Genomic DNA, 265362 nt, shown 5'->3' on the forward strand with positions numbered 1-265362 from the left:
ACAAATATGGCTGGTCCCAAATACAATCAAAATTAAATCCATGGTGGGTAGACTTCAGAGGGCTTTCATTTAATCTACAACAAACATGGTAAATGGTAAATGGACTTGAATAGTTATTTTCTAGTCTTCTGACTGCTCGAAGCGCCTTTACACCGCAGGTCACACCTACCCATTCACACACTGATGGCAGAAGTGCTTTTGAAACAGATGAAAAAGAAACTCTGCCCTGGGATGTCGTTTTATTTTAACATGTTAGTGTGCCAACATTTACAAGTGTGAAGCAATATTTTAGCTGCATACTTAAACACTTTTTAGTAACTTTATACAAGTATTTTTTTGGTGCATTAAAAGTTTGTATTGCCACCCAAATATTTGCTAAATGTATCGCTATTGTAGTGCTACAGTAATGATATAACTAATAGCTAGATTGAAGTTGACTATCAGACAAACAGTCAGCACAGACAGATAACCACAAGTATAAAGCCAAATGGGCGAATATCCAAAATGCGAGTTCAGTAAGAGCCAACAACCCTGGCTCTGTAGATCAAATCTTTCGGCCTGTTACTCAGCTAAACAAGAAAACACAGACCGAAATACATGCTGAAAAGACTCCTGCATCTTGTAACTGCACATAATCACCAAACGCATTGATCTGTGTAATAAATCATAAAAAAAATAGCTCTTGTGTCAGCATCAGAACTTTGGATTTAAATGACTGCTTTTACAGATAATGGCTTCTGTTGTCAGTGATGCTCATGTTACCTCCTGACAGGATCAATGTTGTTTCTGACCACAAGGGAGTCTTAATAGCTGCAGGGTGGGGGAAATGAGATGATGGTAATTTAACAATAATTAGTCAAACAATCCTTCAAGTTTTAATTTGGTAAAGATAAGGACTGAAAATTATATCATTATCAACCACACTAAGGGACTCCGGTGAATGGAACATGTTTAGATGATTACTGTCTGTATTTTTATTCCTTTAACAGCGACCTTGCTATGTTGTTTGTTCAACCTTGAAGTTTCTCTTTGAACAATAATTCAACTCATCCCGTTAGCCTGATATATTACCCTGGCACACTACCCTGGCAGCCACCTCAGACAGTGACAGCAATGAAATATATTTAGCTGTAAGGAGAGAGGAACCTGGATGTGGGCTCGTTTTCAAGAGACGTTTGAGGACAGCTGTGAGATGTTGGAGAAAGTCCTGCGAACAAATTGTTTGGTCTTATATTTTACTTTTCCTGAAGTGAGATATGATGTCTGGTGGAGAGGCTGAACAATACTGAGGGATGAGGGTGTGAGCCTTTTCTGCTTTATCATCACACTATGCTTTTTAGTATTTTGAAGCTGTCAACTAACATCTATCCAGATTTAAAAGCAGATAAGTAGTTAATGGTAAATGGACTTGAGCTTGTATAGCTATTTTCTGGTCTTCTGACTACTCAAAGCGTGTTTACACCGCATGTCATACCTACACATATGATTCACGCCCATTCACACACTGATGGCAGAGGCTGCTATGTAAAGTGTTCATCATTATAAACTATTCCTATTCATTCACATTCATACTTCGCCGACGAATCAACTTGGGGTTCAGTGTCTTGCCCAGTGACACATCAGACATGTAGCTGCAGGAGCTGGGGATCAAACCCCTGACCTTCCAGTTGAGAGACGGCCCGACTCCACCACAGAGCCATTAACAACCATCTGATTTAAAAGAGGAAGCACACTGCCCTCTGTTTCTTTCACCTTGCCCATGTGTTGTTTTTTACTTAAAAAAAGGAAAAATGTGTTGAGAACTATCCATATCCATATCTTGTGAGGCTGATTACTACTTGCACTGTATCCTAAATGTCAGGGGCATGTTCTGTTTTATAAATATTTCTGCAGGGCACCCCTGGAAAAAGTACAAAATATAGAGTGTTGCTACTGCTGGTGGTGATTGAAGATTAAACATCTACACAGAGAAACATTTACATGCTACTGAATGTGTAGCCTGTTATCATGCAAAATTAAGGATAAGATAAGATACTAAAATTTATCACTTTCCCTTTTCATCGCACAGCAGTAAACAGGAGAAGTGTTTTGAAGAGCAGACACTGCAGCATCTTTGTATTCTGATATGCCATTAATTTAAGCATGATTCAGTAAGATATAAATGGAATATGTCAATACTTCTTGTGGTTGACACCACAGCCTGGATCTTCAACTACCGCACGGGCAGGCTGCAGTACGTGAGAGTGGACTGCTGTGTCTCTGAGGTGGTGACGGGCAACACTGGAGTACCTCAAGGAACTGTTCTGGAGCCTTTTCTCTTCACTCTCTTCACGTCAGGTTTAACTCTGGTTCCTGCCACCTCCAAAAGTTTTTTCCAACGACTCCTCCATCGTGGGGTACATCACTGATGACGACGAGGAGGAATACACAGGACTGATAGAGAGCTTCATCACATGGTGCAAAAGCAACCACCTAGAATTCAACATCAGCCATACAAAGGAGGTGGTAGTGGTCTATTAGAGGAAGAGGAGGCTCCCTGCCCCAGTCATCATGCAGGGTGAGGAAGTGGAGAGGGTGGACTCATACAAGTACCTTGGGGTCCACATAAACAATGAACTGGACTGGTCTCACAACACTGACGCCCTCTTCAGGAAAGGACAGAGCTGGCTGTTCTTCCTGAGGAGACTCAGATCGTTCAGTGTCTGCAACAGACTCCTGAAGACCTTCTACCAGTCTGTGGTGGCCAGCGCATTCTTTCTTGCTGTGGTGTTCTGGTGGGGTGGCATCAAGACTGATGAAGCAAGTAGGCTAAACAACCTGGTGAAGATTGCTTGCTCTGCATCATTGCCATCTTGGATAACTCCTCTCACCCTCTCCATGACGAGTTGTGGCAGATGGGCAGCTCCTTTGGCTAACGCCTCATCCCCCCCCAGGTGCAAAATTGAGCACTTCAGGCGCTCCTTTGTGCCCACCGCCATCAGACTGTATAACAGCAGTGGGACATACAGTCTGTCTTAACATGAACATCACCCCCGTCATGCCAGACCACTTTATTCATATTAATTACGATTGATATACAGTATATTAAATGATCATATTCTTATATTCTATATATTACACTGTATAACAGAATAGTGTATCGTATTGCATTATATTATATTATACCATGTTAGATTATATAATTTATAACTGCACTGTTATTATTATTATTATACTGTAATATACTGCTCTTAAACTTCTGTTTACATATCTCGAAACTTTAATCACACAAGTCACTTCAAATCATCACTGGTCACAAAACTCATAATTGTCCTGTACAGTTCACCTCATTTATCTTTTCTGTATATACCTCCCATTGCTATTTTGATTTGTATTATCTTACCTATTCTGCAAATTTTGTATTACCTTCTTCTCTGTCTTGCTGCTGCAACGCCCAAATTTCCCCCCTTGGGATCAATAAAGCACTATCCTATCCTATCCTATTTAAAGAGATTCAAATGTTCTGTATGATGCACATTTCTGCACATTGTTAGCATATGCTTTACTTTAGCAGGAGTCCTTAGAGAAGACAATGATGGCCACATATACACCATCACAGTTGGTTTCTCTGTTGAATGCAAAATCTAAAGATGGATCACATCTGATTGGCTGAAATGTCTGACAAGCACCATGAGCACATTTCTTCATCGCAGGATAGGACATTTCATATCAGGTACAACTCCACATTTAAGACCTACTGATAATACCTATTACACAGTTTGCACTTTGCTAACATTATAAATGGGGAGTTTATATTTATATAATGCACGGGGACTTGTGTTTAAAAAGTTGTTCTGCAGTCTATTAACAATACTGAATCTAATGGATTCATCAATCAAATTTGATATTCCTTACTCAATATGTTGTTCAGTTATATGCAGAGGAAAACCTTGAGCAGCAGACCCGGCCATATATTTCAGTATTATAGCAATGCCATAGACAAGCTCTTCATGGTGTAATGTATGAAGCTGCATCTGTAGTGAGGCAGAACTCGAGACATCTTTCCTGCAAATACTTTGCACTTCATCTTTACTTGCTGAGCCGCAGAATTGGATTTATTTCATGCACTCACTGAACAAACTGTTAAATACATTTAGCTCCTTCAATTCAATCTGTGAGAGAGCTGCTGTCTCCTTGTTCTCCTGAAAAACTGAACACAGTCCAACTGCAATGAAACGGAGCTCTCTCTCTCTCTCTCTCTCAGAGCTCCAGCTGCTTAAATCATGGTACAGTGCAGTATGAGGAAGGTTTGTGTAAATGAAGGAATATTTATTCAGAGGATTGAAGCGATCAAAGGTAAGAAAGATGGAAAGCATAAGCAGAGAATACTGCAGAAAAAGCTAAAAACTGTGAAGTTTTTGCAACGTAAGGAAACCTCTTGACTCTTTATGGTTGCTAAATAGTTCATAACACCCAGAAACACATGACCTTAAAGTTTCCACTGAAAGGTATGCTGATTGAAAAATACTTATAATTTGATCTATTGACAACACCCCTGAAAACATTAAAAAGACACATTTGTCTATAATTTCCTTCATAGGAAGCGTTTCTTTTGCTTCAAACCTTGAAATCCATTATCTCTTGGTCACTAACGCAAAGAAATTGAAAGGAATTATAATCCTTACTTGTTATAGGTCGGTCCTTGGCTTCAATTCCAGGTGTCCTTCTAATTTAATGGGTTTAGTTGGCAAACAGTTTGAAGATAAGTTAATTGAAGTCCAGCTAGTAAATAAAGACAAGCGGCAGATAGTGGACAGAGAAGCATGGATAGAAGACTCCAATTGATTGACCTGATGATAAATGTGCTCACAATTACAAGTCAAGGCAGGTGGTAGTAAACAAAAGAGAGGGAGGTAGAAGGGACAAGACAGAAATGTGAAGGGGGGAGGAGGATCACACGGCTATTATGAGCACTTTATTTTCAATTAAGGGCCTCCTACATCTACTTTTTGATGATGCAGGGACTTCTTGGACTGGAAATTGATTGGTTAGCAAACGTCTGCAACTTTGCACCATTTAACGGAAGATGCTCTTTGAACGTGCAGCAAAAAAAATGAAAAATGACATATTTTTATTTGCAGGGAAGGCGCAGAAGAAAGACAAGTTTGGTTTTAAATAAATAAGAGGTGGAAAACATCTAAGTGATGTGCAGGTTCTTATGTTTAAAGATAAGTATGGTATAAAGATTCACGTGTTGAGACGGAGTGGATATTTATGTATATTCTTATCTTCTGTAGTGATTCCTATTTATTCTGTATGTCAGCCTGCATTTTAAAATCCAAATGCACAGACTATCCATCAGTGCCAACATGTTTAACAAGTAGGGAGCTGGCATTATGCAGTAATTATAGAATCAGAGTGCAGTACTTGATAGAAACAATACTGAGACAGCAGACAGATTCAAACATTTTGAGGCTCATGACTAATATGTAGCTACTAAATTACATACATTATTATGACACAACATATTTGACTTCTCTTTTCTTTTTGTTTGTTCATAATTGTTATTGTTCTTAATTGTTATTCTTACCTGGAACGTAAAGTATCACATCCATGATTCACAGCTCTGATAGGTGTGTGTCCAAGTGTTACCAATGTTCTGTAGTTTTTGTTGCCTACAAGCCTTAAAAATGTTTTACTCTTAACTCTGTTAAGGAACTTAAGCAATCATTTCTGTGCCTTCACCTCTGCTGAGTGTCTGTCTTCAAACCTGAATAAATGGAAACCCCCGTGTGGCTGTGCAGGTCATTTTAACACATCATGAAGTCTGGAATATAAGAAGCTCTCCAGTACACTGTTACACCTCTGATCGATCTGCCAAGAAATCCACTTTACACTTTCATCTGATCCGTTCTGATCGTGAAAGGCTTTTAAATCATGAGAGGAAGTCAGCATAACTAAAGAGGGTGTAAAGGAAGACTGAGGGGGAGAAAAAAAATATCACATGCTGATGGACTGAAAGGTGTGTGAAGGTGCTGAGAAAAGGTGTCGATAATAATCCACTATTTTACACAAAATCAACCAGAAATGAGTTCAGAATAATGTCCTATATTTGAGTAGTCGGCACTGAAGCCAGTAAACTTAACTCTTTAAAATGTTTTCATTTTATCAGTTAAACCAACAGGACAAATATATATATATATATATATATTTATATATTGGCTGACCTGAGTTTAAATTACACTGCAACAAGACAACTGTGAAATGTACAGTAACTGGCTGGCAGCAATTAGCAAGTAAGTTGCTGTAGTACACTCTACAGTATGTTTACTGTATATTCAATCACAGTACCTGTAAAATACTGTAATTGTTGTTACAGTAATAATCACAGTACTGTAATTGTTATTACTGTAATATGGTGCTGTATTTTTTATCACAGCAAATAGTAGACAAGCATTACTGCATTCATTTTAATAATGTAAATTAATAACTGTAAAGTAATTACATACTGTCAAATGAAGACACTGTTTTTGTCATAAAACATCTCATTTATTTAAAATTTCAACATTTAAAATTCGAACATACATAGGCCCTAAATATATTTTATTTTGTAAACAACAACACTATAGCTGGGTTTCCATCTAAATGTAGTTCAAATCTGAACCAAATTTAAAGAAATTCAGCAAAAGAAAATGCGAACGAATGCTTGTTCTTGTTTCCATCCACTACCGTTATGCGCTTATTGGGAGTTGGTTCATCGATACAAGCCATTAATATATATAAAACCATTATACTATATTGCAGAAGAAGACTGCGCAACAGGATGACGTTAATTTAAAAGAGCGCCAGTTGAACCTCAAACAGTGAAAAACAATGTAGAAACCGTTGTTTCATGTATTAAAGTGAGGAAATCAGATCTTTGTGGAGTAATGAGGAGGCTGTTACAGCTGCTTACTGCTTCCTGAACTGTATTCTTCATCCAAAACTGTACTCTTGATCCTGAACTGGACACTGGAGTCTTCTTCCCTGCAGGTGAAGGATAAAAAGGAATTAGTTACTGATGTAGAAATTTATCGGCAAGACTGATGGCTCTGAACATTTTTGTTGACCCATTAGAAATACCACAACATGCTTTTGCTGCTTACGACACTTCATAAACACACACACACACACACACACACACACACTCCAATGTTATCCAGTAATGTTACTACTCGGACAAACTGATGACTCTAAATGTCGCCAAAATCAAAATCAAAATTTCATTTGAAAATAGTTTATTTTGGTAATGTTAAATGCACAGTAGCTTACTAACTAAGGGAGGTGTGTCTCTCTAACATTACTTCTCTCCCCCAGTGCACTCTCAAAGTTACACACACCATAACTTTACATGAGGAAACTGTGCTAAACTAAGCTAATGTTAATGACTAAAATAATGACTTTACCTTGCTGATGTCAAAGGCTGAAGAAAGTGTGGAATCTTTGCAGAAACTGTGTGGACACATTCAGGTAGCCATTGTAGAGGATATAAGGATGTTGGGTCCTCCTCTGTCTGAAAAAAAAATCCCGCTCAAAATGACTGTATTGTGATTCGCATTGAAAATATATTTACTGTAGAATTCACCCGCGAATGAATTTTGACCATGATGCTTTGCAGATCTACAGCAACATACTGTATACAGGTTCTACAGTAAGCATTTGGTCATTATACAGTAATAATGAAAACTACAGAAACTTGTTACAGTGTAGATGTATCACTTTGGTGATCTGTGTATCTGCCTGAGTATCATTTAAATGAAGTCTATAAATACAAAGAAAACGGTTACATCATTACTCAAAAAAGCTCATCAGCACATTAAACTACAAAATGTCCTGCCAGGTATTTTATTTTATTCAGATTTTTTCTTTTTTAAAGGAATAGCGACCCTAAAACAAACTATTCATCAGTCAGCTTCTAACCCTGAGCAACAGGGTGCCCACGCATCTGTTACTTTAAGATCCTTTTCACAGAAAGACAGATTTAATGATTGAAGGCAACACTTTTAAGTTATTTTGTTCAAAATCTCATGAGACATTTATGCTCTTTGGCTGCTTAATGCTACAATATGTTCACAAGCTAGTAGCTAACCTCGCCCCTCTAGAGCCTTCGTAAACAGAAGTATCAGTAAAAACAGATCTAAACTTGTTTCTGTTGAGGGTTCATTTGAGCATTCATGATTGATAAGCAGAATGATAAGCTTAGTTTACTTCTGATCTGCCAGGACTGTCAAATATTAATTAAAAAAAGTGAATACAATGTAGCTTAGCATCAAGAGGACCCTAACAACATACAGATGTTTTAACATTAAGTCATATTTGTACCTTTACATTTCCCATAATCACCTGGGAACAATGAGTGTTTTAAAACATTGTCTACACTTAGAAAGGTTAAAGAGCCGAAAGTTAATGTGTAATGAAAAGACTCAACGAAAATCTTAAAGTTACAGTTTCCTTTTATTGGTAACAGCAAGCTTAGTAAGAGACATTTTCACAAGATGAATGAAAATGGGTGTAAGAAAGATGTTGAGGTACTTTGCCCTGTGGCCATTTCTTTACATTTACACAAATCTCCCAAATATCAGACATCTCTTCATGAACAGAATTCATACGCGTCTTCTTTTTTTTTTTTTAGTTATTAAGAAAACATTTCTCCAACTCAGTTTCCCAATGTGTACTTGTCTATCTTGTGGATGATTTTAAAAGCACTATGTTTAGCCCAAAACTCATCATGAAAATACAGTTACACACCTAACTAATGAGATGTTTTTAAAATTGTTCAATAGAAAAGTTCAGAATGATTATATGGTGGCTTCCAACCTTCCCCCCCTCCATCTCTTATTGTAGCCAGAAAATATTTGTTTTCTTTATCGTGACACCCTTTCATATAAAGGCTTCTAAATCTGTTCATCAACGGCTCTTCAAATAAACACACACACAGAAAACACTAAAATAGTGAACAGATATTAATTAAGGTGAATTAGCCTCTAATGCTAAAATAATAAACTGCTTCACTGTGGAATGGAATAAAGAAGGATTGATCATCTGGGTTTTTAAAATTAACATCCTTATAAATATAGAAAACATTATGTGGAATGCATTATTTGAACCCAAGGAGAATTCCTGTAACTGTGGAGCACAAGCAGCAACTCAATGTTTCACAAGTAGCCTTGCTGGTGAAGAATTTCCATCAGGAAATTGCATTTTAAATTCCTCCGGTAACCCTATAAAAACCTGAAATTATATGATGAGCCGTGGTTGAGGATGACAACAGGTCCGTAGCCAGATCAGAACAGTTTGATCATGCTCTCTCTGGACTTGCCGACGCCGACCCACTTCACTGAGATGAGAAAGAAAAAAAAGAAAAAACACAGACAAGAGGTGAGCGACAGGTTTGGCTAAGTGAACAACGGTTTGGCAGCAGTGTCTCTTTGTTAATGTAGAGTGCTTCTTTACAGACCTGGCACCTGCAGGAAGTTCTCAATGAAGCGAATGTAACTCTGTGCCTGTGACGGCAGATCCTCGAAGCTCCGGGCGTCGACTGTGCTGCAGCACCAGCCGGGCAACGTCTCGTATTCCACCGACACCCGCGTCAACACATCCATGTTTGCTACACCAGAGAAACATGAAGAAGGTTGAGTGAGAAATGGCTTTGTTTTGGGGTTAAATTCATTAATTCTACGAGAGGCTGGGGACAAAACAATATGCTGCACAACCTTCTACCCGTTTAGGTCTGTATGCGGAAATCACATTTTTTAAAAACAGGTATTGTTCCATGCGTCTATGCGTGCGACCTAAACGATGAAAGTAACGGGGAAGTCAGTTAACATGCAGGTCGAGTGCAGCTGCTGTGTAATCTGAGGCGGAACTAGAGGGAGAGGCTGTTTTATCATCATCTGCTTCATTAGCTTAACAATTCAATTAGCTTCATTTAGCGATACAAGCATTAAATTACTGAAGACAAATGGACCTTCAGACTGCAGAAAAAAATAGACTATTATAAAACTCAGAGCTGTAGCATTTCCTGCAAGTAAAAGCTGACCTACGTGAAATAAGACCTCGGAGACCATTCAAGGTTTTTTTCATTTTTTCCCGGAACCAAATTTCTAAGTAGCTGCACTGAAGCAAAGATCCTCTCTCCTGTGTTTTCTGTCATTAACATTTCCCACATTAAAAACGTTGTGGAGGAATACATAGCTCTAAAACATCTGTGTTTCTCAGCAAAGATCAGGAAATCAAAGTTAAATGTGAGCTATCGTTAACTTTGGTTGATACGATACGCTTTTAGTACATCTACAAAGTGGCCTCATCCTATTGACCAGTGTGACCAATATACCAGTATAACATGCTGAGACATGCAACGTCATGACCGTCAGTGCAGCTGCCACCATCATACACTCATCAACTTGACACGATTGAAAATTCATCATAACTTCATTGTGTGCTGGAAGCAGCAGCTCCTCTACTCAAAGTTTGCCGGGATACAAAGCGACGCACACAATTATTACGTTATGAATTCAAAGGGCTTGGTATACTTTACTGACTCGAGTCACATGACTTGACTCGAGTCAGACTGAAGTTGCAAATTTGAGGACTTGAGACTTGCTTGACTGACAGTGAGATAAGACTTGACTTAGACTTGAGACAGATGAATTGAGACTTGACATAGATGACTTGAAATTACTTTACTTTTAGGACTTGTTTTTTTAGGACTTATTGCATTTTTCGAGAAGCACGTTTTTTTTTTTGGGGGGGGGGGGGGGGGGGGGGCATGATAAGTGCAATGCGGAGGAGTGCACGCAGCATACCAGCAGCAGAGGCTAGGTCAATGCAACAGGCACTCACTATTAAATAGAATGATTATTGCATTCTATTGGCAATGAAGCTTTAGCATCCGATTTAAAGTCGCTACAAATGTACAAATAAACTAATAAAGGTACAATAGATATTCACATCATAATGAGCAGCCGTTTGTTCACTTTAACCTTTTCTTAACTGCTTTGAATTACTGTTTTACCTCGTCGCACCTCCTGACAACATTAGTTGTAATGACAGGAAAAACGCTGAATAAACTGTTAGTATTATTATAATCTCTGAAATTGTAGTACAAGAAACAGAAGGGTATCAGGTGTACCACATTAGGAAGTTAATATTAATAAAAACAACTTAAAGATGAACGCTGTCTTAACTGACATCATGACTTGACTTGTGACTTGCTTGACCTGAGCAATGACTTGACTTGCTTGATTCTCACCGCAGTGCGTTGCGACTTGCTTGTGACTTGAAGGTTGAGACTTGAGACTTGCTTGTGACATGTACATGTGAGACTTACTCCTGTCTGCTGTTAAGTAAATATACTTTGTTGAGTGCTGGTTTGATTGAACAGATTCCTCAATTAATAGGAAGTGGCCAGAGGGGGGGTAGTGCACCTCTGGGTAAATTGGTTGCAGGCTGTGAGTCTGTACTTCACAAATATTAAGGTAACCCTAGGCTGAGATCTCAACTCCTGTACCGGTGGCTTGCAGGATTGCAAACGCCACCTGGCAACAATAGATGTAGAAAGAGCTACACTACTGCACGTGGACTTCGTTTAACGCAATAGAAATGGTCACTGCCTCTTTGAGTACCTACGCACGGGAAATTTATTTTTCAGCTTTCAGTGATGAAATCAATCACATTAACATTACTAAGTGTTTCTGTAATGTGCAGACATCTTTCCAACATCTCAGTGTAGTAAAACCTACCAGGGAAGCTTGGCAGAGATTTTCCATCAACCTTGTAGGACACGCCCACTTTAATCTCAGGCAGAGTGTCCAAAATGTCCAGCTTCGTCAGGGCGATTCTGTTCAAACAAAAGTCTCTGGTCACTTTTAGAGGTCAAAGTGTTTCTTAAAACAAGATGATGATATTCTGAAATGTGATGGTTCCTTACGCAGAGAAGCCGTTGACCATGTGGGCGTATCTGACCAGAATCAGATCGAGCCAACCACAGCGCCTCCTCCTGCCTGTCGTCACGCCAAACTCTCTCCCCCTGGTCTGTAACAAGTTCCCAGTCTCCTGAAATACGACAAACAAGAACAAGTGCACACTGTCAGCTGGGAAACTGGTATGAACAATATTAGCATTTTAATTAAACCACGCAGATAATTCAACAACTTTCAGATATATTGGTTGTGGTTTGGCCTTCTTTTGATGGCTTTATTTATGATGGGCTAGTGAGCTAAAATAATTTTCTTTTCTAGAATCGTCCTGTGGAAGAAGCTTTCCAGCACAACCAATCCTCTGCTGTCACCACTGAGCAGCTGTGGGTAAACTGTGTTGAAGTGCACAAGCCTGGCACACTTTTTTCCTCAAAAAGATTTCTTCGGCTGTATCGACATTTATGAACGTATGTACACGTGTCCACAACTCGGCCTTTCCGAAACTTCAAGACTGAAGCTCACCAAAACAACACCTCAAAAACTGATGATGTCACAGAGACACGTTGATAGGTGAGACTGGGAAATTCAACTACTCTGCCTTTTTGTTCAATGCAGTCTCATCTACATTGTCTTGATATTGGAAACAGCTGGATACAGACTGAGAACGTTTTAATACTGATGCTAATAAAGCGAGCTAACATTTAAAACTAGAAAGATGATTCACTCAATGTCTCTGCAACACCTCTTACATCCTCAAACACCATACATATTATTCAGAATATATTGTTCAACATTTCAATCAAAAAGAATATTTCTATCATAATGAGTTTAACTTTCAAATTGAGGAGAAACTTGAACGTATAGGCAACCTTTAAACCAGATCACTGATCAAAATCACAAACATTTCTGTCACAAATAACTTCAGTATCTAAAAACAGTCACTTGGTTTGAGCAGCATTTTTTTCCCCTTAAATGTTGGAACAATGACTCAAACATTTCCATGGCTACCATGTTAAACCATCCTGACTGCTGAAAGTGTGTTAGTCTGACAATAACACCTCTCTGCCGACCAGGCGGACTTTGCTGGCTCTAAAACAAAGATCTGCTGCTGAGCACCCGGGAAGTCGATGTGATGAATTGAATTCTTTGATCACAACATTGACCACTTCTCATCTTGATTACAATGATCTGTTATAACACTATCAAATAAAAAGTATTAAAAAAACAATGATCAGTTATAACACTATCAAATAAAAAGTATTAAAAAAAACAATGATCTGTAATTAGCAGCTTCTCCAGCAACACGTTCAAAAGGAAGACTGTATTCATGTTTGTCTTTACTCACGTTGTCCTGCTCTGTTGGGAAAGCACCCACACCCACCCTGGTGGTGTATGCTTTAACGACACCGTATACTCGGCCGACGTGTGATGGAGGCACGCCAAGACCGGTGCACACACCTCCCACGGTGCAGTTAGAGGATGTGACGAAAGGATACGTACCTGGACAGAAAAAAAAAATATCAGTTACTACGATGAAGAAAAACTCACACCCAACTCTGTTTCAATAAAGCCAACAAAGCCTGTGTTGCTCACCAAAGTCAATGTCCAGCAGAGCAGCATTGGCTCCCTCCACCAGGATTTTCTTACTGGGTCCAGTAAGAGCTTTGTGCATGAAGTACACCCCGTCAGTCACCAGAGGACGCATCCTCTCTGCGAAGCCCTGAAAACAGTGACACACAACAAACTGTAAGACAATCTCCAGACGTGCTGTTTGAATCTACAACTTAACGTTTACTAGAATAATGTCAACACTGCAAACTAATCAGTAATAAATATCAGGTACAACTCTTATCACTCTTCTGTTTTTAAATACATGTGAGAACCACTTTAGACCATTATGATGTGCAACTACTGAATAAATCATCTAGATCCGTGGTTCTCAACTGGTCTAGCCTCAGGACCCACCACCAACTCCTTAATGAGAAATCGTGACCCAAATTGCGGATATTTTTAACCAATGAGATGCATTTAAAGAACAATAGTGCAGTTAGGACCTCAAACAGTATCAGAACAAATGTTTGAAAAACACTTCATAGACTTTTGGACACAACTTATTTCTGGGCACACTTTCGCCACCCACTGAAAACGACTTCACGACCCAGTTTTTGGTCCCGACCCACCAGTTGAGAAGCACTGATCTAGATAATATATGTTCCTAAAACACTATGGATGAACCAAAATGTTTATTTGAATAGTAACCTACCTAGAAAATGTAAGAGCCTAATGTGGCAGACTTTGTAAATTGCCATAGAATCAAAGCAAAAACATTGCTTTGATATAAATGATGACTATTCTACTCAGATGAGTTTCCCCTCTGGGAATTCATCAAGTTTTCTAATGGAAAAATTCCTAAAGGTGGTGACAATGAGCCAGCTTGAAGAACACCAAAAAAAACCTTCTGTTACCATCTTTTATATCATTTACACCTGTACATTACTCATGTGTTGTTTGGTCTCTGTTCTGTAAATCAATGCAAAGAAACTGGGTTCATGTGCGTGTGTCACTGTCTCCATGAGAACCGCTTCTCACCTTCAGCTGCTCCAGCTCACTGTCAGTGTCAACATTCAGGTTTGGATACATCGTCAGGAAATGCTCCGCTAACATTCGAAACCTGTGAGGGGAACAGAGTTTGTTCATTTATGTGTGCACAGCTCTGCATGCAAATATCACCGACAGGATTTCACGTTCCAGCGTGATGCAGTACACAGGACAGACGAGCCACTGAAATGTTTCCATGAAAGCAGGACGTCAGCAGTTTCCACATGTTTACCACAGATGTACGTCTCCATCTGGTGGCATGCCAAAATACAGAACCTACAATTATAAAACTAATGCGCATAGACACTGTGGAAAAACTGTGGAAACCCGTGTGGATATAAGTCTTCTATAAAAATGCAATGCTCAGACATTTGTAGGATTAATATTCCTTAAAAAAAAAGGTGTGTTTTCAAATGAACTTGAATCATTTAGAAATAAAAACACGTCCACCCTTTAACAGAGTAAGACATTAAATGTTGCCCGGACTGAAAGATTCACAATCAAAATTATTATTTCATTCAAAAGCTCTTCATAGTTTATAATCTTAAGCTCACTGGTGTTATTAGAAAGTGTGAAGATGGCAAAAAAAGATATGATAAAATAACTCACTTCTCTTCAAACACCTTGAAGTCTGAGACGAGGTCACAGACGCGCAGACCGTTGCGAGCAGCTTTAGAGGAGTAGGCGGGACCGATACCCTTCTTGGTGGTTCCCAAACTGGAGAACAAATTAAATCACAGCATTAATAACCATAAAACAATTAATTTAATGGAAAACGATCACTCCAACTTCAGAAAGTACACATTATGATATCCACCACAGCAGAGTAAAGATTTAAGACAATACTTTAAAAGATTTACTTTTTCCCTTCTTGTTGCTGCCGCTGCTGCTCCTGTATGCCATCGACAGACTGGTGGAAGTTAAACACTAGAGGTAGACAGAGAAGGGAGTCAGTAAGAGAATATTTATTATTCAAAAATGTATGAAGAGAACAGATTAACTCACCAATGTGGGCACGATCAGAAATCTTTAATCTCTCCTCCCATCCTTGTAGTCCTGCACACAGAACAAAACATCACACATTAACATGATGGCTATACAACAAACACATATACTGATTATTTCATCTATTTAGCGGGTTGGAGTCCATTCTGAAGACTTGGTAGTTTTACTGTGTATTGGGGAAACAGCTACAGGTGTGTTAAGTATACTAACACCCACATGTGTTTCCTTATATCACTAAATAATGACCATTTATTAAATTCTCTACCATTGCAAATTAAACACACCTCATATGTTTGACATTCTTTTCTAATCGGAGCATTGTAGTAAGTACAAAAGCAGCCATAACAGTGTGATAGAGAGCAAACATATGTACAATACCAGGAAACTGACATTAAAGCAAAGGCTAAATTGCTACCATTAATCTTATTTTCACAACTGTCTTCAGTGGAAAAAAAAGGCCTATTTAGTGACACTGATTTCTAATTAAGACAAAATGCTGATACCACAGTATCACCCAAATATATCAAACTTTACCTTTGCCTTTCTGCAGGTTCTTCTCAGCCTCCTCAAACAGACCAGGAAGGTGAATCACCACACCATTTCCTGAAATGCAAAACAACACTTTAATAGCCATCGTAAGAAAAAACTTGATGCAATAGACGATTTTTATGAGTAACAGACTGGAAATATTCCCCTTTAGGTTTTATTTAGACCACAGGCTAGCTGTCATGTTCATTTAACAAGAGTCACTGCAATGTTTCCTTGAACCACTTGTCGTGTTTCATAGTACTGAAATAGCTTCTTTAAAAAGAGGAAATGCTTTAATGGGGAAACAATCTGAAACACTGCACAAAGCATCACTGTTATATATGCTTTAACGTGGTATTTTTTTTTTTTGCCTTTGCTTTAGTTAAACCTTTTGTTACCCTTTATGTAAATATTTACAGTCCATGCGAGTATTGAGCCGAGTCCTAATAATGTATTGACACATGCTTCGACCTCGCTCAAACTAATGCAGCTGTTCCATGAAACGTCCCTCTGTGACGGCACTTCTGTTTGAGCTTTGATCAAATATGATTAAGATAGATAATGGTTGACCTTTGCAGCTTGCAGAGGTTTAACATTCGGCATACCTAACTGAGCCAATACGCTACAGGAACCTTGAATTTTTACAAATACAGTTTCAAAAAAGGTGGCATTTAGTTCAGGCCTCGATGAGTTTTAGCAGTGAAGACTAAAAACAAACTGTGTTGGTCAAATTTGAGTACCATACATATCCTTTCCTTACTACCCTGAAACCGATAAGGCCGTCTGCTGTGTCTTTAATGTCGGTCATACTAATAACAACACCAGAAGGATGGATGGGTTAGGTACCAATGAAGGAGACAGCCTTCTTGTTGAGCACTCCGCTGGGCAGCAGGTGGAAATCATACTCCACTGAATCCACAACCACAGTGTGACCTGCGTTGTTTCCTCCCTGCAAACAAACAACAAAACACACACACTGTAGGAAGCAGGCAGGTATATGACGACACAACACTCAGAAACTTATCTACTTCTCTGTCTGTGTTTCAGGGACAAACTGTGAAGCTCCATGTAATAACACTGGGATAATTACATTCCTGATAAATGTCACAGTGTTGACTGCAGAGGCGGAGGAACAGCTGGCTAACAGCGGGCTGTGTGTGTGTGTGTGTGTGTGTGTGTGCCTTACATAACGCTGTTTCAAGTATGTGGAGGTCATGTGGAGGATACAGCGACAACCCTAACCCATAACCCACAACGTGAGAAACAGGTTAGCAATGTTTACTAGCATTAACTTAGCACTTCCACATCCGGGGGGGGGGGGGGGTCAGACAAGGTTGCTGACGTCAGGACCCGGGTCATGAATATCTACTACCGTTAAACGCCTCCAACAACCTGGTGTTATACACTTACCGGGCGTTTTAATAACAACGACACTGTAACTACATGTTAGTCTGGGTGTTAACTGAGAGGTAAAATCGACGGTAGAGAAACGTACCTGACACCTGCATACAATATCCGCATCCATTGCCAGCAAGTCCACAACTTTTCCTTTGCCCTCGTCGCCCCACTGAGCGCCGAGCACGACGGTCACTTTGTTCTGAGGCTCCTTCGGGACCCGGAGGTGAGACACTTGCGAGGCGCTCTCCCGAGGCCGCTTCACGACCGGCTCCCCGTTCAAGGAGACGGTCTCCCGTCCGTTCACGTTAGCCATGATGCTGCCGTCGGATGCCATGCTGCTGCCCTCCTTCTGCAAACCGGAATATCTTTTTACCGCGTTTCTCTGCGTCATAGCGATGTGTGGTTCGTGAACGAGTCGTTCAAAAACGAACGAATCATCTGGGTGAGCGAACTGAACTGAATCACTTACTGAAAAGAGTCGTTCGTTTCTCGACTTCAGTTGGGCTCTCCTCTCTCCCGTCTCTCTCTCTAGACCGTAAGAGTCGCTCAAAGCCATAAAGCCCGCACTCCCTCTCCCTCTCATGTCAGTGATATGTACTGACTGAGCCAACAGGGAAGCTCGCCCCTACTTCTCCCTATCATGTCTCCAAAATTGAGGAAGTAGAAAATATATTATTTAACATTTAGGTGTCATGAAAAATGTTTGTGCTTTTTATAGCTGCTGTCAATTTGCAAACGGCTTTTATATCCAACTCAATTTCACTCAGCTGACTGTTTTAACATCTACTAATGATAGTGTTTCAGTCAGTACAGTGTGTGTGTGTGTGTGTGTGTGTGTGTGTGTGTGTGTGTGTGTGTGTGTGTGTTTGCTCACTGAAGGAACTGAGAGGAAGTCACTCTCTTCCTCTTCTTGTACTGAACGTACTGAACAGAACGGTCGGGGAAAATAAATGTGATTGTTTTAGCAGCTTTCAGTTTGCAAACTGTGGCTTTATCCAACTAAATTCTCAGCTCATTAGTTTATTATTCACCACCGGCTGTTCTCAGTACGATCTCGAGCAGAACTAAATGTTCGGCCGTGTTTCAGCTTATTAAATTCTGATTCACAGACAGAGCTGCAGAGAAGTACTGAACGATTCGGTGAACGAATCTTTTGAACGAATCACTTTACTGAACTGATTCTACTGATTCAGTACACTGAAAAGAACTGCTTTTCACATCACTAATGCAAAACTTCGCCACAAGGTGGAGGTTTGCCTTCTTATGTCTTCATGCTATTCTTCAAAAAAAAGAAGGAATAACTCTAGATTAGGGAGAAATATAAAAGCTTTAATACTGGAGCCAATGTATGGTTGTTTTTAATTTATTAAGTCATCTTAAATTTAACAAATGTGCTCTCAGTAATGTCAGAAAGTTAAGGGTAATTATTAAAATTCAGGAAAATTAACAGGCTAGAAAAACTAGAAAAATATGTCTTAATATATTCTAGTGTATTGAGTACTATTTGTTAATATAATCCCAAATACTTTTAATCACATTAATTATATTAATTATTATTCAAGTTTCACACTTTGTTTTATTATTATTGTACAGCTTCATGGTTGTTTTAGTCCTCCTTTAAAGGCTTTTAAAGACTTACAATCCAATCCTGTGTATAGACAATGGGGATGATTGTAAATAAAATATGAATTAGAATAAGATTGGCTAATGAGTACTCTACATACAATACATTTGATTCTGGTTAATACCTAATATACTGTACATGATGAGCTTTAACATGTCAATTTGCTCCTTCCATAATCAAATCAAATCTATAATCATCAAAACCATATTTTACCTAAACAAATATCACTGTATGTGAAATAGTTAAGTTGTTTTACACTCAGCTCTGACCATTGGGCCCTGATACACTCCACAAACACAGTTGCATAGGTTATATTTGAGGCTGTAAGGTTCCTAGGACTATCATAGGTTTTAATATCCAAATGATTCAGCCAGGCCAATAGTAGGGGTCTAACTGAAACTGTGTTGACATTTAAAATGAACTGGGCCCTATATAAAAGGACATGTCTCAAATATTTCACAAATAACTTCTCACTGACCTCTCAGACCAAATGTAATGTCATTTCTTTTTCCTGCTGTTTAATGATTAATAAGTGTGCTAAAAGTTTAAAGCTTGTAAGCTTCATGTTTCTGTGATCACCACCATGTGACCAGCAGAGGGCGTGCTCCAGTCACGGTTTGTCAATTTTGCTCCGTGCCTTCAGATTTGTGCTGACTGATCAGAAAGCTCAGTGTTCATCTGTTTAAGTCTGTGTAATGCAAAGAGACACACTTGTGAAGAGGTTATTTATTATTTCATCAATATAATTATTTAACTTCCAATCTAATGTTTTTGGCTTTTATCAGTACTTTTTGTCTTGTGGCAGGTGTGTTATAACAATGGCTAAATAATCTCTCATCAATCGTCCCTGTTTGAACGTTATTATCCAAAGAGAAAATAAATTGATCAGATTTTGAACATTTCAAAACAGACTCACGCTGGTGTTGTCGTCACCTTACAGGACTGCTTTCAAATCCACTATGACAAGAGCGATGCTCATGAAGAATGCATTTATTTTATTAACAGCATTTATTTTATACCAGCTTGCTTTATTATAACTACTGTGAATGTAAATGTTTGTATTAAAAATGACGGACTGTGGAAAAGGAGACTAAAAATGTCCTTATCAGCCCTCAATACAAACAGTCTGTACTGTGATGTCTGCGTGGTTTACCAGGTGACAGCAGACTTACTGTAAGGCCTCTGCCATAGGTTTTTTTCTATGGCTGCATGAGCTAATAAAACATTTGCATTTAATCAAAACAAAGCAAGCAAATTGACTCATTGTGTAAATAATAGCCAACTAAAGCTGATTACTAGCTGGTCTCCTCAAACAGGCAGCTCTGTTGGTTAGTATAAGTCATCAAATTCATTTGTAGTTCTTTTTTTTTTTTCCATTTTTGTGCTAATATGTTCACCAAACAATATATGGAACATGAATTGTTTACCTAAACAGGCTTTTCGCCCTGGCTCTGCCTTCTCTTATCTAGTGTGGGTGGGGGAGTAGGTGGGGTGGGGGTGAGCTCTGCCCTGAACTGTCTTCTCGCCCTGGCTCTATTATCCCTGTTCTGTTTCTAACATTATCTCTGCAGACTGTTTTCTCTTTCTATTTTCTCTCTTTTGTATTTGTTTTTACAAATTTTTGATATTTTTTAAATGTAAAGCACTCTGTTTTTTTAGTACTATATAAAGTTATTATTATATACTGCAGGTTTATTTAAAAAAATGACACCATTGTTCAAGTGAGACTAATAGTGAAACACTTTTTTTGGCCTTTTATGGCCAGAAGTCTCTTACCATAATGACTACACTGCTAATCTTTATGGTTATATGGGCTATTTTCAAGTCTTCTTCAATACAGCATGACGTTCCTTTAATAATAGGCTTTATGCGTTAAGGTGTGGCGACTTTATGAGCCATCATTTTGTCCGAATGGTCACTGCTGGCTCATGAAAAAAAAACAAGATGGTTACCTCCACAAACTCAAAGCTTCAAAGTCGAAGCCAATAGAGAATAAACCAAATGACATATTTTTGTAGGCCAACCCTGAAGTATCATCGCCATGGGGTCTATCGAGAATTCGCCTATGGGATTTTTGCATTGGATTTTGGATCATTGCAGAAAATAAGCTCTGTGGCAAACACACATTTCGGATGCGTAGGCGTTTTGTTCAGCAGGATAATCTTCACACCATTTTTATGATGTTTGAAGAGTTAATGCAGCCGACAGAAGTAAAAAGCTAACGTTATGCTTATGCGAACTACACCACGGTCGGATGATTTAGACGCCACTACCGCTACGCTTCAGACGATCTCCGATAAGCTGATCAGCTGTTTTGACAAGCGAGCGAAACCGTAGCTTCATAAATTGTTTATTAACCAAATATTTGCCTTAATTAACTACAATTGGAAAATTCTATATATTGATAAATCTGCAAGAGCACTGAAAAACCCGACTAGAGGCTGTAAGGCGGACTAGTGAGAGAGTTCCCGGTGTTTGTGTGTCAGCCACTTGTTAGTAACCGCCTTTTTAAGGACGCGTAAAAAACTTCAAAATTCACAAGTGGGGGTATAACCTAATGTAGTTTATCTCTAACAAAACGGCAACATCTCTTAAGCTTGTGTTAACCACAGGCCTTATTTCAGTCGTCTAACCCCATGGCGCTCAAATGCTAACTTACGTCTGGGTTTTAGGACTCATTCCTGAGGCGCCCTGTGTATAAAATTATTTCAGTTATGTCCTGACGAAGACTTAGTTTAGTCGAAACACGTCGACACATCTCTGTTAATAAAGGATTTTTATACTGCATCAGAGTGCCTCAGACTGTTTCTGTTTCGACTGCCTTTCCACACAACGAACTTTGTCTGTAACCAGGACAGTCATTTATTTATTTATTACCCACATATATAAAATGTGACCTCTTCTAAAAGACAGTCTGTGGTACAGAATCATAATGTTTGATTCACTCTTTATGATGAGGAACATATAGTGTAAACATTAACCTGTTGAGTCTTGTATTGCATTGATTCAATCAAAGCCTTACATTTTGATGCAATCTAGCAACTAAATGATGCGATTGTTTTTTGTATATTTTTTTTAATCCTCAAACACATTACAAGTTCAATGTGTCGCTTTTGAAAATGTTGTTTTTTATATAATTAAACAAAATAAAAAACATGTTACACAGACAAAAAATGAAAATGTCAATTATCGTAATGTTGAAAGTTGTACTCCCAGTTTGGTTTATAATTTAGATTAGAAAATATAAGTTGTGTCTGTAAATAAACCTAATTATCTACTCAATGTGTGGACTTGTTTCCCTGACGCTGGAGTTGGCTCTTCCTTCTACTCAGTGTCATTCAAATATGCTATTTCAACCATAATCTATTTCTTTAATGACCCTGTTCAAATGAATATATCCATTTTATGTTTGCTTCACACTCAGATTTCTCACTCAAGGTGACAAAATGAAATAACCATCCACTCACAAAGCAACAGTCAGACTTTATTTATTGAAAAATAAATTCTTCAAAACAACTGTGGTTGATGTAAAAGCCTCAAAATCACATAGGCTCTGTTGAAGACAAGTGAAACCAAAAGCTCTTCCTTCTTCTTCTTCTTCTTCTTCTCTGTATCGCTTCATATGTGCACCTGTTCAGAGGGACAAACACAGCAGTGGCCTACAGAACTGACAGGCAGACGCTTCAATCACTGGCTGTCAATTCATAGGTCATCACCTTGTGCCCCAGTGCTCCCCAAATCCTTCCAAATAGCCTACAACTCAGAAATCCTTTTATTCAACAGAGAGCTCCCGGACTTGTCTCAAAATAAAAGAACTCAGAACAAAATATTAAACATATATATTAAACAAGAACAGCTCAGGCTCCTCGCTGTGTTTGGTGTCTCTCTGCAAGTAGCAGCACCTCCACTGGAACAGAAACATTTTCCACATGGAGTTGCTGTTACACGCAGCCAGCACCATACGGCTCAACACTCTCCAGTCATGTTACAGTTGAGCAAACCTTTGACGAGATCACACTTCCAGTTTCTTGTTGTAGATTGCATGCTGCGATGGAAACGCAAGAGGAGAGAAGGAGCGGGAGATAGCACCATGGTCACACTCAGGATATGGACTCTGAGGACAGCTGCTTTAGTACCTGTAGAGTCTCCATTTGCTGGTGACTTTGACCCTTCAGTTTCCTCCTCCCTGTTTTATTGCCTGAAGTAGACGCCATCATTGCTCACACTCTTCCAACAGCCTCGACCAAAGGGCTGAGGCCCGGGTAGATAACACAGATTTTATGGCAGCTGTCAACATGAGGCTGCTTTTCAATGTGTGAATATCAGGGTGTGTCTCACCTCTGTACCTGCAGGCGAAGCATTTCCTGCTTACACAGATCATCATTATAACTCAAAGATTGGCTCATAAAGCGTTTTAATATTCTTTAATATTCTTGAAGTTAGAAGCTAGCTTGAAGTTAGTTTTCTAAATTCTGTGGTACATTTTGTTCTCTTGCTTCCTTCCCTGTTCAGAACCTGCGCTGTAATATTTCTGTAGACTTTGACTGGCAGTAAAACTTAGGAAAAACAGAACAATAAAGTAATTACATGATTATCTGCTCTGTTAGGGCGTCAATGCGTGCACTTGGAAGCTTTTTTTTTTTTAACCCCAATTAAATGCAATCCATCAATTTTTGCTTCCCTAATATCAAATTAAAAAGAATTGATTAGAAGATAATTATAATCAGAATGTTGTCTTCAATACCTGTGATACATGTGACTTCTCTCATGAACATATACATTTTTAAAACATCAGAAAAGAGGAAAAAGATTGTACTTTGTTAATGTTTTCAGAATATTATGGGGAAAACATTTTGTCTTACAATACTCAATGCCATTTTACATGAAGCCCTTTCAGAGTAGTATAACATGGCCCAAATCCTCGGTTGTCTTTTTATATAATATCTCTTTGTAGGTATTCTTTGAAATAGGAACAAGCCTTGTTAGAGTTCATTTCTTTAATCCTGTGAATTACACAAACAGTCTTCAGTTTAAGAGCTCTCACTCACCTCTTGATGCAACAGGGCCCGCTGGCTTTCACAGGACGAGGCCAAAGGTTTGAGCAGCAGCTGAGGAGAAGTCGAGGGCGGGGGGGGGGGGGGGGAGAAGCAGATGGGAAAAACACAGAAAAGTGTTAAATAGAGCAAAGACAGACATAAGAAGACTAAGAGGATGAAAGGTTGCAGTGATCAACAGCTAAAAGAGGAGCCTTTGGATGTAAGTGTCTGCATCAACGCTGGACGAAGCAATGGCAGCGAGACTCGAGCAGCCAGTTTAAGAGATCAGGAGTTGGCGGAAGGTTAATTATTACACTTGCAGTAAATATTTAACAGGCCCGGCGCCCGGCCCCTCAGTCCAACATCCTGATTCCACTGACTGACAGCGAGGGAAGGGCCCGACACACGCACATCTCTTTTGTCCCCTGCGCGAAATATATTGAACACCTCACAGGGGCCTGCAGAAATACTCACAGAAAGACATGTTTTTAAATTTGAAAAAAAAATCTAGAGTTGTGAGATCTTTCATGTTATCATTCATAATACTTTTTGTGATCCATATTGTAAAAGAAGAGTAATAATAGTCATCGCTCCGGGATAGAAGACCAAACAAAAAGAGTGTAAAGAAACCTCCCCCCTTCTCTGCTTTTTACAGTTAACTTGTAAATACAGCATGACAAAAGCTATGACTCAGCACATGAGACCAATATACATTCACCTCTCTCACATACACACACCTATGCACTGTTACCAGCAGATAGGAAGCTCAAGGCTATGAAGCAATATGACAGCAGGAAGCAAAAGACTGTGACCTTAGAGCAAATGACAGTACAATAAACAATTGATTAAATGGTGTGTTTAAGAGGGTGCAGGGCGTTGTTCACTTTGATGCTTGAAAAGTGACAAATAGCAATCAGAGTTAAGCACAAAAAATAATTTTATTATAGAGGTTATTGTGAATGACCCCGATGTAATTCTTTAACTTGAAAGCTGTAAAAAAAAAAAAAAAAAAAAAAAAGACTTGTGACACGTGACACAAAGTGCAGGTCGTAAAAAGAGACATTAACAGTCAGGCTTTTCTCTGTTGCACTGATTCAAAGGAGCTCCTTCGCTGACTCTTACCTTCAGTTTTATATTTCCATGTTATGTACCCTGCAATGAAAAAATAAAACAATCCTGTACGGTATGAAGTTCTTCTTTATTTGTCATAAAAACTCAACTTTTGAATATGAGTTTGTTTGATTTCTGCAACATCTAACTCAAATGATTCAAGGCAGTTTTTGTAACAGTTTATACAGCAGACGGATTCTGTCACTGAAATAAGAAAATATATAAAATCTGATTGGTAGTTTAGATAACCACGCAAAGCAAAGTGGGTTAATGCATGTTAAGGCGCCCAAGTTGTTTTAGTTTTACTGATGAAAGATATGTTTCATTTCATTGTGTTAACTAGGGATAAAAAAAAGGAAAAGGTTATGATTAGGAAAGCTAGTTTAGGTATTAAAACTAAATATGAATACCTATAAAGTCAGAATGAGTCAGATTGGTGGAGTGGACAAATGACAGATGATCATCTCCCAACTGCAGCTACGAACCAAACTGAGTTAATTAGATTTAGCCAAAACGACTTTTTTGCTTCTTAGTTCGCTTCATCTTTAAGAACTTATTTGCGTTGACTTATAACCTCACAGAAGCGTTAAAGCCGACACGCAGTAATCGTTTCATCTACTTCATTTTCCCATGATAAAAAGTCATTTTGGACTTGTTTTTTTCATGAATGAATCTCATTAACTTGAGATTACTAACTTTTCTTAATGTGTTCGACTGGTCACTGTGAAGTGCCAGACCACCACATGCCGTGCTGCCATTGGCCACACTAATGAGGTAAGTTTGTCTGGGGATAGTCTGAGTGAATAAAATGTATGGATGTCCTCTTAGGGCTTCCATAGAAAATACACAGAATACCTTTAACATTTTTTCTATATATTTTTTTCTGTGATCTATTGCTTCACATTTTTTGATGCAAAATCTTCATTTTCCCATTGTGGCTTTCTGGAGCCACTCCTTTCTGCCATGGATTTTATTTAGACACATATGAACTCCATAACCTTTTAAAGGAGGGCCTGGAAAAAGAAAGATATGCTGTCACTTAGCAGCACGTCTTCTTAAGAGATTCAGAATGAAACTGAATGTAACAGGCGAAAGGGTTATCATTCAAATAAATACTTTAACATTGCAACTGCATCACAAACCCCTTCAAATATTTCAACCCCTTTTATGACTTACTAAATACAGATCTGTCTTTTTCATATAAGTAATAGTATTTTTCTTCACATTCTGTCTCCTCTTTTATTCATAAACTTGGACTATCTTATCTCGGAGGTTTAAGGGTTTGGCATACCTGGGTGCAGAGTCCAGCGTCTCTAAGAGAGAGAATAAGTGCAAAACATTAATCTGTCCAACAGATAAAGTGGAGTCTTTGAATTAGAGTTGCTTGAGGTCATAATCATTTCTGCTGCAATTCAGATCTGATAACAACGATCTTTATGCTCAGGGTCACACGCAAACTTCAAATCTTGAAGTATAATATAATTCCAGAAATGACCGACACTAAGGTAGTTGATGTGCTCTAATGTTTTATTAATGCTCAAGTCCATTTTCAATAATTTAGTTTCATTTTCATTAGGGCTGTCAGCATTAACTAGTAAATCGCGATTATTTAAGTTCTGAAATTAAAAAAAAACGGGTATTTTGTCCTTTTAGGCACACCGTAGATAAGCCTCCACACTGTCTCCCTGTAGTCAGTGATGGAAGAGAATGACACTTTAAATGTCACATTTCACTCTCAGACAACTCGGCTGTCGAGTCAAAAGTAATATCCACCTTTTTATATCAAACATTTCCCTTTTTTACATTTCCTTTTCGCTGTTTTTCCTTTAGTTTTTGATTCATAGCAAGTTCCTTTTTCTGTGCTTAAGTGAATGTCATAACCTTCAATCTAAAAGGTCTTTCTAGAGGTCAAAATAAGAGCAGAGTTGAATTCAATCAGCAAGAATAGTACTCTTAGCTAGACAGTATAATAATTCAAAATAAAAGCCTATAGAAATTTTCATTTTTAAATACAAAATAATACAATTTCAAACATGGGTTTGCAAATGTGATTAATCACTTTTTAACAATTACAAATCTTGGGATTAATAACAAGTAATATGTCACGGTCTAGACCTTAGTCTTTGTTGTTATAGATTTGCATGTTCAGACATGTTGCTACCATTATAAATACACTTTAAATAAACACGAGGCTGTCGAATAAGAGGTGTGTGTTGGTCAAAGGACATGAATACAACTTTTCTGAACCAGCATCTTTGACTTATCCTGTATAAAGACGTACGTTCTGCTTACATTTTTGATTGTTTCACAAAATAAAGTCCTGTAAATGTTTTTTTCTGTACTCTCAACATTGGTTCAAAGTAGGCAGCTCACTTTCTGAAGGGTGATGCTATGTGCTGTGGTGGACCAATCAGGATTGAGCAACATGTGAATCAAATCTGATGACTGTTCAGTCTAACCTGCTCAAACCACACCCACAAAGTCATCATGAACTAAGACATGCTATAGTCATAAATAAATAAAAAGATAACACCCTAGGATATGTTGTTGCTTATTTAGTCATTGATATCAAACTGAAGTAAATGAGTTTTCAGTGGCCTGAGTGTGTGGTTTATTAGGGACTTAACAAGGACTTTTATTTATTTCTGTGCTTCAGTGTTCAGTCCAATAATAGGCTACATTACTTTTCATATGGAGCCCCCAAAAAATACTATTTACTTAATATTTCACAACCTTATTTCTTTGACTTACCTTACTCATTATTCCCATAGTCCATGAAGACAAGAGACATGCTCATAAAGATGTTTAGCATATGAATTCCATTATCAACTTATAGAGAGATTTTAAATAAGAGTATTGTGCTGTTTTAGGAAGCGGGCCAAAGAAGATCATTTTTAGTAGGATTAGCCCCCAGTGTTTTAAGCTAACCTAGCTAACAGCCCTTTTCTCTCCACCCAGCACAAAAGTAAATTTATTTTTAGTCTCTATTTGCAATTCTTAACCAACTATAGCCTATAATTTATTAACGTCTTCGGTCGGTTTAGTACAGAAGCGTCCGACCTTGAGAATGACCCGTCGATTTTGTGCCGCCTCTCTGGATATATAAAAATAAAGATGGTATTCCATTATAACGTCATTTGTTTATTTTTACAACAAGATATTATCAAGTTATATAGTATAACGTAATCAGCCGATCCTTTTTTTATATTCCAGAGTGGCAGCAATAGGCCTCCGTAGTTTGAATGTCTGATAAGCTTTTTACTGCCATTTGTTAGTTTTATGGCTCTGCTGTTATGGTGATTACTTTCCAACACAAACTCAAAGAGGCAGAGCGCTAACATTATTTTATGTTGTTTCATTTCATTTACATCACTTATCAACATATTCTTGATTAAACAATACATTTACATTTTGTACACTTTATACTGTTAGAGTTCAGCACACAGCAGCTTCTATGTAGCCTATTCAAACTGGCTAACTCATGATAAGGATTTACATTAGAGGCTAAGTACATAGACTGATAATATTCAGGTCTGTATATTTAACATGTACGTAGTAAAACAGAACCTGCTTATAAATAAGGAAATTCATATTCATGATATTAATTTCCTATTCCAATTTCTAAATACATGTATTTTTCTAATTGGGGTTATCTTGACTTTATTTCTTCTGCCTGCTAAACATGTGAAGCTCTGTCAGCTCTCTCCTTACCTGACGACAGAGTTACTGAGTCTGTCTAAATGTTAGATGAAGCCATACTGTCTGAAACTGGTTCAACAGATGTTATTCTGCGAGCTCACTGAGCAAATTCTCACATGAAAACATTAGGAAAATCAAAGAAGCATTATAAACAGAATCAAAGAGTTTAAATGACGTTTTACATTATGCTGATGATATTGTGTTGTTTGACTAAAATTGAGTGGGTTTACAAAAATATAAGAACACTTTTATGAGAAACGTTGTTGTGTTGTGTTGCTCTTGGGAACGATGCAAAGAAGTTTATTTGAAACATCTTTAACATTTTATGAATTAACAAAGAGCACGGCAAGCTTTACATTCACAATGACATTTTATTTTCAATTCAATTTAATACAAATGAGTAACCTCAGATGCTTTCCCCTGTCCAGGCGTTCAAATGAGAAAAAGTGAGGCTCAAGCTTTTGCTCCACTCCGCTCAGACATCACCTCTGATTCATTCAGCCTACACAAAGAACTATTCTGACCTCTTTTGCCCTCTAGTGGGGAACACAATGCCCTGCAACAACAGCAGCAGACCCCTTGTTTTGCAGTAGTCTTTCTACAGGGACTTTTATTAAAATGGTAAACAAAGCCTTTGTCTGCTCAGCGCTCCTGTTTAAAAAAACAACCTCTCATTTGCCCTTTATCCCCCTGCCAAAGCTCTGATGCCGTTATTTCTTCAATATTTATATCTTCTTTAATCCTGGGGAGCTTTCATAACCAATTTCATTTAGGCCCGATGACATCTTTCCCCTCTTGTACGACATATGCCGGGCTGCTTTCTCATTATGTAGATATAAATGTTTTTTTTTTATATTATTTCCTCATGTATTACTTCACCTTCATATTTTTTGGAGGGGTCAAATATTTCTAATGTTTTTCTTCCAGTCTGGATGTGGCCTACTCTGAATGTGTTCAATCTGAGAAATCTATAAACAAGTTGTTCAGTCAAACAATACCTCTTTGTTCCAGGTTTGGGACGCAGCCATCAGTTCCCAAACGGTTCCATGCCCAGAGCACTGTAATGTGTTCTTAATCAGGTGTGTGTGTTTTTTGGGAAGATCAGGAGAACTGGCAGTGATTTAAAATGCCAGCAGGTCGAGAAATCTATTGTTCCAAAATAAAGTACAGGCTGGGTTACAGAGGGAGCTGGAAGCTAGAAATGCAACATCTAAAGAGATTTTGATTAGTTGGTTCAATAAGATCTCAGGGTGCTATGAGATACAACTGCTAACTAAGGCTGACTCTACCATTGAGCCACAGCCGTCTCTCATTCCAAAGGTTGGGGCTTTGATCCCCAGCTCCTGCAGCTTCATGTCTGACGTGTCCTTGGGAAAGACACTTTATCACTGTGGCATTGTCTGAAAAAACGCTTTGAGTAGTCAGAAGAGTAGAAAAACACTACAAAAGCTCAAGTCCATTTCCCTTCATTGGTTTATATTTCTGTTTTTAACATTTCTAGAAGACATTGGGGATTTCGGATGTTTTAGCTTTATCCTATAATTTACAACCCACAAAAAGTTATAAAAAAAGCAAGTTATAACTGCTCCAGTATGAAGCGCTCATTAGTCTCTATTTGTTTTTCATTTTTAACCAAGGCCATGGGCTCAGACTTATTTCCTGCTGCTTCTTTCACATCCATTACATTTCACAGAATAGGATGAAAACACAAAAATGTAGCAGCAAAAAGTGTTTCAAAACCTGATGAGTTTTGTAAATTGTTGTTTTACTCAGTACTGAGAAATACTGCTCTTATATATACACACACACACACACACACACACACACACAAGGTAAACAGTTTGAAAACTGCTCAGTGCAATTCACGACGGGACAAAAGCAACTCCTACCAAAAGAACAAACTGAAAACAAATTGATGCGATGTTAATGTTTATTTTCAAACTAGCTGTAAAAGAAATAAATCCACTTCAGTGCTAAAATTTAATTAGTCATTAAACTAATGAATCAAATAAATTATTTTTGATCAAGTAACCACACTGGGATTTTTTGTTTGTGCTTTAAAAACCAGATTTGACTGCAAGACTTTATTCAACTCTGACATTAAAAACACATTGAAATACCCAAAGGTTAATCCCCAGGTTACAATGGTGGGTTTAAAAATGGTGATGTTTAATTTCTGCCTGCAGGTGAGAGAAGGATTTATCAGAATCAAAGTAAATTGAGTCTTACTTTATGGGGGGGAAAATCATGAGCTACATTAAACTAAAACACTATGTACAGGCTTCCTGATCATCTCATTGTGACTTCCAGTAAAAAATGTAATACTATTCACAGTCCCTATCTTACCCCTCCCCTGAAAACAAAGCACACAGAATCAACAGTTACTTTCAAGTTACAGTGCACAAACGTTTGATCACGTATAAAAGAGACATGGACAAAACATTCAAGTCTACTCTCAGTCCTGACTAAGACTCCTCTCTGATCGGAGTGCACCCGGAGAAAAAACTGTTCTGAAAACTAGTCAGGATTCTCTTCTTCTTCTTGAGGAAGCTGACTGTCGTCCTGTCCTCATCGTATTCCTCCTCCTCCTCCTCTTCCTCTGTGAAATCGGGCTTCCTGGCCAACTTCAGGTCTGCAGAGGCATGTCCCATGTCTCCAATTTCTTTCAGCACCTACAATAGAGCAACATCGGTACACCAACTTAAAAGGATATTTGCTAACAGTAACACTTTCATTCCTCATACACTTGACACTACGCACTAATGGTGTGAGCGTTTTAGCAACTTAACTAAGGCAAAGGATCCAAAATTAGCATGTAGCATGTTTTAGTAAGTCTTAAGTACAGCATATCTTCAGCATGTCTGCCAGTCATTCTCAAGGTCCCATATGAACATAGATTACTACATCCCTTATTGCTCAGTCTTTAGAGGCAGCTTACCTTTTTGGTGGGTGTACAAGATGGTGGCTTGAAGAAGGTGGCGTTTTCAGGGCTCATGGTTGTAGTGTCCTGAAGAGACACAGACTCTCTGGAAACACTCTCTGCCTGACTTGCGTCCTGAAATGAAGTAAAAGAAATAAATAAAATAAAAAAGAAGTCAAAATTGTTTTTGGTCTGTATTTTGTTTTTGCACAAATAAATATCATCAAACTTATACGACTCTACAGTCAAACATGTCTGAGCTAATTAAGGCCAGATTACAGAATTATCTGCTTGAAGAGTCACTTTACTGTGGTTTACAACACTGACTCTATAAGGAGAAATATTTCAGAGTTCCTATCGTACCAATTTTATAATCAGTGTCAAAATGTAGGTGTTGGAACATTTCATTCTAAATGAAATAACTCTATACTGCACAGTCATTCAACAAAGTCTTCAAAAATCACAAAATAAAAATCTATATATTTATTCATAAAATAAAATGTTATACGTTTCTATCTGTTTAAAGTTTTAAAAACACATCATAGTGAAAAGTGAATAAATGAAAGTGTGTGTTAATAGTTAAATACAGCCCACAGCAGCAAATCATGCCCACATGTACGACGTGTCTGTGTAAGATGGATTCAATATCTTACCCCAGCAGGCACCGAGTTATCCATGTTTCGACATTTATCATGATCACACTGGCAGTTCTCTCCACACGTCATCTTTCCTTTGCGACATCTGCACTGCCTGTTGCTGCAGCGTCCTTTACACGCACACTAAAGAAGAGAAGCGAGGTTTTCAATATGACATGTTTTATCTCACATGTGTGATCAAACTATCCTGAACCTTAAGAAAACATTACCAGCTTGTTCAAGCAGCTTCAGGACTCGGGTAAAAAAAAAGAAAGAAAAAAAAAAAAAGACTATTTTGACTCAGTACGCAGGTTCATTGCCTACCTTCCTTTAGAGACATTTCAAACTTTACTATATAATGATCATGTTTACATCTTGCATGCTAAAGTGAGCAGTCTAAAACTGAATCCAGTCCTTCTCCCACTCTTACCCCTGTCGCTTTAGGTTTCCTCGTAACTCTGCGTCCTTTCTCAGGTTTCTCAGGACGCCACAATTCAGCTTCGTCGTCGTTCTCATCCTCACTGTGAGACATCAGCTCCTCGACGTTGATGGCCTTATTCAGAGGGGCTTTAGCTGTGGTGACTCGCTTCACTTTAGGCTTTCATGGGGGAGGATACAAAGAAACATTTATACGCTTAGACAAGAAAATTGCATCTTAATTGTCATTATTAGGATTAACGCTGTGAGGCCTTGGTAATTAATCAAATCAGAATACTGTTCACAGAGTCTCTATTCTTGGTGCCATGCTGTCCTTCACTTTATGGCCTGAACTACACATCTTTGATTAACAACAGGAGGACTAACCTTTGGAGGAACATAATCAAAAGAGTCATCTTGGATATTTTCATTGACAGTTGGAGGCAAAATGATTTTTTGTCCACTGGCCAGCTGGAGCAATGAGAGTTTCTGTGGAGGAAAGCAAAGCCATGATGGAGTTTATTATGCTGCAGTATGAGCATGGAAATCATCTACAATTCAAAATGTAGAAAAAATAAAAAACTCAATGTATGAGCTTACCTGTCTGTACTGCTCATTCTGCTCCAGCAGTTTTTGATTCTGCTCACTTAATTCCCGCAGCTTTTCAAGCTCCTCTTCCTGAATGATGGTAAAAAAAAAATCACCAAATGGTTAAGTTTGTAACAAGGGAAACATTGGAATCAAATGTTGATCTCTTTTTAGTGAGAAGGGATTGAACCTGAAGTTTGAGGCGCTGCAGCAGCTCCTTCTCTTTAGAACTCTCCTCTTCTTTCTTTGATTCGTGCGACTCTTCACAGATGGGTTTGCTCTGTAGCTGGTTGAGCAGGTAAAGGACCTGTGCAAAGATGAAAATAAATCAGTAAAACCGTTCATTTCATTAAAGGCAGAATATGCAAATTTTTAGATCCAGCAGATGTCGCCCTTGAGCACCAGCATGAAACCAAAATAACTCGCGCTGCATTGTTAAGCCAATGCTATCGATCTTTATTATGCTCGTATCTTCACACTGCATGTAAATTTACCCGAAATGACCGTAATCTAGAATCGCTTATGTGACATTCAATTAAGCAGGGAGTACAGTATGTTATTCTTCTTTTCTCTAGTCCCTCAATTAAACAACTTTTATACACGAGGAGATGAGCCGGCCAGCAGTCCCGGCGATGTAAACCAAATGAAGCGACGGCTAGGAAAGCTCTGAAAGCATCACAGACAGTGGGACTCGGGTGTCACACTCATTGTAGACAGTCATGACTCACAGAGTTATTTGTGTATTTGGGACTTTGCTCACCTTCTCTTGATGCCTCTGCTCCAGCTCCACCAGCTGCTGCTGATGCTCCATGTCCATGGTGGACATCACATTTCTCTCATCAGCCAGCATCTTTCTTAAATCTTGTAAGTTCCCTTTCTCCTGTGTCAACTCGCTCTCCAGCTTTGAGTTGGCTGTTTTGGCAGACACATGCTAGATAGAAACGTGTAAACAGTTCAGCTCTTACATTTCAAACAGTTCACAATAGTAAATATAAACCGACTAATGAGCATTTCTCACCTCAGACATGAGGAGCCTTAAGGCACACTTTGCATCCACTATGCTTGTGATGGCGTCTATACGCTGCTTCAAACGGCCCTCGCCCTCTGCAACAAGAACCTTCTGCTGCAGGTCGGCTATCTGGGCATTCCTGATTAGATCAATCAGAAACTTTAATAATAATATAATATAAATAATTCTGCATTCTTTTATCAGCAGTTTATAACAGTTTGAAAAGTCGCCGCATTTTCACAGCAGTGATCTGATATAAAGTATAACTGTAAAATATGTGTTGTGTTTCTGCTTGTGTCGAGTGTTCTTGACTGATAGGAGAAGCAGAGTGTGATGTGTGCTGGTTGAAAATTAAGATTATATTTCTAGAATATTTAAAGGCAGAGTCAGAGCGGTGTTGTCAGACTCACCTGAGGCTCATCTCTGTCTCCAGGTTCTCCACCTGTTTGGTCAGAGGTGTCTCTAGCGCCCCCTGGCTCTCCAGCTCAGAGATGATCAGTGTCCGGCGCTGCACAGAAGGACGGAAAAAAGAAACAAGGTGAATCTTTGTATCCTTTCCACTTTTGCTGGTACACTGGATGTCCCCTTTGCTGATGATTGTTTGTGTGTATTTTAACATTTGTTCATTGTTTACAACAGAGAATTTCCACCTCACCCTGATTTTGGCAGCAGGTCGCTCTCCTGCCTCCATCTGCTGTTTGAGGTGGTTGATCTCCTGAGCTAAAACCTTTCTGTCGTCCAGCAGATCATTCAGGTGACGCCTGGCCTCCTCTGTGCTGACCAACACCTCCACTTCATTGAGAAGCCACGTCTGATCACAGAAACAGTCACAGAGTCAAGGGAGCAAATCACAGTTGATCAGTGTTTCATCATGATGGCTATATTCTCATTTAAAAACAGTACTTTGATATTTTTAGATCAGGTGTCATATTCCACATATAGACATACAATTAAATCCTAAAACCTTAGAATTATTATAAAATATAATGAGGTGCAATATGCCACATCGGGGCCAAAGACAACACTGTTTTGTTTGTTTTGTACTGATGCCATTTAAGTGTTGTTTATCTTGTGTTTCTTCTCTTAAGCTTAATCATTACAAAGAAATGTTTACTTTTTAAAGATTTATTTCGGGGCTTTTTATGCCTTTATTAGAGAGACAGGACAGTGGACAGTGGAAATCGGGGAGGGAGAGAGAGTGGGGGATGACATGCTGGAGAAAAGCCACAGGTCAGATTTGAACCCGGGTTGCCTGCCTCGTGGACAACAGCCTTTGCACATGGGCCGCGTGAACACAGTGTTTTTCATTCGTTGATTGTTTTTCATATTTTCTCACAGCCAAATGAACTTCCTACCTTAACTCTTGCAGCAGCTCCCTCCATTCCTCTACTGTGGACATCTTTGCGTTTATCTGCTACCTCGCTTCTCTTCTGTAGGGCATCTTTCAGTCGCTTGTTTGCAGCTGCAGCCTGTAAGCGAAAACAATAAAAAAATAAGCTACTTTTCATCATTTCAACAATTAACTTGATCAGTTTGACATTTGAGAAACATGGAGGCGACTCAGGTTTGTGATGTAGTGTCATGTATGCAACGTTTAAAGAATATTTAGTTACAGATAACATAAAAGAAATTGCAAAGCAAGACAAAGAGGCCTCACCTCCTCAGTTTTACGACGCAGAACGTTGGCCTGTTTCTGGAAATCCCTCTCCAGTTTAAGCAGCTCATACTGGCGTTTACGATCCTGTGAAGCAGATCAGAAATAAATTAAGGAGTTCAGGATGCCAAAGAACAGAATATAATACATAAAAAGCTACAATGGATTTAACAGCATGCTTTGATTTAGTGAGCCCTGATGAATAAAGGAAATGTCCTGCAGTACCTTCTCCTTCAGCTGCAGCACCTCCCGGTCCTTCTTGCTCTTCCAGTTTCTGAACTTCTCAGAGTCATCCCTCATCTGCCTCATCAGCTGTGTGCGCTGTGTCTTCATTGCCTGCGAGAACAACAGTGTTACTGTGCACCAATTTAGCATCTGTGGTCAACTCAGTGCACATGATGCCATGTGAAAAAAGAAAATGATTTGATGTTTTGCCTTTTTAAATAAACTTGCATCTTCTGATAAATTCTGGTATTTAAAGCTCAGCAGGGTATTTGCCTTGGAGACCGCCGTTTGACCTAAATGGTGCAGTTTACATTAAAGGAGCGATATGTAACTGACTAACTAACTGTTGGTACTGCAGTCCAAATTCAAAACATTGGAGAGAGCCGTCTCACCCTTTCCCCTCCTCCCGGGAGTCGATGTGCTTCAGTGTAAACCTTTCTCCATTCTAACCTCTCTGCATTTTAAACCACGCTTCTGCTCGGGGAGCTTTTTAAAAAAATGCTGAGGCTTTTTATTTCGGGTAGAATCACCTCTATCTGAAACAGTTCGCTTGCCCTCTTCCATCGCTGCAACACCTGCTGGTTTGTTGTTTGCCTGTTGTTTTGCATCCAAAACTGCTGTGTGGGGGTGCCTTAAAACCACCTACCATATCTGGTCAAAACAAATACAGACCATTTCAGTCTGGAATCGAAACTTAGAAGGAGGACATACTAGCTGCTTCATTGATGTCGGAGAAGCCAGCACTTCACCATAGCATGTTTTCTTAATGTCTGATGATGTAGTAAGGTCATTTCATGATTTAAATCAGTAGCTATCTTACATATTGCTCCTTTACATAAGTGTGCATTTATCAGCTGTGATGTAAACACAGATCGTTTGGAAAGGTGTTATATAATCCCATGATGGGCCAAGGGATGTGTGATAATATCATGAAATTAATTTATATCACATTTATAGACACAAAACTCAAACCTCAATCAAGACAGCCGTATAGATATAGGAAAGTGGATGTCCTTTAGAATAGTAGAAGAGCAAGTTTACATTTAACATGCATGATGAAAGAAAAGTCCTGGTTACCTGGATTTCATGCACCAGCTTGCTAACTTTCTGGACGGAGGACTCTTTGAGTTTCAGCAGTTTGGACTGCTCAAGAAGTTTCTTCTTCATGTCTCCAAGCTGACCCTCCAGCTCCTGCAGCCTCTTCCTGCGCTGCTCACTGAGCCTGAAGAAGAACACCGTGTATATCAGATGTAGAAGAAAGATCGAACGCTCATTAAATTCATAACATTTTCACATTAAAAGTTGGCAAAAAACTACTATAAGCACATCTAGAGCATATCCAAAAAGACAATAGAGCTCATACTTTGCATGGTTGGTGTCTTTTTTTGCTGACTGAAGAGCAAAAACAAGATCTTCTTTCTCCTTCTGCAGCGAATCCACTGCAGACTGTAGACTGTTCACGTTTTTCTGTTGGATAAAATGTCGAAGGACTACATTTAAAAAAAAAAAAAAAAGTATCCAAAAAAAACCCCAAAATGAATAGAATCTTGGGCATAAATATTTACAATTCTCAAACACACTCAACATAAGTCAGTATATTCATGAACACCCCAAACCGGCCAGTTAAGAACAAATACACATCTCCAAACAATTATGACAAAAATTGAAATATGTATCATCTACCTGGTACTTAAATTAATTAAATCTATGTACTTTAAAATTACTGTCAGTCAAAAATGGTTTTATCTCCTTCTTACCTGGTGCTCTGACTGCATGGGCTCCAGCTGGGTGTCATTCTCACACATTTTCCTAACAAAAGCTTCCTTCAGGCTCAGCACTTTGTTCAGCTCAATCAGCTCCTTGGAGAGCTGGGCCTGCCGCAGTGCATGATGGGTCGTGAAGGCCTCTGGGGAGTCCTTATCACCCACGGCTGTGACATCCTGTTACATGTGTTAGAGGTGGGAAACATGCTATTAGAAGGACGGTCTTTGTGCTTTCATCAATTAGTCTGTGCTGGAGAAGAATGACATCACTACAGACAGTTTGATCCAACTGAAAACAATGAATATCATTATTTGATTTAGAAGGGTACAACATTGTATCCATTATCTCATATAAACATTAAGACGGCAAAATTGACAACGTACCGATGGGGACCCATCTTCTGAATTTTTACTGCCATTCCCAGACACATCGGGTGCATCCTCGCCCGCAGCCATAGCATCAATGGAAGCAGCGATTCCTGCACTCTCATTCTGACGGGGGAAAAAGTGAACAAGACATCTAGTAACAGCGCTAGATTCAAATTTGTTCTTCTTTCTACAGTAGTCTTGAACATTTTTGATATTGACTTTTGATGAATAAAAATGTTCAAATAGAGTGTGCACTGCTTTTGAACCTTCTAACACACGGCTGTATTCAACTGGAGTCTGATATGAGCCGACTTGTGTACCTTGAGCTCCAGGATGACATCCTGCAGGCTCCTCATCACCTCAACATTCTCCTTTAACTCCTGGTCTTCCAGTGTCTCCAGCACTTTCTCCAGATCCACTGTACAGCTGTAAAAAGGGTCAAAAGGAGTGATGCTCCATATCATCACAGAGATATGATCACAGTTGTAGAGGTCAACACTGGAAAAACTGAATCAGGAACACAACTCAAGCTTGAAGTGTTATTGTTTGTATTTTTATGGCTCACTGTTCAAACATCCCATAATAGCCGTTTGGTATTTTGAAATTCAAGTGGTCTGAGAGACAAAAATACGGCTTTCTTTTCCTTTCCCACAAACTGCACTCCCGGTCATTAAGCTTTTATTGATAGTTTGTAATGAGCTAAGAATTATTTGTCCCCTTTCTCAGCTTTCTCAGACTCACCCTGAAGCCCCGCTCGCCTCAATCAAGTTGTGTACTTACGCCGCGTGGTGCCGCAGTTGTTCCATTTTGCCCTGTAGTTTCTCATTTGCTTGTTCCGTCTATAAAACAAACCATGTGACATACATTAGAATTGCAAACAGTGAAATGAAGACTTAAAAGAGAAACAAATCTAGACAGGTTTATTAATACATCTTTTTTTTTTCACTTTATATTTTATTTAAATGCCAATTACAATTCTCCGGGCTTTTTTCCTTTCCAATGCTACGAATGAACTCATTACTTAAAGTAACGGTTTTCCCATCAGCTCTAAACAATGACAGTAAAGAAGGATTACTTAATGTTCTCTGGCTCAGGTCTCTCTCACCATAATGATCCTCTCAAACATGAAGGCCGTCTGTCCCGCCGCTTCGCTCAGCTCTCGGCTCAGCTTATTGTTCTCGTCCTGCAGAGCGCGGTTCCTTTCCAACAGCTTAGTCACTTTCTCCGTTGACTCTGGCCTGAAACAAAGGGCCTGAGTAACTGTTAAAGCCTTTTGTTATGGGTTATATTTACCCAGTGGACACTTATCTTATACTCTGTGCAAGTTTTATGCCTTACCCAGAGAGCACCGGAGCGACTCCTCCACGAGCATGAAGCAGCATCACCTGCAGCTCCTGAACCTAAACAAAGTTTATCCACGTAATATTATAGTATACACCAAATTCTACAAATCGCAGAAGTGAGCTTTGCATCAGTAACCACGAGTCGACACAGATTATGATCCAGTTTTTAGGGGGTAACTGAATGGTCAAAGACAGTTAATGATCGGAGTGTGCGATAGACTCAAGTACCTGTTGTTTCAGTCGGTTCATCTCTGCTGCTCTGGGGTCAACATTGACTATTGGTTTGTTTTTAATCTTGCGAGCTCTGTCGGCGTATCGCAGGGTGTTGATGGTCTCCTCCATGTTTGAGTCTGCAGGACTGACGCAGGCAATCATCAGAGTGTGGCTGTTTCCTCCCAAAGAATCTGATGAAACAAACAGAAGAAAACAAGTTCATAACAAGCATTTAGTGAAATTCGTCAACATCTTGTTGCTGCTCTGAACATCTGTCTGTTTGGATCTGCCTTAACCAGTAATGCTGCCAATGTGACAATGAATTAAAGGTTAGCAATAGCTAGAGCCTCCACATCAGCATTAAAGTTTAGTTTGGTGGCAACAGAACAGATGTAAGGAAACAGGATGCCTACTCTGTGCTTTCTACATATTATTGTGCTCATGTTTGAAGGTTTGAATAGTATCTGAAGCAGCCTGCATGACCACAAAGTAACTCTTGAACATCTAAATCAAAGCGTACCTTGTAGCAGGCGGGTGAGCTTGGAGTCTCTGTAGGGAACAAAGGTGTTTTTCTTGCTTTCATCCCCCAAGGCGCTGATCACATTACCCAGACATAAAAGGCCGCGATTGATGCTGATGCCTGAACAGGAAAATGAATATCATCAAAACAGAAATGCTGTTATCAAGCACACCTTTCCATTATAAAACAAACATTCCAGAAATCTTCAACTATGCTATGGAGCACTGAGAGAATCACAAATTCTGTGTTGGCAACTTTATCTAGATACATTTTTTTTTTTACCTTCCTTGAGACGATCTCCCTCCGCTTTGGTTTTCTTCTGCCTTTCTGAGCCAGCCAGATCCACAAGGTGCAATTTTGAAACAATTGAGTCAGCTCTGCAACACAAGATTACAAATATCAAAACCGTGGGAGAAGAGTTTCCAATACGATCTCTGAGCCGTACAATGTGAACCTGCTCATACACACTAAGCGGAGAGTCAATATCTTTATGAAAGCTGAAATATTGAAATACAAGTCAAGCCTCTTTTCAGTAAAAGTTTCTACATCTGATGACAGAATTATGACTCAAGACAAAAAGCAGATTTTACAGAAAGACATTTAAATAAGTATGTATAACAGTAGAGATGCACTGATTGGGTAAATCAGGGCTGATGCCGATGTTTTAAATAACAATTAAGCGGTTTGCCAATGTTTGTTTTGTGACTTCTTTTGACTCCCACAATGCCGACATTTTCAATAACAAAGGAGTTTGTTGAAGAGGTGACTGCTCTGCCCTATAAAAAAAACCCTCCTATTTAAATCAGTAATCAGGTGTACTATGTGCCAGTATTACATTGATTTGGCACAACAAATAAACATTGGCTGATTACATAATGCCACGTTATATGCCGATGTGCCTATGTCTGTCAACTGGCCAAATATCAGCTGATACCGATGAATCAGTGCATCCCTATATAAAAGGTATGTAATAAGTATACAGTGAATAATAACAACGCCAAAACAGAAAAATGTATATACCTTCATAATGTTTAGTATTGACCTTTACTTACAGCAAAGGATGTGTTCCTGAGCAACAGCAACAAGTTTTTTGTTTCATCACTTGGAGGTTTAAAATGCAAACTAATCAAATTCAGTTCATTCTTTTCTGAAGGGTTTTATAGCTTTCATTTTATCAACAGTATACACAATAAAGAGTATCAAAAAATTGTTGACGACGTGTATACTGCATTAAAAATCTGTTACCAGAATCACACACCCCATCTTCAAGATTAACTTGTGAACACACAGGTCATAAAAACAGCCAACAAGGTGAAAGTTTTTTGTTGTTCTTAAGGTTTGTGTAAAGCTTCAGTATGTGTGAAATTGTGTGTTTCATGTTAAGGTCAGAAGGGACCGATGGAAGCCCAAATGATTATGAGAGAAAGGCAAACTGACTTGTCTGTCCCTCTGCGCTGCTCCAGTGTGATGGTGAAGATGGCATGTGAGCGAGAGGAAGCGGCGTTCATCGCAGTGGATCCAACGGTGCGAGCGGAGTTTCCGAGCTCCAGACACCGGACCATCTCTTCGGCGGAGAAAACCTGCCGCTCTGTTAAACCCACAATCTGGAAAACAGGAAATTTCAAATAATAAATAAACTACAAAATAAAGCCGAAAAAAATCTTTATCCTGTCTAACAAAAGCTGATAAAGAAATGCTTACATATGCGAGTTCTTGTTAACATGTTACTCACCTTGATGCCTTCTTTAGGGTCCTCTCTAATGCTGATGGAGGGTTTGTCTTTAGATACACACAGCAGGTCCAATATATCTTCATTATAGATCTACAATAAAAAAGGATAAAGCTTGACTTAATTACTTCTAAGCCTACCCTGCAATGAAATCATTTTTGCTTGATAGAAAGGACTAAATACTTTCTACACAGTGTCAACATGTCCACCTACCTCCAGGTAAGACACTGCCAGGTGGAATTCACAGTTAGACCTCTTGTCCATCTCCTCAAATATCCTTTTGATGACTCTTGGAATTACTCCCACTGAAGGATCATTTTCTTGAGCTGATGTGTACGTTCCTCCCATGGAGAAGGTCTTCCCTGAACCCGTCTGTCCGTATGCAAAAACTGTGGCATGATAGCCTACAGAGTGGACAATGTGATGAAGACACAAGTTGATTCATGAGATAAGATGATAGGAGGAAAAATATTTATGATTGTTTGACATTTTAGTTCAAATTAGCTTGACTGTTTTTCAAATTAACTTTATATGTGATATTATTTGGGAGAGGCCACAAAGACAAGAAAATAGTTCTTATGTTGCAGGACCTTCACTCCCAGAAACACAGAGGGTTCCTCGCTCAATTTAATAAATGATCACGCGAGAAGCAAAAGCTACCTTTGAAAAGACCATTTAATAAGGAGGCCACAGCTGCAGTGAAGACTTCCTCTTGTTCCACAGTAGGATCAAACACATAATCATAGGTGAAAGCTTTTTCTGTGCCAACGATCACCTGAAAACAAAACAAGTTTGACGTTGAAAATCAAACTGTACAGCACATCTGTATAATAGTAAAAATCCACTTGCAAACAATGGTGCAAAGATTAAGATGAAACAGAAATTCTCAGTGTTGTCCCTTTATTGTTGAGATTGAGAACAGACCTGCTGCTCCCCAGGCACAAATGTGAGACAGCCCTGACATCCTTCGTTGATTTCTTTGGGTACCAAGGGGCGACAACGCAAGGCAACCCGCACAGGGATCACCTTATCGTCCACATTTGACATGATGCAAGAATCCAATAAATACCTGGTGACAAAATAAACAAAAGAGATGACTTTATTTCAATGAGGCGAAGCAAAATCAGTTACACATTATAGCATGATAACATACGGTCAGAGTTAGTTTGTGGACCTTTTCACAATTCAAGAATACACAACACTAAAATTAAACAGCGATGACGGTAATAAGAGATGTTCTGATTATTGAAACACTGAAATGAAAGGTTAGTGTTGTTGCAGGTTTGCCACTTCAGAGTGTATTATACGGCACAACATTAATTTATTCAACCATATTCTATACAGTATGCATGTATATAATATGGACATCAACAAATGTAATCATATCTCACACGAGAGAAAATAAAAAAGAGAAATCTATTATATGTGTGTATGTCACTGGTTTGATCCACGTAGATTGACTTTTCACCAGTCAGTAGGATTGAATTGCAAAAATTGAAGGTAAACCAAACCTTTTGCAGAAACTCAAATCTTCAATTTATTTCTTTAAAAGCCGAGAGTCTGTTTACGAAGCAGACAACTTTCTTACAGGCATAACTTCAGTTTTAGACGTGACTGAGCTTGATTTTCATGTCCCCATGTGTCAGTCCAGTCACCATGGATATGTTTCCATGGATATGTTTCCATGGTGATCAACCAGCCCCATTATTCACCCACCCTTTGTCGAGCAGCTCCATGGTGTGTTTGTATTGAGGATGACATCATGACCTACAGTACAATCTCCGTTCAGACAAATCACAACCAAGATGAGAAGTAAGTTTACTTATTGTGGAGTTTCATTTTAGGATGAATTGTCATCTGGGTTTTGGGTTTTGACATAATTCAGCCTCAATCTCTTTCTGTAGGACGACGACATAATTTATTAGAAAGAAGACCCTCTGCTAAACCATTTAAATAATCAACTGTATGGTTAGAGGGCTGTTAAAGTGAACTCCCTCCCCCTGCAAAAACACGCTTTCCAACCCAGCTGTCAGACAGAAACTAAGATTAGCTTGTCGTCAACCAACTAGCTGCGTTAGCAAACCCTTCTCATTACGTACCTTTTCCAAGTTTTCTCTGATGTCAGCGTTGAATATATTCGGATAACTGCATGCAGCGGTTCTGGTTGACAACAAACAGCACGTATTCCAGACACTTCAGATGAACTGTCCACCAGAAAAATGTCACTTTCTGCGATAAACTCGGTTAATTTTTGTCCCAAATTTCCGTGTGCTTAATGTTGATACTGCCCGCCAGTTTCAAACAGCAAGCTCCTCCTCCTACTTCTTCTTCTACGTGTCGATTTATGGTATTGTCAGCACAGCTCGGGAGCGGCATCGACCTCTACAGGACAAAAGAAGAAGCACACTGTACCACACCTCAACATGAGCACATTTCCAGAAATGCAAAACATTATATAATGGACTCAGTGGCAATACTTTTATATCACTGTGAGTGGCTAAATGCCAGTGTTAACTATTTTTTCATTCAATTAAAAACATTACCTCAGATTCAGGCTAGGAGGATTAACCATTTCACAAGATTTATGGCTTGAAACCAAATTAAACTATTATGCAAAGGTGCCTAAATATGGTGCCAGAAGGCAAGCAGAAGGTGAGTCACTGTTATCACTTGAAAGTCTATCTTTGTAGACAATTAGAAAATGTGCATCAATTGCTTGATAACGATTATGACCACAAAATTGTATAAGGCAGAATAAGTGTCAGCAACATAATCATGCTACGTGCAGGCATCCTACTCAGATGCTTAAGCTAAGTAAAGAAATAAAGAGCTCAGCAGAGATTCTTTTTTACATTTCTAGATAAGTGAAAATGTTATACAGAAGGGAGGCTGAGTGGGTGACATGACATCCCTCTTGATGAGATGAGTTTTCAGCCAACAATGGAAAAAACGAGGAGTGACTCTTCTGTTCTGGCTGGAGGAAAAAGGTCATTAGAGAGGCAGTGGGGGAAACAGCTGAGTCCATATATCGTGATGACAAGGTTTCTGCAGGGAAGACAGCGATAGCCTATAAGCAGGAGCAACATATAGTGCTAGCAGAAAGAGCCCAGGCGGTTTCAAACACTGAAAGGTCACCAAAATGGTTGTCCGAAATCCAGATTCTGTCCTACTAATGACATCAGAGCGTTTATAATTTACCTTACATAACAAACACCAACTGAACAGTTGTAACGTGAAAGTCATGGATTTTTATCAACTTTGTGACCACTGGAAACATCAACAACACTGATAAGGTCAGGGACACAGATGTCTGGATCAGCCTCCACCCCTCCTATGACTGATGCTATTGACAATGAAGTCACATTTTTGCAGTATGAATTATGATGTAGTGTGTTTACAGGACACTGGGTCATGTTACAAACAGCTGTGATAAATGTCTTACGCTGCTGTATGGTTGTTCTACAGCCCACAAATACTGACACTACTCATACTTTGTAGTATAGAGCAGATATTTATACATGGCAGGCAGTGAGTGTGTGATGATATGATGATCATTAATATTTTTTGCCAAATCCTCATGTGAAGTGAGTTGCACATTCAATTAAAAGCTTTGACCCAGGGCGTTTAAGAAAAGACAACTAAGTGAATTCTAAAGAAAGATGCTAAAAGCCGCATATAACATCTTCTAAGATTAAAAAGCTGCATTGTTAAAAAATATATATATATATATTTCTTTTTTTTTTTCTTGGCTCAGCCTCTGATGTGAGCTGTTCATTTTTGGCCCCATGGCACTACAATTTCTTTCAGATGTGTCACTTCTAAAAAGTAATGAATATGCCTAATATTGGAAAAGGTAGGGGGATTCAGGGTGCCTTGAGACTCTAATGGGTTGAATGATTTTGTGCCCACAAAAGTATTATTTGCTAAAACTAAGTGATTGCTTTGATCCAGAACACTTGTGAGGAGACTGGAGAAGTCATCATTCGTGATTGATCAAACCCCTGTTGCATAGCCTATATCCATTATATGCCTTTAGGTGGTTTTAGGTGAAATATTTTCAACCAGGGACAATTGGAAACATCAATGAAGATTCTCATCACTTTCAGTAAATTTAAACATGACTTTAGAATGGCTCACTGACTGTCCACATAGTCAGAGAGGCGATGTGAGCCCTCCTGCAGGAAATTCCACCACGAGGCCTAATAACAACATGCCAGATTGTCTCTGCTCCCCAGAATAGATCAGACAGTGAATGAAAGGAACAAACCCCTCTATTATTTCCATAAATATTCACAAATTGATGATTGAGATATTTTTTTTTTTAATAGGGAGATTACAGTGCAAGGCTCAGTTTAGCTTATGGTCTAACTTAAAGCAGTGTTGACCTTGAACAGCTCTCATAATGTAACATGACTTGGGGGAAATTTAGCCTACGTCCCTTTTTCCCGTTGTAATTTTAGAAGATCATCATCATGGGTTGCATCATGTGGTGGATTGCCTTACAATGACATCAGCCATGCCTAAAATCCACTGGTTTCATGAATAGAGTTTTTGATGAGGACACACTCAGCTGCAATAAGCCAGCTTCATGCTCTACTATCCAAAACGTGTTTTAATTGGGTAACCCTTTCATCATGTAAAATGTAATATGTAATATGTGATCAAAAGAACTGCTAGCTAAAACAATACTAAGACTGCTTAGTTAGTGGTGCTTGTATTCCTCCCGCTGAGCTTTATCACTGAAATATCTATGAGATTAACCACCCACTGCTGCTGCAAGAGCTGATTAATCTAACGACATCATCCCTGAAGACGTTATCCACATAAACTACGGCAGAATGAAAGGGAAGCCTATGTTAACCCTCAAACAAATAAATGGGGTATTCTTCAGTCACTATTTTAAGTCCTCACTGTAAAATATTTTCCTTTATACGGGGGGTCGGGGCGGTAGGGGGTTTGAATTATCTTTAAACAACCTGCACAGAGAATGACAACTGTGTAAGTGCTGACCTGGTTGCATAAGCTTTCATATCAATAAAAGTGTCTTTTCGAGGGTTTTGCTGTCATATTGATAAGAAATGCTATAACAAGCGCTTGTCTTTTGCACCCTCAGTCCAGTATCCAGTATGCCCTCATACAGTAATTGTACAGTTTTGGTTATCTAACTTTATGCTTGATTGTGCTTAACATAGACCGGTTGTCTTTAATAGTAGTCCCTTATTTGTGCCCTCGCGCAAAAGCAAAAGCAGTGCCCGTTGTTGAAACAAGATGCCTGCAATTCAGCACCCTTTAACCTTACACCTCGAATTTCTATGCAAATGCCACTGGCCTCTTCTTTACATTTGCATAAAAACTCATCCTCTCGCACCAACTCAGGGGATGTTAGTGATGCTCCAGCAAGCTCTGGTTGGCCCTCACAGTCAGTTGCCATCAGCTCAGGGGCCTCTACTCCCATCATATGCCATTTAACCTGCTCCTACATGTATATGCCCCCACCTCAAGTTTCAGCAACGAGTTCTCATGGCATCCGCTTACCATTCAAGTACTGCAGCTCCATATCAGTTTCAACATTTACCGCAGCAGCCTCACCAAGCTTTTCTTGCCTCTGTCAGACAAGACAACCTACACATCACAGATTGAAGGTCCCTCATTCCCTTATATCAACCATAATGACCCCCATGAGTTTAGAATGTTGAAGATGGCTTTCACAAATCTCCTTCCGTAGAAGGGACCTGAACTGTTCAAGTTTGACATTTTTTTGGATCATTTTTATCTCCTTTATCGTTCGCCATGACCAAGACTTTTACCACAGCAATGGCAGCCCTGGAGTCTATGCTTTCACGTCCAAAAGATTGTTGAGTACACTCCCTGTAGAGCTAGTTTCTAACTTTGCCGAACATTGCTGCTCAGCTGCTCAAACCTCTCACCACAATCTTGGTTCCATCATTCAAACACTTGTTGCGATGGTATTCAACCAACGCTGTGGGCTGTGTTAATCTGATGACATTCTAGAGGAAGTCTGGTCTGATTAAGTGCATCCCACTTTGGGTGGTGCAGTTCATTTATGTAGCATAATAGCTGAGTGTCTTAGTCTCAAACCATGACAGCCTTAGGTTAACACCAGGAGACAGTGTTTTAGTCGTTAATGCGCCTGAGTTTCTTTTAGAGCAGTTTCCCAGCTGTTAAAGAGACTGTCTGTCCCCAGACCTTTTATTTCAAGTAATCCAAATATAAAGAGATATGGTGAAAAAATAAAAACCAAATCTAAACTATTTAAAACAGCTGCAGCTAAATTATAAAAATGAAATGTGTTGAATGAATCCCTCACATCCCTCTAAAGTCCTATTAAAAAATTCTAATATCAGATAAGTATTTTGATTTACTTTGTTCAACTGAAACCTAGCTGTGTCAGGATAAACGTTAGTTCAAATGAATCCAGTCATTTCCATACTCGCATCAGTCAAGACACTGGCTGAGGTGGAGTTGCAGCTATTTTCAGTTCTCTTATCGACCCTAGAGCAAACTGAATTATAACTCTTTTGAAAGTCTTGTTCTAGTTTTTCTCATATGGTTTTGCAAACCTTTCTTTGCCAGGAGTGTTACAGTTTACCACCCTCCAGGCCCGTATACTCTGGATTTAACTGAATTATCAGATTTTAAACCATTTTTAAACCATTTTTAGTCCTTAGAAATGATATTATAGTTAGGTGTTTAAATATTCACATGAACATTACCGGCTTACTTTTTTGAGTGCATGAGAGGGGAGGAAATCAAAACCTTGGATACATTTTAAAATGTGTATTCATTTTCTAAAGATCAAGACCCCCTACATCTATGTAGGCGATATTTCACTGGCAGGAATGCATTTCCACACTGAGCCCAGCATCATGAGTCAGGGCATGGTCATCATCAGCTTTCCTACTGTGTGTGTGTATTATTCACTGACCATGACATTTAATTTAGATCATCACTGCTCACTTTACTCAAACATTTAGTTCTGAATAAAGGAGCAGGGGTTCTGAATAGGGGTGGAGTTTGGAGGATGTTCAAAGGGGTCAGAAGTGGACAGGATGAGAGTATTTATATCTATACTGCTTCAGGGTCCCAGATGAGCAATTGTTACGAGGCCCAGAATTTCAAGCAACGGCCCTGTAGAAGAATAGAGCAACTTTTATAAATAAATCCCCTTTGTTTAATTTTAAGCTTAATCCACATAGATGCTGTCTTGGAGGATAAATATCCAACATAATCAATAAAGAGTAAGTCTTTGCTCTTTATGGCATGTTAAAATTTTAAATAACAGGCCCACACAAACTCTTCCTTTTTGCCTTTTGTAGTGAGGGGATATCGATACTCTTTCATGCACGCATGCACGTCGTGAGCGCGCATGCTTCCACATGCTCCGTAAATTCCTTCTGAATTGCAAATTTGATACCCACTGAATGTACGCAGAAAGTGTAGCAAGTGGGCGCAACAACACTTTCTGAATCCGCTTCCGGAGTGCCGACGACACCGATGCCCACAGACTGATCACAGGGCTTTTACCCGAACAGCACTGAATGGTAGCAGCTGAGAGACGGGTGCGGAGCGAGGCTTTCCAAACCCGCAGGATTTCTCACGGCTCACGGACTGGAATGCGCTTCTATATATATCCCCATATACGGATGACAACCTCCAAACAATCCTACACTGAAAACTTTCGGCTCTACATTTGACGCGGAGCTTTCTTTTAAGATTATATGAGAGCGGGTCCAAGAGCAGACATGATGCAGGTGCAAACTGTGGGCTAACGGTGGTACTGACATGACTTGCTCGGCGCTGACGCGTTTCACTGCCATGCCAACCCTGCACTGTCAGATGCCATTTTATTCTGCGTTATCCCAGCGTCCGGAATTCTAACGAACTGGGCCCTGTTTGTGTGATTAGAAGTTCGTGAGACTGTAGCAAACAAGCTGGTACAATGAGAAGCTACGCTGCCCCAGACATCGTGCGCAATTTGTGCTGAAGCTGTATGGGTCCTGCGTACTCAGGCTCCCGGCGTCCACTTGGAGAGGTGTGCTGCGGGGCTACAGCGCACTGGCTGTCAGCTTCACATCTGGACCGCTTTGGTACTGTCATCTGCGGCCTGTTCGGACTCTGCACTCCCTGAACTTGTGGTTTAAGGGGGAAACTGATTGAGCTCGCCTCGGATGGTGTCGTGTTAGAGGGAAGGGTGATTATTATTTTTTTTGGCCTGGACTTTATCGGTGATCCACTGGAACACCGAGGTCCAAAGCTGGACTGGCTGACTACTCATGGAAAAAGCGCTTGTCCAGCTATGGATTTTGCGTAGCTAAGTCACGCATTTTTAAAGGCAACGCTAGGGTGACATTGCAGTCTTCTCATTGCATCGGTTATTTCGTCGTCCGACAAAAAAACAAAAGAGTGAAAGTGGAGTATTGTCCGTCGTACGTATCAACGCAGTGGGATTTCTACGTCTGGTCGGCGTTCCCCCCCACCCTTCCCGCGGTGACGGTTATGGGTCGGAAGCGGTGTGTCGGTGCAGATTGTTCCAAGATGGCGGCCGGGTGCTGCGGGGTGAAGAAGCAGAAACTGTCGGGATCGCCCGGGTCGGGGGGTCCCGGCGGGGTGGGGGCGGGAAGCGGGGTGGCAGGAACCGGACATTGTGGCTCGGAGTTGGGGATTGGCTCGTCGGCGACCGTTGCAGCAGCGGCGGCGAACGTGAGCAGAGCCAACGGCCTGGGGGGACCCGGGGGTAACGTTAGCGGCGGCGGCGGGAGCAGCGGGAGCGGCGGCACAGCTCTGTCCACAACCCCGGCCGGTTACACTTCATCCGGCCTCTCCCCGAATCTCAGCGCGGGACCTGGCTCGGGAAGTGGAGGCAGAAAAATGGTGGTCTCGGCGGAGATGTGCTGCTTCTGTTTTGACGTGCTTTATTGCCATCTGTACGGATACCAACCTCCGAGAACACCCAGGTTTACAAACGATCCCTAGTGAGTATTTATCTCCCTTTTGTTGTCACAGCTCGTCTCTGTACTCATCCAAAACAAGCCTCTTTCAGCAAGCACACTTTGACGGGGGGTTTTTATTTTGTGTTTTTTTTTGCATGGAGATTCTGCTTCAGGTTTACACGCCACGAACTGTCACATCGAAACATAGTTTTCACTCGTTAAAGAAATCAAAAACGTTAAAAAAGCTCTCGGCTTTAATGTGGTTTGAGTTTCAAAGTGAAAAAAAAAGGGCCTTTTTGTCGAGAGTCCCCGTGCCGGCCTGCAGCAGCACCAACCAAGCAACGATTTACCTTGAATAACGGAAGAATTGTGTTTTTGTGTACGCTGCTGCAGACTCTCTTAGCAGTCTTTAACAGATTCGCTGTAAGAATGCGACGAAAAACACATTTTGTGATGCTGTCTATCCAACTCAAATAACACTGGCTAACGTTAGCTAAGCCTGTTAGCTACTCTTTTTTTTTCTTCTTCTAGCTAGCCGCTAACACTCAAGCTAAGATAAAAAAAAAAACAAGATAGTAAGATAACATCGCTTGTTTTGTTTCTTTTCACCAGTGACAGATTCTGCATGTGATAATATTTTATTTTAACGGCTTAAATACAACACACATTGAATAAAGTCAGCGTTATTAATCTTTTAAGTTGCCCTCGTTGAACTCTGGATTGCCACATAGCAAGCTTAGCTTCGCTAGCGGGTAGCTACATTAGCCTAGCAACGAGGCATCAATGAGCGAAAATGTATTAATACCGCAAGTCTTCTGTGGCATTACGACCATTTAACAGCTCTTTTAACTTGTTAGTTTTACAGCAGGTAGTTGTTACGTAAATGAGTTGTCTATTTTGGTTTATTTAACCGTGACAACCGAATTAGCATTAAACAACAAAGAAAATATGGCTAAGTACTTAGCAGTCATAGTTATTATTTATTGCAACATATATCTTTTTAATTCGTTGGCAGCGCTGAATCATTATTATAAAAAACAGGGGGTTGACACTTGAAGAGGTCACTTGACACGTGTTAATAAAGTTCACTTTTATACTGCTACATTTCTATATTCTGCCCGTCATCCTCTGAAACATGTTGACCCCACCTCATACAGGCGGTGTAATGTGAGAGCCTGTCGTGTGACATACATTACAGGCTGTGGAGGGATTGCTTACACAGCAGTCATATCTGACATCCAGTTTATCGACCTGTTATTGGGGAAGAAACTTTGCGTTGGCCTTTTGATTGGGGCCATGTTTAAATGTGACACATTTGCCACAGTAGGCTACTTGATCTTTTGTTGAAATTCACCTTTTTTTTTGTTTTTTTGTCTGACAAATTGCAAGATGGTCGAGCATTCAGTATTTTAATTTCTCATGCAGACAAAATATTCAGCTTCAATTATTTAAAATGACTACAGTGGGCCATGAGTGGTGTTAATTTAGGTGAATTGTGTTGGAATACTCTCGAGGGGATTCCGGGCGTTCATTTTCCATTAAGGGGAAAAACCTGACATTCACACAATCCTCTGTCTACTCTTGATTCGTATCAACATTTGTCTACAATGGTATGGCTGTATTGAAATATTTCACATGCTAACCTTGACTTTTAACCCACAATGTTCATTCACCATCGCCTTTAATTTAAACAGTTTTCTCAAAATCTATCTGTAACCACTCTATCTAGCGACCATCTCATAATCATCTTCGTAAACTACAGAGGAAAGACAGCACATTCAAATGCATTAACTATTCTAAACTCACAGTGGTTTGGCAAATAATGAACTGACTCATATAACAGAGCTCACCGTCTGGGACATGTCAGCTCACCATACCATACCATGTCTTTGGCTTTACCTAAGCACATCACATGCCTGTGTCAAGCAAATGCAAATTTAACTATTTTGTTTGTTAGTCACCAGATTTTCCAATATGTCAGTTGACTTTGGACAGGCTTACTTTATAAAAGTCCACACTTATGTGAGCCAACACAGTTCATTTTCATTTTCAGTTCAAGTGCTTTCTCAAAGTATTCTCCATGTGTTGCTCTGGTGGGCCAAATTAGTGTTGCCATATCAACTAAAGCTAGTGTCAGTGTCTAAATGTAAAAAAAAAAATCACCAAATAACCTAAATTCTAGTCTTTCCTTATATCCATGCTAAGCATTATGCCTTCATAAAGTTAAAAAATGTTGCAAGTTTAATAAGGATAAGTGCCTCATGGCAAGAGGATGTAGGACTTAGTCAGTCAGGGGTGGGACAGCTTTTTGTTGGGTTTCTGATAAAGTTGGCCAAGTAACTTTAATCGGTAAAATGTGAGGCTCATTTAATATCAAGTTTAAGGTAAATGTGTGTATGCTCGAGATGCAACAATTCTCAATATAATATTGAACTATTCTGTAAGGCACCCAAGGTTAATACACGTTTGTGAATTGCAGTTTTTCTTTTTAGCGCACAAATAGCTTCCATGCATAGTATTCTCTCTGAACCCCCCTCCCCGAGTAAATATCCATCACTATGCCCTAAAGTTGGATGAAGCTTAAACACTGATGTCGGAACACACACATTACTTTTAAATAGAGTGGTGAGTAGAGGCGGCAGTTTGAGGAAGCACCGCCGTCTGTCAAATCAGCGTTCCGGGGACATTCCGGTTTCAGCTCTGAGAATAATGACACGGAAGAGAAAACAGTGAACAAAAAAGGACTGCCTGCAAACATTGTTTTACACATGTCACAGAATCAAATGGAAACACAGAGTTTAGTTATGTTAGCAACCGACTGCAGCAGGCTGTAATGTTACTAACTAGGGATGGCAATTTCAGTCTTCTTTTTTAACCAATAGTTGAAAACCTTAACGATCAATTAATAATTAATGAGCTACAAAATACATGTCTTTTTCTCAATTTACGTTTTATTGAAACCATTATAGCAGCACAGTAGTTACTTGAAACATTAATTCATTAAATACAAACAGTTTGAACTAATAAAACAAAAAAGGCTCTCTCTCTTTTAAATGTATGACTGTCCTTAATTAACAGCACTGCTAATTAAGGCCAATTCCACATGTTGAATCGGCGTCGGTGGTCGTTGAGAGGAATCTCTCAGATTAAGCCGTTCGGAGGTTTCGTTTTTCTCCAGCTCTCTCCTTGAGCCTGCCGCTGTAGTATCCATGCTCTCACTCATCAGTGCAGTTTCTCCTTATTTGTCAGCTCCGCCTCTTCTTTTCTATGGTGACTGACAGCGGTGTGAAAAAGGTTTTCTCGTATCATAACAACGTACTACAGCCGCCTGGAATGGAGAGTTGTTTCCTCTCATGCATGCACAGAATGTATGTGGTGGTTGCCGGTAGGCTGTAGTCTTTGCGGTGCGTTCAAGTGCAACTTTTTGGCCAGGACATGAGGCGACGTGAGGCGCACAGGCAGCTTGGCGGTTAAAACATTTTTAATCAGTTAAATTCTTAATGGTGATTAATCGATTGATGATTTATCATTAACATCCCTATTACTAACATGAAGCTACTGTCTGTTTTTAAACACAGCCACCAGCTGGTAACTGCATGATGCAGAAAGGATTAGAGTGAACAGAGAAAAAAGAAAGCAGCATTTGAAACAAAGTTACCTAATAAAATGTGAAAGAATGTGGGGGGAAAAGTAAGATACTGTCTCCTTTGTACAGTGGGTCTACATTGCTCTACTCAAACGCTCTCTTTTTCACTGAGACTATACACCAGGAATGTATATTAATGGAAATAAGTTGGTTTGCTTGAAGAGAGAGTTTTGGAACAAGAACAAAAAGAAATCAAAAAAAGTCTTAACCCCTGGCTGTTCCTGAAAAAAAATGCCAAAAACAACAAAGAATGAATTGCCAAATAAAAGGCAAAACAGCCTGGGTTGTCTGAAACGAAACTAGAAACCCTGCCCAAAAAACAGGCTGTGTATTGATACAATACGATACACTTTATTGTCCCCTTAGGGAAATTTGTCTTGGACTCAAAGTGCTGCCAAACATTCAGTTGCTTCCACTCGCATCACACTCGGTGTGGAGTTTGGTAAGCCGGTAGCCACCAATATGAAAACTCCCACAGAAAGAGAAACTCCCACTTATGGTCTGTGGCGTCCTCAACTTGTCCTTCTCTTGGGGCCATTGTCAGATTGAATTATTGAAATGCTCAAGACCACTACAACGTTTGACTTGCACACTGCTCTGTGAAGTCTGTAAAGCAATGCAGTGCCTAAGATCAGATATAAAAAAATAAAAAATATAGACAGTGCTACTAAAATTAAGCTAAAGAAACCAGTGCTTCATTTAAATATACCCTTTATTTTTCAAAATCATTGTGGTTTATATATCTGTTTTATTTTAAAAAATGGCTCTGGTGCATCTTGCCTGCTTGTTGCCAGCTCCCATAGACTGAGCAGTACCCTGTTTCAAGCCACAACTTTTCTTTTGATCTTGACCGCTTCTCACCATGTCTCCAATTTTTTTTTTTCAGTTCAATTCTAAAAACTTTATTTGTCCCCGGGGGGCAATTCAAAGGCACACAGAGCAGTAAATTAACAACAGTGCAGGTAGACGAAACATTTTAAAACTAAAATATAAAGTTTCAATTTAAATACAACTTAAAATACAAAATATAAAAAGAGTAGATATAAGTGGACAGTGATCGGACTAACATATGTAAACAGAACTATGTGCAGTAAACGAGAAATAAATATACAGAGCTATGTTCGAGTAGGCAAATACTAAATGATAAGTTATAAGGTGCTTTTAGAGGGAGTCAAAGGACGCCTGAGTCCTCAGCAAAACTGAACAAATGTCCGCAGCAGTAGCCGCTCCAAAAAAATCATACCAAAATGCTCACTTTTTAGTGAAACATTGCTCTACCCTGCGTTTAACCCCCTCTGATTACAGAGCATTATCCTTAGTCGTTTTTACTGAAATTATTCAACATTTTGAGCCAACTACGGACAGTTGAGTGACAACGGTGTCAGTGCCAGCTTAATGTTTTAAGAACCGGACTTTGTTAGCCAGCAGGACTGCAAACAAATCTCTGATACCCGTATTATTGTAACATGAAGACTTTTGGCTGTGAAGGCTGTCTGTCAATCTCACACAATAAAAGAGAGGTTACCAACCTTTCAAGATGTGAACTGAGTAGCTGCAAAGGAAGGACACTATAATTTTCAGCTAAATTGACATGGCAGCGTCACAGTCTAAGGATCCTGGCTATGTACTCTGACATTTCGGAAACCTTGCTGTGGGATCCTGTGTGCCAACCATCCCCCCTGCTCGACCCCCAACTGGGAGTCCTGAACGGAGGTGGTGGTCACTCAGTGGAGGAAAAATCAGCAGTAGACTGTCTGGCTATCCCCTACCACTTCTCCTCAACAATCTCTACACAGCGAAGCAGGACAAGGCCCCGCTTGGTCCCCTGTTAAGGTCCTGTCAGTGCCCCAACCGATTTTGCTTGCTGGTCACCAAAGTCTGCTCAATGTGCCATGGATGCACCTTTTGCTGCTGCGACATCCTTCTCAACAGCTGCTGCTGCCTCCTTTCCACTTGCTGTTGCTGTTCCTGCTCTTGATCCTCTGTGGTCTCCTCTTTGCCTGTTTCTCCTGCTACTGTCCATTCTCCACTTGCTGTTGTTGAACAAGGCAGCCGATCCACCTCATGACAGCAGAGTAAACAACTGAGGCCAGTGGGGAGGCTCTCTTTCTCCCCACAGACTGCTTATTGAGTTTGTTAACGGGTGCTCCGGCAAACACCCTCACCTGCAGCTGTAAAAGGAACGGTCCCCCTTACTAGAACATTCACCTGTCCAGACCTCCACCTTAGCTGTTGAGTCCACTCCGTTCTGACGTCACTGACCACGCACTGTCTTCTCCTCGTCCACTCCCCTCCACCACCATTCTGATCACTGGTGACTCCATAATAAGGAATGTCTGGTTTTGCAATGCCCCCACATTCCCTGGTGCTACTGTCCTGATTATTTTGGAAAAGCTTCGTAACACGCCGCCTTCATTCCCTACCACCATCACTAGCTGTATTTTTCAAGTGTGCATCAACAACATTGTCCACTCCAATCTCTGTTGAGTGACAAAAGCGAGTGTCTCTGCCTTGTAGAGCCCCCTCCTTCCTCATTCCCTGTCGGTTGATGCGAACGACAGAGGAAAATAGAAACTGGGCGTCGGGGTAAAATGGCGCATTGCGCTGTGTCGCTCGTGGGCAGTTAGGACACAATAGAATAAGGCTGATTTTGTTGCTGACGCTCGCAACGCATGCTGTTAGGAGAAACTTTTGGAGTTTTTAAAGCAAACGGGAAAATTCATTTTTATCTCCGGGCCCTGCATGTCATTGTCCAACACTGCTTGATTCAGCAGACCCCTTTACCTCCACTACTGGCTACAGTCCCCCTGCAGAACTCCTTTTCCATAAAGTCAATCTGTTCTGGAATCGGCAGTCTCTTTTCAAGATGGACTGACTTCACCCGAATAAACCTGTTTCTCGGGTATTAAGCACACACATTCAGCGCACAGTGCACTCGATGTGATTATATTTTTACATCTGATGTCATCCACATACCGGCCTCCCCTTCTTCATCTCCCCGTCCTACACCCAGCTCATCCATCATCCCAGTAGCCTCCTCCCACTGGCCTCATTCATCACTCACACCTCAACTGGTTGTGTCTCCAATAGTCACTTTCATTTCAAACTGACATTAAAAAAAAAAAAAAACACACACATTACTTAACTCTGTCAACTTGTCAAATCTGGTAATCATGGTGGTCTTGTCTGAAATCCTTACTCAACATAACTGGTGCCGCCCTCTCCTATAGCTCAGGTCATATCTCTCAAACAGACAACAGCTAACAAATATCAGCAATTGCTCCTCTATCCCAAGGCGTACCCCAAGGTTTGATGCTTGGTCCTTCCTTATTTATTCTCTATACTCTTGGATAAATCGTATACATTTTCACTGTTACGCCTATGACATCCAGGTCATCTTCATCACTAATCAATCACCAAAGCAACCTGCTCTGGTCTGACCCACTGAGTCAAAAAAAAACCTGGATGCAAGCCAACTTCCTTCAACTAAACTGTGACAAATAATAATCATCGGTCCCAAAACCATTGATAATTCCACCCTATTGCCATCACACATTTCAACCTTCAAAACATTTTCAACTTTCGACAGAAACCTCTCATGTCAGTAATATCATCACAACTGCGTTCTTCCGTCTGAAAAACATAGCCTGTCTCCCACATGTGAGACTGTATGGACCTACAACAGTTTAGATCCCTGATTTAAAAAAAAAAAAAAAACACCTTGTTAGAACTGCTAGAATTGCTCATGTTGCTTTTTGTGACATTCATTCAAAGATAATCAAAGGCTTTCTCTACCTCTTTCCAGACTGTTAATACCAGATACTTAAAGAATTTATTTGAGTAATTTGCTTCTTGTTTCCCACGCCCTCTCAAACAACTAGATGCTACTAGGGGGGAATATTTTCTCTATTGGCAAGGTGAAATAAAATGCCTCAAGCTCACATTCCATGCAAACTCCCTCCAGTATTTGTATTGTGTTAGTTTATAAGATTATTATTTAAGCTATTGTTCCAGTCTTGACTTCTAATTCTTTTCCCTATTTTTCTTCTCACTTCTTAACAATAGTTTGCTTCTGCTTTTTTTTTTCATATCTATTTGAAATATATCCTTAAGCTGTATTTTTATTTTGAAAGTGCTTTACAAACTCGTGTTAGTTCATCTTTCTGTACATGTTTTAAAAGATAATTTCTCTCTAAATACTTTAAAAAGTATTTCTGATCCTCCTGTTTTAAAGCTATTGCAACACCAAAGGTAGACGCGTGAATAAGAAAATACATTGTGAAAGTACCATCGTTTTTACCATTAAAGCTCTGCTTACTATCCATCTGATATTGATCACCATCTATACAGATCCTGCCTTACTTTGTTTTCCAAAACACAATAATTGTTTTAAAACATTTCATCAAATCTTTACTAATGTTGACGCCCATATACTTAAATTATATTCTTATTTAGCGTAGCTTACTTGTTTTCCTGCAACTAATGATTCACATTTATTTTTATTTAATTTGTATCCTGAAACTTTGCTATGTTCATCTGGTTTCATTAAGTTATGTACTGATTCTTCTGATGATGCAAGATAAACTATTACATCATCTGCATAACGTGGCAGTTTGTTTGTTTTCCTTCATGTATTCCTTAAAACCTACATTTTGTCTAACTGCTTCTGCTAGTACTTCAATATACAGTAGCTGGTAAATAAAAGAGGGGAAAGGGGAGGTCCCTGTCTGGTTCCTCTTTGTATACCAAATCTTCTTGACACTGTACCTTGTGTTTTTGCTTTAGCGTTTGGACTACTGTAAATTGCTTGAAGCAATGACTTAAATGTCTCTTCTCATCCAAAACTGGAGAATCTCCATGATGGAAGGCCAATGCACTAAATCCAAAGCTTTCTCCGCATCTTGTGTTAATACCCAGAGGGCTTTATCTTTTTTATTAACATGATCAATTCAATTTGTAGTTCGTCTTGTATTGTCTGCCAGAATCCTTCATGGAAGAAAGCCACGCTGACCTGTGTAAATTATATCTGTAATAACGGCTTTTAATCTATTGCCTAATATCACTGACATTATTTTGTAGTGTGTATTGAGAGGTGATATAGGCCTGTATGAGGAACACTGTGCAGCACCCTTTCCCACACTATGATTAAGTGTTATTATTGCTAATTCTGCCCATTTCCTGTGTCTAATGCATACATGTAAGCTTTTAGTACTTGTCCTTTAGATTCTTTTATAAAATTGATTTGTAAATCTGCCTTCTCCTGTTTTCCTGCTTTCACTACCTGTATTTGTTGTTTCCTTTCCTATGCAGTTATTGCTTTTATCCCTTTGGTATTTTTCCCCACTATTACTCGGGGTAGATAAATGTCAAATATGCCTAAATTTGGACGCTATCCATTTTTAATTAATTTCTATACAAAGACTTGGAGTAATTTGCATGATTGAGCTGTCGTTAATTTAGTAATACTCCCCTTTTCTATGAGTTCATAGGCAAGAATCTTAAGGGATTTTGGTCCTCCTTCATAACTTTCCTTTCACATATACCTCAGTAATCTTTCTATCTGTACTGCTGGTGTTCTATCTAATTTGCGACGTTTCTCCTTAAGTTTATTTTCCTCTTCAATACTACCCGTCTCTCTGTGTTTATTCTCCAATAGTTTTATTTCCTCTAATAACTGTATTGGTTTCTTCTGCATTTTTTTTGTGTGCAAATAAGTATATGATTATATGACTCCTCATGACTACTTTGGCTCCTTACCACAATATAGTTAGATGTATTACTGTGTCATTTATTAATACATAGTCAGGTTAACCTCCGTTATTTATACATTCCTTATCCTGTAAGAATGAGTTATTTCATCTCCAGAGAGTTTTTACCATTACTGATTTTGATTGTTATTTTAGGTGAAACCGCAGCTTGATCACACACATTTATTGATTCAATGGTACAATTTTTCCTTATGTGGATAATGGTTTACTCGATGCAATTTAGAAAAGTACCTTGAGACACGGATTTTTCTGCATTCAGGGCTGCATTTAGTAGAAAAGGTACATCTGCTCCTCCAAATGGAGGATCATATGCTGAGAGCTGTGACTCAATATATGTGCAATTACTTCAAGGAGTGCCAACACAGCATACATCTAGTAAATACTTCACTTAATTTTGACTGCAAGAGGACTGACGGCTCGCAGTAGCACTGCTGCAGGTATGGTAGCATAACTCTCCAGCTAATTTAGACTGATAACATTTGGCAACCTTAATGTTTTTTAAAATTAGTCACTTTTGTTGATGTTGGTGTAATACTATCTTGAGTTTTTATAAGCTAACATACAAGTGTTTAAGGCTAGTGTGATTTTGTAGCTAAGTAAACTAAATTAACTTCCAGCTCTCAAACATGTTACATTTGTCATACATTGTGTGTTGTGGTATACTAGAAATTTATGTTTTTTTCCTACACCAGTCTTTGTCCCTGTCAATCCCACCAGAAGAACAAGAAGGAGAACTTTTGAAGGAAAGGTAAAATGAAGCCGCAGGACAGTTGCCATACAAAGGTTTTCTGAGGTCCAGCAGGGTGAACCGTCTCTTAAAAACATCAAAGCCTTGTGACCATGAGACTGCATTGTTTTTGTTTACACTCTTGGCATTTGTCTGCTGTAGATGTAATGTTCCTTTGTACATTTTGAAATGTCTTTGGTATTTACTTAATGAGATCTTTAAAGTCAGTTTTTTTGGTGTAAAACGGATTCATATTTGAAAAAATAAAGTTCAAGATATGATCAAAGAGATGTCTTTTAGTATTTTTCTTTTTTCCTTTTCTCTCTCTCTCTCTCTTTTTTTTTAAACTAACATTTGCTTTTAAAGTCTTTCACACCCAAGAATGTAGTCCTGCAAGCTCAAGACGTGTTCCATATACAAAAACCATGTGCAAGAAAGGCTGTCAAAGTGAAAGGTGTGGGGATGGTTATGGTAATTCACTTTTCTTCACAGGGACACACTCGGATCATTTCAAACTTTTTCCACGTGCTGACCTTTCAAAAAAAGTGCTTCCCTGGGGTCAAGTGTTTTATTCTGAATTTGGTTAAATTGGCATTATGAAAATTTGACGGCTGCTCTTATTGGACGAAGAAACAGTCTGAAGCCCTATAAGCCTCTGTAACTTGGCATGTGAAATCCAAACGCTGGATAACCAAGTAGAGATAAATCCATTCTGTCCGATCAGCTTGTCGGAGTGAAGATTAAAAAGATTTGCCTTACTCAAGGACTAATCAGTCACAGCACTGTCCTGAATTAGAAAGCCAGTTCCACAACGTATGTCATACTGGGTTGTAGTTTGAGGCTTGTCTCAGTTTTGCTGTTAGATCAGTCAATTGCAAGTTAGAAAGTTACCCCCCCCAAATAAGAGACTAGCCTTCTTTAAGCCCTTATATTTAGATGCCTTTGGACCAACTCTGGTGACCTGTTTAACCAAACAAAATAGAAAACATGGCTCATTGCCAGTTAGAACCAATGAAGATCCTAAAGAACCAACATTGTGCTATTTTATATTCAAATCTGAAGTGTCCCTATTTGTAAAATCTAACCCATGGTGAAACTCTTTATTTACTAAACCAGCCTCAGGTGTGTCTAAAAGTGCTTTACAATACAAATATGTGGGTTTGTGGGAGAAAATATAACAATACAATATTTTTGGTTCCAGTAAAACTTGATGAAAGCACAAACAGTTGAAGGCTGTGTATGTGACATGTTTGAATTTAAGTGTATATTCATAATACTGCTTCAACCATCCTGATTTGGACAGTGTAGTTAACATTGACTTCAATGCCTACGTACAAAACCTCAAGCATTAAAATGTTGTCATCACATACTCTGCTGAAGCACTTTAAGGTCCTGTCATCTAATGGTGTAATGTCTTTTAAACATTCTGTTTTTACACATGATCAAGGAGAAATTCTCCCATTTCATTAATTTGACTTTCTCACGACTGTTTATCATGCTACCATCCTATGCCTGATAAAGCAGCTCAACATGAAACAGATGTAAAATAACTTCATAAAGGGTAGAAAGTTATTGTTTCCAAACTGAATAGGATTGGGTGGACAGATGGCTCAATGTTATGAACAAAGGCTTTTACTCCTTGGTGTAAACTGATGATGTAAAAGACAGTCACATGCAAATGCTGCCAAATGTGAATGTCAGCTGTGCATATTTAAGTGATGTGTTCTTTTTAACCAACTTTTATGCATGGCATTAAAAGTACATCTGGTGTGCATGTGACTGTCCACCTTGGAAGTGCAACTGCTTTGACTGAACATGGTCTCTTGTTTGTGTTTTTCAGCCCGCTGTTTGTCACATGGAAAATAGGCAGAGACAAGCGGTTGCGGGGTTGTATAGGTACATTTTCTGCCATGAATCTGCACTCAGGACTCAGGGAGTACACCCTTACCAGGTAAGCATAAAAAAAGTATTTTAATCTTGCTGTATAAGAGATGTATTATATATTAATGACGCTGTGATGCATTAAAATGATCATTGAGGGTATTGAAATGACGACCCCTAACATGCACATGTTTTCTATTACAGTTAATTTACAGATGGTTTGGCTGTGCATGGATGCAAAAAACTGCAGCTTCTGTTTCTTAAAGTACTTACTTCTGTACTCATTCATCTATGTGGCTCACACTGTCACACTCTGTGAACTGCATGTTTCATTGGTCTCAGGTCCCTTGATATAGAGAGTCATAGATGTCATTAAGTCTGTTTTTTTTGTTCCAGGGTATTACTGGTAATTAATAAAAACAAAAAAAAAGACAGCACATTATATATTGTTTGAGTAATATTTTCTTGTCAGACAAACAAGAACCTTGTGTTAGCAACACAAAATGTTAACTTTGAAGAAAGATATTCTGGATTAACTACAATATGCCTTTAATGTATGGACTGTTGTAAAGATGATTTAAGAACGTGAAACTTCGACTGAAGACTCCATGTATAGTTTTATTGGGCAGTCTTCAGTGACACAGGTTATACATTCATTGGTGGTTAATCTAAGGATCAGTGGCTCATCCCACCAGGAAACCAGGCAACTTTCAGTTCAAAGTCAGAGCTCAGTATTTATTGAACTCATGTTCAAATGTCAATAACTATTGAGGTAATTTGTCAACAATGAGATGAGTTAAGAGGCAAGTTTGTGTTTAACATTAAACCAAAATCTTGTTTTGTAACCTGAAAATGACTGCAAGAAGAGAGTAAGTCCTTCAACAGAGACCTCTGTGATCGCCTGAAGTAGAATTACTCAGTAGGCTTTCTTGACCTGACGGCAAACAAAATTAACCTGTCAGATACATGTAAACACTCAGCTTCCTGCTGCTAATGTTTACAGACGCAAACAGTACTGATCTGCTGTGAGGCATGCTGAGACCATGCTGGACTGCTGTATGTCTAAAGGTCATCTACATCACATCAGCAATTATAGGCCTGTATCACATGTTGGAAGCAGAAGTGGGAGTTTATCCTTCAAAAAGAGCAAGTTATAGGAGTGGATTTTATTCCAAATCCTGCACACGGTAATCTTTGCGACTAGGCCTCTTTGAACTCGACCATGTAACCTCTTTTCTGCTCTCATCAGGGAATTTTCTTTGTTCTTTATCTCCACAGTGCCCTTAAAGACAGCCGCTTCCCCCCGATGACAAGGGATGAGCTGCCTCGCCTCTTCTGCTCAGTGTCTCTTCTCACAAACTTTGAGGACGTCGGTGATTACCTAGATTGGGAGGTAAGACGCACGCTTCACAGCTGAAATGCTCAGGCATCATAGATACTTAGGACCTAAGCTAAGAAAATAAATGTACATTATTCTAATTATTCTAAGCCCATATGGGCATCAAGAACAGTTTGAACAGAGCAACCCGTTCTTTTCACAACCTTCACTTTGTTTAATTGAGACATTCATTGGCTCAAAATGACCTCTGTTTCTTGTCTGTGCTGCTCTGTATTCCAGGTGGGTGTTCACGGTATTAGGATAGAGTTTTTCAATGAAAAAGGATCAAAGCGCACCGCCACCTACCTACCAGAGGTTGCAAAGGAGCAAGGTGAGAACTATTAGCGGCCCTAAAATTGGAGCGTCATCTGCTTTTTGTAAAAGCTTTGTACTGTTGTGTAAAGTCATACATGTTTTATTTTATAAGGTTGGGACCACATTCAAACCATAGATTCCTTACTACGAAAGGGAGGCTACAAAGCTCCCATCACAAATGACTTCAGGAAGACCATTAAGTTAACCAGGTAAGATGATATTTAATGTATATGACAGTCTAAAGGTATGCTGATTTATTAAGTTGCCATTAATGTGCTCTTAGTTGTCATACTATTATTTAGATCCATGCTCCCAGACATAAATCAAAATAATAGATTTACCTGGTACTAAAGCCTCGATGAATATTTGTGAGAATACTAGATTGTGGCATTCTTTCAGCCAGTCGAGTTGCTTCAGGGGGAATTTCACCAAATTAACACAACATGTGAAAACCCAGTAATATACAAGTTAATTTAAAACATGTTTACACAATTGTATAAATTTCCTCTAGTGATGTCACTAGAGAAAGCACCCGTTAGGTCTGAAGACTAAAAGCTTGAAAATGAGGAAAAAACAGGTCTGAGAGTTTGGAATGAAAAAGACGTGACCTTGGCAGACCTCTGTAGCCTGCTCCTCAGCTTTAAGGTAGTAGCTGCTGCATCATTGCTTTTCTAGATCTAATCAACACTCCTCTTCTGTTCCCAAGGTACCGTAGCGAGAAGATGACAATGGGTTATGCAGAGTACATTGCCCACCGCCAGCACCATCACTACCAGAATGGCATCGGGCACCCTCTACCACCCTACAACCATTATTCCTGACAGCGAGCCGCATGACCAATCATTGGACCTCTCCGCGGACCTTTTCCCAGGAGAGCCCGCCCCCTCCTGGTCTAGCTATTTCTACTACTGTACCATTTTATGATGATAGTTTCCGTTGCCATGCTGTCCGTCTCCCTGACGTTGACATGGCAACGGGTGGCAACGAAGCATCATTTGATTACGGCAAGAAATCCACTCTTCTTTTTCTTTGCCTGTGGTTAAGTTTTGCAGCATATGTAAGCCTATATCAATAACCCCCTACATTCATATTTTTGAAAAATGAAACAAATGCTAGATTTTATTGATCCTGCGTATTTTCAGCAAAACGAATCAGGTGTTTGATTCTGTGGATGGAAGGAAGTCTCTTATAGGGTGGATTAGTCTCGCGCTTATATTGTTCAGGCTTTGCTTCAAATTAACATGACCTAAAACAAATTCTTATTTCCTCTTTTTCTTTAATTAACTCTCCTGACATGTATACCATGTAGCAAGGCAACTGCAGTTCTCAAAGGCTGTGCCGTCTCTATTCTGGTTCCTCTCAAAAAGAAAAAAAGAGTGACTGTTGAGATAGCCTTGTAAACTCTTGTAGTAATGTAGTTGGGACTATATATAATGGGATCTGTATGCTCCAAAGTATAGTGTGTAGGATTGTGATGCCCTTTGACCGGCTTTTGCTGGTAGTGTTTATTGTTAGAGCTCACAAATGTGTGTATTTCTGTGTGTGGATTTAGGTTTTGGTCTGCCACCAAATTGAAACCAGTAGAATAAATTAGAAATTGGATTTATGCTTAAGGTTCCCTACTGAGAGTTTTTGAGTATTTGAAGTGTTTATGTTTGGACTTGTAGACCTTGAACTGCATATTCTAGCCTAGAGCTTTAGTTTAGATATTTTTTCTTTTTGTTGAGCTTTTCCAAATGTTTATCTTGAGGAAGCCATTTTGTCAGAGGAAAGTCGAGACCACACAGATGATTAGTTGATGTTAAATGGGTCTGACTTCCAAGCAGTGGAAGGAGGGGAGCAGGCATAACTATAGTTCCCAAGAAAAAAAAAACAATGCTTTGATTTAGTGTCTGTTGGTTTGTGAGTTTACTGGCAGGGAGTCACTTGAAAGGGACATGCTTTTAACTACTCAAAGCCATATTCTCTTTGTACTCTACACTGTAAAAGTGGTCTGTTGTTTGGCTTGACGTCTTTGCATTCGGTGCCAGTTGACTGGTAGCCTCTAGTATAATCATTCTTCAACCTCTGAATGCAAACTCTTACAGCAGCCAGCCTCAGACGAGGCCGCACCACTGAATGCTATTCGTCATACCTAGCGGTTTCACTCATTAGTCATACGTCTTGTATATTGCCCGTGTCGTCGTGGAAACATTTTCTTGCCTCTTCAGATCATAGCTAACCATTGTCACTCGTCCACTAAGTATGATGTATAAAAAAAAACCAACCTGTCATTTTGAATGAAGACGCACAATGAAAGTGATCTATTTAAAATGTGTCATTTAGAAGTGCATGTCATTGTGCAGATAGTTGATTTAGTTGTTGAAACCGCACCTAAACCGTTCTCTCCTCTAAACTCTTCGCCGTTCAATGAGATCCCGTCACTCTGTGCGTCCACCACACATGAAGTGTTCTGCTGCTGCGTGCTCTGTTTTGTCAGCTGTTTGGCACTAGGTTAGAGCAAACACAGTGGAGTTAGATCTGAATCCTTGCATGGGGCCGAGCGGCTCGCAGTTGAAGTCTACACATTAAAGCCAGGGCTTTGTAAGGACTTAAGAAGCCATTTCCCACCCAGATATGTCTTGTTGTTGTTGTGAGTCACATCCACACATGCTAGACTAGGTTTCCTTTGTTTGAGGAATTCCAGAATGTTTGAGGATCATGGCGTGTGATCCGCTTGCTTTGGGGTCAGTTTAGTTTTGCTAACTGGACATTTTTTGAGAGGTTCTCGTTACTTGACCAACATCTTTTTTTCGTAACAGCCTTTACTAACTGACAGGTTATTTTTTTCTTTTATGCAAAAATGTCAAGGGCTTTTGGCACTCCATCCACAGTAACCCGAAAATGACCCAGATTTAAGTTGTGTTGCCTTATATGAATGATTTAACAAACGATGGGCCAGTAGATGACGCTCTGAGTGTTCCTCTGTCCCATGGTCTGTTTGTTTGCAGCTCATCTTAACACCACAGTGTAGGAAGGGAACTCACGTGATGTTTTCCTCACTTGAATGCGATGAAACGTTCTTATGGAGGCTCTCCTGTATGATTGCGGTCTCCTGTTTTGACATCTTATCCAACTGCTGGTCCTCAATTCTTTCAACTCTTGAGAGGCCCACATACTCCCATACTCCGTTTAAAAACAGTGTCAGACACTGTGGTGGTGTTATTCTAAATGTTTAAACCATGGGAAGTGATTAACATGTATGCCTCTTAAAATAACTACACTACATAAAGATCCAGAGGAACAGTCAGGCGTTTGTTTCCCGGCCCATTTGATACAGCACAACCTGAATTTTTCTGCTGCAAAACCAAATTGACCATGTTCTTTTACATATATGTCTTTGTATACACATGCAATGTCTTTAGTTGCATGTATGTATGAGTATGAGACCTATGGTTTTATCCATGATATGCTTGATCTATGGCTTAGATGCTCTTATTAACCATTAAGAGATTTAAAAGACAAATATGGTGCTATCGGACCTCATATTGGGGTGGTCACAGCTCGTGACTGGTCATGCGGACTCATTGATCATATCATACTTAAAGATGCTGCATGTAGGATTTTCTCTGTTGTTCATGGCTGTGAAGTGAGTCATGACGACATTTTAACATTGAAGGATGGGTTCATCACCGTTAACAAACAGTAGCCCCTTTCATTCAGTCCATTATGGGTGATTTTGGGATCAATTCCCTATGGGAAAACTGACTGATATCTTTCAAATATAGTGAAGAAGGAGGAGTCCCTGCAGCAAACCCATCATAGGGGCTCTGAATGTACTGTCGGAGGTCATCTTTTTCATTTCAGCAGCAGTATAATAAGAGAAAATCCTACCTGTATTACCTTAACTATCCTTGATATATGCAGATCTGTTCAACAGGTGTTTTTTTTTTTTTCCCCCTACCAGTGCAAGTCAACACCCGTTGCAGGTTTGAAAGGACAAGAAGTCACACGTAGCCTCCCTCCCCCTCGATAACTCCCCCACACTGTGGCCCGTCCTCATGGCCTAGTTTGTGCAGGCGTGACGTGTGTGTCGGTAGAAAGTGGCAGTAGTAGTGCTCGTTGCCTCTCCTGGAAAACTGGAGGCTGCTTCTCCCGAGCACATCCTCCGTTTTTTCCTCAAGCTGCTGAATCGTATGACCTCTTCTGAAAAGGAAAAGTTTGAGAGATGTTGACTTGTGAAGATCTCGTCAAGGCCACCACAGTCGCTCTCAGATGATGTTGAAGGTTAGCATCTCCTTTTACGGGACGCAGTGTTAATGTTTTACGTAGAACACGCAGAAAATAGTCCTGCTTCTGTACTGATTAACTGTTTTAAAAGCATTGATACCTCATGGGACGTTATGGAACGACATTAGGAGTTTGTTGTAGCAGATAGTGTTTTGGTTCCATACCAGGGTTAGAGTTCAGCCTCAGCATTCCCAGCGTGTTCATTCTCATATTTCGAGGAATGCTCAAGCTTGTGTTACCTTCGTATGTTTGACTGAACCAAAGATGCCAGCGGCCATACCCAAATGCTGCTCTTCAGGCCTGGCTTCCTGTCCTTCCAAAAGACACCCCCTGCAATTGACAAAAAAATGTTCTTTGTCTTTTTTTTTTGTGTGTGTGTGTGTGTGTGTGTGCGATTTCTCATCTGTCTTGACTTATTGAGCAACCCCATTTTTCAATGAATTTTCATTGAGTCTATCTCTGACGCCCTTCAAGGCATCAAGGATGGTTAAAAATGGTTGCAAATTGTTGTTACTTGTTTTGTTTATTATTATTATTATTATTATTATTATTAGTAATGCTATAATTTACAAAAATGAAAAAATCCCATGGTGTGCCTCCTAGCTTTATGGGTTTCTAAATGTTTTTTCCCTAAAGACCAGCAGTTATACTTTGTATAAAAGATGGATTTTTCCTTATTTTCTATGCCATTAAAGAAGAAAAAAGCCTGTTTTCTTTACTCTGGACCCAGTAGCTGCACTGGTATACAATCGCACTGATAGATGAATATAAAAAAAAAAAAGAATAAATGAATCAATAATAATAATGATAATGACAAATGAAATAAGAACTACAATAAACTTGTGTTTGAAACTTTTATTAAAAAAAACTTTAAAAAAGAAAATAAAAAAAGAAAATGACTGTTTTTGTACATCAAAAATAAATTCTTTTCAAAATAATATTTTGGATCTAGTTTCAAAATTATTTTAGTGGTTTTCTATGTTCTGAATTTCTGAGACACTGACTTCTAAGACGTGTCACTGTACAAAATGAATTATTTCTGTTGCAGTGGCCTGATGGGCTGGGAGGGTTGCCTGGTGTAACTCCTCATACCAACTTTTATTTCTTTTCTTTTTCAATTTTTTGGAACTTTTTTCTGCTTTATAGTAACTTGAAAAATGTCGATGGAATAGTATGAACTGGGAACTTCAGATCCACCCCCCTGTAGAGCTAGACCCTTCCTCCTTTCCTATTGAATTGCTGTTAGTGTGACGCGACTTGAAATGGGCATTTATTTTGACAGTATGACAAAAGAAGAAAAAAAAACACAAAAATAAACACATGAAAAAAACTAAGAAGAAAAAAAACCTGCAAAAGATAAGTGTGGGGAGGGTTGAAAGAATATATATAGAGGGGGATATCTGAGTATGTAAGCAATGGCTGTGAAGATAATGTAGTTTTAAACATTGTTATTACCTTTTAAAGTCATTTATTCAATAAAAAAAAAATACAAAATCGACTGAAAAGAAAACATGTGTCATGCGATTTTCTTTCTAAACACCCACACATACAGTGTTATTTTGTTTACATTGATGTCTTTGATTTATTTCCACACTTTACACAACAGAGTCAGATCCAGAGGACTCGTACACCAAGTCCACAGGGCTCAACAGTGTGGTTCCAGAAGTAAAAATCCCATTCATTTTCTCCATTAGTGGATTTGATGATTGGCCATAATGTCATAACCAGCCAAGGTAGACTGACCACGACCTACCCGAGTGTAGAACGATGGTATATGCTCCTGCATGAGACACAGTTCGTATAGCAACCTTGTTTTAAGAAAAACATTTATTCACAATATTGGGGCAAAGAACTACACTACCCACGACCATAGAGTATCTCTGATTGATTGAGCTTGATGTTACCATAGCAATGTGTCCCACCCATCGGCGCCTTATGCCAACAGATAAGTTTCGCTAGCAGGAAAGTTAGTTAGCCAACACGAAATGTACTAATAACCTTGTCATGCCGCAGAGAATGTAGTCTATATTTATAAGATAGTAAAACACTTGGATTAACAGTATACACACTAACAACGACAAAATTACTTTTAAGACGAAACGATATAATTCACGATGGATGTGGAATGTGTAGTTCCTTGCCTTGTACTTTTGCCTTTTTTTCCAGTTTTTTAACGCCGTTTTGGTGCCAAATTAAATATAATATAATCACAAGTATTGGGGGTAGCTGTCTGTGTTGGTTCCTTGATAAAAGGATTGTGCGAAAAATCAAGGGAGGATTTGAATGGGGAAATTTACTTCTGGAATCAGAGGCACCGAAAAAGTGGGCGGTCACTGTTGAGCTCTATAGGTGTATTCGGACCAAACAGTTCTGGGGACTTCTTGAAGAGGGATGATCCATTAGGGAGTTTCCTGAGAACTGCACACCATGGGGACTTTTTTCTGTCTGCATTCGCACCACCGTGTTGCTGGGAGAGTACCTACTAAGCAGGACCTAAAAAGGTTCCTCTAATTGAGGTTCTAGGAACTAAAATAGTTCATCGTTCCTGTGGGGCAGAATCAATAAAAAAGGGGGAGGGTTCCAACGTTTCCTAGAAGTATGAAAAAGTTCCTGCAGTCCGAAAACACCTCATATGTTTGATTGATAAATGACATCCACTGCTTGACTTCAGGTCCATGTAGTAGAAAAATGTGCAGTTTGCTCTAGATCATATTCTTAGTAAACATTTTGTAACCTTGTTGGTCTTCACCCCTACAATAAATGTTCTTATTAAGGGCTCAATGGCCAGCTGCATGCTTGACAGACAGTTTCAATTAAACTGGATGTTGTATGACAGAAGTTTGACCCTGTATAATGTTCTCACCAGCTTTTTTTTTATAATGCTAGGAACTATTTAAGCCATTTTCACATATGCGGATAATGTCTAGATATTTACAGGAGGAACACTCCGGAGATTCTCCCGAACTAGCCGTTCACATATGCTCCTCACAGCTGGAGACTTTCCCTGTCAGAGGGGAGGGGCCGCGGTGGATTTCTCAACGTAAAACGTGAGTTAAATAAACAACGCGGAAGTAGCGACCGAAGCAACAGAGTCCGCTACACAACGTTATAATGAGATTATTTGTCTTTATATCAATGCTATGTGTAATCCAATGGAATGACAACACTCACAAAAGAGAGGAGAACAACATACTGACAAACAGAAAACATAATGCAGACGTTTAATTACGGGCATGGAGATCGTAGAGGTCGCGGGCAGACACTTTAGCTGGTCACTGTATATAAACGTCATTCTCTTTCCATTGGCTGAAATCTGAAATGGTTTGTTATTTCTCAAACAACAAACCATCTTTATACCAAGGTAGTTAAATACATTTTATGAACTGGCCCTTTAAAATAAATGACATCACAGTCCTGCTGGCAACATCTGATAGTCTTCATTGATGTTCCAGTACTTTTATAAATATATTAAATAAGGTGAATCTGTCACACACCACTTTTGCTGAGGGCTACATGAGGATTTTTTGGCTCCACTAACTAATAAAGACGGTATTGAACACTCAACCCTAACCCTCCTTTAAAATGTCCTTTTATAAACCTGCGGCATAACCCAAACAAGGGAGCTCTTTGTTCACTGAAAGAGAAATGAGGTTTCCATGTGATGGCAGAGTTATATTATTCCACATTTTCATGACAACTTCCAAACTGGTAAGGACATGTATGTCGGCACAATGTTACTTTGTGCTGCTCAAAGCATTTAAAATGAAAACAGCTGTATGTCCACAGCAAATGCTTAATTTATTAAGCATCTGTGTAAAATAGTACTGCACACTGCAAGTGTTTGTATTCAACTTTTTTGTTTGTGTTTTTGCCAAAAGCAGCTTTCCACATAAGCAGCCAAGAGGCGACATTTTCTTTCACAACCATTTGGTCCAAATAGGTGGATGGGATGGATTTGACTCCCATCCCCAAACTTGTTGTAAAGCACATTTACTTTGTGCTGTGTCCCACTTGGGGGCCAAACCTCCCATTAAACTTTTATTATACATTTTTTTGCTTTTTAAATTTCAAAAATCAGTTTTCAACCAGTGATTTCTGACTTTTTTTCGAGCTGCTCCAATTGCCAAGAGCTGCCTCTGTTATGTGAAGATGGAAGCACAAATGCTTGTCCTGCAGCTCTGCCAGATCCTCCACCAATAAAACATACTAGGAGGAGGAGAAGTCTGGGCAGGTGTATTTGAAAATACTTTTCTTGTTATATGATATCGAGGGCTAAGTGCTAAGAGAGAGCGAGTGTGTGTATGAACTCAGAGCTTGTCTGAGATCAAATCCGAGCAGCACCATCTGTCTGACTGAGACATAATGATGGCTGAACAGACTTAAACTGATGTTTAAGGAGGAGAAACACCCATTCACTTTATTTTCATTCACTTTATTTTATTTAAGCAGGGATTTATGTTGTCTCTTTTGTCAACCGTATCAAATCCATTACTGACTGTTTCTAAACTCTTCATTTCCTCTGGCTGTGATGATTCTGAGTTGCTTTTTTTGCCACTTATAAAGAACCCTTTTTTTTTTTTTTTTTGCTGCAACCACAAGCATTTGAAGAGAAGAGAAGCATATTTCAACATTTGTTTCCTCTTAATTTACAGTCACCTTGAGGCCTCTTTGCAGACGCTGTGGTTGGTTTTTAGATCCTCCTCTCTCGACTGTCCACGGTGATAAAGTGCTGCAGGCCTGCGAAAACTCTCTGCAGCTCTCTTCAGTCGATACGCTGCACTTAAAGCTTTTTACCCTGTCTGGCCTTCCAGAAGGCACTGAACCCAAACACATTGTGCAGAGACCTGAGATTTTATGAGTCAGGAAGCGACTTGGCTTCACTTTAGTGTTAAAGTGTGCTTAAAGGACCTTCAACTCATGGAAAAGTTTGATTTTACATCATATATGTTGATTAGCTTTCTTGTTGGGGGCTAGATTAGAAGATTTATGCCATCCTTGTTTGTTTGAAGCTAAAGTGGAAGAGTACCACCGCTCCCAAAGAAGCAATGATTTCTCCTACATTTAGTATTACATATATAATTAACTGTCAATATGTTGAAAGGACCCTCCAACTTCTTACTGATATAAACTCATTGAAAACTATGCCTTCAAATTTACAGGCAACACTGTTTTTTTTTTATATCGCTACTTTGTTAGAATATATTTCTACACCTAATCTTTATCTGAAACTTCCACATCTCTTTTTATTTCAACTTCCAAGATGGCCCTTACCAATGTCTCACAGTGAAAAGACGAGCCTTGGAGCATGTAGATGACCTCACTTAAGACAGAAGATTATTAGCTTAGTATTTCATGAAGACTGCAGACGGCTAACCAGGCTCTGTCCCAAAGTAAACGATCCACCAAGTAAAACCTCACAAGACTACCTTTCACCATGCTTCATCGTTTATGTTAAACCTGTACCAAAAAAAAATCACTGCACCCATGTTACATATAGTGATACCCATAGCCCCAACAAAACCACATTAAGATAGATTTGATCAATGAAATATTACATGTAGCTTCATGAGTTTGGGAGAGTAGCTGGTAAAGATGTTGTAACCGTCACACAGAGCTTGGCTATCTGTTTTCACCAGCTGTTAGTCAGTTAGCCGACTGTAGCGCTAATCATCTTCCAATCTTACCTGTAAAAAAATGAATTTCACAAAAAAACATTTAATAACTTAATTTTCTGTCTTTTAGTCCTTGTAAGGCCAATAGTCCACTTTCCTTTCTGAAGACTGGGGGTGCATAAATAATACAAGTATTTCAGCTCTTTTCACAACGGCCAAATCCAATATTCATATTTTAGAATATTAATCATTTTAACATTTATTGAATGTGTGGTGAAACTCCCATTGTAGTGCAGAAAAATAAGAATTTGAAGAACTTCATTAAACTGAAATCACTTTTATTGTCAATACAGCACATACACTTGAACCCAGAGAAATACAAAAGTGTGTCTCTTCCCTTCTTAACAGTGACATACAGTATATGCTACATTCACACACACACACACACACACACACACACACACACACACACACACACACACACACACACACACACACACACACACACACACACACACACACACACACACACACACACACACACACACACACACACACACACACACACACACACACACACACACACACACACACACACACACACACACACACACACACACACACACACACACACACACACACACACACACACACACACACACACACACACACACACACACACACACACACACACACGAAATGATATATACCCTGGCTGAAATACAGTATTCTAATTACCAATGCTAGCTAATACTTTCTTTCCATTGGGTAGTCATTAAATGACCAAAAGTGACTTCATGCAGATCATCTGATGCATGTTTTTTTTCTGTTTATTTATTTATTTTTTATACAAAACTGAGACGATGACTGGTCACAGTTGCTGTGGTGGAGTGAATTCAGGATTAATGTGAGGATCAGGGAACTATTTCAAGTTTTGTGATTTCTGTTTTCCAGCTCAGACATTTAATGTTTCATATCGACCATCACATTCATATTGACGGTGCTTACAAGTGTGTACTACGTGATTATGGTCTGATGTCACAATAAAAATAAAAAAAACCCCAACATAAACAGAACCTCATTTTAGAGGTTACAACAACATCCCAGTGTACATCCTTAATCATCTCTTTCAATCTCAGCATGTAAATCATCCTCGTGTCCCCTGATTATCGCACCTGGAATGATCTGAGTGGGCTGGTGACAGAAATGAAAAAAGAGGTAACTGTGCGTAATGTAGCAAAAGCTGGGAACAGAAGGACGCCATAAATAAGTTTCTCTTTTCAGTCAACATTAAGTAGGCAGTCAAACATGTGAAACCAAAACGCTCTCAGCCCACATTCAAGACACACTTGAGACAGAAACTGGCAGCGTTACCCTCTATAACATATGAAGAAGCGTAACACTACCACATAAAGAACTGAAAGTGTAACAACAGCACATCTGTAGCGACATCTGGGTGACTTCCATTTGTCCTTGAATTTTACATTTACAAAAAAGGCATCTTAAGAAATCTCCCCAAATTCACTTACATTTTTCAGGTAATGGTATTTCCAAAATTACAAAAAGAAAAAAATCTTTCCCTCACCATGTTGCTACCGACCAGCCTTCAAATGTCTAATGTGTTTGTGCATGCAAGCCGAAGACAACACGAAAATGACACATCGATTCACTTATCCTGAAATGCTCACTTATTTCAGTTAAAGTGATCTTAAAAAAAGATGCTTTAAAATGGTGATCTAAAAAAAGAAAAGAAAAAGAGAGAGCAGGCATTCAGGATGAAAAGGCGTGGTCTGTCTGTGTGCGTCTTCCAGGATATTCAGTCGACTTTCTTGCTGCGCAACCGGAGCGTGTCCAGCACGGATCTGCAGACGGAGCCCGTGTGCTGTGAGAGGAGTGTGAGGACCTTCCCGTGCATGAGGGTCAGGAGGGTCTGGTGGCCCGCCGCCCACACTCGGTACCACGGACCGTAGAAAGGGTCGGACACGGCCGGACACAACATGTTGTTCAAGTTGACCTCAGTCAGCTAGAGGAGAGACACAGGTTCCGTTAGGCTTTATGTGAAGCTAATAGCAACAGCAATATAATAAGCTTACGCTAAATACACATAATCAGCATCACTTCAATTGACTATTTTTGAACTCTGTCAATCCAATATTTATTAATGAACTAAACTTGATTTTATCACCTATTATTGTAAAGACCTTGGTTTTGAGGGTTTTTAAGATTGTTTAAGATTTGCAGATGCTTTAAAACTAAGCCTACCAACATGATGTAATCCTATGCAGAACGGCTGCAGTAAAGAATGACTCTGTGGAGCTTATAATGTTGATTTTTCATAATCTCTTTCAGATATTTGATCCACTGAGGTTCTTTGGGGCCAGTGATGGCCAAAGTGACCACTGCTGGTAACAGTTTCTTCTCTCTCTCTCTCTCTAACAGTTTACTCATGATAGTTCAGATTTAAAACAGATTGAAATGTATTCTTCCCTCAGCCACTACATCTTCATTTTCCAAGAAACTGTCTTTGAAATTGAAGCTGTTTTCTAACTCTAATTGCTATTCACCTCTGCATGACTCACTCCTGCTGCTGCCTCTGATTTGTATATTTGCACAGTGACTGGACAAAATTATAGCATTTGCACTTACAATTGTAACTTCTTTTTGATTATTTTAACTTTACACAATGTGTATTTCTTTAGTGGATCCATTCCAGACTTAAACTACATCACATTTTATGTAAACAGAAGTATACATCTGTATATCTGCATATATGGGTGTAAATATGTCTGTATGCATGTATCTATGCATTACCAACATGTACTCATTCTCTTGACTAAAGCTTATCTCTTTTTTGTATTGTCAGAAGGGTGTGTAATGAAGTACAGCTTAATCCATGCTAGAATCTGTTTCCATATCCATACAGCTCTCAGATAATGTTTAAAACACATTTTAAAGTATTATCTATTCAATCATCATTGTGCTGACAATGTGTAGTATGTTCTTTGTACAGTGAGATATCTTCAACGCCCAGCAGGGGGCTCTGTCTCACCAGGCCGAGTAGCTGCAAGAAGACAAAGTGGTAGAGGAACAGGATGCCGGTGGAGAGCAGCGCCCACCCCATGTCCCCCAGAGGCTCCGGCTTGTACACACCTGCAGAGAGGAACACTCTTTAATCACCTGAAGCAGTCTGTGGGTTAAAGAGAGACCAGGAACAAAGAATACATCTTCTGTGCCAGCTCACACACCATCCTCCTTCACTTCCCTGTTTGTGTGTTCAATTATCAGAAGACCGCACTCAAACCACAGTAAACCTTTTGAAAGGGTGTGGTGTCAAACTGGCTTTTCCTGTTTTCTCACGGCTGGCATGAGTTACAGTAATACCAGGGGAAAGTATTTAATGAGCAGCCGTTATGCTGGCTCAACAATGAATGTCTTTTTGTGTGGCTGCAGTGTTAAGATGACTTGTGAACAGTGATGCAGGCAGCAGGCAGAGGTTTGACTACTGTGCTACACCCTTAATTTATCTACATATGTGACATTTGCAGAACTTAGAATGAAATATACTTCTTTAAAAAGCTCCAAACCAAATGTAATCAGTTAGTGTATCTTAACTGTGTTTTCACTTTGTCTTGTTTATTCAGGGTATTTCAAACTTTGATTATTTCCTATAATATTTATTTAGACATGTTATTTAATTATTGCCTCAAAAGACAGACCTGTCAAAGAAAACAGCAGCAAAACTGCAAAGTTACAGACAGAACATTCAATGACTGAAATAGTAAATGGACTTAAGCTTGTATAGCGCGTTTCTGGTCTTCTGACTACTCAAAGCGATTTGACAACGCACTTCACACCTACACATTCACACACTGATGGCCGACGAAGCGGCGGCAGAAATTAGGTAGGTTAAGTGTCTTGCCAAAGGACACATTGGACATGTTGCTGCAGGAGCTGGGGATCAAACCCCCAACCTTCCTACCAACTGAGCCACAGCTGCCCCTTTTTAATGAAATAATTCATAAAAACAAGACGCGTAAAGTCAACACTTTTTCCACACATTTACATCTAGAAGCTGCCCGGTTCATTCTTTGCCATCTAGCGTTTGCCCCCAAGTGACTCTAAGAGCATCTCTTAGCTGTAAGGATCTGGTTTATGCAGCTGAACTTTGTTCTTTAAGGGACGTGTTGCACAGTTTGAGGTGCTGTGGGTTACATTTAAAGTTAACTTAAGGAGTCAAACCTTTGCACTGTCTCCTATAGGAGTTATAATCTAGGGAGCGGTGAGATTTTGCACTGATATTCAGAGTTTTCCCTAACTGTTGAAAGACTTACAGGTTTGAGAATCTTTACTTTTCCTCTTCAGTTGTTCATAAATCTTTATAACAGACAGCGAGAAAGAATGCAGGTAGTATTTAACCAGCAGCGACAGGCTATTGTTGAGCACAGACAGATCCTGAGCAGCTGACGTCAGCACAAAGAGCCACCTGATCTGAGCAGACAAAGAAGATACTGCAGCGGCTCAGACGTCACTGACCAAACAGGAGTCCATCCAGCATTACAAACAACCTGACATTCTAAGTCTGTGTGGTTGGCTTGTGACAGGTATTTCACTGTGGGTGTTGATGAGAAAGGAGAGAAGTTTGTAATGACTGAACATCAACACCTACCTCCTTTCCTGAAAAGGTAAAGAGGCACCAGGTACAGCATGGAGTGCTGAATGTAGTAGACCTCCTTCTCGAACGGAAGCTGTGGAGAGAATAAACTGATTCAGCTCTTTATACCACACAGACAGATCCAAACAAAGATTTCATTTGATTAGACCCCCTGGGAGATTATTTAGATGTTTTATTGTTTCTATTATAAGATAGAAACCTGTATGCCTAGGTGTAGTGGGAACCTTCGAGGCACGAGAAGGAGAGGCGGGGCCTAAGAACACCTGGTGCAGGGACCTTGAGTCTGACGGAGCAGACTAACAGAAAACCCCTGCAGTCCTTGGTCAACGGCCTATGCTCCATAAAGGAGCGATAGGAGTCAGCTAGGTGAAGTTACCAGTAATGTTACCAGTATGTAAAATGTGATCCATACCTATCAGGACAGAGATAATGATTCTAAGATTTATGAGATTTTAATAGTATACCCAGGGGATCAATAAAGTATTATCCTATCCTATCCTTCCCATTCACATACTGACAGCAGAGATTGCTAAGTAAAGTGACCATCAGAAGTTACTAATCCCATTCATACGCCGCCGACAAAGCAGCGGGAGCGATTCGGTGTTGAGTGTCTTGCCCAAGGACACATCGGGCAAGTTGCTGCAGGAGCTGGGGATCGAAGTCCAAAACTTCTGGTTGAAAGACAGCCGCCCCCCCCCCCCCTCCCATAACAACTCCATTATGTTTGACTTTGATGCTTAAACCTTAATAGTAGCATTTTTTTTTACACTTTTAACAGCTTGGAGTGAGTCCGATATCAGAAGTAAAAAAAAAAATAAAAAAAATAAAAAAACACCCTTGCCACTAAAAAGAATTAATGTTAGCCTCTTGTTTCAGAATGGTGCTGTTTTCACAGCAGGTGCTCTCTGTTAACCTAGCCACATCCCAATGGTAGCGATTTGTGCTGCAAAAACTGGTGACCCGACGTTCTGCTGCTGAAGCTGGTTTTAAGATCTGGCAAACGGTGGTCTTGCAGGTTCTGAAGGTTCATCTGCAGTGTTTTTATTGTGAACCTGGAGCACAAACTTGATGGTAGAACTGGATTCATATTTAAGATTGTAATTCTTAAAATGTGATGCAATCAGTAATTTCAATGAACTTGTGTAACTTGTTTAATCTGATCCAGCCACTAAGTTTCTAGTGCTGTAAAACCAACAGAACGTCTGTAATAAAGGTGACACTCTGCAGGTACGGCTGTGTTGTTGGCATTACATTTCTTAATTAACAGAATAACATGTTTTTAAAAGCCCAGCCCATCTCGCCCACACCATAAGAACCCTGCTGGTGCCCTGGTTACTTTGACCTTGATTTCAGTTGATTTGACTTAAATTTGAACTTCTCACTGTTCTCAGTATTCACTCTTCACAGTGCTGGTGTTTCTGCTGTGAAAACTATTTCAACAAACTAAAACTATGCTGTGAGACCATACAATACTCTCCTTGTTGGAGAAAACAGGTTCTTTATCTAACAGGGAAGTAGAGTTATGGCAGAAAAACTCTTTCCTCTGGTTAGACTTGTTCAGTTCGAGTTCAAACTGTCACTTTCTTGATGTCATTTAAGCAAATTGAATTTAAAGTAAGTGCATTATCTCCTCTATTTGGTTTCCGTCTGCAGCTGTCAGTGGGAGTCTTTCAAGCAGGCTGAACTGATTTCCTTCACAAAAACAGCAGATTCTCATCATCAGTCAAGCGCAAACTTTCTGCTCCTCGGTCCAACATTTTGTCCTTTACATGGTGGAAGTTATTCTTCAGATTCAGAGTCTAGTAGAAAACTCCTGATCAGCAGATTCATATAAATGTCACAGCTTTACCAAGAGAGAGATTAAATGACAAAAGTAGTCATCCTATACATATCCCAGCTAAGGGAATGCAATGTAATAAATGTACAACAGAAACAGAACAAGAGAGAAGAAGCCTGAGATGAAGGCTTTAACAAAGACTCAACTGCTTGTTACTTACCAGTCTGGTGTTGACTACAGGGAACATTAAAGCCAGTAAAGCTCCGTTTAACATATGAACCTGCAGCCTGCAAACACACAGAGGGAAGAAAACAATATCAGCAAAACAGAAATTACTCCCGTCACATCCGCCAGAGCCTCAGAGGTAAAACGTTTAACAATAATGTCTGAGGAAAGACATGATGTAAAAAGAACAAAGTGGCCGAAACATCAGAGTCCGCCAAAGGACGCTATGATGAGAATAATTGCCTTCATATCTAGAAATAGTCTTTTTGTAAATTGTCTATACAAATACAGATTGATTGACGCTCTTCTAAATGTGCTGCAGACAGTGCTGAGAAATTTGTATTTAAACTATGTTGTGAGTGCACACACTCTGTTGAACAAACTTTCTAAATCAACCATAGTATTTTCTTCTGTTTATCTATCCTGGAATAAAAATATTCAGCACAGATCAAATATACAGACCGATACCATTGCATCTATGATGAGCCCATATCAATAAGACAATACTTATATATAGAATCTCCAGTTCATTATATAATACAGTGTTCAGTCAGTATTTGTTCTTAAGCTGCTTTCATCTGGAGAAACGATTCTTTTTTTTAAACTGCAATTATTCTGGAGAAGAGCCACAGCATAGAGAAGCATAGAGGAGCTCATGTGAAGATCTACATCCATCCCTTTCCACTGTTTGTTTTGTCAAATGGGCCAAAATAACTGTTGTGACAGCCAAGGTCACTGTGAAAAAAGCAGTGCTGTAGGAGTGTCGGTTCAAATGAGCCGGGCTGTCACTCCGAGGGCCTCCGATCCTTTTTGGGACAACTCTGCTTCATGCAAGTTTAATTTAAACACATCTTTTGATCATGAGAAACCACAAATATTCACTCCTTTTCATGTCATGTTTTTGAAAATATTTAAAAATGGAAATTAAAAAAAAAACATTCAGAGTAGAAGTTTCACTCTATTACACTGTCTGTCGGTACTTTTGAATTTCTCTTCATGTCCCCAACATTTACTGTCAGACATATTCATTTATTTTGGAGCGTTATAGTCAGTTGGGCTTTTGCTCTTGATAACATACATCTCCCTTTATTAGTGCATTATTTTGTTCTGCTGTGACAGGAGGACGTTATATGTTTGCTTCTCACAAACTGCTTTGCATGCAGAATTCACAAAAGCAGCTGAAACCTAGACGAGGGACGCTTCTTATGTCTCGGAACAGAAGTGGTTTTCTGCTCTTGAAAAGAGACGCCAGCAGCACCGTGTTTCTTCAACACAGGCTGATGATTTCAGTGATGCACTGAAGATGGAGCTGCATTAATGAGTGAAGGACACACAGTTAGTATAAACGGAGACTACAGTACAGTTTGTTTCATCTTCCTTTAAATATCTACATTCAGTCATGTTTTTAGAAATGATCACGGAGCTTGAGAAAAAAAATCCTGAAAGTCTAGTTCAACCAAACTTAACCTTTAAACAATGAATATTCCATTATTGCTTACATATTGCAAATTTAAGGCCTGATACTGACACCCCTGTTATATTAGGGGCTGAATGGTGACGTGATGTTCCTGCCCCTGATCTGCTCTAGGAGGTAGTAATAAAGGCGTAATGGGGTGTAGACAGCGGCAATTTATAACATCAGAGGCTACAGGAAGGAGGAGTGCTCTGTGTGTGCATGTCTGAGTGTGTGTGTGTATGTAAAGCTCCCACTGTGTGTATACACGCTGTGCCTCTTTTTCTTCTGCAGCACCGTATCACAATGTAAAACGTCATCTTGGGACACCAAAAATACGTTATGCTGATACGAAGTATAAATACAAAAGGTGTGATGAGGGCAGAATTTGGTTACGGCGGAATTTGGTTTACGGTGCTGTTGTGGAACCGTCCAAAACAACATGGTTGTTCATAGGTATGATAGAAAAGGGGATTAAAGATCTTGACTTCCTCATTTAAAACACAGGTAGTATTGTAAACAGTCACTGCAGAGGCTCCTCTGCTGAATTGTTTTGATAAAGCAGCTGTTTAAAGAGGGACTGCATTAAATGACACTGTCTGTCACCATGGTAACCCGTTTGTGTTGCCAATAAACCAGGGCGGAATCTGCAGAATAAGAGGGGAGCGCAGCGCTGTGTGTGCGTGCATGTCTGACTGTGTGTGTGTGTGTGTGTATGTGGAGCTCCCGCTGTGCTGTGCTTTTGTAGCGCAAAAACGGCAATGTAGATTTGGAAGAATATTGTGTTGTTGCAGTATCAACATGAATGTATGAAGTCGTCATAATGGATGCACTTATTTACAGCGCTTTTGGGGCAAATTAAGTCTGAAAAAGGCTTACAAACAGGAAATGCTGTGAACCAGCACAGAAATCAAGAGAATCATTACACATCATACATACATCTGTTACATGTCAGGTAGGTGACAGATTACTGTATAAACTAGTACACACTGTGAGAGAACATCCTGATCTCAAGGCAAATGTTACTTTTCTGAACCTATTCAAAAGTATTTTGGTTTCAAAATATGACAAAGTCACATTAAATCACTTCTTTAAGGTCATTTCAGGTGAGACACAGCTACAGTATCTTGATAAAACTGTCACCACTCAGTGCAGCTGTTCACCGTGACTCCCCTGGGCACCAGAAAGTGACCCTACCCATATTTATTTCTGAGTGAATCTAATGTTCTGTTCCCTCTGGCAAAAACAAGGATATTCTCCTGAATAATTAGCTGTCCAGACCAGAGGACAGAAGACTATAAACCCGACAAAGTCATTACCATAAAAGCAGTGTGGAAACCCAATTACCACTCCAGAAGCCTGCATGTAATAACAACTAAAGTGGTGATTGCTTTTATATGACTATAAAATCAGGGGCTGAATTTGGACCGTCTGCCTAATCATTTTGGGTTGAATTCAAGATTTGCGTTTCTAACAGGTTGGAGGTTTAAATGGAAGACGAGATAAACCATGACATCTATAGTACCAAAATAAATTGTTCAAACAGCAGGGTTAAATCTACTCACCTAAATACAACCATTGCTGTTTTACATGGCGGACAGGCCAGCAGGAAGATCTGTTAAAAGAAAAACACACAGGTTTAAAATCACATTAAACTCACAGTCATTATTATGAAACAGTTTGAATGCTTCAAGTGCTTCAAGCGCTCGGTTGTGTAAGTAAGGAAAATAAAGAGAATTTTATTAAACAATAAGAGCAGGAGGCTGGAACAGAGAGTCCCACAGGTGACTTTAAAGTGCTTCAAATAAGAAAACAAAATGCTGAGTTAAGATGGGACCCATGAGGGTGGTTCAACAATCAGAGGCAGGATTTGAAAGCATGGAAATAGCTGCCACATATTGGAATTTTTGTGTTTTATTGCCTGATTTGTATTCATTCAAACAATCTGAGCAGGATTGCTTATGAAAGAGGGAGAAGGAAAATAATCAATTTTTTGTTAGAGTCTGGCAGGGAGAGGGCCGTGAATAAATCCTGAATGATTCTCATCAGCTAAGTGTTGCCAGTCCTCACATGCTTTATTCAGCCTTTTTGAACATTATGATCAAGACTGGTACAAATGAAAATCTTGGACTTCGGAGTCAAAGTCGCATTTAAAGCAGAATCACAAATGATTCACCAAAAGTCTTCAAACATCAACAGCTTGCTCTTGTTCACAGCTCTGATTTCATTTAACATGAAACGCAAAAATGTAAAGCAAGTTCAAAATGTGTTTTCCTCTGTCAAAAGCTTTTTTTTTTCTTCATAAAAACAGATGCTTTGCAATTAAATGAGAATTCAGGTCACAATGTGTATCCCAGTTATTCATCTCCTCTTTGCTCAGTGACTGTTGAGGCCCGGAGGAAACTGCAAACATGGATTGCTTCAAAACGCCAACTGACACAGGAAAGAAGTTGGTTTGCCTGGAAGGCAGCGGCTGCAGAAAACATAACAAGAAAGCAATTTACTGTGGATCTGTTGTACAACCGCACACTGGCCTGGGGTTATGTCTGAGGGATTGATCTGCTGTGCACCTTTCAGCTCAGATTAACCTGCACTGTGAACAAAAATGAAAGTTTGTTTTCACAGTTTGTTTCACTGTTGCCCTCTGTACCGAACAAATGCTTTAAGCCTAGGACAGGATCAACTGAATATACTGCTGAACTTTAAAATACATGCAGACTTCTTCAAATCCTTTTTTTTAAATCTACTTTGTAAAACAGAGTTTTGATGAGTCTTTAATGTTCATATGAATAGCGCTCAGTAGTGTGGTTCCAAAAGTAAAAATCCAATTCATTTTCTCCATAGCTGATTATTAGCCATAATGTCAAAACTATCCAAGGTAGACTGACCACGAGCTACCTGTTTGTAAACGATGGTTTATGCTCCTGTAGAAGACACAAGTTCATACGATATCAACCTCGTTTGGAGAAAAACATGGTTTATTCATGATATCTGGGAAAAAGAACTACACTACCCACGATCATAGAGTGTCACAGCGACGTCTCTGATTGGAGGAGCTTGCTGTTACCATGGCAATGTTTCTCGCCCCTGGGCACCGAAAGCGAACGGATAGTTAGACTAGCAGGCTACCTGGAAGTTAGCTAACATGAAAAGTATTAATAATCTTTTTATGCAGCAGGGAATGTAGTTTATATATTCAACAACACAAACTACAACATAGTACAAGACGCGTATTAACAGTATGAACACTATCCCAACTATAAAGTTACATTTAAGAAGAAATGGTAACATTCACAAAGGATTATGTGAAAGGTAGTTCCTTGACTCAGGACGAAAATCATGTACCGTCTTGTACCGTCGCCTTTTCGGTGCCAAATGCACTACAGTTACGAGTAATGGGGTCGCTGGTTGTGAAAAAGTTGGCGGTCACTTTTGAGATCTATTCTAGAGAAATAAAAGTCACTGTTGTTAGAAAAGCTGACAGGTGTGCTTCTTACATCTTTACAACTCTTTTCAGAGAATTCTCACGGTCAGACAATCCTTTGTTTTATGTCAGACTTCAAACTAATCATTCATTGATCTCTTTTATTGAGGCCCAAATAGCTCATTATGAGAAGAAGTAAATAGAAAAAAGACATTATGAAATAAAGAACTAACTTCTAGCACAACCATTATTGAAATAATAAAAACTTAATTCATTATAAAGAAAAATCCCCATTCACTCAAAACACTGTTTTTTGAATGCGTTATTCTGGTTTTCAGGCGAGCCTCTTATTTAAGGTCAACTTTATTTTCACTCTGCCACCAGTCATGACAATGTTGTCACCGCCCTCTCACCTTTCAGACCCTCTCATGCCCCCCGTGCCTCAAAGCTAGCACGCTCAACAACTGCACCCAAATGTTGCCTGTTAGCTCCCGTTAACACAATGTCAAAGTTATTCTGAATCATAATAAAACACTGTCTCTGCTCTTTGATGCTGCGTAATGAGCCAAACTCACAACCCTGCTCAGCTCAGTGAGCCAGCTAGGTAGGAATTATATGCAGCCTTGTTAGGCTAAATGATTGAAAGAAACGCAGCTTTCTGTGTTGTTGTGGAGGAGCAGCTTGATAGTTGATTCAGAGTAACTCTGACATTGATGTTTCTCGAGATAACAGCAGATTCACAGGCTATATGTTGCAGCAGATGTTAAGTCTGCTCACTAAAAGGCTGGTTAGGACATGTGATATAAAACAGTGTGAAGAAATAAAGGTGTTGGAAACTGAAAGAAATAAAGACTCTTGACAGAGAAAAAAAGTATATGTAATTTTAAACAAATCCTATAAAACAATGTCAAAAATTCATGTCTAGTGTACATTATTACAATTTATCTAAATGATTTTCCCATCTGTACCTATTTGTTTACTTAACATAAAAGCATGTTAGAGCTCGACTCCTGCGACATGAAAACATCCTAAAAATAAGTTGGTGATATTTTATTGTTGTCGGCATTTTCAGTATTATCGACCCCGATATGCTTTTTGAATGGCATTTAGGCAATATGTAAATCTACTGGCTGATGGAAAGTGTTGCATTTAATCCAACTGATGGAAGTGGGAATATGGCTCCCAGTTTTTACAATAATTAAAGTCTTAGCTGCTAGGGGCGCTGATGGCCTAGCAGCTAGGTCGCTCTCCATGTGCGGAGGCTATAGTCCTCTAAGTGGGGGCCTGGGTTCAGGCCGGACCTGAAGCTCCTTTCCCAGATTTCCTTCTCTATCCACTGTCTTGTAAAAATAAAGGCATGAAAAAAGACACACGCATACAGTCTAAAGTGCAGCAGTGACTTTCTTAATGCATTTTCACTCTCTACACAAAATAGACTCAAAAATGGATTAGTTGTAAATGAGTCCCCATGTTGTTCCTCTCAATAAGGACTGGTGTGACTAGTTGGTGCTTGTTGGCCCACAGTTTAACTAACCAAATCATCCAAATGTCACTGTTGACACATAAACTAAGCCTATTCCATAATATGTCTGAGCTAATCTGATCCAAAAGGCCACTTCAGTCTGGAACCAGGACTAATCCCTGTGTGGGCTGCGGGCCCAGGAGGTCCTGATCTTATTTATACTGTAGGTGAGAAACACTGCTTAAGCATAATCCAGTGCTGCATAGATTAGAATTGGAAATCCTGGGCTTCTTATAGAAACATCACACATGGTAATTTGAACGTCTTTGAATATAAAATATACAGATTTAGATTATAAAAAAGTGTCATCTTAATGGTTTGATCTACTCTTAGAAATGTGGAAAAGCTGATAAAATCCTACAAATAATTGGAAAACTAAATCCAAACACCTTATCAAATAGATACATTTTATGTTTGCATGCTGTTGTTTGACCCGGACTTTCCTGCATTCCTCTCGATGATGTGGATAAAAGAGCAGCCCCTTCCTGCCGTGTGCTTTTACTGTCCTCATTGCCTGTAAAATTGTGTTTAGTCTGCTGCATGTTGAACAGATGTGACTTCCAATAAAATCAACCCACAAAAAAAGGCTTAAAGGAACGGGACACTCAAATGTGTAGCTAAATATCTGCTGGTTGTACTTGTAGTCTTGCCAGCGAAAGTTGATAATGGCTTCAAAGTTGTTTGTTTCTGTTTTTTTTTTTTTAAACAGTTTGTTTAGTGAATTTAAATGCTGATGTGTGTGTTACAGTCATTAAGCTTGTTTGTGCTGACTGCAGGGGACTTCATGACTAAGTATGTAGTGCTGAACAGTAAAGGAAGGTTTCAGATGAAACATGGACATTTGGATGATTTATACCACACACAAGTTTTCTAAATGTCAAAGAAAAATATGATATACTGTATCTTGCATCTGTTGAATATTTCGGTGCAGTGGGGAACTTAAAGGTCAGCAACGCTTGAGTTTAATTATGATGACAGCCTGTTTTGTTTTTCTTGGAGTTTCTGAATCAATTTAATCATTTTAAAGGAAAAAGCCACTTTTACTTTGGCTCTGTTGGGTTGAACTTAAAATATACCCTGTGTGCGGTGTTTGAGGATGAACATGAAACTATTTCAGAAAGTTGTTTCCACTGTCAGGTGAAATGGATTCATACAGCGCAATTCATTCAACAAGAGTGTGCCGTGATGTCCTCATGATTTTGTTTTTATATTCAGGCTGTACTGTGCTTGGCTGCTACAAGCTTCGACTATCAATACTCGCTAGACTGAGAAAAATCTGGTGAAACTCAAGTTTTTTTCTTGCTGTTATTAATGTTTTCTCCAACTTCATATGCCTTGCAGAGGTCATGTTAATTTCAGTAGAGTGAAATAGAAATGCTTCACACACACTCACAAACACATCTCTATCATTTCCCACATCCAGTAAAAAAGGAAACTGTGTGACATCTAATCTAATATTTCTTTATCAGTCTTCTCATTTCAAACTACTTTCTTCTTGTTGTGCTCTTGCTGCATGTTTACATTTAATCACAAACTAACTTGTTCCAAACCTCAACAGAGCTTCAGCAGGTTGCAGTGACAAACCTAAATGATAAAGTCATGTGAAGTCATATTAACACCTTTTAAAGACTCACTTCATCACTGTACAAAAACCTTAAGGCTATGTTAATAGTCCAGCCCTGACAATACACATGCATGTGACAGATCAACAAGACTTGACTTTGTTGTGGCAGTAAAAAGGAACAATACATTTATGTGGCATGTCATCATCTGGCCTGTTTCCTGACGCGGCTGTGCTCACAGGAAGTAGCCTAGATCAGAGCCCTATTTCCTAACCATAGAAAGGATGACAGTTGGTTTCAAAATTAGTCAATAATCTAACTGAAATAACAGATAGTGTGCACAACACAGTCCACACAACAACAAAATACAGGAGCATTATAAGACTGGAAATGAAAACACACAATTCAAGGTTAGATATTAGGGATAGTTTGGGCTGTTTTGTTGAAGATTTAAGGTCCCTAGAAAAGATGTCTTTGTATGTGGCAAACATGCTTTTTATGATCAGGACATTGGACCGTTGAAAAAAGTTATTAAAGAATGGGTACGAGACGGTGCGAGTAAAGCTATATGACTGTTTTTATGATCTTCAAGCACTAGAGGAAAACTACCTCTGCACGGAAAAGATCAATGACCTCTTTATTGTCAGACAACACTCATTGCTGATAAGCCATACTTCCTTTTTTACAAGGGCAGCCATTGAGTAATACAGTAAAGTGTTTTCAGTGTAAACTAAATGACAGAGTCAACAGTCTGTTGAACACGAGTGCCGTGGCTGCAGCAGATAAACGTGGCTATATTTAACAATAATGCTGATACCGTAGTCTGCTGCATTGATAGTGAATGTTTGCTGCACACTTGTTAACAGCATGGCACGTCAATTTATAGCCAAGCACTCAGCCCATGGAGAAAAGACAAAGCACACGGTCTTTATGTTCATTGCCGCAGTGTGCGTCCAGGCAGTATTTTAAAGTCCTGTTAAACCCATTCAAAGCTGCTGCAGAATGCCAGAGGCCTGTTTTTAAGGTGCGATTTATGGCCACCTGAAGCACGTCATGTTTATTATCAGCCTTTATTCTTATCTATAATTAAGGTTTGTTTGGGCAAACCAGACCCTTGAAAACATCTGACAAGAGAAGAAAGTTTACCTGATAAGAGAGTTGTTTGTCTGGCAAGAGCTACCCGTCATCACATGTTAAAAGGACACTCCCAGCTAACCTGAGAATAAAGGATAACCTCTCTTATCATCCATATCCCCAGAGTTCGACTGCATTGTCACAATAATGAAGAACTAAACCTTTCATGACAGCAGAAGGAATTGTAACCAAGGTTTTTATGCTTGCAGTTACTTTCAATAATAATAATAAATAATAAATTCATGGCATCTGAATATTAGGTTTTTGCTTCCTTTTCCGTTTTTTGGAAGCAGCGAATGAGTATCAGAGTCAGCTGCTATGATGACAATTTAAGCCTTTAAATTCCAGTATATCAATGCTACGTGTAGTTTGACATATTCACAGTATCAACAAAAAAGCAGAGAAAAACATATTCAATAGAACTATAATGATTCTTTTCGTGCAGAGACCGGACCGCACGCACACATACAGCCTACAGTCATGCCCTGGTCTCTCAAATTAATTTTCTTGAATATTTCCTGCTGCCTTTTCACATGGGCTCACCCTGACTTCATTCTTTATACATTTGTGTTCACTGTACAGCTCACCCTGAAAATTTCAGGAAGCTCTCAGGAGTTTTGTGCATTTGTGTAGGCACCGTGTTACACTCGAGTCGGGTGTTGACAAATCAGTCGATCGGGGTTGCAATGCCACTCTCTGAAAGTTGTTGAATGGATTACATTTGTTGTAAGTGTTAGCTGCTTTGGTTTGGTGAAAGACTAGATAGGCATGAACTAATTTCAGTCCATTCACCATTTACTTTGCATGTAAAACAGCTTTTGGTTGTATTGTACCATAGAGGATTTTTTTTCTTGACTTTTCATTGTGAAGTAAATGTAATGTGCACAAAGCAATGGCATTATTATTGGATCTCTATAGGCCGTGTTTTAAGTATTTAGTTCTGTCTGCCACTGGGTACCATGAAAATAAATGCTTGTATTAAAAAAACAAAAAGAGGTGCATTAAAGGAATGGTAGACGTTTGAAGAACAGGGGGACACTTCGGAAACACTTCCAGCTAAAAGAAAAGAGAACAGGGGAAAATAAGCGCAAACTTAGAATAGGCATTAATTCAGGGCACTTGCACTTGAGAGGGGACCAAACGGACATTTAGTTGGCTTCTTTCTTCAATCAATCAATAAATTAAACTTTATTTTCTCACAAGTTAATGTAACACAAAGTGCTTCACACAAAAGTGTCCATCATCCATAATTGTATGTCTTCAATGCAGCTAAATGGGCCATCTTTATTTGACCTAAGTCACCTCGGAGACACCCCAACATAGAGCTGTATGTCATCAGCATAACTATGTTAAATGGATTCCATGTCTATTGAGTGGTAGCATGTAAAGGCTAAACAACAACAACATCCATTTTCAAAATTTTAGAGACAAATTCATCTACGCTTAACAAAAATGTTCCATTGGTAAAATAAAAATACCAGAAGGGACAGTCAAACTTTAAAGTCAGCCAAAGAAGATTGAGTGATTTTCTTTATCAAAGGCTGTTCTTAAGGTCAGAATGATCAAAGATACAAACTAGATCGCCATGTAACAAACATGTCCTCTTGTTGATACTACTGGTATTTACTGTCTTTATCCTTGCATTGAGATCAGTGTTTGAGTTAGAAAGAAAGCTGGAAACAAATCCACTATGTCTAGTGTTGTTGTTGGTTATTAGCCTTTGATGAAAACAAAAAATTATCTGGATTTCTTTTCACAAGGGATGATAAACATCATAATAATAATAATAATAAAAAAAGAGAAGTCTTCGCATCCTTTGGTTGAATTTACTAGAAACAATTTGTCCACCCAGGAAATTAAATCTAAATTGCTCCCTTACTAGTCTGCATCAGATAGTTAAGTTGATTTATTTCTTGGTCTTTATCGACAATCAATCCAAGCTTAATAAAGAAAAGTTAAACCCCTGTGGTTTAATTTTGTTATAATTATACCCATAAAGAACAAGGGTAAGCCCATCACATCCTGATTGAATCTGTGAGTTGATTTGTTTGTTTATTGAGCCCCGAACACATCCATTAACTCAAATGAAAATGCTTCCTGAAACTGATCAGTCAGGAATCTGTCAGTGTGTTGGCTTTTGTTCAACATAGAAAAAAAAGTATCAGACATCTGTGTTGTCAGAAGTGGGGCATCCTCTCATCAGTCAGCAGACAGTGAACTTTCACCCTCACAGGGCTCTCATAGCACAGGGTGATGTTTGTTGGCCTGGTGTTTTTGATTCTTAAGTGAAATCTGTAGCTGACTCCATGCATTATTTTGCACCTAAATATATTTTAATTACAACTACTACATCGAAGAGCCATGGCAGCCTAAATGTGTTAAATCTCATACAAAATGTGTATTTTGTTTGTGCAGCAAGGTTTCCTTCATTAATGTGTGTTCAGTCTGTTACGATGATAAGCTATGGAGGAAGCAACCGTATTCAGTGAATTTAATAATAGTATTGGACACTGGTGCATAATTTAGTCAGGTCTAATGAAGAGTTCTAGCAAACAGGCTGCTGTATAATGACACTGCAGAGAGAGCAACAACACAGATTAGTGTTACATTCTTTGTAGCAACACTCAGGTGAAAAGGTTGCCTGTGCTGATTATTAAAGGACTGTGCTAACTTCAACTACAGCAACACTTGTCTTTGCACATTACGAGGCCTCTAAAATATGCTCATAATTCTGAACTTCTCATTTCCAGTTTCACTAATTAAGTGCAGAGACAGGAAATAGATCATTACAGTACTTGTGAGATCTGTGGCCTTTAAGGCATTACAAATTGCACCACACCCCTTTACTGTAAATCCACCAAGTGAGGTCATAGGATGAGTCAATACCATTCCTCTTATACACCCATACAAAGAAAATCTCCACAGCTTAACTATCAAATATTCATTAAATATTTAACCTTATTCTACAGCTCTGCAGTTGTGCCCATCCAGTCCACAAACATTACTTTCACCACACCTATTGTTCCACTTACTTTGTTCTGTTCACATACAGTCAAGCCTCTGGCCCTGTTCTCTGCAACAAATAAACTCCTAGAGCCAATCCCTGCAGAGCTACCCTGTTGGTAGTAAAAACTATTTCCTGTGTCAAAAGTAAAATAGTAATGTTGCAATAAACTGGCACTGTCCACTTCCTCTTCCTTTTTGAAAGCGTACTGTCATTTTCTCAATATCCTCCTCTGATTACACTCGTCTGCAACCGGACATAAAGAACACATGGATTACATTAACATTGCACACGACCACATGTCAAGGACACCCTGGAACTATAAGACACTTCTTCATCACAGTGAGGCATTTATCAACGTCCACTGTCTATCATGTATTCAGAAATAATCAGAATACATAAATAACACATGCTCTCCATATCTCATGTGTATGACAAAACATTATACTGCAGTTGGCAGTGACCCGTTGGCATGAACTGCAGTGTGCAATCATGTCCAGTGAAGGTCAGTCTAGCAGGGGGCGTGAAAAAGAAAACATGCAGGTACAGTATGTACTCATGGCGGCAGAGTGAACAGAGACGGCCTTTGTGTTGTTCTGAACTGTAACCTCTGGATCAAAATGTAAATACAACACTACAACAATGTTGGTTTTATTCTCATGTTATATATCAGTCAGACCCTAAACGTACTGCCTTTGCATACAGACTGAACTTCTCCTCAAAAGATTTAAAGCTGTTCATAATAGTACCTCCTACATGACAACAAACCATATACAGTAGGTTCAAATTAGAAGACTCCCAGTTCCTGTTGCATACCTCCAGGGTTTAATTCACCCCAGCTCTGTTTTAATTTAAAAAACCATTCAATAAAAAGAGAATAAAAAAATAAAAATAAATAAATAAATAAAAATAATAATAATTCACCCCAGTACTTTTTTCTTTTGTCCTGCATCATCAAGACATTTAACAACTACAGTGCCTTACATACTTTTTTAATTGCAAACTAACCATTTCTCACTCAGATGTGATTCTGTCATGTTATAAAGTATGTTCAAAATGATCAAAACATTAAATTAAATGCATCATCTCCTCCCTTCTTCTGTGCAATTATAGTAGAGCTATATCCCCAGGATTTACTTGTATAACTTTGTGTATTCATTGTTCATGTTTTTTTGTGTAAACTAAGGATGTTCACACCTGCCCAAGTTAACAAAAAGAGTGCCAACGTACTTGATCATCACTTCAGAACATAAATTCATTCATAATGCACGACCTATACGTCAAGTTTCATTTTCATACCAACAGTAAAAAAAGTTTAAACCTCAGCGAGTACAAAATTGGAACATCGCCGAGTAACACAGATTTCAGATTTAAAAGTTACTGTTGAAGTTAAAAAATAAAAGTAACTTCACTGATAAAGCTCTGCACACTTGGATGTGTTGGATACAGCATAGTAAAGTTTGAAAACTAGCAGCATACAGGGTATGTACTTAATTGCAATTTGGTCCATCAGTGACTGAAAAGTGTGGCTTTTGCAATTTATGCACATTTTATCACCGTCTATACAGCATTGCAATGCATCAAATAGAAATACAATCCAGACTCGTGTTTTTCCATCTATTTAGTGATAATGTGTAAGGCCATCCTCTCTATAGTTGAAAAAGTGACACCTAATGTGTGTAAACAATGCACACACAGAAGCAGGATGTTTGCTGTAGAGCTCAAATAATGCAATGTGTAACTGTTTCTCAAGGGAAACTAACAACACGCAGGTTTATAGGCTACTCTTGTTTCACCCTGTGAGTGAGGTTGATAAAAGAAAAGTCACCTTTTTGTATTTCAGTACAAAGACTCAACACTCCTTCAGTGTGTGTGTGTGTGGATGAAAAGGAAATTTCACAACTCTTCAAATACAAATTCTGGGTATAGACCCCCTTACCTGGTTATTGAACACAGAGATGTAACCTTAGTAACAGTGTTGCATTCTTACCTGAACCATGGTGATGACATGGCAGGGATTCAGCAGGTATATCACAGTCTTGGTGGCGAACTTGAAGCCAACTTCGACTCCAAAAGTCATGCACAGAGCAACCAGCAACAGGTTTTTGCCCAGACTGTCTTCCTTTGCCCTTGTGCAGTCTTTCCCCACCACTTTGAGGTCTTTAGAAAGGTGTATCTTCTTGAGCGCCACGCCGATCTCCAGCAGGGAGATGAGGACCATGATGAGACTCTCGCCAATGCGCTGCTGGGGCGCGATGAAGGCGGCACACTCCGGGCCCCCGTTACCCTCAAACTTCGGGTCCACCCCGCCGTACACCCAGTCCAACAAGCTGTATATGTTATATCTGGACATATTCCTTTTCTCGTGTTGAAAAAGATACGAACAAGATGGGATTAAAGACGTCACACTGACTTCCTGGCGAAACATGAACTGCAAGATTTCCCTGTCGTAGCTTTTCTCGCGGTTGAGAGGTAGACATGTATCCACCGTCGTGGTGTGTTTGAGCTAGCTGAAGACACAGAAACTACCTCACCCGCAGGCGGAGGAGGAACTTCAGCTAGCAGCAGGAGGCAGAAGTGGTCAGGACTACCAGTGCAAGCTGCTGCATGTAGGGGGGGGAAGTGCCTCCCTCTTAGCTCACGTCCCTTACACAGTTACAAGCTGAGCTAAGCTAACATTTACAGGCGTGAGGCTTCGGCATCATTGGAAACATTGAGCCGTGTTATCTACGTCCGCCTAGTCATTACAAGCTAGCTGTGGAGCGGTTTCCTGGAGGTTGGGTTAGCGTTTGCTTGGCAAATGCACAGGCACAGGGTTAGGTAAGGTTGGCTAGCTATGCTACAAAGCTAAGTGTACCTTGTTGAACTGAAGCGGCAGGAGTTTTTGATACCCCGAGTTTTGGCTGCTAGGATTATGAGAAATAACCACAGCCTGTAGGAAATTACGTGTGACACATACTGCAGCATAGTGCAGTATGTATCACATGTTAAGTAGGATATTAATTCTAAATTTAAAGAAACTCGATAGATAAGTACAAAAAGTTATTAAAGTAGATTATTTTCGCAGCTTGATTATCCGCCTTGTCGATTACTCAGTTAATGCTGAATCACGTGAATCGAGAAACTCGTGTCCAGTGGCAAATAACATAATAAACATTGGTTGATATTCACAAATTATGTTTTTAGAATTATTTTTACTTCAATGTATTCGTGTAACACACATGGCGTGCCCTTCCCGACAGTAAAGTCTGAGGGCATAAATAACCCTGTTACGCCGTCACCGGCACACGTGACGCTTCGGATGGTGCGTTCATGAAGATTAAGGAATCTTCCGGGATTCTTGTTGCTGCATCAAAATGAATTTCAAGTGATAAGACAAAGATAGGTTGATGGCCTGAATTGATTAATCAGCGCAAAACGAATGGGCATAAAATTACATTTTTTTACCACACATAAGAGTGATATCCAAATGTAACTATTTTACTAACATGTTATCTCCTAAACAGGGAGACATTCTGGGGAGATAGCTTTTTAAGCCCATTGTATGCAATATACACTTTTTTTTTAACAGTAGTTGTAATTATCGTGATATGTTAAACAATGTCACCAGCGTCTGTTTTATTGACTTTGACATTATTTTAAATGAAGGACAGGATTGGCATGACATTTTTTTTGCATAGATATCCTCAAATTGTTCTGAAAAACCACCCACAACTATTTACGGCAACCTTCAGGGGGGAAAAATCGACCTATATAACCTGTTAAATGGAAAGTAACAGTGAAATGATGTGTGAAAACTATTGAAGTCAATTGATGTATGATATATTTTAGTTACGCTAATTTAAAGTAAATGATGTCTGCATATCAAGGTGTCACTGCAAAACAATTAGTTTTCTTTTCGTGCAACAGATAATAAATTCACTAACAGCTGTGGGACACATCGATTACTGTGGAAAGAAAGCTGCCATCACAATGGCTATCCATTGGAAGGGTTCTCCATTGTTAAATGCTTTTAAACAGTCTTTTAAAAAGTAGGTTATCAAACCATAACATAAACAATATCAAGGGCCCCAATAGGTAGATCTTAATCATTTTCTTTGAGACATTTCAACAAGTAGCCTATGAGTTAAAGCCTGCAAAGGCTGATTGAAGTGAAACAAATATATACACATGCCAATAACAGAGTCCACAGAGAGATCATTTATAAACTGGTTTCCTTCATGGTAATTTGCGTTCCCATCAGAGGAGGGGGCCGTGGTCTAATTTTTTCTCCAATCTCATTGGTTTTTGGATTCCATTCAATTTTAAAATACTTTTTACAAAAAACACAAGCTGGTGGGGGGATTCAGGGGTATGTGGGGGCTGGGGAAAGAGCAGGAGTGGACAAGTGTTTGGATGCATCTAATGTTCCTCCATCAGCTCCTGCTCTCCTTCACGTTTGGTTTTAGAAATGACACCACACATGATTCCATTAATGTAGGTGGATGTGTGTAGCACTCAGTGTAGCACATGGCCTCCTTTACAGCAGCTCCATGATTCCGGGTGTAAACTCTGCTGAAATAGTGTATCTGTGTATCTAGTGAGTAAAAACAGAGTAGTGCTGATTGATTTCACTGGTGGTATAGTGGAAAAACTGTGCCTTGGTGTGTTTTCAGTTTCTTGTAATGGGAATAAAAATAAGATCAGTTGCCCATCAAAAGATGAATTTTTAATTAAACAATTTACTGATAAGCACAGAGGACTGTGAGGAGGATCCAGTGGGATTCAACACAAACAGTCATGTTCCTGTGAGAAATAGGAAAAGATGCTTTGAGCTTTAGATTCATTACATAAACATGATGTATTTTCAATCCAGTGTTTTCATTGACTAATTGCTGGAATCTTTTCAAGTTTCATGTGACTCAAGTTAGCCTTCACCTCTATTTAATTAATATTTATGTATATACAGTATGTTATAAAACAGCTCTAGGTGCTCAATACAGCTGCTGTGGCTCAGTGGTAGAGTCAGTTGTCTCTCAAAATGCCAGGGGTTCAATCCCCAGCTCCTGCAGCCATATGTCTCGGTGTCCTTGGGCAAGACATTTAACACCAAATTGCTAAGTCAGCAGCGTGTGAATATGAACGAATGGACGAGTAGCCTCTGCCATCAGGGTGTGAATGGGGAGGTGTGACCTGCAGTGGGAGAGCTTAGTCAGAAGACTAGATAAGGGCCATACAAGCTCTAGTCCATATACCAGTTAATTTCATACAGGGCACTATAGTCATTGCCGAATGTGAATATGAAAAAAAACAGAGAAATGCACATAACCCATTGTCAGAACACTTTAATGCTACTTTGACCCCCTGTGGAGAAAGAGGTATGCTGTATCTCTTTGCTCCTGCATGGCATGTACATGTGTAAGTAGTTTTCTTATTGAGGAAACATCTTCCTGCTGTCGTTTAACAGTCAGATATATCACTCACTATGAATCTGTGCTGCATTCTGTTAATCTACTTGTCTGACACCTGCCTGCGGGGCAGCAGGTTAATTAAGAATTAACATTAAGAACATCCTTATAAAAATAGTCAGTCTTGTAAGTGATGGTCTTGTTTGCATAACGTTGGTATTATAGAGGCATCTTTATTAATATGAGTCTGTTTCATAACCAGTTTAATATTCCTCAAGGAGCTGTTAACTAGCTGTCAGAACTGGGATTCATTATGACTAGAAAAATGAATACGGAATTCGGCTATTAGTGAATTGTCCATTTAGGACATGATCATTTGAATAGGGGCTATATTAATGTGTTAACTGGGATGTAATGTAATGTACAAAAAAAATCTTGACATCCAACCAGGACCTGCTGTCAAAGTATTTTTGATGTTTGAACTGAACAAGATATTGAGATTTTTGTGCTCAAAACATCAGACATACCTTTAGTATTAAGGTAGAACTTCTGTTAAAGTGTAAAATGTGGGACCTCAAAGACACAGATGGACAGGTTATCCCCCGATCTGACCTATCAAATGCTTTAAGCCTTTTTTCCCTAGACCAATATTTATGTTGAAGTTACATAAAAGCTGTACCATATCAACATAACGAGCCTATAAGACTTCAAACATGTTGCTGAGGGATTCAGGCCTTCTTCCAGGAGTGGCAGGGCCTGCCGTGGACTCTTTCCCATCACTTGCCGCCCAGGAAAAAAAAGAAAAGAGTTCATTTTCACATTCCTGTGAGGGTAATACAGTATGTTCTCACAGTACCACAAGGGAAAATACTCTGACTCACTTTACAAGCCAGTGTGGGCTATAAAGTCCAGACTTTGCTTCAGGATGTAGAGAGGAGCTGAGCGAAGGCTAAAGATCAACCGGCTTCCCAGCACTTGATCCTGAGGGATGAAGAGCGACTCGCTCTCTTGGCTCAAGATATTCAACTCCTCCAGTATAAAAACTGTCAGAAGTAACTTAGTGAAATCCCGACCCTGCAAGTCGGCTAGAAAAAGACCAATTAGCTGAAGATTGAGACGGACCAACCAGGCAGAAGGGGAAAATAGCAGCAGAACTTCAGTTTTATAGACTCAAAAATGTAGAGTCCAAGCTGCTGTTCTGTGCTGTAGATTTGTTTGTTTTGGTTCAAGGCTGGATTATTTGTCTGGAAACAGAGATAGCAGGAGGTAACTGCCTATGGAGAGATATAAGACTACATATCTGACAGCTCTCCCCACTCATTTTTAACTAAGCCTCATTTTTCAACCACAGATAAATGAATCATTTTGGTTTTATTTCTTGAAAAATAGAAAAACAAATGAACCCATATGTCAGAAACACATGTTGGAATTTAACGAATAGCACAACAGCATGAACATGATAAACTTCTCATAATTTATCAATTCTTGGCTTTGTTTACTTTTTTGTTGTTGCTTGATTTGTTACACAATTTTCATTAAAGGCCATACTGCTGGTTTTTATTTTGTTTTTTAGCATTTTTCTTTTGCATTGTAATTATAGTTTAATTGTGGACACTGGCTGTTCTTTAGGCACATTTAAGCTTGCACAAAAGAGGCACATTTTCTCCATGAACATGTCGGTTTTTGAGCTCATATACACATAGCTGCATGTCAGTTTTAAGCTCTGACTCACTGCAAAAAAAAGAAGAAAAAATTAGGATTCAAAGCTGGTTTGACTCACCAGTTCTCCAAATCACAAAAATCATGAGCCAAGTGTTGTCACAACTGAATGAAGTGCTTGTTCAAATTTAAAATGGATTATGTCTGACACGAACACACCCGAAGCAAGACGCACACAATCCTGTATCACACTTGTCACCGCTGTCTGTGACGTCTGTACTCAGCTGTTCTGCACACTGGGAGCTTAGGAGTGGACTCAGTAGGAAAGTAAACACAAAAATAATCTTTAATGGACGCATTTTCCTTTTTTAATTTGAACCATACAGCAGGAGTGTTTTAACCTCTTTATTAGGAAGAAGAATTTTCTCAGAGCTGTTGGTGTCACCAGGGGGCGATGTTACCATGTAACACCAAGTGGATTTCAGATTCCACTGGAGGCTTAAAAACCTTTTTTAAATACTCTGTTATAACAAACTCTCTATAGCTGCTTAATTTGCTCTAGTATCATGGTATGGAAACAGCATTTTACTGTCATATAGTCTGTGTAATTTTCACATTTTTGAAGATATAAGCCTAATAAAAACTCAAAAATACATTATACATCAATCAGTGCTAGTCGTCCACATACATGTTTGTAATGATAATGTTTGTTTTGATTTTGTTTCATTTCATTTCATCATGCTTCTTCTTTTTGCCATGGTTGCTTTGATTTTATTCCGATAGTTGTGTTTATGAAATATTGATTCAATCATTTTACAGTGTGGACTGCACCAAGATTGGAACTGCAACAGGGGCTTCAGATAAAACATACAGATGGTGAAGCAGCTGAACTAGTTTTTGTGCATATTTTCATTGTTTACACTTTGCATACATTTAAATTTCTAATTAAGAAATGGTACGATTAACAATGGTTACCAGGCAGCAGAACCATTTCCGTCTTATATAAGGGGCGGACAAACAGAGCTATTTTAAAAAGGCAGATGTGGACGACTGGGGCTGAGGAGGAGGCATCTAAATGGACAACAAATAAAGTATTTTACGGGTTTAGGAGCTTTGTGTTTGTCAGGATGGTGTGAAAATCAATGGGCTCCTGAGGGGGCGGCTGAGCTCTGATAGGCCTCCTCCTCTCCTCACTGCAGAGCAGGAATCAGTCAAGGATATTAATCTAAACATCAGTCATGCATGGGGAACACCCCACGAGGAGAATAAGCTTGCTCATCCATGCAGCTCCTGGGGGAGGCAGGGTGGGGGGGCAGGAGGGGGGCTTTGAGGAGGGGAGTAGAATGGGTAAGTATGTCAGGGTATCATCTCTGGAGATGTGATGTGGGCTGACTTTGGGCACACAGACAATAAAACCCAAACTGAAGAGGTTGGCACCATTAAAACTGAGGTTTGTGCTTGGCTCAGTGATGCACGATATAATGTGTGTTACAGCATTGTCACAGAGCTGAGCATGCACAGTGCAAACAGTGACAGGAAAAGAACAATGCATTTCCTCTGTGTGTGGAAAATGGAAGCTATACGTCTGAGTTGTATGTAAATGTAATTCATCTCACTGCAATCTTATCCTCCAGCCGTTCTAACAAGCCACACAAGAGCCTTGAAGTATTAAAATGCGGGCCTAGTCCATTTTCTTATTACCTCCAATAAGCTGTATTTCATTTTCTCTCATCACCTTCATAAAACGTCTTCTCAGCCTCTTTTTCAACAGCTCGTGCAGGGTTATCTTTCCCAAGGACGAGTACAGCTGTCGAGTCGTTTCTCCAAGAGGATACCCCATGCCGACTGCAGGGCATCTGAGCTTTCCACTCCACGGCTAATCTAATGTAGCGAGACTGTCGAGGGTGCTAACAGCTATGGAAACATGCCAACATAGTCAATTTTAACTTGCTAATCGATGGCAGAACCTACACTGGAAATCATGGAGTGAATTTCAAATTAAACTCCCGGAGATACAGTCAGGCAGAGAATAGAAAGATTTTAAAGCAGTTTATTTCAGCTATACAGCTGGGACTGGAGCTGTGGCTTATAACTCAGTGACTCAGTGAAATGTTGAATAATTGCAGAGTTTTCAGTTGAGTAAAGTCACATCTCCAAGTCTTATGGCTGTCTTCTATTTCAGAAATAGTGAACTATTAATGAACCATGCAAGGGTTCATCTCATTCCAGCATTCATTTGTGTATCCACTATCTCTCTGTCCTATACGGGTTCACTTTTCAACATATTAAGTTTTTTTTAAAGAGCATAACATAAGATTTATATATACACACACACACACACACACATCAAACACAACGTCCATCAAACGTTTATAAAAAATAACCAATAAAACACTTGAGAGTGATCAATACTTACACCTTTATTTATTGTATTTATGTATATGTGTGACTGTACCTGTTCTATCTGGGCGACGTATCCTCCAGGATACAAACATTTAATGCCTGATTATCAAAGTTTTGAAAACCTGATTCATCAGTTTTCAACAAGAATTTAAGAAGTTCCTTAAATTATTATTATTTTTAAACCGAATACCACCAAACTCAGATAAACCTGGAAAAATAACAACACTAGGTATACGGTCAGTGTCTTTGTAACACTGCCATTTTGGATTTTGATACAAATGATTTGTGTTTCTATTTGAATGTTGGCATGAAGTCACATGACCTGAGTACTCGACCCAAACCTCCCTTTAGCGTTTCTCATGATATTAAGTGCACTCACTTAGTGCCCCTCCGCCCCACAGGCGGTCAAATGTCTGTATCCCTCAGGTTACACAAAAACAACTCAATAAAAAACTTTAAGGTTACCAAAAGTCAGTTACTGTAAATGACACAGACCTGCAGAAACTGCAGACATCTTATTTTAAAATCAAATATACCATATCGCCCAAACCTTGTTTTGTGTTCAATTACCTAAGGGATCAGATTTGTAACTTTTTCAGATTTTGTACCTAATTAGGAATTATTCACCTCTTCCACTAGAGGGCAAAGCACACGTCTATACTGGTAAAAAGTCATCCTGCAGTGTAAATTCAGCATGATTGAACTTTTCCAGTAAAATCCAAAAATTCTACCTCATCTTGATTTTGTTGAATGAGAGTTATGCAAGTATTATTTTCACTGGTCAAAACAGGCAATACAATTAACAACAAAAACACAATGAACCATTCAGGCTTTCTGCCAGGCTCCAGTACCTGAACTAACTGCTAAAAAGCAGAAAACTCTGGTGTTGAATGGATCTCTTTCTATGATACCTGTCAAAGTGGGCCGAGCTTCAGGAAAGGTGCCATCGTAGTACTCAGGCCCTGGAGGAAAAACATTTTAAAATAAACAAATGCTTAATAGTCAAATTTTATTTACAAAACAGGACTTCCATGGAAAACTACAAGAAATATCAGCCATGTTATAATAACAGCTGACATCCAGAATGTACTGATATGTTGCTACTGGGCTGTAGCATGTTGGTAATTTAAGATGCAAGATCATTTTATATTGTATCTTGGATAGTTTCTGTTACAATGGAGAAACATTATAGTACCAATTATTTTCTCACAATAAGATAGAATAAGTCATTTCAAATGTTTCACACAAAGTGCTCCTTGTTGTACGGTTTTTCTTGTACTGCTCATATCATTTGACAAGCACTACAAAGGACACTGTAACCTGCTGATCCAAACACATTTTCTTCCTGTCTGGATGTATCCTGAAAGGTTATTTCTCAGGTTCACATGACAGGTGGCTGAAAGAAAAAATGTCAAGTTGTGACGAAAATCGTGGTCACAGTGGAAAAACTGACCTAGAAGAGACTAAAAAAAAAAAGTGATCCTATTTGGATTACGATGGAACAACACCTGCTGAATGGTTGAAGCTCAACAGCAGACAAAGGAGCCAGCTTCAGGGAGAAGATAGAGTTCACGTCGAAGAGAAAGTGCTAGAAAAGCCTGAAGATTGCACAGCAGGGCACTTCTTACCGACTATGCTACAATTAAAGATAATAACTCTGCCTCACATTTGGCTGTCAGAGACATCAGTGGCGATAAGGTCAGGCTTTTAGAAGTTGAAAGATGACTGACTCATAAAATGTCAGTCCAGCTGATGTAGTCGTCTGTGCTTTCTTATATTCACATCTCTACATGCTTTTCCAAAGCAACTCAAACTGTGTGATACCTTCACAAATATGTATATATATATGTAAAAATAATTCCCTTTCATGTCACTGACAGATTAGCACTCTCATAAATTAGTCATGTCAAAATAGTTTCCATTTAGAGTATATAGAAGCAGATAAATCTCCATATAGTTACATTTATGGTCAGTGACATTAAGCTGTCATTTTTTTGACATAGTAAGATTATGATGCTTAATAGTTACACCGTGTGGTGGTGAAAGCTATAACCTGAAATACATAACATTTGTAGGTATATTACATTACATGGTTGGAGGACATCCTTAAACCAAAAACTATTTTTTTAAAATAATTTGGTCGGCTAGAAAATTAAAACATGAAGTAGCAAACATCGAAAGAGTCTAGGCCATGGCTTATATAGGCTTCTGGTTATATTTGAGGGTGGCTGGTACAGTGATATGATGTTTATTTAGAGTAAAATGAGCTCCATAAATATTTGAGAGAAATTGTTGAGTTTTTAGACTCTGATGACTTTAATAGTTGTGGTATAGAAGGATTATTCTTTTCAGTCCAAAGAAACACAACCACAAGCCATAAATACTTCCTCAAGTCCTGCACTATTTACTGTACCATAATTGTATTAACAGCTGTTCTGCCAAGATATAGAATAAATTAACACATTTTTTTTTTTAGATAACAAAGGTCATGTACTTGTAAACTCAAGATAAGAGGATTGCTAATTGTAACATTGGCCTCTATACTCTTTCAAGGAAACTCTTACCCTCTGGCATTAAATATAAATAAATATGTAAATAAAAATATTGAGCCCACTGAGCAAATACATCAAAGACAATACTATTAATTTAAAAAAAATGGTAATTCCTAGTTTTTTTTAATGGCTAATATTTTATAACATATTAAACAATATATTGTATGTAGGAATCCCATATAGTTTCAAACTTCTTTTTGGACATATAACATGGCTTATATTATTAGGAATCAGTCATTAATACTATCAGAAACACATATGTAGCAAGTTTATAGTCTATCCTAGGTGAACACCCACGACCTGCTGCACATGACACATTTTTTTGCTGGCAAATAAATCAAACGCACCCTATGAAAAATGACGGTTTATTTAAACTGACCACACACACACCTCTGTAGTAGGCCTACTCCTGCTGCTCTACCTCTACAACACTGCACACTCTGCTAGATCTGCTGGTCGTTAAGTAGCAAGTAGCTCACCTGCGCCGGTCATGTCTTCAGAAGGACTTTGTAGAGGAGTATTGTTTGGCTGCTCTTCATTTAGAGGTTCTTCGTCCTTGTACTGTAGCACAAAGTTGAAGCTGGAGTTGAGTTTACCTGTTCTAGTGCTGTGAAGGCGTTGCTAAGAGACGGAGAGAAGCTGATTCATTCAACAAACTAGGTAATCTAAGTATTTGCTGTCTGTGTCTATGTTTCTGTTTTTGTGGGACTTAAGTGTCTCTTTTAGAAGTTAATCTTTCAGTCCATGTTCTTTTACAGAGTTTATTGACATGAAACCTTGTTGCACTGGCTTCTACAGGTAAATCAGGGCTTTATAGTGTACAGGCTGTCACATTCATTCTTCTTCTAAGAAGTCTATCAGCTCAACATTGGAGAACATTTCAGCTCAAAGTCATAGGTTAATGTCAAGCTTCTTTTACTGCTTTTTATAAATGCATCTAAAGTGCTGGCCTCAGGTCATCTGCATCTCAGCTACACTGCATAACATCATATTATAGAGCAGAATGTCTCCCTTCTTCTTCAGATTCTATGTTTTTTTATATATCAAAGATGACTTTTCCCTGTTGCTGTGTATCAACTTTAAAGTGGAGTTAAGATTTTTCCATCTCACTTCATTGGATTGTTTATTCTCTGCAATGTTTGGAGACACTCTCTTGGATAATGGCCACATGGCAGCTGGCGCCCTCCCTTAGAGGATTCTTCGTAATTGTAGTTGGTCTGTGTTTATTATTGACATTTCTTTTTTTTTCCTGTGGAATGACAGAAAGTGCTGCACTTAAACCGTGCTTGTTTAAAGGAAAAATAACACCGGTGGCTTACATGCTAAAAAATAATTTTCAAAATCATGTTGACAATTGTATATTCTGACTGAATGTAATAATGTAGGGTTTGCATCAGTGTTTTCAGGATTAAAACAAATACACTACAGTTAGTTTAGGGAAGCTAGGCTGGACTCATTGATGTTGTAGATGGAAAACTCACCTGCTTAGGTGATAAATTAATCAAGTTGGGCAAATTATATAATTAACTATAAGAATAACATTCACTGCTCCACCAAGTCAGCAGGTTTTGAGAGTCCAAAACTTTTACATTATAAATTAGATTTTATTCCATGTCATGCAAATGTGCCCAGCACTCACAGGCTTTGAAAATCAGAGGGATCTTATTTAAAAATCTTTTGTAGATCACATATATTTTGATGTATAGTCTGTTTAATTTAATTGAATTTTGAAAATTCAGCATTCAGAGACTCATTCTCAAATCATTTGTTAAACTCTGCAATTACATAATTTTAATTAATGCACAGTGATTTATTTTTAACAACACATTGTGCATAATCATATTTTTAAAATCCCCCTTGAGCTTTTAGGCCCGACTTAATGTAGGGCTGTTTAATGTGGGCCTACACAGCGTAATGATGTGCATTATTCCCTGTGCACAACTGCATATCTGTGAGATTGAAAGACTTACCTAAGAGTTTTTTCTGTAAACCTGCCATTATGGGGAGGCATCAGTTGCAGTATTTCATGTTGAGTATTTAACCAAATATGAGTTACACTGACAGACATGTCAATGCAATTATCTTTATTCACTATTAAGAACACCTAGCCTTGAACAAAAGGTTGCCCACAGTTTTCCAGACGCACTCAAAAAAGTGGCAACTTCAGGTGTTGTAAAATGAAGCCAATGCGGAAATTCAAAATCTTTCAGTTCGCAGAGGGACTGCTTGAGGCAAGCCCCCAACATCACGCACGCATTACATTTAAAAAAAAGTCTGTTTTTACGGCATAAATGAACATGTTTACAGCCTGGTACAAACAACGATATTGGTCTGATTAGTTATTGTCCTAATGGGAAGACACTGCACAGTGTATGTATTTTTTTTTTTTTACAACACATTCGTTTTGATTTTATGAACGATACGAGTTATGCATAGTTTGGCACGTAGCTGGGTGGCGGGTGTAGTTGTTTGTCAAGGGGCTTAAACCCTCCTCATCTCCAGCTCTTATCTTGTCATAGTTTGACAGAACGTTAGGCTGAGACAGGATTTCTAGCAGAGCGACTGCCGTCGATGATCCTTGGGAGCCCCATGTAGTAATAGATGGGTGACGTCACTCAGTCTTTGTACATTAATATATACGGTCAAAACAGAGGTTAGCAACATAGTAGAGCATCTTTTAGTCTGTCAGGATTTCCTTACATTTACCTGATAACTCAGAAATCCAATATATTTCTATTTCATCAATGAGAGCGTCAGATTAAAATGTAATCTATTCTTTGCTGCAGCCTCATGTCCGGCAAATTGGCCGTATCTGCACAGTTTGGCATCTGTAAGCTGACCTACATGACTGAGGCGGTCTGTTAGAAAAATACAAACTAAATAAATAAAAACATTATACTTTGTCGTGATCTACGTGACTATACCCTGGCTTTTTTTCTGGAACGTGAAGCTGTCCTGTGATGATGCTGAATTATTTCTTAGACATATTTAGGTTTATCTTCTTAATCAGGCTGTGTTTTACACTTTAATTAAACAAAACTACCTCTTATTGTTTCTTCCAATGTGAAGCTTACATTCCATTATCTTCCTGTGTTGTGAAGCTGTCTATCATACAGTCATCCTCTGTGATATGTATTGACTGATTGTGTCAGGATTGTCACTGTTCATGCTTGTAACACAAAAAGAGTTATCAACCCTGCAGCAGATGGCCATTACCTTGGCTGTAAATGAACGTGTAGCATTCTGTCCTCTTATTGTGTTCACATAAAACCACAGCAGTGCCGCTCGCAAACACAAAGACCTATATGTTCCTGGTAACAATAGCCAGTAAATGTATAATGGGATTGTTCCATTTATCATAGCAAGCACACACAAGCAAACAACCATATGTCCATGTTGGGGCCTTTTTATAGAGCTCATTTTCCGTGCTGAGCAAAATGAGGTGTTTTAGTTTCCGACATAATAGCGTTCCTGTGCAGTCAAAAGCACCTACAGGGCAGGCAGGACTGGACCGGAGCCAGAGAGCAACAGTAACCTTCAGAGTTTGCAGACAAAAGCACTGCTACGTTTTTAATGAATACAACTCTGTAATAGTCAAACGGAGACCCTTCTGCTTCGTTAAGTGCTCTGTACAGACTTCATTTTTCAAGAATGTTTCAATAAACTGTTTAGATAGCGATATGAACTATGTTATTGATGCAACAAAGACCAAAGCTTGTTGCAGTTTTTCCTCATAGAGACCTGAACAATTGTTTTAGGATATTCAGTGTTTACCAACAGGGCTACCTTCAAAAGTCCAGCAGTGCAGTCTTTAACCATGTTAACATAATAGACTGTCAGACTAACTGCAGTATAGTTCAGCTCTGAAGGCTTTTTTCTACTGGCAGTTTTCAGGGCAATTTCCTTGAATTCTGACCCTTAAAGAAAAGACATTTCAGAATACTTCTCAGTCTAAATAAGCTTGTCAGAAGGTGCACTTTGTAATTTTTTTGTTGTGTATAATGTACAATTGTCCTACAGTGGCAGACAGAGTTATTGGCTCCTCTTAGATATGAATGTTCTCTTCCCTGTAGGATGTCCTCGCAGTGTACTGCTTGTTTTATCCCTAACAAATCGCTGTGTAAATACCACAAACAAAACGTCTGGCATCCACAGAGACAATGAGACAGAAATACTTCTCATGTGAGCCCCTAGGGGAACTTCAGATGAGTCCACCATGTTGAAAATGTGTATCTTTGACCCTTTGGATGCAACAAGAAAAGGCCGTATGACTCCAAGGCAAAATACAACGTCCTTTTTAATCCCCATTTCCATTCGCTACGTCAGACAGTAAGAACATGAACGAGAGAGGGCAACATACAGAGTCCAGTCACTGAGCATACACTGTAGAGAGCCAGTTCCCAACAATAACACAAGAGTCCACTATGTTCCCAGAGCTGTCTTTGTGGAGGAAGTCTCTGATCTCTCAACGCGCGGGGGACATGCAGTGAAATTTCTGGAGAGAGAACACAGCGTGTATGACTCCGCTCGCAGTCATCTGCTAATTCACAGTTAGGTTTGAAAAGTGCACACAAGGTACTGATCTGGTACGTAGCTCAATGAATAATACCTCTACTGTACGTCTGTAAAATACCATAACACTCAGTGTTACAGAGCTCAATGTAAGACAGCGGTACTTATCAGATGTAAAAATAAATGACGTGACATATCAATATTCACAAAAAACTATTGGCATTGAATTCACAATATATACAAATTCACAACTTGGAAACACTATTGTGACTAATTAAAATTGTTGCCATTTAGTTAATAATAATTTCTTCAGTTTGTCTATTTGTCTAAGGCTTTCTACCCATCAAGAGATTTGCATCAATGCTGTAGAGATTATGTCGTATAAAACATATATAATATTTAATGCTGTACGGAATAGCATAAATATATCCATATAGTCATATGCTCTTAATATATTGTATCTTATAGGATGACATGTTTTTGCTGAATTTAACTCTGGCCCTGTGAGGAAAAGATTTACCACACAAATAAAAACACCATAATAACCAAAGCTAAATGGCAACAATACAGTAGAGTCCTGTTTTGTCAAAACCACTCAGGAATAACACCCTGAATTACCACAAACTCTTCACTCAATATGACATTTTTACATGCAAATTCTTTAACAATACTGTTCTAAATATAATTTATTCTTTTACAGCCACTTGTTTTTGCAATCTGGCATGTTTCTCTAGCCGTCAGTCTGAGCAGTTTGGATGACAGAGATTCTACTGTAGTTGAGCTGCAGAGAGGTTGTGGTCGTGTGGCTCTGAAAGTGTTTTTTCTCCCTTTTTTTTTTTTTTTTTTTAATGACTGGCAGACTTTAAATGTATGTGAACAATGAATGCCATCTTGCGAAAAATACATAAATCTAAAAGATTTTCAGGAAATGGATCAGCCAATATTAGCTTATCCAGTGACTATCAGTCTCGGCTATTTTATCGCAGATATTTCAAATTATTATATTATTATTATATTCTCAAATAGCATTTAATTTGAGTTTCACTGAATTACACTAACAATTTTCTGTCACCAGCAGAGGGCGCTATATGGATTACAACCATTGTTTTTTATCACTCTCCAGGATGTCACGAACAGGCACAGTTAATTTCCAGTCGAGTGACCATTTTGTCTTTGTTATATATCTTTTCCACAAGCGTTTGATTCCCATTTGAACAATCAACCAATAAATGTGTATATCTATCTCTACAGATTTCATAGTTTAAAGAAATATATTGGCCGACATATCGGTATCAGGTTTTTTTCCCCTCTCCAATATCGATAACTGGCTCAGCTCATTGAGAGAATCTTAACACTGAAACAAAATGCCATTTGTATCTGTCTAATTATAAAATATGCAAACACTGGTAGTTTTCTAGCTTTAACTGATGTTGCCCTCTCTGCTAGCATAATCGCTGCTGAGTGGGCTTCTGTTTTGAAAAGAAGAAACAAATATTTTTTTTTGGATGGGGGGGGGGCTACATGCTAATACTGAGAGTTAGGCATTATTGGTGTCATTTTTGGCACTGATATTAGAACAACTGAACACACATGAAATTTCCATGAGATACTAGATAAGTGAACCGACTAGAGGCATGTGTGTGTAATGGTGATATTTACGACTGATTGTGTCACTCATGACCTTCAGTTATAACACAAATGTACCTCAACAATATGGCTGCTGCTGCTTCTTCCCGTAACTTTTTACCTACAGAACCTTGATCACATTACTCAAAGGACTCCTGCATAAACATTAGCACTTGCTGTCATCAGATTCTGAATTAGCAGCAGCAAGCAGGCTTTGAACAGCCTCAGCTGATGTGTATCATGACTCAGTTTGTTTAAGACGGAAATATAAAAATCAAGTCTGAAAAAGAGACAGAATGCTTCAAAGTAGGAACCACTTTGCCAGATCATGAAATATATTTTGTTCTAAATGTCATACTGTCAGCTGCTGACGACTGATTAACTTCACATGATATTAAATAAGTAGACACATTTAGTATCAATATTTAACAGGGACATGTTCACCTGGTTTGTAATTATTATTCTGACGTGGGTATGAAACTTAATGAGGTGCTCACAAATCTCATCCAGAGATGATGTTGTCATGATTTATTACGTTTTAGATCGGCCATTGTTTGAGAGTTTACCAGTGGCTATTCATGCTGTTCCTTTAGTAGTTCATATCCCTGGTTAGCAGAAGTCTCTTTGTGGTGTCTTTAGTGTCTATGCTTGATGAAAGATGATTTTAGACATGTTTTGATGATTAAATGGTAAAATGATCTGTCTCTTACAATGTATAATGAACTAACATGTCAAATATAATCGAATCAGTGCAAAAGTGTAGTTAGTGGGACTGATAAACTTTGAATCCTAATAAAACAGATAACAAATAAATATCTTATCATTCTTTTTGATATTGGGTTTTGATTAGTTTCTGAAAAGAAAAATGAAAAAAGACCCTTCATGTTGTTTGCCTCGGCTGAGCTTGCAATTACTAGTTTTGAAAAGTGACCTCCAAGTTAAGAACTAAATCAAGCACATTCATTCTTTTTCTCATTTGTTTTAAAATACTTGTAACTGAAAGGAAAGCAGAGCCAGGGGTGTGAGTGTGTACACTCTGTACTACTAGACGAGGGTAAAAACAGTTTCAGAGCGCCGTGCTAGCCGTAAACTGTTAGCACAACCAACATGTTTACTGTAAATGCGTTTATGCCAACGATGCTGAAGTGACGTGTTAGTCATGAGTACAGAAACATTAATACTAAGCCCTATTTTAGTGCGACAAACACCATTATTGGAGGTTGCAGACATACACGTGTACAGATTGTCATGCATTAACCTATGACTGATACATTGTACATGTTTCGTGTTATTAACACCTTTTTGTGAAGAGGCAACAACACAGTCCACTCATTCTTCTATGCTTACCACTGAAGACACAGTTTGAACAGATCCACTGCATGTTGGCGTCTAAAGTACAGTGTTCATCAAAGAGTCTACGCTCAATATAATGCAAAAGATCCAGAGTGCATCCAGTGAATAAAAGAAACAGACATAATTTTAGAATCATAAAACATCTGTGTTAAAACACGAAACAAAATCCAACACATAACAGAAACACAGATTACATTTAACAAACTGAAAACAAAAGTTGGAGACAGTCACCACAACTGGAGACGTATCGGATTTATGGATAGTTTTTTGGAAAGTGATCATTTTTGTACCATAATTTTGCATTTCATTGGCACTGAATAGATAATTAACTTAATTAGTTTAGTGTTGTAGGGATCAGGCATTCCTCTGTTGTCATTTCCAGATTTGAAAGCAATTTTCAGGGTTCTAATCTCCACTGATGAAAGTATCGCCAAAGTTTGTGAAGACATACTGTATTGGCCTTTTGTTGACTACAGCAAAACACAAGAAAAGTACAGCATATGTAGACAATCAAATCGATACCAATTCACATCACACAAACAAGTAGAAAAAGGCAAAAGTTCAACGTGAAACCAAATCTTGGCAGAAGATAGAAAAAAAAAAATCAAACTAGGGTCAAAAATGGCTACAGTAACAGATGCAGAGAAGCAAAGAAATACAACTCATGTGAAGAAAAGAGTGTGTAGGCTTTAAAGTATTAAACATCTTGTGTTAATTGTATTTCCACAGAAATAAACTCCTATTCAGAATCAAAACTCCTGTTTGAGGTAATGGTGGTAGTTAGTTTTGGACCGCTCTGCTCATGGAGATATCGCACCAGTTAGCCAAAACATAAATGCACATGATAATTGTTCTGGACTACCCTGGAGCCTTTAATCTCTTTGCTTCATCTTTTCACAGGCAGAGGTCTATTAACCTTCCACACTAATGGGCAATTTTACACCGGGTGCCCATGCCCAAGGGCCGAGGAGGGGTCGGTGGAGGAGAGCCACATACTGCGGTGTGCGGAGCCTGTGGACACCAGTTGGTATGTAATATACACAAAGACATTATGTGTATGTGTTAGCGTGTCAGAGCCTTCTCCTTTATCATGTGTGTTTATTCACCAAGGCACATAGCTTCTCTGTCATTGAACATACTCAGCCAGTTAAAACAATAAGGGCCACTGGACTATAAAATGTACAGGCAGCCCCCATTGGGACGCCAAAGCAATCCCTGTGGCACTGCGTCGGGTTTGTTGAGATTTAGGCCAGACACTGACGATTATTAATGATGTTCCTATAGAACCTATACAGGCCGCCCTGGAGCCCAGTGCAGCAACTCAAGGCGTTTTTTTCCAGTGCATCACTGTGTGTGTGTGCGCGCATGCATGTTAACTCGATGGATGTGTCAGAACCTTATCAGCGGTAATGAGCCACAATGAAAACTTCAAAGGCATGCTCGCTCTAACTTATTATAAGCAAGGCGCCAACATGTGAAAACATAGTGAAAACACAGATTGACTACTCTACAATACAGCAAGCAGTCAAGATACAGCAGAGGATCACTTAGGTTAGTCACAACAAGGGGAACAGGGCCAGAGCTAAGTGTGGAGAAAAGAAACGCTAGACAAAAACAGTCTGATGTGACGATGTGCTCCCTCTGAGGTGTGTCTACTGTATGTTAAAATTTGCCTTCCATCTATACAGACGTGCAAAATATCAAACGCTCGAGAAAAAAACAGACACACAAAACATGCGCACACACATTCAGACACACACACACGATAAGATGTTATGGACTGGCCTCCTGCGAACCTGTCTACTCTCCACCACTAACAGATCTAGTCTAGGGTTTGGTCGGACTCAGTTTAGGTTGTTTGCCTTCATGATGGCGGGCTTTCTGTTGACATATGTGGCCCAGTAGCCTAAGTTGAAGATGAAGAACAGAACAGGGAAAATAATGCGTGATATCTTGTCCACTTTGCTGACACGGTTGTAGGACTTCTTGGCCTCCGTGTAGGGGTCATCCATTCTATGCAGATAGTGGTGTTTGGGGGTTGGCGCGGGGGCACTCTTGGAAATGGTGGTTAGACCCTGGTCTTTAGCCACGTTGATGGCGTACGTGGTTCCGACAATGTTGAAGGTGTTGTTTGCCTTTTTGGACAAAGTCGACGATTCTCTCCTCTGAAAAGAGAGAAGGCAGTAAAAGGTAAAGGTCGTCAGGAGCGAAGCACCAGACTCAACAATACTTCCATTTGAACTCATAAAGAGGAAATAGAAGCAACACCACGAGACACGACACACACAAGAACAAAACAAAAGCCTAACCATATCTTTAATCCTGGCCATGTTAGCCTGAAACGGTTCCTGAAAAGAAAAGTAGAAAAGAAAAAAAGTTTACCAATTATATTAAAATTACCCAACTTACATACTCTACTCATCAGTATCTAGCTGGAAAATGGTTTAACATTTTACACTATTAAGAATGTCAATTTAAATCTGCATCAAACAAATCTGGACTGCAGAAAAAAGGCCATGATAAAAATTCATAATGAACTTATTATCTGGCCTGTAAAATGAAGACTGCAGTAATAGCGACATTGTTATATTTTGCATCATTGCAAAACCAGGCTGGGCTGGCGTCTGATACTGCTAACAGTAGCAGTAGCAGCACAGAGCAGGATTAGAAACAAAGCAAAATAAGAGCGCCTGAAAACATGTCTGACAAACTGTATCAATGAGAGCAGCCAGGCCTCTTCAGGCAAACAGCTTGCGATAAAACAAACACGACAAAGGCTGTGTGTGATAAAAGCTGGCTGCAGAAACTGTCGTCTTCCTAGAGAGAACTCTTTGGACTGTCTTTCATCTTGAAGTAGGATGGGGAGACCAGATTTTATTTGCTAAATTGGATAGCTCAGATGGCTAAACTTGCATCAGCAGAGGATGCTGTCAGCTTAAAAGAGTTCAAGAAGTGAAAACCATAAAAGTGAGAAAACAAGTAGGGCACTGAGATTGATCACCGAGCACAGTTTTAGTTTCCTGTGTGGCATGCAGCGTGTAATAGCGTGTACTGGGGCGATTTTCTTTACACCATTCTTCCCCCACTGTGGCCCCTTTACGATCTAAGAGCAAATGAAAGTGTCTGTGTGTGTCATGTAACAAAGTGTTTCATTTTCAGTGCTCCCTGTTTTCACTTTGCTCTGAGCCCAGCTTTAATTTTTGCTCCACTTTTGCAGCTTCATTTAATTTTCCTTCCTTTTCCTTTGACTTCATCTTTTTAATTAGCATAACTAATGTCCCCTCTTCCCCCTCCTCTGAAATGCTTCACGGTGGATCTCTTCCTGCACACGGCTCATCATCAAATTTTTTTGTTTGGGTCTTTTGTTCCCAAAATTCATTTGGAGTCACAAATAAAAGGCAGAAAAACAGCTTTATGTGGGAGAAGACGAGACTTTTTTTTATTTTTATGAATGTTAATTTTCTGAACTACAGCACTTTGTCACTTCTGTGCTCATGGCGAAGGGATGTTCCAGCTATTGAAGATGTCTTGTTTATGGCTTAAAAGTAGGGTGAGGTATAAGTGAGTACATCAGCCACTGCACCCATCTGATACCATTACTGATTAGCCAGATCACGTTGTTTCACTAAAAATGAAAAGGCCTACTTCTTTGTTTCTCCAAAACAGTAGCTCACTTGTGCTCTGCTGCCTCCTCGGATGTTTTAAACTTGGTAAACAGACGCACTCAGTGTATGGTGTACTCTTCTGACCAATCAATAGAGCTACCACCCAGAATTACTGCTTTAGAGCATCAAAGAAATACTGCTATGTGGTAAACACCATGTGAAGATGGCATACAGAGTGAAATATAATATCAGTTGGAGACTAAAACTAGACATGCTGTTTTTGTAAAGTGTAAATTTCTTTTCTCTTTTGTGTACTTTAAAAAAATGGATTGTTTGTTTCTTAGTTGAAGGGGCTCCACTCTGAGCTGTGGCTAATGTTAACTTACTAATATTTGATTTAGATGTTGGGCTTGCTCTTATTCTTAGGTTGAGATTTTCTCGGTCTGCATTGTTTACAGTTGGCAGAAAAAGTTGGCAAAAATGTTCGAATATAACCTGAACCAAACTTTACAAAAATGATAGCAATCACGTTTTTTGTAAGTTTGCAGATACGGTTATTCTAATCATTATTGGAGAAGAAAAACAGTTTTGGATCTTCTCTAACAGGAAGATAACCATTCATATAGTCAAATGTGACTGTAAAATACAATAATACGCAGTGGTTGATAAGCTTCTGTCTTGGTTGATGGAGGCATCAAGACATAGGGAGATAAGCTAACATGAACAGTGTTTCATCCACAAGAGTATCAGAGCTCATCTCTGATACAGAGAGGTTTGTGGAGAGCTCACAAAGCGCTGCAGACAGCTGATTGCATTAAAAGGAGAATGGGTGAGAACCCAATTGGTGAGCTGCTGAAGGCTGTGTGCCTGAGGGGGGGCGGCTCTCTAATGTCTTTTAGTGCAGGGGGAGAAAGAGTCTTACTGCTACCCCCCCGGATAACTAAACTTTCCCCTGATATCGATTCCTCCCCATCTAAAGCCACCAACAGTCTCCTCTATCACAGCAATGGCTTAGATTAGCAGAAAAAGCCAATGACTGCTAAAACATGTCATATGACCTTAATCATAGCCCCCTCAACGCCTCAGTCGATGGCATTAGGGATGTTCTTTGCCCGGAACCCTGACAAACGAGCCACGCAAAGTCATTTTCTGTCACCTTTCAGCCTGACTAGCGTGTGCTGCAATTTCGGTGGTCTACTTGTTTGTGAAACCACATGTGGCATTGGACTGTGTGTGTACGTTTTTTATGAACCTAATGCGGTACAGCACACAACTTGCTTCCAGCCAAAGATTTGTGTGCACTATCCAAAGTCATTTGACAAACTGCAGGAACAGATAGCCGGCCTGAACGAAGTGCATCTATTGACCTTGCTTTTGTTACTTCGGCAAATTGTTGCATCAGAATTTCTTTACAAGCATGATTAGGTACCCTCGGGGTAATTGTGGCGCGCTGTGTCCTGCTGTTCAGAGCTCAGTGTGTGCATGTGAGCGTGTAACTGAACCTTGTGACAGTCTGTCCCCGTCTTGAGACTAGAGATGAGGTGTCTGCATATTTAGTAGCCTCAAGTGTGTGAGCACGTGGGCGAAGAGTGTGCAGGTCTCTCTTTGTGTCACTGGGCATGTTCTTTTAATTGGCACTTGCACTACCAACTTTTTTTTGTCAATTGGTAATTGGCCTGTGCTTGATCTCACAACTGCAGGCTGTGTTACAGGTCACCGAAATGTAGTGTTAAATACTCTCGTTATCCTGAATCAAAGCAAACAGTAACTCCAAAAATGATTATTTCCTTTTATTTTGTCTTGTGTTTATCTTCGTTTTATTTCAGAGGGGTAGTTAAAAATTAAAAGCCTTTATTTCATCAGGGCTTCAGATGCATAAAAACACGCCAACATGTTTCAGCCATACAGACCTTCATCAGGGCAGGTAGAAAATGAACACCAAGCTACTTCCTTTACAGATTTACAACCACGTCACATGATCAGTAGCAGTCACATGATAAAGCAAACTGGCCACACATCCAAACGAAGAAAGCCAAACATCAAAATGTACACAGGATACCAAGGCAGATGAAAACCACAACAAGAATACACATATGCATGTTGGCATGTTTTTATGAGTCTGAATCCCTGATGAATTAAAGGCTTTTTTTTAATTTACTACCCTGATGAGTGCCTCAGAACTCTTCAATAACTTCCAAGATAACATCAGCGCTAGATAGTGTTACATATTTAAATACGAGACTTGTTGGAATGAATACAACTGCTCCAATAATATTAACTAGGAAGGTTGTGAGCCACCCATCCAAAACATGACATTTGAGAAAAATGGCTGCCGTTGAATATGGTGAATCGGCCAAAGGGTTTTGCAAAACTTCCTACAAAAAATTAAAAAAAGCAGCAAACAAGTTCCCTCTGAAAGTTGATGTTTGTTATTTAAAGTTCTCCCCTGTTGTTCAGTTAAGTGATAGTGTCATGCTTATGTGACTGAACGATGATGGCTGGCTGTGTCTCCACTAACAAACCACTGTGATCAAATGTCAGAAGTCATGTAGTCTCTTGTGCTCTAGCTTCTTTCACTGCCTGATGAAAGCAGCACATCAAATCTAACACAGTCGAGTCCAATCACGTGTCATGGAGAGCCTGGAAATAGGGAGGCTTTCATTCAAGCCAAACTCACCACTAGATAATTTCTGCAATAAGCACACCTTCAGCCGGTGAGAGGGGCTCTAATTAGATGGGTCGCTTGTCAAACAGTGTGCTGAGCGACAAAAAGGGAAGAAGATGGCAGAGAAGCTCCATAACCAGCAAGGTAAATTAGTGCACATTGACTCGTCTAGAGCTCTACATTTTAATCCTTAAAAAGAAGCAGCCTGCAGGCAATGAAGTCATCGTTTGAATCCGATAAGAGCGGTTGCTAAAACCCTGCCTCTGATCATGGCTGGGGGACTGTATTTTCAAAAAGGACTTCCTGAACTTCGGCTTCTCTCCTGAAATACATTATTTCCTTAGTGTGCCCTTTTTTTTAATTACATTTCAAATATGTGAAAAAAGAAAAGGGGGGGAAAAAGCATGTGTTGTGTGATCCCTTTGCTTTCCAATAGCTCGTTCTAGCAGGGGAGTGCATTGTCTCCTTCTATGACCCCATTCTTTTTTTATCTATCATGACAACTGCATGCTCAGCACAGCCCCTGAGAACGCAGCCCAGGCTGTTGCCATTAAGAAGAGGCATCAAAAGGAAAAAAGAAAAAGAGGGGAAAAAAACAAAAACCTTTCCACTCCCTCTATGATGCTGCAAATTATCACTGCTGACTGAAAAGTTCTGTGGCAGCAATATGCAATCCTGCCAATCACTCAGAGGCAAAATGTCAAGCTTTAAAAAAAAAATGGAAAGAGTGTACTGATTGTGTCAAACAGCTGGTACATTAGTGACAGAAAATAGATTTGTGGCGCTGTCTGTGGCGGCATAAGAAATCTGTTTCTCTCTGTGTTAGTTGAATATCTGATAGAAGCAACAGAAAAACAGCTTTTACAATAGTTTCATGATGTTTCTATATTACAAAGATGTTTCACCTCTCCTCCGAAAGGCTTTTGCAGTTCTAACTAAACCACCACTACACAATGGCATAGGAGCGCCAGCTTTTCAGGAGAGGATACGGCAGTCCATTTACATCTGAAGGACAGAGGGCACTCCTTTGAGGATGACAAAGTGCATACCCTGGTCAGAGAAGACCGTTGGTTTAAAAGAGGTATTAAAGAAGCCATCTATGTTAAGGTGGAAAAATTATCCCTTAACCGAGGTGGTGGTCTGAGACACCATCTTTCACCAACCTACAATGCTGTTTTGAATTCTCTCCCAAAAACAACGGAAGCCCAAGGCCCCCCGACATGTCACTCCAACGACCCACAGATGACTGAGCGTAGTAACGACTATAGGTTAAACGCCCTGACACACCAAGGAGATCGTCGGCCGTCGGTCGTAGTTGGTTGTTTTTTTTTTTCCTGTGTGAAAAAAGGCAGACAGGAGCCCTAACCCTAACCCTGCTGTCTGCCTTTTTTTCGGTTGACATGGGCAACATGTCGAATCAGCGTTCTTAGGTCGGCTTGATTGGTGAGAGCAAACACTCCGATTGGCTGTTCAGCTAATCGGATTAGTGCACGAGAAGAAAAACAGAAGCGACGAAAGCAAGTAAACGACTTCAACTTCTTCTCTGACGTTATTCCCAAAGAAGTAATTATATAACGAGTGGTGAGCGACAGCAGTGTGAAAATGGTCTTCTGTATTATTAAAAACAGCAAAAAAGGAGCTCAAAAGTAAACAATATTCCAGGTGCATGGCTGAAACAAGACTAAAGGAGAGACTAGAAAGTCAGCAGATCAACAATGGATGCTTTTCAGCAAAAGGCCTTCTTCAGCGTTTGGAGAAGGCCTTGTGCTGAAACGCTTTGAAGGACATTTAGTCTGCTGACTTTTTAACAACGGTTTATGTTTCTGTATTCTTCTCCGTCCTCGTCCTCTTCCGGTTTCCCCTTTTTGGAATGACCGTCGCCTGCTGGCATGGAGAGTTATTTCCTCACACATGGGCAAGAACGCATGTGGTGGTTGGCCGTGACTGTAGTCATTGCGGTGTGTTCAAGTTGCCAAGACAAAAGGCATCGGCCTTCATCACCACTAGTTCTTTGCCGTCTGCTTGTTGTGTCAGGGCCTTAACAACTCAGCTAACGACTCTGATGGGTGTTATCCTTGATAATTAGCATGCTAATGAATGCACAGTGGATTAAATTTCTAGCTCTGTCCATTAGATAGTTTGGAACTTAAGAAGCCTTTCAGTGGAGAGATGACACGTCTTCAAGATCTTCAACCAGTCCCGTTGCCTTTGGAACAAGCTTTTTATTTATCATGACCTGAATGACTGACATCCTACACGTACAACCATAACCAAACCTAGGAGACCACATCTGCTTTTCTAAGTTGTTGTTGTCGACTAAAAAAAAAAAAAAAAAAATCTCAGGAAAAGACCAATCATTCTTAATTAGCTGTACAATTATAGGGCTTTCACACTTGCAGAAAACTCCTGAAAAACTCTTGATATTTCCAGGAGGAGCTGTGTGTTTGAACGCAAACAGCTGAATTTTTTCGCACTGATTTCACACGGAGTTTCTCCTGCCAGACCCCTAGTATTTTTTTACTGCATCAAGTCTGAGGGAGCTGATGTGAGACTGCAGCAGGATATTATCAGGAGAATTCACCTCGAGCCAATGGGAAGTGGGAGTGACGTTTATATACAGTGACTGCTGCACAGCTCATAGTGTATGCACGCGACCGCAAGGTCTCCCTGCATGTAATTGAACAGCTGCATTAAGTTTTTCTGTTCGTCAGTATGTTGTTCTCTGCTCTTTTGTTGATGTGTGTGTGTGTGTGTGTGTGTGTGATTCTGTTGAACTACTACACGTAGCATTGATATAAAGACAAATATTCTCATTATAGCATCATATAGAGGACTCTGTTGCTTCATCTGCTACTTTTCGTGTCGTTTTTTCTATGACACGTCTTACCTCAGGAGACCCCCCGCCCCCCTCCTGTCTGACACGGATAGACTCCCGCTGTGAGGTGCATATGTGGACAGCCAGGTCAGGAGAATATCCGGAGCAGTCCTCATCCTGAAATTATCGAGATATTTTCAGGAGTGCATATGTGAAAACGGCTTTAGTGATTTGCCTCGGCCTTCTTGTGTTCATAGTTTTGACAAACATTTGTTTTAACAGTGGCTTCCTGAGTGTTCCTGGTATCTATGACATCATCCATTGCAAATGTTTGACATTGATCAACCACGAAGCCCTATAACATCCTAACATGATTTTAAAGTCCTCCTTCACACACCCCTGATAATGCCCACTTATTGTTCCTGTTTTTTTCCCCCCAGCTTAGTGCTACACTTCCTTTCAGGCTTCAGCTTTTATCTGATTTATTTCTTAACGCCTTGTATTGTCTTCTGCAATTAATGCATTGAAATTCCATATAATCAGTGAAAATTTGAGTGTGTTCTGCTTGAATTCAGTAATAAATTTTGCAGCGTACCACCAGCAGGTTGTAGCTTTTAGCTAACTGTCCTGGTCTCCATTGGGGCAGAGCTTTGGAAAAGCCAACAGATCAGAATCTGCTCTTTCTGCTTCCACCCTCTATGCCGACCAAATTTCTTGGCTTCTCATGGTTAAGATTTTTGTTTTTGGTTATTGTTAAGACTCTGCTTGACAAATTTACAGCATGTCGCTCCTGCATGTTCTGTGCGTGCAATAAAGCAGCTAGAATAAATAAGCCCCGCCCCCACCTATACATTGCCATAAATCCCCTTCATGTACAGATATCATCACGCAACCCTTAGAGGCCTCTTTCACTGGTTTGTTATTTGAATTTAGTCTACAGCTAAAGACTGAAGAGAGCAAAGTTTTGCTTTTATTTAAGCTGCTGACATCTAAAATGTAAACATATGGTGGTGTTTGCCAGCTCTCTTGCTGCCAGTAATCAGTCTGACTTTGTAAACTCCACATGTGGTTCTGCAAATTGTACACAAAATCAAATCTGATGCTATTCTTTGACACCTTACGACACTATGGTGGAATCTGTGGAGATAATTGAACTCAAAAACCATCTGGGCACACCACTCAATTATTCATGGAATGTAAATCTGTATTTTGACAGTTGGTAAACATATTTTATAGTCTGCTTCTCATCGCTGTCAATCAAACAGCTGGTTATCAACACCTGAAATTGTCAGTCTTATTATCAGTAACTGGAATAAATGAGGCCTCTTTGGAGTAAAGTCAGAATGAATTCAGCTTATTTCATACATTCAGTGATTACATTTTCCTCATTGCTTCTCTATGCCAGCTCTGATACCATATCATGCCTCTAATATGCTTAATTTATTCGGAAAGCTTTAAAACATCATAGAAATCATGATAAATTTAAGTGCCGAGGTTATCATGAGAACCTTATCCGTTATTATTTATGTGACTTCATCAAAACTTTCGAGAAAAGTATCTTCTTAAGCGTCCTCCAAATAAAAGTACAGTTCTTAAAATGACTCGGCCATGAAAAACGACTTTGTTCTTAGATTACTAAAATAGATAAGGACATGAATAAATGTCTTGCATGCTTATAATCACACGCAAATTAAAATGCTTATAAGCATACAAAATTGAAATATGTAAGCTATGATATATTGGATTAAATGCTCAAAATAGGCATTTTGGCGTCAGGTGATTTATTTTAAATAATGCACACTCAGGTTTTAATCAGTGTGTGTATAGCTTGGATGTGGGGACGCCATCTTTTCTGGAGAAAAAGAGCCTACAGTGACTTTAGGGTGAGACTTGAACATATGCTGCCGTCATAAATCAGGGCCAGTGTCTCTGGGAGTTTACCTCAGCTTCTGCTCTCACTGCTCCGCCCCTCTGTCCCTGTTCCATTTGGCTGTTAATGAATAAGTAAAGTCCCTCTTTACAGTCTTTATAGAGTACTCCGGGCTACTTAAAGGAGGGAACTTTCTATCAGTGTTTCCAAAGTGCAGTTTGCCCTCATCGCTACTCTGGTGTAAAGTGAGGACCCACTGAGCAGCGTTTTAACATGGTTATCCAATCAAAAGGAAAAGAAGGATTTATCTGGCACTTAATCAGCAGAAAAGGAGGACAGAAGCTCCTTTCTGTTTTATTAGGATTATTTTTTTTATGGTTGTTAATGTGGTGCAGCACAAAATGCAAGAATCACTCACCCTTATTTCCATGCCCTCTTTTTTGCCGTCCCATGCCCAGCTGCGCTTGGTGAAGTAGTTGACTGTGGCAAACTCAATCAGGGCAGAGAAGACAAAGGCATAGCACACAGCCATGAACCAGTCCATGGCCGTGGCATAGGCCACCTTAGGAAGGGAGTTTCTAGCACTGATGCTCAGGGTGGTCATGGTTAGGACAGTGGTGACCCCTGAGGATGAGAGCAAATGTTAGTACAAAGAGCAATAGTTAAAGGGAAATTCCGTTTTTTACAACATCGGTCAAATAGAGATTTAGGATCCAAGGAATCTGTGTGCAGCCTTGAAAAGTTTAGAAATTTGGCTTGACATATAAAATGAATATAGGAATTATAACAAAGTTGATACTGTTAATAAATGTGAATTACTATTAGAAAACTTGCTCTTTATGCATTTTAGACAATTTCTTACTACTATGGATGCAAGATAGATTATGGTGTCTAACTGGCATCACACACTGCAGTGATGCATATGTGAATAGCGTCTTTGAGTATTTAGAGAAGCGCTATATAAATCAAATATATTATTATTATAAATAGAGGCAAATAGATAGTTTACATTTACAAATAATCTAAATGAGTGACATACATTTTATCCTAAATAACATACTGTAGCTGGTGGATAGTTGAGTTTGTTTCCATGGAATTTAAAACAGCATATATACTCTGGCATTGATATTCAAGCTTTGTCCGATTTAGTTTTCCAATTTAGGGCAATCATCAAAACAAATCAAAATTATTTTTGGTGCTTATTCAGTTCAACTAAAGTTTAAATATATAATTTTAAAAAGAAGATGGTCCACTGTAATGCAGAGCCTGAACTTCATATTCTACTGTTTCAAAACAGAAAGTAGGGATACATAACACTGACAAAGTTCACTGGTGCATAAACTTCTGAAGAACAATAGGTCATGCCTCCAGGTTCAAACATAAGGGAGCTACTTTATTGATGCGATGAACCATTGTTAATAATGTTTTGGGCCTTATTTTGGTTGAAACCATTCTGACACATGGGTTTTATTATGCCAGACTACAGCTCTGCTTTATGGAGTCTCAAGGCCTAGAACTTGTAACTTTATACAATATTAAAAACAACTTCAGTAAGACCCAAGTTGTAAAAAATCAGAATGTCCTTTTTTGCCCCAAACACAAACAGAGACGGACGAGCTGTTGTCTGCGTACATTTAGGCAAAGCCATCTCACTGTGAGATCCCATCCACTAAGATTAATTAATCTGGATATCCCGATCCCTCGGAGTATAAACTTTTGAAACTTTTCACCAATAATTTCACTTCCTCGCCTTCAAATTGAGTGCTGCTGGGAATGAGATGTGGGTCGGACAGTGGTCGCCCATCCAAGCACATAAAAAGCAATCACATCATCTGTTCCAGCCTATCTCCTCTGATGGAAAATAGATACACAGAGGGCTCAGAAAAACGAGTATTGTGTGGCAGAACATAGAGGTCAACTCATTTCAGAATGTCATGGGTGAGAAATTATAGATTGTGACAAAAGATTGATAGGTAACTATTCTATTTCTTTCAGAGACTGATTTGATTTCTTGCGCCGCAGTTTGGAGGACTAGCTAAATTTAACGTGCGCTGTGTTTGATTTAAAAGATTCCACTGAATACTTTCAGGACATAGAAGTGCTTGAAATTTCAATGAGGACTTCATAAAGTAAATAAAGGTATAAATCGGGCATTAAATAAGATATATGATGCTCTTAAACCTCATAACCCCCAAGAAAAGTATTTAATGATGGCTATAAACCCGTCTTAAAAGTCTTGCAGGGAACAGAAAGGATAAATCTATCTAATTTCTGCCAACTGTTACATCATATAAATGCTTGGAACGCGGAAAAGATGCTTATTTGAGCTGATCGATGCGACTGCATGAACAACAAATACGAGATGTGAACACTGCTAGGAGCTGTGTCCTTCACAGTCAGTGTTTCAATCATCACACAGAGAATGACACTGATGACAGCTCCTCTCGTCATGTGAATGACAAAGCTGTCTCAGATTGAATTTATTTTGTGACCAAATGTTTTTTTTTTTTTTTAGATGTTTCTTTTCAAGGAGACTTGCGTTCTGTTATTCAAAGGAATAATCAGGGAAAAGGAAGCTCTCACGGCTCCTCTTCAGCATGAGATCATCGCGCTTGGCATGTTCTTCAGCAGCTATTGTACAACATGTGCTACATTTCATGCAGATCTGTTCACATCAAAATGCAAAATATGCAACACACACACACACAGGTTAAGGAGCGCTTTGATAGCTTATGCAACAACAACAACATTAAGGATGACAGAGGAGGACAAATTAGGTCTTATCTTTGAGTACAGGCTGATCTGAGCAGACACACTGTTCTTGACATGAAGGGTGCTCTGTGGACTAATTGCATCTATTATTAATGGGACATATAAGCAGCTCTCTTGTTTATGAATTAATTTCATTAGCACATTATTTGCACATTTTAATAAATCATACAGAAGCATAAAAAAGGCAAATGAATCAAATCTCTTTTTGGGATAATTTTAGGAAGCTTTGACCCTTTTCCAATCTTCTAACTTACTTGAACATACTTTGTTCCACTTCTGCAGAGTCAATTATAGCTTTCTCTCCCCATGATTTTAAAACCAATGTGTGCTTTTGACTACATTTCTTCGAGCTGAGTGAGTAATGACTTTTCAACTCCGTCTTACTGTGTTTATGTAGTTGACAAAGCAGCTGAACATCGTTTTCAAGAGATGCAACACTCCATCCATCACCTGCCACACATTTTCAATTTCACATTCTCTCTGTGATGAATGGGTGTCTGCAGTTCCAGAGGTGGTGGGAACTATCAATACTGTGATAAAAACTTTGGAAAAATAAACAACACCTCCATGCCTGTGTGCACCTGAATGCACCAAGTGCTATTTGAACATTGTGTTGTTAATTGGAACATTTTTTTTTTTAAGACGTGTTTTTGCAGCATCATTTGATGACTGAAACCAAACACAGATCCAAACATTTCATCTCCTATCTCTTCTGAAGCTCCTCTAAATGATCCAACATGCTCTATTAATCATTGATGGCTTTGTAATGTAAACACAAGATGGCACTCACCAAATACAGTGCGGGCAGGAACAGATTCTCTGTTTAGCCAGAAGGAGACTTGAGACAGAATGACAGTCATGATGCACGGGAGGTAGGTTTGAATCACAAAATAGCCAATTTTCCTTTTCAAATGAAAATATGTTGTCATCACTACATATTCTCCTGAAGCAGAGGAGAGAAACAAAGAAAGAGACGGAGAGAGAGAAACACAGGGTCATAATGAATACAGGTAAGCCCTGTCAGGAGAAACATGAGCTGAAATATTCAGGGTGATATCTAATAAGGTGAGGACATGTACCATCAAAGTGCTTCATAGGATTGTTTTCAGTCCCTTACATGACTCATTAAACCATGTTGTTAAAAGAATCCATGTGCTCTGGAATAATCCACAGAAGATGATGTGCACTTTGTGTAATAAAAAGCAAAAACGTTGGAGCTCCAAAGAGAAGAAATAAAAAATGCACACAACAAGAATTGAGTTGGTCTTTTTTGGCTCTCAGGATACAATCATGCTTTTTTAGGAAGGGAGCTAGTCATCATGTCAAAGTGGCAACCATGCTTTTCTTCAAATGCTAGAAATCAGAGAGCATGTTTGAGAGGAGACCTTGACCTAGGATAAAAATGTTTAGAAGGAACCAGAGGGCTAAAAAAAAGCTTGTAGAAAGTCTCTCCTTTCAAAATATACAAAACAGGATAAACACGATATTATTAAATATTAAAACATGTCCGGACCTTGAGCCTGAACCAGGGTATGCGACTACGTCTTAAAAATGCATTTAACTTTGGGGGGTGGTTTACTTCATGAGCTGGTTACCGTGACACTGCTGCCACTCAGGAAAGTCCATCATACCAAAACATCACCTACAGACATTTTCAAAAACGATTACCAAGTTTCTGGTCTGAATCTGGTCTGACACATGGACTATCAGTGGCAGATTTAGACATGGACATTGTTTCCTAGAAAAAGTGGTTGCATAAGATAAAAAGTGCTGGAAAAAAAGAGATGATTGTCTCATCTGCCATTGTTGTTGACAGAGTAGATACCCTCACTGACCCTTCTCGATTTTGATGGTTCAGTGGTTGGAGAAGTGACACTGACGAGCAGGATTTTGAAACTCGACACGCTGTGAGCGCAGTGTCAGAAATCAGCTAATAGGGCGTTCACATACTCAGGCTGCTGAGACCTGATAATGCTGAACTGCATTAGTTTTGTATAGAAAATAGGCAATGCTACCTTTGTTAGTGGCCATGGGACCTAACGCCTCATCTTTGCACTCTGTATGCAGAATGGTACGTTTGCGGTTGATGCTGATATTTAGTTGAAACGCCTTTAATGTCTGATACAAATAAAATGAATATGTAGTCGTGCATCCCCTCTATTTGTCACGGCTGGAAAACTTTGAAAAGTGTGTAGCCTACAGAGGAGAAGTGAACAACTAATGCCCAGCCGCTGTGTTTACCTTTCAAATTCATTCTTACATTTCCTCAAAGCTCTTTCCTGTAGGTGTAAAGGATATGTACGTGAGCCATGCTAACTTTATACTGTATGTTTCCTTTAGCTCGGATGATGACAGTGATGTCAGCAAATGGACAAACTCTCAGTTCCCCTAAGCACCAGCTCTCATTGCCATGTCTGTAACCTGTGTCGCAAAGATATGAGAAAAACAGCCTCACATTCCCCGAGGTGTTGCATTTTTCTGAGCAGATTCTAAGCAGAGCTGAACTGTCTCAAATCCTCCCGTTCCCTCGACTCACCGTAGTCCATTAAGTTTAAAGTTTAAAGAAATTAGATTTTCTAACATCCTAGAGCCGAAGCAGTTTATGAAAGAATCTCTCTCTGGTTCTTGTAGCCCGACTTAAGTTAGTGTTTCTCCTTCTTAATACTTCTGCAATTCTATCGATTTTTAAAGTTTCACCTCCAAACAAGCACAACAATAAAGATGAGCTCAAGGAAAGTGTCTCTGCAGAGTTACACAAGTGTTCTTATTTCAGCAGCTACCACACTCTCTGCTTCCGAGTAAACATCCCTGGTGTCGTTCAACAAAGCGGTTCAGTCTTCAAACGCACATGAAAATCTGACGGACGTGTGTGACTCTGACTGTGCAGCTCACCCTCAGAGTGCAGCTTCACAACAGAGGCCGGTTCTCTGAAAATTAGAGGCCAGTGTGGCTCAGTTTTTAAGCCAGTCACTCTCAGTAATTACCTACTGCGCCACTGAAGCAACCTTTTATCTATAGCTCTGCACTAATAATAACTTCAGCCTTCTTCAGTTATCTGAAGCTGGAGATTGATGTTGATGATCTTTATCACAATTATACAGCAACTTATAATTTCTTCTACACGATAACAGCCAATAAACATAGTTAAATCACATAATTTGATCGGAGGTGGTTGAACTCTATTATATATTCTCAGATATTTGCTGTGAATTATTCGTTGTTATAGCTTTTAGCTTTATTTTCCAGCCCTTTATGTTAAGGCGCTACCATAGGCTTTACAGGGGGAATAAAGAGCGAGTGATGTGATTGTGTGCGACAGACAAAAGGTTTCTGCAGCAGTTTGAATGAAGAGAGTTTCAGATCAAATAAATACATAATCAACGGCATGAGCTGGCACATTTCCCTTTTAATTTTGTGCTTATTAAAGTCGACTCTAGGCTATAGCCCCAATAAACCCTGAATGGAAAACAAGACTTTCACCTCTGGCACACCTCTCCATATTATCTTTGTAAAATTTGCTGAATGGTTTTCAGAAAAGAGAGAAGTCATCATTTTCTCCTGGGACCCAAATAATGCAAGCTGAATCCAATATGACACAAACTGGAGGAAAGTGCAGACTGTTAGTTTCTAAAAAAAAAAAAAATACACAAATATGCCGGTATTTGTAGACAGAAATACAGGAAATACATTCGATTAAATCCTCATTTTATGCAGATAAACTAATAAGAGTTTATGTTTCACAGGTAGGAGTTTCATACCCTGATAATCCAATTTTTCCGCACTGCTTGCATTATCCTCTATCAAAAATAAAATGTGTCGTGTCCACAAGATCTGTCAAAGAGTAGTGAAGTTTCGCTTAGCTGAGCATCCTCGCACCTCAGGCTTACAAACTTAATGTGCTGTGTTGTTTTGTTTATCTTCCTACAAAAAAAACTAAATCTGCTTGAAAGTATTAGATTTACTGCCTTCAGGCCTTGAGGATAGCATACAAGTTACCTGTGCTGGAACTGATGGTTTCTTTGCCAATTACGTGTCCCAGTAGGTCGTACTGGTTGAGCCTGGAGCCATCCTCTGCCACAGCGACGGACCGCTCGTCTCCCTGAGTCCACAGGTAGATCACCTCGTTGTTTGTGTAAGCATCTTGGATTGTTGAGAGATGGTAGAAGGAAAAAAAAAGTAGAAAATTGATTAGAAATGAACATATGATGCACTAGGGGTTTAACATTTATCACGTCTGTCCCCACTGTTGAAGGAATCTTCTGAAGTAGCAAAAAAAAAAGCTGATGTAAAGTTGAACAACCTTACATACAAGATTTTTCCAATGTGGTTTACAGCAGTGATTCACAATTTCCATCCACTTAATTTAAAAAAAACAACTGATGACAATCTTTTGAGTTAACTTTTATTTTACCAGGGATATTCACACTGGGATACAAAATCTCTTTTACAAGGGAGTCCTGTAAAATTGTAGCAGAGTATAATTATATAATACAGATTATCAGTCTGTAGCAGAGCTAGAAGTGTGGCTTTAAAATGGAAATGACAGTTGTTCTAGTTCTGACTTAAATCTGGACCGACTTCCAACTTCCAAAAAGGGATCACATACGTACCCCTGCACTGGTTTCCAGTTCAGTACAGGATTCCTAACAAAATAATCTTGTTTGTGTTTAAAGCTCTTTATGGCCTCTTATCCTCAAACAGTACAGAGAGGCCCTTCAGCTCATCAGATCAAGGACTTGTAACTATCCCACGATCCCTTCTCTGTACTGCACCAAGACTGTGGAACAACCTGCTGTTACATAAAAGAACCACAGATTCTCTTCACTGTTTTAAGAAATACATGAAGACTCACTTTTATTCCCTTTCCGTCTCGCCCCTTGTGATACTTGATTTGCATCTTACCTTGTTTTATGAAAGCCTTTGAGTGCCTGTAAGTGTGTATGTTTAGTTTTCTGTTGCTGCATGATCTCTGATTGAGTTAGTTGAGGCCTCAAGTCTAAACTGGGGCAGGACAGCAGTCTTCAAATCCCTGTTCTGAATGAAATAACAACCGGTGGTGACTTATGACTCCGTGGTGAGAGCTGTCCATGTTCTCTATTAACAGATACTTCGCTGTTTTGGACAATTCTGCTACGCTTCCCTCGTATATCTTCTCCACCCTCGCAGCTGTTATTAGCCGTGATGGAGGCTTGTCTGGACATACAGCTAACCTTCGTCACTCTGGTATCATCACACATCACTAACAAGGTTGGGAAGTTATGTGAAGTGAGACTGCCTGTTGTCTGTGTCTGCTGGCTTCTTCTTGTGCTTTAAGCTCATGTGGTTGACTTGGTTCAACATGGAACTGGTACTTCTATGATATGCAAGTTTAAGGCCACTTACATTGCATCATACGTTATCATCATCTTTTGAAATGTGCTCTCGTCTCGCCAAAGTTGACTTATAGCCTATGTATAACAACCCATGGGAACTTGTTACCGTTATGCAGCACTCACAACACGATTTCAATCACTAAAAACAACAAAGAACTTCACTTCTGCTGTTTGGATATATTAAGGAGAAAATCCATCCCCTTACACCACAGCCAATGTGAAAGCCTACAAAAATACAGACAGCTTCATGTATTTTTGATGTTGCTGGGTCAATAAGTGAATAGCAAGAAATTCATCATCAAAGCTTAGTTGATTGCTAATTAGCTAAAATTAGCTTATAACATTACCTAACATTAGCATCAGGATCACTATCAGTGTTCGGGGGCAGTAATGTTAGTTAATGGCAGTCATATTAAACTCAAGTTTACACTATATTTGATGGCAGGATTAGGAGGAGTTTGTCTTTTGTTCCCTAGAGGGAAAGTGCAACAAAAACTTTCATTTTCTTTCATTTAAAAAATAACTAAAATAAAACTGGTTAAAACACGTAGGAGGCAAATGAAACCAGCATCTTCTCCAGAGCGTGCAGCTGTAAAAAGCCTTCCTACCTGCCAGGTGGGCGTGCTGTGAGTGTGGAACGTCTGGTTCCACTTTAAACATTATCATATCATTAACATATCAAAAACTGACTGCTGCCAGCTCAAATAAGAATTTACAAATCACGTTCAGATGTTTTACAATAGTACTAATCCTGTTCCACTGCCTGATTACGATTTCAAGGCATGTTCAGAGCATTGCAGCATTTGAGTTTGCTTGGAGTGAACTGTGGAGAAACTCTGCCAACAGACTTTAAGTATGTTCAAGATTACATGATGCTGAACCTCAGTAGCTCATATTTTTATTGCGGACATCGCATGTTAGCCTTTAGCCCAAAGCCTCTCAATATTGAAGTTCAGCCTCTTAGAGCTTCATGGCTGTTTACTCTTAGGATGGGTCAGGGGAACTCTTACTTGAGGCCAGTGGCGAGTATTCTTGTAAGTTACAAAAAGAAACCCTTCTCATGACAGTTATTCAACAGGAACAGATCGATATGTTGAGTGCACTTTTGGTCCTCTGAGGTTTTAGTGTGGAGCACATGAAAGGTGCTCAATACCTGCAAAGAACAGTCATCACTGTGTCTGTGTTTTTGTTGTGAACATCTGGACTGACTTACAACTTCCAAATTTCAAAGGACAGGCGTGTGCATCCATCGGGAAATCCTCCAGGTGCATAGGACACTCGGCATGAATGGTCAACCTGAGGGGGCAGAGAGAGGGAGGCAGGGAAACACTCAACCAGTCACACGACAGGAACATGGCACATGTCGGCAAAAAACAAAACACAGATTGCTTTTTCATGAAACTAATATTCAATGTCAGACATGGCATGAATAGGGAAATGTGAAATGAATTCTGAAATGTTTAGGCTCTCCAGCTAAATCTCTGTACTGCTTTTGCATCGTAACTAATATCAAATAACTCGTTCATAAAGCCACAGTGTGACAGCAACAGTTACTCTTTCACAGCTACCAGTGGTAATCATGAGAGTTCAGTTGATTGACAAAAAATCCCCCAAATCTTTCAGAGAGCTCCAGAGTTTAGTTTATTTGGTCAGATGGTCCAGTTGTAAAATGCACAAATAGAGAACTGGTGCACATTATCCCATTCATACACGTCAAATCATCAATGGGATTACATTACTGAGATCAAACAAAACAGCAACTCACCAAACAATCTTACAGTGGACTGAGTTTCTCAGAAATAAACAACAAACTGGATAGCTCAGTTGCAACATTTATATTCAAAGCATCAAATCAAAACTGAGTTGTTGGTGCCGATCGTGATCAGAACAGATGTCTGAGCGAGTAAATGACATTATAATTGCATTTGTGTCATTCTCATTTATAAAACTATCAGCTACAATGAACATATCTTGATCATTTCAGTGGGAATGTACTGTGTGCCTCGGTAGTTACTGTGTGCCTTGGTAGTTTGTACAGGTACATGCAAAAATTAAGCATGTATGGTGGCATCAAGTACATTGTAGATTTTATTTTATTTTTTTTAATAAGTACATTCAGTTGGTCTCCCCATCGTAAACAGAGTTCCATGTTGCAGAATGCTCCACTTATTTAATACAGCTCTCATAAAAAAAAAACCTACAAACATAACAAACCACTTCCTCAGACAAACTTACTGTATCTCATTAGCTGCTGGTGTTGCACTTGCAACAACCCTGTGATCCTTGTTTTTACACCCCCTTGTCTGCTCTCTGGCGCTGCCTCATTACTGGTAAGTGGCTCAGTAACTACGCAAATTAATGCAATACACCATAAATCAAATGTGAGCAATGCGCCGCTGCATATCATACAGCACTTAAACTGGCTACTAATTGACCAAATTCATCTCGGCGCAAAACTGCTCTGACGTTCTGACATAAACAAAACACAAATTAAATAAAAGATTACAGATAACTTAATTAGAATGACATCAACAACAGAACAAGCTTTCTCAGTGCGAAGAAAAGTCTTCATAAAGATCTAAACAAGAAGGGAGTGTCTGCAGGCGTGCTAGTGGCTTGTGGGCCTCCATCTCCACACATCCGTTCTTCTTTAATCTATAAAGGCAAAGCTTAAATGCTCCGTGACATTGCCAGCATTCTCGTGTTTAGCTGATAAAATGTTTACAATCCCCCTACTTCTAGTTTAGTTAATGTTCATCTATCAGCACTAAACACGATGTACAGCTAAGGCTGAGTTGAGTTTGTGTAGTTAAACAGGTATTAAAATCAAACCAAAGTCAAGGACAAATCAATATGTTGACCTGATGATGATGATGATGCTAAATGAAATGTCACAGGATCTGTATTTTATTACAATCTCACCTGAAGCTTACATAAAGGTCCATTATAATGCATGGCAATTGGTATAAATGTAGTCAAAATGTTGCAGCAAAATGTGATCAAATGATTATTTTTTCAGTGCAAGCTGTAATGTAAGGGTTCACCAAAGTCTGTAAGTTTTGTCCTTTGGTGACCAAAAATAATAGTGTTTATTCTGGAAGACAATATAGTAAGGGCCAAGGCATGATGCTATATTGTGTTAGGTTAGGGACTTATGTTGTATGCTTATTTTCAAGGTCTGTTGTGGGACCCTTCAAATTTACTGTATATGGTTTAATTTTTCAAACGAAAAGTTCAGGCCGCACTACAAAATGACAAACTCACTATGTAGCAGACTGTGAATGGGGTAACAAGTGTTTTTTTTTTTTTTTTTTACAAAACCCTCTAGTCTATCCATCCATCCATCCATCCAGCTATTATCTTTCGCTTATCCAGGGCTGGGTCCCAAATGGCAGCAGGCTATACAATTTGCCCCAGACATCCCTCTTCCCAGCATCGTTTTCCAGCTCCTCCTGGGGGATCCCAAAGCGTCCCCAGGCATGAAGGGATAGATAATCCCTTCAGCGAGCCCTGGGTCTACCCCTGGGTCTCCTCCCAGTTGGACGTGCATGGAAGAACTCCAGAGGGAGGCGGCCAGGAGGCATCCTGATCAGATGTCCTAGCTCCTTGCTTAATCTCTCATCAGCCACCTTCCGGAGGAAACTAATTTCTGTCGCTTATATCCACGATGTCATTCTTTCGGTCACTACCCACAGCTCATGACCATGACTGGAAAATTGATCTATTACGACAGTTCGACACAGCTCCCGCAATACTGCGGACGGCGCACCAATCTGCCTGTCAATCTCGACGTACATTTTACTCCTCACTCATGAACAAGACCTTGAGGTACTTGAACTCCTTCACTTGAGAAAGAGACTCACTCCCCACCCAGAGAGAGCAGTCCACCATTTTCCATCAGAGAACCACTTTGTACTCTGCTGCAAACCGCCCCAATGCCTGCTGGAGATCCCAGCACGAAGAAGCAAACAGAACAACATCATCTGCAAAGAGCAGAGATGAAACCCTGAGGTCCCCAAACTGGAAAGCCTCCTTCCCCCAGTTGCATTTTGAGATTCTGTCCATGAAAATCTGAAACAAAGGACAGCCCTGGCGTAGGCCAACATGCACAGGGAGCGTGTCTGACTTTGTGCTGAGAATGCGGACATAGCTCTCACTTCGGTCATACAGGGACATGATGGCTCGCAGCAACGGCCCCAGGACCCCATACTCCCACAGTACCCCCGCAGTACCCCCGCATGACCCCCCGAGGGACATGATCGTAAGCCATCCCAGGTCTACAAAACACACGCAGTCTAGATTAGCATACTCCCATGCCCCCCCCAAGAAGCCCTGCGTGGGACCTTATAGTGACAACATTATCAAATATGACATATATTCAAAATCCAACAATATTTACGAAGTCTATGTTTTAAGACAGCATTTCACAATGGTCTGCAGTTGCACAACAGTGAGTGTTAAGCTGTTATTTGTCAAGTGGAGCATGCTTTTATTGGACTCCCTTTCATCACTTTGAACTTTATATCCCTGTATAGCTGTTTGTTTTTGTTGCTTCATCAACTCTTAAGTTTAATTTGGGGATTGAGAATAAATCAAACCCCCAATAAAAAGCCCTGCATTTGGAGAGTACATTTTCTTACTTTTCTTAAATTAACTCTCCCTATCGGCGAAACAAAATTGCTTTTGGTAAGCCTAAAGAATTTGAGGTAAATTGAGGTGAACTGAGAGAGAGTGATAAATGCTCTTGCAGGAATACAAGACTGAAGCAGCACCGGCAGACAATACGAGCTGTCTCATTTAAAAAATAATGACGCAATTCTGCAGAGCCAGGCCCTTCACGGCGTCTGTCAGTTCAGATGCTGCAGACGTGCTGATTAAAGGGATTTAAGCATTTGTTTAGTGGTTTTTAAAAATACATTGATTCGTATTCTAAAGCTTAATGCCTTTGAGGTTTTCTCATGCAAAACTTACTTATCAGTATTTGCTTTAGAGCCTTGTCTAGTAGTGAAAAATAATCTTGATCTCTGGATCCCTTCAACTAAATAAGCAGTGTTATATTACGAAGGTAGGTTTGTTTTAATGTAAATATTTTGGCAATACTTGAGAAACATTTTTTTTTAACCTTATGATTTCTTAAAGGACCAATATGTAAGATTATCTACTGAATTAAATCATGAATTGACCTTACTATATCATCGTACATTAAGGAACCATGTTATGTTGAAGGGCTAGCTTCTCTGAAAACAATACAGCAGCCAGTATGTCCTCCACCTCCACAATGCCGTTTTTGTGCGGCCCTTGGTTTTCCAGGCAAATGGCAAGCCAAAAGGTGTTGTAGGGAAGAAAGGGGGCAAGCAAACTGGTTCAAATGAAACTGATTCTACCCGACTTAAAAAGCCTCGACATTTTCTAATAAGCTCCACGACCAAAAATATACTAAAAACTAGGATAAATATTGGAGATGCTTTTTTTTTAAAAAGGAGAGGTTAGAAGGTGGAAAGGTTTCAAGACCGATGCAGAGCTGGTAAATACTGAAGCTTCTGTGTCTGCGACCTGGCAACCTGCGTATGTCTCGACTCTAGGGAGGAGGGTGCGGTGGGAGACGGCTCTCTCCAGCGTTTTTAGTTTGGACTGTAGTAGTGTCAGAATTATTGCTTCTTTAAGCTATATTAAATTACCTCCAGATTAAATAGAATTTGTCACAAAGAATAACTTACAGTTTTGAATTCCATTAATAAAGAACATTTTGATTGGTAGATTGAAAGTGAATAGAAATGTACCTTCAAACTAGAGATGTGATGACTGATAAGGGTGTCAAATAAAGACTATTTGCTTTTTCCGACAGACAAAATGTTTCATGCTTCTAACCAAACATTTACTTCTTTTATAAACACTATGAATACTTCATCAAAATTCAGCCGTCTGTCTTGGCCTTGGGAGAACTCTGTGACTGCATAAAATCTACTCCTGTGAGACTACAAATAAAAATCTCTCATTATTTCATCTTCAGCATTGAAAATCAATACTGACCTCGAGGACGAGCATCATAAATGTTTTTCTCTTCTTGACATAGAAGGCTCTGCTGCAAAGATATGGCTAAGGCTGATTGATTGACAGATTCAGTAATTACTTAGATGGGTTGAAATCAGTGAATTATTTTTGCTCCCGTACTGTAGATAATAGTACTAAGAGACTGTCATGGTGTCTGATGCTTTCTTTTTTTCAGGGTGTATTTTAGGAACGACATGAGCACAATAGAAATCTGTGATCAAGAGAAAATTTGGCAAGCCATCTGTGTGTGATCTGACACTTACACAGATTAAATGATCAGAAATGATGCCGGTTAATTTGCTGAAACTCCTCCAAAAAACAATATTTTTAATCCTGACTATTAATCTATCAACACCATGAGTCTGGCATTTTGATTTTAGGAACATGACTGGCCTTGTGTAGGTCAAACTCCCATTACATATGGTTGCATACATTTGTTTCTCTCTTACTCTCATACTGCGATTGATTTCTGACAAGCCTAATACAAGTCCAAGAGAGAGGTTGAAGTTATGAATTAGTTTGCTGATTCAGCTCCACTTTAAAGAACTACTGATAAAAACTCAATGAAGGTGGTTCACTTTCAAGAGTCTTTGTTTAAGGCTTACATATGCAGTTTGTTTTAGCACATTTCTATGATATATATATATTTTTATGCTGTGAAAGCAATCAATAAATCAAATCTAAGAAAAAAAAAAGAAAATTCTCATATTTGTGGGTGTGGGAAAACTGGTATATAAAACTCTAATCCTTTGATTTGGTCTGAATGAATCCATCAGCCTATATATTTATTTTCCTGCCTTCATGCAGGCACTCCTTCACACGCTAAAGCTTATTAGGTAATGACACTGGAATGGCAGAAAAAGGAACCCTGCTAGTTAAAAGATAAAAATGCTTGTTGATGCTCTTCTCACAACTTGCTCATGGACTCTTTCTGCACCATATATAAGGTGCACATTCATGCATTTCTTGGGACTGGCGTATGCTGACCATATTTTCAAACCTCCAAATTGTGACACTCTTAATTTTACCTGCACTGGTCACACAAGGTGGTAGGTAAAGGTTTAGTCATGAGTAGTCCGTTTCAGTTGGTTTTCTGCAGCGTTTGCCTCACTGAAGTAGATCGTAAGATAGCTACTTCCAGTCTGTTTGCGCTTGTTTTACTATGGCTTCTAATATTGACATTTCCACAGTGGGCGACTGGAAACAGACACTTGGAGTGTGTGCAAAAGGCAACATGTTCTTTGGCTGGTACTTTTCCAAGGAAGCTGTAACTCTCCTGGAGCTCTTTAGAAAACCCTGACTTTCTTTTTCTGCACGACAGCTCGCCCACGACCCTGAGATTGACTGACACATGTACAGACAAATCAGTATTGAACTTTGACTCATGGTACATTGGTGATGTTTTTACTATTGATTTAAACGACAACAGCCTTGGTGAATACATTGATATGTATACTGAATAATCAGTGTTGTAAACTTGGTGGAGTGTTTTGGTTGGTTAAAAACAGGACAGGGACTGTTCAAATCCAGGACATATCAGTGTCTTATAGGTATGGGTTGGGACTCAGGACACAGAGCCTGAATATGGGACCGTCCCGGTAGACTGCCTAGATTGACACCAACATTTGTCCTGCTGGATTCCTTTAAAATGTTGCTTACTCTTTCTATTTTCTTCAAAGATTATGGTCTAGACCTGATCTGTCTGTAAAGGATTTTGAGATAACATTTGTTACGAATTGGTGCTATACAACTAAAGATTGATTGACTGATATTCTTGAATGACTAAGTATGCTAAAACAAGTATTCATCTTAAACCTATTGTATCAAAGTACAGGCTGTGTTGACTGGGGAGTCATTGTAATGCTGTCTCACCTCATTGTGTAAAGCAGCGTGCCGTTGTCCACTAGCCGTAGCAGTTTGTTTGGAGTCGTCATATTGTGGGCCACTGACTTCTTCCCATTGTGGAAAAATGTATCAGGAGTCCAGATTTTACTTGCCAGGAGGTTGTTGAGGGGTAAAACCTGCATAGGCCCGTCAAACTTCAGCCTCTCATCCCTCCAGCTTTGGCGGAAGAAGACATCGATGGTGTATTCCTGAAGGGGAAGAGAGAGCACAAGATTAAAAGTTACAGAGTTGACTTATTGTTTTGTCACATAGATGTACTTCATGTGTTTGTTATATTTAAAGATTTAGATTGTTGGCTCACCAAGACAAGCAAAGGTGTCATTAATAACTCTGATGCATATATTTCATTTAGTTAAGTTGGTTTGTGGCATTGTGCATTCTTGGGCTGTGTAGTATTAGTAGCTGAATAGCATTGATAGTATTAATAGTATGAAAGTATTTGGATATGGCCTTAGTCACTAATTCAAAGGGACACTTAATGGAATGGAGCCATCGTTAACGATATAATGTTACACCTGTGCTCTTTCTGCTTCACCAAGTCAAAATGTCTGCCATGAAAAAGAGGTAATTACTCTGAAAACTGCTTCTTTGGAAGGTTACATGACAGTGAATATGCACCATGTATATTGACGGAATCACATTTTCAAAAGAGGACATGTGTAAACATAAAAAAGGTACAATAAAGAAGCTACCCTTCAAGATGTGAAGGTTAACAAAATCGAAATCTTAAAAGAGAAAAAACCTGTAAAGACGTCTTTTTGAAAAGTAATGCATAAAAAAAAAAATAACACAACAACAACATCAACATCACTTTATTGCAGAAACTGTATTAAACAACAATTGGCTTCAGCAGGAAAATAAAGCTAACAAGCCAGCACATGTATCATCTCTTTAACGATGCATTCACACATATATAATTCACATATGTATGAAAGTCTGTATACAACTTATTTCTTTGATCAGTTATTTATGTATTATATTAGAGTAATGTTTTCTTTCTTAATGTAATTACCACTCTCTCAACATAGTTCTGTTTATCTTTCCAAGAGCTGAACGCTGGACTGAGACACAAATGAGCCTCAGTGAGAAACATTGTAATACATCTGTTTCATGTTTTATTAATAGTCAACAAAGTCTTTCCTTGTTGTCACCAACACATAAAAAGTAAACAAAGTAAAATGAATGCAGGAAGTAGCCGGTCAAAAGAGATTTATTTCTCATTATTCATTCAATAGGACTTGGTGTCCTAGCAACAGACTCCTTCATCAGCTGTGTACAGCTGCTGTGCACACTGACGCAGCCGTCTTACCACAGTGAAATGGAAGTAAGCTTTCTGTATCTCACGCTACAGTACACATTATTGGTGATCAATAACAGCAAGGCGGATGTGTTTCCCTTTAATTCTCTTGTGCCTTTGATGGTTCGGTTAAAGGGCTTGTGTGCCGCTCACCAGTGAACTGTGACTAGCTTAAACTGATCAAGCCATCTCTCTGTGGCTTTAACAACAGGAAGTCATCATTATCAGCTGGAGAGGTGTGCAGCTTCCACTGAACACATCAACAGGGCTCCTTTAAACAGCACAGGATGGACCGCTCTTATTGATGCGATTGACCTCCTGGCGGCTTGCATACCTACAGCGCTATAAAAAACATATAACACTTTGTCTGCCCTCACGACAGAGCTCTTAATAAACCCCGCAGAGATTTGCACAGACAGATATAAGCCGATAGAAGAGTGACAAAAACACATCTTTCTCCACAACGTTGCTATTAAATGAGAGATATAATTCAATAGGCTGGAAAAAAGTCAGCACTTGCACCCCCCCAAAAATTACATATTCCTATCTCGATTTTGCATCACTGCCACTGATAATGAGACACAACCAATTAAGTGCCACATTAACGCATATAATGTATTCAAAACCCATAAATCTGACATCTGTTTGTGGAATTCATGCATTGTTTTGCTGGAACAATTTGGTCACATAATTAAATGACATATTCTTTGCCAGAAAATAAAACGAGGAAGGATGAAGTCAAATGACATCCAAACAGACTTTCAGTCTCAGAGCTTCCAAAAACATGTCTGTGAATTTTCGTGATTAAAAATCCACTCTGATCCTGAATTCTATCATGTCTAAAAACCCCTCTATTTCAGCCCTGCTCAGAAAAGCCTGTTTTGGTTTCTATAGCTTTAAATGTAAATGAGCTATGTAAAACCTCGCCCCACCTGGAAGGGCTTGAGGTTGGCTAAGGCCTGATGGCACCAATGCCCATTTGGTTATAGTGAGAAGGTGTATTAGAACAGCATCTAGCTGTGGGAGTGTCAACATCCTGGGGGAGGGGTTACTGCTCTTTGTGATGTCATGAAGGGAAATAAGAGGATGGTCTTTTCTAATAATTGGGGGGTTTGTAGACAAGAAAATGTGTGGGAGAAGCTTGTTTTTTTTTCTGGTTGATCGTAGTCTACCTGTCTCTTATTTCAAGAAATATAAAAAACAACAATAGTCTAGATCATGTTTTTACCAAGCAAGCAGGTATAGACTCTGAGGCCAAAAGAGCAGACGCTCAAACTGTTAATGTCACTGTATCTATAATTTCTACTTATCTATTTAAAACAGAGTAATCAAGAAACAAATCATCTCTTAAGCAAATATTACCACGTTAAGTTTGGCCATGATAAAGATAACCAGTGCAGAAAGCAAAGGAATCTCCAGGTTACAAGAAAGACTGAAGAACACAGATAGATAAAGAAAGACATACACTAAATGTTTTTATTATTCTGTGTCCTGTGTATCTTTGTCTAAAACATTCTAGCTCACACTATAAGACATATATAACATATATTTTGTTTTTATCCTGGCACAGAAAGACCCAAGACCCTTTAAATATTCTGTACCACATTCACCCTCATGTTAGGCACTTCATTCTACTTGACTTTCCTTTATTAAACCCAAGAAAAATGCCAAGTCTCATCCCCGCCGATGCTAAACATCCAGTGATGAATAAACAGACAAACGTTCTTGGCCCGGCGGGAAAAATTCATCATTTGTTTTTTCTTTTTTGGACAGAAATCTGCTGTAAACAGAGGGTATTAATTTGGAGATTGAAAGACAGAAATGAGGAGAGGCGTAGTCAATCCCCACTCAAGGCCAAATGGTACAATCAGTTCAAATGCCAGCTGGTGTTCCTCCAGGGACGGACTGATTGATTTCTCCTTGACAGAGGAGACAGAGCGAAGCTTCTACACAACACTACTTTTCAAATGTCTTTTTTATAGCAGTGAACACCATGAATAGATTAACTGTAGCAAACAACTGTAATTTAAATGACACTTTAAAACACATTCACGACACCCGGATGACAGTGTTACAAAAAGAGTCATGAATACACAATGACTCTTCTCAAGTGCGGTACACATTCCTTTTTTTTTAATCCTTTTTATACCTGAACACATATTGTTAAAGCACAATAATAACTCTGCATACATGCGGGACCAGAAGAGGGGAATGACTTGCCACAAGGACACCAGACAGATTGAACAGGGCTCAGTGGCCGTAGAGTGGTCGCCACACAACCGGAAGGTCGAGGGATCGATTCCCAGCATGGGCCAATGTGTCCTTGGGCAAGACACTTAACCCGCTGCTTTGGTAGCAGTGTATGAATGGGATTAATTACTTCTGATGGATGATACTACATAAAGACCACTAACATGACAGTGTGTCAATGGGTCCAATCCATTTACCATTTAACAACACCTATTAACACCAAGAAACCTCCAGATCTCCAGATTCTACAACTATAAACATTCACATGTTTTAAAACTCTATAAATCTCATTATATAATCCAAGACATTAAACATTTATATTGCCACAAATAACTGTTGAATGAATTTTGATCACTGCTACTAAATGAGAGCTGAACGTTACATCTAAGAATGACCAGCTTTGCACCTTAAAGCAAACAAGAAGATTTTCCATTGATGTAAAACAGCCAGGATTTATAATTAATTGTTAATCTAAAAGTTTTTGTAGGAGCAGCTTTTAAACACAAACTGTACAGTGAAAGGCATCAATTATTATGATAATCACACAGAGAGATTCACAGGACACTACTGTTATCCTTGATTCTGTTAAGCATTTTAAAGGCCCTGATCTGAGTGTGCTTGACCACAAAGTCTGGTTCATTTGATCAGCGTGAACATAAACGTACCGTTCTCATACTGTACTCGGGTACTATGCTATGAAGGTAGATATGTTGCAAAATGTGAGAGCTTGTAGAATGTGATGTGAGAACTCGTTTTCACTTTGACTCCAAAAGGGTTAAACAAAGAGTTTGATTGGAGGCCGTTTGATTGTGTAGAGAAGCTTCTTCTGCATCACTCTAACCTGGTCCTTATGTGTAAAATAAATATGTGTCAAGTGCCTTTTAGAATGTGTTACTGCTCTGGTGTCGACATTGTTCTCCCAGTTGATGGTTTTATATTCTATCTCTGTGTATGTCTGACTTAGCTGTGGGATTGATGTTTAGCATGCTTGTCTGGACTTGTGAGTGACATATTACTGGGATATTTTTCACTATAAGTTTTATTTATTTATTTATTTTTATTATCACGACTGTCATACGATATGTGCCTTTTATAATATCTATTTCTCCTTGTATTACATGTGACGGTTTCCCCTGATGTTTCAGCTTCAGGTGTTCAAGTAATGCTCCAGGTACTGCAGGTTTTTACCTGCTGGATGTCTGTTTCTTTTTAGTCTACTGTTCAGCTCTATTTTATTGTAATGTTTCTGAGCATATGTCTTTTATTAGATTGCTCTAATAGTTCTATATTTGTGTATTCTTACTATGTATCACAGGACCTGTCAGGTGATCCCCGGGGTTGGTTAAACATATGGAGGTGTGTCTCCTCATGTCTGATGAAGGAGTAGGTTTCGAAACATTTCTTCATTGAATATGATTTGGAGCAGCTTCTGGTGTGTGGGCTCACTCTTCTGTTGGATTTAGCATTCCCATCCAGCACCAAGTACTTAAGGATTAAGTACACAACTAAACTACACATACATATTCCAGTATGACTTAGACTGGATAAATTGAGTTTATGTTGTTTATATCTCTTTGTGATATTCCCAAGTAGATAAGATTAACTTTATTGTCCCAGTGGGAAATGTGCCTTGGACTTCACAATGCTCTGATGCAGTCTCAAAATATCAAAATACATTCATCTGTTAAATCAATAAATTCCATACAAGTAAATTACTAAAACCATAAATACGTATTAATCAAGTAGTTAAAATAAACAAAAATAGTTAACGCTGTTTGAAGAGATTCATTATTTATCCTTTTTTTTGACAGATTAACTGCCAGCTGAAGACATATAACAATAATTGTCCGTAGTAATGGGGCTTACGATACTGTTAGCATGCTGTGAACCAGCCTAGAAACTTGAAGAAAATCACAGTTGTTAGGATTATTTTGATACATAATAGATCGTTTTGTGTTTTTGTCGAACAGTGATTGTGTGAGAGAGAAGTTGCACCAAACAACACAAGACAGCGATTTTGGTTTTAGACAGTTTCTCTTTCTCTCAGCTCTCTCTGCACAAACACATCCAGCATGCCTTCTTATACTGAATGCTTCAACTCACTTCTGCCATGTTCAGCAGCTGCTATGTTGCATATAAACCACATACTGTATGTGAATATCACTTATTCCTGTATAATATGATCCTTACCTGATTCTGACTGCCTCATGCTGCGACGAGGCTTTTACACTGGAATGAACGAGGTAAAACAATCTGTGTTTAATGATGTAGAAATCACTGTCATAGTCCTATATGCTATGACTAAATGGGTGTCTAATGCTTTCAAGTGGAGGTTAATTACAGAACACTTTAAGTGAATGCTGCAGGACTGTCACAGCATGTTTCTCTGACAAATAGTCACACAAACAGATAAAAATAGGGCTTATAAGGCAAGAAAAAGAACAAGCATGTCATGCTTACACATTCACGTCTCCCTCACTCAGCTTCTCGGGGGAGACAAGCTGCAAATTGCAGCACAGAAGGAGAGAAAATAATGAGTGAAAAGGAAATGAGGGAAATGATAGGAGAGGCTTATAAGGTGGCAGTTAAGGTAGGATGTACAGCAGACGGGCTGAATGGGTCCAGACGCTCCAAACGACACAGTGTCTGGCTTTTTAAATATGGCAGGAAGGTTTGGTTTAATATCTGATGGAATATTAATGAAGCCTTTTCAGCTTTAATTAATGAGTTCATTAAATTCTAAACATTTAGCTATTTGATGAGATTTTAATGTGATCACATTTTGAATTTTAATTTGGTTTTGTGTCACAGATCTGGACATGTTAGTCTCATTAAAGGGAACAAGCTCAAGTTGACAGGTATCTCATACAACCCCTCTCCAAAAGACCAATCTCATGGTAGTCTGATGATGACCACCAAATAGAGATGCTGTACTTCTCTTTCGACTCCTCTTACAGAACTGAGCTGGATTTAATGTCATGTATTCACTTTCTATATTCTTCTTGCAGAAACATTTTAAAACACATCATGAAACTTTTTTTGTGAGTCAGTCCACGACTTACATTTGTCTTTTTCAATTCATCCCTAGTCCTAAAAAAAAACGTTTTTAAAATGTCAAGCTGTTTAGACTGAGTACTGACTGTATCATTATGAACACTTACCGCCTGTCTGCCTAAGTGACCGCGCTAATTTATGGCAACAATGACTTTATTGATTGGTTTTATCTATATTATAAATATGTATTCTCCTGTAAAATATGGGCATGCCTGAGCTCTTTTTGGCCATGCCTGAGCTTTTTTTCACAATCCCCTAACATGCTATAAGAAAGTCGTGATTTAAGGATTAAATCTATGAGAGAGACGGGGAGAGAGAGACCCAGAGAGTGCAGTCTGGAGTCTTTTTTCAGACACAATCAATGACTGCTGCTTTATTAACCAGCTCTCTGCATGTTGAACGGGCATTTGGAGATCTGTGGAATATATTTGAACTGTCAAACTAGTTATTGGTAAAGAGTAGGGACTTTTCAATGGTAGCTGGATATCAGAATGGTCATCCCCAATTCTATACCCATGTAGAGAAAAAACAGAGATGACCAGCATGGAAAACGTTTTTCTAAAGCTTCATCATTTTGCTGTTTACGCCTTTATTTGGAGATAGGACAGGGGATAGAGTCAGAAATCCGGTAGAGAGAGAGTGTGGGGGATGACGTGTTAGAAAGGAGCCACAGGTTGGATTGGAACCCGGGCTGCCACCTTAGAGGACAATAGCCTCAGTACATGGGGGGCGCACACTAACCACTAGGTCACCAGCGCCCGTTCAGAAAACTTTTTCACTTCCTTGTCTCCCGCCACTTTTCTTCCCCGTTAATGTTTTTGGCAGAACTTTTTCTGGTATACTGGACTTATTAGGATACAGTGCCGCCACCACTTTGGCGTATTACTGTACTTGCAGTTAGTAATAACACATTCATCAAGTGCTTTGCTTTTAAAACATTCTTCTTCACAAAAACTCCCATCAGACATGGACGGGTTCTGGGTGCGGTATGAAATAAACTGGAGGAATATCTGTGAAGTTTTGTGCATGAAGCACACAATATCAGAGCCGCTCTTATAGTTAAATAGTAAATGGACTTGAGCTTGTACAGCGCTCTAGTCTTCTGACTTCTCAAAGCACTTTTGACGTCATGGTTGGGTTGGTATGTCACACCAGCCCATTTACTGATGGTAGAGTATGCTGGGATGTAAAGTATCCATCAGAAGTAACTAAGTGTCTTGCCCAAGGACACATCTTAAAGGTCCCATATTCTTCTTTTTGTGGTTTTATATGCTCTTTAGTGTGTTTTCCAAGTGTCCTGTGCATGTTTAGGCACATCTATGTGCAAAACTTCAAAGTCCACGGAAACACAGCTTCTCCTACGTCCTCCTGTTAGCTGTAGCATTAGCTGCACGTAACGCTTAGTTCTAGCCCTCCTTCATAAAAATTTGTCAGTGTGACGTCTTGTCAGTGTGAGATCACGGATCTGAGCCCATTGGCTTGTTGTGGTAAGCCCAGCAGCTCATGTTGCACGCCCGTTAACTTCTGTAGCACGCCCACGATATGCCGCAGCCTGCGGTAACACAGTAATGCTAAGGTGCTAATGCTTTTGCTCCTCTCGGACGGAGCCAGTGGCTGCATTCCCAATATGGTAAAAGAGGCGGGACATTTCCGAGAACCGAGAAGCGTGCTGAGCAACTGACCAATAACGACAGAGCGGATCGGCAGACCAATCAGAGCAGACTTGGCCCACGTGGGGCTCTGCAGTGGGGGCTCAGCAGAGCGTAGCTGACGGACTCAGAGCGTAGAGGGAGCAAGGAGGAGCAGTACATGAAAACAGACACTTTTTTAGAACTTTAGCTATTGTGAACGTACAAAAGAAAGGTACATAGATTAAATATATGAACCCCAAAAAGGGCATAATGTGGGCTCTTTAAGGATCGAACCCCTAACCCTGTGGTTGAGAGACGACCGGCTCTACCAGCTGAGCCACAGCTGCCCGTGAACCAGGTTAGTGGTTATAGGAAGTGACAACACATAACATCAACTATGTTTTTTTGGACACAAGTTATTGCATTTCTTACTTTTATGAACCAGAGAATAACTTTTACAGATGATCAGTGCTGACGAGGAATTATATCAGTGTTGCGGAGGAGAGTTGAGGTTTATATTCAGCAGCTAGCCTTCCCTTCCTGAGGCCAGTATCAATCTACAGAACTCGTTGTAATCTATGTGGTGACCAGGACACTTTCTGTTTGAACAGTCAGTAAAAGAACAAAAGCAAGTACCCTCTTTGGAAACCTGAGGGAGTGAAGTTTGACTTCAGTCTTAAAAACATGGAAAGAGCGGTCTGACATTTATAGGTGAAGCAATGAAGCTGTCCCAAAATACAGCAAACACTAACATTGAATTGTTTTTTTTTTTAAATGCAGGACTTTTCTAAGTATGTGCTGGCTTTATAACTGTATATAATAAACACAGTATTTATGAATACCTCCTACAAACCCACTTCAAATAACCTCAACCATCCTCTTAAGAGGTCATTTGATCTGATTTTATAGGTTTTGTTTGTGTGAATATCTGATTTAAAATATATCACATCTGCAAATATAAAAGCTGATTTTCGCTTTCCAAAACATATCAATAAAACATATCTGCGGGCACACTAACACACACCCGACGCTGAGTCATGGAAATTTGAATATCTCTCCCCTCTAACTTATCTTCTAGTGTTCTTATTTTTCTACAAAACAGTGTGTCTCTATTAGCTGACTGCTTTGACAAGTTTGATTTAGTGCCCCTGACAGGATTTGATATTGTGGGACGAAGCTAATTTATTGTGCAGAATAGTTATGTGTGATGTATGCGGTGATGTCTGCTTTTTGACAGTACACAGCAGATCAGAGGTAACTCTTTGATTAACCAGTGAGCTGATGAAACCCACTACTTCCTGAAGCCTGTGTATCCATCTGAACTGGCTGCTCTGAACTTCACACCGTGGGCATTACACTGATTAGCAAAAGATTTGATTAATGTCTTAATTACTAATCCATCCTGCTCTCCAGGTGTCAATTATTCTCTCTGGCGCCGCTTCTTGTGAGCTGCTCACCTTTCCCTGCTGAGAGCCTAACTTGTGTGAGACTCGCAATGAGCTGTGAATCCCACACCAACTCCAATTATCTTCAGATTTAACCAGCTTCCTCTGTAGCTCTGAGGCAAAAAAACAACAACAACAACTTTGAGCACTTCAGTATGCAACACTTCAGATACTCAGATTTTGTTCCACAAATATGATCACACTGGAATCAGAGAGGGGGTAAACAAATGAAGGATATGCAGCGTCGAACATGCCTGTAAAACATGGAGCGTGTGTAAAAGTCCTCATCAAAGATGCTTCACTAAATGATGTTTATTGTGAGCAGCTCTCAGCAACAAAGAGAGGCTGATATTAAAGATGGAAATGAGGAACATAATTCTGTGAAAGTGTAGAAGTGAGTCCTTCAAGTGAAATCTTATCTTCTCCAACATGTGTCTGTAGGCTCATTTTAAACGGGTTTTGTTTAGTGTCCATGAAAATAAATATTGTTGTGTGGGTTATATTTACCAGCAACATGAACAAAATTATACCTGCTTATACCCTGCTGAAATTCTCAGAAGTTAATCCGGATGGATAACAGTGGAACAAAAACTCCAGAATCTCATGCCTGAGGTCAGGATTTGGGTCTTCCACCTTTTTTGGTAACTCTTAACGGTGTGTTTACAACACCTATTTCAGTCAAATTATAACTTCCCTGTTACTTCCTGTTATGTGCTGATTGCTTTCATGTGAAGCAACAAAGCTAGGCTGCAAGGTACACATGCACCATATAATTGGGCAGCTGTGGCTCAGTGGTTGCCTGTGAACCGGAAGGTCCCGGGTTTGATCCCCAGCTCTTGCAGCCAAATGTCCTTGAGCAAGACGCTTAACCCCAAATTGTGCCCGCTGCTTCGTTGTTATACGAACGTGTGTGATAGGGATTAGTTACTTCTGATGGTCACTTTACATAGAGACCTCTACCAGCAGTGTGTGAATGGGTCGGTGTGACCTGCTGTGTATAAGCGCTTTGAGTAGTTGGAGGACTAGACAAGCGCTTTACAAGTTTAAGTCCATTTACCGTTGCTATTAATATTAACCGAGAAAAGTTTGGCCCTGAAGCTGGTCTGACATCAATCTTTAATAAAACTTGTTCTTTGTGTTCACAAACCATAACGTAGCAACATTAACAAGAGCACTCAATCACACAGCTCAGACACACTCTTGACTTAGGTTTTTTGAAAACGGCAGTTGTTTCTTTCAGAAAAGTTTTGAACACAGGTAGGTCAGAAAAGAAGAGGTCAAGGTTACTCAAAATCAGCATGAAGCAAGAACACAAACACTAGAAAGAAAGACACTAAGGTACTAAGACAAACAGTAAAAGAGGAGACACACCCTTACAATAACAGAGAGGGTTTAATGATGAGGGGTAGGTGCAACAATTCTGTGGGGTTTACAACAAACTATGGTGTATCTGATATTGTATCTGATATTGTGTAATGACATAGGTCAAAAACACCAGGTGTTAATGTGCCACGTTTTTACTCCAGCATGCTTTTTTTGTTGCCTATACTGAACCCCAATCCTCTGTGCAGTGTAAAAAAAAATGTGACATCAGTTGTCAAACTTGGCCGATTACATTGTGAACCACTAAGGCAACTTATAATGCAGAGAATGTATATTCAAAAGAGTGGAGGCTAAATATAATACTGGAGCAGTATGTCACCAAGATGTGTACAGCAGAGCAGACACGTTTGAAAAGAACAGCTGCTATTGTTGTGAAAAGAAAACGTGTGATTCAGAATGCAAGTGGAATCACACAGGCAGCAGACGCACAAAAGGAAGGGAGCAAGTAAAGTGTCTTCAACAAGAGCGGCGGAGAGTCACAGAAACTACAGGGAACGATGAATTATGTAACAATGATGAACAACTTCAGGAGCAAGGGGATGTTACGGGGACACGGTGTTAAAAGTCTATTTTAAACTGCAAGTCTGTAAAACCTGAACCTAAGCTTACACCTTCCCAAACAAGTTCCCAGACATAGACCTACAAAATTCTTCTTAATGGAGCTGTCAGTCAACAAAATTGATGTTATATGCAAACAAGACGGCTTCCTCTTGAAAAATGTTGATTAAAGCGAGAAAGGCAATGCTACTTTGAGTGGACAGCGAAAATGAAAGTAAGAAATCTTAAGCTGGTAGATGTGATAAACAGTGAGGTCTCTGCACCTAAGTCTCACACAAACTCAAGCTCCCATCAACACTATTGCTTCCACATAATCCACATAAGTTTTTAAACAAGCTCACTTTAATTAATCCTTTAATTTAAGATCCTTTGACTACAGTCGAGTGGGAAATTGGACCTTGGCACAAAGACAAACATACCACCCGCTGTCTGTGCCTTTAATGAGGTGTCATTAAGCAACTCAAACTGTGTTAAATGACATATATTTGATTTATCTGTGGAATGATTCTTAACAGCCTATCCTAACAGCATGCGAGGACGAGCGAGCATCAGCATGATTCTGTTGCTTCCTCTTGGAGTGTCCTAACTGCCCGCAAGCGACACAGCGCGAAGCTGCTTGACACGGCGCCTATTTTTTTCCCCCCCGACGCCCCGTTTCTATTTCCCTCTCTTTCGCTCGCGTAGACGAAGAACGAGGAACGGATGGCGTTCTACAAGGCACTGACTTTCGCTTTCCTCACTCCACAGAGCTTTTTAGCTTGTTGTACAAAGTGAAGATAGTGGTTCATAAATTATATCCACATCTATGATTGAAATGATGCCCTCGGACTCGTGTCAACAACATTTAATACAACTTATTTTTCAGTTCACCGCAAGTCGTTTATTGACGGCTCCTGAGTTTTGTGATTTCTAAAGCTTCTAAAGCTTCTAAATACAAAAGCGCCACACTTCAGGTTGTCCACCTTCAGTACATGTGCTCTAGAGTTCATTTTGCTTGCAAGGGGAAACTGAAATTCACATTTAACGGATGCAGCGTGGACAGCCAGGGATATACAGTGTAACGCTCAGGTGCTGTGAGGACACGGTGTAAGGAGAAAAGCTGTGTTGTGTTGAAATGTGCGCCTATGCATACTTCCATCCTTTGTCTGCTTTCAACTGCATGAAAAAATGCAAAACAATTTTCATCTTCCTTTAGTGAACTTGGAATAATAATGTACAAAACAAAACAAACAAATCCCTTTCTTCCTTTAAATTCACAAAATAAAGATCATTTTATTTCTTTCAAATCTTATTCAGTTCAGAGGCTGACAACCGTCACTTTTAGCAGACAGTGTTGTCAGGGTTACATAATGCAAGGAGAAATGTTTGCCTACAAACTAACGTAGACTCAGACACTGGAAACATAAACTCATTTGACTGGAGAATGTTGAGGGTCCCACGAGTAAACACTAACGTTGGGAAAACATCCTTTACCTTTTGTGCTGCACATACCTGGAATACATTACAAAACACATTCAAACTCAATACAGTGGTTACCATGGGTCAACTTAAAAAACCTGGTCTCAAATCACTGTGTTCATGAGCATAAATGTTGTTAACTTGTAATTTCCTGCTTTGCCGCTTATTCTTCTTATGATCTATGTAGTGGTCTTTGTTGTTTTTGTCTTTGAATTGTACTCTTTTCATCATTGTAAGTGAGGCCTTGCCCTCAATGACTTCTCAAGAATAAATACAGTTAAAATGAAAATGAAATGAAATTTGTACCGTAGCAACTTGGAAAGGAATCCTGTTAGTATGAAGGCTATCTGAGGAGTATTTCTACGACTGACTAAAAAGAATGGAAACACTGAATACATCAGTAAAAAGAATGCTTCTTGAAGAGACGCCTTGTCTTCAGCGTCACAGTGTAGTGGGTTTATGACTTGAATCAAGTTTAGATCCTTAGTGGATTTTAGCTGATGTTGATGCTGCCAATTAACATCCATAAAGCCTCTGGTGGTTAAACTTTCTGTGGCTTCCTGTGTAGCCAGTAATAGAAGGCTTTGGCTTAGACCTCCATTTTTGTGCATTGCTATTATTAATAGTCCGACTACCTACAGTACTTAAGCACGTCCCGTCATCATTTAAACCTTTGCCCCTTCTGCACACACAGAATAATTTCCTTCTCTATATTAATCTTTGGATACAATTTATTTATTCTCATGCAATGAATGCAGAAGGGTCGTCTTCTAAGAGGTAGTAATTCATGTGTTAAAACTCTGACTCTGCTTTTACAAAAACAAAAACAGATTGCACAAAGTCTGTACCTGCTTTGTTTTCAAGTTGTTCCTGTCCTGCACATCAATCATGTTGAGAGACTAAGGAACAAGATGACCTCTATAGCAAATTGAAAAAAACAATCAAGCCTTCTTTTAAGAGAGGACGGTCGTTTTCAGACAGATATAAAATGATGGTCAACAGGGCTTTAATTGGTCTTGCAAGTTTCTGAACAAGGTCATGATGACTGAAGCAAAATCCTGAAGAACACACACCTATCTGTTCTGTTCAAAAGATGTTGAGCAGCTCAGTAGAGCAGCATTTTTCAACAAACTACTCATACAGCGGTGTGCTTACAATCTCAAGTAGAGAAATATTTTCTCCCACAGATTATGAAACCCCGTTGGGATCAGACTGTCTCTGACATCTTTGTCAAAGCGAGCTCCAGAGCAGTACCTGTGACAGCCTCAATCCCTCCCCAATCCATCATAGCAAATCTGTCAAATCCCACCATGAAACGGGTAAATGTGCCATGACAGTGCATACATGTGAATGAGATGTGTAGACAGAAAAAGGATGAAGGGGAAAGAAAAACAGCACGGAAAAAAAATAAATAAGCGAAGGCTTGAGTCAAAACACACCCACCTACTTATCCGAGATCAGCATCAAGATCATAAACCCACATTCAGGCTCTAGGTGTGACACGCCGCAGAAATCTGCCGAGGGAAGACACAACTCTGAACAGCATGCCTTGTTATTGGCCTAATATCTGAGTTTCTCTCTGGCTGTGCTTTTAAATCCCTCCTGTTGCGATAGTCGGACAGTAAATGCAGATGTGGCGTATCAAGGTCCAAGTAAAGGCTGAATGAGCTGCCCTCAGGGTGAGAGAGAAACAGACATTTCTGGGACACTTGATGTAACAGAGAGGGGCGATTGGACCACTGGATATACAAGACACAAGAGTATGAGATGCCCTAGGTAAAGAGCATGCTCTGTCTAGGAACATCTCGATTAAAATGGTTTCTTCAAGCATTTCTGCTTCACATTTTAAGCCGTGCTTGCGGCATGGCCTCAGGGACGGCAGTGACGGACAGTTAGAGTGAGATATTCCAACAATGGATGGATTCTCATGAAATCCAGAGAATCGCTTTCATGATCCCCTGACTTCCTTTCACAAATCCAGAGAAATATTTGCAAATCAACATGATGGGCTATTACAAATCTTTGCAAACATTCATGTTTGTCAAACAATGTGTCCTCCTGACTATCGTGATCCCCTGACTTTCCTCTGGAGCCGTTAACAGGATCATTTTTGTGGTTCTTACTTAAATACTGCATCTGAATAGCTATTGGTCGGATTGAATTCCTTTTGTGAACACAATTATTCATCATCAGGGGAACAAGTGTATAATTTATAATCAACAGAAGGTAGAATGTGCAATTTTTGATCCAGTAGATGTCGCCCTTGAGCACTCATGCCGTTGCTCAAGGGCGATCTCTGGGGGTTCAATTCAATTCAATTCAAAAAACTTGATTTGTCCCCGGGGGGCAATTCAATAGCAGAGAGAACTCCCATGATTCCCTGCTAGCCTCAACATCATCTTTTGTTATTGTCGTATTGATTGAGAGCCCCCTGGTGGCATATTTTATAAGATTTCGGAACACATAACAATTCAGTTTAAAATTCAAAAAGTTCAAATTATGCATCATGGCAGAACTATTTTGTTAAAAACTGTTAGCTTGCTTAAAGCAGAATTTATTACTGCTCTGCCTGACTATTAAAGAACTGTTATTGAGGCTGGAGACTCTCAGGTTTGTTTGTAACATCAAAAAACATTACAATGTTAAATAAGTACTTCAACAAATAGTCAAACATGTTTAATTCAAGGTGGCCTGCAGGTAATGTGTTGAATGTGAACAAGTAAGAAAACAAAACCTTTTCATAAGAGTCTTTCCAGACTGTGCATTAGAGCTTCCTTACTTTAGTGAAGTGCTCAACACCAGGTTCAATCCGGTGCCATCTCAGTGCTCCCCTTCCACACAGCAATATACTTATCTCCATCCTCTAATCCTTCAATGTCGCTCCATTTAATCCACAACACAAGCCTTAAAAAAAGTCTTCATGTCTTTTTACAACTTCAAACTGACTAATTAATGCTTAAAAAATTCTGTGTAGATAACTGCTTTTGACTTTCATTCCCACATTGGCACAAGAGCTGGTGTGTTCACCAGTTGAGTGTGTTTTAAAATATTCAACTAGAAAAGGTGAATCTGGATTCAATTCCTTGCATTGTATTAACAGCAATGGTAGAATTTATGAAGAGGTGTATTTACTTATTTAGAGAAAGGTTACTTAATTAGGTTGTTGAAGGCATCTAGAGGGAAGTGATCAGCCTGTACTCAACAAGGAAGAAAGGTTTAAGATGCTTTTTATGTCCTTAGCAGACGACATACAAGAGCATTCACTTTTAAGACTAGACAACTTCCCAAAAGAATGTGTCAAACTCTGGTGAATTACCTCCACTACAGAACCTTCCTTTGGTGAACACAGGATATATCTTAAGAAGCCTCATTCCACCTCCAGGATCGGTGCTTTTCCTCTGCTTTAACTTGACCTAGAAAAGTGGTCCGTGCTTTTGTTTCCAAGAGCAGTTAACTGCAGAGCTCAATATTCTGAGACTGCCCTGCTCCACACTCAGTAACCAATCCGACTCATTCTAAACTTTGCAGTGAAACTCATGAACCAGAAAAAGCGATCGCACGACCCTGACCTACTGTAGACAAGCCTTTACTGGGTCAGAGTACCGGAATGTAGTGTCCTCAAAGCCACATGCATCAGTTCTTCTTATTCTCAAAACTCGATGGAAAACAGAGCCATCCAGTGGGTGCGCTCCCTTTATGGAAACAAGCAGATTTCAGTAATTCAGACCGCTCATTTTTAGAGTCCAGGGACAAAGACCTACTTATTTAGTGCAGCCTACTATCCACGTTTTGCTCACTGTACTGTATTATCACCAGCCTTCCCATTATCCCAGAGCTCCCAGTGCTGATCTGTGACCACAAATGTGTTCCTGTGGAGATCATGCAACCACATACAACAGCTGTGCAACAAATTCTACCTTATCCCATTTAGTAAAACTGGTCGGATGAAGTTATTCAACACTATAAATACAAGGAGCACATGCCTATTTGCTTTTTGTACAGTGTGAGGATGAAACAATGAACCAAATAGCACAAAATGTAGGCTTTTCTAAAGAAAAATGAGTATACTGTAAATGCTACTTTTCACATATCCACATCTTATTAAACAATGTTTCAAACCAAAGCTCGCAAAATGATAGCTTGAAATAGAGATATTTCTACAAATTCTTACAAAGACAACATTAGACAACTTCACAGATCACAGACAAGTTTGTAATCTGATTTCATGGAAAATGCACGAATTTAAGGACATTCCAACCAGTTTTAAAAACATGGTAGTGGGTTGTCTGTTCCACAGTGTGATGCATTCTTCCTGAAGCTAAAGCCTGATCACCTCATGGGGCTACACTGTTTGAAATCTTGAAGGAAATGCTAGAAGCTTCGCTGCAGTGCTCATGTGAATACAGAAACCGACAACCCAGTGTTGCCGGAGTCCATAATCATCAGTAATGATAAGTAAAATTCTGACATTATCTAACACTGACTAAGCGATGCAGGGATTAAAAGAAAAGTCCCCATGTTGACACTCTCTTTCCAGAAAAATGTACTCTTCAAACCATGGCAGCTGTTGTACGTTCATGGATAACAAGTTAAGGTGGTAGTGTGTGTGGACAGCAGGTTCTTTGTCTCTGACAGCAGACAGAAAACACCTGCCGTGACCTCACTAACTTTACCTCAGATCAAAACATCGCCACAAGTGGGGTGCTACAGTGCTACACTGCCCTGTGCCATTGATTCATGATGTTGCCAAGTGCAGCTTGTGAAGGGAATAAAAGATTGGGCACAGAATTGAGCCCTGAGAGACCATGAAGGTGATATCTGCTGCACAAGATAAAGCACTGTCTATTGTGATAAAGTAAGGGAGCTAACACTATCTCCTAATGCTGGTTCAACACACTGTGGTCAGCATGGTGTATCTTCAAGAGAGCAAAGATGGTCTTGTAAAAGCAGAGGTGGGTTGAGAAATTCCCTGTATTTGGGCTTTCGAGGCAAGTTGAGTTGCAGTTCACAACCTTGAGTGTTTGCCAAAGAATGACTTGGTCTTTCATGGACAATACATTGATAAATATATGGAAGACCCTGAAATCGAAAACAACAGCACAAGAAGGCTTCATTCCACAGGAGAGTTTACACCACAACCATTAACAGGGGAACTGATTTAAGTCCTTTGGCATCTTTTTTGGGGGTTTCATTTAGCATCTCTTTATAGGCCTTGTTGGTTTTCTGTCTCTAGTAATACAATAATCTATAGATGATACATGAAAGCCAAGTATGTCTTACTGTCAGGCCTGTCAGAGTCAAGGAAAGCCTTGTTTTTTTTTGTCTTGAGTTGTACTTTCAAATGTACTGTTTTAACAACCAAGCAAAGCCAACACTGACAGATACATCCAAGTATCTCTCCATGAAAATTCTTATTTTGGCTGTCCAAACCTAAAAATCCTAAAAACGTCAGAATAAGAATCAGAAATACTTTATTAATCCCAGGGGGAAATTTGTTAAAACATCAACAATTCATGATTAAAAGGAGAAAATAGTCACTTGGTTAAATGATTCATCAAGGTAATGTAGGATTCAATTTAGTGTGTGTATAAGTATATATTGTATTTCAATTTTTTTTTCTTAAATGTACATTTTGTTTTAACTTAATTTGGACACTAGTGATAATCGATAGTGTGGTTTAATTGGTCAGGTGGTATAATCAGGTGTTTATATGTCATGCCGATCAGGAAGTTGGTTAGCGTAGATAGTAGGATGGGACACACCGTTCTAACCGTATAAACATAAACGAACAATTACAGTCTGGGCAACAATCATTCATCATCATATCATCATCACGGTTTGTCTGCGCCATCTTTTACAATAAACAACAACTTAATTTCTTTATTTTTTGGATACACATTAAAGACCATTCCTTACATTCCTTACACCTATGCAGGTGATTTTAAAGGAAGACGTGCACATTGGATAGTCACTACAGGTAATTTTATGCAAACTCTTAACCTCACCATACTATTAGGCTCCTTGTGTTTCTGTATGTATATAACATATAGAATGATGATTTATTATGTCATACACATATACTGTAGTTTCTAGCCTACATGTACTTGTACTAAATCAAAAACACTCTCAGATGAAGGTTAAAACTATTAGTTGTGAACACTGGTTGATTTTGAGCCTGGCAAAGTTGAAACTAAAAACAAACAAAAAAAAAAACCTCAAATCAAATTCCCTCAGACCTCTCTTATCCTACGTCACACAGGCTGTCGAGCCAACTCATTGCTGAGCTGGAGAAACAACCCTGGTGCTCGAGGCGCTCAATTAGAGCTGCATGATCAAATATGTCAAATGGCGCACGAGGTCTCAAGACAAAGCATGAGCCATCTCCAGTATCTTCTGTTTAAAGGAGGTCAGCCAGGGCACGCAATGGAATTCTTTCTACAATAGTACAGTTTCAAAATACTTGGACTGATGACTACTTGTCTGTAAATGTTCTGTAAATCTTATTTTAATAAGATGTCATGATATGCAGTAAGGTCATCATGGCCCTAATGGCTATTACCTTTAAATTAGATTGTTGATTATTTGACATAACATATTTGACTGACATAAGGGGGCGGCAGTAGCTCAGTCTGTAGGGACTTGGGTTGGGAACTGGGTTGGGACTGGTTCAAGTCCTGTTGCTGACGAAATCTGGTAATTGGTCTGGTAGCTGGAGAGGTGCCTGAGCACTGCCGACATGCCCTTGAGCAAGGGACTGAACCCCCTTCCTCCAGCTCAGGAGCACTCGCCTTGGGCAGCACCTTCACTTTGACATCTGTCTGTTAGTGTATGTCCACAGGATCCTGTGTGTGTATTTCAGTTTGAAGCATGTCTCAATACCAGAGTGGAAAATTGAATTTCCCCTTTTAATCTTCTTCTTTAAGTATTGCCTTTCCCTGCGCTAAATGTTTTATCGTCTATTCCAGCTTAACTACAAAAAACCATATAACAATCTATATATGCACATTAAAATAAGACTTCATTGAAGGTGCTGCATGCATGAAGAAAAGTAAAATGTGTCAACAGATAATTGAGTTTCAAGTTTCATGGGCCAACAGTGTGGAAGTCAGCGAAGGAGAAACATCAAGTGGACAGGTAGAAAGCCTCCTGCAGAGAGCAGCTTCCTCCGAGTGAAACAAGAATATTGGTTTCAAAGAGCTGTCGTCTGTCAGACTGTGGCCACAGAGGGGAAAAAAAAAAAAAAAGAACAAGCGTTTTCTTTGGTTTTGGTTTTGTGATTACCACGTTTTCCTACCCCGGCTAAATGAAAGGACTTTGTTTTTAAAATAACTTGTGTAAACACAGAAGCCTGAGGTTTTATAACTCATCGAGAGTTATTAAAACTGAGGAGGAAGAAAAGAAGAAGGAAGACACACTCACCATGTCTGTATCTGACACGGGCCCAAAACTGGTCACGTAGATGTTTGTCCTCACTTCTGTCACGCTCTCTGAGGGAAGAGACGACAAGAAGCAGAAGACATCATGATGCAGTCTGTACACAAGACAGCTTTGCTGCAAGCTTGCTCTTTGTTAAGCTGATTGTTTGTGTACATGACGGTGAAGTCTGCCTGTTGGCATTTAGCTAAGCCTCTTTACAGCAACAATTCAACAGTAATCAAGAGTTCGAGCAACACTTCAAGCTGAGGGGAAAGTGTGGATTTATTCATGCTCACAGGACAATTTGTGCCCTTCTGGACAGCCTAATACCCAGAGATCTGCTGTCTTTATGCATCATTTTGTCAACACCACGTCAGCTTTGGAATGCCACAGATTGCAGGTTTAGAACATAATGCGATAGTGTTTGATATTTGGTAAAAGGGAGACTCGGGCTTTATCAGACAGCATTTATCATAGCTCTCCAAAAAATATTCAGCCAAGAATCTTTTTTTTTTATTTGAACACCTATTTAGGTCTGAAAATGTTGCTGTGTGCAGCTTCACAGATGCTCTTGGAAGTCTTTAGTTCTGTAAAAGTACCATTTGTTTGACTGCAGCTCGTTTTGTCCACAACAGCATAAAATCTGCTTTGGGCCAGACCCAAGTCTGTATCTTTGGAGAGAAGACATCCCTTTTGACCCAAAATAATTTGAGTTAGCCTGCCCCAAAAACATTAACAGCCCCTGAGGGAATACTGGCTCAGGAATAAAATGCAGCAGCTCAGCATTAAGGATGTGTGTTTGTGTGTGTGTGTGTGTGTGTTATCCAAATAATGGGCACACTTTGTCGCTATTACACAATTCTCTGCATGCATTATAATCTCATTAGACAGGATGTAGTCTTTTGTGTTTGTCCAGTGGAGCTTTCTGCTCTGCATATTCCGGGGTCAATTCAGTTCTTTATAAATACTTGATATAATTCCCATATAATAAAAAAAAAAGTATGTATTATTAGCCGTGGACGACATGACTAAAAATGTCATTATTACGATAAAAATCAGACGATATCGATAATTATCACAATAAATGTTCAATCATTATTAATCTCAGGTTTTAAGGGTGATTTTTTACTCCTCACTGGAAGTTGAATAAGCCATCTGGTGAATTGTGGTTTAACCATTCTTTAGTGTCAGAAAACTGACAAACTCTGCTTGAACAGAGGAACATTTCACAACCATTATAAGCACAGTGCACGGTGCTGGAAAACACGGATCTGACAGTTTGCTGTTGGGCAGTAACACCTACTGGCCCGCTGCTTACTGAGGGTCCATTAACTCTTGTTTGTGACGTTTGGTCATTTGTGATCTAATGTGGTGATATTGTTTCAAATGGTGAAAAAAGGTTTGCGGCGTTTCCCGTTTTAGCTGCACTTGTCTTCAGCACAGTTAACAGAGCATGTTACTTAAATGTTTTTTCTGTTTGTTCTTGTCGACGATGTTTTCTCCCCTGCTTTGAGCTGGTAGGCTCAGCATTTTCTTTTGTGTCACTATCACTCATTTCGGCTGTGTTTCCATTCTGCTCCAAACGTCTGTAAGCCCGCCTACCCATATCCCTGCAACATGATTGGCTGTTCGTCGTCTTTTTCTTCTACCCTTTAATGTCGGTTGGCAACCAGCTTCTTCTATCAACTTCTATAATCTATAAAACTTTATGGAACATTTGTTATATTTATTTAGAAAAATTAGATTTTATCACCCATGTATTATTACATGTTATGTTACCATAAAAACACAATTCTTGCTTTAAATCTGATGCAAAGTTTAAGAAATGATGCTATATTTTGTAAAAATGATCAATGGATCATCTTGCTAAGAGGTCATTAGTTTAGTTTAGTTTGTTAGGATGCCCATTAGCTGCAGCTAATCTTTCTGGGTTCCACAACATCCTTTTCAGTGACTATGTCATGAAATCTTATCCTTCAAAATCAACATTACACTCATTAACAGGACAATATAGCAACTTACTGTACATCATAGCACATAACATTAAAACAATAACAGACAAAACATTATCACAGTTACACAATAAGAACAGCTCCTGGCAACAAAGATGATAAGATGTATTCAAAGTGACATCCCCAGTGACAATGAAGATTACTACATTAAATGTATATAATGTAAACTAAGACAAAAATATGAATTGTGAAGATTAATGGACATATAGGAGAAAGCAGGATGTCATACACAGAAAGAATGTGAAATAATGGACAAACCCCACCTATATATCTATATATAGCTATATATATAGATATATACATAAAAAAACAAGTAAAGGAAATGAAAGAAATGAAAGAAAACAAGGAGAAGAACAAGTTGGACCAACAAAAGCGACATCCAGTCAATAGAATCAAATTGACAAATAAAGAACTGGTTAGTCAGAGTTTTTAATTGTGATGTTAATCATGGCCTGTTGAATAATTGGTCCCAATGACTTGAGGATCTGAGTGTAGCTTTAAGACAGGAGCTGAAAGTAAAGACAGATCAAATGTTGCCCTCCTCACTGTGGGCTGAATCAGCTCCTCTGCCCTGAAGGTGTAAGGCAGACTACTGGCCCATCGGTGAGACAAATAGTTGCTCCCAGCGGTGCAACAACCTGAGACTGATGAGGCTTTTCTCCAAAAGTGACTAGACCGTCGGCACTAACTGTGTCCCAGATCTAAGCGACCACCCACAGGTAAAGTTTCCAATCCTTTGGCAAAGGGCCCCCATGAGAGCAGAGATCCACTTCCACATTAATCATTCCTGCGACACAAATAGCTCGCACAAATACGTGATTATCACAACACCCAGTCAGCAGTTTTTCCATGGCAGCCATAGGCGAGGGTGCAGAATGAGTCGCCCTGTTTTTGTTTACAACAATGCACTGGAGCATAGGGCAGAGCTAATAGAGGCTGCTGGAAATGAAAATAAATGTCCTCCAATTTCTCTCCAGTCTGAGACGGTCCCATGTGACGACTTTCTACTGGGACTTTAGGGTGTGACTGGCCAGCTTGTTTATTTACGTGCACAATTAAATACATGCTGTCCTTCAATTCAGTTTAATGTTTGACATATTACAAAAAATGACTAATAAACTGTCATTGTATTAGTCTTACTTGCATTGTATAAAGACAGATTAAGCATTATCTGGTCTCTTGAAAACAAGAAATACTATTTTACTGTGATATAAAGACAATAGAGGACCATTACCTCCACCAAGAAAATTGAATTTTGGTGTCCTTTGTCTGTCTGTTAGCAATATTAAGTTGACAAAAAATTCCCTTATTTTTTTGAAAATTGGTGGACATGTGTTACATGAGCCAAGGAAGGATCAAATTAGTTTTAGAGGAGATCGGCCTATGACAAAGGGAATTTGTGTGGTCCAACTAACATACTAAAAACAAAACATCAGCCACCTCAAACCTCACTGTAGAAATAAATTCACAGCTGAAATGATCATGACCCTTCACCTTGGCACACTGCTAATTTGAATTATTCTTATTTAGGCTTTTGAAATAGATATAGCCATACAGTGAAGTGGTTGTGCAGGTAGATTTTCATTTAATAGGAAACAGATTAATGTCCATGGTGAAGGTCTGCACTCTCTGATCAGCATCGAGCTTTATCATATTTTGAAAAATCAATAATTTAAAATGTGGTCATCCTGCTATTATACAAACAAAAACGTTGAAAATTGACTAAATGAAACCGTTCTAAAAGAAAAGCTTTCATAAAAATTCTAAAAGTCTATCCCAAAGTGCATATAATGGTATAAGTGAAAGTAAACAAGTGCTCTCCCACCCATATTTTAAACTTTAAAATCAGTGTCTTTTCATCCAAATCTAGCTGTATCTGTGCAGTTTCTCTTGTATGTCCATTGGCCTGTCAAGCCATTAAACTCTGTTGAGCCTGTTGGAATAGCCTGCTCTGTTTCACTGCAGCTCACAGGTCTGCACACTCACATACACTGCACTACAAACAGAAGCCATTATGAGTAGTTCAGGTCTCTCCATCTCCTTGCCCTTGGAGAGATGAAGCTCTGCCGCTCACAGGCAGAATCTGACATTAACGTCTTGTGCCTGCTTCGTCTCTCTGGTTGCTGTCTTGGAGTCCTGGTCATGCAGCCTGGTGGGTCTGAGGCCTGGTAGCTTCGCTCATGGCTGCAGCAGTGTTCAGCAGAGCAGAAAGGAGCGTTCCAGCTGGCTGACTGAGGAACGGCAGAGCCTGCTTGAGCATTTGTGCTTGCTGTTGTGCAGTTTGCCGTCCTTGGGGGGGGCAATATTTGGATGAAAAGGCATCAATTAGTGGGCTTTCCACTGACATATGTGCTGATTTGCCATTTGGGCTTGATTGAACAAAGACTTCCACTCAGGGGAAGTCAGATTTTTGCACACAGTGGCCTGACATCAGTGATCCTGGTGTCAGTATGCCCAATATGTGGCTGCTTGTAGCAGTAAAAATGTTTACAGAGAGAGAGTGAGTGACTTTCAATTTATGAGGTCTAGATTTTCCACCAGTCATAAACAGTTCAGCCAAACCACGTGGAGCCTGTTCATTATTACTGTACCTGTCAATCAAAATATAATGATAATACTGTTTTTTATCTACCTGTGTATCTGCTAATAGCAGCTAATGTATGCAGCTAGATTCAAGAAAAACACACGTATAAATGAAAGTTAAAAATAATAATGAAAAGTGATTTTTACAAAATAATTTGCTGCTCGTGTGGATGACACCCCCTGTGGACAAAGCAGTATCTCTTGTGTGTTTGCTGATTGTGTCCTGAGCGTGCCGTGTTTTCTGGAGAAATATGGCCTCCTGCTCTCTGAAACAGTCAAATGTATCACCTCAAGAAAAAAGACTGTTCTGGCAGAGTTTCATTGATCGTATCATCTGACACCTATCCCCTAGCCAGCGCTTTGGACATAGAAAGTATCTATATTTTTTATAAATTCCATAGAGGAAGAGCGCATGAGGTAGACATGCATCATAGGGTCACAGCAGGACTCTAACCTATCGACTCATAGAGGATGATAGCCTGTGTACACGGGGCGCCTGTGCCAAAACAGCTCCCCAACGGTAACAGTGTTGAAGTGTCTGTACCTGTCTGAAGTTTTTCAAAGACAAATGGAAGAGCTACTTACCTCCTAGCCCAGGACGTAGCCTGTTGTCGTATCCATCCAACAGCCTGTCAAGGATTTCGGTGAAAATGGTGATATTGTCTTTAGTATCATCTGGCAACGGCTCTCTGTGCCCAACTACTGCCCTGCAGGAGGAGACAGAAAGAGAGAGAGAGAGAGAGAGAGAGAGAGAGAGAGAGAGAGAGAGAGGGCTCAAAAGATTGAAAACATATACAATGTAAGAAAACCTTGATAAACTTGATAAATTGTTGAACTGAATCACTGAGACTCAGATACATCAGTGGTGTAAAATCCAGCTGTTTGTGACTAAGCCGTATTCTCACAGTGAACATTCAGTACATTTAAACTATTTCCTCAGGTCTAAGGAAACTGGTGATTTATTTACTAAAACATTACACCGGCTTTCAATCCAGCTGAATGATTTAATAATGATTTTTATCTAATGATTTTGAAATATAGTTCCATCAGTGTCGTTGTCCGTGGCCATCCCTCCAGTGATTCTGGTTCTGCTCGAGGTTTCTGCCTGCTAAAAGAAATGTCTTCACTGTTGATAAGTGCTGCTCATAATGGATTCATGTTGGGTTGATGCAACTAATACACCAAAGATTATACTCTAGTCCTCTTTATGTGAAGTGTCACAGCTTCTGTTATGATTTGGCAATATAAAAAATGGTTATTTGATTGAAATGTACTTCTAATTGGAGATAAACACAAAAGACATGTTTGTTTTGGTATGAACTTTGTACAGTTTTAGTTGTGCACGATAAATCAATTTGGCCTTGACCTTGATATTGTGAATAGGTTAAAGAATTAATGCTGTTGAATGCTGAACAATTCTAATTGACTTACTGTATGGACTGTCACTATATAGTGAGGTCACCAGTGAGGTCACCTATGAGGTCCATTCATTTATGTATCTATTTTTTAGATACATTCCTGGCGTTGGATTTATTAATTCTAGATTGATAGCACTGGCTTCTCATTTGGCGACCTGTTCGTCTGTTGAATTGTTGTTACTGACATTTGAATGTAGCTGAATGCTGCTGTGACTGTGTTTGTTTCCTTCATGTTGTCTTTGCGTCTTTCAATGGCTGTGAAACTGAATTGCCATTCTGGGATAAATAAAGTTGTCTGAATCTGAATCTGAAGAGTTATATTATTGGAAAATTGAAAAAGAAAATCCCTAATAATGTATTTAATATAATTCAACACAGTGAGTGTGAAGGTATAAAAGAGGTGCTTTTCTAAAAATATCTTGTATGTCATGTTGTCTTAATGGTTTTACTCCATGAAGGAGCTACTCTGCATAGTGTTACGGCTGTATGTTTCCCTATGCTGTGTGTTCCTTCTCCACTTCCTGTTGTCTCCAGCCCAGGTGAAGCCACTAATTGAATAACGAGGCACACCTGGCCTCAGAGCTTAAAAGGCCAGTGCTGGCTGCAGGAAAAGAGGCATTTTGAGGAGACATTTGGAGTTGGGACTGCTGTACCTCTTAGTCAGGGATTGGCTGTTGTGCTTGTGTTTTGTGGATCTTTGTTATCATGTTGATAATAAATCCCTTTATTTTGACTTGGGTAAGGTGTTATAAGTATTTTAATTCGGTGAATGTAGGGCGGCCTTATGGCGGGGCGTAACAATAGTTTCATGATAGAAGTCATCGTAGCCATCAACAAGCACCTCCTGTCTCCATGCACGATCACACAATTCACAGCATGTTACTGCTGGGTAAGAATGAATCTTTAAGGCTCCAAGATTTTTCCTTCATTTTATTTTAGTCAACCTTTGATTTTTCCAGAAATATAAATAGGGACCCTGATCAAGACAAGAGCATAAAAAAACAGCACAAGCAGAAATCACATCCAAAATTGAATCAGCAGCATTGAACAGGAACATGTGCATTAAGTGGTCAAATAATCATATATCCTGTTTTTGTAACCTTCCATGCTGATAAAACAATCTACTTTAAGACCCTGTAGCTCAGACCAAGATGACAGTACAAAAAAACATTAAAAACACTTTTTGAAAAAAGCAAAGTGAGTTTGAGGAGTTACAGAATGTGTCCATGTGACCAAAGGTTACAGCTTCAGAGAGTTCAAGTTAGAATAAAACAAATAAGAAGGCAGTTGGCCTTTACAACTGTAGGATGGAAGATTCAATACAAATTGTTCTATAAGATACAATCAAGTGTTTGAAAACCAAACCAGAACCAAACTGCAAGACTTCATTGTACCCTAAGTCAAAAATGTCAGTAAAGATGACAATTAGCATCTCATATTGATATAAACATACAACCACAGTTCATTACAGTTACAATACTGCATGAGTATGTTCTATTTCCTCACACTGACAGAAAAACATTTATTTCAAAAGAAGTAACCCTAATCATCCTATTGCATTCAATCAAGTCATTATTTAAAGTCGAACTTAAGCCTGGTACACACTGCAGTATTTTTAAAGTCTTAAACGATTTTGATAACGTGAGAGACCCCACACATGACAACGATCCTGACTGACTAACAGTTCAGATTGCATCGTGTGTGGTGTGCAACGAGACGATCAACTCGGCACACCGATTAATTCGCCGACAACCAGAGTCTCGACTATCTCAAAGTGTCATCTCGCGTCAGACGTGATTTAGGAGTAAACAAACATGACGTGCGAGCTAAATGTGGCTAGCTGTTAGCTGGTAGATCCATTACGGTAAACATTTTGGTCCTTTCCTTGTCAGTTGGATTGTGGTTTGTTTTACAGGACACGTTGTAATATAACTCGTGTTGTTGCCACAAATCAACAAGTTGGTTTTGAATTCATGACATCCATTTAACTTTATGCTTTGCGATTGCTGTTGTTGCCATGGTCATGTGTGTTGTGCTTCCTGCTTCAGTCAGCTTGCTTCCCTATTGGCTATTGTTCTGTTCCAGGTGACAATTCACAGAGTCGGTGCTCGGCCGTCCTTGGTGTTCTCCCCATACCACAGGATTTCTGATCGATTTCTGATCGTCTTCCGGGCAGATCGGGGAGGTTAAAATCACTCTTAACACACCTCACACCAGAGGAGAATCTGGCAAGATAATCTGTGGAACATCAGATAGTCGGGCCTTTGCTGACTTTCGTCGAAAGGGGGGAATCGGGCCCAAAATTGGCCCATTTCATTTTGTTTAGTTGAAATCAACAAGTCTAACGTAGTTTACTAAGATTCCTCTGTACAATATTAAAACAACTCATTGTAGTTAATCACACCCCATGTGGATAAAAAACAAGTATATTTCATGGTATCAACAGCAAAAAACTAACTTTGTGTCAATGAAATCTTTACATTAATCACTGATATAAATTATAGATAAAATAGGACCCAAAACTAACCCTTTTCGAAATATTTTGTATATTCAAAAAGTTTGAACGTAGACTTGGACAAGTTGCCTTAATGTTAGTCAACCTCTGAAAAAAAAAAAACAGAGTGATCATCAGTGTTAAGCTTCTTAAAGGAGAGTCTACTTTAAAAAGAATATCTTCCTTTACTCGTTTAACTTTCTGATAATTAAAGCAACAACATGTAGGAATTTGGTTTGGTGTATTGGCGCCAACTAAAGGTCTCTGAGTGCAACCGCACTGTCTTAAGACAGTGTGGTTAACGCCCACCCCTCTTGGACAAAGTGAATCAGTTGGTCCGAAGCTGGCAACAACATTGAGAGAAGCTAAATAACCATGTCGACTAAGAGGTTACAGTAATATTACCAGATTTTGGACAAATATGAATCTGCAAGTTTTCAGCGTGTTGTTTGCAAACTATTTGGATGTGGAGCATGTGGATGAGTAGTCAACTGTTGCCATGATATCTATGACGTAGTCACTCTCCTTTTCTCTTCTCAGCATCATCCGTAACCTTCCTCTTCCTCTTCTCCTCAGCCATTATATCAAACCGCACACATACAGGCTGACTGGCTCCTTTTTTATAACTGAAGGCTTGTGTGTGAACTAGTGCCGTAAAGCCCTACCTACTAGGCGATCAGTCCACACTGTGGGCATGGAGGAGACGCCATTTTCCAAGTTGAAAGTTATTATGCTATTCAATCGACCTTTGTACCTGCTGCTTAAAGGTGGAAAAGTTGCATTATAGAGAGTATATGAGCTATAACCCCATCCATTAAAACACTAAACAGACAAAGGTCACTACATGCTCACTACTGAGTATTTCTAAATGACATGCCTACCTGCTCTTAACAGTAAAAACAGCTTCATCTTGAGATATTTAGGAAAATGACTTCAGTCGAGCTAAGTGGCTATTACATGGACATGTGTGGGTGATTGATAAATATCAATTATGCATTTCGACTCCTCCGCGTTCCAGCTGTGTACGGTATAATAAACAAGAACATTGAGATTTATGAGGCCAAAAATAAGAAAGGAGAAAAAAAAAGTGTTTTAAGTTGACAACTTCTGCAAGTATTGAATGACTTAGTTTTAAGAATGATCAATATCACTCAGGTATTCTGTCATCTTTCTTCTTGAGTATTGCTGATTTTGTTTTGGCTGTAACTACGCTGTGACCCTGCAGGTGTGTGGAGAATTACTTGAGATGTGAGCAGACTGATGTCAAGTTGCCTGTTGAAATGATTATAGACTGACGGTGTTTGGTTGAACTATAAAAAGGCGCACCAGTAGCTCTTAACCCGAGTCCATTTTTGATGGAGGAGCTTCCAGTGCATGTCAAGTTGAACAGAGCAGATCTACCCGGACAGGACGATAGACCTGGAAACGCATAGAGGGCCCATTCAATTTAAAAATAAAACCCATTACCGTCAACCGTAAGTCAAAACAGGCACTGATTGAGCAGTATGTGGTTCTCTTTGTTCCCAGGTTATCTTCAAATTCTCCTGGGATCTTGTGAACTTGTGAGTTCAGCTCCTCCAATGCTGCGCTTCAGAAACTGATCCAGTAAGGTAGGAGGCGTCTTCAGAGAGACCAAAGCCACATTGCGCATAATGCTGTGGGGTCTCATTGTAACTGGTGAGTTTTTCTTTTGCATCAAACAAAAGAGTTGCAGCGTTTCATATTTCAGGTCATTTGCTTAAGATTGCATATCCTGTGATGTGACTATTGCACATGCACACATCGCAAATGTGTTCGTCAAACGATTTATGGCGCAGCCCTATACATTACTGTGATTGACCAACCAGAGTCAAGGATTCAACACAACCACATGTATCTTCCCTGAGAAGCCCAGCTAATCGCCCCATTCTATTTTAGGAACATTCTTAATATTGTACAACATAGATTGTCACCTTACTGATCTTTATTTCATGTCACTTAGCTTTTTTTGAACCTGTGTACTGAAGTGTCCTTTTTTTTTACTATTAACCATGCTAACTCTGGGAGAAAAAATAAACATTTAAACCCCTTTCAATCGTGCATTGCACTTCTGAAAATTTCCGACGTTGTCTTGTAACATTGTTCATTTCCGAACACAAGAAAAGTCCTTGTACTTGTTGTGATGACACATAAACAGTCGCCATGATGGATGACTAGTCCCAGAGCACACCAGACACTGATTCTCCAGCTGTGCTCCAGGTGCACTTGCACAAGAAGTTTCTAAAAAAAAAAAATAATAATAACAAAAAAGGGCCTTAATGTCCTGAAATCTCCTTGAAAATGTCAGGAGTTCGTGTCTGGGCTTTGGTGGGCTGAGACAGCAGCTGTTAGTTGTGTCAAATCAACAAGAGAGCAGCCTTAAAGATTAAAAAAGTTAAATAACAGCATCAGTGGTACAGTGGAAATACTGACAGCTTCTGGGAACTGAAGATGCTTGGTACTTTTCCTATCTTCAGTTAGACTTGATACTCCAGGAGAATTTGCTGCTCTATAAAGATGCACTGAAATCTCCAGAATAGGCTCCACAGAGTCCTGATTATTAGCCAGGTGATGTCAGATATTTTCTACTCTACACTCCACTGAGACTGAGCTTTTTAACACTAAGCTCACGATTTGCACCTCATTGAGCGGGGCACAGTCTGATATATTCTGCTTGTCAAACGAGTACCTAACTGTATAATTAAGCTCTGCCAAATAATATGGTAAAATATGACAGCGGAACAGTGTACTCATAAGTATTTGGAGAGGAATATACACTTCTGGCTCTTCATTCAAGCACCTTATCAGAAAGTGACAGTCGTACATGTTTGAGGCAACTCAAAAACACCGAATACAAAAAGCTTTTGAAACTGCTTTGTGTTTAACTGCGATAGGTAATATTTCACTTCACATGAAACGTATATCAAACAAAAAAGCCTCGCTGGCCTCTCCCACAGCACCAGTGCAAACTCAAAAATTAATAAGAAACCTTTAGTCCCTGAGAAACGGTCCCCACAATGTCTGCTGCACACGAAAATATCCACTTCACAAAAACAAAGCACTTGTGTGGTGTGTAGCATCTGTGTGCTTTAACTTAAGCCCGCACACACTGACTGACACTCTTACATATATGCCTGCACATACACACGCACACGCACGCAAACACACGTGTTAACATCTTCCTGTATCAGGCAGCTGTTTGAATTCCCTGATGAGGACAAAGAAATGGGCCATTCCGACTGAATTTGACATCTTTTTTTTGTTAAAACACACATTTTATATTCATGCAGACGCTTGCTTGACTTGCTCAGTCCCCTTTCATTATTCACACCGTCTCCACACCCACATATAAATACCAAATAAGAGATAAAAAGGAAGACTGGAACCGTCATTATAAACCTGAACTCTTCACACAGAGAAATAACATTTAAAGGGAACAAACTCTGCGTCAACAATCAACGATTTTGAATGTTTTTTTCGTAATTTAACCTCAGGGGGAATGTTGTGTAATGAGCGGAAAAGGTAACAATCCTGCCACTTTCTAGTATCTGCTGTCATTTCAGTTTTAACACATCCTGCATTTATAAAATATTAATTTTGGTCATGGGTTTAACTTATAAATATCGTACATTTTTAATATCTGCAGTCTTGTTGCATTATTCTCTGTGGGCTCTGTGAAGTTGACGTCTGAGGGTTAAAAGTGAATAGTGAGTATTTGATCATGCTATCAGTCATATTTACCCATGCTGTGTGAGGCTGCAGAACTGTGCAGCTAACGGTCCTTAAAATCGTATTTGTGAGAGTGTGCAGCGTTAAAAAAAAAAAAGGGGGAGTATGGATTCACCACAAAGTCGCACATGCTTGAAAAAAGGTTTAGATGTTGTTTACATTCAAGCAAAGTTTGAGTTATTATAACATTAATAATACAACACATGCAGGGTTCCTGTTGTTGAGCACGCTGCCTCACTGTGAGCGCCTGAATGTGTTCCTGACACACTTACTGTAAATGGAGTGTTAATCAATAATGCTAGTGCTGTTTATTCCCTGCCATTACAAGTCACAATGCCATCTGAAAAAAGGTCTACTGGGGGATGGAGTGTGGCTCCACTTCAACCTGGGCAGAAGTTTAATAAATCAGATTAGGAACACCTGAGTGGTATGCATTGGAATTTTTGCAGTTACTTTAAGGGGACAATTTTAAACATTTAATTGCAATTGTATGATATATATGTGTAGCTGTATGTATGGTTGATTCCCACCCTACACCACGGGAGATGCCGGTCAGCATTGCCCCCCTGCAATGAGAGACATGTTTCAGTGCTAGCATGGAAGCTTTAGGCATGGTCACTTGTATTTCCTGATTTTAGCTACATTTGAACAAACTCCGTCCCAAGCGTCATGGTTGGTGGAAGTATGTGCTACACTAGAAATGTTTCAGTGTATTACTTAGCCACATAATTTTAGCACTTGCTCGCAGACGCACCACAATGTGTTCCTCTACCTACAGCGCATTGACCAGCTGTTTTCGGGTCTGCAGGCTTTAAAAGCGATGACTAATGCAACCAAACTGAAAGGGATCTATTTTTTACAGTGACTTTGGCATGCTGTGCACTGTTGATACAAGAGGATACAACTTTGTGAACTGGAGTAGAAGGAGGAGGATGCAGATGGAGAACCAACAGGTCAGAAAGACGGAGGAGGGAAACTTCTGCAGTAACTGGAGCACAGGAGAGATCCCCAGTTACCAATGTGTTGTAGGTTAGTAAACTGTGAACTCATGACCAAGAACCCAGAGAGCTGCTGAAACAGTACTTTAGGACCTTTATATGGGCGTCTTACATATTACAGCACTCTAGATCACCTCACCCTCGGACAGAGGAACACATACGTGTTGTGTCCACGATGTTCTCAGTCCCAAAGACTAATCTGAAAAAAGTGTGGCTGTTATCAAATTAGTGATCTTCTTAATCAGAACACAAAGTGAACCGATCGCTGCGAATGGTGAGGCTGCGTGTCCGCTGCCTGCAAACTGTAAACCAGCATGCAACGCTGATGACTTCACTGGAAATGTCTGAGTGATGCTTAAGGCAGATGCTCAGTTCCTTGAGGCAGCTTTTGAGTAAGCATATTCCCTGTTATAAGGGGCACGTCCTCCTGCTGCTGGTCAATCTGTGGCTTCATATGTGAGCTGTAAACAGAGCAGACGTGCTCTTGCAGTTCAGTAATAGATGAATTGTAGTAGATGGTGAGCTTCGGTTTCAAAACGTTGCTGTCACAGGGCTGGAAACACCATATACATAGTTAAAAATGGTTGATGCGCCAGTTGTCTTTTGTCCATGCTGCTGTCAGAGTGGCTGAGGGATTTTGTTTTGGATAGGCGATAGACTTCAAGTCAAGATGTAAAAAGTATGATACTTTATTATTGTTTGTATTCCATTAAAACCAGATCACTTAGTTACCAAGCATATTTGCCTGTACTTTTCAAATCTCATTATACTGTACATCACAGAGAGAAAAAATAGTGCAATGTCATTTTTTTTCCAAATGGTGCAGCCCTATTTTTTTCCCTGTATAACTCTACTTTAGTGACTTCTGATTGGCTGTTTGGCTCAGGGTAACAAGTTTATATAGGGAGTAAACAAACTTCAACTGACTTTTCAAACCTGTTTTTCCTTTTCTGGGGTTTTCAGCAAGTACACTCTGTTGCAGCTATCCACTAAAGTCTGACATTTTGCTGTACGAAAAAGAAAACTCGTGGTTCACTATTTGTGATAGAACTTGGCCACAACCAACAACATCTCAGACTTAATGGGACAGTGAACAATGCACAATGTTAACCTGAGGAAGTTTTGAGATTTTTTCAGCTATACATGTCCAAAAATCACAAAGTCTGGAGTGTTATGTCCTCATAAAGCATGCTAACGTGTGCAGCCCGATGTGTGTATTGCCACTTTTATACAATCCTTCATTGCAGTTTGGGTCATGGTGTAATTGGCAATGTGAGGCTGATTTTTAGCTTGGTGGAAACAATCGTGTGTAGACTGAGCAGTCTAAGTTAGTGCAACTGGCATGCACTGAGTGAGTGGATTGGATTTGATCCAAGGTTAGAGCACTGAGCCGGTCTGACAGGTGAAAGATGGCAGACTTGGCGGGGGAAGAGATGTAGTGGTGGTCTCTGAGGGTGCTGTGTGCCTGCTGCCAGCCAGGAGCTTTAGAGAGAGCATAAAGCTGGAGGGGAAGTGAGCTGTAATGAGGACTGTTTGGGCAGCAGTGAGAGATGAAGGTGTCTCATGAGGTGACTGAGGGATGGCAAAAATGTCTTAGTGAAAGGGAGTCATTGTAAAGTTACAGTTCTGCTCCATTCAGTGACTGATTTGACTTGTTTCATGAGGGTCGGTTCTTTTATCAAGCTGCCTCCGGGTGTTGAATATCTGAAGCAGTCTGAAGTAATCTTATTAAAGCCTCTCTGTACAAACAGCAGGGCACACTTTAATTACTAGCCAAAGAGAGCTCAGAGGGGGCACAGACAGAGGCCAGAACAATTCTACCAATTAAGACCTGAGAAAGACTAGTTAAGCTGGCGAATATATATTTACCTGCATTGTGTGGCTTTGTACAGTTTAAATTTCCCATGGAGTTCCTCTTCATTAATATGATTAATTTCCACTTAACACAGGCTGTATGAGCTGCATATGAGACAGTAGAGGATCAATATTAAGTTTGACCATATGGGCTTCGGCATTTTAATTGGTAGTGGCCAAAAATATCCTTCCTTCTGTTGGAAAACTTCATTGGTTTAACTAAATCCAAGTTTTGTTTCGAAAAATCAATTTGAACTGGTTTAAATTTGCTGCATTGCAGAGAACAACAGTATCATCTAAACATACAGCAGAGAGCTGGGATGTTGAGCAGACATTCCTAATATCTTATCTTTAAGATACATAATAGAAATACCTGAGCTTTTCAAATGCTTCATGTCCATATAAATGTGTTTTATCAAATGGTGCTTGATAAATGGACTTGAGCTTTTCTGGCACTTTTGTAGTTTTCTGACTACTCAAAGTGCTTTTACACTGATGGCAGAGGTTGCTATGTCAAGTGACTATCAGAAGTATCAACTCCTGCTGACGATGCAGTTCGGTGTCTTGCCCAAGAACACATCGGACATGTTGCTGCTGGAGCTCGGGATCGAACCCGTAACCTTCCAGATGAGAGACAAATGACTCTACCAACTGAGCCACCGCCGCCCCATAATCACTCAGCATTTGATCAAAAGCAGTTCAGAATGTAAAAATGTGAACTCTCTTAATGGTTGCCCATCTTTATGAGTCGCTCATGTAAGGGTTTTGAAAGCTTCATCTGCAACAGACATAAAGGGTTGAAATGAATCGATCTGTTATCTAATAAGACTATTGCATTAACTGCATTACTTAAAACAATATGCCACATTTTAAAGGCGTGGTTGTTTTTGGTTTGAAGGCGGGCTTATATCTAGAAACTTCAACATGAAATGATTTTGTTCTTGAGTAAAAAACATGGAGACACATTCCGCCGTCTGATGGCAGTCGAGTTACATTTTGGGAAATGTACCTGCCAAATCTGAAGGGAGATTAATATGTGGAATAAAGAAGACATCTCTTGTTCTGCTGCATCAATATTGCTGACTTTTTTGTTTGTTTTTCTCCCGATAAGTCTGTGCATGAAAGTGGGAAAGTGGAGTGTATTTTATATGTAGCTTGGAAAGAAGTTGGAGAGAGGGAAAAAAACAGACTCAGATTTATTCCCATCCAAACAAACATTTGGCTGCTGCTGCTTATGCATCTTGAATTCAAAGTGGGCACCTCAGGAAGTGCCCCGACATCACCCGATCTTCTTGTCTCTCTCTCTGAGTCTGCATGGCTTCCTCTTTAGCGATGTGTGAGCGGCGGATGACTGATAAGAACCCTGATATTCATCCACCACCAAAGTGCCCAGACATCGCACTCACTGAACTGTCTTGCGGCTGAGCTCTGCGGGCGGCTGAAATCGAATGAAGGGGATTAGTGAGGCAGCTGGGAGTTCTGTAAAGAAGATATATTGGAGGCTGATGACTTTTCTTCACTGTGTTTATGGGGGCACTGGTTTACTTATTATACGTGAGGCAAGAAATATTAAATTCCATCTTCCTGTCATCTAAATCCCAGAGGGGTGGGGCATGGTGAGGAGGTGGTGATGTCTAATTAGCACATTATGATTAATAAATAGCAAATTCCAGGCTTGAATTCATGCATAAGTTAACCTTTAAAACATAACTAATCTTTCTCTCCAGATCCTCCCACTCACTTTTCTTCCCAGTCTACCAACAATATATTGATAATGTTATGCAGCTGAGCATTATGCAGCACATTGTCTCTCAGCAATGGATGCCTTGTATCATTCAAAGCCTCCACAATGTGACTGATTTTTCTTTGTAGGCTTCTTTCTTCTGTCTTCCACGTGCCTGTTGTGAGCAGATAATACACACTGGAGAGAAACTGAAAGGGGTTAAGATTGGGATTGGGGGTAGGGGGGTAAGGGGGCTGACTCTGGAGATACTTGTGACATCTTTATTTGTGATGTCGCTTCTTTGATTGACTTCGGTTCAAGTCTTTAAGAGGATCTGTCCAATTAATTTAATTACTGAATTTTAACATGTTATTAAATATGGAAGTGATTTTAATTGTTTCATGTTCAGAAAAACAGAGTGGTTTTAAAAAATCTGAACTCTAGAAACAAACACATAGAGATATCTAAGCAACAATTGGACTGATTTTTACAAACATTACTAATTCCTAGAAGATTCATGTAATTAAATTGGGTTATCCCATCATTTATTAGAGCTTAACAGGTACTGTAAGGGATCTTTGCGACAGATACTCTCACCAATTTTAGATGGGAAAAAATCACAGATTACTTATATACAGACTGGATAGTGAATCTTTTCTGCCATGTGCTCAGCTGTTATCCTTTACTACATGGGCAGCAGACAGTGCTGCAAGTGTTGTCAAGTACTTAGTCACGCTGTGCTCTGCTTGACAAACTAATATTTGACACAATTTCTTGATTATCCCAAGCATGGTTTTATTGCACTATATGGTGTGTGTAAAAACTTTAATATTGTGCATAATAGGAATCATCAACCCAATTTAATTTGACCATATGCTCTAAAATATCTGTCAACCAATGCATCAGTCAGGCTCTATTAGCCAGGCTCTATTTTCAAGACCTGCGCAAGGAATATGTTCTTGCATCTTATGACAAACATTGATGATGCTTCAATATTTATCAGCAAAAACTTATTCCAGATTTGGTATTTAATCATTGGTTGTTTCTACATCCTGGTCAAAGGTTTCAGCCAATAATGTCATCACAATCTTCCTCAGACCTGAGGAAGAGCGTATGTTTACCGATGGTGTGAGTATAATTTGGTTGATTTTAAACTAATGTTCCTTCATTGTACTGAACTGCCTCTCTATACCTGTTACAACTTCAAAATGAGGGTTTTCTCTGGCTCTGATAACTGTTGGAAATATTTGAGGTCACCTAATGTAAGTAATCAAAAAATATACAACATAAGATTAGTCCACCTTTTAATAAATTGAGATATTTTAGTGTAATACTTCAACATATTTCATCTTTAATTATTGTGATTTATGTTGGTATGTATGTTTGAGTGCTTGTCCAGGTGTCCTCAATTTTGAATAATGTGAAGCACTCTGTAACTGTGTTTTAAAAAAAAAGTGCTATTTAAATAATGTTATGTCATTATTATTTCAAATTGTTAATTCTAATTAGGACCATTGTCTGCTAAGCTGTGACGCTCTGCTCTACAGTATGTGCCGCAGAAGGTGTTGAGAGGATTATAATTTGGAGACAGAGTTAGCGTGTAGGAAAAAATACATTGTGTCATTGCACACATTTTTATGCATTATACAGTGAGGTAAAAAATACATACATGTATATAATGATGGTACTCAGAAACAGTATTTAGTTATGCTTGTATATCAGCTATTATCATCAGCAAACCAATATATGGGCCAATGTGGTTATTTATGTGGTCCTGATTTAAATGTATTATTAGCAAGCTAACATGCTAAAGTAAGATGGTAAATATTGTACATATTATACATGCGAAGATTGTTACAGTGTTATTATCAGCATGTCTTCATGTTGAGCTTAAAATGCAAATGTAGCCAAGACAAAAGTACAAACCCATGGAGTTTACATGGCTGTAGACTATTGGCCTTGTTCAACATCACTTTTCAAGGTTTTAACAACAAATCCAATGTTGAACTGTGGCTCTACAAACTCCAATCATCGATCCAGGAGTCCCTGTTTTGTATCGACCCTGGAGCCTTTTCCCATTCGGCTGTGCCTGGCCCACTTCTGAGGCAAAGCTCCTTGGGGACACTTTCTTAACAAACGGCCGAACCACCTCCACTGAACACACTTTGTAAAGTGTAGTTGCAGTTTATGCCAAGTTAGGTTGAGTGTCCGTTGGGAACATTTCCTTTGTGCGTGCTGCCATACTTTTACTCATTGTATTGACTTGAGTGAACAGACTGTTACACACATTTCAGACAGTGTCGAGAGATTTGCATTGGCTTTCTTGCTCCGTGAAAACAGCACTGCTAAAACTATTTCAACCTGGGAAAAGGTTTTCAATAGCTGTTCAGCGATAATGCAGCCATGGCAACAATGTCTCCTCCTCCATCTGTTTAACACTTCCAGTTAAAGCAAGAGGTGAAGGCCAATTCGGGGACTCTTTGGCCCATTGATCACCATTAGAGGCCAGGAGTGGGGGACCGTGTTTAACAGGCACTGTGTGTTTAGCCAGTGGAACCAGAGGAAGGGAATACAATCAATTGGAAAATGTTAATGTCCAGCTGGTACCAGCAACAAACCATCTAACACTGCTGTTCTGGGTCCTGTGCTTGATGGTATCGAGAGCAAAGATGCTATCTTGACTCGATAGTTAGAGTACACTTTGCAGACTCAGCTTTGCACAGAAGTTTGTTGGTCTGTTTGTTTACCGACTACGAGGGAATATATATTGTGAAGTCTTCTATCATGACTCAGATGAATCTAAGTGAAGCCGATTTAAAGCGTACAGTATCATTTGTAGCAGAATCATTCATTCTAACTGGTACTTCCTTTCTTGCACTGCGGTCCTCTATTTATTCCATCCACATTCATGCTCCTCCCACACACGCTGTCTCAATCCCTGTAAAAGCCTCTGCCGTTCTTGATCTTGGATTTTAACAGTTTTCGCCTCTCGTGTTGTCCTTGATCTTTAACTAGCGCTTAATTCACTGCCATGACAACCAAGGTCGGCGAGAGGGCGGGGGAAACGTCTTTCAGCTGTCTGTTCAGGCTGCAAAACGAAGGCAGAGTCGCTCTTTGAAGGCTCAGGACACAGAAACAGTGGGAAAATGTTACTTAAATAGTTCGGTATTCTAATCACAGCAATATGAACTACTATTTCAAACTAATCAAACATGAAAATGCAATTCAGGCTTGACATAGAGGTCCACAGCAAGGTGTCACTGCAAGGATTTCATTTAATATTTCAATTAATGGGACAAATCTTGCAAGATTGAGGACATTTTGCGAGAGGAAATAGAACTTTTATTCGCAGCGCCACGTATGAAATGTTCCGGATAAGACAACAGCCTCCCTACAGCAGCAGGAAATGATCTAACATGAAGATATGATCTGAAATGTGCGATATCAACGTTTGTGACAGCAACCTACTTTCCCAGGGTGTTTTAGAACAAAGCCCGGCCTCTCTGTGTCACAGGCAACAATGATATCTGCAGGGAGAAGAAAGGCATAATCACCCGCACCAGCAATATAATGACGACATCGTTTATTACTTTAAACATGCTGCTTCGCACTGTACAGTATGTTGAGTTAGTGATGTTAAACCTGACTGTTTTAAGAGGATGTGGTTATGTGTGATAATGCAAATCATTTCCTATAAATGCCTAAAGAAATCAAGATTAAAACGAGCTCAAAAGCTGGGGATCTAGATGGAGATATTTCTTCCATTCCAACTCGAAATCTCATAAAAATGCACAGCAATTTTTTTTTTTTTTACAGCAGTAGGAACAGCAAGGAACAGAAACCAATATATATTTAATAGGAGGGTGCCCAGTTTATTGTAACATAAAACCTGGCTAAACCCGCCCTGTTATTACAAACCAGTGATTGTTCTCTCTGTATTGCCTTGATTTAGTGATTCAAAGTCACATGTAAAGGACACATAGAGCATACAGTGCCATGCAGGCACTTTACAGGCAACATATGCATCCCCATCTGTCTGGTCTGCTTATGTCAGAAAATTTGCTCTTCTGTAAAAAAAAAAAAAAAAGAGAAGAAAACAGGGTAAAGATTCTGGAGCCTCTCTCATTACTTGCATCCTTGACAGCAGTGTTATCCTTTCCCTGCTCTTCATCTCAGTAACACATGTTCTCTCTCCTCACCTCATCCCTGATCGCTGTGCTCCTTTCAGCCTGATTTCTCTCTTCTATCCTCTAAAACCAGCAGAAAATGACTATATTACAACCTATCAGGGGATACAAATGTTGATGTTTAAGCTAGTGCATTTTACTCAAAGGTAAGTTCCGGTGTTTAAGGGGTACATCAATGCAAGTGCTTTTCTTAATGTATAAAAAAGGAGTCTAAAAAGATATCCGTCACATAAAAAAATGACTAGTTTTCATTCTTCATTCAAAGTCAGGTGTTACAAGAATAGCCTCTGCAGTAAAAGCGTGTCAGCAGCTACCTGTGTCAGTCACAGCGATCGGTTAAGCATGCCAACCACACTGCGACACCCAGGACATTCAGATGACCTTCCACACACAGACACACAGCTACACAGCTACAGGCAGCACTTACACCAAGTTAGAGAACAGCTTTAACACAATGGAGTCTTGTTTTTTTTTTATATCTATATTAAAACTGTGGAGAGACCTCCTGATGTGCAGGTACTGCATAGACATAAAAAAGACTCCTTTGGTGTAGATTTAACCACTAAAATCTCTTCTCTCTCCACATGGACTGTAGATTTAATGTTTTTTGTACCATTTAAATAATATCCCTGTGTACCATAGCTGTATTCTAACTATACCCTTTGTTACCATAACAGTAACAAGTAATATGCTAAAGATAATAGATACTACGTAGCTACACCATGTTCCTTGTCTGATACCCTTTGTTTCTTAATAGTTGACGGGACACAGTCCTGTAGATCTGTGACTTTAAAACTATGCCTGTCTGAATTCTTGCTTTGAAGAGGGTGATTGGTACAAAGTAGGATCAAAGCGCTAATGATACAATTCTACAATTGATTTAGCTGACGCTTTTATTCAAAGCCACGTCAACAGAGAGTAAGCACAACACAAGCAAAGCTCTAGAAAAGAGAAAACAATGTCAGTAAGTGCAAACAAACAGCTTTAAGTCCGGTCAGACACACAGGTGGACAGCTTTTCTTGAGAGTTCTAATCAGAATCAAAACCATCCTAAAATCGTCATTATCAAACAAAACCATCGTCATCATTATTGTTATCATCATCAATAATATCATTAGTTGCGTAGATGGTCATGAATGTTCCATGAATGTTGAATGTTTTATTTATTTGTAGCACAAGAAAACACCAAATTCAGATATTTACAAGGTGAAAAAACATTATTTCAACGTCAGTTTCCCAGTTTGATGGCTTTGTCAAAATTAACCACTAAGAATCTTTCTCAATCGAAAACGCTATGACAATTTGAAGTACACAGAACATTTTAAAACCGCCATATAGCCAATACAACATCCTCAAACCTAGAGATATTGAAAATACAAAGGAGAAAAAAAAGCACAATATAAATAAGCTTACACAAGAGAATGTTTAAGATGTTCAACAAAAAATGATATAAGTATTAATCAGGCAGTTTTTCCCCTACCATTTATTAGGGGGGCGGGCGGGCCGGCCTCCCCCGCCTCCCCCGCCCCCCTTCAAGGTCAAGTAAAAACATTTTTTTTATTTTATTTTATTTTTTATGTTTTTTATTTATTTTCAATTTTTTTGAGGGGCTTTTTGTGCCTTTATTGTAAAGATATGATAGTGGATAGAGTCGGAAATCAGGGAAAGAAGTCATTTAAGGATACCTTTCCGATAGAACAAGACATCTGTCGTTAAAAGTAACGCATGAACACCCAAGATTCCTTCAAGTGTTTGTGTTGGCGTGCTGTTAAGTCTCTGAATGCATTTGTTGCAGTGCAAATGCCATCAAGTTTTTTGTGCTTTATGCAGCTGCTTGCTGCTGATGTGATTCTGCTCTCTCTTGGCTTTGCTGCGTATTGATAACACAGACTCACCTGTTGTGATATCGGAGATGCAAGTTCAAATGACTCGCACTGATGTGTCTTCCAGTGGTTTAAAAGACAGGGCAGTTAAACCAGCCACAGTTTATTTTGAAAAATGTAACAGTGATACTTTGTTTAAAGGGGCTATATGTAGCTTTTTACATGGAGAAATTGTTTTTTATCGACCATTAAAAAGCAAACGGTTAACTGATGTGAAAAAGTACATGTTCACTGTCTATCTGTGTTTCCTGTATAAAAAGTTTCCCCAAAAGCTCCAAGAAGTGACATTTTATGCACGTTCTCAACGTCCTCCTCACTCCGCTCCGCTTACAGAGATCAACAGCACAAACTCATCACACACTCCTGCTCTCAGCCAGTGCCTGCAGAGACTGTCGTTTGTAGGATGGAGAATGAATACAGACACACAGACTCCTTCACAGACTTTCACTTACCTCCTCTGTAAACATTATGTCAGTAAATATCCAGTGTTACGTGATGATGATGCTCGTTTGTGTACGTACGAGCACGTATGACGAGCACGCGAGGGAGAGCGAGCAACAGGTTACTGGTGCAGTTCGCCTATAACGGCCATGCGGTATCGCTACAAACACAGTATTTTTGAAGGTTACATATAGCCCCTTTAAAGAATATGGTTGAGGATACATAATGATTATTTTAGATTTTAGATTCAATCCTGGGTTAATTGTTCCTGATATCCTTTATGTTCAGTAGAAAATCCAAATGAGGTTAGTGACGTGTTTTGTGAATCAGTTAAACGTCATCACCCTTGCTTGTTGCCACCAGATTTACTAAATGGTTAAACAAATCAGCCAGGGCTGTACCAGATAGCATCTTGTAGGAGCAGTGTGCTTGTGTGTGGTTTGCCAGTTTATTGATGTAGAAAACGGAGATAAAAATGTATGTAGGCTGTGTGGGGTAAAACAGGCTTATAGACCACAGCAATGCCTAACCACATTTAGTACGGGAATGTGGATGTTAAGCTGCAGGGAGGACTTAAGGATGGCCGTGCTAGTGCTGCTAAAGTTAGCCCAGAGCATGGCAACACATATGTTAATCCATTAATTGTTATCTTTTTAGTTAATTTTTTTAATTTGAAAAACTATTATCAAAACCAATTTCCATTACTGTACAAACCAGGCCCTTTTAAATCTGGGGGCTTTTATTTTGAAATGCTACTTGACCAACTTGAAGGTATCTCTGCAGCGTTGATAAAGTGAAGACAGTGGTGATATATTATGGAAGATGATATTAATTGTCAATTTTCAGTACAGACGTGTGTAATTTTGAGTTTTTAAAGACATCATGGCCTCTTAAGTCAAATCTCTTGATGTTGCAAAAAGCTGATGTTTTTGTGACTTTTGGATAATACTGGTTAATGTTAACTTCAGTTCATTATTCATAGCCTAGACTTAACTGTTTAGTCAACCTCTTCGACTACTTAATGTATTACAAATGTACTTTTGCCTCTACTAGTCACTTTACCTTCATTTGTTAACATGTTTCCTCATTTTTCTTTTCAAGTATTGTTAGAACAAATTGAAACAAATTTGTTAGCTGCATTAATACTGTGGATCTGAAGCCCAAAATTACATTTGTCCAACAAAAAAAAATAAAAAAAATAATATTTACAATAAAACAAATCAACAGATTTAACATTATCATTCTTAAAAAGTTTAGAGGTGCCTCTGGCCTTGTGGTGAGTTCGCACACTACGTGTTCAGAGGCTGTAATCCTCAAAGTGGACGGCCCGGGTTCAAATCCAACCTGTGGCTCCTTTCCCACGTCACAACCGTCACAACCCACTCACTCTCTCCCTGATTTTTCATATGTCCACTGTCCTGTTTCTCCAATAAATGGATCAAGGCCCACAAATAAATCCAAAAAAATCACATCATAAGCAGTTTAATATCAATGGTTAAATAAGTTCTTTAGAAGTGAGCTGATCTAAAACTAAAAGCTACTAAACATAACAGTTTAAAGATGAAAGGGTACACTAAACATTTGCAGATAAAATTATAATCTGCTCAACTAGTGGCTTTCCATTTACATGCACATCTATTGTTCTTTTCCCCCCAGTAGTTTGTGATTTGGATCCCAACATGAAACCGTCTATCGCTCTGCCAAACATCTGATATCAAAACCACAGACAGGAGGATAATAACTAACTCCCTATAGGAACTATTAAATATTCTGTTCCCCAAAAAGCTATTTGATAAACTGCCAAAGAAGTCTGCAGCTCTTCTTGAGTTGTTAAAATATGCAGCACAGCTGGTTTGAGTGATATTGAATCCATTACTACTTCACAGCTTCTGTATCTTTACTTTCTCTCTTCTTTTTTTTTTTTTTTTTTTTAACTTTGGCAGCTGTTGGTTGTTAGTAGATGGCAGGAAGAAATCTTGTTGCAAGTTTTGGAAAAAGTCATATCACGTTGTGCAGCAGAAACTATTCTTGCAGTCAGCGTTATAAAAATCTGTGTGACTGTTTGAGTCGATAGGAACGAAGTTGTGCGATGAGGAATTGGTAACGAATTAAAGAAAAAGAAAAAGGAGTGTAAAATCTGTAAAAAGCAACACAGAAGTTTGAAAAGTGTAACTATGAACTAATCTTATTTAAAACCAAAATGACCCAATGAATCATTCAGAAAAGTCAACTCCTGCTTCTGGTTTAATTGTACACCTACACCCTCCATTACAAACCCTTTTTTCACAGCACTTTGAGGAATCAAAGGCAGGGTTAGATTTGAGGATTGTAATCTGTATTGAATGGGTTCGTTATCCATAGTTTTACCTCAGACACAGACTGAACTTCAGAGGGAGTCGGGGGCGGATGCTGCTGTCGTTCAATAATTGTGTTTTACAGAGAACGCTGCATGGAAAGTGAGTCGGAAGCATTGCTTCGAGGGAAAAAACAAACAGAAAATAAACATAAAAAGATACTGCTTGAATTAGAACAACAAGAACACGATTTAATAAAACAATTTGCTCCACTGTTAGTGTCTAGCGGGTCCATTCAGACATTCAGAGCGACCTCAGACACTAGGTCAGCGTTTGCTGGACTAAGCGTTCTGTGTGCCGCTCTGAAAATGGCTTCTGGGAAATCTATTGCAGCCTCACTTTGATTCATGCCTGGTGGGGTTGTCTGCTAATTGGTCACTCTGAAGATCATTGGCCAGATGCTCAGTATTTCAATAGAACATTGACTGAAACTCAAAAGTAATTAGTACTCAGATCAATAAAATTTAGAGAGGATTTGGCATGGTGGAAGGAGAGGGATTTCACATGACACTGATGTTTCTCTGATCATTATGCCTCTGGTTGTGTACAGCCGGTCTGCCAGACTGTTCCCTTCCAAATCAAGCGTTTCTCATTCAGTGACTCGACCTCTCTCTTACTTCATCAGTAGATTATTGACAGCAACTCAAGTTAATTACAAAAAAGGTCAATGAAACTTTAAGAGAATTAACAACACCGGAAAGGGATTTAATGAATCTGGATCTTATATATGCGTTTTCAGGACATTATTCCCAGCGGTTTAGAGAGATGGAGAGGGTTGCAAGGCAATCTACCAGAGCTAACACAACAATAATACAGACGAAATAAATCCACCTTTACTATTTTATTTAAACCACTTCATGTGTAAAAATGAAGGTGAAGGTTGAATAAATTACCATCCATTTGAAGGCTCCATTAGAGGCTGCAGAGCTGGTGTCTCTGACCTGCTGTACATGCACCAATTGTATGTGATACACTCCTTCAACGCTTCTGATGAATAACAGATACTTAACCCAGCGTTCTGCTCGAGACCAGATGATACTCAGTGATACAAAACCTGATGCACCAACTAACGCGATACCATTTTGCTCAAACAAACGAGGATTTTTTTGAATGAGAAACTTTTTTTTTGTCATTGAAGTGAAGCAGGGGGATCACACTCACTATTTAGTCAAGTAAAAGTTGAGATGCCGTCCAGGTCGAAGAACAGCTACTGATTCAACTTCTGAACTGATATGAAGTGGGAAAGCACAGGTTAAGAACTGCACATGTACATTTTTTAGAGAATGTTTCTGTGTAAAGCTAGCTGAACAACATATTATAATATTAAGAAGAACAGTATCCATCCATTCATACCCCTTAGGCAATGCCAGCTGTTATTGGGTGGGAGGCAAGGTACACCCTGGACAAATCGCCAATCACAGGCCTGATAAAGAGACCAACAAACATTCAGCAATGCAGAGCTACCAGTTAACCTAACAAGCACTGTGGGAGGATGCCGGAGTACCCGGAGAAACAGGCCAGAAGATTTAAACCAGGATTCTTCTGGCTTTGAGGTAAAGGCATTAACCGCTGCACCAACTCACAGCCCTATTTAAGGGACTATTCAAACTCAAATCATTCAAATTTAAATCATAATGAGGAAATCTAAAAATGTGAAATTCTACAACATGAAACATGTGAATCTGTATTGTGAGTGTATGGATGTGGGAAATAATGTGTATGCAAGGTGAAAATAAATCCAGTTTAATCACAGTGAAACCAAAATACTTCTGGCTGGGAGAGAGAGAACTGGCAGACTGAGCCCTCTTATGTTGTGTGCAGGAGGCAAAAAATCAGAAGTAATGGATTCAGGTGTTACTCATCCCATGGATACCGCTCTGCCACTCTGACCACCTCCTACACAGGAAGACCACCTCCTACACAGGAAGTGGAAGAACAGGAAAAACACGACTACACAAGGCCACCAGCAGAATTTCAGAGGGATTTTCATCACATACGTTACATTTCTCCTCTGCAGGGTAGAGTTTTCCACATTGACTGTTTTTGTCACTAAGTAATTATAGTCTTTCTTCATTCACTGATTGAGTTGACAAAATCAGTCCATTAAGATGAAATCAGTCTTGAATTAAGGAAGGTGGGGACAATGATTCAAAAATAATAATAATCAATAATTACCCTAACATTGAAGCTTAAGTAAGGTGCCTCTTTTAAAAAATGTAGAAGTAGTAAGAACCAACATTTCCATCAAAGTGTTGTAAGTAAGAAGTTGACAGAGTATAGCTCAACACTTGATTATAGCAATGTTCTCTCCATTGTTTTAATTTGGACTGCAGTACCAATTTTAAACACTACATCGTAGAGTTACATATTGGTCCTTTAATTACAGTTTAAAAAAAAACATTAGAAGTAGTTGAAATTTCTTACCTACTACCTTAACAGAGGCATGTATTCAAATAAAATGTCTAAATTTGAGATGACTCACTCTAAGGGACTCTTGGAGATTCTTTTCTTTTGACATCAAGTTAAACACTATTTTAATGGTCGGTCCATCAGCAAAGTGGCTCATCTGTGAATACATTACCCTTGTCTACACCTGTGACACATTAACCTTGACACTACAGAAACAGAATGTTATCAGGTGACCCGGTCACATCTCAAAGTGATGCCCCTCTCTCTGCCACGCTGTGAATAATTCATGCGAGACGTTGAGGGGAAGCCAGTAAAGGCTGGCCAACTTCAGGGCGGATCCATAGGCAAAGTGTACGTATAGCACTCTCATCCTTATAGCTATCGATTATGTGACACGTTAGCCAGCAGCTTGGCAACCGATTACAAACAAAATAGACAACAAGACAGCCTGAGTGTCCACACTTGTTAGGTGTTGACTAGACGAAGGCAGAAGGGAAAGAGGGCAAATGGAGGCGAAGCAGCTGATAGATTGAGAGACATCCTCTGAATGGAAATAAACCCAGCCTCCTCATTTATATGTAATACATGGATTCCTGGGAATAATAGCTTAATCAGCCTCGTCTTGTACTGTGCGGGAAATGAGGAAATGTGGTGATGTGCAGAATGACAGACCCTTATATGGAGGATTTGTCTGTTACACCTTAATCCATTAGGAAAAGTATTCTGCCTCGACTGTAGTAAAGCCGATTTGGAGCCGGTAGATAGCATCGCTGGGCATCTGGGGGTGGCAGCTCTCAGAGAGAAACCGCTCTGCTGATATGCAGGGATTCAGATGTATTGAGGATTATTTCTAAACCCAGGCAGCTTCAACTTTGATGGACAATTAATGTACACTTTTAGTCTTGGTTGCACAAATATTCACAGTTCAGGTTTGGATTAGCCGAGAGGCAACCTAACGTCTTCCCCTCAAATGAACTGAGGTAAAGCCTCATTTAGTGGTGGTTTAACTGGATAAAAAAAGTGTTTAGTAAAGACTGCTGTGCCAGGGCTCTGCATACATGCACTACATCATGTCTCAAGTAATTGCAGAAAGATGAACATTTGTGAAAATCCTTGTCACGTGTCATTAGGTTCATGCATAATTAATTGCATTGACTGCTTTGGCCCTGCTTCTAAGAGGGAGATGGCAATTTTCCGTCCCTGAATGTGTCAACACTTAATGCTTTTCCATTATAAACCCACTGCTCCCATCACATCTAATGATTTCCCATAGTTTTATCATCATCCTGAATGCTAACGTCAATTAGCCCATCCACTGTTTTCTGGCCTCATGCTGCGTAATCAATAGAAGGTCAGACTTCCTGTACTTTTTCAATTTTATAGCTATGAGTATATTAATAATTTATACATTTATATTGGATGTAGTTACCAAGGTGAGAGTCAAGCTCTGGACAGAGGATGGACACTGGATGAACATAGTTTCTCTCCTGTGGTTTCATGTTAACGGGAGTTTAAGCACCATGTTTGTGGTATTTGCGCGACATTTATCCTTTCAAATCATTCCAAACCTTTTTGTGTTTACATATTGACAATTTATATTGACATTAAAAACAGTATAATCTAGTTTCAAAGTACCGTATTTTCCGCACTATAAGGCGCACCGGATTATAAGGCGCACCTTCAATGAATGGCCTATTTTAGAACTGTTTTCATATATAGGGCGCACCGGATTATAAGGCGCATAGAATAGAACGTGTTTACAACTGAACAAGGCTGGGAGATATTGTGAATATATAAATATAAATATGTATAAAATGTAACGTATAAAACTACAAAAACAAAAGTACATAAGACGATTTCCCCAAATAATAAATTATTTCTTTGACGTTTCTCTTAACTCTCAAAACGTAGTTTTATACGTAGTGCATTCACAATAACTCAACGTTGTTCAAACGTTAATGTGCATATTCACAATATCTCCCAGCCTTGTTCAGTTGTAAACACGTAAAAGAAACACAGTCTGATACCGCTAATTCAAACGTTAGTGCTGCCCAAACAGTCGATCGCGATCGACAGGTAGATCGCTGACTCATTCTCAGTCGATCACGAGATGTTTTGTCAATATAAAATACAATTGTAAAATAGAAAAGTGATTTCAATTTCATCTCAATGCACTGTTTCCCACACACGATACCTGTGTTGGGAGCCCAAGTATACTTCCGACCTGTGTGTTTTTAATTTTTAATTTATTCATGAAATTGCTGCGTGCATGAGAGAGCGAGCGAGAGAGCGAGCGGGGGAGCGAGAGAGAGAGAGAGCGCGCGCAAGAGAGAGTGCAGGCATGCGCAGGACGTGCAGGTAAAACCGGGGGGGGGGGGGTAAATGTTTTACCAAAAAGTCATTTATAGAAACTATGCTACGAGTATTAAGCACATTTGATGAAGCTAATTAAATGCGTTTGTAGGCTGTTGGTAAAGGCTATGGCTCACTATGTGGACTGGTAGATCTCGGCAGACTGGTAACTTTAAAAGTAGATCTTGGTTCAAAAAAGGTTGGGCACCCCTGCGTTAGTGCATAACTCAACATTGTTCAGTTACGTATAACACGTAAAGCTCACTTTTTCAGTTCATTCCCCGTCCACGAATCCCTCGAATTCTTCTTCTTCAGTGTCCGAATTGAACAGTTGGGTGAGTACGGCATCCAACATGCCCGGCTCCCTCTCGTCATTATCCGAGTCAGTGTCGCTGAGCGCCGTGTACAACCAGTATGGATCAACCAATTAACCAATTGATCCATATATAAGGCGCTCTGGATTATAAGGCGCACTGTCGTTTTTTGAGAAAATTAAAGGCTTTTAAGTGCGCCTTATAGTGCGGAAAATACGGTAGTAACTTTTTGAGGTGAACCCACTTGATTGATTTTATGTTTAAGATATACGTTAAGGCTGTAATAGTTCTGAGATCAATTCTGTAGCTATGTGGAACATCTTTTCCCTCTGATTTTTAAGCACATTTAGCGGAGATAATAATATCCTCAGAAAGTGTAAGTCACACTGAACCTAAGAATAAGGATATCATTCCCCGTGTGTTTAGATCTGACTGATTCAGGCTAAGACTCCAACAGGGACGACTAATCTGATGTAAATTGTAGCACGACGTGTCTCTCTCAACGCCCCCCCTCCAGCTCTCCTGCTGGTTTGAAACCTCTGATCTCGATAGATGCTGACACCTGAACATTAAACCTCATTCCAAAACCATGTGCATTAATAAGCTGTCACAACTGTTTCCTCTCCTCTGGGAAGGCTTCCCACAAAATATTGGGACCTGGCTGCAGGGATTTGCTCCCATTTAGCCCCAAGAGCACAAGTGAGGTCAGCTGCTGATAAGACCTGGCTGGCAATCAGAGTTTAAATCCATCCCAGAGGTGTTGGAGGGGAGGCTGAAGTCAGAGGGGTGACTCAAATGTCAGGAGTGCATCAGTCTTTAAGACTTTCGGACTTAGCAGGTGCTTTCCTGGGAGTCTTAAAGCTGAGGGCTTTCCAAACCCATAATGTACTCAGTTCAAAAGGGACCTTAAGCAGACATAAGGTAGATATCAATGGCGACTGCTTACCTTACCAAACCTCAATGATTCAATCACCCTAAATTAGTTGTAATTACAACATTCATTTAGTCATGGAAGCCTAAAGTGATATTAATATGAATCCTTTTCAAGTTACACAAATAACTAGAATTGGCCGAAGAGGTGATGGCGATCCATTGAATTGTTTTGGTCTTCATGGCTGTTACAGTTCAAACAACTAAACTACTGTTGGCTAAAACATTAGTATAGAAGCTATTTGGATTCGGTCAGGTCAACTTTTTGTACTGAAAACTAGAAAAATAATTGCTTTATGGTTTTCTACGTGGTCATTGTCATTGACAGTTAGCAGCTTTCCCCCCAATCAGAGGAGAAGATCCCCCGTTGACTTGCATTTTGTCAGCCAAAAAATCTTAAACACATCGACCAACAGACCCGGTGATTTAAATGATTTAAAACACTAAATAGAGCTCGCTTTCCAATAAATATAATTGAAGTCCTTCATCCGGGCTTACTGATTTATATAAGAACAAGGTGTCATAACTAAAAACTCCAGTGGGTTAATATCCATCTGACAAAGTTGCAATACTCTGATAAATATGTTTTAGATGTAAACCATGAGACTCAAAATTCTGAGTGTGAATGCTAAATGTCTGAAAGCAAATTGAGAGCAAATGAAAGCAGTAGCAATACGTTTTTCCTTCACTGAAACACAGTGGTAACCCCCACTATAAGAATTTCCCCAGAAAAATCTTACACTACAAAAAGACGAGGGTGTGAACCAGCAGGTGTGTCCCCACCATCATCCGACATGTCCTTGAATAGGAGAGGTACAGGGAGGGCCAAAGCACATATTCTTGTGTAAGATCTCTTGCCAGGTTTGGCCAGCAGAGTCTCCTGGCCATACATTTCTATTAAACATATGTAATTACCAGCACTGTGTGCTCGTAATAAGCAAGGAGAGCCAAGTGGCACAATGACAAAGCAAACTGGGCTAATCCCTGTCACACTGTTCTGATTTCTTTTCCCAGCCCGCTTTCTCCCAGGACTGGTGAGCCTCTCCTAGCGTGCAAAATCTTAAAGTGATTTACACTCTGCTGCTTTTCCTGCCATGACATCGTGCCTTATCAACAATGCTAACATGGCAACCTGTGAAATCTCTACATATGAAATTACAAGAGGTGTGATTAGAATGACTCCCAGACATCCTGGAACCTGATTTTTTTTTTTTAATGCTGACTCTTAACACAGAACTTGAAAAATGTGCACAGGATGCAGGAGTGAAAATGCTGTTAGTGGACAATAGTAGCTGTGGTGTGCTGCACAATGCAAATTAATTCAGCAGTCAGTGAAATTCGGACCAGTGCAGAGGAGGGCAGGAGCTGCATGCAAGAATAAGCTCAGTGTACCTTTGCTTTAGTTCAGCCTGATCCAGGATGAAGTAGCATTGGTTCTAGTTTTATATTCTCTTTGGTTTTATTTTAATGCAAGAGAAAGAAAGCAAGGAAATATAGCTTGAAATAGTCAAAGTTGAGTCTCATTATCAACTGCAAACAAATTGAGTGAACACAACTTTTCAACTTATAACATTTTTAGATCTATTTAGATAATTTCTAAAGATGTGGAGACATGTGGAGCAGATTTGTGGTTGACATCTGCCCTGCTTCACACACAACACAGCACATGTGCAAACCCTTACACACAATGTTTGAGTCATCTGAGATAGAAGAGCAAGCAGAAACTCTATCATAAATATTTACATTTCAATCCCTATGGTAATTTTAAACATTCTTTTTCGATCCATGTCATAGTTTGTAGTAAGCGTACACATGTAACATTAAATAAGATGCTACTACTAGTTATTAAAGCAAACAGATGCAGTGCTAACTGAAAGCTCTGTAACGTTAGCCGGTTTTATTACAGGATAAACTTCCCCGGGCAAAAGTAGAAAACCACAGTTGACACTCAACACCAGCTCCTGTCAATACTTGGCCATAGCATGGCACAATTGCTGATTGTATCCTGGAATTCCTGCTTTATGACTCCTTCTTCCTTTTGATAGAATAAACAGTGTTTTTACAAAATAACTGCCAAAGTGTAACCAGGCCATATTCAAACCCCGGAGTTAAGGAAAGTTATTAGAAACTGAAATGACAGTTTTTTGGTATTGGATCCAAACTAACACTGCAGATACGATTATTGTGCGCATTACCTATAAACTAAATATTGAAAAGGCTTTTGTGAAATTGTGCTTCTTGCCTTTAAAGGTTTTTTTTAGGCTGTTCTTCCATTGCTTTCTATATTATTAAGATGTGGTTATTTAATTTGCCAAACTGACAGGCCTTGCTGAGACCATCTCGCTGTGTAATAACAAAAACACCCTCTGCTTTTTCTTTGCTTACAATATAGATGAACTTCTTCTTCTAATAGTGTTGTTTAGATTACAATGTCTCCTGCAGCTGTGATCCTGATTAATACCGGTATTATACCAACCAAAACATAAACAAGAGGGACAGAAGGGAATAAATGTAGAGGGAGAAAACTAATGTAACCAGTGGTGAAATGTGGAGGTGAAATACAGCTTCTGTTGTTGTACCTTGCTGCAGGAAGGATGCTGAGGAGCAGGAGGAGGATCCACAAGCCTGAGTCCGCAGATTTAGGTTTCCAAAGTGCAGCGGCCATATCAGTTTATCAGAGAGGACTCCTGTGGAGAGCGAGCGAGAGAGAGAGAAAGAGATGATGTCATTGTGAAGCTGCAGACAAACACCAGCAAACAGCTCATAAGCTACTTTAAAGAACAATGTAAACATGCTTACAGCCTCTTTTGTTTCTAATAATCCATTTAAACCCTCAATTATAGTCCATCAGCATGCTCAACCCGTCTACTGACTGCTTTATATTTTATTTTTACATGATTGAAGGCATCAGTTTGGCCTTAAACTGATTCACTGACATGTGAATCAGGGCATGTTGCTGTCATACATGATTTTCTGTGACTTTTTCCATGTGACATAAATCAAACAGATTGACAGTGTTGTTAACAATATGTGATCTGCTCACATTTTTCCGTTTGTCCAAAAGAGTAAACCAAAAAGCCGAAACACCAGAGCTAGTTAAATCATAACTAACCATGTGCTTCATTAAACATCTCATAGTGTCAGGGTATACGAGCACACACAGATGTACCCTCCTCTCCTGCTCATCACGGAGCTTTAACCTCACACAATTGTCAGATAGTAATTAGTTCAGTGATGCTATTTAGCGGTGAGCTGTCACACCTGTGTGGAGGACACTGTCTCCTATGAGCCGGGAGCTGCGGATCCACAACACCTGGTTAACCTGTCTTGTTAGGCAACTAAACTTGTAATTGCTTTGTGAAGATCACTCAGACAACTCATGTGATATTAGACAATACATAAGTTATAATTAATTACACGTTATAGTTAATAATATTAAACTGAGCGACTTGTCGATGTTGGAAGAAAGAGAGAAACTGGAAAACATCTTTTTTTTTAATTTTAATATGTAAGTCATGGAATGGGCAATTTCTAGTTTGATCTTTAATTGGTAATTACAAATAATGAATAATCACGTCAAGGTATGTTTTATTTTTTTAAAGTCGGAGGAGACGGCTTTAGAGAGACCACCAAGAGGAGAATTTTATAAGTTTGCTACCATAAAAATTAAAAGCCAGTCCACCCCAAACCAAGTGACAACCTCAGGTGTTAAAAAAATGATGCTGAAGAGCAAAAACATGTCATTCCTCGAGTGTCCACTGGAAGCTGTCTCTAAAAGTGAGTAAATCTCCTTTAAGCACAATGTAATGAAATATCAGTTTTTACAGCAGAAAGAAAACATATTAACTTCTTGGTACGGAAAACAATTCAGGTCTGTGCAGCTCATTTCTGTATTCATGACAATTTTAACTCACTTGTTTTATAATTTAATAAAGGTTATGCATAATAAGCTACATGGACACTTTGAGTGCCATGTGACAACCTATAGCTGTCTGAAAGATGTCAACAGCTACTGTAATCAGTTACTGAACAGTGACCCAATTGGCTGGAGGTAAGTGGTAGAGTCCGTCATCTCTTCACCGAAAGGTCTCAGGGTTTAAACCCTGATTCCTGCATTCACATGCTGAAGTGTCCTTCAGAAGAAACAGAACCCCAAACTGCTCCCACAGTTTCACCAGCGGCGTGTGGAACATGAATGGAGTAGTACTGTTAGGCACTTTAGTTATCAGTAAAGTGCTTTGAGTAGTCAGAAGACTAGAGAAGTGATGTATAAGTCCAAGTCCATTTACCAACTTCACCTCTCGGACATGTTTGTGTTGTTGGTCTGTTTTTTTCATCCAAAAAATGGATGAAAATGGGTGTCTTGCATGTATCAGGGTTATTGTTGGCTTTTCCTCAGAGTGGCTGCATTAGATGGAAGAGATGATATCATTGGTTAATTTAGGTGAGGTGGTACGTGTTGCTCACCCACCGCTATGTTATACGTGCTCCCTTAGCTTCTTCGTCAAATAAATAACTATAGTCAGTGACGACCAAACCAGAATCTCACTCTGTGGGAAACATCAGGGGAAACTAGCTCTGTCACCAACTCGTGAATTAAACCACAGGTGTTGATTGTACATCTTTGATGCTATTTTGATCAGCCGAACTGTGGCTAGATCTCCAGTGCCAACTTCGTTTTCAAATAAGGTCACCTCAGACAGGAAGAACCAGCATGTCGTCAGGTAAACCCCAAACTTGAGGCTCATACAGTCAAGAAATCATTGGGTGACATCACATTTGCTACATGGATTATTTATGCAGCCTCAGCCCCAAGCACATAAAAATTCCCTTCTAAAGTTGCTGTATTAGATGACAAGATGTCAACAAAACAAACAACAACAAACTGTAAAAGGAGTGCAGACTACCCTGTTCTCTAATTCCTGTCTGACTAGCTTGCTTGTTTTACCTCGAAAGACTCTGCCTTTGCATTTTTATTTTTGTCTGAAAATTTGATTTATTATTTGTCATCAGGACTTAAAAAGAAAAATGCTTCTATAATGAATTGCCTAGCATGCCTTTAAAAGAGTTGTGATTGTATATTATGAGTTAATGTTGGGAAGGTTTCTGCAATTTCTGTCTCTAAGTGTAGAGAAGGGAATTTTCTTGAGGAATGCTACGGCTTCACTTCCTACACCCATCATACTTAAACGCCCATAAACTGACAGTATATAGCTCTATAACTATTAGCGTTAAGAATGCGGGCTGAAATAATCAAGTCCAACTCAAATTGAATACATTATATTTTAAACTACTCCAAATACCCTTGAGTGAAATGAAAACGAATATATGAAGAGAACACACATGTTTCAATCATTAACACGGTCACTGCGAGTGCTTGATTGTGTCCTTAAACTCAGAAGACCCTCAGTAATCATGAGAGATGATGTCGGTCACAAGCTCCAACCCTTTGAGTGGTGCATTAAACACAATTTGACCAAACAGCAGCGGGATAATACATCACATAAAAACCCAGAAATAAAGCCATTATACAACGGCACACAATTTCCTCCTTCGTTATATCTCCTCTATACATGTTGCATAGCGACTGGGCTCCTAACTCTGTAATTATTGTTAATTGTTGCATGGAGGTTACAGTCTGGCAATTTAGAGAAAGATTAAATGACCCCTCATTAAAAAAACATGTGCTCAGAATACTGAATGCAGCCTTAAAAAAAAAACACCAGGAAGGCGAAGGGAGAGGAAAACAAATCACTGCAAAACACTGATGTTCTGCAGTAACACAACCTTCTGAGGTTACACACATGTAGCAGCTTTGTTTCGTACTTAAAAGGCTCTCATTGTGCTTTTGTGAGAACCAGCCCCCTTCCTTTATTTGCCCCCATATAGACAGAAGATCAAATGCTTTCCTAAAGGGGGAATCAGTGTTGTCTGCAGAGCACTGATCATTACAGGATGAGGGAGCAACTGAATGGAGGCCGCATCTGTAGCTACGACCTGAGAACATCCTTCTGCTCTGTGTTTATGATGCTTAAACCACATTGAAAGAGCTTTCTTAGTATTGATAATAGCTCAGCACCAACTTAAATCAAGATCAAATTCATCTTTACACTGGCTGGGATGCTTGTGAGTCAAAGGAATCTGTATTACCAGTTAAGTATTTTAACTTGCATGGCTTTTGTGGGAAATAAGAAAAGCTGATTTCTTGTAAATCTGCAACCAAACTTTTGAGATATTTTAACATAACCCGCTCATAAAAACCTTGTTTCAACGCTTAGAAAGGCTCAGACATCACTACTTGTGGCATTAAGGATACATACCTACATACATATCCCCTTCCTCTCATTGTGCGACACATTTAACAGCTTCTAAGCGCTTCATGCTATGTAAAGCTGCAAAATATAGATGATCAATGGTTAATGAAAAAAAAAAGAAAGATCCAAAACAGCTACACTCTCTTTAGATAATAATCTGATATTAACAATAAAAATGTGTTTTTTTTCCCACTTGTTCCGGAAGAAGAGATGATGGTAGCATGTGCAGTCATAAATATGCTCATAAATGGGATACATCAATCAAAATGAGTGACTGAGCTCATATGAAATGTAATTAAGGATTAATTGATTCCATTACTTTGTTATAATTAATGTTCGAAACATATTGGAGGAAATCACTTTATGCACTTGCAGGCTATTTGACAGGAAGTGATTGTCATCCAGTGTCATTAATCCTGGAGTGATGAGGTGTTATGGATGTAAAGATATTCACAGGCATTGTCGTTTACCTGGTAGTGAGTGTCCATGGTTGCCATGAAAACGCATCTATTTATTTACAAATGTAATGTGGGGCGGCTTTGGCTCAGTTGGTAGAGTGGGTTGGGGGTTCGATCCCCAGCTCCTGCAGTAACATGTCCGATGTGTCCTTGGGCAATACACTTAACCCAAAGTTTAAGTCAGTGGGGTGTGAATGTGTAAGATTAGTTACTTCTGATGGTGACTACATAGCAGCCTCTGCTCTCAGTGTGTGAATGGGTAGGTGTGACCCGTTGTGTAAAAGCGCTTTCAGTATTCAAAAGACTATAAACGCGCTATACAAGCTCAAGTCCATTTACCATGTGATAGACCTTCTTTCTTTGGCTGTAAAATGTGATTGGAACCCTGAAGGTCCCAGTGGGTTAATTGTGTGTCTGAATCTTTGGCATGTTTTCAAGTAGGCCAGGTTATCCCTCCTATAACAGGAATACTTGAGTATCTTGGCTATTTAACCCAAACTGAGTCACTTGAAAAACCCACTTTGTAAAAAAATTGTAAAGGCAGCCATTTACTCTGAGTGAGGTTCATGCTAATTTGTTGAAATGTAAAAATGTTTCTTCATAATTTCCACCCTCATCTCCCTTTCAACAGATGTCAAGCTCAAGGGCAGGCCAAGTCCCAGAGTGTGTCAAATTAAACCGGTCCTGTGTCGCCTCACAAACGCTGGTAAACACAGAACTGCAGCCAGCTGAGTTAATTTTTTTGGCACATATTGTACTCCTCTCTTTATTTCTGTTCTTTTCTCTGTGTACATTTGACTCAGGGTATATATGAAAACTAATCCCGGATCGTTATCCATTAAAGATTTAATGTTGCTCCATAAAAAACCTACAGGATGCCCTCGGGGGTTCAGAGGTATCATTTCCTTGTCTTTATAATGTCTGTCTGAAAACTGCGATGCTAATTTCCTGACATATATTGTCACCTTTTCAAGTCATTTCCACTCCACGTGGGGATCATCTTGGCGTATGTGTCATCTTTAAGGCTCTAAATGTCCCCCATGAATAAATCTTTTTTTTTAAAAACAGTGATTACTGAATGCCTCGAGGTTCAGTCAGTGTAGATTCAACACTGATAGTCATTATGGTTCATAGAAACAGGGACTGAGGATGAGTTGTTATTAAAAAGATGCAGAAAAGGCACTTTTAGAGCCGAATAATTTGCTTAGTAAACAAAAGCTAGCAACTCTTCGCAAAGACAGCGAAGAGTTAAATGTTCTCATTAGTCAGTTCATAAACTCCATCCATCATATTTTACATAGGATCTGTTTTCGTTGTATTTGTTTAGTTTGTGTCTCTTCAAGTCAAGCACCAATTAGAGCTGCAGCGCAAGAACCATCCAGAAAGCTTACGAGACACAACTCTTACAAGTGTCAACAAATTCTCTCCATAAGAAAAAGACAAACAAGCATTAAAAGACCGGCTGCCGGCTGCAGTTTACAATGCTGCACCTGATTTACCAATACATGTCATGCAGATGAAGGGCTCAGCGTTCCCTGAGGCTTAGATTGAGCTTGAAACAGAGAATAAGAAGGAAGGGGAGGGGGAAAAAAGAGACAAGGTGCTTTTGTTGGCAATTAAAAATAGCTTGCCTAAGGTGACAGTAGAGCCATTTCCCAGTCTTCTAACATTTGTTTTTAGTTCTTCTGTCAGTTAATTTATTTTTTTTGTTAAAAGAGAATGAGTAATGTAATCACATTTGACAAAATTAAAAGGCCATAAATGCCTTTGATGCTAATTACCTGAGTAGTGTGACTGGAAAACAATGCAGATTGATTTGTTCAACAATAAAGGAGATAATATATGTTAGAATAAAAAGTGTCAGTGCCTTTCTCCTTCTAGAAAGATGTCAGATTGGGACAACTTCAAAAAAAAAAAAAAAAAAATACTTGTTATAGTTTGGCTTTCATTCATGACCTGAAGGAAAGTGAAAGTTAGACTATGATATTATAAAGGTCCTGTTTTGTTCTATTCAAATAAACCACCACTGTTGCACTCAGGCAAAATGATGTAAAGGAACAGCTTACATCGAAATAAATGATGGACCTCATCAGCCGATAAACACTGCCGACTGCAGTAATTGTTGAATTTAGGACACAGCTCTATAAGCATGTAATCCGAGTGGCTGCTTCCTAAAAATAGCCCTCAATCCCTTGATATTTAATGTGACAGTATGCAATATTGCATCTACTGGGGATCTTTATAGTCCAGTATACCTATGCAAAAAAATAATTGAAAAATGTGCCTGTTGTTGCTTTTAAAAGCCACTTGAATGTTTTTAGAATAATGTTAACATCTCCACTTATTCAGCTTGAGTTTAACACACTTTCTGATGTCATATTGATCCAGAAAGAATCAGAAGCTGTGTTGTTTAAACCAACTAGATATTTTTGCTTGTCAGAAAAAGATTCAAAGAAGAGTATATAAAAACATAGAAAGACAAAATAGGTTACACAGCTGAGTTTACATTTTCGATGCTTTTTTATCATCCAATTAGCCATAACACCTAAAATGTCACACATCACTCTACAAGTGTAGCTTACAGTGATGGATAGACTGTTCAAATATAAACTAATACTAACAGTTAAAAAAATGACTTGTATATCTTAAAGTGATGGCAAACTGCTTAAGGAGAGACAGTTTGCATAAGTGAATGAATCACATTGTTAGCTTACAGTTAAGGAAAACAGGAAACAGTCGGCCAAAAGTAAGGAATAGCAGCCTAAATAATGATAGCTAGTTATTGCACTGAATAAGGGTTAGGGTTAGTAGCCTAAAGTACCTACCAAAAGTAGCCTAAGCTAAAAAAACAAGTGGTTGAGATTTCTACTCCCTGACACTGAGCGGTTGTCATGATACCTGAAGAAACCGTATAAAAACAGACAGTTCAGTAGAATGACATAGTATGTAGTTTTGAAATAAAAACCTGTTTTAATTCCCTCCAAAGAGAACCTTTTGAACACTGATAGTGCTGTGGGTGAAGTGGTACTTGAATTGAGGGAGGGTGTGTCAGACATAAAGGGTGTGAAGCCCCTGCTGTACATAATTTCCTACATAAGGGAAACAGGTGGGTCCAATGAGTGAGGACAATTTTTCTCTCTGTTTCGGGACTGTGGGCATAAGCGTTATTATGATCATTAGGCCTCATCGCTGCCAAATGATCAATGTATTTGGCTGCCAGGCTACCCTGTTTCCAGTGGAGCTCATCATTGTAATGTTACGCCGGTGATAATTTGTCAAGATTCAGATTTGTTCCTCACAGACATGTAACGAGAGTGGAGTCGATCTATAATAAACTCAGCAGCACACGATAATGCGCCTCTGCTGCTGTTTTTAGGGCAGGAGAAAGATAAATGTCATTGTGTCGTTTTCATCTTGCTGTGCCAAGGTTTGGCTGAATAATGCTGAGAGGACGGATATTGTTCACAGGTGCTGAAAGGAACTGTAGCATAAACCAGCCAGAATGGTCCGGCTAGTCCAGTTAAATCAAGGCCAAACATATTTAATCTCCTGTCAATTTAGGGTGAAGTGACTTGATAAATGTTTTTATTATTGCTATACTTGGCAGGACGCTAAGGACAAAGGTCTAACACTGACTGGTTTTGGCAAGATCTGATCTAGTCTCCTTTGTCTGTTCCTTTACAGGGGTTGGAAACTGTACAGCATCCTAAAAGGCACCTGGGTCCTTTATTAGCATAAAGAAATTATTTAAAAAATAGACCAGATGGAGTTATTTTTACACAGATAGACTTGGACTTTTCATGCTGTGTGCGTAAATTTACATGACAGAAGCGAGGGAAAAAGCTGAAATCTGGTTTCCCGAAATGAGGCCAGAGTGGGTAAAAGCAAAACACTGTCACAGCCCTTAAACATTTGTGATTTGATGTTCAAGGAGCTCAAACCGTCTTTGAAAATAAAACTTAAACTGCGAGCACAAGAATGTGGTCTTGGTGGTGACAATACAGCACATGTGACAGCGAATAAGACTTGATATTTGACAAGGAGAGGCTTTCAGGAGCTTAAGTTCTTCCTGAAGGCTGGAAAACAGCAGACCGCAGACCAGCGAGAAAAACAAAGACAGAAACAGCAGAGAAGTGCAGATTCCTGTAAGGATTTGAAGTCACTGTAATGTTTAAACCCACTGTAATGCCACCTTGGCTTCCACAAAATCATGATTGTTCCTGCTCAGAGTATGGCCTGGAAGGTCCTGTACAACATGAGGAAAAACTAGTAATGTGAATATAGTGTTGGACGTGTAATGTACAAAAAAACACACCAAATGCCAAGTGTGCATGTCAGTTCCAGTTGTTCTAGCTACACTGTTATCAGTCTCTCTCAGTGTCTAATATTACCTAAAAGCAGTAAAAGATAATTGATAAGTTTGACAATAAATGCATCAATTTGATACCCAGTCAGCAGTTGATTTTACAACCACTCATATCAGAGTTCTGATCAGGTTTGCTTGATACCAAAGTCAATAAGTATGAAGATAATTTGTACTTAGAAGCAAAATGAAACATCTTTAATTTTAGCGCCTATGCCTAAGGCTCTACTATTTCTGCACAAGTTCTTCCTTGACCACATTCCCCCTCGCTCTCCTCTCCTCTCCTGCCTAAGCCATTGTGCAGTAAAACCTCATAGTCACCACTAACTTGAAACCAATTAATCTGAGGTCAGCTGACAGATACTGTGGCTTGGGCTCCGTTTGATGGCCAAAAGGGGTGAATGCTTGGCCCGATTATACAGTACAGGGCTCCATCTGATGGGGCAAGTGTCAGCATGCTGATTATTAATGCATGCGGCATGTATCCATAAAATGTTCTTCCTATTCATTGTGGTTCAGGCAGGCTTTTGCGATGCATTTATTCACATGTTCATATTGCAATGACAATGGAAATATAATCTACTTTGCAGCTCGACACCCCAGCCAGCATGATCCATTTCTACCCATTTCTCCACATGTAAAAGTGACGTTTTATTGTTTGATATTCCCCACTGTATCTGGATGAAGCTGATTTGGCTAACACCTTGGTTCAATATTTCTACAAGCCATCAACACCTGTCAAGTTGTTAATGTGTGAGATCTATAATGCTTACCCAGTCGGGCATGTTTGCACTCACAAACACAGCACAGCACAGCGGGATAATTCTCTATAGATACTGCTGAATCTACAATATTTGATATCCATTTATCAAATCTGTAAAGTATACAATAAAGAAGTGACTGGAGGGTGTTCACAGACGCTGACACCAACAGAGTTTAATAAACAGTCAGGATATAATAACTCACAGAGGATTTAAAAAGCCCATATTTTATAGTGAGCAAACTATAATTATCAGAATATTTCTTACAATAAGGAAAGGGTTACAATTAGTTATTTAAAAAAAATCCAATTTGGAAAAGTGTGACTGATAAATGATCTTGCATGTTGAAACCATTTATTAGTATTCTTAACTTACTGTAATAAGGCAATTGTCCTCGCAATAACATTCATTATGCTGCTGGAAGAACAAGTTCCGATCAGATAAATAGAATTATCATGTAAATCAGTGTGACTTCTACAATTAGAGACACAGAAAGCTAAACTGCTGCTGATCTGCATACAAGTCACGGCAGCCGTGATGTGAAAAAAGAAGTGGAAAGCAGCTGTTAAGCCCGAGACAGGGTGTCTGCCTCGTAGCTGAAATCTGTCAGAGTTCATCAGGGATTCCTGGTGAAGAGCAATACCTTCTCTGGCTCTCACCACCTGTGCACATGCATTACCTCAGGCCTTGTTACTCTGTCTGCAGCTTGACGCCAGCACCATTCAGGCTGTTTATACTTTTCGTTCTGCCTACCCGTTTAATGACAAAGGTGATACTGGTTTATATTTACATTTCATGAACTCTTTTTTTTTTTTATGTGGTAGGGAAAAAAGGCCATAGTGTAAAAATCTAAGACACGAGAGTCCTCTGTTTTATGCTGGATACAAATGCCAAATGTGGGGATGGGAGAAAAACTGTGTCAGTCTCAAATAATTCTCTGCTAATAACATTTCAACATCATCCTTTAAAGAAACAAACAAACAAAAAAAAAAAAAAACGTCAAGAAAGAACAATAGCATCATTAGTGGTGGTTCTTTGGCTGTGCTACAATTTAAGCTTTAAAGCTAAGAGCAAGAAAAATAAGTCACTGTTTGCAAAAGACAAAGGCGTGAGAAGACAAATAATAATAAAAAAAAAATACATCAGAATAAATTATATGTTGCTTGCCCAGTGGATCACATTGCAAAAAAAAACACAATCCATGTCCTCTGGGTTAAGATATAATTGTTTTAGACACAGAAATATTACTGTTTTTTATTCAGTATTCTGGGAAAAATCAATGAGAATGTTTGACTTTCTGAATATCTTATATTTAACCTGCATGCTAATTTACAAACAAGAACAGCACAACAATTTCTATGCTCATCATAGCACATGTTCTCTTTATCTAATATACTTTTATGATCAGTACAGTAAGGACAATAATGAGCTTAAACTGACAAATTGATGGATTAATTAACATACAAAGTGATGCCAAAATTAGTGGAATGATGTCCAAAAGCGCTGAGATCGTATGCTTTTATTCTGAAAGGGACTTTTCTTGTGCCATCAGCACAAATGAATTCTAAACATGAAAATAGATGTCAAGCAGAGCATTTGTGAAAGGCTTAGGAAGACAAGATTCCTTCAAAGCTGATAGCATAACATGGCCGGCACAGCGGGCCCCACACGGAGGGGAAATTAATATCTCGGTTCAGCCTGTGACACTTTCTGCATCTCCTCAACGGATTATGATTACAGCTGGAACAAAGTCTTTTCTCATTAGAGGGGGTAACCAGAGGGGCTTATGAGGAGATGAAGTGGACACCATAAGGAAGGGATTGAGTAGTGAGATGTACAGTACATTTTATAGAAACGTCATGTGAATTGTATTGCCAGGCGATATGATGGCGAGGAGTTTGGAGTAATATAGAATTAAGAATTTATGAAATTTGTATTCTTATTCATTATTGCATAATTTTCCAGTTTTCTTTCAGGATTGTGTAAGGTTGTATTGAACTTGCACTTGGCGTGCACTTCATGGACTCCATGTGTCTGCAAATATGGATTTCCTATTACTCCCCTATACAAGCTGTTTATATAGAGAGGAGGATCGAAGCTTGATCCAAAGGCAATTGGACTTAGTTGAAGATCTTAAAGCCGTTTCACCTCTCCTCCAAAAGGCTTCTTCAGTTTTTTAAACTCACTGGTGGACAGAGCTAGAGAAAATTGTGAGAACATTTCTACCAAGCGGATCAAGATTTACCATGACTTTTATGACTGAGAACCTGCACACCGATAGAAAGGAGGATGCACCGTGTCTCTGTGTTGTTTACGCCTGAAGTGATATGTCATTGACCCATCTTGCCATTTAAAAAAAATATATAATAAATGTATGAACACAAAAAGGCTACAGCTTGTTAACAATATGACCTTTGCGCACATTATTCACCAACTGTAGGTGCATAGTTGTGGATGTTACCTGCCCACATATTCATCACATAAAAAAGATCACATCTTTTTTCTTCTCCTTATTTCTTCTTCTCTATCTTCTAAAAATCATATTCTCTAACAAAAACTTAGAAATACATTATTTTAGAAGCTGCTATTTAGGTAAAACTTCTGCAAGTATAAAATTAAAGGTCTGTTACCAATGTCAGCTAAAAAAGGCAGATAGAGAGAAGAGTGTAGATTAGATTCAGATACATTTAAGTATAAGGATAATGGGGTTAGATTCAGAAGAGACTGGTTCCAAAGTCAAACAGAAGCTTGCACAAAATTGTCTTATAGTAAGATTTCTCCGATCTGCACGTATGGACACACGTTCAGCCAATCAGTTCACAGTGATGTTGACACAGCTTAGCTGTGCGCTTGAAATGATAATCTACCGCTGTGAGGATTCTATGGGAATACAAAAGACGTTTGCATGCAATGGATACAGCATGCGACACTCTGCCAGTGGAGCGAAAGAAGGAACATAGGAATATACCATGGACTATATTTTGCTTCAGATACGCTGAAAAATGATGAAGCGTATGAGATGATACAGTACTCTGAGGAACTGAACAGCAGATAAAAGTGAACAATAAGCCCCTTGTGGAGCTGGGCCTCTCTGGACCCTGTGCAGAAGTGTATTATCCCTCCAGCTTTTGTCAAAATCACGTCTCTAATGTCTAAGTTATCACCTGAGAAATCCCATTTGAAACTTGATGCACCCAAGCTAATTAACCCTGGGGCTGCCTGCATTATTAATAAATAACGGCATGTTCCACTTGTTTGCATGCCAGTAATTGTTTTACAATAAACCTGATGATTGCACACTCCATTTTTATCTTCAACATGTTTTCAAGGCATTTCATAGCTCTCAGATTTTTGCCAAACTTCAGGTTTTGATGTGCTTGGCGGGCTGATTTTTGGCCAAGAGGGTCGACTTGCCCCAAAAAAGCTTGTTACTTTTGAGTTACAGTTGGTATAAGTTTGACTATTCGTCTCTTGACATAGAATCCAAGGGGAAAGAAAATCAAAACAAGCAAAAACTTGGCTTTAAATAGGTCATGAGTACTCTCATGGACCTGAAGTCAGAAAAGTTGGATATCACAGGAGATTCAACACAACACCTGCAGCACTGAGCTTCCTCAAATGGGTCCTCTTAACGCTAAAAAACTTTAGAAGATTTCCACAGTGAGATAGAAGCATTTTATATTTCAATAATCCCAAATATGAAAAGATTTTGCAGACAAGTATTATCAAAATGATCATAATAAATCATTTAAAACTCATGGTTAAATAATGTGCTCGAACTAATTAGGTGTAAAGTCATTTGAGGAGAAAAAATCTATCCATCAGTCAACTTCAGACAAACTGTTGTCCAGCTCGCGAGGCGCTGAGTCACCGCTCCATCAAATTTATCTCCCAGAGGAACATTGGTTCAAACCAAGAGGCGATAAATTATGAACAAGGAATCTCTTTTAACAGATAGGTTACATTCATATTCAATTTTTATGTTCAGTATCCAATAAAGTACATTACTAACAAGACATTTTAGGACGAGCCCAAGAGCAACAGGGGCTCTGCTATTTAAACTTTCACGCCGTCTAGTTTTGTTAATGAGCTGAACCCTCCCGGTCACATTGGGGTTTTTTTTTATGGGTTACACAAAATGGTTTTCCAACTGCCTCTCAAACCTACCTGGAAATATACATCTTACATAAGTGAACCATTGATTTAATGTACTGTAAATGGCATCTATCGAAACCATAAAGGTCAAACACTGCTTACCTCAGCAGGGACCAACTTTACCCGACCAACTGGTTGGGTAAAGAAAAAAAAGAAGGAATTCAAATGCTTGATACCAAGTAGAGATAAAATGTTCCACACAGAACAGATACAAAACATCTCCAGCATTATTTATTTGTTGGTCTATTTACAAAGCTGACCCAGACTGTACAGGTTTTTAGGTCATAAAGTGAGTCTGAAATGTACCAGCATTAATATTTCAACAGAACAGTCCATTCACAGGACTGGCAGATAGTGTTGTGAATTCATCAGAGGAACAGGGTATGAAAGGATAAGGGGGCACAGGGTAAACGTCTGTCTGGCTTCATCATGTCCTCTGAGTCTAGAGGTTTTATAAGATTTTAAACGCACCAGTGAAAGAACATGAGATGGGCTGTTTGTTCTCTTATGGGACATTCATGTCACCACCATCAATCAAATGTTCTGCACATCACTCTGCATCAGTAATGTAACAAAGATGGTCTGTGCATGAACATGTCAGGTGTCCCTTAGAGTTATAATTCACTGTCCCTCCTTGGTGGCCATCTTTTGAGCCATACTTGGAGAGTGTGGATGGCAAAGCTGTAATCTGAAATGTATTTACTTCTATTAGATTGTTCACCTTTTTATTCGTTCATTGTGTCTAGTGGATGAGGTTCCTGGCTTTGGTGTTCCTCTGACTTTTCCTCTAGAGTACCAGTCCACCAGCAGGTCTTTTGAATTACTTTCCCCCTGAATTTTACATCAAGAGTCAAACTGTCTAGTCAAACTTTTGTAGTCAGACTGCAGCCCAACAGTAAAAAGCTTTTTTGGAGGCAAGCCGACCCTCTTGGCCTACATCAGCCTGCCACGCACATCAAAACCTGAACCTGAACCAAAATTAGATAGCTATGAGATGGCCCTGCCTGTCTTCTATTTCCACCAGTAAGTCAAAGTTTTTAGTCATCTGCTGACCTATTTCAACCAAAGTCTGTTTAAAAAAGTGTGTTTTAGTCACAGTTATGTAAACAGCTAGGTTATTATCCCACTTTGAGGCCTTAAGGTTTAACATTTTGGCCATTGCCATCATGTTTTGGGTGCCAGATGTGACCTTATTTAGTAGACATGATTGAAACACATTGTAACGACTATCAGTGTTGAGAGGGACCCCAACATCTAAACCTGCAGTTATCCTCAGTGTTACTCTATATGGGACTTGAATTTACAAAACGAACATCACGCTATATGAAGAATACTTCAAACTTGCCAAGACCATACATTTACAAGAACATGTTTACTAGCTGTAGATTTTATACAGTCATTTTAAAAGACTTCAAAAAGAAATCCCAATGGCTTTGTTTATCCCAATAGTAATATTTTAGATTTGACAGTTGTGGTTTTGAATGTCACAATTGGATGTATTGCCAGTATATATGGTAAAGACATTTGCATATCCTTTAAAAGGAACTATCATGAATTTAGTCAACCCTTTTATTTTCCTCTGAGGATATCCTCAGTTCAACTTTCTCAGCATACAACAATGTTTGCATGGACTACCCCCCTGTATCCAATGAGTAACAAGTAAAGAGAAAAGGTCATGGATTTTGGACAGGATTTTAAAGGATGAACAGGTCTACACTAGAGACCGTAAATATTAATGGGTGAAGCCTGAGTGACGTCATCCATCTGTTACTGCAGGGCGCTCTGGAAGCTCATGGGTTGCAGCCGCTATGCTGGAAATCCTGTCTCAGCCTAACTTTCAGACAACCTAACGACAGGCTGAGAGCTGGAGCTGAGGAGGGTTTTAAGCCTCCTGACAAAACCGCCTGTCAATGCGGTCTGCCTCTCCACTAACTAAGTATACCCCGTATGGTTCATAAAATCCAAAAGGATGCGTTTAAAAACAAAAAACAAAAGACCCTACTGGTGTGCCGATGAGGACAATAACTAATCACACCAATATTGTTTTTGTACCAGGCTGTACACATTATTTTCTTCTGTAAGACAGGGTTTTTAAAATGGGTTGTGTATGAGACTTCCGGGGCTCTTGAAGCCAGCCTCAAGTGAGCACTCGACAAACTGCAAGATTTTGCACTTCCGCATTGGCTTCCTTTTTTAAACACCGGAGTTTGCCGGCTGCTTGGTCTAAACATAAAAAAAGTGGTGTCAAAAATAAACTAAAAACTACTGAAGCCATCATGTAGATAGTTTTGCAAATGATTCCTTTCAACATGTTAGAATCAACAAATCATATCCTGTTAATGCTAAATCGCACGTAAAGCTGCTGCCCACTGGAGCTGACCGTGTACTGTCTGCTTATATTGAATTATCTAAACAATATCTAAACAATATTTTGTTTTGTCATGGTTGAATCATTTATTAGCTTACTCCTTAAAAGTAAACGTTGGCTATTGTGATGAACCTGGGTATGCACATTAGAAAAGTATTTAGATCATGTAAACAACAATCCTTTGACAATCTAACATCTTACTTACTGTATTTTTAGTAAGAGTCAAGTGGCTCTTAAACACCAACACAGCCTTTTCAACCTAAGAGTACGTGTCTGAAGTGGCTTGATCAGTGGCTATCGATCACACTAATAGACAAAATATTCATGTGCAGGCTGCAGGATTCAGTTTAAGTAGAAGCAATAGTCATTACTAACGTGAATGACAGCTATATAGCCTACCTGTAATTGGAATGCAAGGTTTCACTCTGTGGTAATAGCTTTACAAAGAGCAGTAGAGTCCAGCACATGCACCAGACTGGCCTCACGGAATAATTTAGACCATAAATCAAACATCCACACTGTGGTTCACCTTGAGGCTCTATAGTATTGTCTTTGCCACTTATAGAGGCTTGAAATGGTGCTGAATAAGTGTGCTTGGTTTCAGTTTCTATCCAAACAAGGTTATAAACTTTGTGTGTTTAAGACTGTACAATACAACAACGTAAGCTATACAGAGATTTTTAAACCATTTATGACTAACAAATATATTTGATATGTATTGTAAAAACCCACAGATATAAAACAAGTTATTTATAGAAGCTATCCAGACATGTGGCTACACATTAAATAAATCTAATGTTTAATTTTCAGATCTCTATTATTACTCAAATTCAAATAACTTTATTTATCCGTTAGGAACTTCAGTCACTTAAGTCACTGAGGTTCAGATTATTGGGAAAAGCTTGTACATTAAGACAAAGACGGAGATTGTTGGTGTAAATTAGTGTCAGGATTTAGATATTAGATTTAAAAAAAAAGATTTAAACAGTCATACATCATGCTACCTGATTAGTAGAAAAATGTACAACAATGTCAATACCACACTGATCGCAGTTAAACATTTTTTTCTTTTTAAAAAAAGAAGTCAAAGATTGAAATACCTAACCTAAAGTTTTTGGTGGAAAACCCCCACTTTTTTGACCAACATCAAACATAAGCCATTTAAAAAAATCTTGCACTGTTGTCTCATGCCTCATACACTGAATTTCAACAATGATGGAAAAAAGTTGACAAATGGTTTTGTTCAAAGCTCAACATGTACTTAATAGTGCTATAAATTCAAAAAGGTATTATAATAATAATAAATGAATACATTCAGATTCAGTTTAGCGTGAAACAGGAATAACTAACAGAGCAATGAAAACGTCTGGCAATATCATACTGTACAGATTGTTTTTCAGCTTACAGTGTATTTAATAAATATGGAAGAAACCAGTTAGTGAAATTTCCACTTCATCAGTTTGACAAAATACCGTTGGACATTTGAGCATTCTTCTGAAATGTGTTATCTTTTCACATATTGAATGATTTTAAAAGATTTGAACTGAAAAATCTATATACTGATGTTATATTTTGTGACAGGATTTGTGCAGATGTTTTCATTTTAATGTTCGATGGGTTCCTTGTACAAGCTCTTAGGGGTGCACCATGTGCATTTTGCATGTACATGTCTCCCTCTGTCTTATTTTTGTTCTTATTTCTTCTGCACAAAAACACAAATGAATAATCAGTCGATTCAGAGCCATATGTGTTATTAAAACAGTCCATATACATTGAAGAAATACTGTCACTTCACTGGATTTTAAATAGGCAATTCATATTTAAACTTATCTTCGTTCAGCCAGATATGGAGGCGTTTGTGCTCTGGGCGGGAGTTGGCCACCCATCCCCCCCTCACCCCTCCACATGACATGGAGGAATATTACTGATGGTGTTCCTCTCTGAAATACACGGGCCGCAAGAAATATTTAATCTTATCTGGAAAGCAGAAACTGTATATCAAAAAATAAAAGACCTGACGCTGCAAGTGTGAATCCCACATATCTGGTCTCACATATCAAGTTTCATTACCTTCTTATTACAGCACACAGATGGATGGAGGACATGTTAAAATATGATCCATGAATGTTGGTACAGCTCAAAAACACCTGCCCATAAATACATTCATGGCTTCTCCAGAATCTCCCTCCATTGTTAGCGAGATAATAATCAGCTTCTCTCTGATGGAATGAGGTGGGTGCGTCTCTGAGCAGGCGTGTGATCAGCTCAAGGTACTGATGTGAGTCTCTGTGGAGAAGATGTTTACTGGGCCTCTTTGTGTGGCCAGTAGGATCCCACTTAGAATGAATGATGGCAGCTGTGAGGGAGCCTCTGGCAAGTGTGACTCCCAACTATGGCTGCATGCTCTCATGTAGCGTATAGAGCCAGCTGCTCAGCCTGTGTAGCACTCCACTGAGCATGACTGATTGTGGCTGAGGTAAGCACGTCTCTGGCGATGGCGATGCCGAACGCTGAGAGGGTGAGTGCCACTATGGCTAGAAAGTAAGGCAGATGACAGCAAACAGTGGCCCGGTGCAGCTGGCCACTTGCACCGTGGCTACATGAAGTGTGACTGAGGGCCTGTGACGAGAATAATGCTGGGTGCCCTGTGTGGGCTGCTGCTGCTGCACAGGCAGACAGAGTGTGGTGAGAGTGATTGTAGTGATCAAAGCAGCTTTGACTGCTGGTGCAGCAAGTTATTACCCTGGTGGAGTTAGCTGGTCGGGCAGAGGGCCGTGATGAACAACAAGTGAGACCGACTGCAGCTGGAGAGAGCAGTTAAGCTTTGTTAGTGCTACTCTGTTTGTTTCAAGCAGCAGTGTGCGTGAGACTGATAAGATGGGCTCCTGCAGCCTGGACACACACTGGTGAGTGTGTTTCTGGTTTTAATGTTTCCGGTTACTAACAGGGCCAGCAACTCACTTGTTTTCTTCTGCAACAAGAGACAAATGTCACTAAGGCCCATTTCACACATGCTCTGCATTCCTAAAAGGTTTCGGAAATAACCTGGGTAGGTTGCGTGCGAAATGCCAATCTTTGAACGTCTTCATGCAGGTTTTAAGCAGACTTTTTCCTGCCTGCCCCTAGCTATAAGTCTGTCTGAAGTTGGCGGGGAGATGACGTGTTAACGCATCCGATAAAAGGTCTAGAACATTCACGGAGAGCGAGTGGGCGGTGAAAGATTTTGTTCACGTTGAGCAGAGTTTTGCTGTTTTATATTCACTGCTTGCCTCAGTATCCAGTACATTATTCACCAAGTTTTGTTTAAATTGTGGACACATGTTGTAATGGTACTAACCAAGAAAGAAACAAATGTTACTGAAGGCTCCTTCTCCTATGAGCACACATCGGACTCTCTCCTGCTCTGTGAGAACGGTCATAAAATCTCATCTGATTGTCTGAGAATTGTCTGGAGTTCATGTGTGAAAGGGGCTTCAGGCTAGGTCTGTGGAATTAATGCAATATGCTCAGTGCAATATATGAGACTTTGCAAGATACACATTGCAAAAGTCTTAATTTATAAGACATCATTTCATGAAAACAAACATGCTTTCTCACTCAGCATATGACATTTTACCCATTGGATAGAGGGCTCACATCATTTTAATGCAGTCAGATGAGGGTCAATCTGGCTATCAGCTACCCTCAGATTAATTGGTGCTGATTGAGCGGTTAAATGAGGCTGCTTTTTGGGTTGATTTAAAATTCAGGAGGAACAGGTCGCATACATATACACAGGTATTTTTGTAAAACATGAAGGAGAGCAGATAGATATAAAAACTGTGTTTGTCCACTTTTTAGTTTTTGTTAATTAATTGCAGTTCATATTGCTGCAAGCCCGCTTCAGGCAACTTAGATTTAAATGACAGAGGATTTTACAAGTAGAAGCGATTTAAAATATATCCAACATGTAAAATGCTATCAATCTAAAGTGGAGGCTTATTATATTTCAAAAGGGAAAAAAAGGCATGTATGAGCAGATTCAAACAGATGTCTGATTGTCACATCTTAATATTACATCATAGCTGGCTCAGCACTGATTAGAGCCTCTACACTCATCACTGGCACAGCTATCTGACATCATGTCTCCCAGCTATCTTCAACCTCAACTTCCATCTTAAAAATAGATTTGTAGGACAAGTGACCGACTCGTATGAAAAGACAAATCGAGCTGTGAATTGATTTCTGGAGCTGACAACTTGCTCACTGATCTATTGTCACAATTAATAAAGGCTGGACTGACGCATGCTACTGCTGGTTTGAAAAGCTTTACAAAGTGGGATCGTGCTTCAACAGTATACATGCATAAAAACGATATATTTTACAAATTTTATCTATTGTTTGTGATTGACGACATCGTAAATCTACATGGTTCTGCCTTTAACTTTTGTGACAATCATTTAAAAAAAACGTAAGCACAACAGCTGTGCCTATGAAAGCTTGTTCTGAATATCAAACAAAGCATGTATGTATGTTTTGCAGCTCAAAAAAACTTGTACACTGGCTTCAGTAAGAACCCTACATTCAGTCCCTGCCTAAAACGCTTTGTTTCTGCTGCTGTCTCTTTAAGGCCCCCTCCCTATGTGCCTACTTTCTTCTGATTGGCCAGCTCTCTGGAAGCCTTCCAGGTGGGCAGAATGCTGCAGGGTTGATGGGGGGGGCTTCTTGTGTGTTGGTAGAACAGCCAATGAAAACGTCTCCACCTGCCTCGTGAGAGGCCTGAAGACGCCTTGTGAATGTCCCGCAGAACTCTCGTGTGATTTCGCAGAACAAGCCGCTTAGTGCATTCTGCAGACTTATCCTGGGACAGACTTCCTTTGCCCACGTTTGACACGGTCATCCAGCATTGGAACACCATAGGTGAGTTTTAAAATTGCGATCGACATAGTAGGTCACCTTTAAAGATGCACCAAATGAATAAAACTCATTTATCAGGAAAATGGGTTTGTCAAGACTGGAAAGAGAGAGTCGAATAGAAGTTTTTCAGGATTAATAGTCACATTAAAACTTGCCCAAAGTAACTTTAAAAAGTAAGTTCAATAAAAGTGACTGATTAAACCTTTTTCAAATAACTCCTGCTGAAGTCTTGAAGTCATCATCGGGGTACACTGAGGGTTTGTTTCTAAAAAGCAAAGCAGCTTTCATTTATTTTGGTACCACTGATATACATAATAAAATAAAGTCAGAGTGTGGTCTCAAAATAAATGGCAGCCGACACTCCCAACAAAGTGGAGAGGACTTTCAGTTCTCGAGGCACGGCTCACGGTGAATATAATGTTCTTATCGCTCTCTCCTCTGAGTTCAAAGACGTGAATGTTTAAATGTGCTGTGCTTCAGAAAAACAGAACATCAAGGAGCACCGCTGTGGTCCACATGGTAAAAAAAAAACAAAAAAAAACAGTATTTAATAATAATGGAATATAAAAGTGCTATTATTAAAAAAGTCATTCTGAATACAATCCATAACATTCACTGAATAAAACATGTAGACATTCACAGTGGAGGATTGAATGCAGGTATTGTGAGGAAATAATTAGCTGGACCTTGGCTCTTTTCAGTGGCCTCTGCAGTTGATTGAAAACCTTTCATGTCCCACCAGCCTGAATTATGAAACTTACTGCAGACTCTACTGTAAGAGCAACATTATGTAACTGTTTCACTTTAAAATAACAGCTACAGAATCATACTGACGCTGACTGACACTGGCATGAAACAGGAAGACTGGTGCCTCTCTCATTCCCTTTGCGTGCCCAGAACACCTCTTCTTGCACTACATAACTTAGGTGGAGCGGGTTCGATGTCCTCGGAGAAATACGGTGCTGCTTTCAGGCAAAAATCCCTCAAGGAAAAAGCCTCCAGTTACTGGTCTTACCTCGGTATTCTTGGAATGGGCACAGTGGTAGAGGGGAAGAAAACATTAGCTGTTATCACATATGCACTCCTGAAATTATCTAGATGATTTCAAGAGGACTGCTCCCAAAACCCGCTGATCTGGAAATATGCACCTCACAGCGGGGGGCCTGTCCATGTTGGACGGGGTGGGGTGGGGTGTCTCTCAGGGCAAGACATGAAGTCTGCTAAATGGCAAAATAATGACAATATTTGCCTTCATATCAATGTTATGTGTAGTTCGATAGAATCACAATATGAACAAAAGTGCAGACAACAACATACTAACTAAAAATGTAATGCAGCCGTTTAATTACGTGCAAGGAGTTTGTAGTGGTCGTGTGCAAACAGTCTATGGTTTTGCATCGATCACAGGCAATACATTTCACCACCCCCTCCCACTCACCCAAGATGAATTCTCCGGTTAATGTCCTGCTGCGTTTCCACATCAGCTCATCTTGACTTTCTGTGGAAAAAATACCAAGGGGTTTTGCCGCAAAACACCAGGTAAAGTCTAATTGAAAAATGTGTCTGTTTGTGTTTACACTTACAGCACATCATGCAAATCTGGAGTTTTCTTCAAGTGTGAAAGCCCTAAAAGTGGACGTTAATGTGAAAATTAAAACAAGAGCACCCCTGCTTTTCCAGTAGCATGCTGTTTTGTTTTGCTTAAGTTTGTCCACAGTTGCCCCGATAAAGTATTTACAGTACATGAAATACGCACAAAATCCCAACACACAACTACCTTCTTTCCAACATTGCAGCCTTTGTGTAATCTTCTGCTGTGCAAAGATTTTGGGTCAGTAGAGCCAAAAATGCATCTTGGCTTTCACACTGCAAAACTTGATAGTGTGAAAGTACGAGTTCTGGACTGTAGCCCGAAATCTTGGACTTCCCTCTCTTTTGTTTGCGAGACAGTGAATTGAAATCTGAAACTGTGGTTATGCCAAGTCACAAACAGTAACAGTGTGTGCATGCTGTTGCTTTTATATGTCAGGACACTGTACTTTTTTTTATTGTTAAAAGATCCTCTTAATGAAAGACAACTCCAAATACCAGGAAATAACCCCTCCAACACACATTACCATGCACAAGCAAAATAGTAGCCACCATTCAACAGAAAACCCAGAGTCTACTGAGACTACTGCAGAAACAATTGATGAATCAATAAGTCAACTGAATGGCAATAACTGGTAGTAATGGTGTTCATTGATTATTTGTTTTGTGTTACTTGTTAAACATATTGTCACTACAGAGTTTGGGTTTGAAGCATTGTACTGCTAGAGGTGCGTTTGTTTTCATGCGCTTTCTTTGACAAGACTTCAAGGCCAGTGAAAATCCAAAAATATATCTAACACTGAGTTTGTATTCGCTCAGTCTGTTCTGCTTTTTTCTTCCTTTTCCTCATCCATTATTGAGAAGTTGGCAACCTTACCTCTTGAAAACCCTGACCGATAATCCACACACAACACTGAACAAAGAGCACCAAGTCTTTCAAGTTGAGTGTGTGAGTGTGACTGTAATGTAATACTGAAGTTTGCTGCATTGAATCAGCCAACAGAAACAGGAAATAAGAAGACAGGAAATACCAATTGAATAGACTTTTACGAGGCAATTAAGATTTATATCCCCAATATTAGGCCATTAAATACATATTGGAAATGTGACAAACTTGACATGGATCTGGGTAAAAAAAGCATTTAATACCAGTAAATTTGGCACCTGATTAATGATTACATGAACACCACAGCTATTATGGATAACAGTTAATATGATCTGGTTTAAAAAATGTTCCTTAAATTTAAGGGTGAATGTCATAAACAGTATATGCACATTAGGGTGTAACAGAATGTGTATTCGTCCTGAATGTCTGAATGTTTCCTTCCATGCAGTCATATGATAAATACGTCTGACTGGAGATTAAAAGCAGTCCCATGAGTCGATGTTCACACACCAACCCATGTGGTGGTAATGCTTGTAACTATTTGCTAACTGCTATTAAACAGCGAAGGCAGAAGAAGAACAAGCAGACGCCACAAAACCCGAGAAGAAAAAGTAGCAGCAAGATGACACAGCAGCTGTAAGACTCCCCTGCTTCTTTAAATCAAATGTGTGGGGAAATTTCAGTTAGCACTGTGGTTTGTAATTGGAAACTCATAGAATGTGCTAATGAATTTTAGACGGCATCAACCAGATGTGCCGATCACCAGAGCTTGATGTGAAAGCAGAGACAGTCGAGGGCAGCACCAATGCTGGTTGCATATTTCAACAGTTATGGGCCCATAAGCTCTAGCAGAGGACCTCAGCTTCAAGTATTTATTAAAAGGGCCCAAGCCTCATTACAATGTCTCGTACCTTTCGCCCATGATGTTATTTATTTCTGTGTTGCTTTCTAGTTTGCTTTATTTTGTTTCTTTTTACTCTCAGTTTTTTAATCCTTAATAAACTCCAGGCTGTATCAGCAATCACAGGTAAATAACACTCGATTGAGCAAACTATAACTAGCATTACCGTTGGTTATAATAACCTCGAGATACTTAAAACATTACATTGGGGATTTCTGGTTCCATTTTCCTGTTGTAACATTCTCCCACCCAACCATGAAACCAAAAGAAACATCCAAGGACTAAACACAGGCCGTTAATGATTGACTATAAATGAAAAGAGAAAGTGACAAAAGATGTAGCTACCAACTGGAAAGTGACTGACAACATGTAGTCAGCCGTGGGTAATTCCTAGAATGGGTAGAAATGTTCTACCCGAAGTGTTATCAGCAGACTGCTCTCGTGATTATAGAACAAACAAGTACGTGAGGGGAAGAGTGCAAATGAGGGGAAATGTATTCTACAAAGCAATAGCAAATGGACACAGATTTTAAAAAAAGCACACATAATGCAATGCAATTAAGTGTCCTCAGGCATTGCTGAGATATTAAGCTACTGAGAATTGGACACAGGCGTAGTCACTATGACCTCCACCTTTGACATTTGATCAAGGATGAAGTCAGTTCATCTTTTTTGTGCAAAATTAGAAGACCTTCCTCCAGGTGTTCCCCCAGAAATCCCCCTGACAATTACGAGAGAGAAAGAGACAGAAGGACAACTCAAGACATAATTTCCTTGGCTGGGGCGTTCACTGATGTATAAAAGTGTCCAAATAGTCATAAAATCATCCTCATAATAATCATTGGTGATATATTTACTTAGAGCACCATGGACAGCGTCAACCCTGCAGTCACATGAAACTAAACAGTTGCTGCTGCATGCAATAAAAGAAGAGCTGTGACCGCTAGTGCATCAAAGTAAATGAATGTCCGACTGTTTTGATCAGGCGGCCATGTTCCCAGAATCCTGTGACAGGTTTCTCGGGAGGACAGTCTCACTGCTGCGAGTCACCCTGTCCACACAGATAACTGTGTTTACAATCCTGGCAGGAAGTCAAACTCATTCAAGGTGGGTGTCAGAGTCTGACAAAGTTGTCTCTCTGCTTATTCGTGATGTTCATGGATATGCATCAAGGCAGAAACAAGGACTGACTGTCCAGCTCATAGACAGAACAGTTTCAGTATTTATGCTTCCTTCTTTCACCTTAAAGGCTTACTATGCGATTTTCACACTTAAACACAGCAGAAATCAAGTATATCCTCTGAAAATAACTCTGTGAGTCATGACTGTCTACAATGGGTGTGACACCCGAGTCCCGCTGTCTGCGATGCTTTCCGAGCTTTCACTTTGTTTACATCGCCGGGATGGCCGGCCAGCTCATCCCATCGCGTATAAAAGTTGTTTAATTGAGGGCAACATACTGTACTCACTGCTTAACTGCAAAATTTACTTTCATTTTTAAATTTGCATAATCCCTGAAGATTAAGTTAAACATATATAATATATGGACCATCTTCTTTCCTCCTGTTATAGCAGAGTCTGTTCTGATGGAATGACAAACTGACTCTACGCTGACAGCGGTGACATTTGTTGGCAGACGACATTTATTTTCATTTGAGGAGATGAGAGAGTCTTTGGGCGGCTACAGTTTTAGGATTACCTGAGGACTGAATCAGTATTCATAGGAATGCCCCTGAGCGGCTGTAAAGGTCCTCTACAGGTGATTTCAGTGCACCAGAAGCTGCAGTTCATGTCTGTAGAGTAGTGTTCGTTTACAGGCAGGATGCAGTACAATGTTTAATAACAGCTCTTCTAGCAGGCTGGTACCAAACAGCCACACAGTTTGTATGATATTCTGTTGATGTATATAGTCTCTACAATCCCCTTTATGGTCTGTATGTATAACATTGATTTTCATTGTAAGTTGTGAAAACTTCATAGTTGCAAATAGAAAATACTGTAAATGAAATTTAAATGATGTAATAATAGAACTCACAATGACTACTTTAAAGCTGCAGTGTCCACTTTATCGTTGAACCGTAAAGCTGCCGCAACAAGCTTTTAAGAGAGGTAAGATACTGACCGTCCTGTTTTTGCATCTTGGCACTGGATGCTTGTTTCTTATTGATTTTTATAACTGCTAATGTTTTGTTTTTTTTGTCTTTGGATGACCTGATCCCAAGGTCCCGAAACTTAAGATTGTTTATTTCCTGCCTGAAATCCTCACACAGGAAGGAGCCTCCTGACAAGGTTGAAGACTAAAAGTAAGCGCGCTGTTGCTCTCAGGTCTCCATAGCTTACAAGTTTCCAACAAAGCGACATTGCAATTAAAGCCTTTTTATCACCTCTGTTGTTGAACCTTTTTTGCATCCCTGCTGCCTTCTCTGATCTCACTATTTTGCATTTGTTATCCCCAGGACTCCCTCTGTTTATTGAGGCATTTACATTAGTCAGTCATTACAACCTTGACTAACAGATTCCCCATGGCCAATGCAGAAAATCTGATACTTATTGTTTTTGACAGGGAACAATTTATGCTCTTATTTAAACTGTAAAATCCCCATGTGCATTTAAAGATAGATTCCAATAACTATCATCACACCTACACCGTGTTTGAGCATGGAGACGCAACAGTGATGTAAAATAATCCCTGTGAAGAAAATGTCTCTGAGCTCTACCTGCTGCAATAAAGAGTAGGCTGAGGCAGCATGAGGGAGCCCAAACGTATCATTCAAAATGCCCACAATCCTCTGACAGCCTGTGATTAAGAAAAAAAATAATGCTATGTTGTCAGTATTGAGCTGCTGATTTCTGTGCCTTTTTGTACTTTGAGATACATTAAGAACATTTCACTCCTCTGCAGAAGGCTATAGGCCGTGCAACAGTGTACAATCAACTTGTCAGCTGGATATATGACACTGTGATGAAACGTATCTTATTCTGTAAAAACGTATACTGCAACAGAGGAAACTCATTTTACTGGCCACTCAAAATAGTTGCACAATCTCACAATTTACAATATATACAGTTAATGATATGTGGCCCATCATTGGGCCGATATGGGATTTATTGGGCAATATCGATACTGATATTGGGGAGAAATAAATTCTTAGACTGATATATCAACAGTTATCTTTCTTTGATCTTTAGAGATCGTTTGATTTAGAAATAAACACATTTATTCATTGATCCCTAAAATGCTGTCATTATAAACTCGTGAAAAAGATTTAGAATTAAGACAAGATAACAACAGTTCACTGAAACACACATTTTTACTTAGAAATTAACATTTATGAATAAACTACATGAAAATAAATAATGAAATTATACTGAAAAACCCTTCTTTTTCAGCATATATTAGACATATTATCGGCCAGCCGTTTAATCGGTCAAGCTCTAATCAATGTTTTGTTCGACTGTTTTTTTCTCTCACTGTGTTGGTTACTTTTCATATGGATACAACAGGAAACAAGAATTCTCAACAGAGGGGGGAAAACTATTGTACAGGAAGTTATGCAACCATGTGAGGCTTTAAAATCCCTATGTCCCTGTAGACCCAAACACACCAGAAGTGTGCCACCACTCCCTCTGAACACACAGCTATGTGACAGCAATCTCTGCCATGTACCTTGATACAAGAGATATGCACCTGCTGTCTTTGCAGATAACCTTGAAGCGCTGTTTTTTTAACGAACCTGGACCGGGAACAGAATTTGACCGCTCATTATCTTTGACTTGAAAAGCCTAAAATACCTCTGCCAACTTCGATCAAAAGATCGTTATTTAATGCTGTATTCACTTTTGTGCCAGGGGAACGCATTAATGCATAACTGGAGCAATAATTTACTTTGTTTTTAAAAAGGTTGAGCAATTTTACCCGATATAGTTACTTGTCCTGATATGAAGCTTCAGGCTCCTTGGCAGAATCTGACATTTAAGAGATTTTGATCGTCAACCTTAAAGGTCACAGGAAACCCTGAAGACTTAATAATGAGAGTAGGTCAAAATAAGTGGTTGCAAGGTGGCTCTATATTCTCTATAATGTCCATTTACAAACAGGTTTAAAAAGGAACGTTGGAAATTAAATGTGAGACTGGCTTGTTCAAACAGTATCTGCAGTACAGATTTCATCATGGCTTCAATCTAAAATCTTAATTTAAAGGCTGTTTGAGCTGTTGTTTCATGTTTACAGAACACGGTTCTGTGATAGAGCTATCAGAAACAAAGGATGAACATCTGCTGTGAACACAGATCCTGAGCACAAGTGTTCTGAAAGGATTAATCTTCCTGATAAATTAAGAGGCAATTCAGTGAGCTTAATGATGATCAGTTTAAAATTCTGTCTTTGTATTTTTGTTTTTCATTTAGCCACCAAAATATTACATCTAAAGGAGTTCACTATCACACAAATTGTATTTCTTCACTGATCTAATCTCAATAGTCTCAGTAGACCAATTTGAACTTTGCCAAAAGCTCCAACATTCTTCCATCAGGCAATAAGTGATGATTTGCACTGCACATAATGTACAAGTCGGAAAGAAATGTGTGCAGTTTTGGCAAGCAGTGAAAGTCACAAAATTACTCGGCTGTACATTCACATGAGACCGCTCTTTCCAGGAGTCCTTCATCTCTGCCAGAAAAAAAGCTATCCAAGTAATCTGTTTGTGGAGATTCTACCTAACAAATCAAAGATGTGGTGGGAAATTTGTGAAGGATTAAGATCAGCGACAATCACAGAAAATGATCATTTATCAGCGGGGGGTCTGGAGGTAACAGTTATTCCTACGTGAAGCGAGCTGCAGTGATTAATTCTCCCGCACATAAATGGGGGAATGATGGGAGCCAGAGGATGAATGAGGTTAGTAAAATTCCCAGAAGCAGAAAATATGTTGAGAAATTCAGAGTAATGTAGAAGCACTCCACAACCTTAAAATATTGAATTTCCTCACTCGGTCTTACAAATTATGTTTGGTGGTGCTGGATTTCTGGAGTCAGCGTGTCTCCATTTCTCCTTCTCTGTATTAACCCAGCAGGGACTCCTTATTGTCCTGCTTTGTTCCACTTCTCATTATATTTAACCCATGTGAAGCCACACTTTAAATGTTCCCCTCAAAGCCCCTTGGTCATGACTGACATGATCATGGTCCAGGCTTCAATATACTTAGAGGGCTGGGCTGATTACTGCCTGTCAGCTGTTATCATCATCATCATCAGAGTGCAGCTTTATGTCTGAGCCTCAGTGCATGTTTACATCTCAAATCATGCTTCCATAGGGCTCTCTCTCTCTCTCTCTCTCTCTCTCTGTCTTTGTGTTTGTATGCACTGTGGGGCTGGGCTATATGGCAAAGAACTGTGTCACAACAGTTTATCTATGTTGATTAGTATTCATAGCTCTCGTGATTTATAATATGATAATTCTGCCAGTATAAGGACTATCCTGGTGATGTTTGGAAACCAGATGGTTCATCAGTAAACACTTCAATGTATGGGTCGCAGATGGCCTAGCGGTTAGGTTACGCCCCATGTACGGAGGCCATAGTTGTCCAAGCGGGGGGGCCCGGGTTCAAGTCCGACCTGTAGATCCTTTCCCGCATGTCATTCCCTGCTCGCTCCTGATTTTACTTCTCTCTCCTCTGTCCTATCAAAATAAAAGCAAAAAGCCCGAAAATAAATCTTAAAAAAAAAAGAAACTTCAATCTATATTGTATTAACATAAGCATATTGTTGAAGGCTGTTTGCTATTTTATAAGGCAGATAAAACCATGCTTAAACCATGGAGCTTAAATAGTTTTTATGTTAAATATCAGTGAATCCTCCACACTCGTATGTACATCTAAGGTGCTGAGAGCTGAGCTGCAATTCACATTACCTCAGCTTGTTCCAGCTGGGGTTCCTTCAGTGATCTTCCATGAAATGGTTTTAAAGTGAGCAGAATTATCTGTAAAGATCTCCCCTTAAAAAAAACAAACATGTGAGAACTTTCTTGAGAAACGTTGATCAAACAGGCTTCATGAAAGGTCGATATAGCTCAGGGAATTTACTATTACACAATTTACATTTAACTCCTGGTTCTTCAGACTTTCTCACCTCAGGTAGAATTTTATCTCTCCTTTCCATTTAAAGGCATTTGATCAACTTTACGGGACTAGCTCTGGACCCTACATATGGGTCTTGGTAAACAATTTATGAAATACATTTCAGTTCTCAATACTAATCCAGGTGCACAAATGTTATCAGACAAGACCTGCTCAACATATATTCCCATTTCCAGAAGCTCTTGTCAGGAATGCCCACTGTCTGCACAACTTTTTGTTTTATCCCTCGAGCCACTTGCAGAAAAAGTAAATTAAAAAAAATCCTAACTACCAATAAAGATATGTGCACAGGATTTATTTAACAACTATAATTAGATATAGGCTTCAGTTAATATAATCTCCTCTATGTCAGTTATGTTCAAACAGTCGTATACGTTCTTTTACACATATCTTTGGATATTGCTCATTTCTTCAACTCTCCCCTTTCTATGTAGCTATTTCTTTAAATGGTCACTCACCAGAGAGATAAAAGAGCGGTTAGCATTTGGTTGTGTACTGTCTGTAAGTGTATGTATGTGTACTTGTGGTTATATAGAAATAACAATATATAGGCTATTATGTTCATGAATTGTTCATACAGATTAAGATACATATGCAAACCACTCACACACATGCTCTAAATAAAGTTTAAAAAAATATATATATATATTTATTTTGACCTGAATGATAGTTGATACTATGATTATGTTCAAACTCACTAAATGAGCTTTCTGTTTTCATTTCTAAAAATTCATGTATGTTAAAACTCTCTGAAAACTCAATTAAAAATGACTACAAAAAAGATTTGTAGTAATAACACTAGACAAGAGACTTTCACATCAAGATCCAGTGTCTCTCCAGAGCTGCAAAGGTCTCCTCGTCTTCAAAGAAACACAACAGACCCGGTAAAAAAAAAAAAAATGTTTTTAACGATGAACGAAATGTTTTTAGGTTAAAATCAGGTTCTTAATGACACCCTTGACCAGACTTTGCTCAAAAAAGAGCAGCAAGCTGAGCTTCAATATGAGCTCATCCTGTTTTCTAAAGTCAGCTTGACCAAATCGTTCCCTCAGCATTTAACTGGGAGCTCAAATAAATAAATAAATCACAATTATTTTGACAAGCAGCTAATAATCAAATGGCTGGTAAGGGGGCTGCTAGCCGAGCTGCCACTTATGTCGTCAAATTAGATATTTTTTGTAACAATTTTGTGACATAAAATGTCCCCAGTCTTTGAAAGATAACTTTCAATGGGATTTAATTTCAACTCCCTTAGATCCCACTAAGGGAGACCCACCGTCTATTATGTAGATCTCCACGCCTCATCAACAGCTCAAACAATGCTTTAGCAGTGAGAAGTGAGCGTTTACTTCATGTGCAAGCCAATATGAACTCAATAGTCAGTGTCGCTTAGTCTAGTGTGCGATTGGTATTTTCAGCCATCAATATCAAGTAAAAATGTCGAAGGCTTTTGCCGTTGATATTAAAGAAAATTGCATGGCGATCCTCTATCGAGCTTGTATTATCTCCCAGCCCTTGTTGACTTGCTGTTGCTCAGTGGAGAGTAACCTTTATGTAGCATGTCGAGCCATTTCCAAAATATGTTGTGAACATTAACACTAATTTATGACCAGAATATTTGCATAATGCTAGAAAAACTAAATCAGTGCTCTCCCTCAACACTTTGGGAGACATTACCCTCATTTATTTTGTAATCACTGGGGATACTTTGCATTTTACTGCATCATGCCTTACTGTGCCTCCAGGAACAATATGGAAATTGTAATCCCTGCAACTATCTGCCTTCATCTGTGCTACACGTTTTATTTGCCTGCATCCTAACACACAAGCCGAAGAATGGCAATAACGAACAGATCCTCTAATCGCGCCACTTCAGACGGAGCAGGTTGACGAAGTCACACAAGCACAACATATCCATCTGCAGCTCTTAGAAAAAAAAAAGGCAACACCTTCTCTGTCAACAAAATCTGCTCCGCTTGACACGTTCCCTGCTGGACAATAAATCTGAGTTTGCTTCCTCTCCCCCACGCAGCCATACACCGTGAAAAGCAGCTCTGTGTGTCTCAGCAGACGAAGAAACTGGCTGAGAAAAAGTCATTTACTTGTGGTCACACTCATAAGTCCAAGGAGTCATCGCATTATGAGCCCCATAGCGTGCAGGCTGAGAGATGGCGGAGGGGGGGGGGGTTAGGGAGGCTGCGAGGAGCTACAGATGACTGTGCAGTACATCAAATAAGAGGTGTGGTGAAAACATAAATATGTGATGTGCAGGGGGGGAAAATAACTTAAAATGTGGCAAGCAGGAGGACAGACAAAGAAAAGACATGCTCGTAACCTTGATCTGGAGGATGTCCAGCAATTAAGAGCAGAGCACAAACTTTGATACCAGCTGGATGAAAACATGAAAAGATGAAGCCACTAATAGGTCTTCTTTTTGTGTGGTGTCGGCTTGTTAAATCTGTCTTATTACCTGTGTAATATGTTTTTATATGCCTGATTTAAAGCTTCAAAACCAAGAGTTTTTTCATGTTTTTACAAATGTAGTTATTTATTGCAAACTTATTTGTACAGCTGGGACGATATGCTTTATTGCCGATTCAATCTTTGCATATTGTGATACAACATGTATTGTGATCTAATACCATCAATGTTCTTTTCCTTTGTTTCTTACTATCCATCAAACAATAAACTGCAACATCCAGGCAATCTGTTCACAAAAAAAATCACTTTCTCTGTGATCGTCATCTGACAAGCAGCTGTTTTCTTTGTTACCTGGGCAACAAGTCCCGCCCACGTACATGAATGGCTGCCCGGAGCAGCGACATCAGCACCAGAGATGCGTCAGTAGTATGTAGCACCATTAAGGCTGAAAAAACACTAAAACAAATGCGCTGAACGCTTTGAAAAAAGACGCTGGATGCACATGCTGCCGATTTCGCTCTCTTCTTGGAAACAGATCTGCAAAGAGATAGAAGGACTTTTATGTAGCGTGGAAACTTACCAAAGGCTAACACTAGCGGGCTAACGCCTGAAACAAATATCCAATTACCAATTAATTATTATGGATCCAATGACCATGATCCACTTTTTGTTCATGGCATATGATGTTTTGTAGTCTTTCCTTAAAAAACTGAATGTTCATTGCGTAAAGCTCATAAGCTAATTAGCTATCTTATCTGCTAGCTGCTCACCGAGGTGAGACACTTGTACAACTCTCCAGTGGTTATCTTCTTTCAATTAAGATAGAGAGATAGCTAATTTCACTGTTAATAAAACTTTCTTCATATAAGTTGGTTCAGTCAGAAAGACTGATGGACAGTTTTGGCTGCTCTCGGGTCACGTGCACTGTTTTTATGTTAACAGATATTACGTCAAGATTACCAAGCTCAGGGAAAATAATGGCTTTTAAATCATCTCATGAAACTTATTTCATACTTACTTATTTATGTAAGTAACATTTAGTATGTAAATCAATGTCACCCCCTACGGATTTTATTGCCTTTGCAATGCAAGTCTCTATATGGACCTTTAAAATATGAGATCAACAACCAACGCAGTACAAAAAGAGACAATACAAAACAAACCAACTCAGAAACAATACAGAGGGAACGATTCAATGTTTTATCTTGTCTGGTGTAGTGTCAATCAGAGCATTGTGCACACCAATGTATGTGGGCTCAGTTGAGTAGGCTACCTCGAACTGAACTAGATAGATAGAAACATTTTTCTGTCTATTGTTGTGACCCTCCTAAGAACAAAACAAGGCAACAGTCACCCTGAGCGTGTGTCTTGTCTGTGTGTTCTTTGTTCACCCATTTATACATGTCTTCAAGGGGGAAGTTATATGTATTACTGCAAGAGGTGAGATGTATTTTTCTTGCGTTTGAATTGTTAAAGCTGTTTGGTGTGATGTTGTGGAGACATCATTGCAGTTGAGCGTTGCTCAGCAGCATATGGCTATTGACATCCAACATGCCATGCGTGCTCACATAGAAGGGGGAGTGAGAGAGATATAGAGGGATTGTGCTTTTGCTAAAGGCAGGCTGGTGTCTCCTTGTACAGCAAAACAGTGAAAATTAGTTTAAATCTTTTAGAGAAACGAAAGTGTAAGGCTAAGTGAATGTTTGGCTACAGTGAATGTGTTTGCATCGGTCTATATCATGCTTTAGCGTCAGGAAAATGTACAGACTATAAAACATGAAACATAAACACGGTGACTGTCGTTGTCTTTGAGGGGAGGGGGGGGGGGGGCAGTAAGCTGCCACAGCCTCCACTGTACCGGGGCTTTCATTCAAGGTTAAGTTAGCCGGGGCTCAACAGTCTTGTCACAGGTTGCGGTAGCTCTCTCCTGACAGGATTTCCAGCAGCATGCTGGATCAGAGCACAAGCCCGGAGTTACAGTGAAGCAGGTGCGGATTTATTACGAGAAAACGTCACGCGCGCCTTCCTTTTAATTGCCCATTAGCGGGAAAGTATAACAATTATCGCTCGCGCAGTATTGTCGCATTGCATTCCGACTGTCCTGAGAAGTCAAGCCGGAGAGAAGCTTTTAACACCTCCATTATTACCTGAACTGAATTCCAATATATGCAACAAATCAAATCAATGAAAGACAAAAATGTGGCTTTGACCACCAAAACAATACTTTGAACAAGCCGACACGAGCTCTTTGATTGCGGGCAGCTGTGGCATGCAGCGCCGCATCCTCACATCAGCATCATTCCCAACATGAACATGCGAGGGAGACCTGTTAAGCCGTCAATTATACTGCGGTAGTTGTTGCATGTGAATGAAACATTGTCATGTGATACATTTCCAACCATCTCATGTAGTTCTCCTGACAGTGACATGTGTGTAACCCCATAAAACATGTCACATACACACCACACCACAGGTAATGACCACCAGCATTTAAAAAAAAAAAGAAGAAGAATAGTCTCACCAGCAGCAGCAGTGAAGGCTGTGTTCCTGCTCTCTCTTCTCTCTCCCGGCTGGCTTTCTTTGGAGTTAATGAGGTTCTGACGTTTGGTCCGTGTGTTTTCTCTCTCAGCTGTTACTCTCCACTGGGTTTGAATTTTTTTTCTCTTCTCTCCAGCGGTGAAATAATATGGGAAATAATCGGCGTCCTGGCGCACAGCTCTGCCCTCTTCAAACTAACCTTCCCGCCCCCCTCCTCTTACCCATCTCAGATTGGTGCCGATCAGGAGGGGCAAACCCTGAACCCGAGGGCTGCTTTACAGGCGGTGATCTGTCAAGAGGATCAATGCGCACATGGACACGCGGTGGACGTTTGCACTGTGAACCGAGCAGCTTGTCACTGATGCTCCGACAGCTGGATTGTTGTTTTCTCTCTCTCTGTCTCTCTCTCTCTCTCTCTCTCTCTCCCCTCTTCCTCGTGCGTTATTGCACAACCACCTCCGGGGCGGACAAAAAAGAAGAAGTGAGTGGGCCCACTTATTCAACGCGAGCCGCGGTTCGAGCACTGACGCAGGTGCCCAGGGTCCAACCAGGACTAACAGAGATGCCAAGCCTGCGAGCGGCTGCTGACAGTGATATAGCAATCTCATCTGAGTCATTGCAGTAGTAGGAAATGGGCACTCATAGTTTTCACTCTTGTGACCTTGGGGTGGGGTTGAGAGGCATCTAATCTGTGAGAGGAGCAGTGGGAAAATCAGTGAAGAGAGAGGAGGAGGGGTGGGGGGGGGAAACAAGACCTTTCACCTTCATCCTCAAAAAGGCGCTGCAAGGTGCCCTTGTGCAAAGCGTGTAATGTCACCTCTAACCCAACTCATGCAGCAGCAAATAAGACAAGACTGCACTTACACTGTGCCAACTCCCAGCTGTGTTTGTGGAGTGTTTGTGTGTGCAGCCCAAAGTCTGTGACCTGATTTTGTTCTCCATTTAATGTACAAGATGAAATAAAAAAAAAAAAAACAGCTGGCAAAAACAGACAACACTCGTGAATTCAAATGAAGTATGTCTGGTACATTTCATCCGATAATGACTGCAGTCATTATACAACATGGATTGTAAAGCCTGATGCTCCTACTTCCATGTGAGATGCTCAGGTGTTGCATCGTTTTTGGAAAAGTGTTTCTTCCACAAACGTGCTAATCCGATTAAATATGGATTAAGTATTAAGTCATACCCTCATCTTAGATAAAAACATTACTTTGGCCTTCACACTGCACTTAAACAAATACTGCCAAATGTTCCATCTTTGATGCGTTGCTGACTCTGTTTTGATTGACAATACAACACAGAACATCTGGCAAAAACCGGCATGAATTACATTCTATAGGTCACATTTAAATGAAATGCTACAGCTGCACAGTTTACAGCAGCAACATGAATATCGTTTGCTTATGTCCAATGCTGAAATCACGATACGTCCCTTTTTCATTTTCAAAATTTAGATTTAAACCCCTGTACATTCCCCTCTGTGATCTCCTTTTGCTGTTTACTTTAATATGACATATCTCACACGTTGCTTTTTTACGAGTGGCATGTAAATCTCAAACAAAGAACGAAAGCTTGCTAACTTTTTCATAACAATCTGCAGGACCTAAATTCTGACTATTGAAAAACCCTCAGCCATGAAAAATAGCAGTTTACAAACACAATCTAACTGCTAAATGTTCTCTTCACAGTATTTGTGCTGTTTAAATTGTTCTCTGGCAGCAGTAGTCCTGATAATGTTGGTGCTCAGGATGCTCCAGCAGTCAGATGACTGCAGCGAGGAGTAAACCAAACAAACATTTAACATTCATGAGGAATAAATGAGCAACTTTAGCAGACAAAGCCCTCTGAGACTGAAGTTATAGTATCCGCTCCGATTATTCCTGAATCCATTAGTCTGGAATGAGTTGACCAAAATAGACAGAAGTATGAATGGACATGTACACTCTTTTTTCTAGACATAGTTTATTTGACTGCAAATATCTATGAAAGTCCTTAGGATGTATTAGAGAATAGCTGGATTTTGAGAAACAAATGTAGCTTAATAGTTTTAGACCTTAAACTCATGATAATCCTCCCCTTTGAAAAATAATAGCAATCGATACCTCTACATGTCTACCAATAAAGATAATTACAAAAATACTGCAATACATGTGCTACGAATAGAGGGAAGAGTCGTGGGAAAAAAAACGTCAATAAACTTGTTAAAGCTTATGGTGACATATCTTACTTAAACAGTTCAGCTGTCCACATTTTCAGCACCTTTTGGATGGTTTTTTTTTCTTTAAGTTAAAGGCCATAGTTGGATCTCTTTCTGTGAGGTCTAAGCCAAGTTTTCTTAAGTCTTGCAGCCTTAATTAAGTTTCCTTGGAAGGGTTTCCCCTCATTCTCGCTGTGGGGTTAAGGTCGGGTTGCAATTTTCATTTATCATTTTCATTTATTGTTTGGTTGTGAAGCCTTTGGAGGCTGTAATTGCAATTAGAGTCACTAATAAACTTGATTTGCGGAGCGCTCCTGTGGGCGCCGAGAGGGAGAGGTGCCGGCCTATGAGCCTGTGAAACACAAACACAGGCAGAGTTCCAGTCTGTGACGGAAGGTTTTTATTTTGGGGCTAAAATCATTATCATGCACCCTTAAGCTAATGGCTGCCTGCCTGTATTCTTAATGCCAACGGCTTTGTATGCTGCACTCTGGCTTATCTATCTGTCCTTATTTCTTTTCATGTCTAACCTAAGCGCACATTTGTAGATCCTCCATGCCGAGCTGAACGCACGCTATCTCGTGCCCATTTTGTCCAAAATATCTTTTAAATGTGTGACTCTGCATGAATCAAGCACACTGTTCCATTTCCTTGCTGTCTTCAGTGTTTTACACTTAGCTTCCCTTCAATAATTCCTTGAGCTGGCTTAACGATGCCCTCCGGCTAATAATTATAAACTCTGTAAAAACTGACACTGAGATATGTGTATGTCTGGGCTACTTCTCTTAATTAGTCCCAGCTTGTGGACAGAGATGTGTTAGCTTTTCGGACCAAATCAACTATGCAGGAAAAAGTGTTATAGTTAATTTGAAAAAGACATGATAAATATAGAACAATGTAATAAAAATGGACTCTGGCAAACATTTATAGGGTAAAAAAAACACATTTTAATCATTTGAAATAAACGTTTATGAAAACTATAACATAAATATAGACATTTTTATAGTAAATAGACTTGAGTTGTACACATTCGCATGCCGCCAACGTGTTAAGTGTTTTGCCCAACGGCACATCAGACATGTGGCTACAGGAGTTCAGGATCAAACCCCCAACCTCCTGGTTGAGAGACAACCGACTCTACCAACTGAGCCACAGCCGCTGTTTGTGTATGTATGTATATTTATAGCATATCGCATTCACAGTATGAAAAATACGGTACACCAATCGATAAAAAAGGAAAATGACTAAAGGAAAATGAATAATGACGAGAGGCAAATCATTATCTAAGAAATTGGAAGACTGGACTGTTGTCCTCGCTCAATCCAGTTCTCTTCAAGAAAAGAAGTTCTTATCGCTCAATAAGCACTCCATCTGCAGGTCACTGTTAGATGGACACTTTAGCGTGGAGAGGTGCTGCTGGTCAAAAGGTCGTACGTGGCCTCTCCCAGGTGTGAACACATGTATTTGAATGTCAGCTGGGAAAGCAATCTCATTGTTACATCCAACCCCTCGCTCTTTGTTTTCTTCCCGTTTCTTCTTTTCTGTGCGCCTAATGAGTGTGACCTTTTCTACATTTTGAATTTAGTGAAAATGCAGCCTCTTCCTACAATCATTAGTGAATACTGAAAACTCCACCAAGAGGCCGTGCCCAGCTTGTTGTATGTGTGTGTGTGTGTGTGTGTGTGTGTGTGTGTGTGTGTGTGTGTGTGTGTGTGTGTGTGTGTGTGTGTGTGTGTGTGTGTGTGTGTGTGTGTGTGTGTGTGTGTGTGTGTGTGTGTGTGTGTGTGTGTGTGTGTGTGTGTGTTCAGGTCTGAGCCACAGGTGCAGATGTTGTCAGGGCTGATAAATAAAGGCAAGATGATGGGATGCCTTGACACCTTTTCTTTCATGAAGAAAAAGCAGCTTGTTAGCTTCTTGCAGATGGGCACCTTGTGTCATCGTTGTTTGCTGATAAATCAATAAATACCTTCCTCATGTGGAGCCGCACTGTGGCAGCTTTAAGTATGTGCTTTAATTAGCAATCAGTCCCGTCACTATGCTTTAAACACCGCCATGTTCCTGATGTGTTAAATGTAAGGGGACTTTTTTTTTCGCAGACAAGTTCAGGCAGGAAATACAACGCCACATCAGCTAGCCATCAGCTGATGCTAATTAGCGCTAATTACTTTCAGCATTAAATGCCAGGCAGTTCACTGAAGCTGTCAGCTCTTCATTTAAGCCATCAGCTGCCCTGTCATTCAGTGGTTCTGCCACACTGCTCTTTATGTGGATTAAAAAACCACGGCGTCTTCCTCTGCTTGCTCCCCGGTGATCAAATATACGGGCAGTGGTATGTTTCTGTGGAGCTGCATGATAATGATGTGCACATTCATCACAGTAGTACGTATCTGCCCTGGTCAGGACAGCACCCTAGTGATTTGATCTCGGGCTGTGTGAAATCTTTGCTGCCAAATACACCTGCTTAAGCATTGTTGCAGGAATAGTCTTCACTTCACATTTATGATATATTTGGATAAAATGTGCACATTTACCAAAGAGCCAAACCCTCATATAGATGCTAAAATACATCTTTATCAGGAGTTAGTCTATCGTGAGGTTTGGATACTTGTCCTACTGTAGGCTTTATGATATAAAAGAACATTTTTGTCACTGCTTCACCAAAGGTACTTGTTTGCAACAGTTGCACTAAAATGTTTGCTATAATTAAAATCTTTGTTAACAATGGAAACAGGAATCAAAAAACGAGCAGAGCACATTGATAATATCTAAGCTAGCATTGGTCTTAACCTTGCTCGCAGCTCAGACAAAGAGTGTTTACCAAAGCAGAGGGAAACTCATTATTTTCCTTCCTCCTGCTTTATACCGTATGTATTCTGAAAAAAAAAAAAAAAAGTACTATCCTTTGCTAAAACTGCACCATTTTTCTCGCTATCATCACACCACAAATATCCTTTGAACTTGCTGCTGTAAAACAGAAGACGATGGTGGCAGTCATAATATTTTCATGGTGGCATCACACTGCAGCTTGCTGTGTTGGCTTCTGATTAGAGCAGCAATGAAGAAAAGAATTCCCTCTTAAATTATGATATTGTTACAGAGCTTTGACTGGCATACTCTCTGATATCAAATCTCTTATTTTAGACAGCAAAGAAAGCTTTAACAGGTATGGTAGTCTGGCATTACTCTGCATTTACATCTTGTAAATATTCCTTTAGGAGGAGCTCAAGTGTATAAAAGCAGTGCAGTAAGAGCAGCACATAAAAATCAAGTAGCACAAATCATTGTCAACCGTGTAATTAATCACCCAATGCTTTGGGATTCAGCTCATAAACACTGCTTGTCATGGTCCACAGAAGAAGCTTGATGCTAATTGCTTTTGAAAATATTGTTGCTTGTTAACAAGTGCTCCCTCCCTCCATCCATCAATCTGTCCACTCAGTGTGACCGCTTCCATATCTCCCACAGTCTTTTCTCCTACAGTAAACAAAGAGGTGAAATGACCCCATTGTTTGGGTAATGTAAGGACCACCATGATGGGTAAAAGAGGACACAGTCTCTTTTTTTTAAATATTCTTTTTTAGTAAGTAAGAATATTTACAATATTTAAGGGGGGGGGGCATTTAAAAAATCTAATTTGCATTGCAACTTCCACTACTACATCAGGCATTGAAAGCTGCCTGCAACCATCACAGAAGAAGCCTTGCCATGTAACGGTATTTAATGTATTTATTTATTTGGTAAGTTATTGTTGAAGAATGACATTCTCATGTAAAAGGAGATCATGACTAACTCTTTGTCTCACACTGCACAAATGAAATCCCCTCAAAGACTCAGCAGCAAACTGAATTCAGACAAATTTAGCACAAAATAATCCCAGAAGGGACCCTGGCATTTTTTACACAAGATGTGTAGCTGCTTGGAGGACAGGAGCTGCTCGGAGGACAGGAGCTGCTCATGGCCAAACACATCGCTTTACACCGATGCTTCTCCTTCCTGGTTCTTGGCATCCGGGTTTCTGCTGGTTTTCTATCCCATCACCTCGTTAATTGTAGCTCATTGCCTTCTCTCATTACTGCGATGCTTAATCAGTGCTTGATGAGATGCCTGAGATGAAGGCCAGGAACATATTTTAAACTGCATGCCCTGCACTGTACAGTCATCCCCATATGTACTGTATATATGCCTCAGGAGACTAGGTGAGCACTGCTTGTCCCAGAAGTGTAATGTTGCCTGTTTGACTGCAGAGCAAAACACAAGTTTACATTTGTTCACAGAAACAGTTCTCTGGAGATTGCACAGGTTTGTGCTACAGGATCAGTATTACTTAAGATCCCAGTTGTGTATTTGTGCATTTCTTTTTTCATAAAAGAACAATTTTTCTGATCTCATGTTGTGACTGTGAGGTTTAACTCAGAGTAAAACAATCTACATACTCTTTCCTTTGTGTGTGTTTATGTGCATGAATATGTATTTTATTAAATTAGGCAGTTTGCACTAATATGAGCAGCTCATGTATAAAAGCCTTGTTGACTCAGGTATACTTGATTATGTGCATACTGGGGCAGTCTATTATACCAGGAGTTCATTGGAATAAACTGAAGTTATTATCTTAAACTGGCAATTAAGAACCTTAATGTGCGTAAGTATTCTGTTGAGTGTTCATACACTTTTTGGTTCTTGGCTAAGAACAAATCTCGGATAAGAAAACTTTGGTGGTTGTCAGAATCTTTATGAAAACTGCATGGGTTTTAAGAAGACATTTCTGCTTAAGAACTGTTGGTGAGTACGGCTGATTACCTTTTCTCAAGTTTGATTGCGGTAACACATTTGAATCATATCACAAAGCCACTTCAAGCCAACCATTTTTCAGTTGAATAGCATTATTTGCATCTGGAGAATTGCCATTTTCAGTGGCCACAGTATTTTATTGACAAGTCTCTAAAAATTGCTACTCCAGGTGACCTTGTCATAAACCTTTGAGTGGGTGGTGAAGCAGAGAGTGATAAAGTATAGTACTTGACCAGGTGAGGTGAGAACTGTTGAGGGCACTGTATGTCCTGAACTGTATGTGAGAAGGATCACGACAACTCTGTCTCAAATCAGAGAATCAGCTCAATAAAAAACTGGCCTTGACGAAAAATACATTTTGTTTTCAGAACACACTCAAGAAATTCAATAATATATCATTCAAGGTACATTACAAGCAGAAATTGATAAAAGGGAATCTGTCTGTCTATCCATCCATCTGTCCATTCGTCAAGCCATCCATCCCTTCTGAGTATCCACCCATCTATCTATCCATCCATCCCTTCTGTGTATTCAATTCAATTCAATTCAATTTATTTGTATAGCGTCAACTCATAACAAGTGTTATCTCAAGACACTTTACAAAAAGCAGGTAAAATACCTTACTCATTGTTATGTTACAAAAAGCAGGTAAAATACCTTACTCTTTGTCTGTTAACATTACAAAAGAGCAGGTAAAAAGACCTTACTCATTGTTATGTTACAAAAAGCAGGTAAAAGACCTTACTCATTGCTATATTACATAGACCCGGCCTATCCATCATGAGCACTTTAGCAAAGCAGCAAAAGTTACAGTGGTAAGAAAAAACTGCCTTATTAAAAGGCAGAAATCTTCGGCCGGATCCCCGGCTCATGACAAAACAGCCTTCACAGGCCTAGACTGCGTCAGGGTTGGAAAGGGATAGGGGAAGAGATGGGATAAGATACAGGAAGAGGGATAGGGAGCAAGGGGGTGGGGGGAGGCAGACCGTCCATCAACAATCCGGTGGGGAGGGGGGTGGGGTTGTGGGTTGTATCCATCCATCCATCCGTCCCGTCCGTGTATCCATCCATCCATCCTTTCTACTTATATACCCACAAAAAAATACCCAAACATGTTCGACTGTAGATATTCCTCATCAATAAATATATTTAACAACTAATCAATACTCTACATAGTTACCATAATAATGTTGCACATGACTGTACTGTTTGATATCTCCGCCATTGATGTTGGAGATTTCCCCTCTTTTAATCTTTGTATACACAAGTAACATCAACCATGGATGCTTGTGGATACCCAAACAATTTAAAAGATGAAAAGCAGATTGAAAAAAAAGACAACAAATAAGATGAATATTTTTAATCCTTATAACTACTTAATGTTGCATTTTAAATGTTGTACTAAAACACCCCCCAAAAAACATACTAACTCTAAGACTTTTATCATCATTTTCATTCAAAGCATGAACTTTTGATCAGAAACCCCTTGAGGAGACAGACAGAATGTAGAATGCTGCAGTTTTAACCAGGAACTCCTTATGTGTAGTTCAATGAATCTCAGCTGTATTTTAAGCTGCAGAAGTTAAATAGAATAATAAGAACATAATGAATAATGCACCATTCAAGTTAATATTCAAAGGGTAAAAAATTCTGCAAAAGCTCTGCTCAGTAAGAATAAAATGACATGGGTAAAACAATAAAAACACTATTGACAGTGCTCATAAAATTGTAATAATGTACGCAGAGAAGCTACATTATAAATGCCTTTTTTATTCCAAGAGACTCCTAAGACATATTCTTCACGTTCTATTAATGTGATTATGAAGTGGCTGGCTGATGGAAAAAGACTTAAAATTAATGCTTATTGTTTATATTTTAATAATTGTTTTTGTCTCCAACACACAGATTAAAAAAAGGAAGGATTAGTAGTACGGCATGCAGCAAAGGTCTCTCTGGTATGCTGAAGTGGTTTTCTTTTCACTTTCTGTCACAATAAAACAAGCACATACAGACTGTAAAGGAGTTTTCAAGAAGCTTTCATATAGGTGGGTAGTGTTATTGAGGATTTTTTTCATATCCCTCTTTGATCTTTCATCTAGTAAAAAAAAAAAAGAAGCAGTGTCTATATCTAAGATGTACATCCTCAGACAGACCCTGGTGGTTTGTGCTACTCGGAGCATCAGTGAAAAAAAGATCCTGCCTGCCAGACGGATCTATAGGCTTCAAAGAGTTTGCCGTCGTGATGTGGGCTTTATGAAGCACAGACTATACTTTAAAGATTTTTTGTGGGGTGGAGAAAACTTGAAAGAATGACTCCTGCAGGGGAACATTTCCTGCAGCAGTTATAAACACATTACATTCTTAGATATCACACATGAATGGCACTGATGATTAAGCTATTTTACGCTGAAAAAAATCAAATAAGACTTTTTGCAATACCCTTGACCTTTTTACTATCTTATGTGCACATTAATTTTTATTTTTTGCAATCACAGAATCCATTGGGGCTGCACACGATGCAGTGGTTCGTGCTGTTGCCTCACAGCAAGGAGGTTCCTGGTTCAAATCCTTGTCAGAGAGGAGCCTCTCTGCATGGAGTTTGCATGTTTTCACTGTACATGGGTGGGTTCTCTCGGGTTACTCCGGCTTCCTCTCACAGTCCAAGGACACATAATTGGTGATGATATTGCCTGTAGAGGTAAATTTGAGTGTTGTTGGTTGCCTGTCTCTATGTGTCAGCACTGTGATTGACAGTCCAGGGTGTACCCCGTCTCTCGTCCAATGACAGCTAGGATCAGCTCCAGCCCTCCGTGACCCAGAGCGGGTAAAGTGGTACAGATGATGGATGGATGGATGGATGGATATTCCATTGGTGAAGCTTGCTTTAGGTAAAGTCTTTATTTAACTGACATCCCTTTGTAAGAATCATTTTTATTTATTTATAAAGTTTCCAGTTTAAAGTGAGGAAATGTAGTAAATTCTGAAAATAAACATGGAAATGAGCTTATCTAGCAAGCTTAGAGACACAGCAGCATTAGTGATACATTTCCTCAGGGGATGCAAAGTTAGTTTTCTTCTGTAGATACACTTGGTTCTGGCTGCATAGCCATTTGCTGCAGTGCATGGACGCCGTAATTCAAAGTAAACCAACAGAAATCAATTATTGATGTGGTATGAGAGACAACCATACATCATTATGGCGTTTTAGGTGCACAGAGAATAAGAAAGAATTATTGATCAGACACCAGTTCTGTCAGCCTTGGAACACGAGGGAATGTGAAACCAAAGCGTACGAAATATCAACTTTGTGTCCTGCCAGAGTAAACAAGCAGCGCCCTGTAAGAGCTGGCCTTCTATAGAGGTCACTCTCTCAGCTCTACTTTGGAGAGCTTTCTGTGTTTACCATAAGAAGAGGGAGTTAATACTTTTAATTTGGCATATGGATGGGGAAGAAAAGCATGACTCTGAGCCTGCAGCCAAGGCTGAATTGTGAACAGTTTACAGCTTGAAAAAATGAGGGCTTTCATCAACAGCCAAAGGCGTCTTCAGAGGCAGATAAAAAAAAAAAAGCGAGTGGTGGAAGAGAAACGGTTTTGCTGTAACTGGGACACAAAGTGAGAATACCCGTCTCTTAGGATGATGGTACTGTATATTGTACAGTAACAGCAGGTGGGGGGTTAATGGAATACGTATACATAAAGTCTTAACAAGGTATTTTAGTTTTATTTATACTTTATTAACACCTAAAAACACATGAAAACCAAACAATTTACTGTGAGAGGGTTGTTATAGTGGCATGGATCCATGACAGGATGATGCAGGACCCAACTCCAAAGTAACTACCAAAGTAAAAATCAATCATTTGTCAAAAGATTATTTTCTTAAAATGATTTCATGGATTTAAGATTGGTTTTTATTTTTTATAGCTACAAAAAAACGTCTTTAGACTCTATGGTTGGAGCTGCTTCTATGGTGGCACAAAGATTCAGACGACTTATTTGTTATTACTTGTGATGATGAGGTGAAGCAACAGGACAGCATGAATCATGAAGCACCTGGGTGTTTTAATGTATATGTGTAATCCTTTATGTATTTTTTCATGTGCAGCGCTAGCAGGGGTCTGTTTTACAACAATCTGCTAAAGAGAAATATCAGATTTTGGAATTATGTAATTGACCAATCAGAATTTAGTATTGAATTCAGTCATGTAATAGGGCATAATGTATAGGGACTGGAAGCAGGTTGTTATAGTGGACAGGGTTAGCAGGACCATGATGCAAAATGTAGGGGTCTTTTCTCGCCCTGAAGGGGCTCCTCAGTCACTTTACAAAATCCTGTATTTTGCAAAATACTGATCAGTGGTAAATTATTATATATTCATCTTTTTTTTAAATAGTCTGTGAGACTGCAGTTAGAGCTGCTTCCATAGTAAAGGTTTTCTTTGCAGTTCTGATAATGTGCTAAGCTAGCTGTTCCAACTCATATTAAACTAAACATTTACACTGATGGTAAAGTGAGACAAGTCAAGACACTCAGACTTGCTGCGAAAAAAACTACTTGGGGTCTGGCAGGAGAATCTCCGGATAAATTCAGAGTGAAAAATGTGGCTCTTTGCATCCACACATATGTGCAGCTCCTCCTGCACATGTCAGGACTTTTTCAGGAGTTTACTGCAAATGTGAAAGCCCTGAAGGTGAACGGGTCTGCATGGATGAGTCAGACTCCACTGACATTTTCTTTTTCATTCATCAGCCTTTAAGAGCACCGCCTCATCCCATATCATGTCCCTGTGTGTGTTTATTACATGTGCCTGATTTAGTGATTTTTTTTCTGTCCCTCAGCTTTTTGTGTTTTTTTTTCTCAGCTCTTTTCTTTTCTTTTTTTTTTTTTTTTTTTAATCCAAACAAGAACAGCCATTTTCAAATTGGCTGGACTTGTTGCTGTTAATTGATGCTGTTGATCACAGCAGTTAGTCCTCCAGAACTGCTGTTTCCCATGCAAGCCATGTAGTGCCATAATCAACCAATCAGAATCAAGTATTCAACCCAGCTGTGTAATAAAAAGAAATAAAAACATGTACGATTACCAAAAACAATGTAATAAGGTGTTCAGTACCTCCACAAATAAAAAAAGCTGATTCTTTTAAGGAAACAAGAGTAGTGGCTTCCCCAGTGGTAGGACCAACAATTTCTTATTTTAATGTAATCATTTAAAGCTTTCTACCTGCAGGTGTGACTAGAAACTAATTGTGGTTGGTTTTTTTCAGAATGAACTTAACATAAATCACCACTGGATCCTGTATTTTAAAGATATTAAAACATGATTGATGGTATTGCACTTTCCTACAATCAATGAGCCTGCCACATGTCTTGAATTGATCAACATGGTTGCATGGAGAAGCTGACAATAAGGGTTATGACCTCTACAATGACTGGAGGAGTTATGGTAATGAAAGTCTCCGGAGCAATTATCTCGTCAGCTCTGGGATTCTGTGTGTGATCAATGCGCCGATATTTTCTCGTGTCTACAGTCAGCTTTGAGTCTGCAGCAGCTGTGTGAACGGGTCTGGACTGTAAGAAGAGTGTGATTATCAACACTGAGGAGTTTGTGTGACTTTAAGCCTCGATTCAAATGTCACAACTCAGAGCGCATCAGCACAGCCCTGATTCACCCTAAAGGACGTTGCACAACAGTGGACACAGTTTAAGTCGTCCATGATGTCAAGATCACAAACAAGTGCAGATTTGACAAATGTACGTGTGTGTATGTGTGTGTTGCAGAGGTTTGTGTAGGTTTGACAGCAGCTAGTGTGTCCATGTGCAGTGAAGACAGCGGCGCGGCTTCCAGTGAGGCACATTAATTCAACAAAAGTGACTCTGCGGTGGGTCTTAGTCATCCTGTGGTTTCCATCCGAACACAGAGTTGAGCTATACTTGTGAACAGTGGTCTCTGTCACTAATATAATCCATCTGTACCCCCCCCCCCCCCCGCCCCCCCGAGCTCTGCACATGTTCTGCTACTTTTTCACTTTTACTGCAAGTTGTCTATAAGATGGTGAACTGCGCACAACACATCCAAGATACTGAATTCAAAATGCTTGTTTTGTCAAACCAACAGTATAACACTCCTACAATTCTACAATTCACTTAGCAGACACTTTTATCCAAAGTGACGTAAATCAGAGAGTAAGTACAACACAAGGAAGGATCTAGAAAAGAGGAAACGTCAGTAAGTGCGAATGTACAGCTTTGAGTCCGATTGGACACACAGGTGCTGACAGGCATTGCACAGAGGCAAAGCACAACATTGACGGCAGTTCTTGAGAGCTCTTATCAGTATAGAAACCATCTTAATATCGTCGTTATAAAAAAAAAACACCATCATCATCAATAATATTGAGACCATCGTCATCATCATCATTAAGTCCATAGGTGTTCATGAAAGAGCTGGGTCTTTAGCTTTTTCTTAAAGGTGCATAGGAACTCTGCAGATCAAATGGAGTTTGGTAGTTCGTTCCACCACTGGGGGGCGACAGAGAAGAAGAGTCTAGTTAGGACCCTGTTGTGAAGGTTGGATCAGACGCCTTTCACTGGCAGAGCGTAGTTGGCAGGAGGGAGTGTAGACCTGGATTATAGAGTTTAGGTAAGGAGGGGCTGTTTTTTGTTGCTGTTCTGTAAGCGAGCAGCAGAGTTTTACTCCGAAGAAATTTGTTTGACATAAATACAAAATGGCAAAGCAGCAAATCCTAAAATTTAGGAAGATTTTATCAGGGGATTTTAAGCCATTTGTATGAATTCATAATCACAATATCATCAAAATGTTTGCAGATTACTTAAACTGTCCATAAGCAATACAAATACAGTGGTAGTTTTGAACTATATTGCCTCAAATTGTACATGAAAGGTTGGCTCTGTCTCAAAAGCACCCAAGATGCAACATTCACACATACTGTCTTATTATACTGTCATGAAATACTGCTCTATATCATAACTGAATATATCCTTGTAACTGTAATACTTTAATCTACCTAACCTCCCACCAGACTGTATGCCATTCACCTACACATTACTTGCTCTTTTTAATCCTATTTTAAATAACTTGTCACCTTAACTTTTCACAACACATAATGTCTCAATTGTCCTGTCTAGCTGACTTCACACTTTATATTCTACTTGTATATACCTCCTATTTTATTTGTATTTATCCTATCTATTCTGCTTTGATTTTTATCTTTGTACTACCTACTTGCTACTTGTCTTTGTGCTGCTGCAATGAATTTCCCCCCTAATGATCAATAAAGTATTATCTTATCTTAATTAGTACGGTGCTGGGAGGCAAATTTGGTTTCCTCTGGACAGTCAGACTATATCAGTTTCCTCCATATGCAGCACTTGTGTTAAGCTAGGTTAGCCAGCATCTGATTTAATATCTACCAGACAAACTCTTCCTCTCTTGGAGAGATAAATTAGCATATTTGCCAACATTTGGAGCTATCCCTTCAACATGTTCTTTAAGCTTCCCACTGTTGCTTTAATATTGCAGACTGCGTTCTGATCTAAGTGCTTGTGTTGTTTTGGAAGATCACTATGTTTTAATTTCTCTGATCATAGTACTTCACAGCATGGAGATGTTGTGTTTACGGACTGAAGAGCTTGTAGCTAATAACACTGTCTGCTCTCCAAACCGAAACACACTGGGACCATTATTCCTCTTTACACACTCCCACAAGGGACAATTACCAGAAACAGTGTCAGGTTTTCTCAGCTGATAGCGGACACATGGACCGACATTTAAGGACTCCCTGTCCTCTGAATTTGATAAATGAGTATTTTGATAATGAGGGGGCTGTGCATTTCACTGTGGGACTTTATTCTGACTAACACATTTCAGATTGGACCGAATAAACCCTTGTTTGTTTGCTCTGGGCACAGAGAGGAGGAGAGGAGGACTGTTGCAAGCTAGTTTGCCATAAATTTAATCTGCTACCACTGGGGCCACGGAGCTGTGATGTCAAGGTGAGAAATGCAGACTGGAACCTCGAAGACATCCACTACTAATGATCAGATTTTACTGGAAAATGTGTGTGGAGGAGGGGATGAGTAATGCTGCCCCAGAGGTATCACAGTGGGGATTTTTTCCAGTGCATGCAGTCATGCAGCCCAGCCTGGTCCTATTAACCCCACACTGGAAGCAGAATTATTTGGCGAAGAAAAAGCAGAAATTGAAGAATGGCTAAGTACAAACACTGGCCAATAATGCCATCTGCCTGGCAATGTAGACGTGATCATTCGTATTGCCTGTGGTGTTGTTATGGTGAATGGGTTTTCTTCTATTCAGATATAAATAGTAGAGAATCAATCTGAGGTGAGGGGCTCCAGCTAGTTTGCAGCTCCAACATTTGGACAGCAAATATGGTTTTAAAACCGGATGCAGTTTGTCTCTCTCTCCTGATGTTTGTGCGTTTTAGTTTTACAAATATGACAATACTAATGATAATAATAACCTGCCACAGTTATCTTCCAAAACAACAGGTTTCAACTGGCAGCCTGAAATTGCTGTGATTATAATCAGCTGATATGGTAACCAGGCTGTTTCAGGTCCCAGTGTGAAGCCTGAAATTTGACCAATCGGTTTTGCAGCCGCTTTGAAGAGAATGATATATTAGCAGTTGCTTTGGTTCAGACCATATTGGAAGTTAAAAATGCTTCAAAACTTTAGCAAAGATCTCTCTGACACGTCAATCTTTGATTTCCTCGAAGCACAAAGCTTGTTCATTTTCAGAAACATGACGTGATCGTGTTGAAAAAAATGATTTAACTGCAATTAAATCACAAGATTGTTGTTGTTGTTGCAATTCGTAACACAGCAATAAGCCAGAATGCAGCCTCTGCGATACTAACAGCCAAACTTACACTTAATGCTTATTATTTTTCAGAAATATTTTGCATGGGACCTTTGTGTTTGTTCAGAAAACTCATAAATGATCCTGTAGCTGAGTAACCCAAGGTGAAAATGTTATTTGCTTTTGGTCTTAATGCATCATAAGAAATATGCATCGTCCTCTGTTAAAATTTTGGATGTTCACCCTTTTGTGCTTTTCTTTATTCTCATCTTTTGGTATAACACTTTTATGATAAAGGAAGTTTCATCCTTTATCAATCTTATTTTTTGATAGCAAAACTGATCGTTTACTCGTAATGAAGGAGATAGTGAAAAACACAACTGTAGTTACCACCTATACTGATGGACACGGCTTGATATTTTTCAAAGTATTAAAAAGGTTAACACCCACACACTGTCTAAGTGGTAAACAAACATTTATTGGCAATGTTCCGGTACTAGACCGTCAACAGTTTGTATTCAGGTAAATGTTTGCCTGATGAAGCTTGAGTACCAAAACTGTGCCAATAAATGTTTTTGTTTTCAAGTTAGACAGTGTGTGGAAGTTAACCTTTACGTTATTGATGGACACATTGCTCTCCTACGCACCTGTCTAATGAAACGGACGTGCAAAGTTTTGTCTTTTATTTTGATTATTCCAATAATATAATTTTGAAGCCAAGTTTAAAATACTAAATGATAATGCAAATTAAAAAGCCTTTTCTGTTGGCTATTGGCTCAATTACCATTATGTTGAGCTTGTTTTTAATGAAAATATATTCCTGATTTAAGATTATATATTTAAATAATTAATGTCAGCCTCAGTTGTTCTATGTGTTCAGTGCTGTTCAGCTAAGATTAGCATGCTTAACTAAGATAGTGAACATGTTGAGCGCTATACTTGAGTTGGTTTCCATTCACTGCTTTTTGCATGCAGTGAAACTGGAAACTCCACATGACTGTGGGAGCTGTGATGAAGCACTAGAGACTCTGAAACAGCAGAAGACAGAGGAGAAGGCACACACACACACACACACACAAACATCTTTCCTGTTGTAAAAATGTGAAATAAACAAAAAATACAACTTGTAAGGGTATGGAAATAATATCCAAAGATCCCTGTTTCCTCCCACACTAGTAAATCAAAATTAGCAGGATGGGTGGATGGATGATGGATAGATGTAGATGGATATATATATAATAGAATCCCTGCCGCTCTCTCACAGTATAAACTCAGCATAATCTTTCTCTTGTTCGGAGTAAGAACTGACATGTTGCAGTGGATTTCAGCTGACATCACACTGTAAGTGCACTAACCTTGTCAGTGAAGCTTCCCCAGCAGTGCAGAAGGTGGAACAGGGTGTAAATTGTGAGAGCTTGTCAGCGATCCTTACACAAACACAAGTGGTTTGTGTGGTGGTGTATACATTTGGCTTGTGTGTGTGTGTGTGTGTGTGTGTGTGTATGTGTGTGTGTGTGTGTGTGTGTGTGTGTGTGTGTGGATTGTTAGCTGGCTGATAACACTTTCACTTAGAGATGAACTGTCGGTTACTCTTGACCACAGTCATGTACCTTTTCATACACACTTAAGATTACTATTTGAATGATTGAAAATTAATTACACAAATTAAGTCAATAGGTTCAAAATAAACATTTTCATCATAATTATGTGCATTATTTAGCTTTATTTTCTAGCTTTAAGTGGCTGACAGGATGGATTGCATGCAACGCTGGTTCCAGGCTGGATTTGGCCCAGATTTACTGCTTTCGGGGTACTCGCTTTGTGAACTAAGCTGCCAGGACCCTCATTCAGATCTCTTTTTTAATGATCAAGAGCAGAGGGGAGGGTCTGTCTCTCTGTTTCTAGTTCATTATCACTTGCTGACCTGAAGAAAGTCCTCCCTGCTTTCATCTCTCCTTGTCTAGATTAACTGGACTCATCCTGTCGTCCGCTCTCAGTTTGAGTTTTCTCCACCTTCAGCAATTAGCGTAACATGCAGCAGCTGTGCTTCAAACCAACCATCAGAGTCAAGATCACATCATAACTAAGCCTTGATACAGTAGCTGCTGGATTGCTTTAGAAAGTACACATCAGACCTTTTAATTCCTTATGAGCAGCTGTGCAACCTGAGCTCTGCGAAGTGGTGGACCCAAGGGTGCTCTAAAGTCTGGCGTTAAGTTTAAGTTCATTGTTAGGTCGTGTCTTCACAGCGACTGATAAACACTTTTAATTGTTCTGTGTCAAGTTTTCAAAGAAGAAAATCTTCAGTTTCCTTTGGGGTTTTAAGCGGGGAATTGGAGGTGCATTATTCATATTTTTCTTCAGGTAGTGGCAAATCAAAACTAAACACTAATGCTCAATGATACTGTTTTCAAGAATGATACTGCCTCTGCATGCAATATATAGGATCTAATGTTATTTGCTAAATTAGCATTTGCACTGCTTATAGGCACTCAGACGTAACCAGAATGATCTAAAATCTGCTCCATGTATCTCTGTAATGTTTAAAGATAAACCATCTCTTAAAGGTTTATTAATCATTTGGTCATTATTAACAAACACTCTATATAGTGTATAAAGTGTAATAATGTGTGCAACAATGAAATGTTTACATAGCGTAAATTAAAGCATTACAAATAATTTGCAAGCATGAATAACTATCATTTCATTGTTTGTTAACAGTGAAATAACTATTAACTATAGTTAATTATCTATCAATTTACCCTTTATTGATGATGATTATTACTAAGTGTTACCGAGATATTTCTTTTACTAGAATTTAGGAACATTTACTGAGATTTGAGTTTTTGTAGTGAAGTTGGTTAGTTCTTACTGCCTACACCAGAATTAGAGAGAAGTGGGTACTTATTCCCTGAAGGATATATCATCATCAGACTATGAAAGGCAATGATTGTCGATGGATTTCCATATTAAGACTTTAGAAGTCTGGTAAAATAGTTTATCTCACTCCATAATGATATGTATTAAATCTTGTGTTGTTTCAGACTCAATCAATGCTGACTTAAAGGGCATCACTTGAACACATGTATCAGATTTCACACAGCTCCCTCTGGAGCCACTGAAGGCTTCACAAAACTTTTTTTTTTCACGTATAAGCAGTGCGACTTTCTAAAACCTCTATTCAGACTTTGATTTTTACAATTAGTGGAGGTACCCTTCAAAATCTGGAGAAAACAGACTGGTTAAGGTGAGGGAACGACTTAAATAAATAAAAATGTGCCTGCTAATAAATAGTGAAACAGGATGTAGAATTGGAACACTTGCAGAAGAGAAAATGTTGGAGACAGAGTTGATAACCCAGAGTGTTATCTCTCCACACTAAAATATTTACTTTCCTGTGGAGAGCACGGCTTGATAAGGAAGGAAGAGTCTGCCTTAAATCCTATTCCAAGTCCACACCTCGAATCTGCAACACAATCACACAAAGTGTGTTTTTCATTCAAAAGTAAGTAGTTTACATCACAAGGCTGGATTAAACCCAACTGTGCATGCATGACTCTCCCAGCAGCGTTACTGAAGCACCTGCCAAATGTTTTATCACAGCTGATTGTAAAAATACATGTTGGGCTTTTTTTTTTTTTTTCTTTTATCTTCCTGGAACATCCCCTCAGCCTGCCAACAGCAAAACTCAACAGAGGGGCTTGTATTTGATGAAAATAAACAGTGATGCTGTGAAGAATTTCCCTCAGATACATCACCGAAAAATAATCTACAGCATTGATCAATATTAAATAAAATCCATTCAGGATCTTTGGTTATTCCAGTCTGATGAAAGTAATATACAAGGGATGGTGGAAGAGCAGAATAAAATATGCAATAATAATGAGATTTGTCTCTAAAGTCATGCATTATTAAGTTCATAAAGACTAATAATCAATACAGCCATGCTAGCACTATCTGCACCTAAATTTATGGAGTGTTTCCTCATAATATTACCCAGAGGAAGCATATATAATGTAAAGAGAATCGGTCCAAGCACTGAACCTTGTGGCACTCCATGGCTAGCTGTCTCAAAGACGAGTTGATGGTCTATAGAAAGAAATAATTGAAGTTTGTTCTGAAAGGTCAATTGTAGAAAAACAGTTAAGGTTAATATCAGGTTTTGGAACTGTTTATATGAGAGTATAGGTTTAATCTGCTCTGGCCTGTTTATCTGGTCTTCATCACATTCAGCAAGGTTTATAACTGGCCTATAACAATGCCAATTATCATATGGGCTGGGTTTAAGCTCTGTTTAGGTACCTTAGTCTCAGTAATAAATTAACTTCACAGTAGTTAATGTTACTCAAAAATGGAAAGTGTTGGTCACTTGTAATGTAAAGAATCTGTGTTTTTTGTTGAACCAAAAGCCATAAAAAATGCATGTTGGAAGTAGCTAGCTATAGCCACAGCTTAATGGGCCATTGAATAGAACTAAGACTCTGTTTATTTGAAGGTTACACTCATCCATTGTATGTTAAAGCTACTGCAAGGATTTTTTTTCCTGTTAAGAAACAGACTAAAATGAATACCGATTCCTCTTTATGAGCGACAAAATAAGACCATCATGAAGAAGATTGATTTGTTTTTATTCAGAGAACACTACTCACACATGTATAGGAAAAGTTCAGCAAAGAGATAAGAGGTTTAGTTTGTCTCTTTAGATTGGATATTGATACGCCTTTGAATGCAACGATGAACTGAGAGGTTCTGTGAGGAACCTTTATTTTGTGAGGATTTTGGTGCCCTCTGTGGACAAAATGTACTCATCTCTTCGCTAATTTCATCTTTTACATGTGAAAGTATTCAAGGTGAATCTTTGGCAGGGAATATCTATAAAAAGTAACTGACTGTCTGCATGTTAGACATCTACTCCTTTCAGTGTTAACGGGTGTTAAATGTAACTATAGAGAAAAAGATGGCCTTGTTTGCTTTTGTAGCTCATTTAAAAACATGTGTCAGTCTTTTCAGTCTTTATAGCCCCAAAAAAAAAAAAAACTTTTCCAAAGGGTTTAACTGTAAGTGCCTTTTTGTTTAGTTAAGTTTCTCAGCACTTTGTATTACAAACTCTCATGAAAGGCTGTGTATCAAATACTGTCTGAATTGATTTGAGCTTTTCGGCTTTGTCAGGGTTTTACTCACCAACCAAAACATGAATATTCAGCTTTAACTGCTTAAAGAATTAGTTTCAGGGGTTCATGTAAGCTTTAGATTTGAACATGTTTTTAAGATTTACAGGTCTGTCAATGTGGGAAACAGAAAGTGAGACAGGTTTAGATCACAAAAAAAACTTTTTTTAATGACTTAATGGCATACTTGGTCATGCAATTACTCCAGAACCCCCTAATCATATGCTGAGCTGTAATGTTGGGGATTAGCCTTGGCCTATTTTTCCTTCTCACACTACAGAAGCTCTTTTTCTTCTTCAGCATGCGTCTCCTTTTCCCTTCCTCATCCTGCTCCCTTTTTGCCGTTTATTACTCTATCCCAACCCTCGATGATCCTGCAGGAGCCGAACACACATGATAATTTAATCATGTGCTGGTGCAGCTTTAGTGCAAAGCTCTGATGGGATGCTCTGCAAAGTGATAAGTCTGTAGGTATTTTAGTGTTTGTGTTTGCCCTTATTTTGCTTCAGTTTTTCTCCAATAATTCCTCTACCATCTTTTCTTGTCTTTTATTATGTCTATATTATATTTTCAAATGATCCCAGTGGCTGTTTTCTTTAAACACAGTCTGTCAGGTTGTGTTGTACATTCCTTTTAGAGACTGTATAGCTCTCACTCATCATCGTACCCTGTTGATTGGCCTGTCCTGTTCACTCAGGGACTTTTTCATTGGCACACTTTAATCTGTGCTGGCGTTCTAGATCTGTTGCCTCGTTATTTTTCAGCTCTTGTAGCACCAGAGCACTCAGTGAAAACACTTCCTCGAGTAATTGTTTTCCCTATCAGCTCCTAACAACCAAATTGAATTAGTGAAACAGCTTCTGTGTAGTCTGCTCCCTCTGTTTTATATCGGACACCTTTTTTTGACAGTAACTTTTTGTTGTGTTGTCTTTCTTCCAGTTTTGAGAGGGTGGTTGATGAATATTTGGCTGTACAGTATGATACATTCAGCAATATCTACAGGAACAGAAGCTTTTTTTTTTAAAAAAGGGAACATTTTGAAATGTCCCAGTAAGAAAGCACAGGTGTAAGGGCTAGACATTAAAGCTGGGACAGATGACTAGAACAAAGCCATTGTTTATAATATTATTAACACTCTGTACCTTTTCAACTGTGACAAAGTAAAATGTCTTATGAGATATGATAAATGATTATACATATATATAGAAATACTGTGCATGTGGTTAATGTACAAGAAAGTCCTATTTGTATGATTGTAAACAACAAGTCATTTATCAGAAAATTCTCCTGCAGCTATTTTAAATAATTATTTAGCTTTTTTTCCGCGTAAGTACAAAACATATGCTGATTTTAGATGCTTGAAAGATTCTGTTTCCTGCTCTCTTTTGATCATATCCTCTGTTCTTCATGTTTGTGAGAAGGACTATTTTTTTCATGTATTATTGCTAAATCCAGTCCCTTTCTTTGAACTAAAAAAACATGGCTGTATCAGCAATTGATCGGAATGATTTAGCTCTTTTCACCAATGGAGACCAATGCAGTTCTTTTTTTCTTTTTTTTTCTAAAAACCTTTCTTTTCCCACTTTAACCTCTCCCACACACGAGCGCCTGTAGACCACTCAACTTCTACCAGGAGGTCAGCCAGGTCTGCTGTTGGCTTTTTTTTTTTTTTTTTGCAAGCGAAATAGTCATCTTTATTTTACTGACCTTTACAGTAGCAGAGCTGAGACTGGATGGATGCTTCTTAATGTGGCAGAGCTCTATACTTCTGCTTTCTCATCAGCAAGGCAGCATAGTGGTCCGCAGAAAAATAAAAGCGACTGATAAAATCTGCACCCCCCCCCGACCCCCTTTTTGTTACCATTACACAACTTTTTTGAGGCTCAGGTTTATACTATTTCCTTGTAGAAAAAGATTTGACCCATGTGCCAATCTTTTTTTGATTAGATCTTCTCTTATTACACTAAGATTCATGGAAAACAAATCAAAATGTTCCAGCCAAATCTCTCCACTTCTTAGCGTTTGTAGATGAATGCTGTGTGCTCCACATTGAACATCAATCCTCTGTGATATTTCTACGTTCTGCCTTTTCCCCATCCTTATTTGATTTATACAGTATTATTTCCTTTCTGCTTCTGGAAACCCTACTATAGTTTGGTAAATACCTTTTCTTGCTGTCCTATTTATACTTTAATCAGAATATCTTTCTACATGTTCCCTCTCAGATGTTTATGTGTTATGTTTTTTTTCTTCCATAGTAATCTCTGATTTGTACGTTTCTGAAGAAATCTTAGTTTTCAAGTTCAAGTTTTTTCTGCAGCCCTCCAAAATGTTTGAATTACTTTCCCTGAGTTAAACTGCATACAGCCGTAATGCTTTTATCTCAACATTGTTTGAATCAAAAACACTGATACAAGGTCTGAAGCTCCACATTCAAAGTCTTTCAATTTTGCCCCAGATGTTCGGAACGTCTTTGATAATTCAATTTTCTCTGTCGGTTCTCTGCCTTATTCCCTAATGTTGTTTGAATTTGGAAAGTTTTGATGCTGGTTGATGCTGTCTTTCCATCTTGCCTGGCAAAACTTTTATTATGAAGGAATTTAATCTTTCTATAATTCTCAACTCTGACACATAATCTCTCCTTGTGTTTTGCTCACAGCGTGGCTGCTCATTAGCTGTAGCTCTTCCTGAGCTCTGTCATTTGCCTCAGTCTGCTGTGCTGTTTAAATATCACAGTGTTACATAAGGCTGTCATATAATGTAAGGTATTATCAGGGCAATGTGAGCGATGCTTCAAGTGTCTTTATCTTGCAGGGATATGTGCTGCAGACAAATAGCAGCACACAGACTCCTGATGTGTTTATAGATATATCCTGCATGTCATGCACACAGACAACATGGAGCCTCTTTACTTCTGTTGGGACAAAGAGCAAAGTACAGTCCTTCATTTTAACAGCTAATACTTCATAAGAAAGCGTGCACAGACTATCTGTTGGATTCAGCGCCCAAAGTGACCTTGGCCATGTCTGCGACATTGATACAGGAGGGGAGGACTGTCAGTGAATGTAAATCACACAGCCCTTTAGCTGATTAGAGTGCCGAATGCAGTCGAACAGGACAAAATATGGAGGACCACCGGAGAGTCCGAGGGTGCGAAAAGTGCCACAAATAATGCATGATCAGAGGAGGAGCAGGCCTCGGGAGAGAGTGACAGGTTTATGCGCTGGTTTTAAATAGTGCGCGTCCTTCATAAAGCGAGAGCAAGCACTCGGAGTGACCCGGAATCAGGACAAATCTGACAAACTGAGGCTGCAGATGGCAATACCAAATGGTGGAAAAATCAGGGCTTTTATCAGACTGCAGGACTGTAACGGAGTAAATGACAGCCGCTGTCAAGTGTTTTTATACTGTATGTGTGCATCCATCTCTAAAATACTTCCTCATACATAAAGGCCCCGGGGAAATTAGAGTGATGAGAGACACTCCGATTTGCCTTTTTTGCAGAGTAAGCTGGAGTAGATGTTGTGAATAGTTGCACGAGGAGGGGGCTGCACTGAGGCAGTTATTTAGTCTAGTTCTCGACCGTGAAATCTAATTCTCTGGGCGATAATGAGCCCGCATTCTGTGATCAACTGTAGAGACTAGAACCAATATGTGTATCACTGCTGCTGCTCTTTGTGCGTCTGCCTCAAGAGCTAAATGAGAGACGGTCCGAAAAAAGTGTGAAAAGCTCTTTAACCGTGACCCAGGAGGTCTGTGCGAAATGAAGAATAGTTTACACCTCATATTTATTTCCCCTGAAGCCGGCTCTGCAGAGTCATATTTCACAATCTCTATTCAAATCAGAGGCTTCATTGTCTCCCCTTTTGTGTCTCCAGCCGTTGCACAAAATAAGTTCCTGGAGTAAATCACATCTTGCACAAAGGGTTTTCTTCGATTTCAGACCCTTGGAATAATACTCTCTAACAGCTCAGTGTGAAGTTTATTTGTTCTTTGCATCAGATGTGTGCAGCTACATCGTTGGTGTTATCTATCATTCAGTAGGAGTCCCGTTTACCAAACACACACATGAAGCTCCGGAGCTTAAACATGAAGATTTAGTATATGGACCAGGGGTGGGGATCGTAGGGTAACTCTTAATTAGATACACAATAAGTGGCCCGCAATAACGCTAAGATCATAATACAGTGATTCTGCAATTATTGTATATTACAGCACAGTCATATAATATATAACGATACATGACAATTTCTGATTGAACTGAATAGTAGAAAATGACCCTCAAAAAGGCAAATTTCAGGAGTAATGTATAAATTCAGTGCATTTTTTTTAAGTTTCACCTCTTTTCACCTTTAATAATTTACCTTCTCTTCACTCTGTCTGACATTATCCCATCTCTTCTTCTTTTATCCTGCTGTCAACTTCTTCTTTAACCTATTCATAGCCAGTGACGTTACCCTCAGTCATGGCATAAGCACCACCTTGAGGAGGCATGAAGTGATGACATGATGAGAGAGATTGTCAGGTAAATATGTTTAGAGTGGCATCTTTTTTACATTTTGAATTATGTGAATTTGGCCAAAGCAATACGATTACTGTATGGGACAAACCCCAACCCCTCAGTACTGACAAAGGTCCAAATGTCAGCACATTAACAGCTACCGTAGCAGCAGTTTGTGAATGTAATTGTAGTTTTTATATCACTTAGAACATTTATATAAATTATTAAAGTAAAGAGTTACTACCCAATTATCAGGTTTATTTTATACTAAAGACCTAATAACTGGGTTCTGTGATTTCTGCAGCTTAAAGTTACTCATCAAAGTTGCAATGCATTGTGTGACGTTTAGAGGCTCTTTTTTTTTTTGCAACACTTTACAAACCCACTGGGAGTAACTGTGACAAACAATCCCATCAAAGTTCGAAGCTTGATCTAAAGGCAACTGGCGTTAGTTGAAGATCTTGAAGACGTTTCACCTCTCCTCCGAAAAGGCTTCCTCAGATCTAAACTTTCTGGTGGACGGAGCAAGAAATTGTAAGCCTCTGTGGATGATTTACCATGACCTGGATGACTGAGATGACCTACACAGAGATCCCCATCAAAGCCATCTATTGGCTGAGCAAACTGTCCTCTGACATCACTTCGAGGCAATTTCCGTGTCAAGATGCCAAATAAAATCTGCCAATAATGGATGAAACTTTAGAGAATTTCCATGAAAATCTAATCACACACAATCCATGCCAATTTTGATGGTATACATTTGCGAAGTATAATCTACATATTATCCATTTGATATAAGTTGGTCTAATAGTTATTTGGGGTTCTCGTCAGGGGATTAATATCTGACTGTACAAACACACTTTGAGATCAGCGCTCACTAACATTAAAAGAGAGCCTCTCATCACACCTGAGCTCTCTAGAACAACACTGGATTCTGCTTTAATGCAAAACACAACACAGCACACAACACAGTTAACCAAACGTGCTGACGTTTTATAACACACCGCCAATCAATAGGAACCAGAATTATGAACAGAGAATTGAATTTGGTGAAAGTTGCATATAGATTGGTAAAACAGTGTAGGGATTTGTTGTTGAATCCGCATGAATTTGCTGAATTGCAACATCTGAACTTCCTGGAAGGAGTGATTACTTAACTGTTACTGATTGTACTTATTGTTAAAAATCCTTTAACACGTCATATTATTTATGACGTCAACCCTGAATAATCAAGGCATGTCTGAGATGAATCTGACCAGTGTGGACTTGTCTGTGTCCTGGCATGTGAAATAAAACAAGAATTTGAACTTCCTCTTATCACTGAGAAACTTGTATCCCCGACATCCATGAGATACAACCAAGAGGCTTGACATTTAGGTTTGGCACCACTGGACTCAGTTATTTAAAGTAGCTTTATCTAGACCTGATACTAAAGTTTCTTACCAAATGATGAATCCATTATACAGATTGTGTATTAAGACTAAGGACAGGATTTGGGATCCACAGGACAGAGAGTTTATTTCAGGTTATAAATAAATTTCAATTTTTTTTTAAGTTAAGTCTGTGTTTGCCATTTTGTCTCAAAAGGAAAAACAAAATGTGTTTATATGTCAAACATTGTGTATTAACATACGGACAATGTCATTTCCTAGGTCCCCACACGGGTGAATGTATAATTGAACTCTAACTGAGTGCTTTTTGATGTTGTCATGGTATTGTCCATTGTATAACCTTCACAACAGGGTCCTAAGTCTCTTCTTCTTCTTCTTCCAGCACCTCATTTATTGTATGCTTTTCAATAAATGATTCCATTGCTTTCTCTTTGAGATGTCAGTCATGATGTAACACGCAGAAGGAGACCGAAGTTTATTTTTTCTAATGAAAAGATCAGAGTTTTCTTTGTGGCGGAGAAACCTTAACACTTCTTTTGTCTATTTTTAGGGTTCTTTGTGTAAACTGAAGGCCGAGCAGTGCTAATTTTATCTTGCTGAAAATAAAGATGACAGACGTTTACAGCTTCTGTGTCTAATATCAGGATCAGAACCATGACCCACAGATGATCAGAGCGTTTATGCTCTGGGTTAGAAGGGCATGCTAACATTTTGTTTTTCTAATAATAACAGCCATGCCCCGTTATTACAACAACAACAATAACTGTCAACCCATCTTTTTTATAAACGCTGATGAATCCTGATTGGTGCAAGGAGATCATAACTAAGCCCCGCCCACTTAAAACAATAGAGGAACACTGGTAAAAAAAATCATGAACACAAGAAAATGAATGATGTGGAAATCAAAAAATCTACTTTTCATAAAATGATTTTGTTCATGTGGAATATGTCATTCATAGCACAAAGCATATTGAAAAACAAGTTTTAATAACTCACTTTTCTTCATGGAAACATTAAATATTTGATGTTAATACAAACTATTTCTTTGAACAAAATAACACTCTTCCCTTTGAAACTTTATTATACTGTATATAAATTCACTATGTTGATTTTTCAGACTTTAGAAGTTACTTGAATGATATCACTCTGTCAGTCGTCAAAAAGAATAAAGCTGGTGCTCATGCCCCCCTCTCAGAAAAATCAGGGTTGTCTCAGTTAGGGTCATCCCTAAATTGATATTCTTTACTTTGTTTACTATGAAAAGGCAATACAAGCAGTAAAACATCTTCAATATAAAGACTTGTGTGTTATTCAGGCTGAAACCCTTATTTTTTTCAACTCAATTTTTTCAACATTTATATGGCTTGACTTGTTTCCTATCTACAACATACTTAGATAAAAGAAGATACTGATACTGAAAAATGGTATCCTAATATTTGACTTTTTGTAGTCGACATTTGTCTGCACTTGTGGCAGTTTGAACCTGTTCTGTAGCTTCATTCAGAGCTGCGGATGGAGGGGGGGATTAACAACAGGGACCAAGTGGAAGATCAGAATGATATACATTAGTATGTAGACAATATTCATAGTTTAAGGTGCAGGTGTGGCATCAATGAAGTGACAAAGTAAATCAGTTTCCATTGAGGTTGTCAATGTGTAGCTCATGAAATCCCCTCGACCTTCACTGTGGAGAGAGGACACAGGATTGAGACACCATCCAGAGGATCCGGGCGGTATTACAGGTGGGCAGAATTATAGTGTGAAGTGGGGTTGAATTTTTTTTCTTCCCTCATTCATCTGCGCGGAGGCTTCCTGAATCACAGCAGCGGTCACCAGATGGTGCTGCACCGGCAGGTTTGATCCATGCGCTGCAGGGTGAAGGAGGAAGGAAGTGAAGGGCCACTCGCATCAAGATAATCATCATAACTCCGATGTCTGGTGTGCAGACAAGTGACTGATTACTGCTATAAATCCCACACAAGAAGAGAAGAGGCTCTTATAAATGCAGCGGAGGAGAGTGATGCTGTGCACTTTAGAAATTAGAGGTCCGGGGGGGACAATGCTCCTTACGTCTTAATGGAAAAGACGGATCATTCCTGCACACGATTCTCCATATACTTGCCGGTGTGAGCCCCAAATCAATGAAAGGTGTTGCCTGGCAGAGGATGGATGGACTGTTGCTCGGACTACAGTTATTTTTTAACTTGTTGTGAAAGTCCTCCACTTTATCAGACTTCTAATATTTTGATTTTGACCAATAATAAGACTTTAAGAAAAGCAAAATAAGCCAGAGACCCTTTTAAAAATGATCCTACATTACAAGATTTTTAATAATATAATTCTAAAATTATTTTAACCTTGAAATAGAAATAAAACTGAATCTGAATGAATTTAAACTGATACAGTGTTCTTTGATCAAGAATCAAAGTGATCTTTTTTTAAAAAAACAAATAGTGTATATGTGTATTTGCTGTATAAATTCAAATTTGGAAACATAAAAGCATAAAATCTTTATGTTCATGCTGGGGGTCCAGGTGCTACTAAAGCAGTGCATCTTATGTTGCAATTTAAAGCAGACACTTGCCATGCAAGTAGCAAATGAAAGAGATTAAAACAAATTGAAAAAATAAGCATAAAAAAACATTAAGTATAAAATAGGACTCCATGCCAACAATTATTTCCTCAATGGATTATTCTTCAGACTCATTTCATACAGTAGTTGATGAATTTTATGCTCCATATGTTGTCAGAACAATGTGTAAATATTGCTCATCACAATGATGTCTTAAAAGTGCGGTTTGCACACTTTTCTTTTATCTTCATATATCAAAAGACTTTTTTTTTTTGATACTTTACAAAAAGCAATGTCCCCTGCTGGTCTGCACAAAGCTGACTGTTTTCCATTTCATTTCATGCACCAGAAGTGTCAAATATTCAAGGCAGTGAAATGGATTTGGTGTAAATAATGTCATGAGATGATGGGTGCCAGACAGCGGGGAGCTCAGGACGCTTTCCAGAAGCACGGAGGTTGGCATCGGGCTGGGCAGTGGGCAGGCAAACAGGGGCAGCAGATGGGGTGTCCCATTAGCTATTGTGCTGTTAGCTGGAGCCAGCTGCCACTCTCTGGGTCTCTCTGTGGGCACAATGTCTCCCCTGAGTACACAGAGCAACCCATTTTTATTTTAGGTCTGCTGTTTTGACGGCTCAACACAACTCTTGCAACACATAAAGCTGCTGATAGGTTGCAATATATCTGGGAGTCCAGAGTGTTACCACAGAAACATTTCACTCTGTGTTTTAGTATTGACAGTTATAAACATGTTTCATCATTTATAATGCCCAGAATCACACAGTATGGTCAGAAATGCGCTTTGTTTGCACCTATAAACCCACCAAACAGTGATGTCACAGCATCCTTGAACCCACCTCACTGCAGCAAAGTCAGACATAAAACTAGTGAAGGTCTCCAAAACAGTAGTCACAGCACTGTTTTCTTGAAATCCACATTTTAAACAGTTTATCTACATATAAATCATCACTGTATGTGATGTAAACAATTCTGCAGATTCTGCAGATTCTACAGGATGTTGATGTATCTAACTTGACTGCTTACTGACTCCCAGATTTAACTCAGATTCTCTTTTCATGCAAATTTCAGCGCTTTGTAAATTGTACCTGTCTCCCTTTGTGTCTCTGTCTGTGACTTTGTGTGTTTGCTGCTGACTGTCTTGGCCAGGTCTCCTTTGCAAAAGAGGTTCTTGATCTCAATAGGACCTAGCTGGTTTAGTAAAGGTTAAATAAAAAAAAAGAATGGATCAATAAGTAAGTAGAAAGATTAACATAACGTACCATTTTATGCAAACACTAAACAATATAGCACATGTGACTCACAATGCATCAACATTACACTCAGATCTGACTGGATATAGTCTGCATACTATATTCCAGTACATTTTATGTTTTCAATGGTCTACCCACAACTGTACTGTACATATGGTAAAGGGTTAAGAAATGTCATAAACATTTCAAAAGCGATAAACAATATCCAATTTGTAACATTTAAGAAAAGAATAAATACAATCTGTTTTGATTTTACGAACAATGTTATCCATAGTTGGCGCGTAGCTCACCTGATCGACAGGTGGGTGCAATGTAACAGTTCGTTAAGAGGCTTAAAACCCGCCTGAAGTCCAGCTTTAGCCTGTCGTTTGGTTGACTGAAAGTTAGGTTGAGACAGGCTTTCCAGCATGGCGGCTGCCACTGATGAGCCTCCCGAGCCGTAACAGATAAGTGACTTCACTCAGGCTCCGTCCATTAATGTTTGGTGAAAGTGACTTTAGTGTGTTTTTACTCCATCATCTCGGTCTGAGCTGCAGAGTCACCTTTAACGAGAGCATTTAGTTGCCTTGGACGATTGTAAAACCAAGATAAAGGATCATTTGATCACTGTCTGCACATGTTTCTCTGCTTAATGCTTCTGATTTGTTGATTGATGTCATTTCTGTTTATTGTCTTTCTTCAGTTCTCTGTTTGAAACTTTTACGCTGCTGTCTTGCATCATAGTGGATTGCGCTCTCTCTTCTCTTTTTTTCCGGCCATGAACTGTATACCTGCTTACAGCCAGTGCTCTCTGTACACTAGGGGGCGATACTCCTCACACTACAAACAGAAAACTGAACACGTCTGACACCAAAATCCAGTCCTGTGCACTCAGATTCGGCATTATCTGTAAACAGAGACTAATAAAAACATATTGTTGTGTGACGTTACACCCACAAAGTCCAAGCTGTTAAAAATAAGACTATTAATGATGATGATCATACTATACAACCTCAAGGGTGATAATTACTCTAAAAACATTAGATAGCATAACGTTCAACAACAATAGAAGGGGAAGAGTCAAAAGAGTAGGAGGAGTAGACTGATGTTCTCCGGCAGTGTAACTATGTGGTTGTTGTTTCTGTAAAGACAAAAGCAGCCGCCCTCACTTTGTTTCTTTGTTGCTTTAATAGTGAAAAATGCTAATGATGGGATTTCCTCATCCAGACAGGCAGGCAGTGTCTATCGCTCACTTTTCTCCTCCATTTGACAGAGAAGCATGGATGCATTGTTGCTTCACACCAATTCATTCAACAGTGATACACACAGCTGCAGAAACATACACGTGCACTTTTCTACACATGTCCCAATTTTTCCACAACCTTTCTTCTTCACTCATCTTCGTCTTTTCTTTTTTTTTTTTTAAATAGCTCTTTGTTCTCTGCTCATGTCTATTTTTATCCCTACATTCACGGGAGGAGTCAGAGAAATGACGAGGCTTGGGAGACTTGCTCATCGCCATGGCAACTATATTGCAAGCCTTCATTGTCTAATACAGCCCCCCCCCCCCCCCTCTTGCATTATATACCTTTGTTGCTCTTATCTTATTATCAGATTTGTTCAGGTCATTATTTCAAAGTGTTTCCACCGCACATGCTCCAAGGATTCCTCATTTCCCCCTGCATGCTTCCTCTCCTGGATCCTCATCTCGCCACGCTGTGCCCCAAACCCCCCCTCCTCCTCCCCCTCCACTACCCTCCTCCCCCCAGGAGCGGATTGAGCTGTCTTTTCCTCTCTGAACCAATGGACGTGCTGTTGTAGAGTAATTCTGTTCTAACCCACGCCTCTCTCATGAGACACGCTCTGGATGCTGTTTCGTTTTTCTACCACTACGTGGCCAACTTTCATGAGACCAAAAATTCACTGTGGGCTTTGTTTGGTTCAAGGGGGTTTCCCTGTTACCCCCCCCCCCCCCTTTTTTTTTTTTTTTTACAGCATCCTGCTGAGAAATTTAAATTCACAGGCTTCCTCCCTTGTCAATAACTACAGTGTGGCACCCTCTTTTGAAACACACTCTGTACTACTGGCCTTGTTTATGATTTGATTTAATGAGGACATTTATCATTATTAATTAATAAATGCCTTTTACATACCCTATGTAAGGAGAAATATAATACCTAAACATACATCTGATCAAGGATTTTGTAATTTTTTTAATTGACATTTGTAATTAAAGCTGTATTTTTTAGTACTCAATCGAGCAGCACAAACAAACTTTCAATGCATTTTCCCATCGAGGATTTCTCAGCTATTAGTCATCTCCTTATCAAAATATTTTCCACCATTGTAGCTCTCCTAGAAAAAAAAAAAAAATCAGAACATACATTCACTTCCACATGTGGGATTCCTCCTCATCACGTGGCTCTGGCAGCACAAACATATGTTGTCAGTTGAAGCTTCTGTGTGCAGAGGCATTAGGGGCATAAAAAAAGAGAAAGAGAGGGAGAGAGAGAGAGAGAGAAGTACAGCCAGTCATTGGAGCTATAATGGTACCAACATGAAGGGGGTGGGGGCTTCTGAGAAGGCACTGCGATGAAACATAAGCAGGAGACAGAAATATAGCATGAAGGCGAGCAGCAGACTTAAGCAGGCTGCACACGACCAAATGGATAAAAGAATATCCGAACATACATACTAACAATGCCAGGTGAGATAATGAGGTTAATTATGTGTTGACTTTTGTACCAGTCCATGCGACAGATGCCAGAAGCCCAGAGGAACTAAGTGCTCACCCATGGTCCTCCATATTGCCCCTAAAAGAAAATCCTTCCATCGGTCTGCCTGCTCACTATAGCAACAGTCGGCCACCTCCGCGTCACCTGCCAGCAAGGGAGCAGGTGGACCCAGCGGGGCCAGGTGGAGGCTTCACCTGTCACACTTCCACAGTCTGTCCTACGCATGCCAATGCTAACATGAATGCAGGCACAAATAGTCCAAACCTGCAATATTTCAAGCAGGTTTCATTATGCAAAACACATGGAAGCTCCATGCTCACACAGCAACACATGCAAACATACAAGTGTTTATAAATAGACATATTTACATGTGATTAGGGTGTATACAGACCACAATATATAACACAGAACTATAGGTGCCGATGAAGAGGAGTCTTGTTCTTCTTCTAGCTTTGTCCCAAAGCGAGAACTCTGCCAGCTTATCTTGGGTCTACTTGGTTTTCAAGGATAATTCTGTCATCATACCAATTTAGTTTTACTGCAGCATGAACGTTATGATTTCCCAAATTCCCAATTCAATTTCACAATGTTCACAATCATTATTCTCAATTACTAGGTCTCAAAAAAATAAAAAAAGTCTTCTGATTCTGATCCTGGCTGAGGGCCAGTGGTTGAGTAGGTTATCTCTCAATTGAAAGGTTAGCGGTTTGATCTCCAGCTTCTACAGTCCACATGTGGAAGTGTCCTTGGGACCAGTCATTGGAACCCAAAGAGCTTCCAAGGGCATTGGTGTGTGAATGTGTATCAGTACTGATGAGCGGTTGGGCACTGTGTGTGAAAGTGTGTGTGAATTTAGTGTTTTGAGTTGTCAAAAGAAAATATAAGTGCAGTCAATTGATCGTTTACTTACAATGAAAACAAAAAATATGAAATGCAGAATATTACACAATTGATCCAAGTCTTTATTATTCAGTTTATTCGTCAGATACAGGGCAAACTATGAACATTAATAAAGATGTGCAAACGATAGGCTTGGAGGCTGTAGTTACAAGTGTAGTATCTGTCCAGATGTGAAGTTTGCAGATTAAGGTCACTCTAAAATCAAGAAAACAATGACCATGATGTAAGCATGTCTTTAACAGTAAACAGACAGCACTGACGTATAGAGCATGTGTCTAAACCAAGTCTTTGGTCATGTTGCATGTGACTCTTAAACTCTGTTTTTCAGAAAAGTCTTTATACTTTTTTTATGTTTGTGAAAAATGGTCAACACCAAAAAAATTGGACTAAAAAGAACTGAATCGTTTAGCGTGTCATGGTAATGTCAGAATGTTCACACAGGGATGACTTTCACAGTGTTGAACTCGCTTCTGTTTTCTCCCTTTTTACAGACAAACAAAACAGCTGCACTTTCCATGACATGGATGCAGCTCTCAGTATTGTTGAAGTGTTTATTTTTATTTCCTTTTGTGTGTAAATATGGTTGGGGAGGCAAACATACTGAGGGAATCGTTGATCCTATTTTTGATATTAATAAATCCTAAACTAGTTTTGATCATTTTGCTAAACATTCAATTTCTTTCTTTTAATTTTATTATTCATACGGAATTTCCTCATTCTAACACCAACCCATATCTTTTCTTTTGTACATTCTGCCAAGAGAAATGATCAAAAAGTACATCATGGGTAATCAGAAAGAGTGCTCTACACGAACAAATGGTATTTTTTTTTCCGCTGGTGTTATGGGGCTGCGTGA

At 39.3% G+C, this 265362-nt stretch overlaps 5 protein-coding genes across 9 annotated transcripts; 1 reads left to right on the top strand and 4 right to left on the bottom strand.

The window, feature by feature from the left end:
• Window positions 1-8453: 8453 nt before the first annotated feature.
• Window positions 8454-17983, bottom strand: adssl (adenylosuccinate synthase, like). Of its 2 annotated transcripts, none has more exons than XM_020643335.3 (13): window positions 17563-17983; window positions 16914-17016; window positions 16074-16142; window positions 15540-15590; window positions 15395-15461; window positions 15144-15251; window positions 14526-14607; window positions 13530-13656; window positions 13282-13436; window positions 11948-12072; window positions 11760-11857; window positions 9476-9625; window positions 8454-9355 (listed from the first exon to the last, which is right to left on the bottom strand). In XM_020643335.3, the coding sequence occupies exons 1-13, from the start codon at window positions 17854-17856 to the stop codon at window positions 9303-9305; spliced, it is 1482 nt and encodes a 493-aa protein (XP_020498991.1). In that variant the 5' UTR covers window positions 17857-17983; the 3' UTR covers window positions 8454-9302. The 2 variants fall into 2 exon arrangements, with proteins under 2 accessions (XP_020498991.1, XP_020498992.1); XM_020643336.3 differs by lacking the exon at window positions 17563-17983 and adding an exon at window positions 17254-17360.
• Window positions 17984-30850: 12867 nt separating this feature from the next.
• On the bottom strand, window positions 30851-44564 carry kif4 (kinesin family member 4). The gene is made up of 31 exons (XM_020643311.3): window positions 44419-44564; window positions 43244-43388; window positions 42980-43094; window positions 42533-42723; window positions 42323-42412; window positions 42028-42194; window positions 40873-40967; window positions 40591-40710; window positions 40086-40261; window positions 39853-39914; window positions 39620-39752; window positions 39295-39353; window positions 38835-38940; window positions 38530-38637; window positions 38140-38322; window positions 37746-37849; window positions 37460-37604; window positions 36383-36493; window positions 36161-36244; window positions 35859-35972; window positions 35159-35314; window positions 34914-35011; window positions 34513-34642; window positions 34255-34425; window positions 33685-33801; window positions 33507-33584; window positions 33294-33395; window positions 32920-33087; window positions 32508-32633; window positions 31873-31989; window positions 30851-31606 (listed from the first exon to the last, which is right to left on the bottom strand). The coding sequence occupies exons 2-31, from the start codon at window positions 43364-43366 to the stop codon at window positions 31400-31402; spliced, it is 3756 nt and encodes a 1251-aa protein (XP_020498967.2). The 5' UTR covers window positions 43367-43388; window positions 44419-44564; the 3' UTR covers window positions 30851-31399.
• A 5252-nt stretch (window positions 44565-49816) lies between these two features.
• ammecr1 (AMMECR nuclear protein 1) lies at window positions 49817-70192 on the top strand. The gene is made up of 6 exons (XM_020643350.3): window positions 49817-51312; window positions 63252-63362; window positions 64571-64685; window positions 64911-65001; window positions 65098-65194; window positions 65692-70192. Exons 1-6 carry the CDS (start codon window positions 50837-50839, stop codon window positions 65804-65806), a joined length of 1005 nt encoding a protein of 334 aa, XP_020499006.1. The 5' UTR covers window positions 49817-50836; the 3' UTR covers window positions 65807-70192.
• Window positions 70193-75187: 4995 nt separating this feature from the next.
• On the bottom strand, window positions 75188-96518 carry LOC109991012 (transmembrane protein 164). Its single transcript, XM_020643298.3, has 6 exons — window positions 95630-96518; window positions 84559-84608; window positions 81536-81602; window positions 79533-79611; window positions 77916-78016; window positions 75188-76889 (listed from the first exon to the last, which is right to left on the bottom strand). The coding sequence occupies exons 1-6, from the start codon at window positions 96065-96067 to the stop codon at window positions 76683-76685; spliced, it is 942 nt and encodes a 313-aa protein (XP_020498954.1). The 5' UTR covers window positions 96068-96518; the 3' UTR covers window positions 75188-76682.
• A 13401-nt stretch (window positions 96519-109919) lies between these two features.
• gabra3 (gamma-aminobutyric acid type A receptor subunit alpha3) lies at window positions 109920-230899 on the bottom strand. Of its 4 annotated transcripts, XM_065963151.1 has the most exons (12): window positions 230146-230899; window positions 194957-195064; window positions 165859-165980; window positions 160682-160749; window positions 140154-140374; window positions 133444-133526; window positions 130855-130998; window positions 127649-127801; window positions 124505-124710; window positions 122289-122393; window positions 115441-115479; window positions 109920-115296 (listed from the first exon to the last, which is right to left on the bottom strand). In XM_065963151.1, exons 2-12 carry the CDS (start codon window positions 195040-195042, stop codon window positions 114976-114978), a joined length of 1548 nt encoding a protein of 515 aa, XP_065819223.1. In that variant the 5' UTR covers window positions 195043-195064; window positions 230146-230899; the 3' UTR covers window positions 109920-114975. The 4 variants fall into 4 exon arrangements, with proteins under 4 accessions (XP_065819223.1, XP_065819224.1, XP_065819225.1 ...); XM_065963152.1 differs by lacking the exon at window positions 115441-115479; XM_065963153.1 differs by lacking the exon at window positions 122289-122393 and having other exon boundaries at window positions 230146-230898.
• Window positions 230900-265362: the final 34463 nt, after the last annotated feature.

Source organism: Labrus bergylta, chromosome 14 (genome assembly GCF_963930695.1).
Source record: "Labrus bergylta chromosome 14, fLabBer1.1, whole genome shotgun sequence".
NCBI lineage: Eukaryota > Metazoa > Chordata > Actinopteri > Labriformes > Labridae > Labrus > Labrus bergylta.

Bases quoted from the DNA above. Each gene is read 5' to 3' on its own strand.
- adssl (XM_020643335.3), bottom strand. From the start codon at position 17,856: ATGACGCAGAGAAACGCGGTAAAAAGATATTCCGGTTTGCAGAAGGAG. The intron at 15,462-15,539 runs GTGAGTTAATCT...GTCTACCTCTAG, and splicing joins TTCTGATCGTGCCCACATTG to TGTTTAACTTCCACCAGTCT. The intron at 9,626-11,759 runs GTAGGTTTTACT...TCTCTGGTGTAG, and splicing joins ATCTCTGCCAAGCTTCCCTG to CAAACATGGATGTGTTGACG.
- kif4 (XM_020643311.3), bottom strand. From the start codon at position 43,366: ATGTCAAATGTGGACGATAAGGTGATCCCTGTGCGGGTTGCCTTGCGT. The intron at 39,354-39,619 runs GTGAGAGAGACC...TTTGTTTTATAG, and splicing joins TGTTTGAGAGGATCATTATG to ACGGAACAAGCAAATGAGAA. The intron at 34,426-34,512 runs GTGAGAAATGCT...GTTTCTATCTAG, and splicing joins TAAGGCTCCTCATGTCTGAG to CATGTGTCTGCCAAAACAGC.
- ammecr1 (XM_020643350.3), top strand. From the start codon at position 50,837: ATGGGTCGGAAGCGGTGTGTCGGTGCAGATTGTTCCAAGATGGCGGCC. The intron at 64,686-64,910 runs GTAAGACGCACG...TCTGTATTCCAG, and splicing joins GTGATTACCTAGATTGGGAG to GTGGGTGTTCACGGTATTAG. The intron at 65,195-65,691 runs GTAAGATGATAT...TCTGTTCCCAAG, and splicing joins AAGACCATTAAGTTAACCAG to GTACCGTAGCGAGAAGATGA.
- LOC109991012 (XM_020643298.3), bottom strand. From the start codon at position 96,067: ATGTTTCGCCAGGAAGTCAGTGTGACGTCTTTAATCCCATCTTGTTCG. The intron at 81,603-84,558 runs GTGAGTAGATTT...GTGTGTTTGCAG, and splicing joins ACAGCAATGGTTGTATTTAG to GCTGCAGGTTCATATGTTAA. The intron at 78,017-79,532 runs GTAGGTGTTGAT...TCCTCTCTGCAG, and splicing joins TTACCTTTTCAGGAAAGGAG to GTGTGTACAAGCCGGAGCCT.
- gabra3 (XM_065963151.1), bottom strand. From the start codon at position 195,042: ATGGCCGCTGCACTTTGGAAACCTAAATCTGCGGACTCAGGCTTGTGG. The intron at 160,750-165,858 runs GTAAGTAGCTCT...CTCTTCCCTCAG, and splicing joins GCTACGTCCTGGGCTAGGAG to AGAGCGTGACAGAAGTGAGG. The intron at 130,999-133,443 runs GTAAGTCAGTCC...CAACAATCCAAG, and splicing joins TCCTTTGAAATTTGGAAGTT to ATGCTTACACAAACAACGAG.